Source organism: Notamacropus eugenii, chromosome 4 (genome assembly GCF_028372415.1).
Source record: "Notamacropus eugenii isolate mMacEug1 chromosome 4, mMacEug1.pri_v2, whole genome shotgun sequence".
Lineage (NCBI taxonomy): Eukaryota > Metazoa > Chordata > Mammalia > Diprotodontia > Macropodidae > Notamacropus > Notamacropus eugenii.
In genome coordinates, this window is record NC_092875.1 from 259,690,137 (window position 1) to 259,978,494 (window position 288,358).

At 37.9% G+C, this 288,358-nt stretch overlaps 1 protein-coding gene and 1 long non-coding RNA gene across 3 annotated transcripts; one reads left to right on the forward strand and one right to left on the reverse strand.

Annotated features, from left to right (window-relative positions):
• Nucleotides 1–60,878: 60,878 nt before the first annotated feature.
• KLHL14 (kelch like family member 14) lies at nucleotides 60,879–241,732 on the reverse strand. Of its 2 annotated transcripts, none has more exons than XM_072604504.1 (9): nucleotides 241,578–241,732; nucleotides 200,832–201,833; nucleotides 165,070–165,191; nucleotides 96,632–96,721; nucleotides 81,370–81,448; nucleotides 69,596–69,786; nucleotides 69,358–69,516; nucleotides 65,148–65,305; nucleotides 60,879–63,069 (listed from the first exon to the last, which is right to left on the reverse strand). In XM_072604504.1, exons 1-9 carry the CDS (start codon nucleotides 241,712–241,714, stop codon nucleotides 62,929–62,931), a joined length of 2,079 nt encoding a protein of 692 aa, XP_072460605.1. In that variant the 5' UTR covers nucleotides 241,715–241,732; the 3' UTR covers nucleotides 60,879–62,928. The 2 variants fall into 2 exon arrangements, with proteins under 2 accessions (XP_072460605.1, XP_072460606.1); XM_072604505.1 differs by lacking the exon at nucleotides 241,578–241,732 and adding an exon at nucleotides 203,864–204,444.
• Nucleotides 201,875–206,573, forward strand: LOC140501193 (uncharacterized). The gene is made up of 3 exons (XR_011966086.1): nucleotides 201,875–202,341; nucleotides 203,261–203,453; nucleotides 204,540–206,573. It is a non-coding gene; the product is annotated as an uncharacterized lncRNA (long non-coding RNA).
• Nucleotides 241,733–288,358: the final 46,626 nt, after the last annotated feature.

Sequence of the window (288,358 nt, forward strand, 5' to 3'; positions counted from 1 at the left end):
AGTATGGGGCTGACCTGGAGTCTCAAAAGCTATGCCAGTGGAGTACAAGCTCTGGTATGTTCTACCAAGTTGACAACACTTCAAGTACATTCTCAGTGACAGGAGATATAAATACTGACAAACCCTGCAGCAGTGGGCTGGACGTGACAATCCATGAAACTTTTTAAAAAGCAAAAGTACTAATAGCTAACATTTATGTAGTGCTCATCATGTGCCAGACCTGCATTTGTTATTTCATTAGATCCTCACAAAAATCCTGAAAGGCAGGTGATATCATTACCCCCATTTTATAGATGAGGAAACTGAGACAGTGGTTAAATGACCTGGCTGGTCACACAGCCAATATACATCTGAAGCCAGATTTGAACTCAGTTCTTTTTAAACTCTAGATCTGTGTAACACCAAGGCAATATAAGTAGCTGCTATGAATATGCATATGTGTTTCAAAGACTGAACTGCAAAGTACAAGTTCTTTACATTCAACATCAAACTGGCAAACCATTTATTCTAAGATGAGACAAAATATAATTATCAAATTACAAAAAAGCAAAATTTAAGAAAGTAACAGAAATATTTATACACTTCACCAGACTGGGGAGCACCAACATCTTAAGCAGCCTTCCCTAAGCAAGTTTCCCCCTCCCAAGGCAATATAAATCTCCCTGAATATCATTATCACCAATATCACCTGATGGGCTCTATGTGACTCAGTATGGAATGTGTCACAGCTGTTAACTGGGCTAGAATTCGAAGCAATAAGACATCCATGATTGAAATACCTGTGTACCTTTAGACCTGGGAACACAGCCCCTGTTTCAAGGACAAAAGGGAACACATGCTCACATAGGCCTATAAATGGACAGGGAAGATCTTATATTCCCTTAACCCTTCAGCCTGGAATTCTATCCACTGTGCCAACAAAATGTCCTTAAGTCCTGCATAGTCCCTTTCTGCTTCCTCAGTGATAGTAGCAGGGTGGAAGCAAAGGGGGCAAATAGTACTATGAATCAGACAGATTTAGATACAGTTTTAGGGAAAGAGGACAGGTTGATTGTATATGAAAGTACTATTGGCCAAATACCAAAGACAGTCGGAAAAGAAAGGGACTTTTATTGTGTACAAATACTATCTGTTAATTTTGTTAATTTATTCAAATTTGTCATTCACTTTATAAACATTAACTTAATTGGCACCTCAAATATGGGATGCTTGCACAATGTCCAGCAAGTAGACATACTGCTAAAGGAATTGAACTATCTCAGTACGGCCTATAACTAGGGATAGCATGGCACATTGGAAAGTCTGGTGGATTTGGATTGAAAGAACCTGGGTTCAAATCCTGGCTTTGTCCCTTCCTAATGATATGACCTGCAGCAAGCCAGTTAAGCTCTGTTGGCTTTAGTTCCTAATCTGTAAAATGAGGGGCTAGACTGAATAAACTTTAGATTTCTTTGAGTTCTAAATCTGTGATCTTATAAATGAAACCAGAAGACCAAAGCAACTTGTAGCTCAGTGTAAGGATGGCTTACAAATTGTCCTGGAAAGATAAATAAAGGATTTGGAAGATTAGATTTTATCATGTGTCCAAAGGCAGTAACAGACATTTCATGGAATATTTAGGCAGTTTTTCAGGGCACTGTTCATGATGAAAACTTGCAAAAGACCCACCATGAAGATAATTGAAGTTTATGTAGCAACAGAGGATTGTAGGCACATTCATATATTTATAGAGGGACACAATATGAGAGGTTGCCTAGTTGAACCTACTTATTTTTAGGTGTGGAAATTAAGACTCAGTGTGGCCACACAGTTAGTAAGAGACATAACTAGTATTTGACCCAAGGTTTATTCACTTAAAATTCAAAATTCTTTATATTTCTCCATGATATCTACCATCAAATGTGGAAGATGAAGAAATGTAGAAATTCTATGAAGAAATCTATAAAACTTTAATATTAGTCATTCCAATGCAAAAATGAACAAAGTTTGGCATAGGAAAGGACTATGAGAAAAAATGATGATGGAAAATATGCTTTCAGAGTGGAAAATAAGAGATTTTTAAAGGCTTACAGACTACATATAAACATCATACCTATATACGGTAAATTTATTTTTTCAAGAATACAGTTGGAAAATACTGGACAGGGTAAGCACTCAATTTCATTTAAAAAATAAAACTGGTTATAATGTAAAAGACAAGAAATAGTCATTACTGATTTGGGAGCTATATCTGAATCAGGTATCTATCTAACGTCAGACCATAAACTTGTTGGAGCAAAGATGAAAATAAAAACTAAATTAGAAGGAAAAAAGTCTGGCATAATTTAAATAACTTTATGCTGACCTATTTAAACCAGCTATTAATCTCCTCCCACAAGTGAGAAATGGATAAATGAACAGACATTAATATAGGCTATCATTATTTCTAAGAAAATTTGACTAATATAAACAATGAGGTAAAAAATACTTAGAAACCATTTAAGTCAACACAAACTTGATTTTTTTCTCTAAATGAAAAATCTGGCAGCCCAGGAAAATGTCATTTTAGAATATTAACTCATATGTGAAAATCTTGCCATGCTGTAAAACTTTTGCCTTAAATCTGAGCCAAATCCCTTGAAAACCTTATCTATGTGCATTGACTCCACTTCTCTTGCTCACTTTTGGAACCTTAAAATCTGACTTCCATCTCTTAATTGAGCCTTCACTCTCCAAAGTTGCCAATGATTCCTTAAATGCCCAGTCTAATGGTCTTTTATTCTTCTTGAGGCAGCTAGGTGGCACAGTGGATAGAACACTGGACCTGGAGTCAAAAAGACCAGAATTTAAATCTGGTCTCAGATACTTATTAATTGTGGACCATCAGCAAATCACTTAATCTCTTCCTGCTTCAGTTTCCTAACCTGTAAAATGGGGATAATAGCACTTGCTTCCCAGGGTTGTGGTAAAGATAAAAATAGATAAAATTTATACAATGCTCTGCAAACTTAAAGCATTATATAATACTAGCTATTATTCTTAACCATTCTGCAGCATTTGATACTGTTGACCAGCCTATTGTCTGTAATGTACTGTGGTACACAGCGGTCCAGGAGCACCATCAGGGTTAAGGCACTCACAGTCATCTACCCTGTATTTGTCAGAGACAGGACTTGAACTCACATCTTCTTGATTCTGGGACGAGTGTTCTACCCACCACTCCCCTAGTGCAGAGAATATGAAGCTAGAAATCATAGGCATATATTTGGTATGAATATCATATATTAATATGCAAGGCACTTTGAGTAGCCCATAGAGTGTAGGAATGAATATTTTGGAATGTAAAATCTCTGTAAAAGATGCAGGAACTTATTACTCCTAGGTTTCTGCACCAAAAGAATGTAATGAAGGTGATGACTCAATCAATCAATCAATCAACAAGCATTTATTAAGCACCAACTGTGCCAGGTACTAGGAATGCAAAGAGAAAAACAATGAAATAATCCTAACATCTAAGGAGCTTATTGGGGGATACATCAGGAAAATATAGAAGTATTTACAGAAAAAAATTTAAAGAGATTAAATATGAATAAATGCAAGGCAGACATGGAGGGAGGGCACTAGCAATTGGAGGCATCAGGAAAAGATTATGCCCTCCTTCCCTAGCTCCTTTCTATTTATTTGTATTTGTTTTCTTTCCATTTTTTATGTAAACACAGATATAAGCCTGAAGTCAATCCTCTCTCTCTCCTCCCCTCTCTTGTCTCTCTCTCTCTATCTCTGTATGTGTGTATATATGTATGTATCTAAGTATATATGTATGTATCTCTCTCCATACATAGATATATATAGAGAGACATATTTACACACACATACACCTACATATATGTGTATATATATATTCACACATACATACATAAAATATAGTAAACATTTATTAAGTCTATTATATGCCAGGCACTGTGTTAAGTGCTAGGGATACAAATCAGAAAAACACAATCCCTGCCCTCAAGGATGTTAGAATCTGATAGGGAAAGACAAAGAATAAAGGAAGCTAGAAAGCTGTATGAATTTGGTGGGGAATAGATGGTGTAGGCAGACACCAGGGGGTATCTCATTTCCTGTAGGCAGAGCTGCAGATGGGAAGTGGATTGAGCTGGTAAGTCCAGCTTCTACCCTCTATAAAGGAAAACATTGGGAGTTTACCTTCTATCCCTCCAATCAGAGGTCTGAGGAAGCTGAGGAAGGTGGTATCCAACCAAAGGCCTGAGCTAGCACCATGGTGAGGAAATTAGAAGTGATGAGCTTGTCTTGGGAGGGGCATCTTGTTCATGGGTTTAAAACAGGTAGTGGTGCAGATGGAAGTGGACTGCTATACGTGCATTTTGAAGGAAAAGAAGGATTCTTTGAGGCTGACTTGAAGATGGCATTAGCATGGGGAATAGCCAGTGAAAAGGAATGCGCCCAGGAGATGGAGAGCAATATGGGAGAACAGAGGGAAGGCTAATTTGGTTGGATCTTTCAGTGTGGGAAAAGGAGTTAATTTATAATGTGGTTACAGAGATAGGTCGGAGCAAGACTGTGAAGGACGTTAGAGAAGGTGAACTGAGGACTTTATGTATAAATCTGAAAAAGGTAGGAGAGCCTTAGAAAAATTGCTTTTGGTCAAATAGAATTCCAATATGCTCCTTATGGCCTTTTTGGTCAGCCCATGTAACTGTTTCTAAGGTTTGTCTCTTTGAGAGAGGAATCTTTAAGTTTACCAAATGTATCCTATGAAGTATGGTGTTGCAAGCTCAGAAAATGGAGATTACTTCCCAGGTTATGCTTAGTAACGAGTTAAGTCTTTCTTTCCTGAACCCCTTTCCTTAAAGGGCAAAAAGTTCAATCTGACCTCTTTAATTTTCTTTCTAAATTTTAGCTACAACTCTTTCACAGCTGTGAATAAATAGTCAAAGGGAGCTATGCAATTTCACCCTCATCCCAGTTCACCTGTGGGAAATGAGCCGCATCTGAGCTGTTGTGATTCCGCTGATGTTTGCCTTGTGACACAGAATTTTAATTTGGGCTTGTTTTCCCCAGAAGGTGGTACAAAAGGATGCCCAATAGAAGATATTAACACAAATTATATCCTTTTCCTTAAGTTACTGGGAAGGTCTTGCCTGGATCCTGAGAGTTCCTCAAGGGCAGGGAGGAAAAGATGTCCTTGACACCCAAAAGGTCTGTTTTGAAATCTGAGAACTACTTAGAGCCACAGTTGTTGTTACAATACTTGTTAATAGGAGATGGTATGCTAATTAGTCAGATTAACTAAGTGGCTGAGTCATGCAGTAACCCAGCTCAAAAAGGAAGTGCCCATTTTGAGATGCTAAATGAGAACATAAAGGCAGCCAAGCATGCCATCCTTGAAAGATAGGAAGACTGGTTGTTAATGTAGCAAGTGAATTAAGTTGTGGTGTATTTTTTAATGATTGGGGGGTGGGGAGGTATGGATTATCTAGGGAATATTCTGAAGGTAATTGTCTTTCCCCCTTATTGTTAGGCAATTCAAATGTAATCTTAATTCCGTACATCATTTGTATACATGCTGTCAATATATTTTAAAGCTTCTTTCTGTTTTCTTAAATTTTTAAAAATTTTTACATAGTACATGTAAAATTATTTTTACAGTTACATGTAAAAACAATATTTAAAATTCATTTTTAAAACTCTCAGTTGCAAATTCTCTCTCTTCTCCTCCCCTCCCCATTGAGAAGGCAAGCAATTCCATATAGGTTATACATATGTAGTCATGCAAAATATATTTCCATATTAGTCATGTTGTGAAAGAAAACATAGGCAAAAAAAAACCCTCAAGAAAAATAAAGTAAAAGAAAAGTATGTTTCAATCTGTATTCAGGCACTATCAGTTCTTTCTTTGGGGATGGATAGCATTTTTCATTATAAGTCCTTCAGAGTTGTCTTGGATCATTGTATTGCTAAGAATAGCTAAGTCATTCACAGCTCATCATCTTACAGTATTGCTGTTACTGTGTACACAGTACATTTCACTTTGCATAAACTCATGAAAGTCTTTCCAGGTTTTTCTGAGAGCACCCTGCTTAACTTCTTATAGCACAATTCTTGTAGCACAAAAGTATTCCACCATAATCATATACCACAGTTTGTTCAGCCATTCCCCGATTCCCCAAGGATGATTCCTTCAATTTCTAATTCTTTGCCACCAATAAAGAGTTAATATAATATTTTTGTACATAGAGGTCTTTTACCTTTTTGGGTTTTTATCTCTTTTGGGATACAGAACTAGTAAGTGACATTGCTAGGTCAAGGAGTATGTACGGTTTTATAGGCTGCTGGGCATAGTTACAAATTTCTCTACAGAACGGTTGAATCAGTTCACAACTCCACCAATAGTACATTAAAGTCTCATCTTTCCTACATCCCCCCAACATTCATCATTTTCCTTATCTGTCTTATTAGTCAATCTAATAGATATAAGTTAATAGCTCAGAAGTGTTTTAATTTGCATTTCTCCAATCAATCGTGAGTTAGGAGTTAGAGCACCTTTTTTTTTATATGACTGTAAATAGCTTTGATTACTTCATCCGAAAACTGTTCATATATTTTGATCATTTGTCAATTGGGAAATGGCTCTTACTTTTGTAAATTTGACTCAGTTCTCTGTATGTTTGAGAAATGAGACCTTTATCAGAGAAACTTGCTTCAAATTTTTTTTCACAGTTACTATTGTTAACTGTATTTTCCTCCATCCTATTCTCCCCCCAACCCATTTATTCTATTCTCTCTCTCCTTTCACCCTGCCCCTCCTCAAAAGTGTTTTGCTTCTGATTACTCCCTCTCCTAATCTAACCTCCCTTCTATCATCCTTCTCCCCTTTTACTTTTCTGTAGGGTAAGTAAGATAGATTTACTCAATTGAGTGTGTATGTTACTCCCTCTTTGAGCCAGTTCTGATGGGAGTAAGGTTCACTCATTCCTCCTCATCTCCCCTCTCTTCCTCTCCTCTGTAAAAGCTTCTTTTTGCTTCTTTTATGTGAGATATTTTACCCCATTCTACTTCTCTCTTTCCCCCAGTACATTTCTCTCTCACCCTTTAATTTTATTTGAAAACTGTTATACCTTCATATTCAATCCACACCTGTGCCTCTGTCTAAATATATTCCTCCTAACTGCCCTAATAATGAAAAAGTTCTTATGAGTTACAAGTATAGTCTTCCATGTAGGAATGCAAGCAGTTTAACCTTAAGTTCCTTATGATTTTCCTTTCCTGTTTACCTTTTATGCCTCTTTTGAGTCTTGTATTTGAAAGTCAAATTTTCTATTCAGCTCTTTTCTTTCCATAAAGAATGCTTGGAAGTTCTCTACATCATTGCATATTCATTTTTCTCCCTGAAGGATTACATTCAGTTTTGGTGGGTAGGTGATTCTTGGTTATAATCCTAACTCCTTTGTCTTTTGAAATATATTCCAAGTCCTCCAATCCTTTAATGTAGAAACCACTAGATCTTGTGTTATCTTAATTGGCTCCATGATACTTGAATTGTTTCTTTCTGGCTGCCTGCAATATTTTCTCATTGATCTGAGAGCTCTGGAATTTGGCTAAAATAATCCTGGAAGTTTTCATTTGGGGATCTCTTTCAGGAGGAGACTGGTGGATTTTTTTCAATTTCTATTTTACCCTCTGGTGCTAGAATATCAGGACAATTTTCCTTGATAATTTCTTGAAAGATGATGTCTAGGTTCTTTTTTGTGATTTTGGTTTTCATATAGTCCAATAATCTTAAAAGTTTTCTTTCTTTGATCTATTTTCTAGGTCAGTTGTATTTCCAGTGTTTTTCTATTTCACATTGTCTTCTATTTTTTCATTCTTTTTGTTTTGTTTGATTGTTTCTGGATTTTTCATAAAGTCATTAGCTTCCATTTACTCAATCCTAATTTTTAAGGAATTACTTTCTTCAGTGAGCTTTTGTATCTACTTTTCCGTTTGGCCAATTTTACTTTCTAAGGCATTTTCTATCTGGCCAGTTCTGCTCTTTAAGGCATTCTTTTCCTCAGTGTCTTTTTTGGACCTCTTTTACCATTTGGCCTAGTCTGTTTTTTAAGGTGTTATTCTCTTCAGCATTTTTTGTGTCTCCTTTCCCAATAAGTAGACTCATTTTTCATGATTTTCTCACATCACTCTCATTTCTCTTCCCAATTTTTTCCTCTACCTCTCTTACTTGATTTTCAAAATCCTTTTTGAGTTCTTCCATGCCCTGAGGTCAATTTATATTTTTCTTGGAGGCTTTGGATGTAAGAACTTTGACTTTGTTTTCTTCTTCTGAGTGTGTATTTTGATCTTCCTTATCACCACAGTAACTTCCTATGGTCAGAATTTTTTTTCTGTTGTTTAGTCATTTCCCCAGCCTATTTCTTGACTTTTAACCCCTTGTTAAAGTAGGGCTCTGCTTGCAGGGTGGAGGGTGCATTGTTCAGGAGTCTTGTGTAGCTGCTTTCAGAAATACTTCTAGGCACCTGTAAGTTTTAAGTTCTTCCAAGGTGGTATGATTTAAGGAGAGGTGTTTACTTCTCTCCTGGATTGCTTGATCTGTGAGTGACCACAAGCACTCTATTCTGCCCTGGAACTGTGACAAAGGTCTTTACTTTATTGCAACTGCAAGCTCTGGTGTGCTAGCACTCCTTCTCACCCCAGGACAATGACCCAGATCCAAGTAAGAGCAAAGCAACAGAGTCCTGCCTCAGTGCCGGCAAAGACGCCCCTGTAATCTCTTTCTGACCTGTTCAACTCCCACACCGTCTTTGGGCTGAAAGCCCTGGAAGCAGCTTCTACCACTGCTGATTTAGTGGCTCCCAAGGCCTTCTCCTGGTTTTTTGGGGCTGTGCTGGCATGGCCTGAGCTGGACTATGCTCCACTCTCATTCAGATAAGACAGATCTTTTCTATTGACCTAAGTTGTTTTTGGCTGGAAAAAGAATTTCACCCCAGTCTTTTGTGGGTGCTACAGCTCAAGTAATTGTTTTATAGCATTAATTAAAGGTGTTCAGAGGGGTTTGGGGGAGAGCTGAGGAAAGTCTCTGCTTTTTCTCCTCTGTCTTGGCTCCACCCCCGAAAATGCTTTTTCAAAACCCATACCTCCCTATGTGTATGCTTCCATATACGTAGAATATGGGAGATTGGCCTCATTGATACCGAGCTTGGCCTAGTGTCAGTCCATAAGACCTGGGTTCAAGTTTTGCCTCTTACATACTGGCTATGTGACCTAGGGCAAATCTCTTCAACTCTTAGAGCCTCTAGGCAGCTCTCGGAAAGTATAAATTACATAGCAGTTGGCAGTCTGCATCGGTGAAGGGGTTTTTCTAACTGGGACTTCCCTAGAGCAATGAAATCAGGGGTCTGTTATACACACACACGTGCACTTATGCACATACACACACGTACATCCCTTTATGCACGTATATTTGTACACACATACATACACACATACATACACACGCTTCTAAATATGTATGCATCTGTCTATAGCTATATATGTGATAGTACTTAATTCACAGTGTTGTCACTCCCTCTTTTCTCCCCTCCCTCCCCTTGCCTCCCCTCTCCTGTCCTCTTCCTCTCCTGTCTTTTTAGCTTTTTATTCCTTATCCCTAGTACAGTTCCTTGCCTGTAGGTTTGTTTGTCTTCTCCCCCAGACCTCCGATCTCCTCAACGTGGAGAGCTCCTTGGTATGTAAACTCCCTCCACAGATACAGATCAGCAACTCATCTAAACTCAGAGTCTTGAGAGTTACCTCTGGTTCTGGGAAGGTTAAATGTTTTGCCTGTGGTTGCACAGTTAAAATCAGCTCTCCCCAAAGAAACTTAATAAACATTTGCTGAACTGAATTGGCTTGAACACACTTTTAGCCAGAATGGGTTGAATTACAGGCAATCAGGAAGTTTTCCAGTTTCTTTCCCTAAGAACAGGCAAGTTTCCATCTATGTGCCATTTCCCCAAAACCAAGGAAGAAAAGATGAAAAAGGATCCTCACACACACGAAAGAAACAGTAGGTGATACTGAACTAAGCAAAGACAATAAAGGGAGAGTAGAATAAGACCTACAGATGGTGATTTGAGGGTCAATGTCTGTTCTGCTAGCCTCTCAATAGCTCTCCTACTGGTTTTCCATAGTGTCTGAAGTTTCCATTGTCAGAATCACCCCTCTCAGTTAAGTCAGTGTATTTCCAGAAGAGCCCTGCTAAAGCAAAATGCATATTGGTATTTGGGAAGGATAACTTTAACCTATTCTAAACTTCCTGCAGGGGAAAAACACTTTTCTGGAGCTCCTGAAGCAAAATTTTCCGTTCCTTATTTGGTTGTTTTTGTTCAGCCAATTTAATCACGACCTCATTTATGACCCCATTTGGGGTTTTCTTGGCAAAGATACTGGAGTGGTTTGCCATTTCCTTTCCAGTTCATTTTATAGATGAGGTACCTGAGGGAAACAGAGTAACTTACCCAAGGTTATACAGTATGCTTCTGAGGCCAGATTTGAACTTAGATCTTTCTTTCTCCAGGTCTGGTTTTCTATCTTCTTTGTCACCTAGCTGTCCAACTTATTTGGCACTAGTACCAAATAACATAAAGTTGGTTGGATTTAAAAACAGAATAGAAATCATATTTTCAGGTAAACTTTGTTTCTACTCTAACTACATTGTAACTCACATTTGTAGGGCCCTTTAATGTTTTCAAAACATTTTTGTTACAACAAACCTATGAAGTGATTGATCTAGGTATTGTTACTCCAACTTGTCATATGAAGAACCTAAGGTTTAAATTAAGTGGTCATACAGTTAGTGAGTATCGAGTCAGAATTTGAATCCAGATCTCATGACTTTAAGTCTCAAACTCTTTCCTCTTTACCATATTATCTCTTTAATAAAAGCACAGTATCAAGAGTGTGGAGATGACTCCTGCTCTGCATTCTATGAGCTGTGATATATTAGCATCTACTTGTCCTGGTCATTGCACATTTTGTGTACTGTTTGTAGTTCTGGGCACATTTTTAGGAAGGACGTTGACAAACTGGAAAATATTTAGAGAAGGATGACCAGAATGGCAAAGAGATTTAGGATTATACAATGTGAGGAGTATTTGAAGGAAGAGGTGGATATGAGAATTGTCTTCAGTTATTTGAAGACTGTCATTTGACAGAGGGATTAGATTGGTTCTTCTCGATTTCAGAGGGCAGAACTGGGATCAAAGAAGAAAATTTAGGTTTAATGGGGGAAAAAGTACTTTAGCAATTAGAGGTATCCAAAACTAGAACTGGCTGCCTGAGAGTGTGGCGAGCTCCCCCATTAGAGGTGATCAAACAAAGACTGGATGATGGCGTTTCCAGAATGTTGTAGAGATTCTTTTTCATGTATGTGGTCTACATGGGTTTTGAGGTTCTTCTCAACCCTAAAATTCTATTACTCTTATGGGGGAAAGGGGTTATACCTTTTCCATCTGACTCAAGAGAAATAGGAGGTCTTTGACATGGGACTGATTTTAATTCAATGACAGAAAAAGAATCCTAACAATTAGAAAAGTCCAAAAGTAAAATGAGCTGCCTCAGGAACTACGGGATTGCTGGCTAGTGTGTTCTTTTGGTAAAAATGTTAAGCTACTTAAAGGGTTAAGATGACTTGATTTTTGTATTTGTATCATCAGCACCAAGTTCAGCGTCTGGTACAGAGTTAAACACTTAATAATAACTAGCATTTATATGTGCCTACTCTGTGCTAGATACCATGCTAAATACTTTCCAAATATTATCTCATTTTATCTTCACATAACCTGGGAGGTAAGTGATATTATTATCTCCATTTTACAGTTGAGGAAACTGAGGCAAACAGAGGTTAAGTAACTTACCCCAAGTCATATATCTGAGTCTGGATTTGAATGTTTCTGATTCCAGGCAGTGTACTTTACCCAGTGGGCCACCTAGCTGCCTCAAAATAAATGTTTGTTGAGGTCTTGATTGATTGATTGATTGATTGGCTAACCACTTGTCAGAGATAGAAAGGAGTTCTGCTCATGTGTGAGTTGAACCTCTGAAGGTGACCTCTTGAGTCCTTTAAATCACAGATTCTGTAAGTGGCATTATTTAGTGAGAAGGATGTGATTATTTGCCATGAATTAGTATTTTACAATTGAGGATAGTATCAGTTATGCTAACTCACGTTATAAGATGCTTTATGACAATTTTAATTTTCTTCACTATTTACAAAAGCAAGGATGAGGATTTTTTCAAATTCTAGTGATGACTTTAAAAAGTCCAAGTATTTTGTCTGTAAATATTTTTAGACTCTTGTTGGAATTGTGGAACTATTAAAATATTTGTGCATCAGGATCATGGATTATAAAAATAGTATGAAGACAGCTGTGGTCATGTTTAGATTTCCTTGGTATTTACTACTGTTACCAAAGGCAGCTAGATGATACAGTGGATAGAGTGCCATGCCTGGAGTCAGGAAGATTCATCTTCCTGAGTTCAAATATGGTCTTGGACACTTACTAGTTGTGTGATCCTGGGCAACTCACCTAACCCTGCTGGTCTCAATTTCTTCATCTGTAAAATGAGCTACAGAAGAAAATGGCAAACTACTCTGCCAAGAAAGGCCCAAATGGAGTTAGGAAGAGTTGACTGTGATTGAAAATGACTGGTCACCAACCCCAGAGAGGTTTGCTTCATCCTCAGTCTTGATTGTCATTGCTTTTCTTTTCTTATCTCTTCCAACTTCTTGATTTCATCCACTGATCTGTGATGAACCTTGGAAGAAAAATTGTAGCTTTATTTAAAAGTAGATATGATTACTGTAGGTATGAGAGATAAATAGATAGAATTACTTTAGGTATACTCTGTCAAAATAAGCTGACACCCAGATGAGTCCTCAACCAATATTTTGGAGACTTTTAGAGATTGATTGGGGAACAATAACAAGTCACTCTTGTTAGCCATGTGGTCAACTTAGATTAACCTCCAGTGATGTTTCACATGAACTCAATACATGCTTGATGTAAGACTGACAAACACATGAACAGTACTTCTTGTGTATTTGTTTTCTTGGATAACTTTTCTCTCCATACCAGTCCTTGGACTGTTCACTGAACACAACGCAAGGAGTAGTTTACCAGATGGGCAAGCTATCATAAGGTAAAGAGGTTGGGATTCCAGGCTAAAAGCTACCTATTGAAGGGAAGTAGGAAGTTGATAAAGAGAAGAAGATATTGTGGGGGAGGGCAGATATGTGGTGAGAGCTGCCTTAGTGGAAGATCTTTAGGATCTGGACTTCAGCATTGGTAGAGGACTGAAAGGAGGGAAGGGAGCAGCTGAAGGGATGGTGAGGCATCCCAAAGCCAACCTTCACCTATTCCATAACTTTTTATAGGACCGTCACTCATTAGAGAGGTGAGGGTTGCGTACAGGTGTTCAGTCATCAGAATAGCTTTATTAGAGAGTTTGATAGTCTCCCAATTTCAACTACCAACTGCTTCTCACTGCAGGAGGGAACATGTATTAGTTTATATTTGTGCAGTGCATTCTACACTTCAAAAGTACAAAGATAGTTAGAGAATGGAACATTTCTTCCGAACTTTTCAGTTAGCTTCATTCCTGCTTAAGGTCCAGAGAAAGGAGTTATTGGGAATTGAGAGGGAGTGATTGGGGAGCATGGGGAATATCATTAAGCCCCAAACATATTGTTTGGGCAAATCACTTAACCTTTGCTTGCTTCCTCAGCTGTGAAATAGGGATAATGGTATGATACCATTTTAATATATGTAAATTATATATCAACTGTAAAATGGGAATAAGTAATAGCACCTCCCTGCTAGGGTTGTTGTAAGAATCAAATGAATAATACTTGCAAAGTGTTTAGCACAGTGCATGACACACAGTTGGTGTTATGTAAAGCTATCTAGCTATCTAGCTAATAGTAGTATTTTCTATTTGAGGTCTTCTTTCAAAAGCATTTTTAAGTTTGATTATTAGAAACATACATGGAGATTAACAATGAATTTAGCATACAAAATACTAGACCTGAAAGGGTATTGAATGGTCATCTAGTCCCAAGCCACTTGTCTTAAAAATAAGAAAATAGCTGAGTATAAACTGCCTTGGCCAAGTCACCGAGCTGGTTAAGTGGGCAAGCTGGGATTCAAGTCCTTGATTTCAAGTCCTTCGTTCTCTTCTCTACATCATCTTTCTCTCCATTTTTATTCTCCATCATTATTGCTAGATCTGTACCTATTTAGTTCATTCATAAGCAAGAACAGAGCCAACTGAGTCAGCACAAGGTTGCTGGGAACCTCAGGAGGGTGGAGTGGAAATACTGGCCGACTTGGAATCATGCAAAACTTGGACCTAGCCCCAGCCCCTGGTGCATTCTAGAGTGATCCTGGGTGAGTCACTTCAAACTTCACTTCAAAAAAAAAGTCACTTTGGATTTTAGTTTCTTTGCCTGCAAAGTGAGGATAATAAAACAGATTATCTTAATACATAGGATTGCTGTAAAGATAAAATGAAATACTCTATGTCAAGCACTTTACATACCTTAAAGTGGTACATTAATATCATACCACTACATAAGTCAAGACTGGTCACATAATGACCAAGTCATTCCAGGACTGAATAGTCTTTTTAAAGAAAAGACTAGTTAGCTGCTTTGATCTAGTTAAAAAAGCAACCAAATTCCCTCTCGTTCCCTCTGTTCTGGTTTGCCTCTCCTGATGACTTTGGATTTCATTGTCTCTTCCATTGTCCCAACAAACTCCAGCCTCTGGCTTCATCTGGTCCCTTCCCCTGGTGTAAATTGAATCCAGTTGCTTCAAGACCCTGCCTTACTTTCCCTGAAGGCTTCTCAGGGAATTCCTTTTATGCTTGTGAAAATTTCCAGCTGCCCTACTAAATGTCTACTCCAAATTACAGGGTTAGGCTAATTCCAGTCCTGCATGTGGTAGGAGATAGAATATTGTCCAGGGACAATGGTTCCCCCTGGTTCAATGTATGAACTCTTTTTAGGTATTGGGATCCCGCTTGGTAAATTACAGTTTTCAGGGAGTAAATCCAACCTCCTGGGAAGATTCACTTTCCTTTCTTGGCAGTATTTCATCTACCCTACTACATCAGAGAAGCCTGTCTGTGATTAGCGATGATCATTTTGATGACAACCAAACCAACATTTATTGAAAGAAGAATAGAGGTTGACAGAGTGTGGAAGGCTCAAGTAGGGAATAGCAATAAATGCTGTCCTTGCAGGTTAGGCTAATTCTAATTGGTTCAACCAGACTTTCCCTCTGGACTGCCTTATAGAAAGCCCAAGTAAGAACTATGTATGGGACAGGATTTTAAGGGCATCAACAAACACTACTCAGATGAGATCCATTCAGTTCTGGGAGCCACATTTTAGTAAGGACTCTGATTCATAACCTATGGTTATAACCTAGACAACTTATAGTTTGTTTAGAGAAGGTTGATTGGGATGACAAAGGTATTAGAATTGATGCCCTTAGAAGATCAGCTGAAGGAACTTGGGAAGTTTAGTGTGAATAAGATAAAACTTGGTAGAAAGGTTGAAAAGAAATTATCCATCTCAAATCACGGACTTTCAAAATTGAATTAGATGATCTAATTCAACTTATACCTAAATAAGAATGTCATTTACAATTATCATAGGATCATAAATTTAGAACTTGAGGGGACCTCAGACATTATTAATCCAACCCCCTCATCTTACGGATAAGGCAACTGAGACCCAGAAAGGAAAAGAGATATGCCCCCTGACAAATGGTAAGATAACATCCTCTTAAAGACACCCATTACATTGTGATGGAAGGCATAATATTGACACACTATTATTATATTGTTATGATTATCACATATTCATTTTTTTGATAGACTTCAGATAGATATAGTCCTGGGGTAGATCCCTAATGTGCTTTTAAAAATGTTTTGCAAAATATTGTACAGTGACTAAAATAGTTGTTTTTTACACTTGAATAAAAATATTGGCATGTTAATTCATTCCCATCCTCCTTTTTGAAATTATCTTACAACTCAAGTTAACAGACGGGAAAATGGGGATGATATTTATCCTGTTCCCATATCATTTTGATTTTTTTCTGCTAACTCTCTATATTTTGGAGATTTTTCATTTCATAAAGCTTAGAGATTCTATTTGTGGTGACCTCTTAAATTTTTAGGGTTAAATGTTAGGTTTGGGTGATTCTGGTCAATAGTTTTATCAGTGGTAATGCTCCAGTTTATGTGTTAATTCTCAAGGGTATTGTGAAGGCTGCATTTTTTTGAAGCAATAGAGGTTATGAGATCAACTTTAAACTCAAGTCTTCCCTACTCCAGGACCAGTGCTCTATCCACTGCACTATGGACTGTATTTTTAGTAAGAGAATTTGCCATCTGTTTGTTTATGAAAGGCAGGGAGCTTCTGATCTAGAATTCTGATCAAGAGGTCATGTCTTGTTAATCATTTGGTAGGTAGAAAATTTTGGTAATTTTCAGACACATGCTATACAATTTCTACTATTTTCTTTGTAAATCTACATGAATCATATATCAGGTTCCTAAAGATAAATAATTAAATAGCTCTTTTGCAATTTCTGATGGCAAAGAAAAACCTGGTCTTGGATTGCCATTATATACCCCCTCAGTTTCTAGAAAGAAATCCGTTTAACTCAGTCATTTCTTTGATATTTCTTTGTTAATATATTGTTAGTAAAATTCATTGGGTGTCACCCATGGAGGGTCTTTCAATTACACACTTAGATCTTAACTGTTTCATATGCTTCATCTAGGGATAAATCATTTCCAATTTATATTCAACAAATCCAGTTTACACTTAAAAGTAACAATAGTAGTAACTAGCATTTAAATAGCTTTATCAGGTTTTCAAAGCACTTTTTAATATAATTTTATTCTTGCAATAATCCTGGCAGGTAGGTTCTATTGAATTTATCTCCACTTTATAGGTGAGGAAAGTGAGGGAGGCAGAGGTTAAGCATCTTGCTCAGGATCCGTTAGTTGGTTGTTGTTCTTCATTCTCGAAGAGGACCAAAATGACATCACCACGATAAAGTCAAGTTTCAATATGTAGGACTGTGGCTGATCAGACTAATACAAGTTCAGAATGCTCTACCACAGATTGCACAGATAGTCTGTGTGCACATTTGGTGTGGATACTCCAAATTTGTGCATCGTACAACCTTTGTGCTGTTTCAATTCTGCTTTGCTTATAGATCGCAGCACCTTTTCTGATGTGGGCATGCCATGCTGAGCGGCCCTGTGCCAGTGTCTCCCAGGTTGCACAGTCAAATCCAAAATTCTTGAGAGAGACCTTGAGAGTGTCCTTGTATCATTTCTTCTGACCACCATGTGATTTCCTGCCCCATGTGAGTTCTCCATAAAATAGTCTTTTTGGCAAGCTTACATTTTGCATTTGAACAACATGGCCAGCTCATTGGAGTTGCTCTCTCTGAAGTATAGTTTGAATGCTGGGCAATTTAGTTCAAGCAAGGACCTCGGTGTCTGGTACCTTATCCTGCCAGATGATCTTAAGAATCTTCCTAAGACAGTTCAAATGGAAGCGATTCAGTTTCCTGGCATGTAGACTATACATGTTTCGCAGTCATGCAACAGTGAGGTCAGCACAATGGTTCCATAGACCTTCAGTTTGTTAGTCAATCTAATACTTCTTCTCTCCCATACTTTTCTTTGGAGCCTCCCAAACACTGAGATAGCTCTGGCAATGCACACACCAACCTCATTGTCAATGTGTACATCCCTGGAAAGTACACTACCAAGGTAAATAAACTTATCCACAGCATTCAAAACTTCTCCATTTGTTGTAACTGATGGTTCCACATATGGATGGTGAGGTGGTGGAGGCTGATGGAGCACCTGTGTTTTCTTGGTGTTAATTATTAGGCTAAAATTAGCACAGGCAGCAGAGAATTGATCCACACTTTGTTACATCTCAGCTTCAGAGGTTGCATTGAGTGCACAATCATCTGCGAACAGAAAATCATGCACCAACACTCCCTCTAGTTTGGTCTTGGCCTTTTCAAATAGAAGAATTTACCATCAGAGGGGTAGCTGAGTTCATCCTTTTTTAAAGCATTTGACAACATGGCTGAAAACATCATGCTAAAAAAGTATGGAAGTAAGTACATAACCCTATTTCTCTCCATTGGTGATTAGGAAGGCACGAGAGCATTGTCCACTATCCAGAACCTGGGCAAACATGCCATCATGATATTGACATAAAATACTGATGAACTTCTCTGAGCAACTAAATTTTGACAAAATTTAACATAAGCCCTCATGACTATCAGTGTCAAAGACTTTGTCAGATCTACAAACGTGTACAGACCTCTGTTCTGTTCCTGGCATTTCTCTGGGAGTTGTTGGGCAGCCAACACCATATTGAGTGTTTCTCAGCCCTTTCTGAAGTCACACTGGCTCTCAGGTAGATGACCATCTTTCAGGTGAAGGATCAGCCTGTTAAGGAGGACTCTAGCAAGAATCTTGCCAACAATGACTAAGAGAGAGTCCCACCCTGTTACTGTTGCAGGATCACCGAGGTAGTAAATGTACGAGGCTGGATTTGAATTCATATATTCTTGACTTGAGGCTCAGTACTCTATCCACTCTGATACCAAACTGCCTCTATTGTCAGCCTGTTGTACCTATTGTCAACCATTACTATTGTTGGGTAAAATAATGCCTGTTTGTTCCAAAGGTATTTCTGTAGATTTTAAAACTGTTTATCATGTGCTTTAAGAACATCTATCAATCTTCTTCCTTCTTCTTCTTCTTCTTTTTTTTTTTTTGTCAAGGATGTGTTCATTTTTCTTTAGTGGTCAAAAGGATCTGAGTTTGTTAATAAAGTATATGTTTTGGCTAGCATACTTTCTAAATTTGTTATTGTCCATCTGATAGTTGCAAATGTGTATGTTAAGCTTGGTATTGCACGGGTGCCTGTTGTTATAAAGATGTTCTTCCAATTAAACTTTGATTCAGTATTTCTCTTAAATACATGGTCACAGCTCTATCCTTGATAGTTCTAGACTTTATCTTTCTGTCCTCAAGCAGAACTAGGTGCTTGTAAATATCATATTTGGTTATTATTGTTACTATTCTCAATCATTCTTATTAGCATCATCTTATTCTTTTCATTTTTCAGTTATAGAACTAGTCTTAGGACAAGTCACTGTTCTGCAATTATTCTGTTATATTTAATATTCCAAGAACTCTTGCACAAGTGGACAAAATAATTGTTTTTTTAATTGAACAAAATATTCACATATTAACTAATTTTCTGTAGGCTCAAGGAAAGCCTTGGTAAAGTCCAATAGCAGGTGGGATAATGAGGATGATGTGGAAATCATCTTATTCCAGCATGATTTTGATTTCTTCTGTTATTAAAACTATACTTATTTACTCTAATTATACTTATTTTATTACTTAAATCATTATTTAGACACTTTAAACATAGCTATCATATTCTATGTCTTTTCTTCCCTAGGCTAAACACACGCAGATCCTTAAACCAATCTCAGTCAATAAAGCGCCTTGTATGTGCCAAGCATTGTGATAAGCATTGGAGATTTAAAGGAAGACAAAAGACAGTACCTGTCTCAAGGAGCTCACAGACTAACAGGAGAGGCAGCATTCAAATGACTATGTACCAACAAACTACACAGGATAACTGGAGATAATTGATAGACAGAAGGAACTAGAATTAAGGGAAAATGAGAAGGGCTTCTTGTAGAAGGTGGGATTTTAACTGGGACTTGAAGGAAGTCAGAGAATTCAGGAAACAGAGATGAGAAGGGAAATATTCTAGGCACCGGGAAGAGCCAGCCAATGCCAATGCTCAGTCAGGAGATGCAGCTTCTTGTTTGAGGAGGGGCAATGAGGCTAGTGTCATTGACTTGCAGAGTACATGGGGGAAAGGGAAGGAAGGTGGTGTGAGGCATAGAAAGAGTGGGAAGGTAGGGGATGGAATGGATTCCTAGATGGAATACTGCTATGCTAGAGGAAATGATGAGCTCAGGGATTTTAGAAAAAACATGGATTTTAGAAAAACATGGAAACACGGAAAGACTTGCACAAAATAATGAAGAGAGAAATGAGCCAAACCAAGTATACAGTAACAGCAATATTGTTTTAAGAGCCACTTTTATAGTCAAAGGATATGAACAGGCAGTTTTCAGATGAAGAAATTAGAGCTATCTGTATTCATATGAAAAAATGCTCTAAGTCACTATTGGTCAGAGAAATACAAATTAAAACAACTCTGAGGCACCACGTCACACCTATCAGATTGGCTAACATAACACAATAGGAAGATGATAAATATGGGAGATGTGGGAAAATTGGAACACTAATGCATTGTTGATGTGAATTGGTTCAACCATTCTGGAGAGCAATTTGGATCTATGCCCAAAAGGTTATAAAATCATGCACATCCTTTGACCCAGGAATACCACTACTAGCTCTCCATCCCAAAGAGATGATAAAAATGGGAAAAGGACCCATATATAAAAAAATATTTATTGCAGCTCTTTTTGTGGTGGCAAAGAATTGGAAATTGAGGGGATGCCCACGAATTGGGGAGTGGCTGAATAAGTCATGGTATATGAATGTAATGGAATACCATTGTTCCATAAGAAATGAGGAGTAGGAGGACTTCAGAAAAATCTGGAAAGATTTGCATGAACTGATTTTGAGTGAAATGAGCAGAACCAGGAGAACACTGTGCACAGTAAGAGCCAAGACTGCATGATGACCAACTTTGACAGAATTAGCTCTTCTCAGCAACGCAATGATCTAAGACAGTTCCAAAAGACTCATGATAATTGCTATCCACTTCCAGAGAAAAAACTGTAGAATCTGAATGTGATCAAAACATGCTATTTTTCCTTTGTTATTTGTTTCTTTTATTTCTCTCATAGTTTTTCCCTTTGGTACTAATTTTTCTTTACAACATGACTAATGTGGAAATATGTTTCATATGATTGCACATGTATGACCTATATCAGATTGCATGTCTTCTTGGGGAGGAGACAGGAGAAGGAGGGGAGAGCATTTAAAACTCAAAATCTTATAAAAAATGAATGCTGAAAACTAAGAAAATAAATATTTTTTAAAAAGCACAACTTTGAGCAAATAAATTATTTTGTCTAGTATAAAAGTCAAAATTACCTACAAAGAGCATATGAAGAAAGTTACCTACATCCACAGAAGTGATAAATAGATGTGTAGAATAATTTTACATATATAGATGTGTGTGCATACATCCACATATGCACACATACGTATACATATATGTGTGTACGTATATGTGTGTGTAAATATATATGTGTGTCTCTGTGTGTGTGTCTAATGATAGCCATCTATAGGGATGGCAAGGGAGGGAAGAAAAAAATTCACACGATAATTTTGTTGTATATTTGAAAATAATAGTAAGTTATGTAGAGTAGATTTGTAGTTTCATGTACAATCATCTATTTTTTGTACTGTTATAAAAATACTTGTTTTATTCCATAAATTCAAAATTTTTTTAAAGTCAAGTAGGATTTTTAGTTGATTGTGAAGGTGACAGGGAGCTACTGGAGTTTACTGAAGGTGGGTTGGGAGGGCAGGTAGGAGGAGAGGCGGGTTAGGATGTGGCATGGTCAGACGTGCTTTAAGAAGACCATTTTGGCAGCTAAGAGAAGGATGAAATGGAGTGAGGAGAGACTCCAGGCAGGGAGACCAACCGGAATGCTTTCACACCAGTCTAGGAGTGAGGTGATAAAGCACTGTCTCAATGGGGAGGCAACGTTAGAAGAGAAAAGGGGGAAGTCTACGAGAAATATTACAAAGGTAAAATTGTCAGGACTTGGTAACAGATTGACTATAGTGGGGTAGGAGAACTAAGGAACTGTCAATAATAGGTTGTGAGTCTGGTTCACTCAGAGGAAGGTGGTACCCTTGAAAGCAAGTTAGAGGGAGGGAGAGGGTTTGGGAAGAAAGACAGTGAGTTAGTTTTGGGCATATTGGGTTTAAGATGGCTACAGTCCCTCCAGTTTTAGCTGTCCAAAAGGCAGTGTCTCTTTGGTAAGTCACTTAACTTCCTTAGGTTCTCATCTATAAAAGGAGCTGGACTAGACAGCTTTTGAGATCCCTTTGAATTCTCAATTTATGATCACAGGATCATATGATCCCATGATTTGATCTTTGTATGACTTCTCTTGTTCAGGACATGATGGATAACCTATGCAAAGGTGTGGAGATAGGGGATAAAATGTTAGCCATAACAGACAGTTATGTAAGCTAGTCGGGATCTCTGGTGGGGAACCTGTGACCTCAAGGCCACATGTGGCCTTCTAGGTCCTTGGGTATGTCCTTTTAACTGAATCCAAGTTTTACAGAACAAATCCTTTTATTAAGGGGATTTGTCCTGTGAAGTTTGCATTCTGTCAAAGGGTTGCACTTGAGGACCTAGAGGACCATACGTGCCCTCAAAGCCATAGGTTCCCCATCCCTGACCTAGACAATACCACACTCAATCAATAAACATTTATTAAGCACCCACATGGTGCCAAAAATATCACCTGCTCCTCCTCTCTCTCTTGATCCTTACTCTAATGCCCACCTTCATGCTTGCTCCTGGATTTCCTCATATGTGAATGTATTCTCAATATTCAATGGTATTCTATCTCTCTTTTTTTTCTAATCTGTTCTTTTTAGAATACAATATGGCCTTCTATAACTATATTCTAGTCACTTATTCTATCACACGAAGTCTTAGTGATGCATACAAAGTCAAATTTCCTTTAAGATTTCTGGTTCACTTTGTTTATTGCCCATACTTTATACATTCACTATAGACATTTGAGACTATGTATTTTATTTTTGTCTATCTTCTTGCATAGTGCTTCCTGTGAATTACTGGTTCTCTCTACTGACTGCATTCCTCTTACACTGTACCTGTTACTCTCTAGTATGTGATTTGTTAGCTATATGTGGAAAATTTTCTCCTTCCCTCCATTTTCAGGTTAAAGATATATTGATCAGCACTACAAATCTCTAGGCTACATCCATATCTATCTATCTGTCTCTCTCTATCCTTCTATCTACACACACAAACACACATACACACATATTTAAATGGATCTCATTAAGTTCATCCTACCTCTAGTCAGAAGTCCATCATTCTTAGAAGTTAGGATCCAGAAATTCTATTCTCAAATACTATTTTCTTGAACATCTGTTCAATTCCAAAATTTGTCTTCCTCTTTTGATTATTATATTTTTAATCGGTAGTGTCAACTAAAATACTGTGCTGGTCTCTAACATCTTCCTTTTTATTGCCTTGGATTTGATAATTCCCATTGATAATGTAAGTTCACAAAAGTTGGCAGGCTCAACTTGGGAAGGCAGCATGCCTCTGTATTGTTCAGGTCAGACTGACATATGACTGCCTCCTTTAGAATCCACCCATAGCAAAAATTCACCATCTACAACTACTTTTATGTAGTATTGGATGGTCTATTTCCTCATGGTACCCATGAAACTACAACAACATTCCTTGCAGCACAAAGGGCTTCTTCTTCCTTGGAGGTCCCAGTTCTCACTTTTATGGGAAGACTGTCATTCAAAAAGCTCCACATGTCCTTCCTTAACCATTTCCTTCTTTTACTACTTACTAACTTTCATCATTTACTGATGATTCTCCTCAACTTTTTGGGAGGGGTCTTTGAAGTGCTTCTATTGTTTTAAAGCACCATCTCCCTCTAATAACCTGAAGAATAGATACATGTCCTTTAACCTGGAGGTTCTTAACCTTTTTTTTCATCATGGTTCCCCTTGGCAGTCTGATGAAATCTGTTGACACGTTCTCTGAATAATGTTTTTAAATGGATAAAATAAAATATTCAGGATAAGAAAGGAAACCATTTGTATTTAAATGCAGTTACAAAATATATTTTTTAGAAAAACCCTGGTTCACCCAGGTTAAGAACCCATATTCTATCCCTTTGAAATTCTCTTCTTCTAGGAGACCACTTACCCTGTGTGAACACATTAGCTGTTATTGGACATTGACAGAACCAGAAAAATAGCCTCCCCTCTGCAAGTCACTGCAAAATTCCTTTGTCCATACTTCCTGGTAACAAGATCCTTACACCTTGGTTCTTGCTAGTTCTTGGGGCTAACCCATGTAGCTACCTGCCAAAACAAACAGCCTTTTTTCTTTGTTTGTGGCTTGAGATGTTGTGGATTTCTGAGTTTAATTTTGCTTCTACTAGCTTTCCAGTTTTTTTCCTGGGCAGTGTGTGTGCGTGTGGGGGGTGGGAGTGGGGTTCCTTTTCACATCTTGCTAGCCTGTTAAGCTGCCTTTAAAATGGAAACAGCATATTCCTGCCAAAGCCCTAATGAAAATGTGAGCTGCCCTTTGCTGATGTCTTCAAGATGTGTTTTAGAAGAATTCCAACTTCCAGACTCATTTTACCTATCCCTTTCTCTTCTCTTCTTTCCCTGCACATCTTAAGATACCCAATTCCTTTTCGACACTTTTCTGGCTCACTATGTTCTGTCTTGTGGATGAAGGATTAGACATGCTGCTTGGACCCACACGACTTTTATAGAACCAGTAGATAGAGGTAACAGGCAGGAAGATTTTGATTCATCTTAAGGAAAAACTTGCAAACAATTAGAACTATGGAGAGGTGTTCTATAGACAGTTGGACACAGTAGTCTGGAGCTAAGAAAAGAGGTTAGATAAATATATTTAGAAGTCATCTGCCTAGAAGTGAGAGCTGAAGCCCTAAGAGTGAGTGAGAGTCTGTAATGTTAATGTAAGGTTAATGGTGGGTGAGGGGAAGAGTTAAAGATCTTCCATGCCCATTAATAATAGGCCTCAGATATCTTTTGTTAATTTCTATTGAGACACTTTCTGTGGTTCTGAAAAGTATACGAACACTCTGAGGTGAGGTTTTACTTTGGGACTTACTCACTGGAAGTGTTTGCTTGACCAGACAAGGCTCTGGGTAGCCACTAAGGAGCCCCCTGGCTTTGAAAACCCAGACATTGGTGCTTCTCTCTCTGGTAATTATGTATGTATGGCTTATGGTCAGACAGTTGAAAGCCCTGTCTATTAGTCTTTGCTTGTATTTTCTCTATTCGTATATGCGTTTGATTAAAGTGACTGTTGACCCCTCAAAAGTTGCTTTCCTTTTAGAAAAGCAGATCTAAGAACCTCTACAGTAGGCCCTCCTATGTATGCAGGGTCCTTGTTGTTACAGATTCCCAAAGCGAATAATGTGGAAAAAGGGAAGGAAAAAAATCTATGGGGGAACATCTACCTGAAAGAATATGAAAGAGGAGATAGAGTTAGCAAAGGGAAGAAGAAAGGAGCAGTTAGAGGTAGGAGAGTATGTCATCTCCAAAACCAAGGGAGTATGGAGAATCCAGGAAAGAGTGATAGCAGTGCCATGTGACAGGGAATTCAGACAGAGGAAAAAAAAGCCATTGAATTTGCTAATTAGGAAGTCAGTGGAGACCTTTGGGAGAATATTTTTCAATATAATAGTGTCCTTGGAGATAGCGTACTAATTTTTCTCCAGCCTCAGGACAGCATAAATCTAACTGAAGCAGAGAATGTAGAAGGAGATGAGCTCCCTGTCCCTAAGGAGCTTACACTCTTTTTGGGAAAATAAGCCTAACTTGAAAGGAACTCTAGGCAACAAAAGCAATAAGAGAGATCCTGGGATAAAGATCTAGTACTGTAGAACTTTGGTTTACGAGCAACCTGGTTTACGTATGTTTCATTGGATGAGGAAAAGTTTTTTTCGCAAAATTTGTCTTGCAGGACAAACAAAAATTTGCAGTACGAACATCAAAAATCTTTTGAAAAACATCACCCAAGTAAGACTATAGCAATGAGAGCTACAAATATTTTTAATGGTAACGCAATGTCACATTTCCATGACACTCTGAAAAAAACTTCAAAACCAAGTGTCGTTAGATAGATTCCTAGTCAGAAGCAAATGTAAAGAAAAAAAATCAGTGAGTCAAAAGATGAAAGTGATTCTAAAAAACTTAAAATAAGTGAAGGAAGTAGTGTTACTCTTACTTTTAGCGAAGGTAGCATAAGAGAGAACACTCCTGGCATTGAAATCTCTGATGTTCTCATAGGAGGAGACTCTCTTTTCAAGCAATAACCCTTCCTCCTCCTCCTCCCTCTTGTCTCCCTCACGCCAGTCACAACTCTTCTCAAAGGTCAAGTGCCGGTTAATTTATTTTGTTTTCAGTTTATATTGTGTACTAATCATTGCTGTTGTATTTCAGGACCACTTAGAAACACAAAGAACTTACTTAAAATTATAAATAATTATTTTTATATGAATATTTTTGGGGACTTTACATTGTTTCCTATGGGAAAATTCGCTTTGTAATATGAACAAATCACATGATAAACAGAATCTTGGAATGAATTAAATGTATTCCGAAGTTCTCCTGTATTTGGGTTCAAGACCTGCCTCTGATATATATTAGCTGCATGAACTTAGCAAACATCTCTTAACCTCTCAGTTCTCCAGGCAGCTTTCCAAGACTATACATTGCAGAACAGTTACTCAAAGGTCATTGGCTACACTAGTGGAAATTTCATCCCTGGTATATCCCTACACCAATAAAATAACAGGCCTAGACAAGACATTGTATAACTGAATGCTAAACTGGTTGGCACAGCCTAGAAATATCATAGGAAGTAAGAGAAAGGGAGACCAATTCATTTCTTCATTCCTTTATTCAATAATTATTGACTGTTTTTTATAGATAAATCACTGTTAGTTATTGTGGCTGTTTAAAAAAGAAAAGACACAGCTCAAGGAGCTTAAAATCTGAGAGTGATTTCATCCCTTTGAGGTAGATAAGAAATTTTAGAAGTGGAAAGCCAGAAATAAAGAGAGGTTAATTAGTCTGTACCAAGCCATCCAGCAGGAATGGAGCCAAGAGGAAAATGCAGGTATGCCCCTTGATTCTCTGATCACTGTCTTCCTCACTAGTTTAGACTATATCTGTCTGCTTTAGTTGTCTTAAACGGGAGCTCTGGGCATTCAAAGATCTGTGCAGGGCCAGAGGCAAAGATGAGCAGGAAAAACAATGGCAGGTATTCCAATTAAAATAAAAATAATCTCGTCTGGGACCACTCAACCCATGGGTGTACTAATAAGAAATAAATGATGAAATGATGGAAAAGGAAAGACAGAGCGAGGGAAAGAGAGAGAAGGGGGGGGGGAGAGAGAGAGAGACAGAGAGAGAGACAGAGAGAGAGACAGAGAGAGAGAGAGAGACAGAGAGAGAAAAACAGAAATAATGCGTTTTGGATGAAGGGAATGGGAGGTGGGAAAGAGGATATCTATGACCAAATTTAGGCATCTGGAGAAATCTCCTTAAGTAGTTCAGAAGAATGGCACACAAGGAATAAAAAAAGCCTCGTTTTTCCTTTTCATAAGTCCAGTGTATTATCTCCCTTGGGGCCTGTTACCTTACTCAGCCTTGTACCCGTCTGACTTTTGGGAGAGTGTACATTATTTACATGAAAACAAATCTCAGCATTAGGAAACATTTTTCCCCTGCGTGCAATCCTACTAAAGAATTTACATTCTTCTAATTTGCTGCTTTACTGCACCACTTAGTGCACCCCTGAGATGCACACAATGTCCTCCAAGTCAGGAAGGTGCAGAGGAAATTTTCCTTTTTTGCAGCAGATCCTCCCTCTTCTTCTCCAAGCCACTGACGCTCTTTCCCCTTCTAAAGTCGCCTTTCCGAATGTAGGTTTTGTTCTGCAGCTGTCAGATGCCCCCACATCACAACCTACAAGACTTTGCAGCAAGGAGATAATGGAGTTGAACCTAGAATTCTGTGTATACAGCCACAGCCTTTCTCCACTTCCACCAAAAAATGGCCTTTTCAAAGATGAATGAATCTTTGTGCCCAATGCTTTGTTTACATGGTACGTTGGAGTCTTTTTTCCTTAGAGTGGGGATGTGGAGTGTATTTGGGCATCTCACAAACGTGAATGCCATATGGTACAACTGCTCCCTGCTGTGGGAAGGGATGATTCACACCATGAATGGCATTAATGTAAGCCCCATGCAGTAGTGACACCCACCCCTTGAGGAAGAGACACTTACAGTCTGAAACTGAAATAGGAAGGGATTTTAATATTGAATTTTTGTCGTTTTCCCAGTAATCTGGGGCTTCAAAAGGCAGTAAAGGATCAGTGTAATGAAAGGAGATTGGATTTGGGAGTGAGAAAACTTGGCTTTGCTGTTTGCTAGTTGGGTGACCATGGGCAAGTCTCTTCTTTCTAAGCTTTGGTTTCCTTTTTTGAAATGGACATAACATTAAGCTGTCCTTACCAATGTGAAAAGTAACCGAGCCAATGTCTGTGAAATCATCTTGTAAACTAAATGTTTTAACCTTCTTGGGGTTCTCTTCTAGGCACTTCCTTTTTTGGGGATGGGTGACAGGGAATAACGTTGGTCAGTACAATTCAAATGGACAGCACCAGGCTGGATCTGAAGTGCTGCCTCATTCTCCTTTACTATTTCTGATAAATGCTGTGGGCTCTGGAAGTACAAGCCATAAGTCCTAGACTAACATGGACTCTCATCAACAGATCTTCCACTTTGCGCATTTCAGTGAAGATGCAAGGGGGAAAAGCCCCAGGCCCCAGGATCCTGGCACTACGGCACTGCTTTTGCCCTCATCACTTACTCTCACATACGCTGCTCCCTACCATGCTAAGACTTGTCTGATCAATGATACACCACTTCCAGCATTTCCATTATCTGACTCCCTGAAGTAGTTGAGAGGTTCTGGTATAGTCTTTTTGTATGTTCATTCAGCTATTGTAGGAGCCCTGGTGTGGTGGGGATGTTCCAGAAGGATTTAACTCCATTTCATGAAGAAGAGTTCACTGTCTCGACCCTTTTCTACCTCTCAGTTCTCCATTCTCCCACCCATGTGACCTTAGAATATTATGGAAAAGCGAGGGAAATAACTTACTCCACTCCAAGCCCCACCTCCCCTATCCTCACCCACACTTGAAATAATTGCCTGCTCTGAGAAGCTCTTATAGCATTCTGTTCATATCTTATTCTACTTTGCACCACATTTAATTGGTATTAGGAGATCTGGATTTGAATCTTAATGTCTGCTACTTAGCGTGTGAGTGTGTGTGTACCTGTGTGACTTTGGGCAAGTCAGTTCTCCAATCTGGGACTTAATTTCCTCATTTTTTAAGTAAGCAGGTTCAACCCTATGATTTTTGAGATCCTAAATCTTATAGTTCTTCTACGGAGCCTTCCTTCTCAGCCCTCAAATATACTCAGGGCTGATCTATGCAAAACTAAAAATCAATAAACACTCCTTCCCTTGGACTGTACTACTCTCCCTAATGTTTGTCCTGTCTCTCCCTTTCCTTTCACCACCAAATTCTTTTCTCCTTCTTCAAAGCCACACCACTCGCTTAGTCCTTACCCACTTCCAGGATGTGAGTAGCTTCTGTCTCCTACGATTCTAATGAAGCAACTCTCTCCAAGGTCATTGATGATTTCCTTACACTGATGCCTTTGATTTATTCATCCTCCAGTTAGAAGCTAGGCAACTAACTGACTCAGTAGATAGTGCACTCAGCCTGGAGTCAGGAAGACCTTAGTTCAAATTCAGTCTCAGACTCTTACCAGTTGTGTGATCCTGGACAAGTCACTTAACTTTGTATGATAAGGATAATAACAATATCTATCTCCCAGGATTGTTGTATGGATCAAATGAGATAACTGTAAAATACAGCCAATGCCTGATACATAGTAGGTTTTTTCTTTTTTTTATTAAGCTTTACTTCCTAACTCAATTCTTTCAGTCTTGTCTGACTCTTCATGACTCTATTTTGGGTTTTTCTTGGCAGAGATAGTGGAGTGATTTGCATTTTCTTCTCAGTTCATTTAAGGATGAGAAAACTGAGGCAAACTGGATTAGGTGACTTACCAAGGGTCACATACCTAGTAAGTTTCTGAGGTCAGATCTGACTCCAGGGCCAGAGCTCTATCCACTGTACCACCTAGCTATGTTGTGTTTCTTTTAATTGCTAGTGTCTGACATTGGGCCTAGTACGTTCTGTAAACATTGGTGAGTTGAATCGATGGCTTATGCTGCTGTTTCTTCCCAGGCTGAGACAATTAAGATCACGAACAAAAACAGATTTGTCGCCTTTTTATGGTTTTCTAAACTCTGTCCAGAAAGGGAAGAGGCAAGCTTGATGGTTTCCATCACCTCATGTGTCATGGACCCTTTGGGCAGTCTGCTGAGGCCTAGGGGACCCCCTCTCAGAATGTTTTTAAATGCATAAAATAAAAGACACTGGATGGCAAAGAAAGTCAATTGTATTATAGTAAAGTTGTATATAATCCAAGTTATATATATATATGTGTGTGTGTGTGTGTGTGTGTGTGTAATCCAATTTCATAGATACCTTGAAATCTATTCAGGTTAACAATCCTTACAAGGGATGGGGAACCTAAACCAAAACAGGGATTGATGGGGAAGAGAAATCAATTCTAACAGCATTCAAGTACCTGCCTAACCTTGAATAGGTACAGAACTTAACTGGGCCTCAAATTCCCCACCTGTCAAGAAAGATGTTTAGACTAGGCAGCTTCTGCAGCCTCTTCTAGCTCTCAGTCCATGATCCTACCATGCTAAGCATACAATCCTTTTCTTCTCCAAGAACCTTGAAGTCCTTTGCTTGTAGCCTATCCCAAGCACTCACAACTCTCAGGGGAGGGGGAAGGTTAGACAAATATATGCCCTTTCACATGTGAGAAAACCAAAACCCAGAGGGGAAATGATTTGCCTAGGGTCATAGACAGAGTCTGTGGGGAGAGCAAGGACTAAGGCTTCACATTTCTTGTCTTCCAGTTCCAAGTTTTATCTTCTAGGCCCTGCTGCCTAAAGACTTGGCAGTTCAGCTCTTTTATTCGGGGCACTATTTCAGCGTTGCTCCTGATGTATGGCCCAAATCTTGCTTCACTGGGTCTTGCTCAAAACTCATTTCTTTGGCGAAACATTCTCTAATCTTATATGACCACAGGCTCTCCTTAGAATGAAGCAGCTGGACATGCTCTTTGAAAAATGACATCATAATCTTAAAAAGAAATGAAGAAAATTGAAACCAATTTTAGCTACTTACTATTTTTATTTGGTCTCTGGTGCTATTTAGATTGAGAGGGCACTGGGAAGGGACTAAATCTTTTCTGTGCTTTATACCAGACTTAATAAGCTCCGTGAATCTAATAAATGTTTCCCAGGACAATGAAAAATGCCAGGGCATGGGGCCCACTGGGGAGACTGTAAAACTATTCATGGCTGACACCAAGGAGAGCACCAGGGAATTCTTACCCTACAGGGAAGAGATATTGTGATACTCAGAGAAGCCAGGAGTCATTTCTTGGAAAAATCAGAGCTATAGTGTATTCCAATAAAGTGGATGTACAATTTAATTGTTGATAAGACGTGAAGTAGAAACGGGCTTATTTAAACCTTTGTGTGGTGAGAACTCCACTTGGTGTTAGTGATATGACTTACAATCACAGTAACTGAAATACAGAAAGGGGAGGGACTAGCAATTTAAAATGCCAGAATCCTGTTTGATATGTCTGGCAGATTGTTAGATGTTTTGGGGAAACTGAAAATGTTTGAAGATTTTAGAGACATGATGAGACAAGTTTTATTACTTACATATGTAATCATATCAAGATTATAAGATATGTTTGATGCAGACGTTCACTAATAAGAATAAAGCATTATATAGGATATTAAGATTTGCAAAGTGCCTTGCAAACGTCATTTTATTTGATCTTCCCAACAAATTTATGAGGTCAGCTGCCTCTATACTCCAAAAGTACTCCCTCCTTCTCTTCCTTCTTAGACTTCCTTGTTTTCTTCAAGCTTCACCTCAAGTATTACCTTCTACATCAAGAGTCTCTGCTTTCCCCAACTGCTAGTACCTTCCCCAATTACCTTGAATGTCTGTTATGTATATATTGCCTGTGTCGATATGTATATGTGTCATCTCTCCCAGTGGAATAGAAGCTCCTTGAAGGCAAGGACTTTTTTACTTTTGTCTTTGTATCCCCACCTTGTACTTAACCTGCCAGAGTACACATAGTGGATAAACCTCTTTTCACAGATGAGAAAACTGAGTGTCAGAGTAGTTAAATGACTTGGCGAGGACCAAGTGTCAGCAGCAGGATTTAAACTTGGCTCTTTCTGTCACTGAATCTAGTACACCACCCACAGGGTCCCTGCTCTTCAAAAATCTAATTTCTTGTTTGTCTGAAAAACAGACAGAACGAAGAGTAAGTGTAGAAACAAGGCATGTAAAGTGATAGTTAACATTTTTAACATTTGCTTATTTAAATGGCAGGTTATAACATTTTATCAGTAGAATCTTGACTACAAACAAATATATGGCAGTTGCTAAGTTGAGACAAAAAATACATCCATATTTGGATAGAGCAGTCCTAACGCTGTTTTTGGAAAAGGGTATTAGAGTCAATAAAGTAACCAAGTAGCCAGGAGACAAAATGAAGATCACAGGATCGTTGAATTTGAACTAGAACCTAGTTCAATCTGATATCTGTGCTGAGCCCCCTTCTCTCCCGATATTCGAAAGATAAATATAGCCTTCTATTACAGGATCATGGAACAGCTAGCTCCAGCCATTTAGTAGTTCTCCTATCTTATGACTAGCAAACTCTGAATTAACATTTGGCAACATGAAAACCCCTTCTGGTATCTCTCCATAGTCCCAGCCCTAGCTAGGCCTAGACCCATCTACCTCAAGGTGGCACAGTAGATAGAGTACCAGACCTGGAGCCAGGAAGACCTGAGTTCAAATTTGGCTTCATATACTTACTAGCTATGTGACTCTGGACAAATGACTTAACTCTGCTCAGTTTTCCTCTGCTATAAAATGGCAATAATTACTTACCTCTTAAGGTTGCATAAGGATAAAATGAAATACTACTTGTAAAGCTCTTGGTACACAATAAACACTTAAATATGTGGTTCCATCCTTCCTTCTTTCCTCAGCCCTCCCCTTTTCAGTCTCTACATTCCTCTTCTGTCTCTTTGCATTTTATCCTCTAGGATATTCCTTCTATCAGTAAAAAACTGCCCTACATTCTATAACCCTTCCTCTCACACTCTTTTGATCTTTGTGTGCTTGCTGCTCCTTCCTCTTTAGATCTGGGTGCTCCCTCCCTCATGTCACCCAGTGCACCAATCTAGAAGGATAGTCCTAGCTCTCTGCTCCTCTGCTGTATCTCTCAGCAGCCTCTCCTCCTTTGAGGTTCACTCCATTTACCACGTTCAGATCAATAGTGTAGTCATTTACCAGCTTCCATGTTGTTCTCCATCCTTTTTCAAGGAGTTCAATCCTTGGCTTTCAGTGTTTCTCTCCATGCCAATGCTTCCCCTCATATTTGATGTTTCAGTATATGCATGCCCTCAAATGTCCTGACCTTCCATTCCATTAATCTCCGCCACTCCTATAACCTGTGTCTTCACACCACCTTAGCCACCTACATAGAGGGTCAAATTCATGTCTTTTATCTCACCATTATTTACAAGTGATATGCTTATGATATTGAACTTTGAAATTTCTCTTCTTTGATCATAACTACCTGTCCTTCCATTCATAGGAATATAGGATCATAGATAGGGTCATAGATCTTGGGTAGGAAGGGACGTCAGAGGCCTTAGGATCCAACTTTTCTTTTATAGGTGAGGAAAAAGAGACCCAGAGAGTTTAAAACCTGCCTAAGTTCACATAGAGAATATTTATATAGTGTATTAAGTTTTGCAAAATGTTTAAGACATATGATCTTATCTGAGGTACTTAATAGGCTAGTATTCTGGCCTTCATGGTCCGGTTTTATAGATAAAAAAGGAGGCAGGATAGTATAATAGAGAGAGAACTGACTGGGAAACCAGGAAGACTTGAGTCCAAGTCCCAACTTGACACATATTGGCTGGGTAAGTCACTTGACATCTCAGTGTTCTAGGCAATTCTCTAAGACTGTAAATTGGAGAAAAAGTGCCAATCTACCTTGGACAAAGGAGTTTCCATATCCAGGAGTTCCCTATACCAGTGAAATCACAGATCCAATCTCTATCCTTTCCTTTCCAGATGAAAAAATTGAGACTCAAGGGGGTTAAGCAACCATGAACACACAGATAAAAAGGGTCAGAGGCAAGATCTGAACCCAGGTCATTCCTGGCTCCAAGACTGCACTCTTTCCAACACATCATGACAGTTCCTAAATCCTCCAACCTCAATTCTCCTAGTCTTTCATTCTGGCACTGGCCTCACTTTGCTCAATTCCTAGTCTTGACCCTACTATTGACCAGTTTAACTGTACAGTGTCTTCTACCCTTGAATCCTGGGTTCCCTTGCCTTACTAATTCTCATATCTTGTCAGTTCCCAACCCTGAGTTACCACCATCATCCATTTCTATTCAATTACTACTCATCTAAGCTCAACCTGGTCCTCATTGTTATATGACAATCCTTTCATAAACTCATAGAATAATTGGGTCTTAGATTAGATTAGAATAGTTAGGTCTGGAAGGAGCTTGTGAGGTTATTGAGTCCAACTCCCTTATTTTATAGATGAGGAAAGTTAGACCCACAGAAGTTAAGTGACTTCTCCTTTGGTCACCCATGTAGTAATTGTTTGGACAGGATTCAAATCCAGTTCTTCTAGAACTCTACCCACTAAACCATGTTGCCTCTCTCACTGTTCCCCAATGGACTCTATATCACATTCAGGGCTATACTGGAATCATCCTCAAGAGCCGATGGTGAATTTTAACATTTACACTTTGAAAATCAACAAATGTTACAAATCAAGGCTTGACTGTTTTGTTGATTATATAGATTTAAGAAAGTGATGGAGAAAATATTTGTGCTGATTAGGTTTAAATGTCTAAAAAGTGTCATGAGTGCATGTCCTTTCCCTCCACCCCGCCTGAGAACTGGGTGATAGACATTTACCAGTACATCCCTGATTACATAACACATGGTGGCTTTTCTTGACTTCTCTCCTCACATCCTTTCTACCATATTCTCTCACCCTTCTCTTAGCAGAGGGCTTTGTCTCTTTATTGAAAAAATCTACTCTTCTCTTATTCTTATCCTCTACTTAAAAATCTCTCTGTTATTTCCTTGCCTCCTTCTCCTAAAAAAATCTCTTCTCCTTTGTTTCAATATCTGAAGTGAGGTGGCCCTTTTCTTTGGCCGGTCTTACTTGTCCATTTGTGCTGCATCCCTTTCCATTCATATGGGAGTTTGTCGCTTTGAACATTCGAATCCTGTCTTCTGACTTTAATTTTTCCCAATTTAATAGCTCCCTCTTTATCTACAGACATGCCCAAGTCTTCCCCATCAGTTAAAATACAATTCTCTACTTGGTCCTGCCTTTTCCTCAAGTTACTATCCTGTCTCTTTCATTTTTTTCACAGTGAAATTCCAAGAAATAATTATCTACATTTGAAGCCTCTGATTTCCTCACCATATACTCATTTTTTAGCCCTTTAAATTCTGTCTTATGAACCCATTCATTGATTGAAAATGATGAAAAAATTTTACTGAAAAAAAAAATCCCCATCATGTCTAAGGTTTCCAATGATCTCTTCACTGCTAAATCTGATGGCTGTTTCTCAAACTTCATCTTATTTACTTCTCTGCAGCTTTTGACACTGTAAACTAGCATTTCTTTCCTGATAGTGCTCTCTTCTGGCTCTCCTCATAACCCTCTGACCTCAGCATCCTTTGTTGGATCTTCATTCATTCTTCACCCCCCCCACTCTCAAAGTGTGGGCTCCTTCGTATGTTTTGTTCTGGACCCTCTTGTCTTCTCCCTCTACACTCTGGTGATCTCAGCTGCACCCCACCCCATTCAAAAACCTTTCTCCTATTCAATTATCATCTCTATTCAGATGACTCTATACACCTAATCCTGATCCCCTCCTGAACTCTAGTTTTGTACCAATTGCCTATTGAGCATTTTCATCTAGATATTCCATAGGCATCTCAAACTCATGTTTAAAAAGATGTTATCATCCTTCCCCCTAATCCTGTCCTTTCCTTTAAACTTACATATGATTGTTGGGAGTAGCTGTATCCTTCTAGACACCAAGGTTTACAGCCTTAGATTCTTTCCTCTCCTCCATTAGTCATCCAGTCTTGATCATTTTTGCTACTACAAGTCTCTTCCATCTGGGTCTTTCTCTCTGCTCACATGACCACTACTGTAGTCCAGAGTACCTGGAACATATCCTCAAACAGATCTCCAGATCCCTCTGCTTCCACTCTTTGCTCTCTCCAATCCATGGCCACATAGCTGCCAAAGTTTTCCTAAGATGCAAATCTGACCGCGTCATCCCATGCTCAAAAATTCTTCAATGACTCTCCTTGCTTCTCGGGTAAAATGCAAACTCTTCAAACTGTCATTTGAAGTTCCCACACCATCCCATTTCTCGCCTCCACTCCCTGTCTCCAATTTGGTCTGAACCCCCTTTCTAGACTTATGTTGTTCAGTAATTCAGTTGCGTTGCCTCTTTGTGACCCCATGGATCATAACACCACTGCTGTCCATGGGGTTTTCTTGACAAAGATACTGGAGCAGCTTGTCATTTTCTTCTCCAGAGGTTAGGTGACTTGCCCAGGGTCACACAGCTAAGGGTCTGAGGTTAGACTGGAACTCAGGTCTTCCTGACTCCAGGCCCATCACTCTTATGCAGTGAGCCACCTACATAACCAAATTGGTCTGCTAGCTCTTTTTCAGAGGTCTTATAGTCCAACTTTCTTTTTATGGGTGAGGAAACTAAGACCCAGAGAGTTTAGGATTTGCCTAAGTTCACACAGATGATATTCATATAGTATATTAAGATTTTCAAAGCGCTTAACATATATGATCTTATCTGAGGTACTGAATAAGCATATTATCCCTAAACTTGATGTTCCTTCTCTTATCTCTATGCCTTTGTGCGTCCCTCATGCCTGCAATGCTATCCCTTCTCACATCCTCCTCAGAGAATTCTTAGCTTCCTTCAAAGCTCAGTTCAGGGGGAAATCTCCTTTGAGAAGCCTTTTTTTTCTCTCTCTCCTCATATAACCTCTTATTTTCTTGCCCATTTATGTTGTATCTTCCCAATGCAGTATAAGCTCCTGAGGACAGAAACTGTTTTATTTTTGTCTAATTTGTGTAATTTCTAGGCACTTAATGTGTGTTGAATTGAATAACTGTTATGTAGAGTTACTCTAATATAACTGTTGTTTTTATTATTTGGTTGTTTTCAGTCATATCCAACTTTTTGTGACTCCATTTGGGGTTTTCTTGCAGAGAATCTGGAGTGGTTTGCTATTTTCTTCTCCAACTCATTTTACAGATGAGGAAACTGAGGCAAACATCATAAAATGTCTTGTCCAGGGTCACACAGCTAGTAAGTATCTGAGGCCAGATTTGAACTCAGGTCAAAAATAACAAAGCCATGTCAAATTCATTCTCTCTCTGACTCTTTTGCTTCTCATCTGAAATGTTCTCTTTCCCTTTCTCTTTGACTAGCATTATGGATCTCTCAACTTGGGTCGAATAGCAAATAGCACCATAAACCATTTTGGCACTAGATGATATTCAGTCAGATCTTGCATCTTGGAGTGAAAACTGCATCCCTTGTTTGCTTTCCATTAGAAACAAAGAGCCTTCACTGTAACACATACTATTTCACAAAATAAATGCCTGCCTTAGAGGATAAAGGCAGATTAAAATATATGCACTTGTAAAAATGGCCCAAGATATATGTGTACTGATAGATTAATTCTATGTGCAATCTGTCAAACTGCATGTCATAGTCTGAACCAGAGGTGAGGAACCTGCGGCCTTGAAGCCACATGTGACCCTGTAGGTTCTCAAGTGTTGCCCTTTGACTGAGTCCAATTTGGACTCAGTCTACATGGTTTCCCCACCTCTGGACACTGGACAATAGAAATTCTTCATTTACTTGATTTTTCCTATGTAGAAAGATGTTGTGGAGTGAAGTGGTGCAGCGGTTAGAGCATCAGGTTTGCAGTCAAGAAGACCTGAGTTCAAATCTGGCCTCAGACGCTAGCTGTGTCTCCCTGAGCAAGTCACTTGATTCTGTTTGCCTCAGTTTCCTCATCTGTAAAAATGAGCTGGAGAAGGAAATGGCAAACCACTTCAGTATCTTTGCCAAGAAAACCCCAAATGGGATCACAAGAGTTGAACATGACTGAAATAACTAAACAACAAAAGGCAGACTCTTTTGAGTGATTATGGATCTTGCTTAGGAGTTTCTGCAAAGCTGATCTTATCAATACAATGTCTTCATTATTAAGGTCTTTATAGACTTCAACTATAAATAAGGAAATCCGCTTTCATTTGAACTCTATGCTAGACATCCTACAAAATAGTGGTAAACACATCTGGCAAACAAATGTCTTCCTATTTTATGCCTTATGTAATATTTATAACCAAGAGTGTGGTCAAAGTTCTTTCTCTTCTTGTTACGTACTTCAAGCAATCTGGTGGGATTTTAACAGATGCTTGAGTGACACTTTATTAGAGAAGAGCCTTTAAAAAGGAATTTTGACTCTGTCAATTAAAAAAAAATTAACTCATTGGAGCACAATGAAATCTTGAATTCTCTGAACCTTTCAATCAGTTGTGTGATAATAAAGTTGTGGTCTGCTACATTATTATTTGTGAATATCTGCTTATGTCCTCATGCTTTCATCACTCTGCCTTCAATATATGTATAGATTATTCTCATAATGATTTTGTAGAGACAGTAAAGTGAATATATGTATCTATTTATTAGTATTTCACAGAGTAGACCACCTATTTTGATAATAATGGGTCCATGACCTATTCCAAGCATTAACTATCCTTTCCTCTTTCAGATATCTTAAGAATGCCTTCAAGATTGTGTCCCTTACAAGATGAACATCTTTCAGTATTTGGTATATTTTACCTTCCCTTCTCAGTTTTGTTTTCATTAGTGCTATTTCTAATTTTCCATGCATCACACAGTGAACATAATGTTAAACTACAATTCTGATGCATTTATCACCACTGATGGAAAAAAGTATTTGTTAAAAAATTCTTGACTGTCCTTTCTATTTTTCTCATGTTGATTGTCTTCAATTCATTTTATTCTTTTAAAAAAGATTTAATTAAATTTAAAGAACAGACCAATCCCCTTAAAGAGATTGCTTGCCTAATGCATCAGCGCTCAAAATCCTAATGTCTCAAAGACTACTCCTCATCGTAGGTACAGCTCATCTGGAAAGCATCCACAGGACAGCTACTAGGAGAACTTCCTTTACCTCCCTCTTTCTGCACCTTGGATGGAAGAAGATGCTAGTCCCTCCAGGGGCAGTGACAGAAATAGACAGAACAACAGCTAGAAGGTGTTTTTAATCTTGGCTGCTATAAGCACAAGGATCTCCCCAAATCTTTTTTTTTCAAATCTCAATGTTCCTGGATAGTTGACATCACAGTTCTCCATGGCAGGGCCCTACATTCTCATTGTATTGAAATGATCTCATGGTAATATAAGTTAGCTATATCTTTTAACAAGCTTGCATGACCTTGTTTTCCCTTCAACTGCTTCTCACTGTTTTATGAAGCAATATTGCTCATAATCTTCTTCTATCCTCCTTTGTAAAATTTACAAATAAGTTTATTTTTTGAAACAATGTTTTTGGTTGCCATGTTTCTTTTCTTGGCAAGGAAATCAAATGCTTTTCTGGCTAATGAAATTTCTGACTTCTTTTATTCTCATTGTGACTATTGATTTATATAAGTTACACTTGCTCGGAAATGGTAATATATATTATATATATATAATTTATAGATGTCATATACATATATCTATTCTTTTATCTACTTCTAGTCACAGCTTATTTAAATAGGTCAGCTTGAAATTGCCTCAACCATATGTATAGCTTCTTATTTTTTATTCTTTCTACTCATCTGGTATTGATTTTGATCTTTGTTCTAACCATTTGATGATCATAGTGTTCACAAATCAGTGATTGGAGGCTCCAAGTGATTCTCACATTGGTAACTGGCTGTTTCCTGTTGGTTAGAAGATAATTAATTTTATTTGTGAAGATGAACATGCTATTGTGTTCAGCATCCCCAAATAACCACTCAATGGAGCTTTAGAATTGAGTAGTAAAGGAGAATAGGCTGGATTGGCTTTGGAAAATCTTTCAGTGACTTGACTCTTCTCTGTGAGACAAAAGCCTATCTCTTAATACCCACATTCCTCTGGCAATGCTAGAAGGTATTCCATAAGGTTATGGAATACCTTAGTATCTGAAGAATTAAATTATGGATCACTCAGAGGGCAATGGATAAGTATACTTTAGGTATGAGAATATTGCATCATATTTTCAAGGAAGATTGATATAGGAGAAGTTATGTAAAAGATATAATCAGAAAGATATCATATTAGTAATTCCATTTTAAAGCCATAGAAACTCTGGTTTAGAGAGTTTAATTGATTCAACTCTGGTCCCAGGACTAGTTCAGAAGGAGGATTTTATTAGAAACCAACTCCATAGTCAAAATCACATTCACTCAAAGTTGTTAAAACAATATTGTTGTTACTGTATGTGACATTCTCTTCATTCTGTTCATTCCGTTCATTATTTCATGCAAGTTTATCCATGTTTTTCTAAGATCATCATGCTCATCATTTCTTAGAGCACAGTAGTATTTCATCACAAGCACATGCCATAAGCACATACCACAGTCATTCCCCAATTTATGGGCATCTCTGCAGTATCCAGTTCTTTGCCACTACAAAGATAGCTGCTATAGGTTCTTTTCCTTTTTTCCCTAATCATCTTGGGAAACAGATCTAGTAATAGTTCAGTACTCTTTCCAACCACACCACTATATTAAGAAAAAAAAGGTTTATTACTCTATTTTTTTTTGAGACACAGAAAAATGAGGTGAGAACTGACACTTCAGTCAATCAATTCATATTTTTAAAGTACCTACAATGTGCAAGTAACTGCTTGGCTGGAAGATACAAAAACAATGCAAAAACCAGTTCCTTCCTGAAAGAAACCTACATTCCATTGAGATGCGACAGGAGTGTGAGAATAAGCCATGTGTACAGACAAGTGAATACTAGATAATTTAAGGAGGAAAAGAGCAATGACAACTGGGGGTGGGGAGTAGGGAGTACCAATTAGGATGAGGCACCAGAGATGAACCTAGAGGCAAATTAATGAGTTTGCTCATTAGTTCCTATTTCCTAAGGGGAACAAGGGAAGAGATGCTAAGAGAAAAGAAAAAAGACCATCTATTTAGAGATCATAGAGATGATCTAAGCCCTTTTATTGATCATCTACCATGTGTTTGCCACTGCACTAAATGCTATTGGATAGGAATAAAACAAAGCTGTTTTTTATACCAAAGTAGAGATGGGTTTTAAATTCATTTTATAGATGAAGAAACTGAGGTCCAGAGAATTTATAACTAGTCCATGATCACTTAGTTGGTAAGGTAAGGAGCTTAGTCTCAAATTCATGTTTCTAAGCTTTAAATACAATGCTTTTTCCAATACTTTAGTCTGTCTCTGCTTTACATGGTAGTTCTACTTTTTCTTATCCCACCAGTCTCTTTGCTATTCATCCATTCCCTTCCTCAATGCTACCCCATTGGGCCACTTATCCTCTAGCTGGGTAAACCTAATCCATGATATTTAATTTTATTCTCACATCTTGATCTTACTCAGAGAACTATTACTATTCAATAATTATTTTTTCCTTTAAACTAATTTATTCAATTTTAGTTTTCAACATTCACTTCCACAATCTTTTGAATTTTAAATTTTCTCCTCCTCCCTCCTGCCTCCCCAAGACAACATGTAATCTGACAAAGGCTCTACATATTCATTCTTATTAAACATATTTTCACATTAGTCATGTTGTAAAGAAGAATTAGAATGAATGAAGAAATCATGAGAAAGAAAAAAACAAAACAACAACAAAAAAGAGAGCAAATAGTATGCTTTGATCTGCATTCAGACTCCACAGTTCTTTCTGTGGATATGGATAGCATTTTTCATCATGAGTCTTAAGGAGTTGTCTTAGATCTTTTCATTACTGAGAAGAGCTATCAAAGTCAACACATAATGTGGCTGCTACTAGGTAGTGTACTATTCTGTAGTTATCATCCTCATTTTACAAATGAGGAAACTGAGGCTCAGAGGAACTTGTTCCGACCAAGCTGGTTCTAGAATCCTGTTCTGAATTCTAATCTGTTGTACTTTTTGTTTGTTTTTATCCATTGGCTTGGCACTGAATCAAAAATATTTTGGAGAGAAGTTGGGTCAATATTTAAATTTATGTTTCATAACATTATGAGTTGATGGGGACATTACATGTACTGAGTATTGGGTTAGTAGCTCAGAAATGTTGGACAGACATATTGGAAAATAAACTGCAATTTTCTTTGAGCTGGTCTTTTTGCTTATACACATGGTGAGTATAACCTGAGATCATTAAGTATTCCACTAAATGATGTTTTTTGTCTTTGAGCATAAACAATTCTACCAGCCTCTTTATTTATTTCTCCAAGTAGAACTTGTGAGTTGAACTTCCATTTAACCCAGGCTTCTTTATGTCTGTTTGTCTTATTTATAAGGGTGAGTATGTAAATATTGCAATGATTCAGTTCTTCCAGTAATATATCAACTTGTGTATTGATGTTGCATTTTTGCTTAGTGTTAATATAATTTTGCTTCTTAATAAGATCTTCCTCACCCATTAATGGGCCTGCCCATTAAGGGGAGTTTGATTAGGGAAACCCACACCTTTTGTTAATGGGGTATTGATTCTCAAGGCTTTCTGGGTCTAAAAAAATGTATAAGTACTCTGAGGTGAGGTTTTACTTTGGGGCTTAGTTTTTGGAAGAAGCTTTGTGTGCCAGATGAGACTCTGGGAAGCAGCTAAGCAACCCCCCAGCTTTGAAAACCCTTATGTTGGTGCTTCTCTCTGTGGTAACTATGTATATATGGTCAGACAGTTGGATCTCTCTGTTGATCTGTGATATATATTTTGCTTATTCTCAGGCAGCTGGAAGAACTGTCTGTTGATCTTGATTTCTCTGTATTTTTTCTGAGGTTCAGCATGCTGACTTTCCCCCCTAAACTAAATGAATGACACATGTGCTTGATTAAAGTGATTGCTGACCTCTCAAAAATTGCCTTTCCTTTTAGAAAAGCAGATCAAAGAACCTGTGATAGCAGGCCCTCCTCTGTAAGACGGAGTGCTTGCTTTTACAACTTGTTTGTCATTAGACAAGGATCTAACCCTTAGAGTCCCATCTGGAAAGTATCTACAGCACAACCACTCAGTGGCCTTCCTCTGCCTCCCTCCTTCTGCACCTTGGATGGCAAGAAGATGCTAGTCCCTCCAGGGCAGTGACAGGAATGGATAGAACAACAGCTAGAAGGTTTACAGTTAAATTATGGTAAAAAACCAGTATGATTTTGAATTACCTCTGTTTTTCCATCACTTTATCACTTCTGATGTAGAAACTGAATGGAAGGGCAAGGTTTATAGTTCTATTTTTCACCTTCAGATCTCCTTTTGGAAACTCCTTTGCCCAGCTACTACATCACTCTCATCCTATAGTCCCATACCTATTTCACTATCTTATCTCACTTAAATTTGCTTCTATTATCATTGTTAATAATAATAATAGCTATTGTTTATAGAACACTTTAAAATTTGCAAAGTACTTTGTAAATATTATTTCATCTGATCCTCACAATGACTCATTTTACAGATGAGGAAACTAAGGCAGGGAGAGATTAAGTGACTTGCCCAGGCTCACACAGATGTAAGTATCTGAGGCTTATTTGAACTCAGGATATCCTGTCTCCAATAGGTCCTTTTCAGCTCCAAAAATGTTCCTTCCCTTTTCCCAGCTGTCTAGATATTCAGTGCACTGCTAAGAATAAGGAGATCATAGATCTGGAAGAAATATCAGAGACCATGAATTCCAATGTCCTCCTTTTATAGATGAAGGAACTGAGGCAGAGGAAGGTGAAGTGACTTGCCCAAGGTTACACAGTAAGCATTAGAGTGAGGTTTTGAACCCAACTTCTCTCTCTCTCTCTCTTTCTCTGACTCTGTTTCTCTTTTTCTGCCTATCTTTGTCTCTCCAGTGATCTTTTTATTGTCATATATCATCTGATTAAAACCATGTGGCAAAGAAGCCTGTTCCTCCTAGAAGGAGGCCTTATGGAAGAAAGAAACTCTTTAACCCAAGTGATTTCAATTAGTAGCAAGCATGGGAAATAGGTGTGTCAGCTAGGATTGGGGTGTCAGGTAAAGGTAACACTCACCTAATCTGACAGGAAATAAAATGCACTGAATCATCTGAATAGTGACACACCAAAGATTCAGAGTTGAAGGGGATCTTAAAGGCTAGCGAGTTTGTCTCCATTTTACTGACCATGAAATGGAGGATAAGAGAGGAAAAAGTATTTGCCCAAGGTCACAAAGTAGTAAGTAACAAAGCTGTGACTCAAGCTCAGCTCCTAGGGCTCTGAAGTCCTCTCATTCTCTTTCTCTCCTCTCTCTCCCTAACCTTCTTCTCCCTCTCCCCATCCTTCCCCCACTTTCTTTCTTCCTCCCTCCCTTTTCCTCCCACTCCTTCCCTTTTCTTCCTTTCCTTCTTAATTCCCTTTCCCCTCCTCCTTTCTGCCCTCTCCCTTTTCCCCTCTCTCCCCTTATCTCTCCTTTCTCCTCTCTCTCCCTACCCTTCCTCTCCCTCTTCCTGTACTCTCCCTTTCCTTCCTCCCCCTTCCCTCCCTCCCCTCCCCCTTCCCTCCCTCTCTTCCCCTTTTCTTCCCTTTCCCCTTCCTCATAATTCCCTTTCTCCTTCCTCTTTCCATTTCCCCCTCTCCCCTTCCCTCCCTCCCTCCCTCTCCTCTACTCTTTCCCTTCTCCCCCCACTCCATTTAGACAAGCAGCTTCACCTTTGCAGCTGCCCACTATTCACTAGTTCCTTAGGTGTACAAGTGGGGCTCAGTAAAAACTAAGGGTCAACAGGTATGCCATCCCAATCATGAATGGGCTGGGACTCTGGTACTTTAATAAGATTGCTGGAGTGTAAAGGGAGATATGGGAAAGACCAGGCAGCTGAAGGCTCTCTCAGGACATATATTGTAACCTAGGGTTTCACTTGCTGTGGGAAGCCAGGGGAAGCTCTATGCAAGGGTGCTTGATGCCTGTACTACCTCAGCAGGTGTTGTTTTAATAGGACCTCCACCAATAATCAGTCTCTGGGACCCAGGGGACCCATTTCCATGCACAGTGAAATGACCCGCTTGTGTACACTCAGTACGAGTCAGCAGCCTGTGCATGAGCAGGGGAGCAGGGAAGACTCAGTTAAGACTGTATCCCATTGCCCACCCCTCCTTATATCCCCTTGCATCCTCATCTTAGCCAGTCACTATACTTTAACATGGTCCTTTCTTCCCCCAAATGACCTGTGCATTTTCAGGTATTGGCTTCCACTTAACTCGAATTCATTCCAATTCAACACTTATATAGTGCTTAATAGGTGTGAAGAACCAAGGGAAATAAAATGATGAATAATAAATAACCCACAGTCTTTATAGCTTTTCAAAGTTTGCGTTGTACTTTACAGTCATAATCTCATTTGAACCCCCTCCCCACCGCCACAAGCTGAGACAGTAGGTGTTACTATTATGCCCATTTTATAGGTGAGGTAACTGAGGTTCCAGGGCAGCTATGTGGCACATGGATAGAATGCTGGGCCTGGAGTCAGGATGACTCACCTTAATTCAAATCTGACCTCAGACACTTAGTAGCTGTGTGACCCTGGGCAAGTCACATAACTCTGTTTGCGTCAGTTTCCTCATATGTAAAATGAGCTGGAGAAGGGAATGACTAACCACTCCAGTATCTTTGCCAAGAAGACCCCAAATGGGGTCACAAAGAGTCGGAATCTCAGCAAAACTGAGATTCAGGGTCATGCAGCTATTAAGTATCTCAGTCAGAATTTGATCCTGTGTCTTTCTGCCATTAAATAAATCCAGGGCTTTCTCCCCGATGACATGTGGCCTCTAAGATAATGTTTTATCTTGGCAGAACTCACAATCTACGAAAGCAGCTAAGAAGTACACAAAAGTATACATTGCAAAACAGAACCTTTTAAGTCCACAAGAGATTTAGGAGACTCAGTTTAGGTTACAACATTAATTGCTCAGTGAGATAGAAGAAACCAGTTTAAACTAATTTTGTAAGGGGAGGAATTGGCTGGATACTAAACACAGTCCCATCCTGACCACAGGGAGAATTAATTCTATTTATGCCGTTTCCTAAACAATAACAGCATAAAGAACCCATCTCCATATGCAGATATATATATATATGAAACAAATGTGTATATGTATATATATATTATATCATATAATATCTCATATTGTATCTCATTATATTATATCATATCTATCATATTATATTAATTATATTATGACAGAGATAAAGACAGAGACAGAAACAGAAAGAGATGAGGGGGGTAGATTTGCCACATTGCTTTGCTGTTCATTTTCATTCACTCAATGTTTGAAGTTCAGTGAAAGTGCATTGTACTGATACACCAACTGGGCATGCCTCTAGCTTATATAAGAAGCTAAAGGACTTTTAAAAAATTCTGTTGACCATTTCAAGACAATTTCAAATTGAAGAACCACATTATAATTTCTGTCAATTCTTTGCCCTTATTTTTTGTGCTTTTGCTCTTTAAATGTTATATACAAACAGAAGAATTTTAAAGGAATGAACACCAGACAACAAAAACTAAATAATACAAAAAATCTGTCCTCAGTGCTAGTGAGTCATTAGTAGTTCCTCCAGCCTTACACAGGCAAAAAGTTCTTCAAAGTAGCTTCTAAATCCATAAAAAGGAGACAGTGGTGGTGCTGAATGGACAATGTCCTGGATTTGGGAAAAGACGACTTGGGTTTGGTTCCTACTATGCTGCTTACTACCTTAGACACTTACTAATTATGTGACCGGGCAGTCACTTAATCGCTATTTGCCTCAGTTTCTTCAGCTGTAAAACAGGGATAATTACAGCATCTTCCTCACAGGTAGGTGAGGTTGAAATGAGATGACATTTGTGGAGATAATTTCACCTCCATGTAACTTAAAAATTGAGCTGGAGGGAACAACATTAGATTAGAAAGTCTTTAATGTTGCTCTAAACTCTAAATTTTTTGATCCTATAAAAATGTCCTCGATTACTTTAGGATAATAGCCCAGACCATTCTAGCCCATATAAAATAGTGACAACCTCTCTGAAGACAGGAAGGAGCTTTTGGAGAGACAAAGGAATACAAGCTAAATGCAAGCACATTTGAGCCTCCACCAACAAACAAATTTAGTGTGTGTATATGGATGTATTGCAGGGAAGACACAATAGTGACTATATATTTATATAATCACGTCTGTGTTGACTGAGAGTGAGTCAGGGCAAAAGTTTTGTTTGTTTTTTCCCCCCTTAATTTGTTGGCAAATCAAAATAATAAAGGCAGGAATATGGATTAGGAAGGGGACTCAAATCCATTCGCATGACTGTCTGGGTCCCGTTTGGTTCCCACTATGCTGCTTACTACCTTAGACATTTATTAACTGTGTGAGAATTTTGGGAATGAGCTGAGTTTGGTTTCTATAAATTCAACACAGCTCCTGTGTTTTGTTTTTAAATAGATTTTTCCAAAATGAGTGTAGTGGGGAGGGATAGGATCTTTAAGGGAGGTTAAACAGGTATTATACGGAATTTTTTTATCCCAACGTGAGATAGTAGTCTCTGAAAAAAAAAAAACAATGAGTCACTGGTAAATATAAGCAATCAAAAGAATAGATTTAATCTTAGCCAATCTGATTCGCGTTTATTTGGTTGTCCATCTCTAGGGCATGGTGGTTTCCAGCTTTAGATATGAACTAAAAGAATTCATTCTGCCTTATTCAGGGAGAGACTTTCTATTCATCGTAACTTAATATGAGAACAGTCAGCCAGTAGATGGCTCTGAAGAGTTAAAGCCCAGTTGATAGTAGGAGAGAAAAGCTCAGTGAACAATTTTTGACATGTTAAGGACAGTAATAAGGCAAGTGGATTATTGATTCTGTCTATACACATATTTTGGTGGATAATCTTTGTTTAAAATGTGTCACACATGCCCCTCATATATACTCTTCCATTGTCTGTTGGGTACTCCCCAACTTCAGTCCTCCAGAGATTCTAATGCTCCATGACTCTTAGGCTTACAATATCATTAGAAGAATGCTTGTATTAGAAAGATCAGTTTTGAACCTTTATTTTGGGAAGAAGCTTAGAGTTATTAAAGTAACTCTGCAATTCACCAAAGGTCATCCAGTCCATTTTCTATAAATTCATCCTTTTGTAGCATCTGTCCAAGATTTTACATACAAACATGCTCACATAACACATAGGCACACACATGCGTACACACACTGTTGGAAGAGCTCTATAGGTTACACATCCAACTATAGTTCATTCTTAATTCACCTGGTATTTTCCTTTGTGGCTAGGTAAACCAAATTCTTTTGAATGATTATGGATCTCATTTAGAAGCCTCTGCAATGTTCCAGTGCCTGCTGCAGTTGGCAAAATGTCATCAGCTATTGGGAGCATCTGGAGGACCTCACATCCTTGATTTAGATTTGGTGCCAAATTGCCTCCATGACAGAGGCAAACACTTTGGCAAGCATAGGACACCCTATTTTATGCCTCAATTGACAATAATGATCAGAAAACTGTTGAACATGCTTATCTCTTATTATATCTTTCAAATTATCTTTCATAATTTTTGCATCTTTCACGGGAGATGTTTTGTAGGAGGAGAGCCTTTAGAATAACATTTTGTTCCACCTAACCAAATGCAAGCACAATGAAATCTTGTATTCATTGTTCCTATCAATAGTGCAATGGTAAAGATATGGTCCATTGTGGAATATCATTTTGGAAAGCCAGCTTATTTCATTCTAATACCTTCATCTGGGATGGCCACAATGTATGGGTAGATTATTATTAAAATATAAGAATGGGAAAGTAGATATAGAGTCAATAGTTATGAATATTCTTTCATATCCTTTCTCTCCCCGCAGCCCAATATTTTTTTCCATGCTTTGATATGGGCTCTGCCTTCAGATACTTTGAAATTCAATCCATTAACATGTAAATTGTGGTTTTTTTCAATTATTTTGGAATTAAGAACTTTCCAAAATATATCAAGTTGAAATTTTTGTAATTCCACACCAAGTCTTGTTTTTATTCTGTCTTCTATCTTTGCACTAGATTTGATCTTTGCTCTACCAAGTTGGTTGTCTCACTATATAAAGCTGATCAGGAATCTCTCCCATGTCTGGAATGAGTCATATTCTATCTGTTAAAATGCAATCAGTTTTATTTTTTGTAATGTTATTTGGTGCTTTTCATTTCTAGAATCTTCAGATTCTTTCTTGAAGAAAATATCTATGATGTATAGATAGAGACTTCCATGCTATTGAATTTGGTGTCCTTTACTCTTATATCACATTTCCCAACGTATTTTTATCATCTTCTGTAATTCCCATCATTGCACTGAAATCACTGAGGATGTTGGGTTTTTTTGTGTGTGAGATTTCTTTTTGTGAGTTTTTTGGATGTGAAATAACAAGTAACTTTTATCACATTTATCCTTATTTTGATCAAATTCTATGTTGATTTAATTTAGAAGATCTTATTGAATTCTTTGAGGACTTTCTCTACCTCCTTATGTTCTTCATCAAGTGATGACACATGAGTTATAATTATTTTCGTGGTGGTCTGTTTGCTAATAATAATAATAGCTGCCTTATATAGTATTTTAAAGTGTGCAAAGCACTTTACAAAAATGATTTCATTTTGTCCTTGGGAGGTAGGCACTATTATGAGCCCCAGTTTGCATATGAGGAAATGGAGACCAATAAAAGTTAAATGACTTGCTCAAGAACAAAAAGCTAGTAAATGTCTGATATCCTGACTGAACTCAGGATTTGAACTCAGGTCCTTCTGAGAATCAAATGAGAAAATATTTATAAAGAGCTTAGCACAGTACCTGGCACATAGTTGGCACTTAATAAATGTATGTCCTCTACCTCTTGTTTCTCTTCCCTCCTGACTCCCATTCCAATGCTCTGCACCACCTACCTAGCATATATCTTGCATGTAGCATATGCTTAATAAGCATTCATTAAATAGGGTCTCTTCTTATAAGTCATGGGATGTAAGATGACCAAAGGGCCCATCAAATGATAATTCTTGTTGCCATTTGACTCATGATCAAACTAGCTTTGCCAACTACTTAATTCACCTCTGCCAGGAGAACCTGCAAGTCATCCTTCCTCTAAGCTGAAATTTCTTTCTGTTTTCAGATTTCGTTTACAGTATAATGTCAAGATTGGTATGGTTCCGTTACTCTAGTAGTATATCTACTCCTTGGTCATTAGACAAGTGTTAAGAGTATTGACAAGAAAGTTAATGTTTAGAGACAGTTTAAAAAACTGTGATTCCATGCATCTTCTATCTGCTTTCCAGCCCCTTTAGAGCCATCATAACAGAATCTGAAGGAGGCTATATAATGACCAAGGGCTATTTGATATTTATCTTTGTTTCATGGGCTATCATGAGCAACTGACGGGTTTGAGGCCTGTCAGTTAGCCTCAACGTGGTTTATCCCATCTGCTAAGATATTTTTACTGGAAAGTGGCTGCTGCACATGCTACAGCTTCTTGGAACCACAGGTGAGAGTTGAGTGACAGGTAGATATCAAAGGTGGATGAGCAACCTGGCAAACGCCTTGGCAAGCTCTCACACCAGACATCCTACTTCTCCCTGTCCTCAAATCCATTGGTGAGTTAGAGCAATGTCTACCCCAAGCATGTAAAGACTTCCCCAGGCAGAATGGGTGGATGAGAACAGTTTGTTCCAATGACTATGAAGGCTTGTGAAGCAGGGACCATGGGTAGCTTAGGGCTTGGACCAACATCAAAGATGCCAAGGTCATCCGCTGCATGCCAGGCTCTCACCTGACTTTTGTCTTGTCACTGGGCTTCTATGACTCTGGGAGAGAGAGTGAGGCTAAAGACTTTGTACAACTCTGCCTCACTTCAACCCACTCACGCATGGCTCAAGACATCACCCCAGAATGTCAGTGGTCCCCTTTGAAAATGACAAACAACAACAACAGTAATCAATAGCAAAGAATTATTATTAAATAGTCAACCTACTGGGGGTGAATATTTTCATATCTACTTCTAGGCTGGTCCTCCAAAAGTTCTACCCTTGAAGTCATTGCTATATATTGGAGCCTATCTGCGATTATGCTCCAGTAACAGTCTTTGGGATGTAAGGATCATCACTATGTCCTGATCAGGTATCAAAATAACACTTTGAAAGGGAATTATCAGTAAAATTTTATTCTCAATTATCTCTACCTCCATGAGATTAAAAATGCTTGGAGGGTAAGAATTATGTCACTTTCTTACCCTAAGGGCCCAAAACAATGCCTTGCATATAGCATATACTTAATAAGTATTCATTAAATAGAATTGAATTAATTGTCCCACTTCTTCATCTCGTTTTTTATGGGTAGACAGCTCTGGCTAGCTGAGAAAGTATCTGGGTATTGTGGAAAGAACACCGGACTCAGTATCATGTGAGAAATTATCATTTCTCTCTTGTACTTAATACATAGTTATTGTGTTAGGATCGTGGTTTTTCACCTTCTCTTTCTCATCTAGAAATCCACCAGGGATATCTCTCAAAGATGTATCCAGGTTAAGATATAATCAGACAGTAAAAGAAATTGTAAATTTGGGCTAATGGGTACATTCTTGCTCATTATTGTTTACTCAAACAGGTCTGGGAAAGTGTTGATTTTTCCTTTTGTCAGACAGGTGATATAGCAATTGATAAGTCTCTTTGACCAAGATTTGGGTGACCCAAGTCATGTACCCCAAGACCTTCATCGTAACATAGCTCACCCTCTCATTGTAATATTCATTCTCTCATTAATTATTAATCAATCAGAGTTGATTGCCATCCTGAGGAATACTTGCTCATCCAAGAGCATATAAGCTGTGAGCCCATCACTATGAGGGGGATTTTTGGTCTAAGAGAGATGACCAAATGACTTTCGTTTTATTAATAAACATGCTGGTCTTATTAGTAAAATGATTAAATTACTGAGAAATTATGTCTCTAGAACTTTTTTAAATGCCACAATCAAGAGGCTCTGGCCTAGCCTCTGACTGTATGACCTTTGTAAAGTGTCTTTGTTTTCAGTTTCATCATCGATAGAGGAAGAAATTGGGTAAGATAGTAAAACCCTGCGTGCTCTGATGTTCTATGATTCCATGAGGCCAACGTTTCTGTTAAGTTCCTTAGTATTAAAATAATGCCTCATTGGACCTTGTCTCTTACATGGAGACAGGTTGCTGAGTGTTAGTTAAGGAAATCACTTCACATGACAGTTTTAGCTTGTTGTTTGTTTTTTTTTGGTGGGCTGCTTTATTAAGCACCATAGAATACATTCGCTGAGCAGAGCTGCTGCGGATTAATCCTGGAGAAGTAATTTCGAAAATGTTTTTATTTTTCATTTCTATGGAAACCATCTATTTGGATTTTCATATATCAAGATCATAGAGATTTGTCCCAGTCCAATTGCAATCTTAGTTACAGCTCTGCTGGCTCACATATTAAGGAGCAGGGTTTTGCTCGAATGACCCTTCTGAAATCTGTAATTGGTGTGGAACATTCACACAAGCAGAATATGTCTTCTGAGGTCCTGCGAGCTCAGCTTTGGCAGATTAGTGGAATCTCGCATGCGGGTCCAAGCACTTCGGAATTCATTAATACTAGAAGATCCTTCTATTAACTACCTGCCCTTATCGGCTCCTGCTCATGTCTTCTCTTAAACTTTCTCTGGCTCAAACCTATAGCCAAGAGTCCTGTTGGCATCTAATTCAATTTTGTGGGTCTTCCTTATTTTTAATTTTTTAAAAATTAAACTAAATGAAATTTTAAAATTTAATTTAGGAATAATTACATCAACTATTACTCATTACAAATTTTATAGTTTAATAAGAGTTTTCCTCTCAACAATTTCACAAGGTAGGGTATTAGTACTATTATCCCCATTCTACAGATAAGGAAACTGACACTTACTGAGATGGAGTGACTACCCAAGGTCATAGATGTTGGAATCAGGACTTAAATCCAAATCATCTGACTTTTAGTATACCACACTGCCTTCTAGATGAAATATTAGTTGATTTTTGGTCTAAAAATCTGCATTTCTATCCTTCTAATGTGGCAAGTCACCTCTTTATTCTTTCTACTCCATATAAAAATATTACCCTAGTTCCTATTTACCTTGAAAATGTCCCTCCCTTGCCCCTACCTTTCCCTTTCTGTTTCAGTTCCAGGGTTTACTATCCTACTGCATAGTTGTTGAATTGCTAAAGTGGTCAGGTGGAGGAGAATGGGGAGGTATGAATTGGAGGCACTCAGGAAGCTCGAGAATCCATTTTAGGAAGGTTCCATATCTCTTAAGGACCTGGCTTTCAGGCCTGATTCTATCCTAATTAGCTTTGTGACTCCAGGAAACTCACTTACTTTGTCTTCTCTGGGTCTGTATCCTTATCTCTAAAATGAAGGGGTTGGACTGCATGATTTTTAAGAGCTCTAGCTCTAATTTTTTCTTGATTCCATCTGCGTATCAGGTCAGAAATCTATACCACAGGTAATAATAATAATCGCAGCTAGTATTTGTTATGGAGCCTCAACATTTATAAATCACTTTATAAACATTATCTCATTTTATCTTCACAATAACCCTTGGACACAGGTGCTTCTGTGCTTCTCCTTTTACAAACGAGGAAACTGAAGCACACAGAAGTTAATTGACTGGTCACACATCTATGAGTCTGAGGCTGGATTTGAATTCAGATCTCCTGATTCCAGGTTGAGTATTCTATCCATTGCTCCACTTGTAAGCTATTTTTATACTTGAAGGACATGTGATATTAAGCATCAAGCCATATGTGGCACGAAAGCATTCCCCCAAACTCCGATTCTACACACTGACTCTAAAATTTGCAAAAGCCCATCAACCATCCTGTGCAGTCAGCAACCTATAAATCACAAAACCCCCTGTTTCCCATTAGAAAGAGGACAGCCTTACCTACATCCTGGTCTATTTAAAGTTATGGTACTATAGATTCTTGCATGAGCTAGTCGAGAGAAGATATTTGAAGCCCACCCAAAGGAGCTAGACCTTCCATAGAAAACATTCAATTTGAAGGGGGCTGTGTGCTCTCATCTCCTTTCAGAGACGTATACTTCTCCTGAACATAGTCCCAGACTTTTAGGAAGTTAGGATATTTTTGACTTTGGCAATAGGGCATTTTGGCAGATTTCTATCTAAACAACTCTTGCTCAAAAATATGTCTTAAGCACAAAGGATTACACTATACATTAAACACCTTGGGGAAATTTTGGCTCAAAGACAGATATGCAAATTGTCACTCATCAAAAATGGAAATAAATTCACTCTGATCATACATCCAAGGCAAGAGAAGATTTTAGAAGCCATTTGGTCTGCTTCCTTCATTTTACAGATGAAGAAACTGGGGCCTAGAGTGATTAAGTGAATTGTTCAAGGTGACAATGGGAATGGGAGAGTGGGATTCAAACTCAGGTCCACAAATCCAAGTTTCCACACTCCAAGCTCATTGCTCTTTCCACTTTGCCATACTGTCTCCTAATGACTATGTTGGGTGAAGAATTTGGGTTTTATAATACCTGAGAGGTGACATGGCAAAGTGGATGGAGAATAGAGGGCCTAGGTTCAAATCCTATCCCTGACATTTATTTAAGGTATGACTACAGAGAAGTTACCCAACTTCTCCAGGCCTTAGGCAATTTCCTGAAACTTATATGTTGACTTATAGAAGTTGGCTGGAGAAAGCTTTCTCATTAAATAAATTCCCAGATCCCCAATGTATTGATTTGACTTATGGCCATTATTTGCAATCCAGTCAGGTAGAGAGCTCTTTCTCTGTCTCTCTTTGTCTCTCTGTTTCTGTCTGTCTCTGTCTCTGTTTGTCTGTCTCTCTGTCTGTCTCATATTCATACACAAGTATACAGAAAGAAGACAGGTAAGATTAAAGCTAATGAAAAGGGGAAGATGTAAGCATTTCAATGCTTCCCCCTTCTGCCCAACGCAACAACAAATAGGAAAAGAAGGGGAAACTACAAGTTGCAAGGAAAATAACTCTGGAAACGTAGAAGAAAGGAATAAAAACATCTTTCCTGGGATCTTGTATAGTTCCTGGTAGGCTCCATTGGACTGACTGTTAAAATCCTCATTTCTTTTCCTGGCTCCACCATTAACTTACTTTAACGACTTTTGGCAAATGACTTTACCTCACTGGAGGTCATAAGATGAACAACTCAATTATAAGGCAAAAATAATCATAATAGCTCATATTTATATAGTATTTAAAGGCTTACAGTGTGCTTTCCTCACAACAATCCTCTAAGATGTTTAGTCTGGCATCATCCTCATTTTGCAGAGAGAGATACTGAGGTACACAGATGTTGGACTCACTTATGATCACATAACTAGTAGGCGTTCAGATTACGTCTTTTCTCTCAAACGGCCCCTTTCAGCTCTAACACCTAATGATTTATCTTCATTATCTGTGATCCTGTGTGTGTGAACTTTTGACATTATAGAATGAATAAGAAACACACAGAGAGAATATGAGCGATCACGCATTTAAGTTTATAAGCCAATCTGAGGGAAGATTTTTACTATATGACTCCTTTTCTCCTCAATATTTCCTCTACCCTGGGACAGGCCCCTGTGAATTCACATTTGGACTATTGAAGTAGTCTGTTGATTGGTCTCCTTGCCTCAAGTCTCTCCTCACTCTGGTCCATTCTCCATTCATATATATCTACTGAAAGTACAAGTCTGACCATGTCACTGTCCTCTTCAACCACTATATAACCACTTTAACATAAGTAAATATATGACAAGTGCCTCATGAATTCAGCCACCCCAGTGGTTCCTTATTGCCTCCATGATTAGATATAAAATCCTCTGAATTCGCAAGTCAGTTACAATCTGTTCCCTTCCTGCCTCTCCAGCTTCCGTATACTTTATTCACCCCCACATACCCTGCTATCTAGTAAACAATGGTCTCCTTTCTGTCCCTTCCATGCCTCACTGGTGGTTCCTCGTGTCTGCAATTCTCTCTCTCCTCATCTAAGCTTCCTGTCTTATCTGGCTTTCTTCAAGTCCCAGCTAAAATGTCACCTCCTTTCTCGATCTCCCTTGATGCTAGTAGCCTCCCTCTTGGATTGTCTCCTATTTATCCTGTATATATTCTTGTTTGCATATAGCTGTTTGTGTGTGATAGCCCCCGTTGCATGGGGAGCCCATTGTATGGTGAGCCCATTGAGAACAGGAGCTAAAGCGGTATAAGAGAAAATGTGCCTCCTGTCTGGGGGAGTGTTTTATACTTTTGTTCTTGTTATATCTTCTCAATAAATATTGCCATATAAAAGTTAATTGATGTTAATTGGTTAAATGATACTGTGGTGCTAATCAGTAGGTCAGTCAATGATACTAGAGCAAGTTCTTTCTTGGTTATGTTGATTTTGTGGCTCTGTGGAGATTCCAGTTTGAGAAGTCCAAAGGCACTTGGAAATGAACGTTGCTTGCTTGAGAGAAAGACTGAACTGAATTATAGGCTGAGAATTAAGTGATTTTAATTCCATTCATTATTCTAACATTTACTCCCTTTGTAACCAAGAGAAAAATAATTTAATCTATCTATATATGAGCCCCATGAAAGTGCTAACATATTTAGCATCTACTTTCCTTAAGGCACTTCAAAAAAATAGTATATGGTCACTGCTTACAATTTGATTACAAACTATTTAGGTAGAGAAGACGTGTGAAGAAATAGCAAATAATATAAAGAAATATATGACAAGTGCCTCATGAATTATAAAAATAATATATGTTGTCAGAGTTCAAAAGAGGAGAAGCCACTTTGGGGTGGTCTAAACTAAAAGCCTGGCTGAGATTTTTCTCATAAATGAGCATTAGAGTACATCTTGGCCCTTGAATTAGGTTACTATAGCCAGTCTTGCCAGAAGAATATTGAATACCTTCCATTCCAGCTGGTTTCAATAGTCTCTATAATAGCTTCCACTCTATGAAGAAAAAATTGCCAATCTGGGACTAGACTCCTTGCCAGACTTCATGGGTTCCAACTGGCCTGAAGGAGGGATGTTTTGGTGGTCTGGCCCAACTCACAATCAGAGTACAATTTGTTGCTAGTCCAAAGGGGATTGAAAATTTTTTTTAGTACTTCCCAAAAGAAATGGTACATGAGGACCAGGATCTGAGATGACCCAAATTAATAGGATTTCTGGAGGCCTGGAAGCACTTAATCTCCCAAGTCTTATGATTAAAAAGATCTAACATGTCATTGAGAGGGAGAAGTTGTCTTTAAATATACTGGCATAAATTCAGTGGTGGGAAAATTAAAAACATTTGTGAACGTTGTTGCAGGAGATTCTGAATTAGCAGTATCTAAATCAAAGCATACAGATAGCTTAATATCTATTCCTTCAATTATTCAACAAAGATTTAATAGCCAAATTCTATATACAAAACACTACACTAGCTGTGATAGTCAGTATAAATTTGAATAAGACATGGTCCCTGGCCACATGGAGTTTATAAGCTAGTAGGGGAACTCAGACACAGACACCAATAACTTCAATGTGGTAAGCACCATAAAATGTCTACAAAGAAAATACAGTAGCAGTCCAGAGAAAGGACAGGTCACTTTGAACTGGGTGTAGGGAATCAATAAAGACTTATGAGAACTTTTAAATTGAGTTTTCAAGAGTAGAGAGAATTTCAATAGGTGTTCATTGTGAGGAGAAAATTTCAGGAGAGGGGAAGAACTTGAACAAAAATGTTGAGGCAGAAAATTGCAAAGCATATTTAGGGAACAAAGAGTAGTTCATTTTGAGTGAAATATAGGAAATATAGTTACATTAAGAGTAAAGCTAGAGATAAATTTGAACTTAGGTCAGATTATGTGGTGATCCCTGGATACCAAGCTAAGGAATTTGGGCCCTTATCATTGGATCATAGCTCCAGAGAAGGCTGGAAGATGCTTCAGAGGTCATTTTATACAAAACTCTCATTTTACAGCTGGGGAAACTGAGGTCCAGGAAGTTTTGATGGCTATGGTCAGAACTGTGCTTTTAAAAAGATAAAAATATATATATTCACATATATATGTATGTATGTATATATGTATATGTACAGACTGTCTCCCCTTGCTTGGTTAAAAACTCCTTAAAGGCAGAGATTATTTCACTTTTGTCTTTGTATCTCCAGTATCTGGTACATACTAAGTGCTTAATAAATGCTAATTGATTTTCTGGTAGTTCATTTGTAGTTGGAGGAAGCTGTACACTAAATAGGAACCAGTTTTCTTTGAGTGTGCTATGCAAATCTTCTTGTGAAGAAGTGATGATACAAGAGAAAGAGCAGAAGGGAGAAAGGAAACCTCTGCCATGTTTGTCTTTACGTTACTTTTCTGAAGGACATCCTGGACTGGAAGAAACCCTTTATTGTAATGTCATCTTCATCCAATGCCTCAAGCATCTGTCATGTCATTTGTATGAGTGTCTCCATCACTGATGAAGGTCAGACCTCCACATCTTAGTGAGACTGTTTTAAGATTTGTTGGGGGTGAAAACAAAGCCAAACAAAACATCACCTGGTGGCTTGCTGATTGATGAGACTGCTTGAACTTGGTTAGTGCATCCTCAGGTGGGAAACCTATCTTTTGTTGTGCTCATGGTGGAAACTTTTCGAGTTGGTAGGATCCTCACATCTACTGGTGTGGCCTTTGAGAATGCAGGATTGCCTCTATACCCCAATGTCTTGTCAGAGGAGGGCTCTTGAAGTTTCTCTAATGCTAATTTTAGTTATTCAATAGGTTTCCAGTATCTCAGAAGTCCATACTATGTGTATGGCACTATACAATTAAGATTTATTAATTTTGAAGGAAAGTGTTAAAAACGAAAAAGTCTTCAGCCTATCTATACAGATGAAAAGGAGAAAAAAGGCAGATGTGAAGAGAGATGAAACTTAGGATAGGTAAGAAAACAGTTCCCTATGATAGGATATTCAGTAGAGCACAATAAGCAAGGTCCTAACTAGGAATCTTTTCATGTGGGACAAATTCATTTGAACAAGAGGCACAGGGATATGAAGCAACAGTGTAAAGGACAAACTAATTCCAAAGGCATCCATGCTGGTAGGATGATTCTTTGAACAGGTCTAGCAAATTTCACTTGGAGTTTGGTGGGAGTCTTCAGGGGAGGGTTATAATGGTGATAGCATCTATGGCCAGTAGAAGAAAAGGGACAGTGGCTGCTGTGATGCAGAAGTGAGGTCCCAACAGTTGTTGGTACCTTGGGACAGAAGCTCTATCAATGAGGGACATTTTATTATTTTTAATTTTGCTTATTACAAATGTACAACCTTTAATGCCAAAAATTTTTGCTCTCCAATGGACATAGGTTATTTCCTAATATGTCAGGTCATAATGTAACACACAGAGGGCATACCTTTCAAATTTCACGTAGGGAGCACAAATACCTTGTCCCAGTTCTGGATGTGAATATGTCCAAATGTAGAAAACATTTGATGCTTACTGACTTTTCTCTCTAAATTCAGGACAGAAATACAATCCACATTCAAAATAACTTTTGTACCCCCCCATCCTCCCTGTAGTACCTTGAACATAATGTATACAAGTAAATATTTGTTAAATATGTGCATGAATGTAAAAATGTGGGAAGTACTCGATAACCAGAAATTTAATTCAGTGCAAATCTGCTAATCACCCTTATATCACTAGTTATTACACATATGTAAGAGCACACAATAGGTTACGCAGTCTTTATTTCATGAGATGCTCTAGTACCTAAGATCTTAGTTCAGGGACTCAGGTGACTTCTCTTTGCACTGTATAGCCTTCTACAGGGAATCATCTATTTCCTCATGACCCCATACACCTTCCCCCTGTCCTGTGCAAACCTTTTCTAGGAACTTCTTGGATTAGTATCTTAAACTGTGTATGATTATTTACCACATTGCCTGTTAAATTGATTCGCGTACATTTCAGAAAACTTTATAGAGTAGAATACACAGGTATATCATTTATGTTTGATTAAATATAGAATTCATAATCATTTTTATTAAAGGTTGGGCAAGTGGACCCTTGGTCATTTCAGCCTCGATGGCTTCCCAGCTACAGTGCCCTACACATAGTAAGTACTTAATAGATGTTGAATTTTGCTATAATATAAAGTTTATTATGTCCCTTTGGAAATGTGTATTTCACTCAGATTTTCATCTCTCATTCCCTTTTCCAGGCTATGTAAAGTGTCCTAAGTCAGAGGTCTATCTTCACTGGATATATTTTCTAGACAAGGAACATATTTAAACACTGCCATACAATTTTTTTTAAAAAAAATTACACATTTACATGATAAAAAAAACTTCCAAAGAATTTAATGTAGATATTTATACATATGCTTTATAAGTAGCAATATGGCAGACAGTTGAATTAGTACATAAAGTTTTATTTAAAGTTTTCCCCTTACAAGCAAGCGTCATTTACACATTCTAATACTGTACAAAATTTACATTCTCTGTGACTTACTCAGTTATATCACTTTTTCCTTGGTCATGCCTTCCTGAAAGACAGAAAGTTTAACATACAGTTCTCATAAATGTTAAAATTTATCTTGGTTGAAAAGAAAAATAAGACAAAAAACCAGTCAAAGGACAACAAAAATCCTTTTAAAAGCCTACATTGTACTTTTCAGAGGGAACAGGTGACAGCTCACTACAAAAGACCCCGAAGTCAACCGTCTTCTCATCAGAGTATCAGCTGAGGTTCTTGTATGGAACACTGTAACCAGTTACTCTTTCTTTCTTTGTCTCTATATATATACTTTCAAGGGAAAGAAATGAAAGTTGATTGCACTGGATATCTTTTTACAAGGGATCCTTTGGATCTGAACATACAAATAAATACAGGAACAATTACGATTGCACTTGACTGTAGGAACAGCTTCAGATTTGAGCACCTTCACTCCATCTTTCCATGTTCCTCAAAAGAGTCTCACAAAGGCATTCCCACTTGTGGCCTCACACTGCTTTCAGAGGATCCATTTATCAAAAGATCCAACCATTTCATTATCTTTTTATATCTTTGCTTTACTTTTTACTGATGTTTTATTAGACTCCTAAAAGCTTAAAAATAAAATTTCTCTTCTGGCCAATTTTGCCCCTTCTGACTTGACAAATGTAACTCTCTCCCTCCCCTAGACAGTTCCTGCTGCTGCTATGACTGCCAAGAGAACAATTTAATTTTTTGTCTCTGTGTGTAAGCATTACCAACGAGAGCAATAAAGATGTGCCCAGTTTGGCAAATAATGATGGTAAATCATGTGCTGTCCCACAGCCAGCTGAGGGAGGGGAGAGGCCAAATGCCTTGTTAAGGACTAAAGGAAAATAAATCCAAGTTGCTATGATTCTTTTAAATCATTTAAATTTCATGTTTCTCAGTGACAGAGAAACAAGGAAGATTGTACTTTACAGTAAGTATCCTAGCTCCTGGTCTCTGGGTTGCAGAGGGCAATTTGGGCTGATTTTCTCATGGGTCAAAATTTGAGTCAGGTCTTATCCATGATAACCAAATTTGCTGGCCCCAGCTTTTGAAGCAAATAACAGGTATGTTTACTACGTATGTGGTCCTGAAAATAGGGAAATACAATTCTCAGGGAATTGACTGCAGCAGCAGTCTATATTCAGTTCAGATCTTTTGGACAGATGGTTCTGGATGAGGGCCTAGTTTATGACAATGAAGGGCAATAACCATTGGGTGTCTAACAGAGCCCCTACCTTTCCTCACCATCTCCTTCTCTTGGCTTAGTTCCTTTGTGATGCTGGGAATACAAAGAGTGGATGAAGAGAAGTTAGCTTTGGGTGCTTTTTCTAAAATTATTTGGCGTGCAGAGATTGAGTAATCACCAGACTTTAGGATTACCAGACCAAGACGCCACTTCTGTGATTCTGGGTGAATTTTTGAAGCATTCAGAGAACACAACATATCCAAAACGTCAACAGGGATGACATGCAGGTAGACTACAATGCACAATACTGCTCTTAGATCTCTCTGGGGCAGTCTTCAGACATCTATCTCTCTCCTTTGAAAGTTAAGATCAATGCGAGGAGTTTCCTTGAAGTTGGGCCAAGTTAGTGAAAACCAGTCTGATGTGGCAGTCTGGCAACATGGGAGGTGTGGTGTGGTCTTTAACTACTTGCTTCACAGGACTGGTATATGTCCAGGAATGGGGAATTATTATTTTTTTTTGTAGTTTGCCTCTAAAGCATCAATCTGAACCCAAAGGTGGGTTTTGGAAGTTGTGTCTGTGGAATATAATTTTCCCTACTAAAATATTTGTGTCACCTGTCATCGCTTCTCAGAATGGGGTACTTGTTCAATCCAACTTGTCCTGTGTGTTATTTGTTGTAAGGTACACAGGCTGGTAGGATGACTGTGGCACAAGCAGGGCCTGCAAGTGGTTCAGCTACATCTCCTTCTAACTCTGTCCAGGTTCCTTTCTCCGGGCAATAGCAAATGGTTGATGACTTGTAGGCTCCCTGGAAAACAATAAGAAGATTTTACTGAAGCATGGCCAGAGAGAGGCACAAATCCAGGGTTATTTATTTCTGTGAATTCTAGAGAATTTATTCCCCTCTTAATCCCAAAACACTTTTATGGAAGGAAGGGATTTTTAGACCATTTTTATTTAAAGGGAAACTTCCCCCCAAAGATATCAAAATCTATTTTGGTGACTGTCACTAAAGTTAGTCCTGTATGAACTGAGAAGTGGAAAATCGATCTTATTGTCCCTTAGGGGAAAAAACAACAACAATTTATACTTCTCTACCTCCTATAGTATGGGCACTACATGACTGTTGACTTGATTTATCTATTGTGCCGCTCTGGCCTCACAGATAGCTTTGTGTTTCTTTTATGCACCAATAGATCGTTTTGTAATTGTTATCTGGCTATTTGTCATATCCCCCTACTAAACTATAAGCACCAGAAGGGCAAACTTTGTGTCAGCAAAACTTTAAAAAATTTTTCTTAATCGATTAGTCAAGCATTTATTAAGTTCTTACTATGTGACAGGTACTGGCTAAGTGCTACCCATGCCAAGGAAAAGTGTATCTGTGTATACACGTGTATATGAACACACATGCATATATACTCAGCATATGCTCATATACTCACACCAATCTATAGGATGCACAGTATGTGTATATGTATATAGAATACAATGTATACACACATAGATAATACATGTATGCCCATGTGTGTACACAATACATATATGTGCTCTATATTCACAATACCATATATAACTATACTGTACATAGATACTACATATACATACTATACATATACATACTCTGTTTTCTCTCCCTCCCACCCCCTGTCCTCCACGCAAACCAGTTTAGGGAAGGAATTCACTAGCAACTGGAGAAAAGCTTCATATAGAAAGTAACACTTGAAATGAGACCAGAAGGAATCCAGAGTTTTTAAAGATGGAAGTGAGGAGGCAGGAGATGGAGGATGGTGAGGGGACCAGCAAGTAGGCCAGCATGGCTGGTTCACAGAGGACAGAGAGGGGACCAAAGTTTAGGAAGACTTCATGGGCATCAGGACCTATCAATCCTCTGCATTACCCTTGGTGTTCAAGAAAAGCTTATTTAAATGGACTACTCAATTCTGAAATCATTATACGAATAGTCAAGGCCAAAGAATGCCTTTTTTTCTTTAAACATTCAAGTGATTAAATTGAAAGTTGTTTTGAATCTTGAATTATCTGAATACCTGCCTCTGTTCTCCACTTGATTTTGCTCCCATATTCTACAACTGCCTCAAGGCCATAACCTCATGGAAGGAATTTGGCTACATGGGGGAGGAGGGTCTAGGGGGAAGACAGAGAAATTAGCTGGAAGAGAACCCCACCCCCTTGCCCCACGCTCTTGCATATTTTATAAACTTCCCAGAACTTATCAGTGTGAAATTCCTACAAAGGTGTTGAAAATGGAGAGAAAAAAACAAATAAATCTCCCAATCTTCCTCTAAGTCTATTCGCATAGCCTCAAGGAGCCATCTAAGCTAGTAAACAACATTACTGGTCTCATTTGCCTTACCAGCGTTGGAGTCAGACTACAAAATTTCCCTTCCTCAATATAGAACCTTCTTGCTTATTGATGGGATAGAGATGAGGAGTGGGCAGTTATTTGATGAAAATACATCCCTAAGTTTTGTCCAGTTTGTCTTTACCCTTAGTTAACTATGTATACCTCTGGAGCTGGGCTCATATAAATATCCAGTCATATGTAGGCTTGGCACATTTGCCTTGGCATAGCTAATGTAATTAAAAAATGGTGTACATACTCAACAAAAATGTTCCCTCTCAGATCATGTTCTTATCACACAAAAAAGATGTGACAACAGAAACCAATATAACCTAAGAAACAACTAATGGCAACTTTGCAAAATGAACGTGTAAATCTAAGTAAAGCAACCTAAAATAAATAAATAAATAGAGGTGTGAGACGCTTCAGGTTAGAGCGCCAACATCTGGGGCAGCAAGCAGAAAATAAGCACTATTTCGGGTTGTAAGGGAAGGTATTGACAATGGCAAGAAATAGACATGTACCATACTCCAGCTGTAGCCTCCTACAAGATAAATGCTGTCATCAAGAACGGCACAGCCAGGGCCACTTCGGCCTTCCAAGATGGGAGTCTGCAGAATATTCCACTGGTCACCTTTGGGATCGTAGCATTCCACAAGCATGACATCAAGGTGGGAGAAACCTGAGTGACATAATGGGAACCAATTTGAAAACCTGGCCTCTCTTTCAAATGAAACAATTATTAATTTTTAATTAATTTAATTAAATTATCAATCAATTTTAATTAATTAAATTAGTTTTTTATACCATAGTCATTTTTTATACCATCCCTTCTTCTAATAAAGCAAAACAATTAAGCAAAACTGAACAACAAGATGACCTTCTGTGCCAGCATAGAATGCTAGCATTCTGTTCCCATGGGCCCTCACCTTTATACTGAGCAAGGGAATTATGACTTTGAAATCAAGACTGGTAACTAATATTAATCTGAATTTGCTTACCTTTTAATGCTTTTTCTGTTCTGTTTTGTGTATGTAATTGGAGTCTTTGTATACAAATTGGTACAGTTTGTTTTGTCTTTGCAAGGCTAGGTCTTCCTATCTTGCTTAGGCTGAAAGTGCAGAGGTCACTCCCAGGCTTGATCTTACTACTGAAGGCACAAAAGCCTTGACCAACTCTATTCCTGATCTGGGCTGGTTTGTTCCACTTTTGGCAGCCTAGTGGCGCTCCTCTCCTGAGGGCTCTCCATACTGGTTCTGGACTTAGCCTGTGGCAGCACAGAACCCTTTAACTCAAAGAATCCATCAGATTCAGCTTCCTAGTAGCAGGAATTACAGGAGCATTCTTGGTCCTTGTATACTTTGCATCGGTTCATACAACTGCTCTTTCTTTAACTTCCTCCTAACAATTTTTTTCTCATGGAACAATAAGATTATTTTACATACAAAGACTATGGTTTGTTTAATGGGGATCCATTTCTGATTGTTTTTCTAACTATAGAAAGGGATTTTAGTAGAAATACAATCTTTATTTCTTTGATTTGTTTGGATTATGTGCCAACAAATGTGAATGATGGATTAAAAGATCTAAACATTTTAGTGAATTTTCTCATTTAATTACAATTTCTTTCCCAGAACAATTATACTAATTCATTTGTCCAATAAACAGTTAATAGTGGTCCTGTTTTTCCACAACTCTTCCAAAACTGGAAATTGCCATCTTTTATTATTTTCACCTTTTTGATCAGTGTGAGGTGTTAAAATTGGGAGCTGTTTTCATTTCTAATTTTCTCATCAATGGTGAATTTGATAATTTTTCCATATGGTTATTGATAGCTTGCATTTCTTTTGAAAATTATTTCTTTATATCCTTTGACTACTTGCAGCTTGCAAAGGAAAAGTCAGAAATTTTTTTTTGAAAAGAATGCCGCCCAATTTTACACTTATCTGGCATAGATGTGACTTATAATCAAGAGAGATTATGAAGGACAATACAAGAAGTTGTTAGAATGAATGGAAAACTGGGGAATAAACCCACTTCTTTGTAAAAATAGGCCCAGTGGTCAATATTACTTGAAAGTGAAGAAATGTACATGTGAATCCCTAAACTTTTCAAATGAAAAATCATAAAAACCTAAATCACAAGAGGGGAAAAGGATCCCTGGAGGAGAGTCAGCCCATAGTTTTGATACTAAGAGAAAAACAAATGCACATCTGTAACCAGAGACAACTTTCTAGTTATCAGGCTCACATTTTGGAATATGAGTGTTTAGAACCTCCACTCAAATTCTACTTTTATGAGACCTCATGCTGTAGAGGTGATTCTGAGTTCTTGAAGATGCTGCTAATGGAGTAAAATCTCAGGAATATCCTACCAAGCTATGGCTTGGGCAATACATCTATTTTTCAAAATTCAGCTTATTTAGTTTAGCATGGCTCATAACCATAAAGTGTCCTACCAAGAAATGAATTTTTTCAGCTATAGAAACTCATGAAATTGTCTACTAAGGCATGGAGGGAGTGATCCTACACCAATGAAATTGGGGATGTGGCCATGGTAGAAGACCATGTCTAGGAAGGAGTGAGTAGGCCTCGAGAGTTACGAACTGCTGTCAGAATTATATTGACAAGAAGGTTGCTTAGCACAGCACCTGGCATATAGTAGGCACTTAATACAAGTTTATTGATTGGTTGAAACGAATTTATAGATTAGGAAAGCATATCTGGAAGGCCACAGAAAGGTCATCACAACATTCTCAGAATCTGTCAAAGGCCTTTCTAATAAATTTTAGCATCTACACAATGAAGTTGGATGAGATAAAGGTACCAGAAACATTAGAATAAGAACTTTAGCTCCACAAATGAGCATTCTGTTTTTAGTTACTCAACAGTATCACAGGTAGAAATAAATTCATTCTTACTACCTCCCTTTTCCTCTACTCCTTAGGGTTAACTTCCATATCCAAACTAAAGTTCAACATTTTCTGAACACTTGTGCAGATGACCAAAGTTGGATTTCAAAGGCATTATTGTTCCATATGTCCATATATCTCATAACATGGGATTCCAAATGATGAAGAAAACCTGTGGAGACTGCTGACAGGCAGTAGATTCCAGGGTCCATTCTCTGATGATAATCAAATTTTAGGATTGTTACTAACACTTCTGGAAGTCCCATGGAAAAGGGGGCTCCTACTGAAATTGTGGCATTTCCTGCAACTTGGCTCCTAGACTCAATTAGGAGTTTCTATTTGTCAAGTTGGCTGGTCAATAACTTCTGGTGAATGATGGGTTGTCACTATCATTACTTATTTATTTAAGATCTGGGCATATGATTTCATTGATATGGAGAGTTTCTGACAAGGAAGCTACCAGTAGATATCAGCAATTATTCTACAACTGATAATCTTAGAGTTTCCTGGAGAAAGTAAGAGATACTAAGATGTTAAAAATACTGGAGATACTAAGATGTTAAAGGACTTGGCAAAGATAGCATGGACACTGTATGTCCGAGAAAAGACTTGAATTTCGGTCTTCTGTGGCTCTCTATCCATGACCACAGGCTTCATTGTCACCTAGCAAACTGAAATTTTTGAGGATGGAGAATTCACTGTTGAATGGAACCTAAGGCTATTTAGTATTTGGCATTTACAACAAATATGATGAAAGAATAGAAATATACTTGCTTCCCCAACACAATTGAGCTAAAGAACCTCAAGAAAGTTTTGTAAACTTAATGCTCTTTCTGAAAGATGTGTAACCAGGATATTTTTGGCCACTTCCTTTTTATACAATGTGAGGTGGACAGAAAAATTTGGTAATAGCAGTGGCAATTACATATATTATATATGAATCTCTAATATATGGTACATAATAAACATATAATTATATAATTATATATATGCATTATATAATATTACACAATTATATATCATATATAAGGTAGTGGATATAATTTATATTGTGCAAATATATAATTATATATTACATAATTGATACAATTAAATGACAAATATATATTAGACATACATATATGTTTACATATATCACATATATACATACAACCAGAGAGGCTTATTGGACAGAGGAAGAGCTCGTCTTAGAGCCAGGAAGTGGTAGGTTCCAGTGCATTCTCTGACACGTACAGGTTGAATCCTCAAGCAATTTTCTAAGTTACATTTATACCATGAACTAAAGCAAACATTTGTTGATCTCTAAAATAACCTGGAGAATCACAGAGAGCACACTATAGTCAAGAATGTTAAGAAAATATTCTAATATTTAATACCCAACCTGTAATAGGTTTATTTTTAAAAATCCAAACCAGGAGTTAGCTTCTCTGTGAGGCCATGACTAAAGTTCCTCTTGACTACATTTCCTAGAAAACAATTTATAGAAGAAAGCCTCACTAGTAGTTTGGAGCTAAGGAATAATTTATTTCACGGAATTCAGGGTTATAAGAAATTGTTCTTGCTCTTGAGTTATGAAGGCTCCCATTTTATTATCTTTGGACTTCATTATTCATTTCTTTAATGTGTGCCGTAGTATCCTAAATTTAAAATCATCTTGTCTGCATAAAAGACCCCATAAAGGCCTGCTCAAGGGTACTGCTAATTTGCACAAAGCAGATTTTATTTGGTCAACATGTTTTTTACTTGGTTAACTATGATTAGCTAATAAGCATCCCCTTAGCAAGAAGCATGACCTCAAATATTATTGTGATTAAAAATATGACCTTTCAAATGATTTCCTCCAATTGCATATAGCCGATCGTTCATTACGGCCAAAGTGTGGATCGCTCGTTTTGTGTTCATATCTTGTTTTCGGGCCCAGACATCCATAACAGGGTCGTAGCAGTACAGCCATGGGACGTACTCTCCATTGTGAACACCCCCTGTGAAATAAACAGATGTGAAAATGAGAAGAGCGGCTGGCAGCCATTGTTACTACGAGAAAATAGATCAGGGACTTGCCTGAAATGTATATTTTTCCATTGTGCACGGCTCCTGCATGAGCTGCCAGAGGTTGGGGTAAAGAGGAAACGTAGCGCCACTCATTGGTTTCTAAGTTATAGCATTCCACGCTGGACAAGTATCCGGTTTCATTCCTCCCACCAATAACATATAAGTGTTTATCCAGACGACATGCATAGAAACTGGCTCTCCTGTGGTAAAAGTAACAACCCACAGAAAGTTATTAGTGCAGTGGAGAAATTATTTTTGAAAAATCATGTGGACTAATCAGCTAAGTCAGATGAGGGAAGTCCTCCTAAAAGAGGGCCCCAAACTTTTGGAGATTATACATATGCACACATATTAAATACCATGCCGTTTGTAGCCATCATAGGTATATTCTAAATGTAATTTAAAATTCTGATTTCAATTGTAAGCATCTAAAGAAAAACAGAATGGTGTGAGGGACAGAAAGTTAGTCTCAAAGCTAGTCCTCTCATACATCCTGGCTGTGTGACCATAGGTAAGTTATTTAACCTCTCAGGACTCTGGGCCTTTCCAGGTTCATCACCCCTACTACCCACCTATCCAGGACCCTACCTCAGAAATTACCTTCCAAGAACTCCATATATATCCTATATGTATATAGTCATTAACATGCATCTCCTTCATTGGAATATGAACATCTTGAGGGCAAGGCAATGTTTTTTCCTCTCTTTATATATCCTTCTCTTTTAGTACTGGCTGCAGTACTAAAGTACTAAGTTGCAGAGAAAGAAAGGTGCTGACCTGCATTGGCCAAGGGGGTTTTCTCACCCAAGAATTCCCTTTACCAATGAAATCACAAACGCATTATCTATCTCTGTTCACCTAAAGAGAGATCTACATGCTGTTGGTTTCAGCTATTTTTACGCTCTAGAAGGAGAAAAAGGTGTTCATTAATGTTTGGGGCATTTGGTACCTTGCATGAATTTCAGAGCTCAGGAAGACAAAGTGAAAAATGAGGCAGATAATGTAACAATAATAAATTATCTTGACATTCACTTTCTTTATGGTCCTTCAAGGGTCATTGTTCCCAATTTACTAGGAGAACCACATCATCAAAATTTTTCTTCAATTATCATTTTCTTATTTTTTTCCCTGTGCAGAATTGCAAACAGAACAACTTCCCTTAAGTAATTCTCTTAAGTGAACCTAATGCTTTTAAATCCTGCCTCTTTGCTCCAAAGGCAATTCATCCAAGGGCCAGTTTTCACAAGTGACTTAGAGCTAACATCAGGGTCTCTTTTCTAGACCTGCTGTTAAGCAGACTTACTGCTTTATGTTTTCAAAGGCAAGGTGAAATTAAGGGCTGATTAATTCTCTGGGTGATATCAAGCCCGTCTAAATAATCCACTCCACCAAATTTTTCTTTTTCTTTCATGGGGGGGCTTTTGATTCAACATCATCTAGAGTTACTGCCACCCGTCCCACCCTTCATGGACTATTGCTTTTGGGAACAACCCTCTTGCCTAAGGATGACATTTGCTCCTGAAATTAAATTTTGTGTGTGTGTGTGTGCGTGTGCGCACGCTCACGTGTGTGAGTGCATGTGCATGTGTGTGTGCATGTGTGTGTAACCCTTAGACTTACTGAGGCTGTCCGACCTTGAGTATACCAACTTAATTTAAACCTGTATGTTCACTACTGATAAATGGCAAGCACATAGGTAGCAGAAGCAGCAGCCATGTGAACTACCTTCTGTCCCAGGAACAATAAATTCATGGGAAACAGAGGACAGGACCAGCTTGAATAGGAACCTTATGTTTCTAAGATGTACACTGTATGTTTCTAACATATAAGGTGACTCCCTTGACCCATCCCTGATTTCTAACACATAGCCTGTCCCTCTTGGGAGCAGGATACAAAGCCTCTGGATTTAAGAGTGAGTAAGATGGAACTTAGCATACAACAGAAGAGGATTTGCTGAATCCATTACTGTTTTACACTTTAACTGTCTGGCAAGGGTATGATTGGCCTTATGTTAAGTGACAAGAGGACCTAACTTGGAATTATAAAAACAAAATAAAGGCAATGTCAGTCAACAAGTGCTATGAAACGATACCTTTTTTTTTAAGGCCAATGTTATAATAGTCTGCTCTAATAAAGGCATGGTGTTCTGGACTAGGAAGAAGAGATTCCCACTGTATTCCCTCCTAGTCAGGAGCCAATTGGAGTATTATACCAAGTACTAGGTCTTAAATATAGAAAAGTTACTGATAAGCTGGAGAATGTCCAGAGAAGGGCACCCAGGATGCTGAAGATTCTCCAGAATGTGTCATATGAGGATAGATTGAAGGAATTGGGAAGAGAGAAGGCATGGGGAGGGAGCATATTTCCAAACTGTCTTCAAATATTTGAAAGACTGTCACGTGGAAGAAGTAATGACTTGTTCTTGCCCTCAAGGAGCAAAATAAGGAACAATAGGCAGAAGGTGCAAATTTAGGCCTAATGTAAGGAGGAAACTCCTGACTCCAGGCACTTTCCTAGGCTCTCCTCCATTCCTGGAATGCTCTCCCTCCTCACCTCCGCCTACTGGTTTCCTTCAAGTCCCAGCTAAACTCTCACCTTCTACAGAAAGTCTTTCCTTACCTATCCTTATTATTCTAGTGCCTTTACTCTGCTGACTCCCCCCCCCCTCAATTTACCTTGAATATAAGTTGTTTGAACGTAATTGTCTACATCTTGTTTCCTCCGTTAGACAGTGAGCTCCTGGAGAGAGGTTCTATCTATTGCCTGTCTTTGTATCCTGGGCACTAAATACAGTGCCTGGCACAGAGTAAGTGCTTAATAAATGTATACTGATTCACTGCCATTTAAAGCTATCCAAAAAGAGTCCCTTTCAGTTCTTGAGCTATGATCCTATGTACAAATGGAATGGATGTTTCAGGACGTAAAAAGTTTCCCCTCCTTAGAGGTCCTCGAGCAAAGCTTGAATGACAGGTATGTTGAGAAAGAGATGTTTTGGTCAACCAGGGTTGGTAAGGTGGCTACTGAGGTCTGTTCCCACTCTGAGATGGCATAATTTTGAAATTCTGTTATGTATCAGTGGAGGGGGAATTCAATGCTGGTTTTCCTGGTCTCCTTCCAAAGGTTTTTGCTCAAGTTTAATCCTTTTATCTCTGAATTTATTTTTACAATAAGTAAAAACACATCTTCAGCAATTTTTTCACAATGATTATATGATAGTTTTGCAGTCCTGAGTCCTGAGCTATTCACAGGTTATTGGATGAAGAAAGTGAGGTTCAAAGGATAGAAGTAACTTAGCCAGGATCAGTGACAAAACTTGAATTCTATGTCCTTAGTCTAAGACTTGTCTGCTTTTCAATGTATCATGCTTCTCCTCCTCTTACAAGGAGCAAAAGTCAAGCTGGGTGGCTCAGTGGCACAGGTGAAGGTAACATTGTCCCAAAGTAAGGAAGCCACTGCTACATTATATGAGAAACGTCTTCTAATATGAGATTTTGTTGTTCAGTTGTTTTCAGACGTCAGATTCTTCATGACCCCATTTGGTTGTTTTGGTTTTTTTTTTGGTAAAGATACTGTAGTGGTCTGCTATTTTCTTCTCCAGCTCATTTTACAGATGAGGAGAATGAGGTAAACAACTAAGTGACTTGCCCAGGATCACACACCAAGTGTCTGAGGCTGGATTTGATCTCAGAAGAGAAATCTTCCTGACTCCAGGCCTGGAGCTCTATTTACTGTGCCACCTAGCTGCCCCTGTTTCCTCCTCTGGGATGTGAGGGAGTTGGGCTAAATAATGTCCAAGTATCCTTTCAGTTCTGCATTGCATGATATCTCTTCCAGATAAGTCTTCCAACGTGATTTTTGTGTGACAAATTCTGGCCTCCCGCCTGTTTTTGTATTGTGGCTTTCAGTAAATTGATTACCTCTTGATATTTGTCTGAGGGCATAACACACCTTTAAAGGAGCCCATATTGTTTTATTTCTTAATGAGCATGATACATATCATCAGTTCAAAGCCTCATACAGAGTGAAAATAGCAGCGGCAGCACCTCTCACATTTTGGAGACGGAGATTATTTTTAAAAACAATTCTCTAACAAAGAAAACTTCATTTCTCAGGGGAGCAAAGTCTTTGCAGGTCAAGTTTGCGGAATTAGTATAACTTCTTTAACACCTCCATATAGAGGTGGATTTATATATCTGTGGATTCTAATGAATGGTGACACCATTTAGTCATTTATAAACAATCTCAGCTTCCGAAGGACACCAAGTAAAATAAAAGTCCTACTCATCATCTAACATTTTCACTTTCCATAGAAACCCATCTTTACTTCCTTATGAAGACATGGGGAACAAGTCTAGCTTGCAAGAAAAAAATGAAACAACACACTTAAGCAAGGACAGCAGTCATGACCCAAAAATAAAAAAATAAAATCTTCCCTCCTTCCATTAGCAACTCTAACCCACAACACCTAAAGGTTAAGGATTCTAAGTGGTTTCTATTCAATACATCTGAATGAAAAGTAAAAAAAAATCAGTCATCCAGATGTATTATATGGATATACATCCAGATATTTATAGAGAACACTCAGATTAATTGAATTTTTTTACACTGCTTCCAGATATTTTACCATCTTATATAGTTAGCCTCATTCCTTAAAACAAGAAGGGCAATTATTTTCTGATTGGGAACTATGAATTTCTTATTCATTGCTGACATGAAAATTTTAAGGGGTAATTTCTCCTGGAGGGAAGTGGCAAAGTCAGGGAATGTTGATTTGAGATCTGGACTTGCTGCTAACTACATGTGTGACCTTGAGTGGGTCGGGCTGGCTAACCTCTTAGGTCGTTTTCAGCTTTAAATCCTATGTACCAACTATTAGGTCATTATTTTCTATATATAGTAATCATTTATAGGGTCTTTCTCTGTCATTCTGAAATTGGTGTGCAAGTGGCGGGGTAAGGAGGGAGGGCTTTATTGTCTTAAAAAAATATGGCTTCATTGGTACTTGGCTGTAGTCTATCTCTTTGGTAGAATGCAAAGTTCTTCAGGGAAGAAACTATTGTACTTTGGTCTTTGTATTTCCAGCTTCTTGCAAAAGACCTGACACATAGTAGGTACTTAAAAAATATTTGCTAACTGACTGATACATTCATTGATTAACAATAATGACAATGAATTAAAAAATAATTCCTGTTAACTACAACATGGCATTTCTTATTCATGCATTTTATACAGGGGAAGGGTAGTTCCATATTTTTGACCTATTTTTCCATCCTATGGGAGGCAGCCATTTTGCTATCTTTCTTAGATTTCTTTTCCTAGTGTTAGCAGTTCACATGCTAACTAAAATAGCAACTATACAGAGCTTAATGCTATCTCTGTTTGAGGATGATATGTGAATATGTGAAAAAGTTCGTGCTCTGATACTAGAAAGGATCTTTTCCTCTTCTGTACCCTAGAGAACTGTGTTTCTTAAATGGTACATAATGCATTCTCCTAATTTGGCTCATTGTATACAACTTATCTACCCTGCAAGGTTGGAAGGTTCTCAAGGGAAGGGGCTTTGTCATTTACCTCTGTGTCTCCTATGGCACTTATTAAATGTTCATGAAATAATTGTTCCATATAGTTATTTTGCTTTTAAAAGAAATCCATGCTGTGCAAAAGCCAGAAGGAAGAACATGGGTAAAGACAAGAGGCAAAAGTAAGGAAAGAAAGGAAGAATTTTTAAATTAGAATAAAACTACATAATAAAAGGCTGAAGAATTGTTTTGACCAATGGGTTGTAGAACAGGATACCTGGTTTTCCTAACTAGGATGTGGTAGTCAAATAAATTCAACATGTATTTCTTAAGTGCCTACTTTTTGCTAGGTACTATGCTAGGTGCAGTGGATGCAAAGACAAAAATGAAAACAGTGTTTGCCCCCAGGGAGCATTTATTTACTCCTTCTCCCTGAAAGTCCTTGAAGAAATATTTTAACTAGCACTTGCTACAGCTTTTCCCCTCACATTAATTTTTTTTATGAAGCCAAAACATTAATTCATAGCTAAGAATACCAAGTGTAAAGTATTCATTGGCCAAAAATTTACTAAGTACATACTATGTGTGGAGCCTGGAATCGAGGAAATGGCAAATAACTCCTGTATCTTTGCCAAGAAAACCCCAAATGGGGCCCCGAAGAGGCAGACACAACTGAAAAAACACTCAGAATGTGTAGAGCATGCTGGTATTTCTTCATGATATTAAGTGAATTCGATAATGTCACAAACCTCTGAAATCAGTCGTTTGCTTGTTCTTGACTTACCTTTATAGGAAAAACAACAATTTGCAGTGTGTGTATGTATGTATATATGTATGTGTGCATGTATGTGTGCATGTGTGTATGAGCATATAAGTTGGAATTTCTCCTAGAATGGCCAAAATCTATCTAAATTAACAAATGATGTTAGGTATTGTAATTTTTAACCCACATATGTTTATGAATTCTAGATATTATAGCATTTGAAGTAGATTTCCCTTTAATAGCATGTGAGAATCTCTTTTTTTTGTTCTCATCTATGATTGAATTCCTAACATTTCTACCCTTAGTCCTATGCCTACCTGTTACAAAAAAGAGAGAGCTTTTCAGAACTTCCTGGTTTTAGTTAATATTTTCTTAATCTGATCCTTTACATGTATTCCTAACTTCATCCACAGAGTGTCACTGTTAGGAGTGAAATGAAAAAAAAATCAGATTTGTTTCACTCGCCAAGACTAGCTGTTCAATTTTACATAGAAATTATAATATAAAAGATTTTGAGTCTCTCTAAATCAAATTTTGGATACCCAAAATGAAAATGTCCATAAACTACACTAGAGAAACACGAGTTAGCCAGCAAACAATTATTAAGTGCTAAGCACTGAGAGTACAAAGAAAGAAAAAAAATAAGTCCCTTCCTTGGAGGAGTTCACTATGGATAGGAGAATTTGTAGTCTGTCCGTGATATATGGATATGGTGTCCAAAAAGTCTGTTTTTAGATAACTTAATCTTTTAAAAAAAATTTCCAAACATATCTATCAGTGGTCGCTTCCAGTCTCCTGTGTGCTCTAACTTCTATCTCCCCTTAGAATCTTTATCCTCTTTCAAGGCTCATCTCAGGGGCAACCTCCTTATAATACATCTACCCCATTGTTAGGGTACTCTCATCTCGAAAATTACTTTGTAATTAATTTGCAAATAGTTTACATTTCCTTAACTGGGTGTACGTTATTTTCCATTTCTCCCACCCTCTTTCCCCTCAGACAACAACAACAGACACACACACACACACACACACACACACACACACACACACACACACATACACACACACACACACACACTTCTGCAGAACAGAAATTTCTCGAGAGAAGGGGCTGTTTTTTGTTTTTTTTACATACATAGCACAGTGCCTGGCACACAGTGAGTGTTTTAATAAATACTTGTAAATTGAATTTTCACTTTTCTAAAGGCACAAACCCTAATTTTGGGACCCAAACTGTTTGATAAGATTGCTTTAAGTTAAACTTTTCTTAGGCTTTCAAACAATGAAACCCACAGGCTGTGGATTGTGAGTAGCCAAGACATTCCTCAAATGGTTGTAGGGTAGATAACATACTTTTAGCGTTTTTTCATAAAGGAAAGATGTAGCAGTCATGTGGGATTGTAGGGTTTAGGGCTATAAGCAACCTTAAAGGTCATTTAACCCCACTTTCGCATTTTATAGTTTAAGAACTGAAGCCCAGAGAAATTGTGACTTGCCTAAAGACATAATACTATAGTAAGTAGCAGAACTGAGATTTGAACAGAGGTCCTCAGGTCCTAATGCTCTTTCTCTTATATTTTTCTTCTTGCCCTTCATAGTCTTAAAGTAAATAAATTAGGTAGTTAAAGAAAATATTGTTGACTGAAAAAATGGAAATCTTTCTTCTCTCTTTTTTTTTCATCCCCCCTTTTCTCCCTCCATCTCCCCCCTCCTTTTGTTCTTTCATTCTCCTGTCTCCATCCTTCCCTCCTTTCTTCCTTCCTTCCTACCTACCTCCCACCCTCTCTTTTTCTTTCTTGTATGCTGATTAATCCACAGTGATTAGCGATCTTGTTATTTTGAATGGAAGTCTTTTGATGACAGCAAAATTTCATTTTACTGCCTGAGTAAAGTGACCCATAGGAGATTTGAGACTTGAAGATTGGCTGGGCTTCTGTGAGACCTGCCTTTTCCCACTCAGTGCTATATGAAGCTCTTTATTTGGTCTATCGAGTTGATTGTTCTGAATCTAAAAAAAAAAATTCTCTTAGTAGGGACCTGACATGATAGACCATAATGACTTAGAAAGAAACGTTAAACAGTCCATCCTGTCAACGGTGGCTGCCGGGTGCCGGCAGACCATGGCAGCTCCTTTTATCAGGTCAATGATCTGCTAAAAATTGTCTAAGTAGGACCCTGCCATGATAGGCCATAATGCCTCAGAGGAAGTCATTATGGACTATCAAGTAAACAATACACATTTTTTAAAAAAAATTACTAATTAGGTTTTGCAGCAATACTTCCCATCCTTAGGGGCTCTACAGTGAGATAATTGACCGCGACGTGAGTTATGCATCCCAAGCTGAAGGCATGAAGGTTAATTATTTTGGTCTAAAGCCCCCAGCAAAGGGGACTATTGTGATGAGAAGATGACATTTCAAAACAGATTAAATTTCTTTTATTTTCTTTGTATTTTTTAAGTCTTGTTTTAAATAGTTGTGATTATAGGGCAAAATGAGAGAGCAACGTTAATGGTGATCATAAAGCCCATGAAGAAGGCCAGATAGCCTACACTGAGAAAAGACCTTAAGGATAGGGGACTTCCAGTTCATGTTAAGAGCTCCTAAGAAAGCTACCTTGATTAGAATAATGTCTTAAAGAATGTCTGAATTAGATATTACATAAAAAGACATATAAGACTCATAATACATTAGATCACATCATTTTTCATGACTATATTCTCCCTGATCTGGAAGTAACTTTCAACTAAATTACACAGAGTAAAGAGTTAAGAATTAGGATTTCTTTATGGTCTGAATTCATATCATCACGCTTCACCAATGCACATTTTGGAATCGAGTATCATCACGAGATTTCTGTTTAATTTGTAATTCATCTTTCAGGAGCTTATTGATACAGTAAAGGTTGCATAAGGAGGAAATATTTTTCTAAAAAAAATACTATTGGAGAACAAAGGATCATGAAGCAATGAATAAGACAGAAAAAGGATGTAAAAAACTTTCCTGTATTTCCCTCTAGAGGAAAAAAAGTTGTAGTTAATGTTTGCTTAAGTAGACCCATCTGTCACTTTGGAAGAAAAACAATGGTGCCTTAAATTTCAGTATGTGAATATGCATGTATGAACAAAATGGTTTCATTCTATTTAGTTCATTGAAAATTGATGGAAGTAGGTTTTTGTTGGAGGCAAGCTCAAGGGAAAAATGGGAAACTTTTCCTTTAGAGATGATGAAATCTTAATGTCATGACCATCATCATACTTCAGAAATGTACCAATTTCAATATTGGACTTTGGCATTTTGTGACAAATAAAAAAAGACTCCTATTACAGAAAAATTATGCTAAATGATTTTTATGTTATGATTATTATCGCAATTAAGAAGATTTTGATTCTATAAGCTACTGTCATTGCCCTAGTCTTGTTCATGCATATAAATGCCCCTTACTTAGGAAACCAAGATTGGGTCATGCCTAGGAAAAGGCCTTGAAATTTCAGCAAAGAGAGAAAGCAATGTATTTTCTTTAAAAAAGCAAGCAAATTTACATTTGATATTTTGTCCCTTTCTGATTTTGGGATTTGAGTTGTAAAAGATGGACTTGGGAAACTAGATATGTGAAGCAGTCGTTTAATATGTAAAATGAAGAAAAAAACAACATTGTTTCTATGGGTTTCATGACAGGCTAGGTTAGAACTTTAAAGTAGAAAGGTGAGCAAAAACTGTGAAGGCTGCAATATGTAAGTAAGCTCCTCCAGAGTTTTGGATTTGATTCTGCATCGTCAGTACCTAGCATAATGCCTTCCACATAGCATTTGTTGTTCAGTCATTTCAGTTGTGTCCAACTCTTCATAACCCCTAGCTGAGGTTCTCTTGGCAAAGATACTGGGGTGGTTTACTATTTCCTTCTCCAGCTCATTTTACAGATGAGGAAACTGAGGCAAACATATTTTCAGTGACTTGCCCAGGGACACACAGCAAGGACATGTCTGAGACTGAATTTGAACTCAGGCATTCTTGATATTAGACCTAGAGTTCCATCCACTCTACTACCTAGCTGCCCCTCCACATAGCATAGCAGGGATCTAATCAATGTTTATCTAATTAAATTTCAGGCTTCCTTTGTTATTGCTGTTTGAATCACATCACTGCAACTTCTAGGAGTTCCTGTGAGAGTTTACTTGGGTTTATTCAAGGATAGCACAAGTGCGCTTGCCTTCAAGTCTTAGCTGATTTTCAGCAGATCCCTTCAATTCTCTATACCTTAGTATTCTCATCTATAAAATGGAGAGACTGGACTCTAACATCCTTTCTAGCTCCTTTTCTTAGCTTTGTACATCTCTTCCCTTGTGCTCCTAGGGAAACAGGACCTGATAAACTAATGCATCTTGTTTTCTCCTAAGTTCTTCCCAGGTACTACTCCTTAGAAGATCAACACAGGTTTCTTATAGTTTTTTTTTTCTATTTTTAGTAATTACTTCTTTCTTGTTGTTCAGTTGTGTCTAATTCTTTGTGACTCTATCTTTCTTGGCAAAGATACTGGAGTGGTTTGCCATTTCCTCTTCCAGCTCATTTTACAGATGAGGCGAACAGGGCTAAGTGACCTGCCTGGGGTCACACAGTAAGTGTCTGAGGCTGGATTTGAACTCAGGAAGATGAGTCTTCCTGACTCCGTCCACTGTGCTGCTTAGCTGCCCTTTTCATATGACAACTGACCTATATGTTATAGTCTCAGAGAGTCACCTGGGGCACCAGGAAGTTTAGCGACTTGCTCAGCTCTGTATTCACTATGCCAGGCTGCCTGCCATTTTGTTACTTTTATGTGTGAATATTGCATCCCCATGATGAGGCTTAAGCTTATTGAGGGCAGAGACCTTTTTTAGTGGTGTTTTTGTATCTCAAGTGCCTAGCGCAACGCTTTGCACGCAGCAGGTGATTAATAAATGTCTATTGAAGTGTTGTGGAATTAAACTGACTAAAGAACAAGTAAGGTCAGTTATTAGGATTGTATTCTTGAGACCTCACAGCCCATGAAGCCCACCCTCCTCATTTTAAAGAAGAGAAAACCAAGGACCATAGAAATCAAACAACTTGCCCAACATCACGTAGGTGTCACAGAGGCAGGATGCCAACACAGATCCCCAGTGCTCTTTCTGCATGATGCCAAATCACTGCCTAGTTAGGATCCTGTAAGCCCATGGATTAATAAACTGACTGACTCTACTGGTTAGATAGAAAATGTAAAACCTGTGTCTTTCAGCAATTAATTTTATAGTTGCTTTATTTATTGTTATTTTTCAGATGACAGCTGGGGTTAAGTGACTTGTCTAGAGTCACACAGCTGGTGTCTGAGGCCAGATTGGAACTCTGGCCCTTGGGCTGGCACTCTATCCATCAGCTCATCTAGCTGCTTCTAGTTGCTTTATTTTTGAAAACCACAAAGTGCGAATATTGTTTGTGGAACAGGCAGAGATAACACAGACAAAACCACAAAGAATGCTCTTACCTTTCTTGCATAGGTGGGAGCTGGATCCAGCTGTTAAACCTTGGATCGTATCGGCTGACAAAGTTTGTACTGTGTTTTCCTGTAAAAATACATTCATGTGGTACTTAAGACAGTACACTTAGATGAAAATGACTGTATTATACAATTCAACTGCTTTTCTAAAAAGGCATACTGTTCATCAGGGAAGCAAAAAGAAGTACACGTTCAACAAAAGAATTGCATTCAATAATACTTGAAGTTAGCGACACTCAAAATAAGTGTAAAAACATACAACAACTAGTTTTTGGCTCTCCATTTTAGAAATGCTAATTAAATTAAATTGATTAGAAGATGTTAGGCATTTTTTGGTCCATATGCCATATTGCTTACTTTGGCAGCTAGGTGGCACAGTAGACGCAGCATTGGGCTTGGAATCAGGGTTTGAATCCTTTCTCGGACTTTAACCATCCACATGACTTTGGAAAAGTCACTTATCCTCTATTTACCTTATTTTCTCAACTGTAAAATAAGCGTAATAACAGCACCTACTTCCCAAGTTTGTTGTGAGGATTCAATGAGATAATATTTGTAAAGCATTTAGCATGGTGCCTGGCATACAATAGGCTTTAATTAATACTTTTTCCTTCTCTCTTTTCTATCCTACTGAATGTTATTTCTTTGCCTATAAAATTTTATGAAAGTCATAGACTTAGAAGTGAAAGGGACTCTGGAACTAGGTGATACTGTGGATGGCGCATCAGGCCACCTGTCAGGAAGACTTGAGTTCAAATCCAGCCTCAGATATTTATAGCTTTGTGACGCTGGTCAAGCCGCTTTAATCTCTGTCTATCTCAGCTACCTCAGTTGTAAAATGGGATAATAATAAGAATAGTAAATACATCCCAGGGTTGCCATAAGGATAAAATCAGAAAAGCTTCACAAACTTTAAAGTGTTATATAAATGCTGTCATTATAGTATTATTATTATTTTGACCCCCTCATTTTATAAACGTCCTGAAAGATTAAGCAAATTGCCCATTGTGACAGACCTGGTATCTAAATTTAGGCCACCAACTTCAAGTCCAACACTCTTTCCTCTGTGCTGTCTGTCCCATGGCCCCATAAACATAAGTGGCTTGCCCTGTCTTCTTACCCAGAAATGAGGCAAAACTCTTTTTGTTTTGGTAAAAATGGCTAAGAGAACTACTGTAATGAATGATATGAGTTAGGAAAGGGCAGTGTCATGCTTCAGGGCTCAGGATATTCCTTCAGCACAGGTTAGGGGGAATTATAGGAAGAATGAGGCAGAATCTTCTCCTATGTCATACTCGGAGTGTGTTTGTTAGAATAGGAAACATGAACGACCTAAGCCAGTTAACTAGCTTATCCTTTCTGTCAAGCCCCAGAAGCATATTAATGCTTCCTTGATATTAAAATGCACCTTAGTTTACATACAGATTGACAGCAGATCAGGAAGTCTGGAGCAAGACAGCGTGCATCGATTTCCATGAAGCAACTAAGAAGAAATCAACCCTCAATGCTCTCAATATGACAAAATCTCTGTTAATGTATTTATAACTAAACTCAGAAACAAGGACTCCAAATTCTCCTCCATTTATAGAAAGGCAAACATAGCTTCTAACATACAAATGACTTATGTGTCTTTATGGGTTTTATGACAGGAGTATTTGGGGGGAGACAATGTGTTTGAAGTCCCAACTTGGAACGCCAACGTCTTCCTTTGCAGCCCCAGTGCTGGCCTCTCATCTACTGCTGATGGTATTGGAGACTCCCTCTGGGAGTGCCTCAAGTGCATGGGGGTGGGGAGGAACTGAGAGGCAGGATGGATAGGTGAGAGAAAAGGATAAATGTTACAGAGTAAGAAGAGGGCTGAGTGGAGGGAAGTGATGTATAAAACTAGAATAAGAAGATTCATCACAGCTGTCCACAACACTGGCATTGGGCAGGATGGAGCAATGGCTTTCTCTGATAATGGAGTATAAGGCTCTGGCCCTTACTATGGGTACACTCTGCAAGGGAAAGAATTTACCTTAGGGAGTGGCAAAATACCAGGCAGATGTGCCCATGGGCATTGAGACCATCATTTCCCTTCTATCTTGGTGATATGCCTGCCCAAAGCCCTGAGCTGCTCACCAAACTCAGGCACGGATAGATAAGATTTGAATGAGCATACTCACATGAGACCACCTTCCAAGACTCCTTCCCCAGAGGAGAGGCCACACAGTAGGATGTGAAGACATGGATGCAAATAAAAGCAGGCAGGGAAGCCTGAAGCACTGGGATCATTCTGGTCCCAGGCTCAGAGACTGCTCTGAGTCTGACGACTTGAGTTCAAATCTTCCCTCTCACACTTACGAACTATGTGACCTTGGGAAAGTTGCTTAACTTCCTCAGGCCTCAGGAGGCGGTAAGATGTGATGGCCTTGGGGTTGCTCTGAACCCTAAATCTATGATCCTGAGTGTCAGATCACCTCTTCTTCTCTTAATCATTTGATCTGCATTTCTGGAAAGGTAGGTCTAGACCACTCTTTACTCCTTTCTACCTTCATCAGGCCACATAGTCATGCTTTTCCCTTCTGCCCTCCTCCCAGGAGGTATAGTTTTATAATGTTTTATAATATGTAATTGTTGTTGTTTGTTGCTGTTTGGTCATTTCAATACTGTCCAACTCTTCGTGACAACATTTGGGATTTTCTTGGCAAAGATACTTGAATGGTTTGCCATTTCCTTCTCCAGCTCATTTTCCAGAGAAGGAAACTGAGGCAAACAGAATTAAGTGACTTGTCCAGGGTCACACAACTAGTAAGTATCTGAGGTCAAATCTGAATTCAGGAAGATGAGTCCTTCTAACTATTCACTGTGTATCCTAGCTGGCCCAATGCATATAGTGACATATAAGTACATCTATATATGTATGTCACTACAATAAAAAGTAAGTACATAAGCATGAGTAAAGTAGCATATTTTACATATATATACATATATAAAAACTTATAAATAAGTTAAATAGGTATTGGGAATGTGTGTTCAAGAACTCTCTATTGATAGAGGTTTATGATAATAAAAAATCTGGTGAAAACCATACAAGATCATAACCTTTCTAGTCTAAGTACCAGGCACTGTACTAGGTACTAAAGATACAAAAATGAAACTATTCCTCCCCTCAAGGAGCTTATGTCCCATCAGGCAATATTGCTGTCTTCTCTTTAATTTGCAATACAATTCCCTGGACTACAAATTCCTCACATGTGTGAACTGAAAGAAGTGTTCCATCTGCATTTGTGAGAAGAAAGCTAATAGTAGGCAGCAGCCTATGGCTTCCATTTTCAAAATGGTGATGAGACTGGAATATTCACTATGATGAGAGGGATGGGAGGAATATTATCATAAAGAGAAGTGGGAAGAGTCCCCAAATAACGTACAGAGCACGGCTTATGACGGCAGTATCAAGCAGTGAAGAGGGTAGAGGATGAGGGTGAGTTAGTACGCAAGGAACAGATTCTGAAAGACTAAAGTTCCCTGACGCAGGCCAATGTAGGAATCAAGGATACACCATCTCCATGGAATTGAAAACACATGGAGCGGCAAGATGCCAAAATGCAGGTGCAGAAGCATCTGGCCAGCCACCAGGAGCAGCTGCTCATGATCATTCCTCTGTCTCACTCATTAGGAGCAGGGATATTTAAGGCAGGGTCAAAGAAAGGGCCTGATGCTAGTGTTCATTATACTAGCCTACTGAGTTCCAGGGAAGCCAGAGTGATTATTTTATACCACGGCAGTGGGTTTATGGTTCACTAGACAGGGACATGGTCACAGATCTAGGTGAGCTCCCACATTAATGGTAGTTGTGGGTTCCATCTTTCTCTGTCCTTGAGTGAAAGTTTTTATAAGTCTCTGGAATTTGCTTTCACTTGGTCTCCTTGCTTCAAATTTCTCCCCACTCCCATCTAGCCTCCATACTGGACTGTCAGTATGATTCTCCTTGAGTGCAGATTTGACCACGTCACTCCCCTACTCAATAAATTCCAATGGCTCCCTGTTGCCTCTTTTGCTGTAGTTCTATCTTGTCCTATTTTTCATGACCCTAGTTGCAGTTTTCTTGGCAAAGACACTAGAGTGGTTTGCCATTTTCTTCTCCAGCTCATTGTACAGATGAGGAAACTGAAGCAAACAGCGTTAAGTGACTTGCTCAGGATCACACAGTTAGTAAGTGTCTGAGGCCAGATTTGAATGTGTGAAGATGTCTTAATGTCAAGCTCAGTGCTCTATTTGCTGCATCACCTAGCTGCTGCCTGTTTCCTCTGGTGTAAAATAAAAATTCCTCTATTGATTTTCAAGTCCTTTAAAGTCTGCCCCCAACCTGACTTTCCAGCTCCCTGTTCATCACAGTACAGTTCTTCTGACTGTGAGCTGATGAGAATATTATGCTACTGGTAGGCAAACAGTCTCCTGGAATAGATCTTTCTTCTCTAGAATAAATTCTATATGAACACTTCCCTAGCCCATGTAAACCCTGGAGGCATTATTATTTTTTTTTACAGAAAGATTAATGCAGAACCAGAATGTTACTACCACTAATGTCTCTTTCTGTGCCTAGAAGTCTCCTTATCTAATACTTCACTGGAAGATGGCTTCTTTCTTCAGTTAGCCCTACTTGAGAATAAATGTTCAAGATTAGTTGTCTCTTCCTCCCAATCAGTGCAAAGTTCAAGTTTGGAGAATCCGCATTGTGATCACCTTGAACTAGAGTGAATCCCTCTGGAAGCTCTCATAGTCCAGGACAAGCCCTCAAGTGCAAATGGGATCTAATGATATAGTTGCCTAATTATAGAACAAAATGTGATGAAGGGGCCAAAGCAAGACCTCACATGTTTTTAATGTGGTCTTACTTGTAATGGAACAAGATAAGGATGTCATCCAGTTGGGGGGCAGTGGACCAATCCAGGAATTCTTCCAGCCTTTCAATTAATTAATTGCTGGCATGACAGTGGTGCATCAATCAACCCAAATAGCATTACCTAGTGTCCATACTATATGCAAAAGTTTGTCTTTTATTTTGTTTTTTTTTCTGGACTTATTTCAAATGAGATTATGGTGCCATAAAGACATTGATTGTTTATCAAACTTTCAGATGACACAAAATTAGGAGGGATAACTGACATACTGGATGGCAGAATCAGAATCCAAAAAAAAAAAAAGGCAGGCTAAAACACTGGGCCAAATCTCATAAAATTTGTTCAGTTGTTTCAGTCACATCTGATTCTTCATGACCTTGTTTGGGGTTTTCTTGGCAAAGAGTCTAGAGTGATTTGCCATTTCCTTCTCTGGCTCATTTTACAGATGAGGAAACTGATGCAAACAGGGTTAAGTGACTTGCCCAGGATTACACAGATCGTCAGTGTTTGAGGTCTGAATTGAACTCAGAAAGACGAATCTCCCTGACTTCAGGACCAGCATTCTATCTACTGTACCACCTGAAATTTACAAGGAATAAATGTAAAGTCTTCCACTTGGGTTCAAAAAAGTAATTTCACAAGCATAAGATAAGGGAGACATGGTTAGGTAACAATTTATCTTAAAAAGACTTTGGAGTTTTGGAGGCCTGAAGGTCATAAATAGTCTACTGTGAGACAGCAGGTAAATCTTGGGCTGAGAGAAATAGCTTCTGGGAATGTGTACATATTGTTTTGTCCTATAGAACGTAAGGTCCAGGAGGTCAAATATTGTTTCAGTTTTGTCTTTGTATCCCTAGCGCATAGTAAAATGACTGGCACATAGTAGGTACTTAATAAATGAAAACTGATTAACTGAACCAGGAATAAATAGATACTCTGCCTTGATCATTTGAAATATAGTGTTAAGTAACGAGCACCATATTTCAGGAAGGATGTTAATTAGTTGGAAAGTATCCAAAGGAGAGAAGCTAGGGTGATGAAGGCCTTGAGTTCATACCATATGAGGGTAGGGTGAAGGAACTGTGTATGATTTGCCTGGAGAAGAGACAACTAAAGGTCCAGGAGAGATGGTATCAAATATTTAAAGGACTGTCACATGGAAGAAGGATTAAACTTGCTTTTGACCAAGGGTGACAAAACTGGGAGCAATGAGTAGAAGTTTCAGAGGCTACTTTAGGCTCCAGGTCAGGAAAAAGTTTCCCAGAAATTAAGTCATAACTGTTCAAAAGTGAAATAGGATCTACACTGGATTTCACTGAGGTATCAGCCCTCCTCAGTGGAACTCTTCAAACAAAGGCTGGATGAATGCTCATTGGATATGTTACAGAAGGGGTTATCTCTTTTTATACATTAGCTGAACCAGATAGCTCTCAAGGTTCCTTCCAACTCTGAAATATTATGATTCTGTGAACTCTAAACAAGGCCAGTTTAGTAGACATCTCCCTTTTTGGATTCATCCCAGAATGTCTGCAATTAAAGCAAGTGGGAAGTACTTATAGATGTCAATTTCATTTAGTACACAATAATTTATGCAAAGAAAGGTGACATCCTAGCCTATGATCACAAGGGCTGTAAAAAGATCTTTTAGGAGTTGTCCTTTATGTATGCCCATAACCACAGAGGTTCTCACTTATATCTAGCCTTATATCTAAAAGAGCTCCCTGAAAAAATTCCATCTGGAATCTTATAGGAGTTTGGGGAACTGATTGGCTGCATTTTAAATAAGACATCTTGTTCATCATACTATTTGTGTGTGAAGTGACTTCTGTCAAGGTGGAATCTTGGTGGGTAGGTAGCTGGAGCAATCAAGAGCTATCTTGATCACTCAGATTCTCTAGGTAACCTTTGAATCAGGAGATATCATCCTGAGCTTCAGTTTAGGAGATTTGCTGCCTTACCCACTGCAACAAGAACACAGCCCCACTATAGACCTTTCATGAGGGACTCCTGGCTTGTCAGGTTAATAGATTGGTCTCTTACTCAAAATGAGGAGCAGAAAAGGCCTTAGCCTAAAAGGGCCAGGGTCTCTGACTGCATCCTGGGTCATCTCCAGCCGTCCTGATAAATTTCTGCCCGCTGGACCCAGATGGCTCTACAGGAGAAAGTAAGATTGGTGACCTTGCCCAGGCCTCACTCACTGAAATAAAAGTCAACTGCAAGTCATGTCATCATCTCCCTGATGTCATGGTCCTCTTTGAGAATGGACAGACTGGTCTCTTATCACACTAACTTCCATTACCAGAGGTCATCCCTCCTGTAACTATCCATTCTGTAATGATTTTCCCTTGAAGTAGTGTCTCCCATTTTCCTACTTTTCTATGGACAATATGACTTTCTAAGGCTCCCACATCATTTTCCTATTAGTTGTGACCCTGGACTCAGGGAAACACTACCTCAAACATGAACTTTACCAATGCCTATAATGCTCTGTTCTCTGTCTCTGGAGGATCTTTTCCCTTCCTGAGAAATTCCTGCTTCAATTTTTCCTGGTTGATTTGGAACCTTGATTTTTTTCCCTACTAATCCATTACTTTGAGGTAGAAAGGGAGGGAAGAGACTGGATCTTCCTATCTCACCCAGGCTAGAAATATATTGGCCACTCATGGGTCCAAACCCAATAGTGATTAACATAGGAGCTTTAACCTGCTTGTTTTTTCTGATCTAGGTAATTCTCTTCTGCCAAGATAACCTAGTAGCACCTTTGCAGCTAGGGACACAGTGGATAGAGTGCTGGAACTGGAGTCTTGAAGACCTGAGTTCAAATTCAGCCTCGAACACTTAATAGCTGTGTGACTTTGGGTAAGTCACTTAATCTCTGTTTATCTCAGTTTCTTCATCTATAAAATGAACTGTAGAAAGAAAGGGCATATCACGCCAGCATTTTTACCAAGAAAACCCCAAATAGAGTCATGAAGAGTTGGACACAACTGAAAAAGACTGAATAACAACAGATCAATTCTGCTATTGGAAGCCTAGTCTCTAGGTGGCTGCATTGAGCTAATAATGGGGTTGGACTAGATCTTGGTAGAGTGGCAAGAACACTAGCTTGGGCGTTAGAGGATGTGGGTTCATCTACCTATAATTCTTACTCCTTGTGTATGCTTGGGAAATCAGTCAATCAGCAAATTAATAATTCATTTAACCCCTTTGGGTCTTGGTCTACTAATCTGTAAAATGAGGGGGTTGGACTAGATTACCTGTGAGGTCCCTTTTACCTCTACAGTTTATGTTTCCTGAGGTTCCTCATAGGCCTTATAAAATGCAGCCTTGAGCTGCAGGTCTTTCCAAACAGGGGGCTCCATTGCTCTATCAAAGAAATTGTCCAATTTGGGGCAGACTCCAAGAGATCATCCAAATTGGTTGATGACAAATGTCAGACTAGTCTGATCTGTAATAAAGGCGTAGCCCTGGGTGGGAAATACCAAATTTAAATGCCACCCTTTCATTGGCCATTTATATATAAAAGTTTAGATGACATCTGAGTTTTTGTTTTAAAGCAGTCTATATACAAATACATAGACGTATAGCTATAAACCATAGAGAGGTGGATATCACCTATAAGACATGCAACAGGAATTTAGACTCTTTATCTATCTATCTACTATCTATCTATCTATCTATCTATCTATCTATCTATCTATCTATCTATCTACCATCTATCTATCTATCTATCTATTTATCTACCATCTATCTATCTATCTATCTATCTATCTATCTATCATCTATCCATCTATCCATCTATCATCTATCATCTATCTATCTATCTATCTATCCATCTATCATCTATCATCTATCTATCTATCTATCTATCTATCTATCATCTATCCATCTATCATCTATCTATCTATCCATCTATCATCTATCATCTATCATCTATCTATCTATCTATCTATCTATCTATCTATCTATCTATCTATCTATCTATCTATCTATCATCTATCCATCTATCCATCTATCATCTATCATCTATCTATCTATCTATCTATCTATCTACCATCTATCTATCTATCTATCTATCTATCTATCTATCTATCTATCTATCTACCATCTATCTATCTATCATCTATCATCTATCTAATCTATCTATCTATCTATCTATCATCTATCTATCTATCATCTATCTATCTATCTACCATCTATCTATCTATCTATCATCTATCTATCTACTATCTATCTATCTACCATCTATCTATCTATCTATCATCTATCTATCTATCTATCTACCATCTATCTATCTATCTATCATCTATCTATCTATCTATCTACTATCTATCTATCATCTATCTATCTATCATCTATCTATCTATCTATCTATCTATCTATCTATCTATCTATCTATCTACCATCTATCCATCTATCCATCTATCATCTATCATCTATCTATCTATCTATCTATCTATCTATCTATCTATCTATCTATCTATCTATCATCTATCCATCTATCCATCTATCTATTTATCTATCATCTATCATCTATCTATCTATCTACCATCTATCTATCTATCATCTATCATCTATCTAATCTATCTATCTATCTATCTATCTATCTATCATCTATCTATCTATCATCTATCTATCTATCATCTATCTATCTATCTATCATCTATCTATCTATCTATCTACCATCTATCTATCTATCTATCTATCTATCATCTATCTATCTACTATCTATCTATCTACCATCTATCTATCTATCTATCATCTATCTATCTATCTATCTATCTACCATCTATCTATCTATCTATCATCTATCTATCTATCTATCTATCTATCTATCTATCTATCTATCTATCTATCTATCTATCATCTATCTATCTACTATCTATCTATCATCTATCTATCTATCTATCATCTATCTATCTATCTATCTATCTACTATCTATCTATCTATCTATCTATCTATCTATCTATCTATCATCTATCTATCTATCTATCTATCTATCTATCTATCTATCTACCATCTATCTATCTATCTATCTATCTATCTATCTATCATCTATCTATCTACCATCTATCTATCTATCATCTATCTATCTATCATCTATCTATCTATCTATCATCTATCTATCTATCTATCATCTATCTATCTATCATCTATCTATCTATCTATCTATCTATCTATCATCTATCTATCTATCTATCTATCTATCTATCTATCATCTATCTATCTACTATCTATCTATCTACCATCTATCTATCTATCTATCATCTATCTATCTATCATCTATCTATCTACCATCTATCTATCTATCATCTATCTATCTATCTATCTACCATCTAGCTATCTATCTATCTATCATCTATCTATCTACTATCTATCTATCTACCATCTATCTATCTATCTATCTATCTATCTATCTATCTATCATCTATCTATCTATCTATCTATCATCTATCTATCTATCTATCATCTATCTATCTATCCATCTATCATCTATCTATCTATCAATCTATCTATCTATCATCTATCTATCTATCATCTATCTATCTATCTATCATCTATCTATCTATCTATCTATCATCTATCTATCTATCTATTTATCTATCTATCTACCATCTATCTATCTATCTATCATCTATCTATCTATCTATCATCTATCTATCTATCTATCTATCTATCTATCTATCTATCTATCTATCTATCATCTATCTATCTATGTATTTATCTATCTACACACAAGTAAATAGTGGCAGCTTGGTGGCATAGTGGATAGAGCACTAAACCTAGAATCAGGAAGACTCGGGCTCAAATTAGACCTCAGACACTTATTAGTTGTGTGACCCTGGGCAAGTCACTTCACCACTGTTTAATCTCAGTTTGTAAAATAGGGACAATACCAACACCTACTAAAAGGGGTGTTATGCAGATCGAGTGAGATAAGCACTGAGCATAGTAAGCACTTAATAAATGCATATTGATAGATAATTCTTGTAAAGCGCTTACAAATTGGTGCATAGTAAGAGTTAAATAAAATTATTATTAAACACTACAGAAACGTGTGCACTTATCTATGTTTTATTTTTTAAGCAGACCTGGGATTCGTAATTGCCATTGCAGGATTTCCTCTTCCAGCGTAGACCAATACCCTTTCTTTAACTTATAGCCTTAGAGAGTTCAAATTTGGCCTCAGACGCTTATGAGTTGTGTGACCCTGGGCAAGTCACTTCACCTCCTGTTTAATCTCAATTTGCAAAATGGGGACATACTAACACCTACCTGAAAGGGGTGTTGTGAGGATCAGAGAGAAGGACTTGGCGAAATTCCTGGAACACAGCAGGCACTTAATAGATATTTATTGACAGATATTTCTTATAAAGCACTTAGCAAATCAGTGCATAGTTATATAAATGTTAGCTAAAATGATTATTAAACACTAAAGAAATGTGTGCATTTATCTGTCTTTTGTTTTTTGAACCAGACCTGGGATTCATAATTCCTACTGAAGAATTTTCTCTTCCTGTGTAGGCCAACACCCCATTCTGCAACTTCTAGTCTTAGAGAGTTAGATGGAAAAGTTATATGGAGAAGTTCGGTGATTTGGCAAGATTACCCAGCCAGCGTGTATCAGAGCAAGGACTGAACTTCAGGTCTTCTATCCATTAGGCCATGCTGACTTTTGTGTATATGTTACACACACACACACACACACACACACACACACACACACACACACACAATTCATATCTTGGAACCAGGTCTTTCTGACTTCAAGGACCACTCACAGGGTACTGGGCCACGTTGTTTCTCATATTCACATATATTTATGTGTGAATATGTATTTACATGTATTCATGTGTGCATGTGAGTATGAGAGAAAGTGACAGAGAGAGACACAGAGAGAGAGAGAGAATGGTGAGGGTCTGTATTAATTCCCCTCGGAAGCCGAGGCTTGCTGAAGTGTGTCTTTTCAGAACCTTTCAACAAGCCTTGATTGTCATGACAGAAAGGGAACACTTTCAGTCTGCTTTTACAGGATCTTCTGCTAGTCCCATCTTATTTTGTTTATACACTCAGCACTTACCATAATATCTGGCAAACAGTAGTGGCTTCACATGTTTGCTTACTGACCGACTACAAGAGCAGAAAAGCTATCACGCTAAGGAACTCAGGTGAGCTCTTATTTTGAAAGTTAGGGTTTCTCATTGCATCAGATGAAATCTTGGAAGTCATAGCTCTAAATGGGCCTGGGGATTCTGAAAGATGGTTCCAATTTATTCAAATAACTCAGTTTAAAAGAACTCAATCCCTATTTTAGCTCAGCTCAGCCCTGTATGTAGGTACGCACCACTTGTCACACAGAACCTGTGAATTGGCTCAAAAGATAAAATTTCAAAATCAAACTGACACTTTTTGGAGATGACTAGCCCCTCCAATAGTCATTTAAATGAGGAGTTATATCATTGACACCGGGACTATGAAGAGTCCTAAGTCAAAGGAAGGGAAACAGCTTCCATCCAGATTCAATAATTCAGAACTGATTTAATATTCACCAAAAGATGTTCAAAATACTAGCACTTCTGATTTTGTTTTCTGTTTCTCTCCCCAATGCTGACTTGATTAGGGGAGTAGGATATGGCAAGGTGAAAGTGGGTAGATGGGTTCTAAGTCTGACAGATTCACATGAGAGTTTCAGATTATTTTTTTAAACTCAGTCCTATTATCTTACTCCTCCAAGAAATAACACATCTACCCTCAATGGGTTTGGATTGGTCAGTTTCTCTCAGAAAATGACATACTTAGATCTCAGAGGAATCTTATAGGCCATCAAATCCAGCCTCCTCCTATGAGAAAAATGAGGTATAAAAAAATTTGATGATTTGCTCAGAGTTGTAATCTCTAATAACAGCTAAAGTTAGCCAGCATTTATTTGGCACTTTATAAACATTATCTCATTTTATCCTCTATAACAACTCTAGCAGGTAGGTGTTATCATTAATTCCATTCTACAGATGAGAAAATTAAGGTACAAAGTAGCCAGGTGACTAAGCCATCAAAAGGTTAGCAAGTGTCTGAGGCTGGAATTGAACTCAGGATTTGCTCACTCTAAGTTCAATATTATATTCTCTGTACCACCTAGCTGCCTATGTATCTGAGGTGGGACATGAGCCCAATTCTTTCAGATTCCAAATCCCATGACCTAGCCACCATACCCTATCGGGTTTGGAAACTAAGCCAGTTATTTTTCACAGGATAATAAATTGTTATAGTTTGTATGTGTTAGAGCACAGAGGTTATAGTCCCTTTCCCCTTCCTTCTCCCCACCCCCACTTTAACAGATGAGAAAATCAAGGCCCAGAAAAGATGAAATGAATTCTCCAAGGTCACAGAGATACTAAGTTGCAGAGTGAGCTCTTCTGACACCAGACTCAGTGCTTACTCTGCTATAACACAGCTAACCTCTAAGCTTAGCTGTAGCCCCTATGGTACAGTAGATAGAGGGTAATAGTGGCACTGAAAAATGTATAACTTCTCCCTTAATTAAAATAATAAATACCACCCTGTGGTGAGAACGAATAAGATTGAATTCTAAGTACTCCTTTATGAAAAAGAAAATTAAGATAAAATTTAAGAAGACTTCCTCATATTTATTACATATGAAAAATATGGTACAAATTAAGGGTTAAGAAAGATGGGAGGATGGGGAACAGCATAGTATGTCTTAATTTTTGATTTTTAGCATTGGGAATCTCATTGCATTATATGAGGGGCTAAAAGATTGACCATGTTTCCATTTTCTCCCTGAAAAAAGTGTCCTAGTGTAATGAGTGGGGCTCAGGTTTATTAGTTATCTTTAAAAATATAATTTTATTATAAATATAAATTTATATTTATTCATATTATATATATTAATTTATATTTTAAATTTTAAAATTCCCCATTGGTGGGCCACACTGATTTGTTGTCACGCTTTATTTTTAATCTAGGTGACAAAAGAAATAAACTGTAAAGTGTGATTCACTTGAAGACACCCCTTACTTGGAGTATATGTGTGCAGTCATGAAATTCAGTTCAAAGGCAGGATAACTTGTGCAGTAAGTAAGTGGAGAGCTTACAGTGAATGGTATTCCTGTCAGTTTCCTGGTAATGCATCAAATCCGTCATTAATAGGATAACTCAGCAGAGAGGCTATCAATATCCGAAATGCTCCTGCTTCAAATCCAACCTTTCCCACATGAAATGTATCTGATATTCAGAGGGTACCAAGTCCAACCTCCTGCCAGCATTTAAAGAGATCTGACAATAAGGCTGAAGGGTTTTTCTCCCAAGGCTGTCCCATTTTCCCCCCTTTCTTCAAAAGAAATGTTCTAGAGGGTAACAGGGATTGGTTTTCTTTAAGATTTTGGGAAGTGAACAGATGTAACAATTTTCTATAATTTGGTTTGGTGCAGATGCTGAAATGGCACATTCACAATAAAATATATGCAGTATATGTAATTTCATCTGGATGTTCTGGGGTTTTAAAGCAAAAATGTGTACCTGCAAGCTGTTTTATGGTTTCTCAGTCATAATTGTCTCTGTTACACAGGCTGCTACAAATGCAGCTCCTTCTTCATGTGCGAGCTTTTAAACAATATCTTATAATTTGGTGTATTTGCAAGGCACAGTGTTCTCTGTGTGTTTAGCTCAGAAACATGTAAAATGACTTAATTTCTCTTTGTAATAAATTTATGAAGTGAACACATCAAAAGGGGGACTTGGAGATGTAAATGGTATGAGAGTAGACTCTAAAACAGAACCAATTCAGAAGAGGACAAAAATCCTGGGTTTGCATCCCATCTCTGTATGTGACCTTGGGCAAGTCACTTAAACTTTCTGAGCCTCAGTTTCTCCATATGTAAAATAAGGGGATTAAGCTATATGGCTTCTGAGATCCCTTCCAGATGTAGAGCTGTGAGCTCATGATTAATTCTGGAAAGAAGCTTCAGCAGAAACCCTTTGGAAGAAGATGGAAAAAAAAAAGTGTTCACTTCTTGTCGACATTTTATTATAATAAGAATGCAACAGAGATGGAAATGATGGTTAAAATTCTTAACAGCTGCTTGTTTGATACCTTTACTCTAGAGAGCATGTGCTGTTGATGGTGGCAGCATTCATTCCTCCAGGGAAAGGGAAAAAATGCAGGGTCGGGAACATCATGGAGAAGTGAAATCCCCAGATAGAGTGTCAATGCCATGGTAGATGTGTCCTCAGCTAGCTTAGTGATTGACCCTCAAGATATTGGCACAAAGTCTGACTGCTTTGCTCTGCACATTTGCAGAGCCCAGTGAGGAAGGGGATAGGTCCATGCTAAAGGCTGGATAGTTACCATTCGGATTCCATTGGTCTTCTCCTCCCAACACGAACAAGAAGTTTTCCACTTCTACCACACAGTGATGGGCACTGTTATAGGGCATAACTGTGGGGGGAAAAAGATAAAAAAATAAACCACCACCAAGACGTATATCATTTTCCATCTTAGAATTTGATAGCTTGGCACCCCTGTTATTTGCCTTAATCCAGGCGTGCAAAATCTGAGACTACAAACAGTGGAAGGAAGCAGAAGGCAGTAAAGCAGGGTACTTGCCAATCCCGAGCTATGTACACAGGGGATCAGTGGTGTGTTGACAGCAGTTTCAGATCCAGCCCCTTTTGATTAATTTTACATAATGTTATTCCACAAATTGCTGCAGAACAGCCAGCTTCTACTACTCTACTTTCTCAAGAACTCATTCAGTCACTTGCTCACTTAACTCGTTTCCCTAACTATCTGATACATAGGTGGCATTTTGGGGGGAGTAGGTGAAGAAGGATGGCAGGTACATCACAGTGACCAAAAATGGGTAGCATTTCCTGGAAAATGCTGTGTTACTATAACCATGCATATACACTGGAAACTGTTAAGACATTCAACCTACCCTGCTTTTTTTTTGCTGGCATGCTTTCCATAAGCAGACTCAGGGTGCTTGGTAGCTTTCTATTCCACAGCAATGAACAAGCTGCATTTCCATACAGTTTGAAGTTTTTAAATTAAGGTCCTGCTGATTTAATGCCTTCTCCAAATGTATACGCTTAATTTCCTGTACAATGCCATTAGCAGCACAATCACACATTTTCTATCTATCTACTTAGGAACTCTTGTGTGACAAAGATCAAAACTGTGGCAGCAAAGTCACAGAGATTCACTGTTTTCTCCTCTTTTTAAAAAAATTCTGATGGTAGTAGCTGGAGGAAGAATGTTTTTTTTTTTTTTAAGATACTGCTAAAAACCCAGCTCCTCCAAATTCAATTCCATCTGCTTTTCCCATGTAGGGACACAACACACAGACTTGTATGGTTGTTCTGTTATATTCTGTTACCATTATATCCTAGAGTCGACGTATACTTGCCCAGCATTAGTTATCACGCTCTATGCAGAGGCTTTGGCCCAGTGACACCAGTAGAAAAATGATGTCCTTGTTCAGCTCATCATATGGGCACCTTAAATCTAGGTGAGGACAAATGGGGAGGTGATGTGGATGTACAGGCAGGGAACTTATTGTTTGTCACGGATCAACAGAGCACTTAGGAAACCAGTGCAGTGGGAAATCAATATGACTCAGGGCCAGCTCTTACTTTGTGCTCTTTTGCCAATGCCAAAAAAAAAACAAAAAACAAAAAAAACAAGAAAGGCAGTCTTTCTCACACTTGGATTATTCTGGGTGATAGATCTCTCATTTCATTTTGTTTTATTATCTTTAATTTTTTTGCAAAATGCAGTTATAAATGATAACATGCAAAAAAAAAAAACCAAGGAGGGAGGCGTCTGCTTTGCTACTAAGGTTGCAGCATCCTAAGGATGAAGCAGGTCCATGTGTTTAGTTAAGCTTCTTGCCATAGGATTTGTGGCTCCTTGTCCCCCTGGCCACCATGAACTAGCAAGGGGTGTTTTTAGTTAACTGCAATTTTCATAGTTTGTGATCCTACAGTCAGTCTGGAAGAAGCAATTGGTAAAGTACACTTGATTTTGTGAAAAGTCACTGATTAAGAATATAGTAGATAATTACAAATGATGCTGACATCTATTTAGTATAGTTCTGTCACAGACTTCAAGGGTCACCTTGGGGAAGTCCTTTGGACCTTGACTTATCTATCAGTAAAATGGCTATAACCACTCTGATCTTGCTTTGCTGATGTTTGTGTGAGACAGAAATACATTTCCACAAAGACCATTACGAGTAAAATATAGAAAATGTTATTATCGGAGTGTAGAACAGATGAATATAGAGCATTGATCTGGCTTTGAGGAAGAAGATTTGAATTTTAAAAAGCACAGATGTAGAGCTGGCAGAGGTCATCTATTTTAACCTGCTTTTACCCATGAGGAAACTGAGGCCAGAAGGCGGGAATATCACACAAGTAGATGCGTCAGAAGCAGCATTTGAACCCAGGCCCTCTGACTACACAGAGAGCTAGATGTTGTAGTGAATAGAGCACTGGGCCTGAAGTCAGGAAGACCTGAGCTCAAATATGACTTCAGACACTTAAGAGCTAACTGTGTGACTTGAGCAAGTCACTTAACCTTGTTTGCCTCAGTTTCCTCATCTGTAAAATGGACTGGAGAAGCAAAGGACAAACAACTCCATTGCTTTTGTCAAGAAAACCCCAAATGGGGTCACAAAAAGTCAGACCACAACTGAACAACATCGACCTCTGACTACAGAATCAATTCTCTTTGGACTATGGGCTTGAATCCTGATTTCAACGTTTTGTCACTCTGGGTAAGTCACTTTGCTGGCTCTCTAACATTTCCTTCTCTATAAAATGGGGATAGTCATATCTTCCCTTTTACTTCATTGGGCTACTTTTTATTGGCTCCTTTGCTCTTTTCTTCTTGTTGTCCTTTGTGATTTCACTGGGTGAGGGGAGCTCTCAGACTCTCCTATGTCTTAGAGAAATGGCTAGGGCATGACAAGGTTAAATGCTTTGCTCATTGTCACAAAGCCAGTTTATATCAGGGACAGGCCTTGTTTCCAGGTCTTCTTGACTCCAAGAATGACCCTCCTAGTCACTGAACCACACTGCTTCCCCTCAGGGCCCTGGGGAACAAGAAAAGAGAATGGTTGTGAAAGCGTTTTGGAAATTGTACACAAATGTCATGGATCAGATGATTATTTGAGGATTGAGGTGCTAAATACCTTTTGGGTCTTTTAATATTAGCTCAACATGGATCTAGCCATAATCCTTAGCCCTAGAAGTGGATGGACAGTGAATCAGGACTTGAATGTCTCTTTTATATTTTAACCATGCAGTACTATATGTCTTCCCTTTCCGTATCATTTTCATTAGAAGTGGGGAGAAGCCTAGAAAATCAGAAGGTATTCTCAGGGCCCACCCTTAAGAGATGGAGCACATCCCCATAAGCAGATTTCAAGAAAATCTTTCACAAGTTACGAACTGGGCTATCACTGTTACCACTTTATTTTATGCCTATCACTGCTTGAATGTTATTTAAAGCTAGCCATCTAAATACAGGAAATCCTCTGTGTAAGAAAAAAATCATCTTACCCTTCTTTTAACCTCAGGGGAAGTTTATCAAAAAGCACTGTGCCCTACAAACCCATAACCACTCCTTTTCTTCAGCATGTGGTTTTTATTTTTTCCTGTATGGGAATACAGAATTTTACTGAGGCAAATAATAAATAATTTATTTTTATTCTCATTCAAATATGTCTATCGTAAAGCTTATGCAACCAAATGAGACCACCTACACAGACGATGGTTCTTGAACCCTGCAAAGTAAGGGAAAGGGGAACTAGTTTCAAGGTTACTTGCTGTCACCTTCATGTACAGTCAAATGACTACTACAGTTTTAAAATCATGAAAGTTACATTTTCTAATGAGAATATTTGAGTCTTATTACTGTATCTTTGTGATGACGATAGTTTTTGAAAATCCTTTGGAAAGGGGAAAAAACTCCCAAATTTGTTGAAAAATTATTTTACATAGGATTCTTATGAAAGCAAATTCGGTTATTTCTGATTGAAAACTATAGGAAAATGTTTCCAATATGCTGAGTGCCCCCAAGATTAGTACTCTGATTAATCTAGCCCTGGTTGCTAGGTTTATTGAGTGCTCTTAAAATGACACCGACTATATCCGTGGCCCTCTGCAGCTTCTAGCGAAGGTGAACACCTGGCTCACCTTTCTGAGAAGGTATTTGAGGAGAAGTTTGTACTCCACGCTCAAATACAGCCCAGTGTGAGTTTTTAGCGTGTCAGTCAGTGAGTTAGAGGGAAAGGGTAAAGAGAAGCTAATCAGGATGAAATGAGATTAAAGGCTGTCTAATTTTACAGCAACTGTGATCCATCAGCCACTGGGAAAGTGACAGTGGAAATGAGTGATGGAGACAGACAGGTGGGGCTGTACATTTCACTGATTTATCCTCAAATGCACTGGGCCTTATTTTATTGAGTGAACATGACCGCATTTATCACGACTGTCATCTAAACCCACTTCTCTCCATTTAAAAAGGTCACTTTACTAGGAGGGAGTAGGAGAGAGGCACTTTCAAAACAGATTTAAAATCTAATAACACATGTTTATAAGGCCCTGTGAATGAATTCTCAACTTTATTAAACAAACTCATTGAGCTAAAAGGAAGAGGAAAAAAGGCCATTAACCCCCAAAAGAGGAAGGGCTTTGGTCATCTGAGTCGGCACATTCATTTAGTTCTAAAATTCAACATGATTTGTACCTAACATCTCTGCTGCTTTAAGCACTGGGAACTCTCATCATGGTCTTCAAAAATTAGGCAAAACCTCTCTATCCAATATTTTAATTAAAAAAAAACTGAATAGTAAGCAATACTGTTAAAAACACACACACATATTCACACACACACATACACACACAACAGGGGAGGATATTAATTCACAGTATTTACCCTGCAGAATAACATTAATCATCACCCACTCAAGGGGCGTTAGCAATTGTTACAAGAGGTAGCTCTGTCACAATTAACTTCTCAAATTGTTAATTGCTTTCCTATAGCTTTGAAGCTGCAAAGGTTGTACTGGTTTATCTTCTGCTTCTTCCTGGATTATGTGCAGCATAGCCCACAGAGATGTGGTATGGTAGTGGTAGACAGGACAAAAGGGGTTTGGAATCACAAAACCTGGCTCTGTTTTTAGCTCAGTGACCTCCAGCAAGTCAAAACCTCGCTGGTGGCTCAGTTTCTTCATATTAATACCTCATAGGGCCATTAGGACCATTCAATGAGATAATGTCTGTGAAGTGCTTTGTAACCACAGACTCAGAGGAAATGCTCTTTCAAACAAATCATTCTCTATCTGGAAATGGAAAGTGAAAGAGTACAGGTAACCCTCACTTTACACAACAAGTGTAGTTAATTTTTCAATGGGCAGTTATTGAGTGCCTATAGTTTTACAGCTTTGCCAGGCATTGCTAAAAATTGTCTAACGCACTATCTATATATCTAATCACTTTTAAAACCTGCTTAGAAGAGGTTCACATGCAAGACAAATAAAATCCAGCACAACTGATCTGTTCTGTAATTTCAATGTTCATATTTTGATTTTGTTTAAATTGAAATACACTATTTAGAAAAAATGCGGAGACATAGCTGTTGCATTACTAAATGCAACAGCCTATCACAGATCAGGACTTAATCCAACCTTATAGATGAATTCAAAATATCTGTGAGTACACAGATCATTTTATTAGTCTAAGGTTTCCATTTTCCAATGGCTCACACTTTTTTCTTACTAGACATTTTTGCATTACATAATCCAATCCCCTATGATTATGCAGTAAAAGAACATAAGAATCATCATGGATTTTAAATTAGAAATGACTAATTCGGGGGTTCTAAATCTGAACTCTATGAACTAAAAAAAATTGATAACTAAATTTCAATATAATTGGTTTCCTTTATAATCCTATATATTTTATTTTATGCCTTTGAAAACATTACTCTGAGAAAGGATTTTTAGGTTTCACCAAAGGGATCCATGAAACAAAAAGACTAAGAAACCCCAGTCTAGTCGAATCCCCTCATTTTACAGAAGAGGAAATCAGAGCATCAGAGGTGAAATCACTTGCTCAGGTCTACGATGTTCTAAGTTTTCTGGGTCTACATGTTCAATGCTTACTTGTCTCAACACGTGTATACCCTGTACTAACCTTGGGTAACTTATTTAATCCCAATTGTGAGATATTTTCAACTGTTTCTCAAAAAGGGGAAATTCTCAGTAAGCTAGGAACCTAAGCTTGTGTTAATTTCATCCTGGCCTTGTATATACACCACCTATTGCTGCTAATGATCAGAGGTTCCCCAATATTGCATGCCTGACAAAGTACAAGGCTGTACTTGAAAAGGTTATGGAGTTTATTTAAAAAAAGCCCAAACAAAAAGAAAACTGCAAGTTATCATGAAAGCCCAGTATAGAGAGAATATATAAGAAGGATATGATTTATCAAACCGTTGATTACTTAGAGCCTCATATACACACAAACGAACAATTCTCAGTGAGATCTTATTCTCTGATTCAAGGCCTGTGGGTCACCGTAATTTCTTGTTTACAGGATTTTTTAGTTAGAGGCAATGTCTACACTAACTAAATGGATTAGTAGAAGTAACATTGCCATATTGATATAAGGTGTATATATAAGGTATACGGAGCTAAATATTAGGTGTTGCCCTGGATAGAGAGCTTACCTTGGGGCTTGGAACACCTGATTTCGAATCTTGCCTCAGACACATACCTACTACGCGACTCTGAGCAAGTCACTGGACCTCAGTTTCCTCCTGTGTAAAGTGGGGATAATAATAGCACCTACTTCCCAGGGCTGATGGGAAGATTAAATGAGATAATATTTGTGAAGTACTTTGCAAAGCTTGAAGCGAAATATAAATATTAAATATGAAAATAAATTATTATTATCACATATCCTGAATTCAATAAAATTATGCTATTAGAGCGCTTGTATAAACGTACTCAAAGAAACAGTAGTTTTTTAAATAATACTTGGTTTTTAAATAATATCTTTTAACTCAGGAATGTATATGGTTTTACACTTTCTGTAACAGGGTTCTGTCTCTTCAACTTAGTGAGTTTCCAAAGAACTGAGCCATTTTTTGGTTGACTGCAGTTCCCTCCAGAGGGTGTAGACATGCCTGCTGGTCCTGGTGAGCCCATGTGTGCCACTTTCTAACTCACTGAGGACAATGATTGAGTCTGCTAATGGGTTGACATCAGCCATTGTACATTGGAGTCATCCCATGGTGCTGAGCCTAGGAAAGGGAGCTAACAGAACTTTGGAGAGATTATGAAATCACCGAGCCCAGATCTGAGGGCAGCATCACACCCATAACCTCCATCCACCCACCCAAGAACTACTAATGACTGCCCTGGGGCTCTCAGCCACATGCCCTCATACCCCCAGCTTCTATAGGCTTCTCCCCTAAAGATACCCTTTCATCTATTCCGTATATATACACTGTATGCCTTGGCATTTCCATATATTCTCTGCTCCTTCCCCAATCCTCCTTCTCCATTAGCATGTGAGTTCCTTGAAGGCAGGGATTGATTTTTTTCCCCCTTTCTTTGACATTGTCAGCATTTAGCATACAGTAAGTGTTACTGGGGTCAGCTAGGGGACTCAGTGGATGGAGTACTGGGCCTGGAGTCAAGAAGATCTGAGTTCAAATGCGGCCTCAGACACTTACTACCTTTGTGACTTTGGGCAAGTCAATCAATCTCTTTTTGCTTTAATCCACTGGAGAAGGAAATGGCAAACCACTTCAATATCTTTGCCAAGAAAAGCCCTTAAATAAATAAATGCTATTAGTGTCCTAGAATCCACAGGGTCACAGAGTTGGACACAACTGAATGAATGAACAACAACAAAAAAGTGTTGTTGACTGACTGACTGACTGACTGATTAACAGTTAAGAGAACCCCTGGACTCTGGGTTGCTGTCTCCAGTCCTGGAGAGGCAGCAGCGTCACCTCAAAAGGCTGAGACCGGCTATGGAGAAGTGACTCCTATAGCCAAGTCCTAATTAATGATTACTGAACCCTAGGCATTTGAAGAAGCATTGAAAGTCCCTAATTTTATGGAAGAATGTCAAAGTTTCCTAGACTCATTATTTAAGGCCCTGGAACTGGAGGCACAGCAAGGAATGAACCATAATAAGAAACACCAGAACTTGTCCTTTGTAATTACTGTGAATTATTTGGATGATTCAGGTCTGATGGGAAGAGAGCTGCTTCTCTAGCAACTAAATCCATTTTATTTGGAGGGGGAAGAGTTCATTTTTTTTAGCTATAATAAGGTTGGAGACTTTCATCTCTAGGATAAAAGTGGGACTCATCAGTTTCAAGGAGGAGATCTCTCTAGCAACCCCAAGTTAGTTTCCCTTCCTAGAAGAGACCAGAGCCCTAGGGTAGTACTGTATGTCTGAAGGCTTATAGAAGAACCTGTGGCAGGTCTCAGAAGAGGAAAATCACTTATTTATGTGCAGCTGATAGTCTTTTGTCTTATTTTTAATTTTTTGTGGAATGAAATAATGGCTGTCCTGTACCTGATATGCATTGTTATCTTGAGTGCTTGAATGGGAACCCAAGATCCTTTTCCTCACTTCTCTGGATTCCTAGACACAATCTATAATTTAAGATTATTAGAAGAGTTTCAAGGAGGGAAAAAAATGAAAGAAATTGTCTGGGAATAGTTCAGAATAATGGATTGGTTCTATGAAAACCAAAGTTTGAGGCTCAGGGCCACATCATTAAAAAAAACTGAGGTATAGGATACTGAAGGTATATTGAATGACTTTCAAGTCAGTAAGCACTGCTGAGACTGGAACAAAATGATCCTGACAGTAACCTAGCTAACAAGACTATCACTTTTCTAATTCTATAAAGCAGCATCATAAAATTTTTTAGTTTTAAAGGACCGTCACTGAATTCAATCCCACACCCAAACATGATTTAATTATTTCTGCAATATCTCCAATAGGTGATCACTCAGCTTTGGCATGAAAACTCTTAATGATAGTCATGTTATTCCTGTAACAACTCATTCCAGTTTTGGATAGTTGTAATTGCTAATAGGAATTTGTTTATAATTATACAAAAAAAAATCTCTGTTAACTTTTGTGTGTGTGTGTGTGTGTGTGTGTTTGAAGTTTGGCTTTACTTTATTAAAAATACATTAACTTAAAAGGCAAATAGTCTCCATCGAAGACATAAACACTTGCTAGATTAAATATTTTTAGGTATTTCAACAGAAAGAAAAATAGGTAAATTTAGCTTAACAATCTGAAACAAGATTGTGCATGATGCTCCTCTATTCATCTAAAATATGGCATCCAGAATTGAATAAACTATTCTAGTTGTGATATGAGCAGAGCAGGGAGGACAAGGAAGTAGTTACTTGCAGCCTAAAATCATCCTGGCCATCATAGCTACCTTTTATACTACTGATTAACATGGAGTTCATGTTCTACTAAAATCTCCAGATATTTGTCACATTTAGTCATGTGTCCTCCATTTTATATTTATGTAGATGAATTTTTGAAGCCATGTAGAACCTTATTTTTATCCTAATTAAAGCTCATCATATTAGATTCAGTTCATCATCCTAACTTGTAAAGAACTTTTTAAATCTTGATTTTGCTATCCAATGTGTTGGTAATCTCTTCCACTTTCAAATCATATGGAAACTTAATAGATATGCCTTCTGTGCCTTTGTCCAAGTCATTGACCAAAAGAATGTTGAGTAGCAGCATGTCAAGAATGGATTCCTGGAAGTATGTACTAGAGACATCCCTTCTTACCAACAATGATGTATCAGTGATTACTCTTTGGGTCTGATCACTTGGCCTATTCTAAATCCATCTGACTATGGTATCTTCTAATCTACACCTCTCCAGCTTTCACACAGGATATCATGAAGGACTATCACATGCATTGCCAAAAAAAAAAAAAAAGATGTCTTCTTTGTCTAAACTGTTCTCCTGACCTTGTCACCTTGTGAAAAGGGGAAGTGCAGTGAATCTATTACAGACTGTTCTTGACAGTCATGCTGACTGTTGGTGATTACTGCTTCCTTCTCTAAATGCTCAGCAACCATTCATTTAATAATATATTATATAAAACTTCATCAGGTATTAGAGTAAAGCTCACTGACATATAGTTTGTAAATTCCACTATTTTTGCTGTTATTTTTAGAAATAGGAACAGCATATGACTTTCTCTAGTCCTATGGATACTCTCTTTTTTGACAGACTTTTCAAGGATGGTTACTAGTGACTCAGTAATCACATCCATCAGGAATTCTTTTTAGTACCTTATAATATAGCTCATTCAGGGTAGGTCACTTATACTCCTTAAGGGAACTCAGGTATGTCTTCTGTCATCTCTTCACTTCTTTCGGGTTTCAAAATTCCCTATTGGCCAATCCTCTGACCCCCATCCAAATTGAAGAGTCTAGAAGCTGGAAGATTCTTCATTTAATAACACTTTTATTCTACAGTATTCATAATTTCCCTCCAAGCATAAATAAAGCAAAAAAGAAAACAAAAAAGCAAGCAGAAACAAGGTAGAGGAAAACAACATCCTTTGTTAGATGTATATTTAATCCCTTCCTACAGAACTACACAAAGGAGCAATTAAAAAAAAAAGTTTTCTAGTTAATTCAATCAATATTTGAAAAAAAAAGCTGATGAAAAATATAGATCCTGAGGTGATTTCTTTGGCCTTATTTATACCCTGTTGTAGACAAAAGTAACCTGCCAATCACCATATTCCCATTCACTTTGTATGACATTGGCCTAGTTCAGTCTTATCCTAGACAGTTGTGACTGAATAAAACTTACATAATTAAATATAAAGCACTTGACTTGAGAAAGAGGCTGATGTGTCTTATATGTTTGAGGCTATAACAGAATCAAATGAGCAGCTCCTCTTCACAATTCAACCCAATAACTACTAGAAGATTGTGGCTATTTTATTCCTCAGTAATGGAAATGGTTACAGGATGAAGATTGCTAAGGAATGTATTGGTATGGCCTATGGAAGCTCTTAAAAATTATGATCAGTAAGTGAAAAGATGGGAAAGAGAGTCATGTGCGAAATGACCTCTCAAAGGGTCCTTCCAGTTCCAGTCTCCTTTGGTATACAGTACTACTGAAGGCCCTCTAAACATTAACTCTGAACAAGAGATAAGACATTTAAGATAGGGTTTGGCTTCTCCAGGACTGAAACCCTGCTTTATGATTTTTCCCATATTTTCCCCAAATGCAGAGTATTTGCTACATACTTAATAATACTTGCTGATTTATAGTTTAATCCCTAGGCAATTTTCTTCCATACAGGTTGATATCCAGAAATGCAGAGGTATCCTAAAATGGGGTTTCTAGTAGCTCATTAAACTAAGAGCTCATTTCTCATTATAAATTTAATAGATCATAGTCTTGTGTTTATTTTGTTAGAAAATTTTCATTTTACATTTTTTTCCTAGATTATAATTCAGTCACTACAGTCTCAACCCTTTAAAAGGCATTTAACTTTCATCCTGTAGTGATGGGAATTCCCTGGTGGTATTAGTTAGCACTTTGAAATCAAATTATTTTCACTTCTGGAAACTAAGGAATCCTTAGGAAGAGAAGTGGAACTCAATTTCAATATAAAATTAATCTTCCTGTTCATGAAGCTGTGTTGATTTCTTCCAGGTATTTTAATGGACGTGTTGATGAAAGAGAAGATATATCTTTATCTATAATACCTATCTATATATGTATCTATACATATATGTGTATGTATAAATTGATATATACTATATTTGTATATCTGCACATAGATGTCTAAATGTCCAGATAGATATATATTCATATATATTTACATGCATATGTCTCTGTATGTATATAAATATATGTATCTATATACATAGACATACACATTTATGCAGATATAGTCATGGATGTTATAGATACAGATACAAAACCTGCTCTGATCCTCTATACCCCTAACTGGAAACAATCTCCTTCTGTCTTTAGTATTATTGTTTCTTCTATCTTATTATATTCTAATTTAGATATACTGTGGGTGTGATTATATTTCTTAACTAGAGGTGCAGAAGGGCAAGATCTGACAATTTCACCTTTGGGGCATCTCTCACAGATGCTCCCTTCTCTTCTATGATGCTTCCGTCACTTTGATCCAGATACTATCACGACAGCCTCCTGGTTGGTTTACCTGCTTCAAGTGTCTCCCCACTTCAGTCCATCCTTCACTCAGCTATCAAAGTAATCACTACAAAGCATAGGTCTGACCACTTCACTCCCCTATTCAATAAACTCTGGTGGCTCCCTATCACCTCCAGAATCAAATATAAGATATATAAGAAAGCCCTTCATAATAGCTCCTGCCTTCTCCACTGTCTTTTCAATCTTCTTAAACCTTACAACCCCCAAATACTCATTTGATCCAGTGATACTGACCTCCTTACTGTTCCTTGAATAAGATACTCCATCTCCTAACTCTGGACATTTTAACTATTTCTTTTGCATAGAATGATCTTTCTCTTCATCTCTGATTCCTGGTTTCCTCAAGTCCTAGCCAAAAATCCCACCTTCTACAGAAAGTCTTTCCTAATCCATCTTAATTCTAGTTGCTTCCCTTTTGTTTGTTATTTAAGATTTATCCTGCATATAGCTTGTTTGTACACAGTTATTTGAATTTTGTCTCCTCCATTAGACTATAAGCTCCTTGAGGGCAAAAACTGTCTTTTACCTTTCTTTGTATCCATTGTGTTTTGCACAGTGCCTGACATTAAGCAGGTGCTTAATAAATGTTTACTGACTGTCTGAGTGACTCACCTGAGGCAGAGATATAATTTCTTAATTGGTAAAAGTAAGTCCTCCAATTCTAGTCCCACTAGGTGTCTGAGTGGAGAAGCCCCTTTCCTACCATTCCATGAAGTCTACTACTGCTCTTGTGTAAATTGTTGAAACAATAATTTAGCAAAAGTCAGTGTTGTTTAGTGGAATAAAGATTGCACCTGGAGTCAGAATGGACCTCAGATCAAATCTTAGCTCTGTCCCTTACTATCTGTTCAACCTTGGACAAATTACTTAATTTCTCTGGTTCTGTTTTGTAATCTGTACCATGAGGGAATAGGACTGGTCACTGGAGTTTATTGAGTTTTTTGACATGAAGAGAAGTGTAATTTAAATAAGTCATTTTGGCAGCTGAGAGGTGGATCTCACCACCATCTCATATTTTGCTATCTATACATAATCACTCACATTAGTTTTATCTTTGGTGAAATTAGAAAATGACCAGAATCCATCTTTCATGAAACATACCTTTGATCCTGAAATAGCATTATTGTCACCCTGTAGACTTCCCTTCCCCAGGCAAAATAATACTAATTCCCTTGACTTTTCCTCATAGGTCTTATTTTTCATACTTTGAATCATCTTAGTTGTTCCACTCCACCAAACTCATTTAAAAACTTTATTTTACTTTAAAAATTATTCACTTGATAAGTAGAATGAAAAGTGATGCTTCTAGCTCGATGGGAAATGAATGACCAGGATGATTCCACCATGTGCTAACACTCAGGAAAAAGCAAATTTTAAATAACTAATTGATTCAGATCTCTGAGAATATAATTTGCAGAATATCTGTATTGGTAGAAGTTTCTGAACCAGGAAGTGAAATTACAATCACAGATCCAGACCTAATAAAAATAATGATGTTGATAACAATAATGAAAATAATAACAACTCAACATTTTTTATCAATTATCAGGTACTATCATGTGCAAGCCATGGTACTAGGTAGGGCAGCTGGCTGGTATAATGGATAGAGTGCTAGACTTGTAGTAAGGAAGAGATGAGTTTGAATCCTGCTTCAGACACTTACTGGATGTAGGGCTTTAGGCAAGTCACTTAACTCCTCTCACTATCAGTTTCTTTATCTGTAAAAGGAGATAATAATAGCACTTATCTCCTAGGATTATTGTGAACATAAATGAGGCAATACATAGAAAGTGATTTGGAAACCTTAAGGTATCATAAAAATCTTAGGCATTATTATAGTAGGGAAGATAAGACATATACAGAGAAAGGTCCTTTTCTGTTTCACCTTCACAGTCTCAACTACAGAAGCATTTGCCTTTCCATCATAAATACTATGCCTAGTAGGCTTCAGTTAGTTTGGTCAATAAGCACTTTTTAATTATTACTATATACCAGGGACTGTGCTAAGCATTAGAGATACGAAACAAAGACAAAAGACGCTATCTACCCTTGCGGGCTCATGGTCTAACAGAGGGAGACAAGAAGCAAATACATACAAATAAGCTATATGTATAGGTTAAATAGGAAATAGTCAATAAAGGGGAGGCACTAAGTAAGGGGTGGGAGTGGGGAAAGGCTTCCTATAGAAGGTGAGATTAGTTGAGACTTGAAGAAAGCCAGGGAGGCCAGGAAGTAGAGTTGAGGAGAAAGAGCACTCTAGGCATGGAGGACAACTAGAGACAATGCTCAGAGTCGAGAGATGGCGTGCCTTGTTCTGGCAACTTCAAAATATTGACTCTACAAATACTGGATTTCAGTGTACTTCCCAAGGTTATTTAGCTGGTTCAAGCTCTTATTATCTGCTTTCTTACATGGGCATACTTTCTTGCACAGGCCTTCTCTCTGACCTCCTATTCTCCACTGTCCTTTATAAAATTTGCTGTCCATAATCAATGCTGTCAGATTATTTTTCCTAAAACATTGCTTCTACCTTATCATTCACCTAAAAATGTCTGAATAGCTCAAAAATTTCTTCCTCTTCCTGGTATTCAAGAACCTACATAATCTGGTCTCCACTAAATTATTTTCCTTTACCTTCCAAAACATATTCTACACATTAATTATGTTGAACTAGTCATTGCTGACCTCATTAGATTCATTCCTTAACCCACAATGGGGGAGTTAGGTGTCATAGTGGATAGACGCAGTCTATCCACTGTGTTGGGAGTCAGGAAGATTCATGTTCCTGAGTTGAAATCTGGCCTTGGACATTTACTAGCTGTGTGATACTGGGCAAGTCACTTAACCCTATTTACTTCAGTTTCCTCATCTGTAAAATGAGTTAAAGAAGGAAATGACAAACTACTCCAGTATCTTTGCCAAGAAAACCCCAAATGAGGTCACAAAGAGTTAAACCTGACGAAACAACAACAAAAGACACAGTGGCTCATGCTGGTATATCCTGCCAAAATTGTCTTTTACCTCAACCTATTCTATCAATAATTTCAAAGTCCTTTTGAAATCCTGCCTCCAGATGCCATGTTCTAACTCATACTTCTATGCTTCTTCTTTCAGACTCTATATTTATATGTCTTTATCACCCATTTTGACATTTAATCGTATACTGTTGCCTAATATCCAACAGTATATGATAAGTATAAATGAGAATTTTTTAAAACAACTACTGTATTCCACATACAGTGCTAGTCACTGGCCATTAAAATTAAAAAGTCTTCACCAATATTACACAAGAGTGTCAATCTTAGGTCTTCTCTCCCCAGCTAGAGTGCAGGCACCTGGAGAGCACAGACAATACCATGTCAATTTCCCCCTGACATCCACAGGAGAGTGCTATGCAGCTGATCAGCAAATGAATCAATAAATGAATGCATTAATGAAAGGATGAAATGTGGCAGGGATACTTCAGAAGCAGGAGAGAATTTCTAGAAAGTGAAAGGAAACAATGAGATATTCTTCATTCCTATTTCTGCACAAAGAGTGTTTATTATTCAATGAGTGTTTGTTTATTAAGCAGTTACTGTGTGGCAGGAATTATTCTAAGAAGGCTAAGAAAGACAAAACATGGTCCCTGCTGTTAAGGAGTTCATATCCTAATTTGGGGGATAGCATGCAAATAATTACATATTTACAAGCTATATACAGAGAAGATGGAAAGTATTCTCAGAAAAAAAAAGGCACTAGCAGTGGAAGGCACCAGGAGAAAATATCCTGCAGAAAATGGTTGTGAATTGAGTCTTGAAGGAACCTAGGATAGTTAAGAGGTGAAGGTAAAAAGTGAGAACATTCCAGGAATAGAGGAAGTAAAAAGGCATGGAATTAGGAAATAAAGGTTTTTAGGAATGTGTGTGTGTGTGTGTGTGTGCGCGCGCGTGTGCGTGCATGCGCATGCGCGCATGTGTGTATGACAGAGAGAGAGAAAGAGAAAGAAACAGAAAATAAGACAATGTAAGTTGCCAAGTACATGGAGGGAAGAAAGGAGGGACCAGGTTGTGAAAGGCTAATTTAAAAACCAACAGGAATGTTTGATTCTAGAGGTAATGGGCACCACTAAAATTTTTTGAGTAGGGAAATGACACAGTCAGATCTGCCTTTTAGGAAATCACTTTGGCAGCTAAATGGGGGATGGTTAGAATGAGAAAAGACTTGAGGAAATGAAAACAACTAAATGCTATTGCAATTACCCAGGTAAAAGGTGATAAGGACCTCAACTTGGGTGGTCAAACATAAGGAAAATGTGAAGGTTGAAAACAAAATCTGACAACAGATTGGATATATAGGGCAAATGTCAATGAAGAGTAGAGAAGGATATAAAGGTTGTGAATACGCTTGACTGGGAGAATTGTCCTCAACAATAAAAGGGAAATTTGGAAGATGGGATGGGTTTAGGAGGGCAAAAGAAAAAGTTCTGTTTGGCCATAGTGAGTTTGAGATTCTTTCAGGAAATCCACATTGAGATGTCCAAAAGTTAGTTGATGATGCAGGACTATAGTCAAGAGATTCTACAGGGTCACTCATGGTTATATAGATGAACCATTAGAAAAGGAGAAGCAGTCAGGCAGGAAGAGAAACAGGAGACAGTAGCATCATAAAACAAAGAGAAAAGAGGATCCAGGAATAAATGGTCAACAATTTCAAATTTTGAAGGGAATCCAAAAAGTTAGTCAGTTGATGTTTATTAAGTGCCCACTAGATGCCAGGCACAGGGCTAAGTGCTGGGGATACAAATGAATAACATCAGCAGTCCCTGCCCCCAAAAAGCTTATAATCTAAAGGACAAGAATTTTTATTTTTATTTTATTTTATTTTGGGGGGGTAAAGGAACAAGTATTTACTAATTATTTTTTTAAAAATAATTTTTATTTTTTTCAGTGTTCTATAATCACTTACATATATCTTAGATTTTTTTCCCCCCTCCCACCCTCTCCTTCCCCACTCCCTCCCCGAGATGGCATACAATCTTATATAGGTTCTCCACATACATTCCTATTAAATACATTTTCACCTTAGTCATGTTGCATAGAAGAATTAAAATGAATGGGAGAAACCATAAAACAAAACAAAACATAACACAAAAGAAAATGGTCTGCTTCATTCTGCGATCCAGTTCCACAGCTTTCTCTGGATGGGGAAGGCATTTTGCTTCCAGTCCACTGGAAATTTTTTAAGTCCTTGCATTGCTGTGAAGGGCTAAGTTGACCAGAAAAATTCCTCACACACTGTGGTTCTTGCTATGTACAAAGTTCTCCTGGTTCTGCTCCTTTCACTCAGCATCAGTTCATATAAGTCTTTCCAGGCCTCTCTGAAGTCTTCCTGTTCATCATTTCTTATAGCACACTAGTATTCCATTACATTCATATACCACAACTTTTCCCCATTCCCCAATTGATGGGCATCCCCTTGATTTCCAGTTTTTGGCCACCACAAAGAGAGCTGCTATAAATATTTTTGTACATGTGGGACCCTTTCCCATTTTTTATGATCTCTTTGGGATACAGTCCTAGAAGCGATATTGCTGGGTCAAAGGGTACGCATATTTTTGTAGCCCTTTGTGCATAGTAAGGACAAGGATTTTTAAAAGGCTGTTCAGTCTGCTAAGTAAGAGATCATCGGCGACTTAAAGGTAAAGGTAGTAACTGGCACATACCCTGGATGGCCCAATAGTAACAGAATCAGATTACAAAAGACCTTGTTGATCACTGAGTCCAATCTCATTTTGCAGATGAGAAAAAAGACCTAGGCAGGTTACATGATTTCCCCAGAGTCACAAAATGTGCACAGTTTCACCCCTTCCACTGTCAGACCATTTGCCAACTTCACCAGGACTCCAACTCAAATGTATGAAATAGAACAGAGGTGTCACATACTCAGCCCAAAGCATTCCCAAATGTGACCAGAATGAGATTAAAATGTAATCGGGAAATATTTCACAAAATAATAAAAATAAAATAGATAATATATTGAAAACTAAATCAATATACAGCCCACAGGATCCTTATATATGAATTAGTGGCCCCTATTTCTGTTTGACACCAATGGTCTAGAAGGTAGCTATGCTCTTGCCCTTTGTTATGACGTCTCTAAGCAGAATAAACAGGTACTCATAGAAAAGGAGTTTAACAGGGTTGCAAGACTTTTGAAGGAACCCAAAATGGTTGCTTCTATTTTAAATCCCAAATATAAAACACACTTTTAAGATTAAAATCTTATGTAAAGTTATAGTAAAAGAGAGGTTTTCCCCTATCACAACTACCTTCACTAATTTGTGTGCTGAAAATAGCCATCTAAAAACCACCTTGGGAGTCAATTAGACATTTTTGAATCCAGATGAATATATTGTGGTGAGTGCACATTGTGGAGAAATATAGTATTTCATTACAGCTGCATCTGTCTTAGACAAAGCCACTTTTTTCAGGATTAAAAACAATACTGAACAATTTCCTAAGTAAAGTCTAAGTTTCGAAACTGAATATTAAGACTGATCAAACTTTCAGTCATTGGAAGAATGAATGTTCATATTGGAGGGAAATGGGTTGATAGATCTGTAAGAACCAAAATTCCCAAGCTAAGCAAGACTACCAAAAAAGGATGTATGAAAATAATATTTTTTACAGTTCATTAATGAAGTTTCTAACATTTGTGGAAGCAATAAAGTACTTTTTAAAAAGAGAGATTATTTGTAACTTTGGAGAGGACAATTTCAGTTGATGTCAGAAGCTAGACTGGGGGAAGGGAAGGGAATAGTCATTTATATAGTGTCTATTATGTGCTTGGCACTGTTAAGCATTTTTTAAACAAATTTTAACTCATTTGGTAGGTGTTATCATTACCCCTATTTGACAATTGAGGAAAGAGAGGAAGATGGAAGTCAAGTGGCTTACCCAGGGTCACAAAGCTAATAAATGTCTTCGGCTGTATTTTAACTCAGATCTTCTTGACTGTAGGCTCTACCCACTGTACCATCAGTTGTCTCAACTGTAAAGGGTTTTTTTAATTTTAAAAAGAGGTTTTTTTAGGGTTGTAAAAAATAAAATTTTTATTTATTTCAACATTTTTTTCTTTTCAAATTTTGAATTACAAATTATCCTCTTCTCTCTCATCCCTTCCCCACTCATTGAGAAGACAAAACTGTGAATCTTACAAATCCACATTTTTTATATTTAGCCATATTTCCAAAAAGAAGCAAGAAAAACAAAGTGAGAAAATTATACTTCATTTGCCTTCAAGAGTTCATCAGTTCTCTCTCTAGAAGTGGATAGCATTTGTTGATAATAGGTCCTTTGGCATTATCTTAGATCATTGTATTGATCAAAGTAGTAAAGTCTTTCACAGTTGATCATCATTACAACATTGCAATTGCTGTGCACAGTGATCTAATTCTTCTCACTTCACTTTACATCAGTTCAAATAGGTCTTGCCATGTTTTTTTCTGAAACACCCCTCTTATTTCCCACAGCACAAAATTATTCCATCACAATCACATGGCACAACTTGTTTAGTTATTCCTCTATCAATGGACATCCTCTCAATTTCCAATTCTTTGCTGCCACAAAAAGAACTGCTATAAATATTTGTATACATACCAATCCCTTACCTTTTTCTTAGATCTTTTTGAGATACAGACTGAGTGTTGGTATTTCTGCCGTCAAAGGGAATGTACAGTTTTATAGTCCTTTGAGTATAGTTTCAAACTGTTCTCCAGAATGGTTGGACCAGTTCACAGTTACCAGCAGTTCATTAGTGCACCTGTTTTTCCCTTCTGTCCTCTGGTATTTGTCATTTCTGATAGGTATGAAGGGGCACCTCAGAATTTTGTTAATTTGCCTTTCTTTAATCAATAGCAATTTAGAGTATTTTTCTTAGCTTTGTTTCTCCTTCTGAAAACTGCCTGTTTATAATGACTATTTGTCAGTTGGGGAATGGCTCTTATTTTTGTAAATTTGACTCAGTTTCATACTCATTATTTGAGAGATGAAGTCTTTATCAGAGAAACTTGGCCATAAAAATTTTGATATTATTTCATTGTCTATGGAACCTTTAGCAGTGTAGTTTCCCTGATTATTCCTTTTAATTAGGGTCCGTTTTTGTTTTTACTTTATCTGAGATCATGATTGCTACCTTTGCCTTTTTTTTTTTTTAGTTCATTTGAAGCATATTAGATTCTGATTTAGCCCATTATTTTAATTCTCTGTATCTTTCTGTTTCAAGTGTATTTTTCTTCTGGTTTCTAATCCATTTGCTATGCACTTCTATTTTACAGCTGAGCTCATCCCATTCATATTCACAGTTATGATTACGAATGGTGTATTTCCCTCCTTCCCATTTTGTTTTTTTCTCTCTCTTTTTATTCTGTCCCTCCTCAAGAGTCTATTTAGCTTCCAACCACTGCCTCCCTTAATCTGTTATCTGTTTTATTATTCCTCCCCTCCCTTCCTCCTGCCCACCCCAGCCTTCTCTTATCCCTTTTCCCTCTTATTTCCCTATTGGGTAAGTTGCCTTTCCACACACAATTCAATGTGTACATGCAGTCTTCCCTCTTTGAACCAATTCTGATGACAGCATTACCTGCCACTCTCCCCATGTTTCCCCCTCCACTGTAAAAGTTCTTCCTTGTGTACCTCTTTTGTGCTAGAAAAATTTTCCCATTCTATCTCTCACTTCCCTTTTTTCCCAGTGCATCCCTCTTTCTTACCCTTTCATATTTTTTGGGATCATTCCAACATAAGTGACATATCCATTCTTTCTATGTAGAACACTTATAACTGTCCTAGTAATGATAAAGCTTTGGCTATGTGTATCATCTTCTCATATAGTTATGCAAACAGCTTAATTTTATTGAGACCCTTATGCTTATTCTTTCATGTTTACCTTTTTAAGTTTTTCCTGAGTCTTGCATTTGAATGACAAGTTTTCTATTCAGCTCTGATCTTTTCATCAGAATGCCTGGAAGTCCTCTAGTTCATTAAATATCCATTTTCCTCCCAAAGGATTATACCCAGTTTTGTTGAGTTGGCTATTATTCATTGGAACCCTAGTTGCTTTGTCCTCTAAAATATCATATTCCAAGCCCTCCACTTCTTTAAAATAGAAGCCTCTAAATCTTGTATATCCTGATGGTGGCTCCAAAACATCTGAATGATTTTTTGAAGTATTTTCTCTTTGACCTGGGAGGTCTGGAATTTGGCTATGATAGTCCTAGGAGTTTTCATTTTGTGATCTCTTTCAGGAGGTAATCCATGGATTCTTTCAATTTCTGTTGCACCCTTTGGACCTAAAATATTGAGGCAGTCATTTCTAGAATATATAGAGAACTGACTCAAATGTATAATCATACAAGTCATTCCCCAATTGATAAATGGTCAAAGGATATGAACAAGCAATTTTCAGAAGAAGAAATTAAAGATATCTATAATCATATGAAAAAATGCTCTAAATCACTATTGATTAGAGAGATGCAAATCAAAACAACTCTGAGGTACCACATCACACCTATAAGATTGGCAAACATGACAGAACAAGAAAATGATAAATGCTGGAGAGGATGTGGGAGAGTTGGAACACTAATTCATTGTTGGTGGAGCTGCGAGCGCATCCAACCATTCTGGAGAGCAATTTGGAACTATGCCCAAAGGGCTACAAAAATGTGCATACCCTTTGACCCAGCAATATTGCTACTAGGATTGTATCCCCAAGAGATCATAAAAATGGGAAAGGGTCCCACATGTACAAAAATATTTATAGCAGCACTCTTTGTAGTTGCCAAAAACTGGAAGTCAAGGGGATGTTCATCAATTGGGGAATGGCTGAATAAATTATGGTATATGAATGTAATGGAGTACTATTGTGCCATAAGAAATGATGAACAAGAAGACTTCAGAGAGGCCTGGAAGGACTTATATGACCTGATGCTGAGTGAAACGAGCAGAACCAGGAGAACTTTGTGCACAGCAACAACCACAGTGTGTGAGAGTTTTTTCTGGTAGACTTGGAATTTCGTAATAACGTAAGAACGTCTTAAAAAAAAAAATCCCAATGGTGGTTCTCTAAGACAAAATGCCTTCCACACTCAGAGAAAGAAATATGGAAGTCATTCACAGAATGTAGCAGATCATGTTTGTGTATGTGTATGTTTTTGTGTATCATGTTTTGATTTGTTATATGATTTCTTCCATTTATTTTAATCCGACTACATAGCATGAGTATAGCGAAAATGTACTCAATAGGAAAGTATATGTAGAACCTATACAGAATTGTATGCAGTCATGGGGAGGGAGGGGGTAGTGGGGGGTAGATGTGGGGGTTATAAAATCTCAATTGTATGGCAGTGATTGTTAAACATTAAAAAATAATAAAAATAAAATAAAATAAAATAAAATATTGAGGCAGTTTTCCTTGATAATTTCTTAAAATATTTTGTCTAGGTTTTTTCTTTGATCATGGCTTCCAGGTAGTTCAATAATTCTCAAGTTATCTTTCTCTGATCTATTTTTCAGATCAGTTGTTTTTCCTGAAACAGTTCACATTTTCTTTGATTTTTTCAGTCTTTTGATTTTGTTTTTTGTTGCTTAATGTCTTATAGAGTCATTAGCTTCCACTTGCCCAATTCTAATTTTTAAGGAATTATTTTCTTCAATGAGATTTTGTCCCTCTTTTTTCCATTTGGCCAATTCTGTTTTTCAAGGAGTCCTTTTCCGTCAGTGAATTTTTGTGTCTCTTTTTCCATTAGACCAATTCTGTTTTTTAAGGTGTTATTTTATTTTTTTTTTAGTATTTTGTGTACTTCTTTTACCTAGCTGTTAATTCTGTTTTCATCATTTTCTTGCATCACTTTCATTTCTTTCCTCAGTTTTTCCTCTACCACTCTTATCTCTTTCTTTAACTCTTCTAGATATAATTAGATTTCTTTTTTTGAGGCTTGGCTTGTAACTGTTTTTATGTTCTTGTCTTCTGAGTTTATGTCTTGATCTTCCTTGCTACCATACTAGCTTTTTATGGCCAAGTTCTTTGCTGTAGTTGTTTGCTCATTTTCAAGCCTATATTGATTTTGAACTTTATGGTACAGTTAGCCTCTGCTCATCTTGGGGTGGAGAGACACTGTCCCAAGCTGCAGGCTTCTTGTGCTGCTGTTTTTGGAGCTGGTGATGGGAGTTTGCAAGTTTTTGATGCTTCTACAATGGTATGATCCTGAGAGAAATGTATTACTGCTTTCCTGGTCTGTGTTCTTGTCTTTATCCAGGAAGGGCTCTTGGTACTCTGAAACCACAAGCTCTAGGGCTCTCTTTGTCTGGAAACTGTGTCCAGGGCTGCTGCTCCCTTGTGATTCCCTCCCAACCTCTCCCCACCAGTGTTTTTCTCCACTCTGGTACTGTGACCCCAGGGCAATAGGGTTGTTAATCAGTGCCAGATGTACCCAGTGCCAGCAAAGGGTCCTTATAATCTCTTTCTGATGAGTTGTCAAATGCCTTTACTGAAGTGAGAGCTCCTGGAGCCATTGCTGCTACAGGAATGGATATTGCTATCATGTGTGTGGGCTCTAGACAGGGTCCCACCCCAGTATCATAAACTTCTTTTGCCAACTTCCTACATTTTCTTAGGAAGAAAAAAATGTCTTGCTCTGACCTTTTGTTGACTCTATCACTCCAAAACTTGGTTTGAGGTGTTATTTTAAAGTTGTTTGGAGGGGAATATTGAGAGTTCAGCTGGGTTGCCTCTAATCTGCCATCTTGGTTCCCAATTGCAGAGGGTTTTGAGGCAAGTGATGGGACAGGAAATAGAGGCACAGAATATTGATGGCTTTCTTGAGTAGTTTAAAAGAGAAGGGGGAGAGAGACATTGAATTATAGCAATCAGGGATGGTCAGATCAAGTGTGAGTTTTGTAAGGATTGGACTCACATGGGCATGTTTATTGGAAACAGGAGAAGGAGCCAGTAGGGAGATTATAGATAAAATAAGATTATGGGTAGAGTAAGCTTATAGATAAAGTGAGAATGAGGATGATAATGAGAAAAATCTGCTGAAGAAGACAGGAGAGGAGATCAATGGTACATGTATAAGAGTTTATCTTGGCAAGGAAGAACTATCTCTTCATTAGAGATAGGAATGAAGAAGGAGATAGTGGGTAAAGATGTCTGAGTGATGAGAGAAGGGAGAGAGAAGGGAGGAAAGGAATGCCTCTTACTTAATTCAAGGACACAGTATACTAAGTGTCCTCCAGAAAACAGACAACACAGTCTTTAACTTTCAGTTTACAAATGGTATGGGTCTATTTCCTAATACTACTTGCTCCATATCATCATGGTGATTTAGCTAAAATCATATGGTCATTAACTAAGGCTCCAGGTCTGGCGACCAAATTAAATACAGGAAATTCTAGAGCAGTTTGTCTTTTAAGGTTGTTCAGTACAAGACATCTCTTAGGGTCTGTAGGAGTACATTCTGATCATCATAATCCTATAAGCCCAACTTCCAAATGAACCCAAATACATACTTAAATATTAGGTTAGTCTCTAGATTCACAAGGAAAAACCATTTAAAAACAGTTTAGGACTAAAATATACATATGCAAATAATTATTCACTCCATGTTAAAATTAATATTTAGACTACACTGGACTACTTAGGTTGTCTCCTCTATCCCTTGATTCATAGAATCACAACAGATATTAGTGTCAAACTCATATAGAAACCAATCTCTGCTGACTGCATATTGACTCAGAAAACTATGAATTAACATTATATATGCTGTATTATGTTTTTATTTCTTTTACTAAACATTTTCCAATTCTACTTTAATCTAGTTTGGGCTGCATTAGGCCCTGGAGTTTGATACTTCTGTTTTAAGGGATAACTGAAATCACTTGGTCCAATACCAATATGAAATATGAAGTAGTTTTACAAAAGTCAGCCAAATGATCATCCATGGCCTACAACACAGGTCCTACATGATTGTGACTTTACTATGTAACAAACCACACTATTCTGTTTTCCATTTTCAGGCATCACTAATTTTTTTTTGTTATAGAGTGTCAACATCTGCTTCCCTATAACTGCTCTCCATTGGTTCTATTTCTTTAAATACAAGTCTTCTCACCAACTTTCTAGTATTTGAAGATACTTATTGCTTCCCTCTGCAAATATTTTCTTCTTTAGGACTGGAGGATCTCAGAGCTGGAAGTATTCTTGAAAAGCATGTAATACAACGCATACCCGAACAAGAACATCCTGTATAACTTGTCAGATATGGAGTCATCTAGCCTTGACTCACAGACCTCCAATTAAGGCAAATACACTATCTACTGAGACAGTATATTCCACTTTGGGACAGCTTTAACATTTAGGAATAATTTTCCTAATATCAACATATTTGTAACCAATAAGAAGGAACAACTGAAGGAAAATCACAGAATTTGAATTAGAAATTTCAACAGCAATCTAATTCTAGTGATACAACAAAGGAATATCTACCATAAAATTCTTGAAAAGTTGTCATCCAGACTGTGCTTGAAAACATCCAAAGAGAGAGAACTTACCACCTATTAAGGGAAAACATTCCACTTATGGGCAACTCTAATCGTTAGGAATTTTTTCATTACATCTAGTCTAAATTTGCCTCTTTGCTATTTTCATCCATTGTTTTCTACCAAAGGCAGTGTGGTATAGTGGACAAGAGAACTAGATTTGAAATTGGCCTGGGTTCAAATTCCAACACTATCAGTTGTTAGCTATATGACCCTGGATAAGTAATTTCATTTTTTTAGGCCCCTATTTCCTCATCTGTAAAATGAGGTCATCAGACCAAATAGCCTCCAAGGTCTCTTCCAGCTCTAAATCAATGATGTTATGTAGGATCCTTATGTCCAAGCACAACAGGTTATACCTCTTTTCACTTACCAGCACTATAAAGATATAAAACCATCTATCATAAATCTCCTGCCGATGGTCTCTTTTCAAGATTATAACCCTAAAGTTTCTTTAAGTGATCCCAATATAACATGATCTTGAGGCTCAGAGTCATCCTAATCATTCTCCTTCTTCTGGACACTCACAAGATAATTGATATCCTTCTTAAACTGTAGCACCTAGAACTGACTAAAATACTTCATGTGTTGTCTGCTCAGGACAGAATACTATGGGACTATTGCTTCCTATTCTGAAAACATATCCAGTCCCTTCAACCTTTCCTTATAAGAGACATTTCAAATCCACTTATCAAATAAATACCTGTTCTGAGAACATGTTAAGTCTCATAATATGTGAAGAACTAGAGAAAATGCCCTAGAAGAATTTTATTCAGATGCACAGTTTCAGGCCTAATGCCTAGATCTGTTCCTTGCTGGCTATGTCCTTTAGAAGTGATGCAGAAGAAGTGTTTTGTAATTTTATCTTTATACCTGAGTGGGGGGAAAGCAACTCTTTCCCTGTGACCATGCTAACGTACATTTATACTAAATGCTAAACCCATCTCTCCATAATCAATGAGGGTGAATTTTGTTATTTATTAATATAATGTTTTTTCAATGAAGAGCCCACCACGTCAGTCTTAAGCAAATTTTATGCAAAAGCAACCTCTTATTTTGGATGGTTTTCTGGTTATTAAAGTTGTAATAAAGGTTGGCATATGAGAAGATTATAAAACATATTTTGGAAAACCAGGTCCAGGATCAAGAAACAAAAGAGGCCAAAGGCCAAAGACAGTACAGATTAGGCATCAACTCCATACATATATGTGATGAATAAATATTTAAAAAGAGATTAGAGGATATCTTTGCAGCAAGTTTCTTTTAATAAAGGTCTAATATACTAGATATTGAAGGAACTAATTCAGTTATATAAGAACAAGATCCATCACCCAACAGATAAATGGCCAAAGGATATGAATAGGCAGTTCTCAAAGGAAGAAATCAAAACTGTTAAAAGACACATTAAAAAAATCTCTAAATCAATAATAATTAGAGAAATGCAAACTTATACAACTTTGAGGTCCTATCTCCTGTTTATTAGTTTGGAATATATGACAAAAAATAGAAAAGAATAAATGTTGGATAGACTGTGGGAAAACAGGTACAATAATGCTCTTGGGTGAGCTGTGAATTGGACCAGCAGTTCTAGAAAGTAATTTGGAACTATGCCTAAAAAGTCACTGAAGAGCAATAGCACTTGGCCAATACCCCAAAGAAAACTAAAAGGAAAGGGACTCATACGTCCCACGTTTATACTAGCACTTCTTGTTACATCAAAAAACTAGAAACTAAGGGGGTATCCATCAATGGGGAATGGAAAAATAAACTATGACACATGAATGTAAATTGATACTATTGTGCCATAAGAAATGACAAAAGGAAATAAACATAAAAAAGAGGAAAAAAGAAAACAAAGAAAGAAAAGAAAAGAAATGACAAAAGGGATTGTTTCAAGAACACCTGAGAAGACCGCATGAACTGTTGCAGAAGAAAGTGAACCAAATCAGGAAAGAAAGGCGTGCAGAGAGGATATATATATATAGTGCCTACTATATGCCAGACACTATGCTAAATGCTTTGCAAATATCTCATTTGATCAAGAGTTCTGAATCAGGAATACAATTTATACTATAACATCATAAAACCAACAACTTTTAAAAGACTTAATAACTGATCAAAGCAGAGAGAATGACAGACTCAAAGTGCAGAATGGAACAATTACATTTTTGAACACAGCCAGTGGGAGAATTTGTTTTACTTCTGTATTTGTTACAAAGGTTTTGTTTTTGTTTCTTTAACTGGGGGAAGGAGAAGGCAGGAAGGGCTAAAGATAGGTTTGTCAAAAAAAAAGAAAGAAAAAAACAGTCCCTGAAGTATTTTTTAAAAATACACAGAAGAGAACAGAAGGAAGGTTAGAAGTGCACAGAGACAAGCAGTTGTGAAAGTTATACATTGAAAGTATTACATACTCTAAAAGGAAAATAAAGCTGTATTAATAGAGATCTGAGGTTTCATGTTCAACTTTACGTCTGGAAATGCTCATTATATTTGATGTCTGCTAAGTTCATATGTAAAACTATAAAAAGAGAAAAATGATGGAGAAGACATAGGTAAATAATAGCAAAAATGAAATTGACTATATTCTTTTAAAAATTCATTTTTATTTATTTTTATAAGCATTTTCTTTCTCTCCTTCCCACAGTTGCACACCAATAGAAGAATTTTGAAAAGTACTCATAGTTTAGTAAACCAGATTCCACACTGGCTACATCCAAATAGGTATGTCTCAATCTGGATTTTAGGTCTCTCTCACCAGAGGTTGATCATAGGATTCTTCACCAGTCCTCTTGACACAGTTTATCATTGCATTAATTATATGTGTCTTAACTAATGTCTTTCAAATTTACACTTCTCTATATTGTCATCATTCTATAAATTGTTCTCCTAGTTTTGTTCACTTTGTTTTGCATCTGATCAGGGAATCTTCCTAGTTTCTTTTGAAACTATTTCATCATTTCTTACGGTACACTGATATTTAATTTATATTCATACACTATGATTTGTTTAAGCATTTCTCAATAGGTGGGCATTTCCTTGGTTTCCAGGTTTTGACTACTATGAGGAGTTGCTATAGATCTGTTTGTATATATTGACCATAATTCCAATAGATAAGAAAAGATTGGCTAACATCGTCAGAATTATATTTGAATCAGCTCTGTGTACAGACTATTAACTCTTTAGAGCAGAAATCAGAACCAACACAGAATAGAACACAGAACAATCAGAAGAAAGAATAAACATGAAGAGGATGTTATGCCATCATAATAGCTCTAACCAAATCTAAAATGGAAATGACTAAAAAGAGTGGATATTGACATAGTCTGTCATAATTTCCTACAGATTTTTTGCCAGTCTAAAGCAATCATCACAACAGTCTCTAGAGTAAACAACTGATTTCCTTGCCAAATGGAAAGATACGGCAGCAGACGATGTTACTGGTTTGTCGTATGGACTCATTTGTAATATTATTCAGAAGAAGATGAAAGATATTAGTGACGTTGACTCATAATACAAGAGAAAGTAATAGGGGCAGGAGTGTAGGGAGAACTAGATATGAGACCCAATTAAATCAGATCATTTTCGGGAAAATTGGAAGAGGTCTGTCAAGAGGTCTGTCTACAAGTGACTTTCTCTCAGTGAGAGTGGGACAATAATCTTTGACCCTCACCATCACAGTACATGAAGTGTTTTATAAGAAAAAGGAAATGACACTAAGGAAAACAAAGACAAGAAAAGATCAAAGGAGGTCTAGAGATGAAAGAAGGAAAGATCTCAAATATTTGGAAAAACCATCAACACTATTTGTATTTATAAAGGAAATCTACCACCAGCTTCTAGCTCTAGTATTCCAGCTCTCTCATGTTTACAAAATCAATGTGAGAATATTTTAGACTTCTATCCAGGATACTTTGGATGGAAATATGAGCAGGAAACAGGCAGGCTTTTATAAATAATATTCTACAGCAAACAACACCTTTACACTTTTACATTTGATTGAAAATAATCTAAAATACAAGGTCCTACTATGCTTATGTAAGAAAAAAATTGATCTGGTAGAGTAAAATGCTCCCTTAAAATACTTCCCATACAAACATTAAGATGATACACGATCCTTTGATGGATGCAATAAAAAAGATAACTTAGTTTGATAGTCATCTAATTGTTACTATCGAATAAGACATTTAATTAGCAAATGCAAGCAGGTCAAAGGAGTTTGCTGCTGTCAAGGAGACTGTTTAGTGAAGAGTCCAGATAGAAAAATAGGATTCAATAGAGATGGTGAGATGCTTCAAAGGCTCCTGTTCACAGATGACACTGTGCTGACCGCATTGTCATTGACTGCTTCCTAAACATTTGCTGCCCCCTAAATAAGATCCGTGATCACTGAAGAATTAGGCTGAACTAACCACATAAGAAAAACTATGTAGGTGAAGATTGTTTGTTATCCAGATTGTGAAATGTAGTTAGAACAGCCTATAGCTCAGGTTCATAACCGTAGCTCTCTTGCAAAGATACTACAGATGGACAATGAACTGGACCCAGAAATGAATACAAGGAAGAAAGGACAGATTACATTTTGGAAAATAAAATGTACTTTCAATGACATTGAAATTCTCCCTGAAATAAAATACTATCTTTTTAATGTCAGTATTCTTCTGGTGATACCATATGACTGCAAATCATGAAATACTACAACCTCCAAAGAATCAAAGTGTTGGGTCATTTAAAGGGAAATGGAGAAAAATACAGAAGTTATAAATTGGCTAGAGTATATTATGGTACAAAGTGATGTGGAATGTATCATCACAGAGATGTATGACCAGAGGAGAAGGTGAGCTAGTCAGGTAGTGGGAGTGATGGGATAACCAGTAGGCAATTTGCATACTGTATTAGTCATTGTGTAATTGATGAAATGAGTTCTATTAGGAAGGCCCCAGCACACTGGGGAAATTCCAGTGAAAGAATTATATAAGGACACTGACAAGAAGCATGGAGGATGAGAAGGTATAGAAGGGTGGTGTTTGGTGGTACCGCTGTAGGGAATTGGACACTGATTTAATCATAAATACTATGAAATATGCCCCGAAACACATAATGTTTTCACTTAACTTTAACAAGTTTTTTCTTCCCTATTCCAGTCAAAGATTTAATTTCTATCCCTATGGGTGTTTCATATCTTCTCATTTTATCTAATGAAGAATAAAATTATTCACAAATTTTATATTTAGCTGCTTTAAAATCAGCTGATCAAAATTTACTTTCTCTAACTCGATTCATTTGACTTCAGGATGAGTATGCTGTGCTAAATAGAAGAAATGCTTCTGTCTTAAACAAAAAGGGGACAAAACTGATGTAGACCCAATCACACATTCACAAGCCCTTCATCACTTTCCTAGTTTAGGCAAGTTCATTTCCTCCCAAATGCTCTTTTATCTTTAGGAGTGCACTTTTGAGGGCTCAGAGTGATATGTGATTAGCAAGGCTTGCTCACTTTTCCTCAATGCTCCCCAAATAACACCGTGTAAGCATCAGGCCTGGGGCCCAGGGTGTACTTCTACCTGGACCTAGATTCACTCTGAGGATTCATCCTCAATGCCCTTCCTTTCACTCACTAAAAACATGAAACCAGCTACTTCATATGCACTCAACTGGCCACACTCCTCTCTCTGCCTCTCTGTATCCCTATTTCTGTCTCTTTCTCTCTGTCTTTTCATCACTTTCTCTTTGTGCTTTCTCCTCTATCTTTTTCTGTCTCTGTCATGTTATGTGTGGCACATCTGTCTATCATTATAGCTCCACTTCATTTACTCAATCACCTTTCATGTCTGTTCTCTCCTCCTTCTCCCACAAACATCCAACAGACAAATTTTTCTGAGTAAAATTTCTGCTGGGACAAAACCCAGCTTAAACACTGCCTCATCTTCCCTTTCCCTCCCTTCATTTCTAGACATTAACAGCAGTTTACATTTACAGAGAGTTTTGAAGTTTGCAAAGCCATTTAACGAGTTACCTCATCAATTCCAAAAGCATTGACTAATGTGTATAGAGAAGAATCCCCTCAATTTACTAACTAAAACTTATTTTTTATTGTTCATTTCAAACACAAGGCTTATGTCATTGTTTCCGTGTTTCCGTGTCTTCAGTTAAAACACAAAATAATGAATAATGATAATTTTGCTTACACAGAGAAGGTACCTGATTCTCTAGGCATCAGCATATGGGACCAGATCAAGATTTCCAAATCCAAGATTTGCACCAGTTGTTACCAGAAACCCCATTCAATTCGGAAGTGGCCCATGTGCCCTACTTACCGATGTTTGGACATAAGCACTTATTCAATTTATCTCCTTTCGTAATGTTTTCTCATTTTTCTGTGTCTCTTTTAGAGCTAATGCACTTACTCTAGAGGGTAAGAGCTGTGTTTTCTTAATCCAGGCTGTGGTGCAGCTAGCAAAGCACCAACATGGGCCTCTAAATAAATTCTTTAAATAGTTAAAGAGCGTCTTGAATATGGCAGGTGCTTATTTGTCGGATGTTGAATGAATGAATAGATGATGAATGTGGTTTAGCTTATGCTAATACATGGAACCTATTGACTCTTACAACCAAGCTGCCACTTCATGAATAACAAGGTGTTGCAGTAAAAGTGTTCACTTCTGTACTAAACAGGCAAGTAAAAGCTCCCCACAAAAACATCATAATTACAGAGGCAAAGATGGAATAAAGCAGGTTTTTAAGTGTGGTATATTTGAATGAGCTTCCAAGATTGAACTCTCTTACATGCTCTGTGAGGTTCCCCCCCTCCTGGAATTCATCGCAGCCATTTCAACATTTCCCATCCACCTGAATAAATAAATGCTGAAGGAAGAACTAAGTCATCTGAGTTAATTGTCTTGGCTGCAGTAGCCTGGTGTCGCATTCTTTTTAAACTAGCTTTCCTCAACATCCTGCTATTTTAAGTGGAGCCACTAGATGGTGCACTTTGTTCTTGGCTCCTTACCCTGGAAAATCATTTAAAACCCACAGTGCTTAAGACATGGGGTTCTACAATCAAAAACAAAAGAGAAGAACTACAGTAGTTAATTTGATTTGGACAGGTTACCCTTGGCCTTGGCTCGTTCTCTTACTCATGCTCATCCTTAGTAAAAGGCTTTTGACTGATATGAAGTCAAATCTCAAGAATCTCTCCCTTGCCTATTTTTTCTTACTAAACCAGAGCTGTACTGGGATCCATGAAAGAAACATTCCCCAGCTGCTCCATAAAATCTACTTCAACCCTAGACACATACTTAAAGCAGTAAGCATTTATTTTTACTGGTCCATCTTAGTAGGCTCTAAGCTAGTAGGTCAAAAGATACAAAATACAATACAGACTTCTTTCCTATTTTTAAGGACTTCTAAAACAATCTCTGTGGTTTATATGGGGGAAATCCATAGACACCCAGAATTCACTGCTATGTTCTGGTTTTAAAAGCCCTTTGTCCTGTGTAAAGGCCATTAACTTGCTTTTGAGTTCTTTTTAAAATATGACATGGGTTTATACATTTTGGTCTGGAAGAATTTATGGTTATCTTTACTTTATTTGGACTCTGCCCCAAAGTCAACTCCTTGCAATAAAATACTTAAATTTTAATAAAACAAATATTTTAGAGAAGTTGATGGAATGGTCACTTTGCAACCCCTTCACTATCTTTTGGTCTCTTAGGAATAACAATGCTCAGATTTTCACAAATCACAGGATTTATGATCACTGATTTTTTTTTCTACTAGGGAGCTTTCACATGACCTCCTTTACTCTTCATTCTTGCCACCCTAACATACATTTTACTTTATGAATTAAATACAGCCTCTCAACTCAAGCAGCACTCAACCCTCTGAATCTTTAATTTCTAGGAATGACTGTGGCAAATCAGTATGATTCCCCTTTTCACTGGATAAATAAATACAGTATAGCTGAACTCAATCCGTTTAGCTTCTTTGAGGGACTAGAAGTTCATTTCCATTATAAAATAATAATGTAAAAATATCTCTACATGTTCCTATGAATAGAAAATTCTAAAACATGGTTTGGAAAGGGTAGTTATGGGGAGGTGGAAAACGGAGGAAATGATTACATGTGTTCACTTTATCTTCACTTTTTGGATCTCAGTCTGTGATGATTGAAAATTGATTTTGAGAAAAATGATTTTTAAAAAATTAACTTGATACAATTAATATATATGTATATTACATAAATAATATGTATATTATTTACATACATCAATGTATCTGTGTCATTATATATATATATATATAATACACACACACACTGACATATACTATAACAGTGATTCAAAAACTAATGATTTCATTTGGGTATGATTTCAGGTCTCTCATCTCTCCTGTCCCTCCCACTGTCAGTCTTTGGCTCTCTGGTAGTTAGGAGGGTATATGAGAGTAACCAACAGGAATAAATCTTTTTTCCTTCCTTCCTTCCTTCCTTCCTTCCTTCCTTCCTTCCTTCCTTCCTTCCTTCCTTCCTTCCTTCCTTCCTTTCCTTTCCTTTCCTTTCCTTCCTTCTTCTGTATTTCTTCCTTTCTTTTCATTGTTCATTTCAAACAATTTTTAAAAGCAATTCTGAGAAAAAGTTGGATGAGAAAGGGAGCTTAACACAGCACCTGGCACATGGTAGGCACATGGCACAATAAGAAAATATTCATTGATTGATTGATTGTTAGGGGTGGGGTTTTAACTATTAGATACATTGAGTTTTAAACATTTTTTTTTTGTTGTTTTCAATTATTAACAGATTTGATTTTTACTTCCTGTGTGACCTTAGGAAAGTTACTCCCCAAGCCTCAGTTTCCTCATCTGTAAATGAAGAGGTTGGACTAGGTGTCTCAGAGGTCTGTTTTAGCTCTGAATCTATGATTCTATATTAATGGAGTATTAAGAATTAGCTCTTCTCTCACATTATCCTCAAAGCAGCACTTTAAAAAATATATTGTTTTGTTTTCTCTTTAAATGATAGTTTCCTCAGAAATAAACATTTACAATATAAGGGACATATTTTTATCACTAGTATTCATAATTGGAATTGACTGCCCTCATCTGTCAATCTGGCTGAGTCTATGCAGGGATGTCATCAGGAATAAAACGTTTAATGTATCTGATTTACCTAAGACCTTCTTAATGGTGAGTGAACATTCAGATAAAAATTTACAGATGTCTACTATTCTGCATGATTTCGTAGGCTTTGAATAGCAAATGGATAAACTATTTCGTCCTGTCTAAAATATATAGATAGATAGATATGTATGTACTTACACATGCATGTGTGTATATACACACATATGTATGCAAGTGTATATATATGTGTATATACAAAAATGAAAGTTATTGATCTTTGGTCATCCTCTGAATTGTCTCAAGGGACCAATAACTTGTTACTCCTTTATTTTCATGGCAGAATGAAGCAAATACTTTTCCCCCTTAGCACCAGAAAAGCCAGTGATCCCTCCTAGTCATAAAGGGAAGAAATCCATCCTGGATTCCCTGATGCTTTGATCCTGCTGCCCCATGTTGCTGCATTTCCAATAGATCAGATACTGGATTATTAACTATTGTGTGACAGTTTGGGCTGATGCTCTAGATGAAGTTGGAACAATGTTTCCAAGTCAATATAAGTACCTTTGATAGTATGGAATATGTCCGACTATGTTCTGTTTTCATGCTATTGGTTTGTTTCAAATTATGTATATTAAGTAGAGCTTGTTAAATGCTACATGTATGTATGCTACATACATAATCTACACCATTAAATCTGGCATTAACTGCTACCTCTGAGAGACAGTAAAGTTCAGAACGAGAAGCATCCATACTGAAGCTAAGAATCCCCAGAGCCTGGTATATAGTAAGTATTCAATAAATGTTTGCTGAATTAAATAGCCTCTACCAGACAGACACATTGATAAATATTTTGTTAACCAGACTTCTAAACTTGAAATCACCAAGTGTGCCCAGGAGGGCTCCAGGAGTAGCCCGTCCTCCCTATACTGTACTTCTACAAAAAGTCCTATCTATAGCACAAAAAAGTCCCCACCAACACAGGAACAATTTAAGTGCCATTTTTAAAGCCAAATACATGATTATTGAAATGACTTACTTAGAGGACCAGTGCCATGGAGTGAGATTCAGAGGGAGAATGTAGGAGTGATAGCCTCTAACCATTTCACGATGAAGGTTGATTGGAGTTAATATCTTCATTGTTCAAAATGATAGCAAGACTTTACTGAGTAAAAGGAATCTAAAATATGAGCTTTTACAAATAATTAGTGTTGTATTTTTTATTTGGAGGTTGTCTTTACATGGAGAGATGTATTTCAAATATCCTTTGTCTTTTCTTTGGTGTATAATAGTAACCTTGTTTTTTTTTAAAGCAATTTCAACATGCTGGAACTTGTGTGATAAGTTCTATACTACCACTCAATTTTTATGTCCCTCTATAGTGACATATGTGTACCTTTGGGATGGCTATGTTTTATAAAAGGAAAATGATATTTTTATCTAGACTTAACAAAAGAATGTGATAAGCTTTCACTGAAATGCATTACATAATCCATATAAAATACATTTTGAAAAGATGCAAATTCCTCAAAGGATCTGCATGTAATTTCACAGCTTGAGATAAAAAATAATATATTTGTGTTTTCACTGTAAACCCATTAGTCAAAAGTCAGGTTTGACTTTCTTGATGAACTCTCATCATATTGTCAATAGTAATTGTGGTTTCTTGTGGGCCTTATATAAGTGTGTTTTGCTACTAGAAGTATAAGAAATACAAAAATAGGTTGGATCTGAATCCATTACAAAACAATACACTCTGCCCTTTTTAAGCATTCAACATCAAACACATTATTCTTTACCAACAATAGAGCTACCAACGAGACAGGATTATTCCCTGAATGGGCAACTGTGTGGCACAGTAATGAGGGCACTGGTCCTGGAATCAGAAGATCTGAGCTAAAATTTGATCTTAGACACTTAACTAGCTGTGACCTTGGGCAAATCACTTAACCCTTGATTGCCTCAGTTTCTCCATCTGTAAAATGGGAAGAGCGATAGCATCTAACTCCCAGGGTTGTCATGAGAATCAAATGAGGTAATCATTGTAAAATACTTAACACAGTGTCTAGCACGTAGTAAGTGTTATATTAACTTAGCTATCATCACCATTATTATTATATCAGGGTAGTACAGTGGAAAGATAATATCTAACGTTTATGTAGCATTTTAAAGCTTGTAAGGCACTTTTCCAGATATCTCATTTGAACTGCACAATAGACCCATGAGGTATCTACTACCAGTATTATTATGCTGATTGTTAAGATGAAGGAATAGGGACTTTGAGAGATTTAGTGAATTACTGCCCAGGGTCTCATAACCAACAATGTTCAAGGTAGGATTAGAACACAGGTCTTTTGGGATTTCATGTTCAGTATTCTTTTTACTATACTAAGAGGCATCTCTAAGGAGCACAAGAATCAGGAGACCTGAATCCTACGTGGTAAGAAATAATCCAGGAAGGTTCAGAGAAAAAAAAAGCCAATGGTTAATGACTATCTACTGAAGGGATTTGGGCAGCTATTTGTTGACCTCACATTAACAATAGAGGAGTCTGTTAGTCTCCTGGGATAGGTATACAGAGTAACACGGAAAATTTCCCAACATTTGTGAAACTTAATGAGTATTCTCTAGTGTTGCCAGAAAGATTCAAGAAAATATCATGAAACCTTGGATGATGAATTATGAAATCTTGGTCAGAAAACTGAAAATCATAGGGATATAGATAATGTTTTCATAATTTTTTTGCAACTGAATGTAAGTTTCAGTAAAGAAAAGCAGATTGGAGAAGGGAACAGTAAGTTAAGATTATGTCTAATAAAAGGTTATGGACTTCCTGGATTAAAATACAAAAATGATGGGCTTTTTGCCACAGGTCAAGTGACCCTAACAAGGGCTGATTATACATGTAGGCACACACATACAAATATGCATATATACGTTTTTCCTTGTTTGGTTTAATGATAAAGTCATGCCTTTATAGGCAGAGTCCAAAAGAGGGAAATACATTCTGGGCCTGATTATCACCAAAAAGAAGGAGCTGATTTCTAGGGTAAAAACAATGGAAGGAAGTGACTTTCATCTTAGAATATAATAGAGAGGGATACATTTGATACTCTGACATAGGGCCCAAATATTTAGAGAACACATACATTCATCTTAAGAGAGATGATAAACTTTCAAGGATGAAACTCTGAAGACCCTCGGCTAGCACAGTCTTGGTACAAAGTAGGAATTAGATAAATGTCTGTGGATTAATTAACACAAAGAGAAATAATTCTAATGAGAAGAAAGAAGAAAGTTTCTAACAAGGCTGATTTGGACACATGTTGATCAACTTAGGTTTGAAAGATACATGTACGATGAAGGACATAATGGAAGATGAATATAAAAGTATAGTTTTGTAAAACTGTCTGGGGTGATAAAGCTCAGAATGAGGTGAGACTGAAAAGTCAGTAACAAAACAATGTATTTTTTAAGAGCCATATTAGAGAAAAGAGATCAACCAAGGGATACGGCTGTTGCTTTGGGGTGGATAAGAAGAAGCAGAAAACCGCAGATCTAACTATGATCCAGTTCAACCTCCACATTTCACAAATGAGGAAACTGAGGCCCAAAGATGTTAACTGATTTGCCCAAGGTCACATAGATTATAAGAATCAAAGGTAAAATAAGAACCAAGTCATCTGACTCCAGAATTACACTAATCAGTTACTAAATAAGAAAGAAATACTCAACTTTTATTTATTTCTCATCTTAGCCAAGGAAAATAATTTTGAGACTGGTACATACAACAAAGCACAGACAACAAAAATGTCTAAGAGCCAAATCCCAAGATAAATTTAAAATGCTGCCTACCTTCCCTTGAGGAGTTCAAGTCATCAAGCTAAGATGAACTACTCCTCAAGACCCTGAGATATACATGGTGAAGCCCGAGTGTGCCAGTGTACCAGAACACTCCATACGGAACCCTATGCTTCCTGGTTTCTGAAAGAACTAATGAGTAGGATTGCTTAGCTATTGTCAGTGACATGTGACAGATCTTGAAGAATGGGAGAGGGCATTTTAGGAATTTAGAAGGGCAGATATCAGTTTTCACAAAAGGAAAGAGAAAAGAAACTCTAAACTATAAACCAATGAATGTGATGATCACAGAGACTGCATGACTTCATCAAGAACAGGTCATGCCAGGCTAACTTGATTCCTTTTTTTTTTTTTACCAGATTGGGGAAATGTTACAGAAACAATTTGCTTAGATTTTAGTCTAGAATTTAACAGATTCAGCCATGAGATTCTAGTGGACAAGATGAAGGGATATAGGTGAAAAGGCAGCGTAGTTATCTCAATTTAGAAGAGTCAATAAAGGAAGTTTTTCATGGTTTGATGTCAAGCTGGTTGGGAGGAGAACCAGTGGGATTGGTTCTGGACCCTGTATTGTTAATATCCTCATCTGTAATGTTTATCTGTGCCTATTAAGGTACAGATGGCATTCTTATCAGATTTTCAGATGGCAAAAGGCTGGGAGCTAAGACAGTGACAGTTCGTATCCAAAAAGAACTCTACAGCCTAGAACCTTGGTCTGTGTCTAAGATAAAATTTAGTAGGAACAAATGCAAAGTATTATAATTGGGTTCAAAAAAATCAACTTAATAAGCATAAGACTGGAAGGCAAATTTGATAGTTTTAGTGAATTACAAGGTCATTGTAAATCAACAATGTGGTTATGGAAAAAAAAAACCCAAAACTACTACAATACTAAATTGTAATAATAGAGAATTTAGTATCTAGGTCCAGGGAAGTAAGAGTCCCTCTAGACTTTAACCCCCTGGAAAGACCATATCTGAATATTGGATTTAGTTTTGGGAGCCACATAGAAGGTAGGGCCACTAGGCAAGGGTGGCATTGTACCATATGAGCATCAGGGGAGGGAATTTTGGGCATGCTTACCCTGGAAAATAGATAACCAGGGTAGGTTGAGTGGAGATGATAAATGGTTTCATGTATTAGAAGGACTGTTATTTGGAAGAGGAATTATACCTGTTGTTCTTGACCAGAGAGGACCAAACTTGGAGCAATGGAGTAGAGGCTGCAAAGGGGATTTAGGAATGATGTAAGGAAAAATTTCCTTAAAATTAGATCTATCCAAATGGAATGTGCTACCCCAGAAGGTAGTAGTTTCCCCTTACAATAGGTGTATAATCAAGAGCTGGAGAGCCAATGTACTTGTGTAAAGGTCCAATGGCAGTCTGTGAGGGTCCATGATTCACTGATCTGGCAATGACTTCGCCTTTATGAATCTCTTTACTTATAAAGTTGGAATATTTGCATTATCAATAGGATTGCTTTGAGGAAAGCACTTTGTAAACCTTAAAGCAGGACAGAAAGGTGAGTTATCTTTTTATCTACTTTATTTTAATAATCTTCAAAACAGTGCCAAGGAAGACTTTCACTACCAACCTCACAATGTAAAGACCTTTTTGAACTTCAAAAACACATGTGAATCCCCTTTTAGTACTAGTTATACAGCCTGGGAACCACTTAATATAATGAAAACTATTATGCTAAACTATTTGCTAATTGACCCCTTCTTTTTGCCTTTAGTTTAATGGGGAACTGGACAATGAAGGCTCAGTCCTTAGACAATATGCCTGGTTCTAAACCACATAGAGACTTGACGAACCTGCTTCCAGGAATATATGATGGAGGGGCCCTTCTTTCCACTTTAGGACTTGGACAAGTGTTTCCTATATTTATTGCATAGTGACAAAAGGCCTTGAGATTGGCTGTTGAGCTAGAACTGAAGATAGTATACAAAAGTTCCAAGTGAAATATCTCTCATTCTCTTCTCTAATGTTTATAAAAACTATTATAAGGCAACAGCTTTGGCTTCCTTGTCTCCATCTCCTGTAGCCATATGTCCATAAACACATGGTGCTTCTACTGCTGCCATATTTCTTCCTTTTTGATCTTCACAAGTATGCTGAGATGGGAGCCCCTAGACAGCCAGTGAGATAGGAGGTACACTAAAGCCATCAAAAGTTCCATCAGCAATCAGAGTCTTGGAGCTGGTGGCAACATGAGCTGCATCTGATTAAAGAGACCATAGGATGGCCCTGAGAAGTTTTATCCAGCCCACAAGGAGTCAGCCCAGATGAGCAAGAAGGTGACTAATCCATGAATCCACTGGCTGTGCTATATCCGTCAAGAGAGAAAAGGACTCTCAAAGATAGAAAGTTCCACCTTTCCAGTCTGTGCATGTGCGTGTGCGTGTGCGTGTGTGTGTGTGTGTGTAGTTAGCAACTACCTTGAGTCCATTCTCTGGAGAGAATGAGTGAGTGCCTCTTCATTTGGGGAGATGCTGTACTTTGGTCCTTGCTTTATATTTTCAGTAAATATTCCTTTGTAAAGAATTGATGTTAATTGATTAATTGCTACTGGGGAGATGTTAACTGGAGAATATACCAGATGGGGGTTTGTGAACAATAAAAGCCATAACCCCTCAGGGTTAATCCAAGAGAATAAGTAACTCAAAATAAGTAATCCAAAGAGAAGAAGTAGTAGCCACCCTCTGGAAATCTGATCTGCCAGAGCTGTGTGAGTTGGGAGAATGATCCTAGAGACTGTGCCACATTAGATTAACTGGAGAAAATAAAGTATCTACCCATAAGAAATGTGTACAGTTAAGGGTAAGTCTGGCAAGAGAGAAAAAGGAAGAGGAAAAGGATGGGATTGGTGGGAAGATAATGTCAAAGGTTGGAAAAAAAGGACCCAAGAAACATTTCTGCCCTCATCTTGTACAAGGATGTATGTACCCAAAGATTAGAGAACTATATAGAGCACTGGTCTAAAGAGTGTTTTACACACACACACACACACACACACACACATACACACACACACACACATACACGAGTATACTCAAGATGATACACCAAGGTATTGGAAGAAAATATTAGAATTTCTCTATTTTTAGATTAAAAAAGAAATTCAGCTTTAACAATATTTAATATACAGATTGATATTGATATCCTCACTAATTTGTATGTTGCAAGACCATGTGCCACATATAATATGCAAGGTATCACACGAGAAAAATGGAGTTCTACAGCACAAAAAATAGTGCCCCTACTCTTGTATAATAACAATTATAATACTGATCATATATTGACATATGGTTATATAGAATATTCATTATACATAATATATTGATCAAAATATATACATATAAATACATATGTATACATGCTAAATTTATGCTAAATAACATATTTTATTATTGCTACTTATTTATTCAGAAAGAAAGGTCTGATGTAAATCATCCTCCTGGGGCACCATTCGATACACTGCAGTTTACCTACACCCGGTGAATGGGATTCATATTCTCAAGATATAGCTAAACATACCTTAACAAAATGGAGAAGTATCTTTAAAAAGATTATTGAAAAGAAATCCCAGGTTGAAAATGCTGTAATAAAGTGAGCACAGGGAAACAACAGGAAAATGGCAGAAGGAATACTTCTCTTGTTCTCTGTACAAGTTCTTTGTCAGCCATACTACCAGATTAAAAACAAGAATGATCTAATCAAATCTGACAAGAAGTTAGCCAAAATAAAATGAAAAATTGTCAAGAGATTATCCAAAATCTGCATTTATATTCTTCACTGTTCACAATGAAACTCACAGTAAGTATATATTGTGCCTTAATAAATCAACTGATAACATATAAGCAGTCGTGCTCAGAAAGACATTTAATAAACTAAACTTTTTTTACTGAAATGATGAAAATCAATCACACATAAATACAGATTCTCATATTAAAAAAAATTTTGAAAATAATTTTCTAACCTGTTTAAAACGTTACAAAGATGCTCCATGGATTTTGAAGAATTTGTTAAAACTAAAACTGCAACACCTTTGAATTAAATTTGCAAAAACAAAACAAAAAACTGAATGACATCAGGGAAGCAGTGACTTTACTAAACAAATTTCAACAAAAGCCTTTGCAGCATTGTTGGATGATGCTGAAAAATAAGCAGGAAGATTTAGTTAGTGTAGCCATTATGCAATTTGGTTCGCTTGTCTTTGTGAAATATTTTTATTTTTTAAAGAAATAGCAGTCATTAAAGCCAAGTATCAACATAATGGGAGCGTCATATTACAAAGTTTTAAACCAAGGTTTTCAAAAATAAAGAAGCATTTTTGGTTATATTGCTCTCTTTAAAAATAATTTAATCAATCAATCAATAATCATTGATTAAGCATCCAGTACGTGCTTTAGCATCCCTACAACGTTAGGGATGTAAAAAGAGGCAAAAGACAGTCCCTGCCCTCAAGGAGCTCACAGTCCAGTTGAGGAAACGAGATGCAAAGAAACATGTAACATAAAAGTTATATAGCAGATACATGGGAAACAATTATTACAGAGGTAAGGCATTAGAATTGAGAGGACCTGGGAATTCCTTCTTACAAAAGACGGAAATCTAGATGATTCTGAAAGCAAGTCAGAAACTCAGTTGATGGAGTTGAGGTGGGAAAGAATTCCTGGCATGGAGACAGCCAGGGGAGTGGAGAACTGGAGTGCTTGTTTGTGGATCCGTCAGGAGGCCAGTGTTACGGGATTGAAGAGTATGTAGTAGGAAGTAGGTATGAGAAGACTGGAAAAATAGGAGAGGGCTAGTTTATGAAAGGCTTTGAATGCCAGGAAGAGTATTTTGTATTTGATTCTTGAGGTGATGGCGAATCACTGAGAGTTTATTGAGCAGGGGATGTGATGTGGTCAGACCTGTACTTTGGGTAAATCACTTTGGTGGCTGAATGGAAGAATTAGTGTGGAGAGAGACTTAAGGCAGACAGACCTATCCAGCAAGCTATTGCCATAGTCCTGGAGTAGGTGAAAAAGGCACGTACCAGGATCATGGCAGTGTCTGAAGGAAAAAAGAGACCTATATGAGAGATGTTACAGAGGTGAAATAAACATATCTGTAATTAAATAATAATGGTTTGGTAATATTATTAAGTAATGCTTTGTTGAAAGCAAGACTATTTTTGTGCAATTAATACAAAAGCAAAATCTATTTTAAATGGCGTTTATTTCTTGATCTCATCTTTTAAATTTCTATTTTTATGTTTTTTAATGTACATAATTTATTAGTATAGAGGTACATGTATATAAGACATACAAAAATATATACATGTTGGGGTTTCATTCTAAATTTTTAAAAATATATTGGATGCTGGATGAAAAAAAAAACTTTGGAGCCCACTATACCACTTCTGGTACAGCAGATTATCCAGGCTGGCCTGAGAAAATCATGGATGGATTATGGAAGCAGGAGTACCAGGAAGAAGGAGAAACAGCAAACAAGACTATTCTACATCTCCCAGTTCTGGTGACAGGGAGCTCATACAAGACTTTAAGGAAATGGGCCTTCACCAAAGAAGTCTTCACTCATGGAAATTAAAGTAATTATTATGATTTACACACATTTTGGGGACAAATAGTTTTGCAAATTCAATAATTTTTATCCACTTTTCTTTCCTCAAATATTATCTTATTTTGTAATATGATGAATTATGTACCTACAAATATGGGTTTGACCTCAGTATATTGGGAGGCACTATCTATACAGGCACAAACTTTTGGACAGATGCTATAAGTCAGGGTGTGCTGGTAAATATTTAACCACCAGTTCCCCTCCCCAAAAGTATATACTATACACTTTTAAGTTTAAACTGAATTATTAATATTTTCCCCATCATTTTCTTAGGTTTAGGTAATCAATAAAACTAAAATGAAGCCTTGAATTGTAGCATTTGCTGATTTCTGAAGTATAAATGTTCACATTGAAAATTTAGCTAATAGGAGCTTTCTTCAGCACAACCCTGGCTATAAACCAAGAGAGGCAAACAATCTCCCATTGCATACCTGGCATCTTTGTAAAAGAAAGTCTCCAACACAAAGGTTACACCATTAATACTCATCATGCCTGTTGTATTATTATGGCAAAACCCTCAGGTGATCCACCAGAAGGCTCTCTGAGGGTTACCTTTTCTGCACCTTTAGAAATCCTGAGATAGAGAGAGCAAGGCCTACTACCCTTAGAAAACGATGCCTGTTGGATTGACATCATTTGCTGTTCCACTTTGGGGATATAAGCTAACCAGACTTACTTGAAGTAATAATCGCTCATTTCTACAGCTGCTTAAGTTTTACAAGGCACTTTTCTAACAACATGATCATTATTGATACCACATCCACTGAGGCATCTATACATTAACTGGGTCCAGTGTGAGAGATCTATGTAAAGACATTGGTGAGAATCACAGAGGGTAGTCGTGGATAGGTTGCAATCTATACTGGTAACAGGCACACCCATCCCAGGAAGATCAAAGATCTGCTGAAGTATCACAATTTTGAAAAAAAATATTTTTGATACTCAGTTATAGGAAGAACTATGGCTAATATTTTATTGTGAAATTTTCCCACAATAGAATGATTTTAGAGGCAGCTAGACTCTGTCAGTAAGATGTGTTCAAATCTGTCTACCTCGGTTTCTTCATCCATAAAATGAGGATAATAATAGTACTGTTGTAATGACAAAATGAGATCTAATATTATATAAAGCATTTTGCAAACCTTAAAAGGACTACCTAAATACTGTTTTTCCTGTGTGCTAATGAATAATAAGACCCAAACCTTAAAATCTATTTGGGATTGGATTGCTATAAAAAATAAAAAAATTACAAAACACTAAAAACCATGAAGCTGAGGTTCAAGAATAATTTTGACAACGGGATTATAGAATGGGAAATCGTTTAAGCTTTGGCCCATTTGATTCCATAGTCTATAAAGCTGAGGTCCCACTAGTGGACACGTAACCCAAGGAAGTCAAGGATAGAAAGTGCTGGTACTCATAAACAGTTTTCTTTTAATGTTTACAAGCTTTTGTGGTATCAAAGAGTTGGAGGTACCCATTGCTTTGGTAATGGCTAAAGAAGTTGTGTTATACGAATAAAGCAGATATTATTGTGCCCAAAGCAATTATGACTATGATGAAAACAGAAAGCGGGAAGACTTATAAGAACCAATACAAAGTGAAAAAACAAAACCAGAAAAGCAATGCAAACAATGACCACACAGTATACGTGGAAAGAACAAAATATTTGAAATTGAATGCTATGATATAATAATGGCCAATTCTGGTCCCAAAGAAGAGACATGAGGAGGCACCTGAATCAAGCCACCAGCAAATATGTAGTAAGTGTTCATTACTTGTGCCTGGCACTGTGTATATTGTGTACAAATACAATAAACAAAACCATTGCTATTCACATAAGGACTAAGGTTGCACAACCCTTCCTCTGAGGGGAGGCTTTTTTGATATTAATATCCTGGAGTATTTATCTTCCCACCTTTTTATTGTTGGTAACACAGAAAGACTCTCTGAGAGGCACGAGGGAAGAAACAGGCTGGAATAAAAACAAAAGATCATGAATATAATTTTTTAAGGAAAGGATTCCAGCATCAAGAAAAAAGCCTCTTCTTCCATAAAGCCTTGTTTTCTTTTGAATGAGATTTTATTTAAATATTTTGATGAGAGTCAGTGTGGTGTGAAGAGGGGAGAGAAAGAGTGGGCCTCTGAGTTAAGAAAATGAGTTCCAACTGGCTTCAAGTACTACCTCTGATGTATGCTGGCAGCATGATTCTGGCTTGTCATGTGCCATGGGCCCGTCACACCTTCCATGGTATTCTATTGTTACTACTAAGTTATGTTTTCTTCTGTCAGAGTCAAAGGTAAGAATGGAAATGATTTGCTTGGGTGTGGAAGACTTAGCTATAACGATTCATTTGAAATCTGCTAAGCAATATCCTGTCTACCCTATACAAATGAGATTGAAGGATTGACTTTGGAATGCTACATTCATTATTTGTTGGCTCTTTCTCTTCCCTCCCTACTTCTCCCACCCCAGTTCTCCACGACAGAAGCACAAATGATGGAGAGGGCTTAGTCTCATGGATAGAGTGGTAGACTTGGGCTCAGGGAGACCTTGACCTAAATGCCAACTCTTAGACTCGCTTGCTCTGTAACCATAGGCAAGACATGTAACCTCCCTGGGCCTCAGTTTCCTTATTCATAAAATAGGGATTATAATACCTCTAGTATTCATCTCACAGTGTTGTTATGAGGTTGAAAGGAAAAAAAATAAATGAAAAGTCTTTTTGCAAACCTCAAAATACTCTAAATGCCAGCAAGTATTTGGATAAGGGTGAGTGATGCTAATGACCCATTAGCAGAACAATTGCTCTGAACTTTTTTTTGATAGTGGTCATGGATTTGCACTGTCTTATTTCTTTCTCTCTCATCCCCTTATTACTAATGGCTTGCCTTTGTGAGATAGCTAGCCAGCTTGCAGAATGTAGCTTTAAGACCTGAGCAAGACATTGAGCTCATTGAGGGTAGGTGCTGTTTTTTTCTCTCTTTGTATCATCAGTGTCTAAACCTGTTTCTTGTGCAAAGCAGATGTGTAAGAAATACTTATTGAACTGAATTGAATTTGAAGCAGAAATTTCTTCTCTGTAAAGCTAGATGACTTGTTGAGACAGTAAAACTCCCAGCTTTGGCCTCATTGACATCATCTTGTTAATCTCCTGAATTAGCAGATTGAGACCTCTGGATTTATAAGTGATTACATCTTGTTCATTAAAGAAGATAGACCCAATCACGAACTCTTTCAAGGAATCAGCATAATTGTTTTCACCCTCAGCAAGAAGACATCCTCTATCAATGAAAATTAGCATCTACTCGGTGCTGGAGTCCCAAAGAGTTGCCCATGGCACATGACTAGCCAGTCATGCTGCCAGCATACATCAGAGGGAGTACTTGAAGTCAGTTTGAACTCAAATTTTCTTAACTCAGAGGCCCACTCTTGGTCTCCCCTCTTCACACCACATTGGCTCTCATCAAAATATTTAAATAAAATCTCATTCAAAAGAAAACAAGGCTTTATGGAAGAAGAGGCTTATTTCTTTTTTTACCTGTCTTTCTTAAGGCACATGGGGGAAGTTAATCATTCCCCCACAGATTCAGAAAGTTTATTCAGTCCATCGACAGTAGCTGGTAGAGAGTGCTGTGGCTTTCTCTTTAATATCGCGCCCATGCTTGCTCAAGCTTTACAGTGCAGTGCTGAAACCAGCTTGAGTAAGGCACGGAAGATGAAACCCTGATGCTGAGATTATCCAATGAATTGGATATTAGAGATACATATAAATTATGAGACACACCATGAATTGTTCCCTGAATTAAATCTATGAACACATTTACATACATATGTGACAAATAACAACACAGGATGTCAAACCTCAAAAAATTTAATGATAAAATTGAAAGAAATAAAGATTAAATCTCCCTTCAACTCATCTCCACATACATCTTCTGATTATCATTCAGGTGGGGAAAATGCCTTTGGTTTTGACAAGAATAAAGACCAAAGGGATGCTTTATCACTTTTTAAAAAGTGGAAGCTGTAAAGTAAAAGAATTAATTTAATCTCAAGAATTTTTTATGCAGCCATAAAAGGGACCATCGTATTATATTTGGTAAAGGGAATGATTACTGTAATGATGAACTTTACAAAATTTATGAATGGGTAGGGAACAAGAGACCGGAGGTTTGCCAATATTCCACAGGCCAAGGAATGCCTTGGCATCCCACGCTCAAGATGAAACAATCTGAGAACTTTAATCCAAAACCTCTCCCTCTGTATATGAATATGTATGGGCACATAGACCAACAAAACCATGAAGCTCAGAAGAGAGGAAGCACAGAGAAGGCTCTGACAGAATGTATAACAAGTCCATTGGAAGTGAAGGCATTCTCTGAGCTAAAATAATGTCCACACCTAGCATGATGGCCTTTCTTGAATCTTCAACTAGTTATAAGATAGATGGAAATCATACATTTGGCAAATGATTTTACACTAGTGGCTATTTATTTTTCTAATCTCTATATCCTCTTTTTTCCCCTCCCCCATAATTCCTTTTCCTATATTCATTTATTTTTACCTTGGATTGTCTTTAATTCTTCTTTCAGTATGAACTCCATTTCCAAAGACTACACTTCTATATTACACTATATGTATCTATGGATTAGATTTAGCATTTTAAACACTGGCTATGTATGCATGTAGCTATACACAGAGTACATGGGCATATTTGTATAATAATAGAAATAGTCTTTTACTTACTGCTTTAAAATTTACAAAGTTTTTTTCTCACAATAACTCTTTGAAGTAGATGGTGGAAGTGTGACTATTATTTTCTAGATGAGAACATTGAAACCAACAGAGGGGAAGTAGTTTGCCTATAGTCACACAGCTGGTAAAGGCAGACTAGGTACTTGATCTGAGATCTTCTGACATGTGTATACACACACTTACAGTTGTTGTTCAGTTGTTTCAGTCATTTCTGACTCTTTGTGATCCCATTTGCTCACAAAGATACTAGAGTGGTTTGCCATTTCCTCCTTCAGTTCATTTTACAGATGAAAAACTAAGGCAAACAGGGCTAAGTGACTTACCCAGGGTCATATAGCTAGTCTGAAGCCAGATTTGAATTCAGAAAGATGATTCTTTCCATCCATTGTGCTACCTACCTGCTATATACACACATACGATATACACACGCACACACATTGCATACACATACACATGTGTATGTGTATTGTATGTATATCACATGCATGTATACATATATACATACGTATGCACACATATATACATATATAATATATAGCCCAGTGTATACTCTGTCTTTCTGTGTCTCTGTATCTTTCTCACAACATATCCATGTGTTTGTATATACATATATATAGACATATACATATATATTCACACACATATATTCACATATGTCTATACATCTCTGTAAACTCCTTGAGTACAGGAACTTTTTTCATCTTATCTTTATAAGGGTATGTTCCCTTCACAGAGTAAGCACCTAATAAATACTTCTTGAACTACTGAATTGAATTAATGAATAAAATGAGAGATCAGATTGGGCTAGGACATCACTTACACTGTAGAAGCCACATGCATATACAAATAAACAGCCATGCATATGAGTTTACCAAATGAACAGCACTGAAGGGTTATTGGCATTGCTTTAGAGACAATGGATAGAGGACGAGCAGCCTTCAACCAAGGCAGCAAGTTTTAGCCAACAGTTTCTAGAGCAAAGAGGCCATCAAGACTTTTTGAGGAACAAAAACAGGACAGAAGCTTGCACCTCCCGGGTTCAGGGATGGAGAATCCAAGTAAGGGCAGGTACTGGAAGCATGGTGGCTTCTTGGTATTAGCAGAGATTGCAACTTTCAAGGGTGCTCAGGGTTTGTGAAATATAGATTTAGAATTTGAAAGGACTTCTGAGGTCACCTAGTCCAACTCTCATGTTACAAAACAGCATCAGAGAGATTAATGGATTTGTCAGAGGACACAGAAGGTAAGTGGCAGACACAGGATTTGATCTCAGGTCTACCCCAATTCCAGGTTCAGCAGTTATGTTCCTCTTGCTCTAGTACTGATTCAGTACTTTGGACAAGGGGAACAGTAAACTCCAGGGTAGTAGGTTCCCATGGTAGAGAAGGACCCTCCAAATCCAGTCCTTAAATAGGGCTAGGGTTGACGGAACTACCCTTACCAATCAAGAAATCACATCTCTGTCCCAGGACCCAGTTGTGTTGTAGTGGAGGACTGTAGTCTTGCTTCAATGACTTGGGACAAACAAAGTAGCCTCAGTGTTCAGAAAATTAGGTTTCTTAGGGGAAGAGGCCTCCAAACCCAATCCATGGTTAGGCCAGGAATGGCACGACTACTCACATTGTGGGAGATCAAAAGAAGAATAAAATATGATCCCTGCCCTTATCAAAACTGCAATCTGATGAGGGATTAGATAAGGCACATTTCCTATGATAACTATAATTATGATACTAGGGAGTGTGTGAAAGGGGAATAAGAGAGGTACAAACAAAACATTATAGATGGGAGTATGGTGGAGACAGCTCAAATTGACTCCCCCAAAGCAGCTGTTAAATTTTCAGACTATCATTTATACCTTGGAAACTAGCAAAAGCTACAAATCTGGGTTTGATTTATTGTTTTGTTGATTTTCTAAACCTAACAAAGTGATGGAGAAAATGTTAATAATGCACTTTAAACTTGAAAATATAACATGCTTCCATTTTTTCCCTAGTGGGCTGGTTGGCAAAACTATTTTCCTATCTTTCCCTATCATCGTCAAGCATACCACCACACTTCCAGTTATTCAGGTTCCAACACTGGAGTCAACCTCAACTCTTCTCTCTCCTTTACCCCCATGACCAAACAGTTGCCAAATGTTGTCGAACCTCCACCCACAAAATCTCTCACGTCCATCCCTAATCTCTACTCACATGGACACTACTCTAGTGGAGACCCTCATCATCACTGGACTGTTGCAAAAGTCTCCTATGTGGTCTCTTGGCTTCCAGTCTCTCCTTTCTAATCTGACTATTCTCCATATGAATAGCCATATGTCTATAGTCATATTCCCGATATCCTTAAGTCCTGTTCATATTACTTCTCTGTTCAAGAAATTTCATTGGCTCCCTAATGCCTCAAGCTTATCCTTCCAGGTTCACCTCTCTTTAGTCCCACTCCCACACTCTCTCTGCATCAGTCATTTGCATCTCTATATTTTTCATGGCCATTGTGTCTGGAATACTCTCCCTCCCTACCTCTGCTCTTTAGTACTTAGCTCACAAGTCACAATTACTTTTTATTTACTGTATTTTTGTACTTACCTTTTTGTGTATTTGGTACCTTTCTGGTTAAACGTAAACTCATTGAGTGTAAGTACTATTTAGTTTTTGTCTTCCCATTCTCATTGCCTAGCACAATGTTTTGTACAGGGTGAGGAACCTGTGGCCTCAAGGTCACATATGGCTCTCTAGGTCCTCAAATATGGCCCTTTGACTGATCCAAACTTCACAGAACAAATTCCCTTAATAAAAAGGATGTGTTCTGTGAAACTTGGACTCAGTCAAAAGGCCGTACCCACAGACTTAGAAGGCCACATGTAGCCTCAAGGCTGCAGGTTCCTTACCCCTGGCCTTGCACGTAGTTGGAGCTTAATGAATGCTTGTTGAAGAAACTACAACTTTCAGGAAGTGAAAAGGAAAAATAAATAAATAAAGAGAGATATGGAGGGGCCAAAGATAAGAGAAGAACAGAGAATATTTGGAATCAGAAGCTAAGGAAAGAGTTTGAAAAAAGAGGGTGTTATCAATAGTATCAAATGCCAAACTGAAGTCAAGAAGGGTGAGTACTGCAAAAAAGATCATTGGAATTAGGAGGTCATTGATGACTAAAAGAATCATTTTAGTAGAGTGTTGAAAAAGAAAAGCAAGTCCTGAAGAATTAAAGATTGAATGGTAAGGGGAAAAAATGTAGATGGTTCTTCTGTGGAGTTTGGCGGTAAAAGAAAGAAGAGAAATAGGGCTGGAAGGAAAGAAGAGAAAAAACTGAACAAAGTTAGGTCAAGAGCAAGGAGCCTATGGAGAAACATATTCATGGTGCAAAGAGGATAATGGTAATAATCAATGATCATCAGGAAGTGGGGAGGGATGGCATTAAAGACATAAATGGAGGGTTTAGCCTTGGTCAAGATACTCTGAAAGTTATATGCATTCTATTGGTCAATTTCCTTTTCTGCTGCATTCCCCAGTCAACCCCAATTTTCTCTAACAAATAGAGGAAAATATATTGGGTAAACAAACAGGTAGGGTTGTTCTTAGTGGTCATACATATACATTGTAAATAAGGGGACATAATTGTCTTTTTGCATAGGCTAAAAAGCTCTATGGGCAATTGTTTTACTCATATCAAATTTGGGGCTTGAGTAGCATATAGCAGGATTCCTAAACTGCTTGTCCAATCCAGATTCCATCCCCAGATCCCACCCAGAGTGTTCAGCAAGGGCATGCACCATGGGACATGGCAATGTACCCCCTTTCTGTCAATGCATCCTTTCTTTTCTCCTCCTGGATATAGGCTTACTCCCAGAGTTCTTACTCTATTTCTTCCCTTAAGTTTACAAGCTTTCCCAGTGGGGATGGATTACCTCTTCCCCTAGTCTCTTTCTTTTCATCTCCCTCAGAAGATTACTCACACTGATCAGGAAGTTACCAAATACAGTCTTTTTGGCAAGATGGAAGACCAAAAAGTCTTTACCACCTATATTGCAACTATACCCTTCAGACTCTCAGTAATTGACATCTGACCGGCTCATGTACTCTATGCACCCCTGGATCCTTTCCTTTGCCTGGGGTCTATACCCTTAAGACTACTGGGTCCTTCCCCAGCTTCTGGGATAAGAACTCATTGTTTGACAAAAATTGCTGGGAAAACTGGATAACAGTGTGGCGGAAATTAGGCATAGACCCATACCTGACACCGTACACAAGAATAAAGTCCAAATGGGTACATGATTTAGGTATAAAGATTGATACCATGAATAAACTGGAGAAGCAAGGAATAGTGTATTTATCAGATCTATGGAGAAGGGAAGAATTCTTTACTAAAGAAGAGATAGAATGCATTATGAAATGCAAAATGGATAACTTTGAGTACATTAAACTGAGAAGTTTTTGCACAACCAAACCCAATGCAACCAAAATCCGGAGGGATGTAGTAAATTGGGAAAAAATTTTTACAGCTAAGCTTGGGGATAAAGGCCTCATTTCTAGAATATGTAGAGAACTGACCCAAATGTATAATCATACAAGTCATTCCCCAATTGATAAATGGTCAAAGGATATGAACAGGCAATTTTCAGAGGAAGAAATTAAAGCTATCTATAATCATATGAAAAAATGCTCTAAATCACTATTGGTTAGAGAGATGCAAATCAAAACAACTCTGAGGTACCACATCACACCTATAAGATTGGCAAACATGACAGAACAAGAAAATGATAAATGCTGGAGAGGATGTGGGAGAGTTGGAACACTAATTCATTGTTGGTGGAGCTGTGAGCGCATCCAACCATTCTGGAGAGCAATTTGGAACTATGCCCAAAGGGCTACAAAAATGTGCATACCCTTTGACCCAGCAATATCGCTACTAGGACTATATCCCCAAGAGATCATAAAAATGGGAAAGGGTCCCACATGTACAAAAATATTTATAGCAGCACTCTATGTAGTTGCCAAAAACTGGAAGTCAAGGGGATGTCCATCAATTGGGGAATGGCTGAATAAATTATGGTATATGAATGTAATGGAGTACTATTGTGCCATAAGAAATGATGAACAAAAAGACTTCAGAGAGGCCTGGAAGGACTTATATGACCTGATGCTGAGTGAAAGGAGCAGAACCAGGAGAACTTTATGCACAGCAACAACCACAGTGTGTGAGAGTTTTTTCTGGTAGACTTAGATTTTTGTAATAACACAAGAACTTCTGAAAAAAAAAAAAAAATCCCAATGGTGGACCTCAAGGCAAAAAGCCTTCCACACTCAGAGAGAGAAATATGGAAGTCACTCACATAATGTAGCAGATCATGTTTGTGTATGTGTATCTGTTTGTGTATCATGTTCTGATTTGTTATACGGATTCTTTCATTTATCTTAGTCTGACTACATAGCATGACGATAGTGAAAATATACTCAATAGGAAAGTATATGTAGAATCTATACAGAATTGTATGCAGTCGTGGGGAGGGAGGGAGGTAGTGGGGGGTGGGTGGGGAGGGATAAAATCGCAATTGTATGGCAGTGATTGTTAAACATTAAAAAAAATAAAAAAATTAATAAAAAAAAAAAAAAAAGACTACTGGGTCCTTTTATCTGCCTGGAACTTGAGCTCTCTAATTAGAATTTTGAGTTCCTCTAGAGCAGAGACTGTCCCACTTTTCTATTTGTGTACCTAGTTCTTAGCATGCTGTTTAGCAAAACACATTCTGAAGAAAAGATTTTTCATTTATTCATTCATTCCCCAAAGAATAAATATCCAAGGCAGGGGAGTTTAAATTGGGATAGACTCACCAAATGGAGATTCTTTTTTTTCCCCAGCAACTGAGTAAGTAGAAACATGTCTGAAAACTAGACTCATTCGTTGACATTATCCAGAGTAATCCAGGAAGCTTTAGATGATATAGAAAGAAGACTTTTTTCCCCTTTATACCAAGGAGGATTGCAAAGGGAACAAGTACATTGTGAATTAGGTTAAAAATAAGTAACTAATAGAACAATGAATAGATAAAATACTTTAATGAGTATTTATGAACTGACATAGAAAATGGAAGAGGATAGAACTTCATGATATATAATAACAAGGAAATAATAGTCTGAACTAATGTTCAGCAGAGTCCTGTAAACTGGAAAAGGAAATGGAGATAGGGAGTTGAATGAAATTTAGGTGTAAGGTAGCCAGAAGACTTGTCTCTGGGATCTAAATCTTATTAATTCTGGAAAAAACCTACACTTTCCCATTAGGGCATAATCTGAAACATAACTAGAAAAGGTGAATAAACTAAACAGATGACTTTTATAAAAGACATTATTTGAAAGTGAGGAAATAGGCCCAGAAAGAAGAAACTATGCTACCCCATGACTACCAGAACCTAGCCAGATAGCATAAGAAACCAGAAATAATCATGCATTTGTAAAATGTCTTTCTCCTTTTCACTATGTATTATCTCACTCAAAAATTAAATGTGCCCAGCTCATTAAAATAATTAAATGTTCCAAAGGTATGATTGTTCAAATATAGCAGTTACTCTCTTGTTAAATTATGTGTTTGTGTGTATATATACAGACAAATATATTCTTTAAAAATAAAGTATATAATAATTTCAGTTTCTTATTCAATCTTCTTTAATATTCTTTATAATAATGAGATGTTTGTAAGAGAAGAAAGGAAAAAAAATCATTTGTTAAGCGCCAATTAGGTGACAAGCCCTTGCTGAGCATTTTACAAATATTATCTCATTTAATCCTTATGACAACCCTGGAAAGAAGTAAGTGTTATTATTATTCACCTTTTACAGTTGGGGAAACTGAGGCAGGTAGGGGTTAATTGTCTTGCTCAAAGCCATATAGCTAATGAATTTTTGAGGGCAGATTTGAACTCAGATTAGTGCTCTATGCACTGCTCCACACGGTTGTTCAGTCATTTCTGACTCTTCGTGACCCCATTTGGGGTTTATTTTAGGAAAGATACTAGAGTGGTTTGCCATTTCCTTCTCCAGCTCATTTTGAGGAAAATAGGGCCATGCAGTTCATAAGAGTCTGAGGCCAGATTTTAAGTCAGGTCTTCCTGACTCCAGGCCTGGCACTCTATTCACTGTGCCACTTAGCTGCCTGTATTGATGATGATAAAGTTCACAATAAAAGAATTAACTTGAAAAGGTGAAATTGCTTTATATTAAGATATCATTTGGATCAATATTTCTAAAATGAAATAAGGAGTGTTGGTGGCTACACTGACGGTATCATTCTTCAACTGACATCTCTTTGTCGTTAAGGGGTTTTCTTAATGATAGGATCTCAGAGTTAGAAGGTTCTGGTCAGAACCCATCATGGATCCTCTCTATAAATGACTTCAGGAAACAATAATAACAACAAAACGCCTTCAATGATAAGGAACTCAGTAGCTACCTAGGCAGCCAAATCCAGTCCCTAGTAATGGTATTTATTTTAAAAACATTTTTTCCAATAGAGCTGAAATCTATTCACTTCCCCCACCCCAAATGGCCCTAGGAAGCAGCATGATGAACATAAAGCACGGTGAGTCAGAAGTCCTGAGTTCAAATCCTGTTTCTCACAAGTGTTTCCATGTGTTTAAAAAGATATTAATTATATGTTCTGTCAACTTTATGGTTTTTAAGAATTCGTGTTGTGCATGCATGTATGCATATGCAACTCTTTGCAGCTATAAAGCAGCCTATAAACGTGAACTGCTGCTCTTGCAGTTGCTGCTGTTTATGCCACCCTGGGCCAAGCACAACAAATACAATCCACATTACACCAGACAGAGAGTTGCAGACTATTAGGTTATCTCTTATCTAGGCTAAACATCTCCATTTCCTTTCACCAAAAGGGTATATTGAAAGTCAAATCCTATTGCTCCAAATTCCACAGAGAATTCAAACCCATTGGCTCTGTGTGCTTTTATTATTTTGATAATTATGTGAAATAAATGGGCCATTTGGCTGGTGATCAAGAAATATTTTTGTTATATGGTGATTTTCACTGTAATACTATTTGTTGCAATGGAATTTACTCTGGTAAAGGAACTATAGTAAGCAAACAGGTATGTAAGAGAAACAGAAATGTACAGAAATATGGAGATGTAACTTTAGAATTCATAAAGATAATAATGAAAACTGAACACTGTCTGCCTTTGCCAAATCAATGCTTTTTTACCACTATTCACAGCGTCTCCCACTTGTTGAATGCAGCACCGCCGTCTTCCTCTCAGGTCACCTACAGAACTGCTTTTGGTTGTCTTGACAAAGGACATTGTATTCAGTTCTGTTAGACTAGAAAGTGGTACAACACCAGGCTGAGAGCTTTGCTTCCAGTAGATGCGTCCCCATCATATCCTGCTCTGCTGTTCATCTCCCTCCCCTGTCTGCTTTTATATGTGTGATGGGAGCCTGTTTTAAAAGACTGGAGCAAGTTACAATTAGCTTGTGATTAAGCAAAGGTGTCATCATGTAAATATAGTTTGGGATCTGCCCTGTAAGCCTTCAGAGGATTAATTAAGAGTTTGGTTTGGATGTTGCTAAGGAAAACCCTGCAATGGAACCAGGGATTCACTGCATAGCCAGAAAGCTATAAGATACAATCTTCCTCCTCCTCGTCACTTCCAATCATACAGATGAATAAACTGCTATAAAAGAAATACCAAAAATAAAACTAAAAACAATGGCTGAATCATTTTTTTGAATCTCATGTATTCTGTGTTCAGGTAGCAAGAAATTTAATTCCAGTCGGACCAGTCTCCTGTGATTTTTTTTGCTTTCATTTAATATATTTTTTTTAATGCTCAGAGGTATTATAATGGAAAAGCATGTATTTTTGCCCTGGTTTATACCCATCATCCTCACCATTACAACAAGACAAAAGCATTAAAGTAAAATTAATCATGTCAAAAGATTTTAGCAAAAACAAGTGAGACCATGCATAAAGCATCGCTTTGTCTAGTGTGAAGTCACGCTCTGATTAAAAACATATAATGAAAGTGAAAGTGATACATCATTTCCTTAGCAGTAGGGTTTTTGGAAGTGCTATGTAGTTCTCAACATAAAAATATTTGAAGATTCTGGTTTTTGAAACTTTATGATAATAGTTTTATCTGAATAGCTAAATTCGCCATTTTTACCATTTTTTTAAATTTCAGAATTAAATGTTATGTTGGATTTTTTTCAAAATGTCAGTGCTTACTGACTAAAAAGATATTGACAAAAGATTGGTGAACAATAATTAAAGGATCCATTATGTATATCTTGACATCCTTAGTAACAGAAGAAAGCAATTGCTCGGTATTTTCAGTAGAAACAGATTGTTTTACCAATGGCCATTTTCTTAAAAGGGCCTTACCTATAAGAGACTGATGGTTAGGAAATGGTATTGAAAAGCTATTTAAGCATATAATAGGGCAACTTGCACCTGGGTCTTTGATAGTGTAGTTAGACCTTTGCATATTTCATAACCCAAGCTACAAGGTTTGGCCTATTGCATATAAGATTCAAAAAAGTGTTCAGTTATTTCAGTCATGCCTAACTCTTTGTGGCCCCCTTCTCCAGCTCATTTTACAGATGAGGAAACTGAAGCAAACAAGGTTAAGTGACTTGCCTAGGGTCACATAGCTAGTAAGTATCTGAGGCTAGATTTGAACTCAGGTCTTCCAGATTCCAGACTGGGTGCTCTATCCATTGTGCCTCCTGGCAACCATTGGCTTCAACCGAGAGTCACAAAATATGCGTTCTAAACCTACCTCTGCTATGTGTCCTTATAGACCTTCCCAAATTACTAATTTGTTATAATCTATCATTAACACAACGGGTATAATTACATACAATTTCTATGTTGTCCCATGAAGATACATGAACTAATAGAGAAAGTGCTTGCAGCTCTCCAGAAGAAAGGGATACATGCAAATGTACATTATATATATATATATATGCATATATACACATACACATGTATGTGTAGTGACCCAAATTTGTTCCACTGTAGTAAAAGTCATAATGAACTATCCATTATTTATGCTAATGATGGGAAGCTGAGCTACGATTGACCCCAAGTGGTAAACCAATATAACTGTCTATAGACTCTATTTTTATACTTAAATGTGAATAGAGAAGCATTTGAAATTCTGGGTATTTACTTAAATAAAGTCATGCTAACACAGGAGGGGCTAGATGGCTAATTTCCATTCTGTGTTTCCATTCCTGCTCCATGCCATCCTATAACCCAGGCCCTGCTCAGAGCAGACTACTCTTTCATTCTTCAAGCTTTTCTCCTTTTCAAACCTTTCCCAAGCAAGAGAGAGGATTATTTGCATGGATTTCATAGAGCTTTACTAAACTCAAATGAGAGGAAATTGAAATGTCAATAAAGTTGTCCCAGTGGCAGATTATGTCATGCCAATAATCTTAAAAAGCACGGAAGGCCACCACCAAACTGAAAATCAGATAATTTGCCAACAGATGACTCAGAGTCCATGTCATCCATAAACAGAGATGACATCACTGGCACACTCTCAGTGAGGCATACACTCGAGTGATATTTTTCAAGCATTTATATGTATATTTATTCTTGCCAACTCACTTGTCCTGTTTATGACCAAAGAACCATCTTGGTGAGATACATGGTCAGAGTGAAGACTGCAATGGAATACTACAGAGCTAAGGGGTACCATTCAGTGCAGTCAAAAGTTGGCACAGTAGAAGCCTGCAGTCTCAATTAAAGGCATGGGTTTGCATCCTGGCTCGACTATTACCTGGCTACCTAACTTCAGGCAAATTAGTTTAATCTCTCTAGGTCCCAGTTTCCTTATCTGTAAAATGAGCTGGCTAGACTATCTCCTTGGGACTAAAGTCCTTTCTAACTAATATTTTATGAATCTATGGCCATCTTTCATGGTATCCACATCATTAGAAACATGACAAATAGCAAATCCTATCATTAGTATGTAACCTAGGCTCAGCTGAGGCAATCTCATGTGGCAGAGGTTGGAGAATCTGCTTCCAGAAAGGCATGATGACACATAATGGAATATTTGGAATATGCACAGACATTCTGTAATTAGTTCCAGTCTGCTAACCACTTGGTGAAGAGAAAGATTGTTGATTGGCTGTGGAGCTGGTACTGAGGTTCATTCAAAAGGCAGTAATGAGCCAAAGTGAGTCTCCTCCCTTTGGCTCTCTCCTGCTTGGCTATGCTGGAGTGTGAAGACTTGGATGGCCATAAACTTCTGAGTGGAGAGAGAGGTCTTAGGCCTTTATCTCTCCCAACAAGCCACGGACATGCAGACTGTGATCATATGACCCTGCTGTTGTTTCTGTCTTTGTCATATAGATTCTTTCTGCTTTTAAATGAAGGAGTAGGGCAGAGAGCTATGGCTTTGTGAGCTTCCAAAGGTCAGAAAGGTGGGTAAGCAGAGGACTAGGAATTGGGGCCCATCTTGTAAATTTTGTAGATTTGTGGATTTGTAGTGGATTTTGTGGCTCGCAAGACTCAGAAGGATAACCTGAGGGACCCTATGTGGTGGTGACTGAGATAGGGACTCATTGAGAGGTTACATCACATTTAGAAGTGGACTAGGTGGGATAAATTTCAAGAGTAGCCCTTGCAAAGTTTGAGCCCACTCTCCTTTGGGACCAAGATGCCACAGAGGATATTTGTCTCTAGACTTGGGTAGAGGAATATTTATACTTCGCAGTAAACATCCCCTTGTAAAAGCTGACTGATGTTAAGCTAAATGGACCTAGGTCAATTCCTGGTAGCTAAAAGTGAAAAAAACATAAAAGAATGATGCCTCCAGCAACTAGCATTAGGGAAAGATACATTCCAAACCTTGAAGTCCATCATACCCTGAAGAAAAGAAGTTACTGGCCTTGCTCTGGAAGAATGAGTCCAGGGTCTCACTCTATGTAGAAAATGAAGTTTGCAGCAGCTAAAATGACTATGTACCTGCCATCGGGTTCTCAAAAGATTATGAAACAGCTTTTATCATTTCTGGGAAGCCAGTGTTCTCTTTTGAGAAAGAACAATAAATTCAAAGAGGGTATAGACTAGAGATAAAAGTGGGCTGGCCGAATAAACCTAGTTATGTTTTATAGACTTCCTACTTACTTGAAATGCAGTATTTTAAAAGACCACCGCACACATTTTGAAAAAAAAATCTATGAAGAATCCACTAATGCGCTGGTGCATGAATGCGCAGTAGCATGTATTTCAAGATATATAGCAATGTGCAGCCATGTATCTCAAATTAGAATTGAGCTCATTGAAGGTAAAATTAGATGCTAGCATATTAAAAAAGAAATCCAAATACAATGTTCTGACTCTCTCTCTCTCTCTCTCTCTCTCTCTCTCTCTCTCTCTCTCTCTCTCTCTCTCTCTCTTCCCCCCCACTCCCTCCCTCTCTCTTTCCCTCTCTCTCTTCTTCTTCCTCTTCTTTGTCTATGGGCCAGAAAACAATTATTTTGCAAGCCAAACCAACAGATTCTAACCTAAGCAAAAAGGCCTGATGCAATGCTATTGTACTAAATCTTTTTATCATTTGCATAGCATTTTAATCCAGACACTCAAAATAGAGGGCATCTTTTCCCTCCTCCAATTTTGAAAACAAGTGTGATTATTTTTCGGACATCTTCAGAGTTTCACTCTTGCGGATTCAAATGTCTTTCTGAGTTGCCTGTCAAGAATAATAACGTCTATAGGCTACTCTTTACTATCCCTGTGAATCCAGTCACATTCAATTCCAATATTTCATCTCAGGGAAAGGAATGGTGTAATGAAAGAAAATCTCCAAGCCTCTCCAGATTCATTTGTTTACAATTCCAGCCATCACCAAATTATCACAACAGCTGCTAACAAGGAACAGCAGTTGACCAATTTGAGTTTCAACAGCTCACCCTTTCCTGACCTGCTCTCTGTTGGAAATACTAATAAAGAAAATAGCCCAAAGAAGGGCAGCCGAAGGATCAAAAAGGAAAATCAGTCAGTATGATTGGAACTGGATAATCAACTGAATCCCTGAATAATCAACAGTTATGATGGCCATATGTGACCCTGCCACACTGCACACTGGCAAGTCCTGTGAGGTAAAGGCCACAGCACAATGTCAAGTATAATGACTCTAATTTTGCTTTATGCCACATTCTTCTCTTGCTTCTTGTTTCCTTCACTACTGAAAAGAAATCCCTAACAGTGCTAGTTTTAAAGCTCTTTTTCTGCATCTTTCTTGGGCACTCACATAGTCTGTAGTATTGCTGTTTTCATATATATACACACACATGCCTATATATACACACATGTATATATGTGCATATATACACATATATGTATGCATATGTGTATGTATGTATCTTCTTGGATAGACTATAAATCTTCAAAGACAAGAATCATGACTTGTTTATCCTGTTATTTTCTGTAGTTCTTAGCATCCTATTTTCAAAAAACAAAACACAACATTTACTGAGTTTCTATGCTACCTTAAAGCTTAAATGTTCATATTGCCAAGCTTTCACATTATACTAATAGTATCAAACTGAAATAGAAGCGCATCCCTGCAGGGTACGTACAAATTGATACCACAAATTAACATCTGTGTTATTTATTTTTATAATATTTTGCTTTATTCATATATTTTTATTTTGCGTTTATTTATTTTGTTAAATATTTTCCACTTCCATTTTAATCTTGTTCTTTCCTCACATGGGAGTTTTGCTATCCCAAGTTTGAGACCTTTGCATTATATTATAGTGAAAGGGACCAGACCTCTGATTTCCATTGGTAGATGCCAGATGGGGAAACTCCCCTTACTAATCAAAATCTGAGACTTATATCCTTAGAGAATTGCCTAGGGCTTTAAGGGCTTAAATACCTTGCCCAAGGTGTCAGAGATGGGTCTTGAATCCAGGTTTTCCCAATTCCAAGACTGGTGCTTTATTGACTATGTCACACCTCCTTTCTTTAAAGGGATGTCATATCTTGGAATTTCAGATGATATTTGATTCATCAGTGCTATACCCACAAGAGTAGGTTTAATTAATATTGCCTCGTGTCTCTCCTTAAAATAATCAACAGAACTCTAGAACAAGACTTCTACTAATAGAGGTAAAGAATATTAGAACAGACCAGATAGTTCATGACATGTGGAGAAAGTCTCTCTTGAGTACATTTGCATCCCCTCTCTCCCCCCACTAAAAGAAAAGAGGGGAGAAGAGAGTTTAAAATTAGGAGCAAGGAAGGAAAAAAGGCACTGTGTTTGACTTCACAAAATGCCAGATTTAGGATTGTTAAGAGTATCTGAGAATGTTGGAGCTGAAGGGTACCTTAGGGATCATTTAGTTCTACCCCCTCATTTTATAGATGAGGAAAATGAGACCAAGTAACTGACTTGCCTAATGACAGAGAGAGTAAGTAGAGGCAGCATTCAAACTCAGGTCCTGGGATTCAAAAATCCCCTAGTCTTTCTATAATACCATGTTGCCTCTCTTTTAAGCCAATCCTTTCCTTTTGCTGCTAAAAAGGAAACTAAGGCCCAGAGGGAAAATGTCTTTGGAATCTTTGCTTATAGTATAGGGTAGGAATTGCCCTATTGAGGACAGGAATTGTTTTTTAGGTTTTTTTGTCTTTGCATCTCCAGTGCCTAGCATGGTGTCTAATAAACCATGAATTAAAAACTGAATTAATAGCACCATTGGAATTCTTAATGATATGAAAGGTAAACTTGAGATATTAGCATAAGGGGACAAAAATACACATTCAACATTTTGAAAAATGTGTGTTATAAAAATAAACATCTTATATTCTTATTTCCTATTCTGCCCACAGAAGTAGGAAAATGAACACTTGAGAAATATTTCCTCTTCCTTCTAGAAAGAAGAGGCAGTGTATCTTCCTTTCTCTAGTGAAGGATTTGGAGGGCAAGAGAATAAGAATGGACTATGATGGTGGGAAGCCTGCGGCCTTGAGGCCACGTATGGCCATCTGGGTCCTTGGGTACAAACTTTTGACTGAACCCAAATTTTATAAAACAAATCTTTTTATTAGAGATACTTGTTCCGTGAAGTTTGGATTCAGTCAATGGGCTGCACTTGAGGACCTAGAGGGTCACATGTGGCCTTGAGCCCTCTGGTTCCCCATCCCTGATCTGAGTATAGGCCTTGTACCACTTGTCTATGTCCCATGTAGAAAGCATGAACACGTTGCAAGGATTAATTTCCAAGTTACTGAGTAACTTTGAGCTTTGAAGTCATGGTGCTGACCTCTGACTGTCCCTCTAAAGTTATGCATAACTACACCATGGCCTATTTTACTGGAGTGAGTAGAAAGCATGTTGCACCCTGGTCATTTTAATACTCATATCTCCTGTTCTGCTTTCTAATAATTTGGGGATGACATGGAAGACTATGCCAAGAGTGAGAAGGAAAACGTACATGAAACGAAAGAAAAAACAGTTTAATTGAAAAGAATGAAAGAATGTTGCAAATTCTCTCTTATAGGGTATTAGTAGGTAAGGGGACCATAATGCCTGGTTTATTATTAATACTGAGTACTTTGTAGTTGCAAATGGGATTTTACAGTAATTTTTACTTATTCCTCACTGTCATTCTGATAGACTTTGGCAAGAGAAACTAGTACTGTGGACTTCTATACTGTAAAGTTGAATATTTTTGTCCAAGGTCCCATGGTAAAGTTGCAGTAGGGCCAAGATGAAAACTTGGACTCTTACTACATTGCTAAGTATACCAGGCAATTTGGGGGTGGGAGGTGGGAGTTGGGGGGATACTTTAGCTCGTTATTTTGTAGAGACCAAAGAACTAGATGACTTACTGAATTTTTACTTACCTAGCCATGATGTTCCAAAAGTCTATCTTTGGTAACTGCTCCATTTAATTAATTTTGCTACAATGACAATAACTAACATGAATATAGTATGTTGAGGTATCTCAAAGTTCTTATAAGTGCATTGGCACACTGGACCTTCATCACAGCCCTCTAAGACAGGGACTATAGGTATTATCCCTTTTCAGGAGAGTAAGACAAGAGAGATAAGGGATTTATTTGTCTAGGATCTCAAAACTGATAGTAACCAAGGCAAGATTCACACCCAGGTTTCTCTGGATCCCACGTCCAACATTCTTACCATCATACCACATACTTCCCTGGGTTTAATGATGCTTTTACAGCATAAAAGGTATGCAGTCTTTGTCACTCCTATTCTTAAAGAAACATCCAACATTTTTCCAATCAAGTCATTAGCCGCATCTCCCCCACTTCTGTATAATCATTATAATGATAATAATAGAGTTTTTAAAGTATTTATTTGATGTGTGTGTGTGTGAGGCTACGCAAAGTGGCCTGTCTCACTTCTCTGGTGAATCAAATACCTTATACACACGGTATTCACAAGGATCTGCAAGTTTTGAAAAGCTTTGAAAGGAAACATGACCAAAAGCTGTGGCAGAGACCAAGGGTTACTTCATACCCAAGAGGTTATTATTTTCTCATTAAGCCTCCAATGCCACAACTGGCCTGGGGCCCAGTTTCATTGCTCAATGAGTACATGCCTGAGCAGAGCCAAGTGCACAGATCTGTCTCCCCAGTGCCCTTTCAAAGAACTCTCTGACTTCTTTCAGAGTTGGGCAAACCTCACCATGGCTTTGGCATTCCAATACAGTTACAATGAGTACAAATTCTTCTAACATGTCTTCTGAATCCAGGATCCAGCTTAAAGAATCCTTTCGTTCACTCTTCAGTCCTTTGAACCACACATTTGTCAATCAGTTCTGTATGGCCCAAAGTGAAACAGAGATTTGGCAGTTACCTGGTTAATTTAATTAGCAAAGATAAATCAAATGAACTGATTTCCACAATACTCCCTTCCCTCCAAGTGATGCCCCTTCCAATTTGCAGTATGAATTAACCAGATTGGCTTTCTAATCAAGCAAATATAATAAGGTCCCTAATGACCTTCCCCTTTGGACTTTAAATACCACTATTTCTATAACTGTGTGATGCACTTATAATGTATTATTGTGGATTATAGTGCTTGTCTCATCCTTCCCCTTCACTGGATTATATGCTTTTCTTACCTCTCCCCTTAATTGGAAACTCCATAAAGGCAGGGACATTGTCCTATCTAAACTTTACTTTTTCTAACACCTAAGAGAATGCTCTTCATATAGGAGGCATTTAGTGAATGTTTGCTGAAAGGGAAAACAAATGACTGAAATCTCCTGTTCACTTTGGACTATGTAAACACAACTAGAGAGCTAGAATTCAATAGTGTAGGCAGAATACTCCTTTCTTCCAAAGATGTAGCACTGCTGTGGATAAGCACTTCTTACAGAGTAAAGAAGATCTCTGAATATCTTACTGTTGTAAATCCTTTTCTATATTTTATTCATTAACATGTTTATTTCTACCTTGCATTTCAACTGTTGCAAATTCATTCAAAAAAGCTCTTTTCCTTTTTTTTAAAACCTCTTGATTCTTGGCTAATGCCAACAGAAATACGCACAACGCTAAGAAAGGCGACCTTCTATTTACAGAACCATAAGGGATAGAAATTATATTTCCTGCCTAAAGCATTTGATTCTCCAACACATGTGGAATGTACCCTAGACAGGGGCAGGAGAGGAGAAACAGGGATGACTTTTTATATGCAAATGCTTCCAGGAACTACGGTTGTATCCATGTGGATTTTCCCTCAACGACATCATACTCTGAAGACTATTGTCACCAGAAAAGTCAGCATCATGAGGTGAAACTAGCGATTAGCATCTCTGAACTGAGCTGATCTGGTCCTTGGATAACAAGCATAAAGCCCATCACCAGGTTTATGCTTGAAGCCTTTCTCATTTTGTAGAGCTTGCCCAAGGTTGAGCTCTGCCAGTGTATCTTCAAGAAGCCAGGAAACACTTCTAAGTCACAATGAGGCACTGAAGGAGGATTTTAGTGGATTCAAAGGAAATATGTCCTTATTAAATCTTGGAACAATTAAAACAGCAGGCTTCTAAGAAAGAGTAAATAGGACCTCGCCTAGTGCAGATGGGCATACAGTTGGACTTAGCTAATAAGACCTCAGAAATGGATTGAATTGAATCCCTGTCTCTTGGTCACTGATCCTCCATTTCTGTTTTTCCTTGTCTCTTTCTTTGTCTCTCTTGCTTGCTGTCTCTAGGTCTGTTTACTTCTCTCTCTTGATCAAGGATCAGGAAAAAAGACTCATTTTCTTTATATGCCTGAAAATTCTTTAAAAAATATGGATTTGCCATGAATTTAGTTGTTCAAGCTGTGATGAACAATCCTATAACTAGAATATAATTAGAATAGATTCTAAGATTTCTCTAAATTATTGTTCTTTGTTTCTTGTCCTTAATCTTGCTGCTGTTACACCACATCGTCTACTCCTTCCATAGCATATGGGTACCCAGGGAGTCTTCTCACTGCAGTTCTTGGCTGATGCTACTATCAGCTTCACTGGGGTAGTAAACCAGCTCAGAAATGTATTATTTCAAGCACCACACAACAATAGTCTTTGCTCCACTCCTATTCTTAGGACAAAATCCTTTACCATTTACATTTACTTAAAATACTTTTGGAAAGTGGAAAAGAAACTATACATGCACACACACACACATATAACAAGACATCTTACTCATTAAAAAAATGCATGTTACAAGAAAATCTAACTTCCACTAGTTGTCCAGTTCTAAAAGTATGGCTTTGATTTATGGATCAAAATTGCTCATTTATTATTTTATCTACGTAGCTCTGGACAATTTTGACAGTTAAAATTTAGTTTTATTGACCAGTGCTGCCACTTTACCCACAAGGGGACTAGTGCACACAGCCTGCTGCACTCAAGAAACGATGATTTTGATTCCATGACTGAATCAGATTGGGAACTGTAACCAATAGAACGATAAGTTCCAAATCTCAATGCCCAAGGCAAAAGGCTTGCTGCAAAACACAATCACCGTTTAAGGAAGGGAGGGGAGATTCTTGGGTGAAGTTTGTAAGCACAATTTATTGTAGTTGGGAGGTGCCTGGAATACATCTGTCTACCTGAACTATAGGGCAACACCAATGACAAATAGAATCTACAGATTATGACTAAAAGAGAAAAAAACCCCACAAAGTTAAACACAAATTGACAGAAGCTTACAGAGACCATAGGTTAGATGGCTGTTTTGATTTCAGAAATTTCACAGAGAAAGACTTTCCTAAAATAATTAAATTATCTTATTCTTTGGGGATTGCAAAATGCCTTAAAAGTTTGCTTTGAACAAAAACTCCAGCCAGTGATTTTTGGCCAGATTTAATTTAGGCCTATTCTATGATCAAATTGGCAACCTCAGGAATCTTAATTTATTCTCTTACTGAGAAGTCCCCTGTGATACATAAACACATCTCTTAAGGATAACAAATCAATAAAATGTCTAATTTGATTAACCATGTTTTCAAATTCATCAAGACAAAGCTAACCCAAAATAAATAAATGGATAAGTAAATGAATCAACAAAACCACTCACTTGTCAGTATTTTCCATGTTTTCTTTTCATCGTCATAGTACTGAACCAAGTTACTGGGAAGCCGGTCCGGTCCAGGAGGCAATCCTCCAACCAATAACAGCATTTTCTTGTTGGAGCGAATTCTTCACCCAAAACAAGAGAGGAGATGAATAACCACATTATAGTAGAATATTTTTAGTGGCCACAAAATCATAACCATCAAAAGAATGTTCCTTGCTTGCAGAATTCTATTTCATTTTTCCTGTTTCTTTCCCCAATCATGTCTCAACAATTTTTTGAACCAAGCAGAAAAATGATCAGAAAAGCTGCATATCCCTCTACTCATGGAATAATAAGCTCCCTTTATGCAATTTGTTAGAGGTTCATTCTAGAACGACCTTTTTCTTATATTATCCCTTTAAATCATCACTCTTTACAGCTGAATACACATGAAATGCTCTGGAGTTGTACTAAGGTTAAGCATTAAAGTTGCATGTCAAAAATCGTATTAGTCAAAATCATTATTATAAGCCATTCTACACTCAAAGAACCTTGAAAAAATTAAGGTTATGCAGACAGTTTGTGAGCCAACTCTTTAATCACACATTGAACTTAAAATACTAGTTGAGACAATTAGTAGCACCAGGCTAATGGTTCTGGGTTAAACACTTTTAACATGTAGTTGGTTTGTTTGTTTAATTTAGCCCAGACTCCCACCTTCCCTCCTCTCTCCCCACCTTCCATCCTGTTCCCCAGCCCACACCACCCCCCTTCTCTTCTTGCTCTCCCCCTGTGCACCACTGGCTGTATAGCAACACCAATTGGTAAGAATGAGACTGTGATGTTGTTGTGAGCTTCCCCAGAGTGGAGCCCTGCCAATGCTTGCCACGGATCCGGCGGCATGAACCTGCTCAGCTGTGCAAAGTCACTCTAATTCCCTCCCTCTGTTTTTCTACCTTCTCCCCCAGGGGGCAACCACTGAAAGGAGTGACTACCCACCCATCAAGAGCTGGCAATTCGCTGCTATTAACCGTGACTGTGATTCCCAATCTGCCTGGCAGTTCCTAAGAACAGGACTGCAATGTCTCATATGCAGTAAAAGCCATAATATGCACCCTGGCCTCCACCACTATACCTGATGGATGTACATTCCTTTGTAACATTAATGGATTTAGCACACTTGCAATTGAAGAAGGGAGGGCAGGCTCAGACCCCCACAAGGGTCCTGCTGATTTAACAGTCACTTTACATATAATTGAACTTTTCAGTTCCACTAAAGCCTAAAAGTGATCAAATCTAAGGGGAGAGAACCATGAAAAAAAGATTCACTCATAAGTATGATGGTGATCCTACACTCAGCTTAGCATCTTCATTTCTATTTTCCAGCCCTGTTCTGTCATTTCAAGGATGTTTGGTGGAATATGCCCCTACCAGATAGCCACCATTTGTTAGTTAAGAACTTAACATTTGGGAAGCCAACTTAACACAGTTAATGAAAATTCCCTGGGAAGGAAGGAAGCAAGACTCCTTTAATGAGGCTTCCGTGTCATTGAAGGCAGCATGTACTCCTCAGCAGGAAAAAAAAAATCTCCCTGCAGAATCTGTATGGATAGTGATGCATCTCCAGAGAAGAAGCTTTACCATTCATGTACAGACATTGTCCTCTTTCTAAAACAGGCTAATGCTCAAGAAGGCTACACTGGCTCTCCAATGGACTGTGTTGAGGTTAATATGGACACCTAATTGATGAATTTGGGCAAAAGAATCTTCCAGGAATCCTTTATAAATATTAGAGTAATAAGGTTTTAACTGTCTTTAGATTGGGTCCAGTCTAAAGGGTATTTATAAATTGCCTAATATGTACAAGACGCCACACGTGACACTGGGGATCACAGGAAAGAGCAACCAAAGGGTCTTTGCTCTAAAATGATGTATGTTCCAACAATGCAATGGCAACAGAAGATAGGTATGAGGAAGAATGCATTTGTGTGACGGTCCATACCCTAATAAGATGTCTAGGGAGGTCTTAGGACATGCATTAGTAAATTATAATCTTTTTATTTGCAATACTTGTATTTGTGGCTCATGGCCTACAAGGATTTTCTGGATGGCAACAGATTTGTTACCAAACATTTTGCATATTTTTGGTAATGCTAGTTAGTTATATATAGAGAGGGCTATGATCATATCAACCAATTCTTTGGAATTGCCTTCAATCACACCATTGTATGGAGACATCAGGTCAACTGAATATTACAATTTGGTCCAGTTTTGTAAGTATCACTGCCTTTCAGAGAGACATACCCAGAACTGTTTACTTATCATGAGGAAAGTCATACATATGAACATGTTCAAAGTAATAACAGTACTAATCAGTCATTGATATATAAATGTGATATATATTAATATATTGAATATATTACATGATATATTAAATAGTTCATATGTATACATATATGTATATATGTATCTATCTATATGTGTCATGAATCATGAAATAATGAATTCAGAGTTGAAAGAGACTTCCAAGATTTAAAAATCATCCAATCCAATGCCTTCATTTTATATAAGAGATGACTACAGCCTGTAGAGAGGACGTAACTTACTCAAGGACCCACAGTTAGTAGGTTGCAGAACTCTGAATAAAACTCAAATCATGATGCCAAGTTCAGTGCTCTTTCTGCTATACTCTGATTTCATTGAGAGGTAGCACTGCATAGTAGATAGAAAGCCAGGTGGGATACCAGGAAGATCTAACTCTCTAAAGTAAAAGTGAGTTGCCAGTCTGCATGGGTGGAATGAGTTTTCATACCAGGCATTCTCTACATTGACAAAATCACAGGTCTGATTCTCCCACCACCCAAAAAATTGTTCATTACTTACAGGAACTGTCATTTTATCAATATGAGTATCCCCTCCATTTGTCACTTGGCCTATTGCAAAAGCCTTTCCAGCCAACCAGTATCTGCCCAGTTTTGTTGCAATCTGCCAGTACAGTATTACAGAATCCAAAATTATCCCTATATTCCAATGAAGTATCAGGTTGCAAATAAGTAGAAGCCATAGGTTATATTCTTGAAACACACTATATGGGTAATATATGGAAGCTAGACTTGTGGTGTTTAGATTAAGGAAAGTGATTAAAGTAATTGCAAGGCCCACTTCTCCTATACTACAACCAATACTTTTTCCAGCTGTAACCTCAAAGAATTTGAAGTTACATAATGTTGGAATAGTTAGGACACTAGATGACAGAACCTAAAACCAAAAAGAGAATGGCAGGCTAGAACACTGGATTAAATCTAATAAGATGGACTTCAGTAGAATAAAAGTGGAGTGTAACATTTAGGTTCAAAAATCAATTTAATAATTAGGTACCTATTTGTGTGTAAATTATTATGTTACTTTCCTGATTTTGTATATATCCCTGTATTTAGGTATTATTCAATAGTGATATTACATAGTCTGGTGGAAAGACCATTAGACCAGTTAGATCACTTGAGTTATATATCCAATTTTGTCCTTTTATGTATATGTATATATACATATATGTCAAATTTTGTCAATTTTATTACTTCTGATTCTAAGACATTTGTGCTTAGGTCTCCTCATCTGCATAATAGGGATAATATGTGTATCCCAGTCTACCTCAGAGAGATATTGTGAGAATAACCAATCAATCAAAAGACAGCATATGTAAAAGTACTTCTGAAATGAAAGGAAAAAAATATATGTTCAAAAAGACTGTAGGGACATGGCTAGATAATCCTTTGTCTGAAGGAGTTCTGAGAGCTTTAGCATTTTGCAAGCTCAGTGTTAATCAACAGTGTGAAATGGAAATTTTTAAAAAGCTAATGTGGCATCTTGGTCTATAGAAAGAGGTGATTAGTTTCCAGGAGTAAGGAATTGACAATCGCTCTGTACGATGTACTACGATCAGAACATATCTGGAATATTGTATTCCATTCTGTGTGACATCATTTAAGGACATCAGTAAGCTGGTTGATGCCCATAAATGAGTCCATAAATGAATGAATGAAAAAGGATGTGCTATATGCTGGGGAGAAACAGAAAATCAAAATAGATTTTGCTCTCAAGGAACTCACTTTCTATTTGGGGAAGACAATATATAGAGGGTACAGTTACAAGAAAGATGAAAACGCCTAGTGCTTCTTAGGGTGCTAAACAGTAGAAGAAAAGATCAGGATCACTATCTTCAAATATTAGAAGGGCTGTCTTGTGGAAGAGGGATTAGATTTATTTTGTTTAATTTCAGCAATTAAAACCAGGAGCAGTGGATGGAAGTGGCCAAGAGGCAGATTTTATCATTATGTCAAGAAAAACTTCTGAACAATTTTAACTATCTAAAAGTAGGATAAATTGCCATAAAAAGTAGTGGTTTCCACTTCCTTGGAGGTCTTCAAACATGAGTCCTTGTCAGGTGCATTAGAGTGGATATTCCTTGACAGTTTGCTTTGGTCTAGATGACTGCTGAGGTCCCTTCCAAGCTCTGGAAATTCTGCAATTTTGAGATCATTTATAAGGATTAGGGGAAAGGATCTAGTCTTTGTGTCCATTTGATCCTTGGCCTCTCTGCTGAAACAGCCAATTATTGCCATCTGTCCTCTAAGAACTGGACTGAGACCACCAACTCATTTCACATAAGTCACTGAACAGCTGGCAAATGGTAGCAACTCCCAGTCACTGCCAACAAGGACAGGACTCAAACAGATAAGATAGCAGCGAAAGACTTCATATTCCCATCACCAATCAATCCCCTGAACCATCCTGGCTTCCACAGCGAGCCCTGTAATGAGGAAAGGGCACACAAGACTTACATAACATGTGTGTAAAAGGAATCATTTTTTTTCTTGTTAAGGATGCATTATCTAACAAGTGGTCATTTCAAATGAAGCTCCAATTCTGTTATCATGGTTATCCCTAGTGAATGGAAATAAGTTGTTAACTCCAAATTTTTTGTACTGCTATCTTATCACTTACTCAGGTGAACATTTAACTTTATTTTTCATGGATCAGTTTTTTAAGAAGATGAAACTGAAATTTTCTCATATATCAATAACTTTCACATTTAACTCTAAATTCATGATAAAAGTTTACCTTTTGGGGAAAAAAATATTTGAAATCACATAGTAACCAAGAGCAAAATGCAAAGCTAGACTTAACATAGGGTTTTTTAACTTGGAGTTTTGTGAATTTGAGCTTGTTTGTAGAAAATATTTTTATGGCGATTTCAATATAACTGGTTTTCCTGTTTTATGAATTTAAAAACATTATTCTGAGAAGGGATATATGACTTCATCAGGCTGCAAAAGGGGGCCAATGACACAGAATGCTAAGAACTCTTCATTTAATACAACTCAATTTCTAAGAGTTTACTATTTACCAAGGGTTTCCTCACATGTAAGTATCATTTCCACACTATAAGGCTGAGAAAAGATAAGAAGGTTGAAGAGAGGAAATGGCCATACTTCCCAAATTCTCAGAGACTTACTTACATGAATTTAATATGTTAAATTAAAAGAATATCTCCAACACATCACATTATATCCAATATATCGAGTTATCTGATCTGAGGCATTTATTATTTTAGTTAATTCTAAAGAAAAACAAACACAAAAACTCTTTGGCTTTTGAGTTTCCTTATAACAGAGAAATATAGTAAATTTAAGCCCATAACTCACTAGACAGGAATGTAAGTGATTCTCTGATCTTTGGGATAAATACGTAGTTCTAATGGACTATATTCAGCAGTCCTTCTTGTTCAGAATACCTTAAGAAAAACAAATTACTTTTTGTAATTTAACATGAATATGATGTAGGCTCCTCATATACATTATTATTCAGTTATTCCCGAGAAGTTACATGTGTGAATAATCCCTGTAAAAAGGATCCCATTAATTTTACAATGTGCAATTACAACGCGATTACAATAACGACAATTGCAATAATGACAGATCATAATGACTATATATTGGATACTGAATCCCTGATAGTCATGATGTTTACTTGGTGAATATATTTTTGTTTGAAACCTCCATGAAAAAAGTCACATGTAAATTAAGAAGGTAGAGTCCAAGAACTTTCATTTTCAACTGACTTGCTATGCAAATATAGGTAATAGCTACCATATCCTAAAGAAATTTCAACAAAGTTGTGAATGAAAAAAATCTTTGGCAGAGTAATATCCATATATGAAACTGTGAAATTATTAGAATATTCTTATAATGCCACACAGATTTTATTCAATAAATATTTTACTGTGTGTTGTGTTAGGTCCTGGGTTTAGAGGGATTACAGCCTCTAACCTTTGCATTTACTCCCATATCTTAAGCCAGATTGGTCCCACAACCTGAACCTTAAACCAAAGATAAGAGGTTACACCTTTAATAATGAATACTGAAAACATTTAGTGGCTACAGCCCTAACCTCCTGGATAACTTCGATTTAAATTCCTTCACTTTTTTTAAAAGTTAAAATGGTGATAGAATTAAAAGGCACCGTTTGTTCCACCTTACTGTCATCTTCACATTTAACATGTGATAACATTCTCTTTTTTTTAATGCATGCTTTGGTTCAGAGGGTGAAAGACTGAATGATGAACCAAAAGCTCTGAGCGTGATCAAATTCTTCACCATATTTGCCTTCAAAGTATAAGAAAAATTTTATTTATTTAGATTTTATTGGTGCAGAGTAACCAGTGGGAAAGGGCCAGGGTGAAGTTGACCACTATATATAGTGATATATAGCTATATATGAAAAAATATCTCAAGAGGAGTATTTAACCACTCAACCCCTTATGAAAGTAATCTGTTTTTAAGGACTTCAGTATCATCCATTTACATACAAACAACTGATTCACAAATTATAACCATTTTATATATTCATTAGAGTAAGTATTATATTATGTATTTAGAATCACAGAATCAGACTTGGAAGGAAATTTAGAAGGCTTCCAGTCTGAACTCCTACCTGTAATTAAAGAACTAATTATTTCAGTCATTAGTCCCCACTCCCTTATTACAATTACTTCATAAATATTTTGTGTTTATACGTCTTCCCTCCTCCACCAATAGAATGTAAGTTCCTTGAGGATAACAACTGTTTCTTTTTTTTCTTTTTTGTATTTATATTCCCAGAATGCAGCACAGTTTCTAGCAAGTTGAAGGCCTTAATGAATGCTTGCTGAATGAATGAATGACAGTCTGATTCTCAAATGGCTCTAGTGTCCATTAATAGAGATACAATCTCTACCTTCAATTGGCCTAGGATCAATCTGCAATTAAAATAATGACAATTCATATCTGGCTCTAGGACCAAACTGACCTGAGATATGAGGAAAATAAAGGAGCTCATATTCTTCAGTTAGTTACTCCATGATCTATTTCACTGTGCTCAAGGACCTCTAGTACTGGTCTTCCTGGGGCATATAATCCTGCTAAATCCCAGTGCTAGTGACCATGTCTCTGTTATATGTCGCCAGCCTCACTGAATGCCTTATCCTTGCTGGAACATCTATTTGTTAGCTACCATAAACTTCCCTGATGTCTGCCTTGATTCCTTTGTGTTACTTTCTGCTAAAATATGCCTTGATTGGTTTTAATTCCATTCAACAAACATTTATTAGGCATCTGTTATGTATAATACACCATGCTAGGTACTAGAGATGTAAAGGAAAAAGATGGTCTTCACCCAAAGGGAGTTGGCATTCTACTGGCATCATTTGCCCCATGCTGTAGGTCTACTTGATTTGCATATGCCTGCTATAGTCATTTTGACTAACCTTGTCATATACGGAACCCATAACTTGAATATGCCCAATGCAGAAGTTATTTTTATAACATTTTCTGTCAGATGTTCATCCATTTTCTACCCAAAAACATTCACTGATGGACAGTTTTAATATTAAATAAATAAATGTCTGTGTCTATCTGCCTCTCTTTTTCTCTCTCTCCCTTTCTCTCCATCTAGGTGGCATAGTGGATAGAACCTGGTCCTAGTGTTAGTTGAAATGACACTCACTAGCTGCATGACCTCGGGCAATTCACTTAACTTCTCTTTGTCTCAGTTTCTTCAATTGTAATATTGGAATAATAACAGCACCTAACCTTGTAGGGTTGTGAGGGTCAAAATGAGATATTTGTAAAACACTGAGCTTAGTGCCTGGTGCAGGGTAGGTGCCTAATAAATACTAATTCTCTTCTTCCCTTCCTCCTGCTCACCTGTCTATTAATGACGTTTTACGTTGATCAGAAACTTGCTTCACTATGTCTTCCTTTTATTAGTCCTAGTCCTGCCCTTTGTAGATAAATAGGATAGGACAATATTTCAAATATTTAAATGGATTTAATCAATTTAAATTAAATTTAAATTAATTAATTTAAACATATTTAATTAAAAATTTAATATGTATCTCCTGGTCTTCTCAAAGCTGGAAATGACTAGTTCTCTCCATTGTGCTTCACAGGACAAGATTTCAAATGCACTCACCATGTTAGTTCTTTTGTGGACACATCAATATCACTCTTAAAAATATAGTTCTCTTGGGGCAGAGCTAAGATGGCAGAGTAAAAGCAGAGATTTGCTTGAGTTCTCACCCAAACCCCTCCAAATAATGGCCTCTACATAAATTCTAGAGCAGCAGAACCCACAAAATGACAGAGTGAAATAAATTTTCAGCCCATGGCAACTTGGGAACATTACAGGAAAGGTCTGTTGCACAGGGCTGGGAGAGGAGCACAGTCCAGTGGACCATGCTGGCACAGATGGGGTCTGAGGAGGCCTCAGGGCACTGAACCACTGGAAGCTGTGGTGGTTTCCAGTCTTCTCAACCCCAAAATGCCAAGGACAACTTGGAAGGTCAGTAGGAAAAGCCTGTCAGACCTATGTGAGAGAGGAGCATGGTCTGGCCTTAGCCCCAGGGTGGCAGAGCCAGCAGTGTCTATAGCAGTGGCTGTTTCTAGAGCTCTAGATCCACAGACAGGGCAGAGGGATATCCAGCAGCTGATCAGAGGGGGATTTCAGGGATCTCTTTGCTAGTATTGAGGCAGGATTCTCTTTCTTTGCCCTGCTTGGATCTGGGTTGCAGATGTTATGGGTTATGGTCAGGCAGTTGGGGTCCAACTGTCTTGAATTCAGGCAGAGGAAGCCATGTCTGTTGACTTTTAATTTCTCTGTATTTTCTTTTGAAGTTCAGGGTGTTGAGTCCCCTGATGTATGTGCTTGGTTAAAGGAATGCTATATGTGTTTGATTAAAGTGATTGTCAACCCCTTGAAAGTTGCTTTCCTTTTATGAATGCAGATCTAAGAACCTGTGATAGCAGGCCCCTCTGTGTATGTTGGGGTGCTTACTGATACACATGATCAAAAAAAGAGCCTAAACATCATCTTTCAAAAATTACCAAAAAATTATGCCCTGATATTCTAGAACCAGAGGGTAAAATAGATATTGAAAGAACCACCAATCGCCTCCCGAAAGAGATCCCCAAAGGAAAATTCCTAGGAATATTGAAGCCAAATTCCAGAGTTCCCAGGTCAAGGAGAAAATATTGCAAGCAACAGGAGACAAACAATTGGAGTATTGTGGAAATGCAATCAGGATAACACAAAATCTAGCAGCTTTCTACATTACACGATTGGAAGGCTTGGAATATGATATTCCAGAGGTCAAAGGAGATAGGATTAAAACCAAGAACCACCACCCAGAAAAACTGAGTATAATATTCAGGGGGAAAATGGACATTCAATGAAATACAGGCCTTTCAAGCATTCTTGATGAAAAGACCAGAGCTGAATAGAAAATTTGATTTAAAATATGATTTTCAGAACTGAACACAATATTCCTGAGGTGATCTTACTAGCAACAGAGCACAGTGGGATCTTCTCTTCCCATGATCTGGATACCATACTTCTATTAAGGCAGACAAAAATTATGGCAGTACTCTTGCTAACTAAGCGGCGTTTCTGGTTTATATTAAACTTATGATCAGTTAAGACTCTATGGTCTTTTTCACCTGAATTGATGTCAATCAGGTTCTCTCTTTTACTCTGTCCCCCAACCCCTATCTCATACCTGCATAATCAATTGTTTTTAACTTTAATGAACAACTTTACCTTTATCTATATTAGATTTAATAGTATTAGATTTAGCCTTTCAATGATTTGAGATAATTTTGAATTTTAACTTTTTAATCAGTATTATCAGATACACCTTGCTTTGTGAAATCTGAAAAATTGATCATCATGCTTTGTATGTTTCATTCAAGTTTCACTTCTTAGGCCTAATAAAGCTTCCATTTTATGAATATAGTCTTAGAATCACATTACTAGAAGCCATTAATTGAAACTAATTTTCCCCTGAATTTGTCCCAATTAGAAATAGTTTATTCTGTTATTCCCCAACTGCTTTCTTTTCTCCTGGGGAGCAGAACTTTATCAAAGTCATCAAGATTAGCCCAAAGATCCTAGCTGGCTTTGAATGTCTACAAGGCAAAGTTAACTGTAACAGCTAATCTGGAATTAGCTGGGCCTTCTGAGCCTTTACTAAGTACCTGTTTGAGAGTCAGTCTCTGGAATCCTTGCATTTTCCTTACTTCACTGAAATCTCAACTTTAAGAAGACTTCCAGACACTAGAAGATATACCCTACAGGAACGCTCATATATTTCCTTGCAAAAGCCAATCTTATAAAGAGTTTAAATGACAATCACAGCAGTGGTATTTGTACTGATCCAGTCCATATTTATGAGTGCTACTCACCCATACTTCAAGCTATTGCCATTTATTTGTATTGCTGTCTTTATCACTAAGAGGTAGAACACTGCTCTACTGCTAATGTAAGCCAAAGCATCACTGGCATGCATGTGACCTAAGGAGTCTCTCAAGAAACCAATGGAAAGTGAATGAATACGTAAGGTGAAAGATAGAAAATCACATTCTTGGAGCCTGCTTTCCTCTAGGTTCACTGACTGATTTCTTTTATCACCTTATAGGGATTGACTTTGATGGGTAATTTTAAAATATGCTTCTTATCTATACCCTAGCTCATTTTATAAAATATGACTACCTTCCTCTTAACATTATAACATTAATACTGAAGAAAAATACTCCCTCCCAAATAAACTATTTTATTCCACATATCATTCAACAAATACAAACAAAACTTGAGGGTAGAAAATATAAATGAGACAGCCACACATTTATCTTATGCTGTGCTTGTGGTTATGAGGTAGTTAGGTGACATAGAGGACAAAGTGCTGGGCTGGAATCAGAAAGACTTCAGTTAAAATCTGTCCTGAAAAACTTATTAGCTGTGTGACCCAGGGTGAGTCACTTGACCTCTGTTTGCCTTAGTTTCCCCAAATGAATCTCTCAGGGCTATGGTAAGTATCAAATGAGATAATATTGGTAAAGTCCTTAGCACAGTGCTTGGCACATAATAAGCACTTAATAAATGCTTATTCCCTTCCCTGACCCTTATGGATGTAGAAAATGGAGGAGTGAAGACGGTGATGTAATTTTTATCATGCTTAAAAATGAGGACCAGTTTGCTATTACGCGAAATGCATGTGCCATCCATGTTCCCTTTCCTCACTATCTGTACCTTAGCAGAACGGTAGCAGAGAAGTCTAAAGAACAGTCCCATTTCATTAGTGTCATTTTTTTTAAAGTAAATACTTGACTTCAAGCTGAGGATAGAATAGTTTATGAGATAAAGATCTGGAAAAACTTGAATGGGGACGTCTAGAGTGAGTCTCATACTTAAATTCTGGGGAAAATAGTAACCCACAGAATAACTGGTCTAGAATGGCTGTTAAAAGATGATTCATGCTGATTGATAACTGCTGGGCACAGCTGCAGTCAAACATCCGCAGAAAGTTATCTTCTCTTAAAATTGTCCTGAGGAGGAAACTGCCTTGATCATGCTTTCCTGTTGATTTGCTATTGTGTTTAGCTTTCTTTATCATCACTGTTCTTACTAATTACACAGCAGTTTTCATTGGAAGAGCCCTTTAAATAGCCTTTATAATGCTTCTCTGAAGTAGGTAAATACCCAGTATCATTATTCCCATTTTATAGGTGAATAGAGGAAAAGGTGTCTTTTTCAGTGGTACGCAAAGCTTACTGCAGGATTCAATAAACAGTTCCTGAATTCCTAATGTTTCTAAGTCACTGTGCTAGACTCTGCCTAGGATGGAAAGATGAACAAGACCAGCCCCTGTCCTCAAGGTGATTGAAATCTATTAGAGGTATAGAGCATGTCCAAAATAAATATGAAATAAGCGTACTCATTGATTCTCCCATTATCCAATATGTCCTAGATCAGCAGGGCCCTTGGTAACTGTCAAGTTTCAAGGTCAGTGGGGTGGAAGGGAAAGGGTTTATTTACTTAGTCTTGCAGGAGTTTCTGTAATCTTCTTCCAGAAACCGAATGTGTAAGCATTGGGCTAATCACAGCAATGCCAGACATAGGAACAAATATGCTATCAGTCTTCATTATCCTCTGTTTTATCCATTAAATCTAGGTCCAACTAAGCTTATGAACTTTTAGGCAATGGGGGTCTGTTGTTATTTTATATACAGCACTTCACCCTTCATTATTGGCACTTTACATAGTGATGAGCAGCACTTTCCAGGCAGATTTATATGCACTGCTTTCTCCTGCTCCTAGAAAATTAAAGTTTCCTCCACTTACTGGAAACAGTTCAATCTCATCTGTGCTTGATTACCTATATAATCCCTAATTCTAATACTTGGGACTGAATTCCTTTCTTCTGAAGAGTATAGAGTACCATGGAAATGACATCTCATTAATCCTCACCATATCCCACAGAGGAAACTGGGTGTCAAGATTTACTTAGTAGTTCAGTCCTGCTGCTTGCATGATGGGGAGCAGGCCAGAACACAGGCTTTCTAGAACCTATACATGCTAGTAGCATCAGTAGCTCTTTAAGGGTGGGAGAGAATATTTCTTCCCTATGTAAGACAAGAGAGGTGCTACATATCCAGGGTCACAAGAGAATTTATGAATAAGATTTTATCTCAGATTCCTTCATAGAAACAACTCTATACATACCACTGACTAATCTGGGACAAGAAGAGAATGTGTCATATTCATGGTCCCAGTTCTCAAGATTAGACCCCTAGTCTTCAGACAGTTAACAAAAACCCAGAGTTGAATTTGTGTTGCCATTTTGGAAATAATATTATTAAGCGGAGCTTCCCATTTCTTATGAGAAAATACCAAATGACTTTATGACAGACTGACAGATGCCTTTCTGCTGATAGGGTGACATCACAGATACCTCACAGAGACAGTTTCTGGGTCCATTTACTACTAAGGTGCCTGGACCACAGGGACCACTCACCCACTACCAGAACTGGTAATGAGCAAAGAATTGGCTTTTTGATGGTAGTAAGGAGGAGGAAGAGGAAAGGAAGGAGGAAAAGGGCATTCTCAATTCACCCACAGCAGCAGCGTCCTAGAACTATACTTTAGAGACCATCTCCCACTGTCATTGTCATCACAGCACAAAGATCCCCTCTGTTAGCTTCTCTCTTCTCTTTTCTCTTCTCTATCTTTTCCTCTCTTCTCTCTCCTCTTTATCTCCTCTCTTTCTCTCTTCTCTCTGTCTGTCTCTGTCTCTGTCTCTGTCTGTCTCTGTCTCCTTTCTCTGTCTCTGTCTCTCCTCTGTCTGTCTCTATCTCTCTTTTTTCTCTCTCTCTCTCCTCTCCTCTTCTCATCTCCTCTCCCTCTTCTCTCCTCTCTTCTCCCTTCCCCTGCCCTCCTTTCCTCATCTCCCTCTCCTCCTCCCTCTCCCCCCTCTCCTTCTCTCTTATTCTCTTTCTCTCCCCCCATCCCAATATGGCCTCTACCACTTAACAATTAACCTTGGGCATACAACTTCACTTCTCTAGGTGACAATCATCTTATCTCGTAGGGCTGACCTCTGAGGATGGCGTGAGACAAAAGGTACAAAGGTACAGTACTTAAGTACTATATTCCATTATACTTTTCTTCAGCTTTCCTTCTTTTACATCCACTAGCCGGAATTTGGAGAAATCTTATAGCCACTTCCCATTTCATCCAAACCAAAGTTAGAATAACACCCATATGCTAATATCAAAATTATTTCATAGCATATTATTCCCTGGAAATCTGATTCCCTGGACTATCAAAAGGCATTGACTGGAGTTTCTAGTCCTATTACTTGAAGACTGATGCCAAGTGACTAATGATATTCTAGGGGAAATGTGTAGTATCATATTCAAGTAATTAACTTTTTCTCACTATCTTCCCTACTTGGCCACTTTGACAATGACCCTTCAACTGGAAAGAAGTTGCTGGTAGGCCTTTGGCTCCATTCATCCTGTAGTTTCCCCATAAGGAATCTTTCCCTGGAGTTATACTAATGTATGAAACCTTAGCTCTGCCTCATGAGGCAGGATTTGACTGTAGCTCATCCTCTTTGAGCCCCATTTTCCACATCTGAGCTTCATTTCTTGGATCTTTCTTGCTATCAAGGATAGCCCCAATTTTGTTCAAATGGGGCAGTTAGGCCTGGACTCAGGAAGACTCATCTTCCTGAGTTCAAATCTAGCCTTGTACATTTACTCCAAGCTATGTGACCCTGGGCAAGTCTCTTTACCCTGTATGCCTTAGTTTCCTCATCTGTAAAATGAGCTAGAAAAGAAAATGGCAAACCATTCCAGTATCTTTGCCAAGAAAACCTTAAATGAGGTCACAAGGAGTTAGACACGGCTACAAATGACTGAACAACAACAAAAAATTCTGTTCAAATATCCATTTGCACTGTAATGTCTGGGACTGAGATAGAACCAAATGACTCTGAGACAATCTCCTGGATCTCCTAGAACCTGAATTGATAACATTCTTTCATGGAGTATGTTGCTGCTTTCTGCATTTATTTTAGTGAAGTAAAGTACCAGTTCTTTACTTTCTGGAAAACCTCTTAGCATTTACATATCTGGAAATTTGGCTTATACTCCCTGCATGGTCTTCTCCAGTGGGTGTAGTGGAATGACCACAGTAAGACTAAAGAATTAAGAGACTTGGTTTCTTCCATTCATTTTAATTCTTCTATGCAACATGACTAATATGAAAATGTCGTTAATAAGAATGTATGTATAGAACCCATATAAGATTGCTTGCTGCCTTGGGGAGGGAGGAGGAGAAAATGTAAGACTTATGGAAGTGACTGTTGAAGACTGTAAACAAATAAATTAATTTAAAAAAAGAATTAAGAGACTTGAACTCAAATAGTGTCTTTGCCAATTATTAGTAGATTCAATAAATGTGAATTGCATGACTGACCTTGGGCAAGTTGTTTTACCTCTTTGACTGTAGACTTTCTTATCTGTAGAATGGGTTAATAATAGCTGAACTCTTCATCTTACAGAAAGCAACTTGAAGGTTACATGAGATAATGGATGTAAAGTGATTTGTAAACCCTAAGGCACTATACTTATATTTAGCTATAAGCTTTTCATATTCCCTCTCTTTACATATGCTAGCTAGAATTTTTGGAAGTTTTATCGCTGCTTCCTATTTCATCCCAACATAACACTAACAGTCTGATCTTCTCTCCATAAAGGCCATGTCTGTACATGAAAGCAATGGAGAATTGGAAAACTCATTGTAGTAAATTAGGCAAAGTTTTCTATTCTTAGCGACCAAAAAAGATCTGGAAAATGACAAGGCATGCTGGGTGGCTAGATGTTGGGACTTAGCCATTTGGCACTAGGTAAGCTCGCTTAACCTCAGTTTCCCCATCTATAAAATGGGGCTGATAGTGGCGCCTTCCTAATAGGATTGTCATGAAGTCAAATGAGATAATGAATGTTAAAGTGTGTTGCAAAATTTAAGGCAGTATGTAAGCATTAGCTATTTTTATGGATTATTCTAATGGATAATTCTAATTATTCTATTTCGTCTACACAGTGCAAACTCACTAAATGACTACTCAGTTTTCTACTCTCTACACCCAGAAAGTTAAAGTAGAAAAAGGCTATACCACCATCACAAGGAAGTGTGGTACAATGAGTGTTGGATGTGGTGGAATCAGCATTTGAATCCTGAATATTCCCCTTACTAGCTGTGCAGTCATGGATAAATCATTTACCTCTCTCTGTCTTTACAGAGAACAAAATTAGGATAATTTTCACATTCCCAATCTCACAAAACTTTTTGCTAAGAATGAGCTTTATAAATCTTAAAGCACTACAGAAATCCAATTTAATCTAGTAATCCTCTTATTTCACATAAAAGAGATGAAGGTCCAAAGAATGAAACTTGCCCAAGATCAGAAAAGTAGTAAATGGCCCTACCTGCCTCATAAAGCAGCTTTCCCAGCCCCTAAACCCTCCTGCCCACCTACCTTCAGTAATAGTGTTGAGGGTAACACTTCTTTCATGTCCCTTAGGCTCACAACCCAGAAGTCATCCTCTCTTCCCTATCTCTCACCCCCAATATCCAATCTGTCACCAAGGCTTGCCAGTTTTACCTTGGTAACATCGCTCATATATGCCCTCTTCTTTCCTCTAACATTGCTTCCACTCTGGTGCAGACCCTCATCTCCTGTTATGAAGACTACTGCAGTAGCTTGCTGGTGGGTCTGCCTGCCTCAAGTCTCTCCTTACTCCAATCCATCCTCATTCAGCCATTAAAGTGATTTTCCTAAAGCACAGGTCCAGTCACCTCAACTACTGCTGAACAAATTCCATTGACTCCCTATTACTTCCAGGATCCAAACACAAAATGTTTTGTCATTCATAACCCAGCGCCCTCCTACCTTTCTAGTCTCCTTACATCTCACTTCCCACCACATACTCACTCCCCACTTACATATTTCTCCCCACACACTTCAATTCAGTGACACTTCCCTCCCAGCTGTTCCACAAACAAGACACTCCATCTCTCAGCTCCAGGCATTTTCTCTCTCTGCCATACCTAGAATGCACTCTCTCCTCACCCCAATCTCATAGCTTTTCTGGCTTCCTTCGAGTTCCAACTAAAATCTAATCTTCTACAGGAAGTTTTTCCCAACTCCTCTTAATTCTAGTGCCTTCCCTCTGTTAATTATTTGCCATTTGTCCTGTATATAATCTGTTTGTATGTATTTGGTTTTTGTATCCTCAGTGCTTAGCACAAGATGTGGCACACAGTAGGTACTTAATAAATGTTTAATGATTGATTGATTGGTAGGTGAGAAGGCTATACTAGCACTCCATTCTGTTGCACAGTGGGTGCCTAGTCTGCTGCACACATTCTATAATAGAAACTGAGAAAAATGTTGGTATTGAAGGGATTCTAAGTGGAATTAATATGAACTTATAATGAATATGCAGACAGTTGAATCATAAAAAAAGTTTTTATGGCTCTGTCTTCTGGGAAGTTCTGGTGGGGTAACAGAACTTCACAAGGTACCTATTCTGTCTAAGATTTCAAGGAATCTCTCATATTTTCTTCTTTCTCTTATTAATGAGAATTTTACTTTAGTCAAGACCACAATATCCCCTTGCCACAGAGGTCAAATATCTTCATAAAAATATTCCTGAGTCTAAGGTATCTTGTTCTCTTTCTCTCACATCAAAAGATTATTTTCTGAAATCTGAAGTATCTATTTGAATAACCATATTAAAGGAGTGTTTCATTCCCTAAGTATGCCTGTCTATCTGACATGGGTTTCACTGGATTACTGCCAGTATACTCTGCTTCTTTAACTAGAAAACCCCTGGGCCTACGATTTAGTGATGATGGCTAAATTTTATTCTGGTTTCTTGGTTTCTCTAGGAACTTGGGATCATTTAATCCTAGAATTGAAAGTCATCTTAGATATCATCCCCTCCAGTTCTTTAATTTCATAATTTAGAGAACTGAAGCCTGCAGAGTTTCCTGTTGAGTGACCTGTACAGGATCTCACAACTAGCCAGTGGCAAAGCTAACATTAAAAGTCTGAGGAAGAGGGTTGGAATAATGACAAGGGCTAGGTTTGAAGTCAGAGGACTTGAGTCTAAATCCTGCCTCTGTCACTTACTATGGTGACACCATCAAGTCACTAAGCCTCTCTGGGCCAGTTTCCTCATTTATTAATGACAGGGTTTGACTTGATCAGCAGTTTTCGAAGTATGGCCCCAAGACCCATGGGGATCTCTAAGCACCTTTTGTTGGTTCTATGAGGTCAAAATTATTTTCATAACAATATTGATATGTTATTTGTCTATTAAAATAATAATCCTGTCTTTTTCGACTATAATAATATAAATAATATGAGGTCAAAATTATTTTCATAATGATATTGATGTTATTTGTCTATTAAAATAAAAATTCTCCCTTTTTAATTATAATATTAAAAATAATTATAATAATAATTATTATTATAAATAATCATAGTCCCTTTTGCGAAACTTCCTTTTGCAATTTATGGGGGCCAGACACTTGATACACATCAACCAAAACAACATATTGCAACAGATTAAATATAGACACAGATACTGGAACTCAGTTAAATTCTGTTCAGCTAGATAGTAAGACATTGCAAAACTATGTAAAAGCAATGCCAATCTCCTCACTAATTTTTAAAAAAAAATAAAATCTTTTTTCATAAAAGTATTTACATTAATGTGTCATAATGGTTTTATTATTATTATGTTAAATGAATTACTAAACACATTTTTAAATGATCAGTTTTAATTTCTCATGCAGCAAATATTGATAGATATAACCCATGTTAACAAAAGATTTTTATGGTTCTCAAAGGTTTTCAAGAGTGTAAAGGGGTCCTGTGACTATGAAGTTTGGGAAAAGCTGAACAAGTTGAGTTTCCATTAGTGTATCTAGGTCCTCTGGCCTTGGGTTACCTAATGTACAGGACTCATTTGACTCTACCAGTCTTCCTATTATTTCTGCGGTTGGCAGAGCTGTCTTTTGTAATTTTACTTTGGCTGCCTAAAGTTTACTTCACAAGCCTGGTCATTGCAAGATGAACAAACTATTTACCTGGAAAAGGCTGTGCTGATTGTATGTGTAGTAGATCCCTTAGCAGAGTCTCCAACATGACTGAAAACCCTGAACAGCAAAGTCCCACTGGTCCCATGCAGATTGGCCATGCCAAACTAGCAACCAAGAATCCTTGTTCAGTTTTGTTTCCTATGTATTTCTTCTTCTGGATGACCTTAAATATATATATATCTCTTAATGATTCTGTTCTAGTCTGTCTTTCTCAGCAGCCATAAAAGAACTGTTTTATTAATTGTATATAAAGCTGTATACCAATTCTTGTACATATATGTATATAAATATTTAATATACATGTATAGTTATGTTTACATATGTATGTAATACTTCTTATATATATAAAATATGTGACAGTTCTTTTACATATATTTCTGTATACATACGCATGTAAATATGTATATGTGCACATACATACACCATACATGTATGTATGCACTTTGAATAAAGGTCTTATGGATTAATGAGAAGGTAGAAGCTAAGGATGTTAAAATTGTTTAACACTTTTTTCTTTTGAAGTACAGCTTGGACAGAGTGAGATGAGACTCTTTATGGCAAGCTATTAAGTATGTCAAAAAGTTAGATATGAAGTGAAAATTTTAATCAAGCATACTCGAGTTTTTCTTATGCTTGTACCAGCCAAGCCCAGATATTTAGGGTCAGCTGAATACCTGCAAAGTCAAGCTAGGTGGCACAGTAAATAGAGCTAACAGTATCACATTTTAGGGATAGCTAGGAGGCTCAGTGGATAGAGCACTAGAGTCAGGAAAACCTAAATTCAAATGTGACCTCAGACATTTACTAGTTGTATGACCCTGGACAAGTCATTTAAAACTGTTTGCCTCAGTTTCCTTATCTGTAAAATGAGCTGGAGAAGAAAATGGCAAACCATTACAGTATCTCTGCCAAGAAAACCCCAAATGGGGTCACAAAGAGTCAGATACAACTGAAATGAATGAACAACAAGAATATTTATAAATTTAAATATCTCCAAAAATCCAAATGACTAAATGAATTATTCAATCAATTAATTGTTCAATTAATATCTGAGCATATCTTCTAAATAAAGCTTACCTCCTAGAAGTTAACTGAAACTGCCTGGGACATATAGTTATTGAGGATCTTACCGTCTCCAAAGGCTCTCACCATCCCCTCAATTACCATCTCTATGCATGTGATTACCAGATCTATATATCCAACCCTAGTTTCTCTCTTGTCTATGGTCCCAAATCATCAACTTTGTGGACTTCTCAAACTGGTTGTCCTGTAGGCATCTGAAACTTAATGTGTCCAAACAGAATTATCTTTTCCCCTAAATCCTCTACTCTTATAAGCTTCACTATTACTGTTGAGGGTACCACAATGCTGCCAGCTACCCAGGCATATAACCTCAGCATCATCTTCAGCTTCTTTTGTCCACTCACTCCACATATCCAATCATTCTTCAAATCCTTACATCCCCTTCTCTCCATTGACATGGTTATCACTCTGGGGCATGCTCTTATCATGTCATGCTTGGACTATTACAATAGCCTTATGATCAGTCTCCTCGTCTTGAGTCTCTCCCCACTCCAATCCATCCTCCACTCAATTGCAAAAATGATTTTCCTGAAGTGCAAGTCTAACTACGTCACACTCCCACCATATCACCTCAATAAACTCCCATGGCTACCTATTACCTCCAATATCAAATATAAAATTCTCTCTTTGTTTTTTTAAAGCTCTTCATAACCTGGTCTCTTTCTCCCTTTCAAGTCTTCTTAAATCTTAATCTTCTCTATAATCTAGTGGCACTTGCCTCTTTATCATTCCTCCATTTTCATTGCTTTTCCCTAAGCATTCTCTTGTCATTTCTCTCTCCTGGTTTTCCTGGCTTCCTTCAAAACTTAACTTAAACCCTATGAGTTTTAAGTTTTAAGTTAAGTTTTGTTTGCTGGTGTTTCTCCATGCCCCTTCCCACTGACTCTGCTAGTGCCCTTTCTCTGAGATTTCTTTTTATTTACTTTGTGTATATCTTAAATGTCCATAGTTGTTTGCATGTTATCTCTTCTACTTGAATGTGAGCTTCTTAGGGATATGGATTGTGTATCCTCCTCTCTGTATTTCCAGTACTTACATAGTGCCTGGCATATAGTAGGTACTTAATAAATGTTTGTTGATTGACTGACTAAAGAAAAATTTTCCAGAGGGAGGCACAAGGTTACATCAATAACCTCATGTTAATATTTACAAGTCCTAACTGTTCAATCTTACTACAAGCTCAGTATTTTGTTTCTCAGAGTATCAAAGAAACCTATATAGATAAAGCTCTGAAGTGAAACAAACTCAAGGGCATTGGTTAGAAAATCAGAAAAAGGAGAGCAGATGTTGCAGTCTGTCTACAGTCATGTTTGCCCAAAGTACCTCGTGAAACAGCTATGACTCTCTTAACTTCCTCAGATAAAGGCACATGGAGAGCACTTAGAAAATGAATGGAGTACCTTAACAGAGCTAAGTGACAGAATCTGACTCACTGAATGGTGGAGGAAAGGAACAATTACCTGAAAAGAGGAATTAACCTTTAAAAAAAACTCATCCCCAGGAATCAATATTTCACAAATACTAACCTGAAATGGATGCACTGTGGGAAATTAAGAATGCCCACAGGTGCTTGAGTCAGTCTGGATAAAAGGTGAACCTGGATGTTGTTAGAATGGTATTTAAGAATTGTTTTGTAATGAATTCAATTGTTTATCCACAGAACTCCTACTGGGATAACCACTGTAAGATGGGAGCAAATTTGGGCTCCTGAAGGCTATGTTAGTAGAATGTAAGCTCTGGCAGGTCTTATCAAGTTGGAAAGGCTTTGAGTATGGTTCTGATGATGGATTGTATGTGTGACATCCAAGGACCAGCCTAGCTTTGTTTGAGGAGGACAAATTCAATGCAAACCAACAATCTTTTACTACTAAGAACCCACCACAGTGTGCTTGACTTCAAAGGGATGACTTATGCCACAACGACATTCAGAGACTGCCTACTAAGAGAGGTTGCCATCTGAACTGGTAAAACATTACATAAGTTAATAAAACCATAGATTTATTGAAATAATTCCTTACTAGTTTTTGAGACATCTGCATTATTACCTAAAGTTTCTGTGGGCCATAGGATTATAAATTTGGCATTGAAAGCGATGTTAATGACAATTTAGTTGAATGTAACTCTGATGCAGAAGGAAATAAGGTCTGCTCAAGGTCATACATGTATTAAGTAGCAGATCTGAGATTTGAACTTAGGTCCTCTACTTTTAAATATAATTGTTCCTTCCCTTCCCTTCTCTTCCCCTCCCTTCCCTTCCCTTTCCTTCTCTTCCCTTCCCCTCTTCTTCCTTCCTTTTCTATCTCTGTGTCTGTCTCTCCCTTTCCCTCTTACTCACTCAATTCTGAGAGCTGGTTATTCTTTGACCAATATAATTTCTATTTTTTGTTCCTATCGGTAGATATCATCTTAGGTTAAAAAACTGACACCCTTCCAGTTAAGATACACCTATCTAGTTGGGGTAGCTAGGTGGTGCAGTGGATAGAGTACCAGTGCAAGAGTCAGGAGGACCTGAGTTCAAATCTCACCTCAGACACTTGACACTTACTAGCTGTGTGATCCTGGGCAAGTCACTTAACCCCAATTGCCTCATCCTGGGTCATCTCCAAGTCATCCTGGTGAATATCTGGTCACTGGATTCAGATGGCTCTGGTGGAGAAGTGAGGCTGGTGGCCTGCACAGCCCTCCCTCACTCAAAACAAAGTCAAGTGCAAGTCATGTCATTATTTCTCTGATGGCATGGTCTTCTTTGGCAACAAAGGACGAACACACACAGACCTATTTAGTTAGCATAATGGCAGAAATTGTCACTCAGATGTATGATCCAGTTGCCCATGCAAACAGTGCCACCAAATTTTTCTGTTACCAGTGATATAAGATACATTATATTATTATTGATTACTTTTCCTTCATGTGAAGTATTATTTGTTTAAACTCCAAGGGGCATTTAAAACTTTTCTCCTTCTAAGCTCCACTACCTTGATTATCCTAGACTACGATATAATTGTTTTCTTCTGCACAGAATTCTCAGTTATAAGTTACCTAGTTAGTATGGAGTGGGTAAAACCAGGTCAAAACCATAGAAAATTGTTCAGTTCCAAAGCAGGATTTACTAACATGACTATCTGATTTTCCTTTCCAAGACAATTTCTTTTCTCTCTCTCTTACCAATAATTTCTCATTGAGTGCAAGACTATAACTTACTAATCAATCAAGCATCAGAGAGAGAGAGAGACAGAGAGAGAGAGAGAGAGAGAGACAGAGAAAGAGAACAATGCCTTTGTGGGGGGGAAAGTATATACATTTGTGTGTATATATGTGTATGCTACGCAAGTATGTGTATATATACATCTATATGTAGCTACACATGTATATGTACATGTAGATAGATGGTTAGATAGCTGGCTAGATGATAAATAGAGGTAGTAAGTACTGCAAATGCATTTCAAGAAAAATCTAGTATCCTCAAGTCCTTGGAGTTGGGATCTCATATCACATCCATATTTATACACATCTACTCCCATTCTTCATGAATGCCTTGATGTTGTCAAATCTCCCTTTCTACTCTGATATTCACACTATTCTTTTTGTACTTTTGTTGGCTTATCTCAACTCAGTCTGTCTTCAGTGGCACCTGAAGGCAGATGAAGCAAGGAAAGGAAAATGACTATAATTCTTCTGTTCACTTCTCTGCAGCCCCCAATGGGTCAATGTCGATCAGGTGGCTCAGGTGAGCTCTAAGTTCAGTGAGTCCTCATGCAGGTGCAATTTGCTAACACTCTTTTGGGTACAGTGGGGACTTACATGCCAAAATCAAGACTTGGAAAGTATCAGTAAATAAGCTGAAATTTTGAGATTAAGGGAATAAAGAAGAGATACCCTCCCTGTTAGTCCTTTGAGAAAAAAATACAAGACCTAAGAATTCTGATCAATGTAACAATCAACCATGATGCTAGGGGACCCACGATGATGCATGCTGTCCCATCTCCTGACAGATACATAGTGGACGGATACATAGTGGACAAGTGGAAAAAGATGTGTTTTTGGACATGACCAATATGGAGGTGTGCTTTGTTGGACTATGAACATTTGTTTGCTAAATTAAAAGTTTTGGGTTTTTTTCCTTTTTTTAAATGGAAAAGAGGAAGTAAGAGGGTACAAAAAATACTTATTAGTTGAACAATTAAAAATAAAATAAAAATATAGGGCACAAAGTATTTAAAACTTTGTAAGTTAACATTTTTCTTTCCTTGTGTTGTGTTGCTTAAAAATGGGCCTTTAAAGGAAGAAGCTATGTATAAACTCTCAGTATAATGGAAGGTTTTAGGGCAGCTCCCATTTCCTCTGTGCACTTTCTTTTGACACCTTGGGTTTTATTCTAAGGATATCCTCCTCCTCACTTTAAAGACTTGGAGAGCCCTGATCATTCATATACAGATTCAAAGAACAGATTTAACCATTTTTTACTAGGTATCATTCCAGTAAATCCCTGCTAACTTGCCTCCTCTCAGCTCACCTTGAAATGCTGCTGTGTTTTCACAGATGTCAAGAGCTAGTGAATTTTTTTCATCCCTGAATTAAACCATGTAAGAAAATCTTGAGATCTCTTCTATTTTGCCATAATGGAACATACAACTAACATGATCATCACAAGCCCCACTTATGGGTAAGACGCAGAAATAGTTTCGTTGTTAAGAGAGGTTTTGGAAGGTTTTATAGCTTTTCTCCACTTCTCAGTATTTTTTTTTACCAACCTGATAAGGCAGCATGAAAGCTTTTAGGTTGAAAGCAGCTTTACTTTCTACTTTCTTCTACTTCTGACCTCTGGCACTGCTGAAACTGGTTTCTTATATTATGATCTTTGTGAAATATTTTGATTGACTTAGAGGTCACCGTTGAAATTTTCTTCCTGCAGGGAGTCTTTTTCCAAAGATTTTTAATTGTTTTGTTTTCCCCACATAAATACTAGCTGACTTAGCTGACTAACAGACTAGTCAGATAGTGGCTAAATACATACTCACTGTATAAAGAATTAATGTATATCTTTACCTAGTGCTCCCTTGTTTCTAATTTTTCTTCTTTTTATGATTTTCATTTCCTTAACCCTTTAGTCTCTCTCTCTCTCTGTCTCTCTCTCTCTGTCTCTCTCTCTGTCTCTGTCTCTCTCTCTGTCTGTCTCTGTCTGTCTCTGTCTGTCTCTCTCTCTCTCTCTCTCTCTCTCTCTCTCTCTCTCTCTCTCTCTCTCTCTCTCTCTCTCTCTCTCCCCCATTCTCTCTTGTTATTCTCTTAGGAGGCAACATGGCACAATGAAATCACTTCTTTCTGCATTTCGAATCAGAGGACCTAAGTTCAGATCCTGATACATATTACTAGTGTGGCCTTGGGCACATCATTTATTTCTCTGGTCTCAGTTTCCTCATTACTAAAATGAGAGAGCTAGGTTTGATGGTCTTTTAGGTCCCTTCTCGATCCAAATCTATGATTTATGATCTATGACTAAACAATCCTGTAGATCATTTCTAGCTCAAAATCTAAGCTATTATCTATTCGAGTTTAATTCAACATACATTTATAAAGTGTCTACTTTATGCAAGATGAGACACAGTGTGGCACAGTGGATGACAGAGAACAGCTAGGAGAGGGATTCTCCTAACAAGGAGTTTCCTGCTTGGTAGAGGTAATGGCTTCACTGGAAGTCCCCTCTATGGATGAAATTGTATGTCTAGACATGCAGAAGTTCCCAAAGTGGGTAACACTTTCCCCTAGAGAAGCATTGGAACTACAGGGGTCAATAATAGCTTTGGTGCAACTGGGGGACTTTGAATAAAAATAAGAGGGTGGTGGAAACATAAGGAAAGAAGAGAAGAGAAAAAAATTTTGAAAAATCATTCATACATGTCTCATCTGTGGTGTAATATATTGTTTTCCAAATAAACACCCGAAATGTAAGTTGTAACTGATCAGTGGTCAAGACCACTGACAGATCTTAAAAAGCAAGTGTTGGCAGGAGAGCATAATGTATGTTGTCAGGACGTCCAGCATGCATCAGCAGAAATGGCATGTTTACAATAGGACACTTGTTTACAATATGACACTAAATGGTAACATGATACAATATTGAATCATCAAAATTTCATTTCGGGAAAAAAAACCTGCAAATTTTTAATAACTGTTGAATTTCAGATGCATCATTTTTAAAAAATATATTTTATATTTTTGAAATAATATGAATTTTAAAAATATTCAAGGGTTAAAGAAAGATTTCCAGGGGGTCATTGAGTAACTTTTTTTTAAGGGGGCGGTAGGCCAAATAAGTTTGGGAACCTCTGGTCTAGAGAAATGGGGGACAAAATATTTCCATACAATTGCCAAAATGATTTTGCTAAAGTACAGCTAACCATAACACCCATCCTATTTGATAAACTCCATTGGCTCCCCAACCTCACTAACATAGACATGCACAAATTCATACACATACATGAATGTGCAAGATACTTTGTTAGGTGTTAAAGCTGCAAAGACAGTAATGAAAGAGTTTCTGTCTTCATGGAGCTAATATATGTGTTGGGTGGAGAATGTTGCACAGCATATGCACACATAAAAGGAAAGACCACCAGCAATTATACTGCTCCTGTTGTCTACATTTCCTAATGTCTACATTTCAAATTGGATATCCTGTAGGTTTCTCAACTCAACACATCCAAAACAGAACTCACGTTTTCCCCTCGTGTGAGTTTTCCAGTTGCTATCAAGGTACTATGGCACTATCATCCTCCCAGTTATCCAGGCCAACAACTGTGGTATCATTCTCAACTCCTCACTCTTCACTCACCCCCTATTTCCAGTCTATTGTTAAATCCTGTCATCTTTACCTCATATCTCTCTCTCTCTCTCTCTCTCTCTCTCTTTCTCTCTCCTCTCTCCCTCTATCTGTCTGTCTGTCTGTGTCTTTCTCCTCTCTATCACATCAGCTCAGGCTCTCATCACTATTGCAATGTCATCCAATGACTGTCTCTATTTCAAGTCTTTCTCTTTCTTTCCCCTCTTTCCCCTATATAGCAGCCAAAGTGATTTTACTGAAGTGCAAGTCTGACAATGTTAACTCCTAGTCAAATTCCAGTGGCTCTAATCACCTCCAGGATCAAGTATAATTCTTTTATGCAGCATTTATAGCTCTTCACAATTTGGCTCCTTCATATCTTTCTAGTGTTCTTACACACTACTCCTCTTTACATACTTTACGTTTCAGACTTACTGTCCTACTTGTTGTTCCTCACACATGATCCATATCTATCTATCTATCTATCTATCTATCTATCTATCTATCTCTGTCTGTCTATCTATCTATCTATCTATCTATCTATCTATCTATCTATCTATCTATCTATCTATCTCTCATGCCTGAAATGCTCTTTCTTCCTCATCTATGCCTCCCGCTTCCTTTTGGATTTAGGTCAAACATAACTTTCTACAGGAAACCTTTCCTGCCCCCCAGGTGCTGGTGCCTTCCCTTCTACAGTTATCTTATTTTGATTCTGTATTTATTTTACACATGACATCTACAAAGTAGATATAAAATCTTTTAAAGTTGACATACATCTACCCCCGGGGGCAGCTAGATGGTGCAGTGAACAGAGCACTAGTGCAGGAGTCAGGAGGACCTGAGTTCAAATCTCACCTCAGATACTTGACACTAGCTGTATGACCTTGGGCCAGTCACTTAACCCCAACTGTCTCATCCTGGATCATCTCCAGTCATCCTGATGAATATCTGGTCACTGGATTCAGATGACTCTGGAGGAGAAGTGAGGCTGGTGACCTGCACAGCCCTCCCTCACTCAAAACAAAGTCAAGTGCAAGTTATATCATTGTTTCTCTGATGGCATGGTCTTCTTTGGCAACGAAGGACAAACACACACACACACACACACACACACACACACACACGCACACATCTCCCCCATTGATATACATGTTATTTCCTCTTTTACAATATAAGCCCCATGAGGCCAGGGGCTGTTTTCATTTTTTCTTCATATCTTCAGCACCTAGCACTGTGACTGGTAATAGTAAGCCTTAATAAATGCTTGGTGGTTGATTGATATCTCCTCTGCTTTCTTCAGATCTTCTTGCTCCACCTTTTCTTTTCCTACTGTTCCAGCTTCTCCCTAGTTCTTCGTTATTCCACCTTCATCACTGCTAACTGTTTCACTGAGAAGTCTTTTATATGAAAGGGAAATAGTAAAGAGAAGATTTAAGAAGTATTATTTCTATTGACCTCAGTTGCCTCATCTATAAAATGGGGATAAATCTCAAACTTCCAGGACTGTTGTGAGGATTAGATGAGATAATAGTTGTAAAGCACTTAGCACAGTTCCTGGCACACAGTAAGCACTATGTAAATGTTAGTTATTGTTATTATTGTTCTTGTTTTTATTATCTCAAAGCCTGGAGGAGTCTTTCTCAGCCCAAATTATTGGTCTATATTGCAAAAGTATCATCTGCCTTCTTTAAAAAAAAGCCATCCTTGGTGTCACGAGGATTATGATTTATCTAAGCAGCACATGGCAGTTTCAGGGACAAGTTACTTGTTTTCTGAGAATTCCAAGAGTGAAAGAATACATAAAATGTTTTATTTTTAGTTGACACAACATGTAATTGCTAACATAATTTTCTTAGAAGATGGACTTAAAAATGGAATGCTTTTCAATTAGATACACTCTTACTATATACTATTAAAAGCTCTAAATATGCAAAATAGCACCTGTGAACGAAATGTCGTTTTCAGATTCTGATACTATAACTAGTGAATTGAAAGCAAGCTCAGTCTACAGTTTTTCATTTTTATTTCTCAATCTAGTCCCTGTGATTACTTTCATAATCATTGTTTCTAGCTATTGGACTTATCCCCTGAAGGTGAAGGCATAGTGGAAACATGAACAGCTAGCTAGCTATTTAGTTGTCTCCCTTTACTGTTCTCCAAGAAATATAACTGATAGCCCTACAACACCCATCGCTTAAGAACCTGGATGGCTGGAATCCTTAGTCAAAATTCAAGCTTCAAATCTTTGAAAGGTTCTCTCGTAGACCTAAACCAAAAGCTATTATTTTCCTCCATCTTTAGAAAGGCTTTCCCCATAAAATGGAAATTCCTTGAGGGTAGGGCCTATTTTATCTTTATTTCCCAAGCATTTAGCACAATATTTTCATCCCTAGCAGGGGACTTTTGAATTAATCAGCTGATCTGAATAAGTCTTCTAAACATTTTGGCTCATCTTGTTTTCATCAAGTCAATGCATTCATGGCTAATCTTAGCATCCACTTATCTATGTCCTTAGTGGCAATGAATGTTAAGTATGCTGGAAAGAACCATGCCTGGAAAATAATTCCCTAAGTGTGCTTTTAATACTTTATAGCCCGAAGAAAAGTTGGGAAGGAGGTTCTATGGCTTAATGCAATATCCATTTGGATGATAATGTTTTTAGATTTACTGAAATCTGCAAAATTTGTTTTCTTGGACTTCAAATCTTCAGAAACATATTGTTCTGCAAGCTGAAAACAATTCTGAAACTCACGTCCTCAGCACTCCCTGCCTCTGTGACCCTTCTCCAGCTTTGCCTGGAGAAGGTGGAGAGTGGCCATTAAAGAGATCTTCCCAGAACCTCTACCATTTAAGTAGGGCACCCAGAGAATTCACTTCATCATTTTCCACTCTTCTATTTTTCTGGATTTCATGATCTCCAGACACTCATTGTTCTTCAAGATGAAATCAACTCTAAAACTCTCACTTCCTCAGATCATTTCCCAATCCTATTTTAGGACCTTATAATGCCCTGGAACTGAGTAGCTTCCATCCACCTAGGTGGTTTCCCACCATTGGATTGAGACCTCCTTTGTTTTCTTTTTATCCCCAGAATTTAACACAACGTCTGACACAAGATGCTTAATTAATGTTTGTTGACTATGGACTACTATTGTCAATATGATAAAAAAAAGGTGGAGGTAGGTAAGACAATAATATGACCTGTTAGGACCCTTTTTAAAGCTGCTTTGTCTACGCATACAAAGTAAAAGAATGAGTTAAGGCAGTTATAAACATATTAGGATTCCTGTCCATAAAAAAAAAAAAAAAAAAGAAAGCAAAATGCACAAAAAACAAAAATGACCCAAACTCTACCATCATTATTCATGTAAATGAAATAAATAAGTTTCATGCATTTAAAGTATGTAGAAACATTGCCCCAATTCTAACTCTTCCTTTCTAGAATGGTAGTATTTATAATGAACTGAATTGAATAATAAGTTTTGATTCTAATCATACTAGGTCCTAATATTGTATGAAAACAAGACAGCTGGTTCATCTCCAGTTATCCTGATCTATATCTGGCCACTGGACCCAGATGGCTCCAGAAGACAAAGCGACACTGGTGACTTTGCCTAAACCTCCCTAACTTAAATCCAATTGACTTGTAAGTCATGGCTTTACCTTCCTGATGTCATGGTCCTCTTCGGGAAAGAAGGACAAAAAACCCTCACACAAAAAAAAACCACAGGAAAAGAAAGAGTGTTTTCATCAATGCAATCAAGTTGACTGAATCAGGAGTTAGGAATTCTGACATTTTAAACAACCAGGAAGTTGATGATATAGGGTGAAGCTTCGTAGCTTTTTTTACCTTTTCATTTAGATAATTGATTTAGTTGATTGGTAATAGAAGCATTCGAACTTCAGCAATCACTGAAATATGGAGAACAATGACTAAGAAAGTCACCAGATTCCTCATCACTGCCCCCCTCTCCACAACACAAACCACCTCCCCTGATGCAAATCTTCAACTACTTCAGCACACTTACCATGTTCCCAAAAGGGAATAGTACTATGAACTGCTTATCTAACTCTTCCCCTATTGCCAGGAAATATGTAGTATGGAACACCCATATACTTTACTTGAAAAAGTCATTTTGACAATAATATAAAATTATTTTGATAATAATAAAAAATTAGACCTGAAGTCTGCATTGGCAACTTTTTACCCTGAAACCTAACTTTGCACTTGGAAAAATACACTGAGCATATTAGCTTAGACTTTTTTTACTTTGTAAAAAAATAATAATGATAATATTAGTAGAAACTTTTAAATATGCAAGTGCCAACCCCTCCCCCCAACTTATTTCCAAAGAAAATAATATTAAATTTTGTTTTCCTCTTCTATCATTGAAGAGTGAAAGCAATTTTTATCTACCTCTTGGATTGATATGGATAGCTTCAGTTGCCCTTCCAGCTGCAAGATGATCAAACAAAGCCTCCTGTGGAGAACTGGTTCCTCAGCTAGTTAATTCTTATAACCTCTCTTTGGAGAGATAGGATAGCTGAGGAAGATGTGATATTATTAGCTTATTTTTTTGGATTAGAAAACAGGTTGATTAGTGATGGAGCTGTAAGGTAATGAGTATCATCTTGTTAACATAAAAGAAAAACATACTTATGAAATCTTAATCCTAGTATTGAATAGTCATTTTCAAGATACAACATGATAATAACTGTCAGTTCTGATGTCCTTTTTATTTCAGTTACTTTGGAAAAATATACAAAAAACTGCTGTCCCACACCTGTAATACAATTTTGTAACCAGTATTATTTCAAGCAATAGAAGATTTACGTGAATGACTGTGTCACTTTGGATGTAAAAATCTCATTAGTTATTAATTTCATATCTGAGGTGACCAAACTAATGTGAAGGATTAACAATTCAGAGAATGTATAAATATGACATACAGTTTGCATTGTTAAAATATCTACTAGGTTGATAAGACCAGGATCAATAGAAAATGCTGTGTCTGAATTTTAAATGAGCACTTTTCTTGTTTAAGCCTATCGTCCTTTAAACACACCAAACTCAGCAACTCTGAACTGAGCTAGGCAGGGATCTTAGGATACTATCTGGTGACATCTTAAGCCACTGAAGCATCACTCTAGCAGCTAGATTATCAGCACCCCTGATGTTTATACAGAGGTTATCCCAGCAACTTGGGCAATATTTCCTCTTGGATGTGTTCACATAGAGCATACTCTGTATGAAGTGAAATCTTTATAGGGAGACAGCCTGCATTCCTTAGAAAATAGTAATGGTGACAGGTGGCCTTCAAAAACATGGTTATGATTATTTCATGGCTTACCTAAATTTCACTATAATATCTAAAAATAAGCCACTATGAAATGTTACTTTGGGAATTTCATATGATGTTTTCTAACATACTTTCCTCTAGCTGAAGGATAGTCCCCAAATAATAACTATTACAAACTCATCAAAATGATTTTGTGCTATGATTTTTAAAGCTAGTATTAGAGGAAAAATACTGGCTTCCTCCCCAAAGCAAATAAGCAAAGAACTTTTTCAGTTAAGTTCAAGGTGTATTTAGAATGAAAAGCTTTGTATTTAATTTTTCTTTGCTCCATAGTACTTCCTTATCATTTGTCTAATAATAAAAACACTACAAAAATTACTTTACAAGTCTAAACATCAATACTTGATATTTTCAGAAACTTTTCAAGAGGTTTTCATTTTCTTAATTTAGTTTTTCTTCTAGGGGAATAGTAAGATCTTGAAGGAAAACTTTAAAATATTTTTCTGTATTTCCATTCATATATATTTTGCAATACATACATATATTTAAGTTTGAATTAGTGATTATATTAAATTTTGCATAGTCCTTTATTCATTTTTGACATTATTAAACTAACCAAGATCTAAAAACTCAGTAAAGCAATGTAAATAAGGCAATAATGAGCCTTGATATTCATGAGTTGTATTTTCTTTGTAGGTATTTTCATTAAAGTTATACAAATAATCTTGAAAAGAATACTAAGAACATCTTAACTACCATATTAGCAAGGGATTATTACACTATGCTTTATAGAGAAAATACATGTAATTTTTTAAAGTCAGTTGACTTTTCAAGTAATATTATTTATTCACATCATGCATTTAGTCCAACAGACCAGTCAGATTTAATTTTCTATTTCAGTTTTCTGGATTTCAGAAACTTCCATATTCCATATTTGGAATGTCACATAAATATTCAAATCATAACTAAGGTGCTTTTTTCTTTTTTTAAAGAATGTTTAAATAAAAATAATTTAATTTCAAATATGATAAGTATTCTATAAAAAAACATTTCTCCTGTAAATCTGAATGGAGGACCTGACAGTGTAGGTTAATATGCTACAGATGAAAGAACAGAGAAGATAAAATACTAAAAGCTACAACTCATCTTGTATTAATGCTGGGAACTTCAATGTTAATTCCTTTTTCATTATTGTGAATTAAAATACATTGTTAAATATTTGGTCCACTGAAAAAATTTAAAATACCAGTTTCTAATAATTGCCATGAGGTAGTAAAATTATATTGGTATAGAATCAACAGTGTGGGTTGACACGAAAGGAAATTTTTTCCCCCCTGCACATTCTTCCTTTAAAGGAAAATACAGTTTCCTTCCTACGGCAAGAGTATCAGATTCTTACAGCATCCATGACACTTGTAAGCATTCAGTGGTCAGAACACCACTACATATCCTTCAAATGATATGGACCAGTGAAGCTGGAAGGTATCTTCACTGAACCAGACAGCCTGGTATCTTAGCAATCCACCAGGACTCCAGCCCCAGCATGCCCCAGGTGGTGTGCAGAATGTCAACTAAAAAGGGTAGTGGACTTTGCATTTTTAAAGTCAACTGTTCTGAATATTGAATTCTAGGTCACATTTAATGGGCTAAAGTTCACATAAGGTTCTCAGTATTTCTTTTTATACATGATATTTTTAAAAAAGAAAGAGCATTATTTAAAGACACTCATAGGAAGAGATGAAATGCTAGAAGGCATTTTCTATATCCATTTGGTTATCTGAGTGAATACTAAATTTATAAAGGTTATGTTGGTTGGTGTCTTGATTTGTGACTAGAACAGACAGTGTCTAAGCCTTGAATATGAACAGGTTCTATGCATTTAAGGACAATGCCGTTTTAGTGGAGATAAGTTAAAATGTGGACTGAAAACTAAAAAAAAAAATTTGATCTTAAAATGCTAGGCCACCATAGTGAATCAACAGTATTCTGAGTTTTGGACAAAAGAGAAACTCTCACAAAACAAAAAGAAGCATATTCTCTTTGAATTTGTACTTGTTCATTAGTCATAGGTCTAGGTGAAGCATTCTTGCTTTGATTCTTATCTCATTTTCATACTCTGGCCTCACAATTCATTAATTCATTACCTACAGTTTTCTTAGACTTGCAACTATAAATACTTTCCAGTTTAAGCACTCCCATGATAGTAAGTCCTCACCTTACTATCAAGTCATTCAGAAAACTCTGAAAATATGATGTGTTAGAAACCTTAAAGAGTGGATGCACCATGACTACAACACAAACATGTAAGTCCATATGGCTGTACCACATAGATGCCACCTTTTTAGAGATCACCCTGGTAAAAGAATGTGGGAATGGGTTTTCAGTACTTTCAGATGATTCAACATTTTGGTGGACTATATTGGCTTGCTATGGCATTTTAAATCATCCATGGCTTAGCATGTAAAAATGAAGCACTATTTTTCTTTAAAGTCAACAACAAAACTGTTCTGCCAAGGCTCATAATAAGGATTTAAAATTGAAGCTAGCAAGTGATAGTTGCCCATCCTTAGACTCTTTTATCCATAACTGCGTTCTTAAGAGGCATTATTTCTCCCTCCCTGGCCTTTGCAATATAATCCTGTTGGCAACATACAACACCTTTAGAAACAAGATCAGCCCACTGGCCAACTGCTTTGTGACTTCATATCCAGCATACACTAACTCTTCCCCAGCAAATACTGTCTATGCCTGATAATTCTGTCCCATTTTGGCACATCCCCCCCCCCCCCCAAGCTGGACAGTGCCCATCACAGGGAGTCATTAACCCCTTCGAGTTAAGCATCTGTTGGTGTGTGCCTCCTTTAAAAACAAAAAAAAGAGAAAGAATTTCCATAAGATGGAAAAGTTTTCCTGGGCAGATGAATGACAGGGTTCCCAGCAGCATCCCTAACAGACAAAGCACCTCAGTAATTATAACCTTGAAAGGGAACAAACATCAACTACCAAAAAACTTGAGGGTCTGACAGGGAGAACAGCGGTGCTCTCCTTGAATCCCAGCAACACTCTAGAGCTTCTGATCACCCAGCTAAGACTGCAAGAGGAAGGGGGGGACATCTCATTACTGAAGCCTTTCCCTCGAGGAAGCAGGAAGCTTATAATTGGACTTGGAGGGGGTGCTAACTATAGGGGCTACCAAGGAGCTTTGCACATGCATCATTTTTAACTGCCCCAGCCCCAGCACCCCCACACATCTGCCTATGCCATAGTCAGCCTATGAGCCCAGCCTAATTTTATTAGGAAATGGGAATTTAGGTTATACTGGGCTGCAAGTCATCCAGTGTTCTATTGACCCTTCGGGGATACTGAAATTAACTTTCAGAAGAAATCTCTTAATGGTTTGTTTGCATTTTAAGCCTATCCAAGAATCACCCCCACCCCACCCCCTTCCCTCCTCATAGGCACCCCTCCCCTCTTTCCAGGGTTCTCTCAGCCTCCCTCCTCCCCCACCTCCCTTCCTCTTTGTTGTCTCTTACCTGCTGGCCAGGCTTTGCCTGCAATGCTGCCTGAAGGGCATCAGGTGGTAGTTCATGGCGTCCAGAAGCAGCTTCTGGCAGACCGGGTCGGTGCGCATGAAATCCACCGACTGGACCCGCTCCACCAGCTCTGGGGCTGGGATGAGGGCGAAGCGGAGGCGCTTCATGAGGTCGGGCGCGTACTGCATGCGGGTCTCCCGGTCGTGCTCCAGCCAAAGCACGGACATCTGGAAGAGCGCCAGCTCCGACTCCACGGGGGGCGGCAGCGAGTCCAGCAGGGCGCGCATCTCCTCAAAGTTGAGCAGCAGCACGTCCTCCACCAGGTACTTGTTGGCCAGCTTCTTGGTTTCCTCCAGGCCGTGCAGCGCGGCGATCTTGCACACCTGCTTGTAGTTCTGGACCGAGATCTGGTCGTTGAGGAACTGCACGCACAGCTTGGTGACCTGGGGAATGTGCAGGATTTTGCTGACCGAAAGCACCTCCTCCACCGTGTCCAGAGAGAGGGTCACATTGGCCGTGTACAGGTACTCCAGCACCAGGCGTAGCCCGATGGACGAACAGCCTTGCAGCACCAGATTGTTGATGGCCCGTGGGCTGGCCAGCAGCTTGTCGTCGGGGGAGGAGGAAGGAGTCCCCGGCTCCTCCTGCTGCTGCTGCTGCTGCTGTTGCTGCTGCTGCGGCTGTTGCTGCTGCTGCTGCTGCTGCTGCGGGTCCTTGGGGGCCCCCAGGCCGTCCTGGCCGCCGACCCCTCCCCCAAGAGGGGGGTGACTGGAAAAAAGGGATCGGAAGTACTGCGAGCAGGAGGCCAGAACGGCCTTGTGGCAGTGAAACTGCTGGCCCTGGGCCGTGAGGGTCACGTCGCAAAACAACTGCTTCCTCCACAGCAGGTTGAGGCCGTGCAGCAAGTTGTCGCTGTGGCTCGGGTCGAAGGTGGAGGTCCTGTCCCCGGATCTGGACATGGCGAGCTGCCTCAGCGCACCTGGCTTTAAACCCTCCTCCAACCTGGCAAACAGGGGTGGGGAGGGGGAGGGGGGAGTAATGGGGGGAATAAGGTGGTGGAGGGGATGGGGTGTGGTTGGGGTGGGGAAGGGTGTGGAGGGGAGGGGGAGGGCGGAGAACAACAATAAATACACAGTTTGCCCCCTGGTCCAGCACTCCCTCTTGCCTCTGGTATAGGAAGGATGATTCAGGGGTCTTCGTGAACAGCACCCGAAAGGGCTTTATTTCTTGAAGCCAACTAGATTTGGGTCCCCGCTCTTCTCCCAGCGATTCCCCCTCCCCAACCCCCCACTCACATGCGACCCCCTCACTTTCCTAAAACAACCCTGACTCTGCGCTAGGCAGCGACAGCAGCGGCGGCGACGGCAAAGTGGTGCATGGGGCTGTTAAGGCCGAGTAAACTCGTGGGCTCTTGTCCATGCCCAGAGCCGGAGGAAAGGAAGAGCCCAGGAAGGACGGAGCTGGGGGCGCTCTAGGAGAAAGGCGACTGTGGCAGGTTCCAGTCCAACTTGTGCGTCCCCTCCTCCGCTGGGCTCCCCGTAGTTCTATTTGTTGAAGGGGTAAGGGGAGGGAAGCTGTGCCGGGGCGGGTCGGGACAGGAGAAAAGTGGACGACTCTTGGCCTTTGAGAAATAAAATCAGATCTGGGGGAACCTTCGATTATCCGTGGTGCCCCTAGAAACGACTATGCTAATAGCAGTCTGATGGAGGAAATAAAGCCTTTTCTTCTCCTGGAAAAGTGCAGTGGAGCGCGATGGTGACTAGCTCAGTGCACTCCCGAGAGGCGGGGAGCTGTCCTTATCAATTCAAGCTCATTCCCCCCCACCCAGGCCCTGCCCGCTCCCCTGGTTCTCAAACTGTTGGCTGTTCCTTCCGCCACTCAGTTTTGCTAATCTGGCAAAGATGCTCTGAAACCTGGCGGAGGTTACCTCCCGCCCCGTAGGATCTCCAAGCCCTGAAGTTTAGCGCTCTCCGCTTGGATCATAGTTAGCACCAGGGCTGTTCCAGGTTGAGGGGAGGGGTCCCTTGTCCTGGCGTTTCTTCCTCTTGGGCAGAAGGCGCTGTCGCTTTAACTCCGGTAACTATGTGAAGTTGAAGTTGGAAGCTAGCTAGCTGGGGTGGGGGTGGGGGGAAAGCAGGTGGGGGACTGGTGCGCCCTCCTGCCCTATCCTACGATCCTTCACTGGCAGCCGGCAGCTTCTCCCTCTTTCTCAACAACCCGGTACAAACCCGCACTCAGGCACCCTGCAGTCTAGCCCACCTTCCCTAGCCTCCAACTACTCTGTAAAAAAAAAAAAAAAAAAGTCAGATGCGCCCGCCTCTTTGGCCCTAGAAAGGTGGAGGGTCAGATTCAGGAGGGGGAGGAGGTCGGAGGGAGACCAAAGAACAATCGATACGCCCTCTTTCTTAACCTGTAACTGCACCTTCCAGGGCTGAGGAGAAAGGGACCCTCTGTGCCCACATCCCGCTCCAAAGAGCGCTGCTGCTACTGCTGTTGCTGCTGCTGCCGCCGCCGCCACTGCCGCTCCCCGTCAGAGGGATCCCACAGAGACCTGCTCCTTCCATTGCAGATCACTCTGTCCTGGCACCGGCACTTGAGCTCCTTCCTTTTGACTAGAGACTGGTAATTCTCCGAGCCACTTTTAATACCCACTTCCAGGTGGACCCCAACCTCCTTTTTACTCTCCCCCCTTCACTTCCCCACCCCCACCCCCACTCTGGCTCTCCTGGAACATCTCACAGAGTCTCTCCCTTTAAGTGGACCCGGTCAATTCCTCCCCCCACCCTCTCCCCGCCTCCCCTGTCTCCCCACCACCACCTTTTCCTGTCCCCCCCTCCTTCTTCCTTCTCTCTCTCCTTTCCCTGCCTCTCCCTGGTCTGCCCAGTTCTTGCAATGGGAGTTTATTCTTTCAAGGCGTTTGTCACACAAGTACCCCACGACCCCTCTGAAAGACTCCCTCACTGCCCCCTCAGCAAACAATCCAAAAGACAAAACAAAACACATACGTCGTATACAGAAGGCCAGAAACTTACCTGGTCTCAATCAGCTGCTAAAGTAAAGGCTCACTTCAGCTCCCCCCCAAAAATCAATTGTCCTTCCTTTTTAAAGGTTTCCTCGCTCCTTGGGAGGGGGAAAAACACCTTCTGGTTCCCAACTCCAGGCAGTCACTCTTTACAATTTATTTTGTCGTACATCATTTGATCACCATGAATTAGCAACAGCAAGAAAATGTAGGAGAGGGAGAAAAGAGAAAAAGAGAGGGGGAGAGAGGAAGAGAGAGAAGGAGAGAGGGAGAGAGAGGGAGCAGAGCTTTCTGCAAGAGGAGAAGAAGAAAAAATGTACGTGTGACAAATTATGCTACCAAGAAACAACACATCATTATCCTTGGGCCTGGGGCTCAGTGAGTCGTAACGAGAGTAATAGGAAATCCACGGTTGGGGAGAGAAACGGTCGTGCATGGCCAGTGGAGAGAGACCATACAGGGGGATGGATGCTGGAGAGACTCGCAAAATTATGGCTCAAGGCTATTGTAAAAATTGTCGAGCGTAAATGACTGCGATTTCAAACATCTTTGGAAGAAAGAAGGGGAAAAAGCGAGCCCCCCCCCCTCCCTCTCCCTCTCTCTCCCTCTCTCTTCTCTCTCTCTATAAAGAACCGTCAAGTTTTAGTGCGAATTGCTAATTAGTCAATTTCTCTCTGCCTTCACAGGCTGGCGACTTTGCTGCTGAGCTGAAACTGCTAATTTCTGTGACCAGCTTTTTTCTTAGCTGTGATCTGGATGAATGAGTAGCTGTCTCACAGAGATGACAAAAATAAACTCTAATCCCCCCCAAAATTTCCACTACATCTTTCTCATGCATAGATTTATGATCTTCTGTGCAATATGCAAACTTTTTTGTGTGTATATTGTACATGCTGTTGTTTTCAGATTTCACTCCATTTGCTTTCTGCTTTTCCCCTTCCCCCCATGAGATGGAAACAATGTCTGATCTCCACATATGATATAATATTACTTTATACTGTCTTTGTATTTATAGTTTGGGTCTAGGAGGGAACACAGTAGTTCTGGCTTTAGAGGTGGGTGGCTCATGTGTGAAATGGGGGTGGGTGAGAGTAGGGCTGGCATAAGTGAGAAGCCCTTCCTTTTACATTTGCTCCCCTGCACTATTCAAGATTTATGATCTTGTTTGAAGGCATATTTTGTCTATCGTTTTGTCTGGTTAGACAACCGTCTCTGAACTTCACTGTCAGCTCTTCAACACATAAGGGTTCAGAAGTCACATTTTTTTTTTTTATTGGGAGATTAGCATATTGTCAGATTTGTCTTTCAGTCTGGAAATCTTTCTTTGCTTTGTAGGAGTAAGAATCAAACCACAGGAAAAGCAGCTGCTGTTCCACAACTTAACCTTTCAACTTCTGGGCACATCTTATGGGAAAGGGAGCCATGTCCAGCTTACAGTTTTGACTCTAAGCATTGACAACTGAAGCTGGAAGGTTTCTGACACTTTGATTCTGCCATGGACTAAGGTGCATTTTAGTAGAGGACATGTTCTCTAGACTTGATCCCATGATGTATTGCACCCTTGCATTTATAGCCCTGTACTTCTGTTGTCAAGGGAGAAAAAGGAAAGGGAAGGCATGCCCTTGAATGAAATACAGATGAGAGAAGACTGGGCAGCAGTTAAATAAAGTTTTCATCCCTGATAAATTTGGGAATATGGCTCATTCCAACTTATACCTGCTCTGAATAATACACTTGTCATTATCATCCATACTAGGAGCATGTCTTTAAAAACCTGTCCTCTTATCTTACCCTTAAATTTGCAGAAGGAGGGAGTGGGGAACTTGAAGAGGCAAGGAACAATAATAAACTGAAGTTTCATAGACTGGGGATTCCCAACTTAAAAAGATTGAAGGCAACTCTTATTCTAGTTCTTCACTTTCAAGTAAATGGAAAAAAGATATATTTAGCCTTTTCAGAAGCCTCATGCTTATCAAATACCACCCTTCTTTGAGAAATAGACATCTTTTATCTTGATACTAGTGTCCCAACCCTTCATTTCACTGCCATCTCATTTTATTACTTATAAGCTCAAACTATAATTGGACATACAGGATCCTAGATCTAGATTTGGAAGAGACATATTTATAGAAAAGGAATGAATGTCAAGGCAGTTACAAAGTTTACTGTCCTGCTGTCTGGGGTTTGTCATTCTCAATTCTCATCTTTTCTTTGAGTTCTAGAAAGGCAGGTTACAAGATAGCTCCATTCCAGTTTAACTCCATTAACAATTAATTTTATCCAGAATACAAAGTGTTCATGAAAAAAGGCAAAATAAGTTTATAGCTGAATCTTGATGCTGAACTTTTATTGACTATCAATATAGTATTTAGTTAATCCAAGGTCAATTTCCAATACCTTTAATTTAAAACTAGTATGTGCCACTTTCGTATGTCCTCATGAAGGAGGAAGAGCATATTTGATAGGCCTCAAATTTACTTTGAGATGTTCATTCTGCATCAGTGGGAAAGGGCATTACTGTTATAGAATTGACAACTTCCAAATATCAATAGTCACGTGTGAATTTTGTTTTTCCTAAATAATCTACACATTATAATGATTAGTGAATGACAGTGAGAAAAATATAATCAGGTAAGTTCCATTACTTCATTTACTATTATCTTTCCTGCTTAGATTTCAAATTTTAGAGAAGAAATAATCACCATTATCTAATATATAAAATTTAGTCTTACTGTGGTGTGTTGGGAATTTAAAAATAAGCCTTTGAATTTGAATTTGAAGGTTATGCATACACATCATGTAAATAAGGTTTGCTCAGTACTTCTAAGTTTTTTGGGCTCATCCATTTGACATGACATAAATTATTTCAGAACTAATGAGTGACCAAAAATATTTATGCAATTTCTACATTATACTGTACTAGATTTAGAGCCAGAGTAACTGAGTCCAAATACTGGGTGTGCTGCTCCCTATATTTGTGATGTTGGATAAGTCACAACCTTTCCTGACTCAATTTCCTTGTCTATAAATAGAGATTAGACTACATGACCTCTAAATTCCCTTCCAATGGGGAAATCCACCATCCTATGAGAAATGTCCTTAAGAAACAAAGTAAAATAGTAACAAAGAAAATAGTAACAATGGTATTCCAGCTGTAAAGATTGTCACAAGTCTTTGAATTTTATGCTGTTTCATTATTCATCATACAGAAAGTGAATCTGTGTGTTTGATCTACCCTGCTGAGCAAGATCAACAGCCTGTACCTCTGTCTACCATTTGTAGAATGGCAGGATGTGAGTAGTCAGGGATGTACACTCAGCAAGTTGGACTTTCCATATTGTATGATTAGAAAGAAAAGGGTTTTTTGTTTGTTTTTAAGTATTTAACTATAGTCACAGATTATGCTTACTGTGGAAGAATTCTCAAAATGATCATTAATTAACATTATCTACAATCTCCTTCACATCAAAAGTGTTCCCTCCATGACTATCACTTGCACTGATCAACCATCAGTCTACATTACATACTAGTGTAATTGGCAGAGATCCAGGACCCAAATTTATTAGTAGAAGGAGTATAGATGATCAGTTGTGTTATAAATCATGTTCAGAATAGTTCTAAAAAGATCTTGCTGCCAAAAAGGTTGACAGTCACAGAGAAACTTTACAGTTTTCATTGATGTCTTAAAATCTAGAATTTGAATTTATCCCTAAATTGTAGAAATGATTTTTTCACATTAAAAAAAATCAATTAAATTTTTTTCAGTGCCTACTATATGCCCACCATTGTGATAGACACGAGAGGAATCTCACAGTCCTTGCCCTCATAGAATCTAGTAGGTGGGGACAATAAATGTATAGATAACTAATACAAAATAGTACATAGTAAGCATATTAGACAAAAAAAGTATCAGGAAAAGTTTCCAAGAGGTAGCCTTTGAGCTGGGCTTTAAAGCATGGGTAGTGATCCATCAGGTAAAAGAGATGAGTGAGGACATGGGGATATATGTGAGACACAGAGAACATCCATCCTGTATTCTTTCTCTATGAGTCATTATCACTTCCTTATCATATAACTTCATTACCAGAAGGTTGGCAACCAGGTACTCTCTCTGTCTCTGACTGTCTGTCTGTCACTCTCTCTCTCTTCTCTGTCTCTCTCTGTCTCTCTGTCTCTCTCTCCCTTATCTATCTAGCCATATTTATGTGTGGTGTATATATATATATGATGAAGTCACAGATCTTTTGAAATATTGAGGCATCACATCTAAGAAGGAAATTTAAAAGAAAGCATGAATTTTCACAATGCTGCCATTTAGGCAAATGTTAGCATGATATCCTGAAAACTTAAAGGAACTTCAGAGGTTGACTAATCTTCATTTTAAAGATGAACAAATTAAAACCTAAAGAGGCTAAGTGACCCAAGGTCACACAAATGATGTATATTAGAAGTAAGATTTGAACCCATCTTCTCTAAATCCACATCCACTGTTCTTTCCACTATACTACATTCTCTGCAGCAAATAGAAGTAGCAATTACTTCATATTATATATGGAGACACTGAGGCAAATAAGGGTTAAATGATTTCTTCAAAATTAATAAGCAATAGAATTCACACTAAGCCAATTAAACAATGTATGCAAAGGACTTTGTAAAGCTTAAAGCAATATATTAATGCCAGGTGTTATTATTTGCTGTGACTTCTATCCAGCAAGTCACAAATATCCAGAAATGCCTGTGAGTCATCACAGTAGAGTGATGCATGATCAAAAAAGTTTGCAGACCACTGGCCTAGAGGATCCCAGAAGCACTGAATTCCAATGTTGGGAGAAACCTCAGTGGCAATCCCCAAAACAAACCATCTCTACAACACAACTTTCAAATTGTTAACTAGGCCTTGACAGAATACCTCAAGTGACGGGAAACCCATTGTCCCTTTGAAACAGTAAATTCCACTTTTAGATGGCATTCATGGTTACTAAAGCTTTTTTATTCATCAAGCCTAAATTTTCCTCTTTTCAATACCTACTATCTTTCCTTTTCTTATCCTCTGGAGCCCTTTGATAGCCCTTTATGTTCTTGAAAATATCTGACATCTCCACCCCCCACCCCCCTTTCACTTTTCCAGGTTAAATTAAATTGATGACTCAGTTCAATTCTACAGACACTTAAGTACATTAGGCTGTGCTACATAGGATACAAAGACAAAAAATGAAACAGTCCCTGTCCTCAATGATCTTATATTCCACTTGCCCAAACTCTTTAACCTTCAGTGTTCCTTAATAGCCTGGCTGTACTTTCACAAAGAAAACTTTCCCTCTTCCCCATCACAGCTCATGCCTCCAACCTCCAGAATTGTGCTGGAGCCAACTCATATTGGCTTCAGAGTTCACTGTTAAATTTTCAATGTGAGTATTTACATGTCAGAAATCAGCAATGATACAGATCACAATTTGAGTTATTGTTTTGTTAATTGTCTAAACTTAAGAAAAAGATTCATAAAATATTAATGATGTAGATCAAAGTTGTGTATATTGTGAGTGTATGTATTTTTTGAAAGCTGATGGTTAAACATTTACCAGCATGATCCTGTCACTCTCCCAGAGACCTCCCCTCTCCTTATTAAATTTCTGCCCCCCTCTAAGCTGATGTCTTTAGGGAAGCTTGCCAAACTATCCTGGATTGTGGTCTCCTTTTTTTCAAAACTGTATGGCATTTATTTTCTATACCACTCATTTGGCACTTCACATTTCCTGTTTTATGTTGTTAATTATCTTTTCATATGAATATATTTTATATTTCCAATTAGATTGTTAATTCCTGGCAAGTCAAATAGTATCTTATATTCTGTTCATCCCCACCTCCTCACGTTTACCCTGGGGTATACTGAATGAATATATTTGATTCATTAACTATTAGTTTGCAATATTAGCACAAAAATGTGTATGTTGACCAACGGCCTGGTCCATAAACAGGAATGCTTGGCATTGCACTCAAAAGTAGCCAGTTGGCAAATGTCATTCATTGTTCTGGATAGCATGATAAACAAAAAAAGTTCTCAAGCAAATTTTAAGAATATGAAGAAGAAAAGTGAATGAACTATTCATAATTTTGAAAATAACAATTTATCGTGCCAGTGTAACCACTGTTCAGGCTTTTTTTGGAGTTCTTGGGACTTTGATGGTTGGTGCAAGTTAGATTTTGAAAGCTATAATTAAACTCTCCAGAAATGAAGCAACAGGATTCTCCTGTATTTTCCCTGTTTATGACTTCTTTTTTCTTCTTTTTCTTAAGCCAGTGAATTAACCCTTGGTTTTACAATGGCTATTAAACAGTAGGTTGCATTTTCTAAAGTACAAGTTGGTGTTTGGTGGGTTTGCTACTAGATAAGTCTATTCTGTTCATTGTTAGCAACTTTCAGTTTTAGAATCTTCGCTGTTCCATATTCACTGGACCTTATGCCAGAAGTGTTCAAAAGTGGCTGAGTAGAAACTTACCACTTTTGAAATATAATGTCTCCTGTGAAGTTCAATGGGACATATTGGCAAAGATTATGAGGATGCAACTAAGAAAAACTTATAGCAAAAAGCTTAATGTTAGGTCTGACTGTCCAGAAACACCTTTCTAACTTAAAACAAAGGCATCTTGAAAACTGACATTCAGATCCACATAGAAGATGTAACCATTTTTAAAGTACTCAGCTGGGGATGGGGAAATTCTCATACAAGTCCTGGTCCTAGATAGATGATAGATAGATAGATAGATAGATAGATAGATAGATAGATAGATAGATAGATAGATAACTTAATAGATAGAATATTTATTAAACACTTAGTATATATCAGTCACTGTAACTATTTGACGACCTAGGATATGTTACTAGGATTCTCTGGAACTCACTTTTCCCATCAATGAAATGGAAATAACAATGCCTACTAGGTTATTATGAGAATTTATAAGCAGTGCTAAGCATCTCCAAAGGGCATTTGGGTATTTCCTAAGTGGCTTGTGCCAAGGTTAAATAATAGAGAATAGAGGAAGAAAAAAGTGTTGTTTTCTAATATTCTCCCACCTCCAGAGAGCCAGCCTTTATTACTCAAAATAAAGAAGAGGGGGGATAGTAATAGCTAAACTATCCAACATGCCAACCAATTCTCCTCATGTAGTCCATGTTCCACACCTGTAGTCCCCCACTTCTGCAAAGAAGGGAAGGAGAACCACAGCAGTTTATGAAGCCTATCTTCTGTTTTGAGATTTGAGTTTGTTGGAAGACAGTACATTAGAATATCCATATATGCTTCTAGCATTCATGGTTCCAATCATGAAAACATTGTCTCACCTAATACTAATCACTACTTTACTCTATGGTTTCAGTAAATGGTTTTTAAGAATTGCTGTAGTTAAAAAAAGGCAATAAAGAAAATGTGAAAATATAACTCATTTTTATATACATCAAAAATTCTCAGACTTGGAAGCTGAGGGGAGATATCCATTTTGCAATAAGAATTCTTTCTTCTAACTTGAATTGTCACTGCAGAGCACTTGTTATGTTTTTTAGATTTTCACAAGAAGACAATGCTTCTTTGCCTTTGACGTTTTTCCTTTTTATTTCTTATTTCTATAGTGGATTATTTTCCATTATTACCCACAGATTTATTGATGTTAATGTCTATGTGATTTCTTCACTCTGTCCCCTTGAACAATCTTTCTCTGTTCCTCTTAATTCCTTTCCCCTCTCCTCTTTTCTTACCTCCTCTTTGTTCCATGCCTCCTTTTCTGCTACCATTATTACTATGGACTATAATTTTATGTTTAATAATATTTTTGTATACTTCCTTTAAATCCTGAGGAGTATAACTATGCTTTTCAGAGGAGAGAGTTTCTGGATTTGGAGACATCTTAGGTATTACTTAGCTGGGAAAAGAAAGAAAGAACTAAGTTGTGCATATGAGCTCATGGATATGAATTGTCCCTGTTGTTTCTTGAAAGTAAGCTCTTCACATAGTGGTAGCTACTCAAAAATGAGTGTGAGAATGAAAACCTAAGAACTGTTAATGTAACATTAAGAGTCTTTGTTGAAAATAAGGATATACTAGACATGCAAAATTTGAGGTAAGAATTTTAAGTGTTAAATATTTTTAAAATACAAGGCTGGGAGGCAAAACCAAAACAAATCAAAACAACAACCTCCTAATAATTAGAGAGGGAGACATATATGATAGACCCTGAGGATGAAATGAGTTCTCCATCAGTAAGAGGTCTTCAAGGAACGATTGAATGACAGTTGTGAGTCATATTTGAAGAGGGTTCATGCTATAGGTAGGGAGTGAACTAAAAGATCTCTGGGGTTGTCACTTCCAGCTCTAAAAATTTCTATGATTTCTTAACATGTCCTATTGAGATCAGTAAAGATTTAAAGTAGCTTTGTAGCAATATAGTGACACATGGGTCAAGTTAAAGCCTGATTGAATCTCTAAGCTTGAATTTCCTTGAGGGGCTTAAATCACACCTGTAAGAATACTCTGGCACAGTTTTATATGTATTAATTTCCTTGTCTTTCTAACAGTAGTTAAAAGAATCCAAAAGCTCCCAAAGGAAGTGTATAAAACATTCCTACTGTATGATGCACAGATCATTAATGTGGCTAGATCATAAAGGGCCCCATCTCCTAGAACTGTTATCAGTGCCATTACAAACCTATAATATGTGTACTATTGATGTTAAATTCTACATCTCTGAGGGGGGAGGAAAGTTTCACAAGGATCCTCTATCTATCAATCTTTCTATCTATTAATATATGCATATATTATAACATTCCAACACATATCAATTTTGTGCATATATATGTAAATGAGCATATATTATAAGTGTATGTATACATAAATTATATATGTAGGTATATGTACCTTTCAAGATTCCCATAGTGGATGGTCCTATAGATAGTTTTAATATTTCATAGAATGGATTAAAAACTCACACATACTTGACTTAATTTTTTACAAAGCATTTGGAGGTAGGAGTACATTCCTAGAAAATATAAGGAAAAGCACACAAGTGCACAATGACCTGTACTGCTATATATTGCAAAAGGCTATAGAACTGCCCTCTCTCACAGGATAGAAACAAGCAATGCAAAACAGGTATAAAATAGAGCCTTCAGTAGCAATTTTCAGAAATGCTGTTTAAGAGGGCTCCCCTTAAACTGTACAGTTTTGTTGGCAAAGTGGGATCTATTAGATGTGATGGTGAATTATTATCTGCTTAGTAGTGAATCAACAAACAGGATTCCCCAACATCCAGATGATCCTTGAGAGGACCAATATACCCAATACACACAAGAGAATGTTGGCTTAACTAGGGACTTCAAGCCTTCATATTGTCACCTGATTACAGCGAATCCTTTATAACTATGCACTCAATCCCCTACCCGTCCCAGGATAAGGAGGACTTTGGAGACTAATATTAATATAGCCAAAGAGATTCCTTGGTTGACCTCCTGAAACCACAATCAGATTTACAATAGCAGGAAAAAAGCAGGCCAAAGCATCCTAATCTAATCTGACCTTACTTCCAGTAATCACTGCTATCCAATGGCCACTGGGTGGCCTATGAGAATTGAAGTGGAATATAGGCATACTTCACGTAAAGTTGTCCTTATTAAGCCGGATATGTAATAGCATGGGTGGAGCATGCGTTTGGGGATTGACCTCAGAGTCAGGAAGACCTTGGGTCAAAGTCCTGTCTCTGACATATATTGGCTATGTGTCCAAAAGGCAAATCACTCAATTTTTCCAAGACTTAGTCAACTCTGAATTTCAGAGAAGGAGATGAATTGAAGAATTTCATCACCGGGACTTGTCCACAGATCCAGTCTGTGATTCAGTCTCTAATCTCTAAATACAAATGCACCTCAATTTGGAAACTTGCTGGAAAGTAGTTGGGCCATTTCCCACCAGCATAACCTCAGGATCCAGGACAAGTATTTGTCCTTTATTCCTTAGCTCCAAATATAGTTGGAAATACCTTTCTGCTACCTCAGTTGAGCCACTTCAAAGTCAATGTCCCACCTACTGTCCTATTACAACATTATCTTAGAGAAAATTGGAAATTCTAAAATTCTTAATCCCCAGTCTTCACCTAGAATCAATTACCCTTCCCTTCTCTAAGTGACTCCAGGGATCAGCACTTTTGCATTTCTCCATCATGCTAGGAGATAGATTGTTCCTTGCCAAGATGTGAATGAAGGCTTTCAAAAGCATCCAAGATGTATCTGAGAGGTATCATCTTTAGCTAGAGTTTAAATGGAAGGTTCGAGTATTTTTAAGATACAATTATCCTTTTCACATCCCCTTCTAGTATATCACTGGATTCTTTAATTCCTTTGAAATAGATAGTACAAATATTAATGTTCCCATTTTACTGATAAGAAAACCGAAGTACAGAAAGGTTCAGTTCTCATTTAGGTTCATACAGCTGGGATTCAGACTTAGTTCTGTGGAGTTCAAGTGTATTGCTCTTCTTTTCAAGTTCAGTCCCTCCCTGAATCCTGAACTCCCTCCACAACATACATGACCACATATTACCAGGCTTAAGGGCAGTGTCAGCACACTGGTAAGGAGAAATTGTAGGCATTTTAAATCTTTGAGATGGCTCTTAATTATTATGATTAGATATAATTATATATTAATATAATAATTATTTATTTATATAATTATAATTAATAATTATATAATTACAATCAACATTATCAAAAATAGTTAAAATTTTATAGACAATATTCACAAAGCATTATATATATTATTATTATTATTATCATCTCATCTGATCTTCGTAAGAAGCCTATGATGTAAGTTCTACAATCATCTTCATTTTACAGATGAGAACATTGAGGCTGACACAGGTTAAATAACTTGCATGGTGACAGTTATAAATTACATGAGACAGGATTAGAACTCAGGACTTTCTAACTTGAAAGTCAGCACTCTATCCATTACACCGTAGCTATGTTTCATCAGAGACTGACATTTATAATGATAATATTGCTGGTCAGCCTACACAACATTTATTGGGGTTTTGTTTTATCTTGCAAGCGTGCAAAGGAAGCATTGCTATGACAAGACAACTAGGTAGTACAGTGGAAAGAGCACTGAGTCAGGAAGATATGCTTTGAAATCTAGCTTCAGACACCTATTAGCTGTGTGACCCTGGATCATTTAACCTCTGTTTGCTTCAGCTCCCTTAACTATAAAATAGTGTGATAACAGCACCTACTTCCAGGGGTTGTTGTGAGGGTCAAACAAAATAATCTTTGTAAAGCACTTAGCATAGTACTGACACATAGTAGGTGCTATTTAAATAATAATATTATTATTTATTATTGTGGTCCTTTATTTCAGGACTCTTAATTTCTAAAAATCCCAAGGCTGCTTATTAGAGTACATAGATATTGTATGATATCAGTGTATGAGGGTGCTTCTCATGTCCTTTTGATTTCATAATCCTCCCATTTTTTTAGTCACTGGAGAAGTAGAAATAGAGGAAACTAGATTCGAATTCATATCTACCTGAATTACACGGAATGATATAAGTAGTTCAGATATTAAGTAGGCCTTCCTCATTCACTAACAACGTTTCTTCTGAAATTATCAAGCATTCTTGGAAAATAATAACACCGAAAATCCCCCTAATGACCTGACAGCTAAAGAGTATGGCTGCTGTGATCTCCCCAAAGTTATTAGGTGTCCCTATACCAGAAAGTATTCACAATAATACTTTTGGGGGTTTCAAGGAATTGAAAAAACAGTAGATGGTTAACAATTGAATGTAGCAAAATAATGTCTAACTACATTAGAATGAAGTGACTAAATAAATTATAGTCTTTGAATGTATTAGAATTTTCATACACTATGAGAAATTATTAATATAAAGACCTCAAAGAAGCATGGGAAGATGTAATACGTAGGAAGAACCAGGAAAACACTATACACAATGACTTAAATGATGCAAACACTGATGAGGATAAAAAGGCATAAAAGTGTAATTATAATGACAAAGTTTGGCCCCAAAGAAAAACTAAGAAAATGAAACTTAATCCCACCTCCATGTTGGAATGCGATTGTGTGTGTGGGATGTTGCATGTACTTTAAGACGTAGCTGTGATATCGGTTAGTTTTGCTGAATTGCTTCTTCTCTTTCTTTTTCTTTTTTTAATCGTTGTTAGAGTGATGGCTTCCAGGGTAAGGGAGGGAGAAAGCACATATTTGGAAATGGGAGGTGATATAAAATGAGGCAATATCGAAATGAGAGATACCAGTACAAAGACTAAAACAAAAAAAAAGGAGGAGCAGAAACAGCTTGCCTTATAAAGTGTCTGAGATCTAAAAGTTGTTTTAGTTATACTGCTGTGGGGATGGACCATGACAATTCAGTTCAACTGAAAGTCATGGGCATTATTAAAATTCGCCGTCACAGACAACAGTTACATAAAAAAGGTCTTTTCTAAAAAATGGGTTATGTGATTCAACAGTGTAACAAAGAAGCTCCCTTCCCTCCCCCAAAAGCTGATTCAAACCTAAGCTATATGAATAAAGCCAAGTGTCCAGATGGTCAGACCACATCTGGAGTTCCATGCTTAGGTCTTGGTACCACATTATAGTAAGGACAAAATGAACTGAAGCAGACTCAGTGGCAGGTGAACAGGATGGGGAAAGGACTAGAAGTCATGATTTAAGGAACTAGAGATATTTAGCCTGGAAAACAGAAGACCGAAGGGGGACAAGCTATCTGTATCATTGTATCTAAATACATTTCATGTGAACCAGACTTACCCCTAGAGGACAAAACAAAGGACAATGGGTGGACATTTCAGACAGGAAGAATTAGAGTTGATAGAAAGGAACATCTCCTAACAAATAGAACTATCTAAAAATGGAATGGGTTTGTTTGGTGGTAGTGAGTCCTGAGTCAAGGGGAGACTGACTAATTGTCACTAGAGAATGTTGTAGATAAGATTTCTGTTTGGGTATAGGAGGGACTAGATGGTCTTTGAGATTGTTCCTAGGTTGAAGACTTCTATGTCTATTTGGACACGCAGATTTTGCCTCAGAACAGATCTATACATGGAGCCTGCACCATTTTGCCCCTGAGGGAAAGATATCAAACTGTGCACCCTCTGTCCTACTGGCATGGTGTGCTCTGTGCTTGGGATAGCAGATGCATATTTTAAATCTGTTTCTGCATGCCTCAGCTCTGCATTCCCAAGGCAAGTGTCTCACTTCCCTCATCCTTGTTACAGCTTGGTATAGAGTAATGAAATGGGAATAACTAAAATATTATAGTCTGCAAAGCCCTTTGTAATTTCACTGAAATCTAGAAGCATTATTGCTCAAAGTGGGTCTCTCTTGTCACTGCAAAACTAATGCTCTGAGGTTCCTGCTAAGCATGGAACCATTGAGATTCACATAGGGCAACTTGATGGCATCATAGACTGACTATTGAACTTGAAGACAGGAAATTCGAAGTTCAAATCCAGCCTCAGACATTTGCCAGCTGTGTGACCTTGGGCACATCTCTTTATCTCTCTCAGCCTCTGTTTCCTCTTCTGAAAAAAATGAGTGTAATAATAGCAGTTACCTCACAGTGTCAATGTGCAGATAGAATGAGACAACATATGTGAAATGGTTTGCAAACCTTAAAGAACTATATTAAATGCTAGCTATTCATGCCAACAGGTTGCAATTGCTAGCTCTATCAAAGTGCCATGGAGGTCACATCCTGAACCTGTAGAGAACTATATTCATACATGGAAACTAGATCTGTGAAATTGTAAAGGTTTTGAGTATGAGTTTCATATATGTCTACTATCTATGGTCAACCTCGTTAAGACTCATAGAAAGTCACACAGTCAGAGAGTGGGTCACCTAGGAAAGAACTGTTTCGGGCCACAATGACTCATGGAGACAGTCACATATGGGTTGTATGCTGGCAGTGAAAAGGAGTATCTCTGTGGATGGACTCAAAAATCTTTTAACGTATAAAAGAAATCACTTCAAATAATAAGCTTCTATTTTCCCCTGTTGAGTTTTAGGCTTTAAAAGTGAGTGCAATGAAATTTGGTTTAAAAAAGAAATTAAAGCACATTGTGTTTCTAGTTGTGACTACTGAGGGACAAACATAGAAAGCAAGGTTAATAGGGAAACTCAGTTCATTTCAGTATAGATGCTATGATGCTTAGGGCTATGTGCTGCCCTTGGTGCATGTGAGAAAACCCTGTTAGTGTAATTTATTGAGGACAATAGATGATGATGATGAATACAGCTATGTTACAAAGAAACATATTAATTCATCTACAGACATCTCAGAAATTAGCATTTGCTTAATTAGAAACTCAGAGATTTACTGAGCTGGAAGAGACCTCAGGGGTCATTTAGTGCAGTCCACTGCCTCCGAGAACTCGATATAAAGTTAACCATGTAAGTTAGCAGGAGTTCAGAGCCACAAGGCCTCATAAACATGAGCCTTAGCCTAGAAGAAATAACGCAAGCACTGAGGAAGTTTTTAAATTAAAATAGCAAATGTAACCAGCAGCATCAGTAATGTAATCTCCTCAGGTTGCTGATGTTTCTTTTCATTAGATAATTATCCTTTCTATGAAAATAGAGGGCAGAGAGGAGACTGGGAGATTTTTTGGTATCTATGTAATAAGCAGCTTATGCCTGCACAGGGTATGTACTAAGGAAAAACTGGGTAGGAATTAGTAACGCATTGAATCTGCATTTTGTTTTCTAGACTTTTTAGTCATGTCCCACTCTTCATGATCCCATTTTCTTGGCAAAGATATTGGAATGGTTTGCCATTTTCTTCTGTAGCTCACTTTACAGATGAGAAAACTGAGGCAAACAAGGTTAAGTGACTGACTTACTCTGGGGCACACAACTAGTAAGTGTCTGAGACCAGATTTGAACTCATGAAGATGAGTCTTCCTGACTTTGGGGCCCAGTGCATTTAGGATTTAGGGTTTGCACTCTATCCACTGAGCCACCATGAATCTATAGTAGTGAGGACATATATGAACACTTGACTATATATGTACTCTGAGGGATATCTTTCAATCAATCTATATATATCAAGTGCCTACTATGTGCTAGGCATTAGGGACACAAGTGCAAAGAAAAGAGACATAAAAAGTACCTCCATTCATAATCCTAATTTAAAGTTTATAAAGTACTCACATATACTGTGACATTTTGTCTCTCAATAACCATGTGACATGTCTTAGGAGTATTATTACACCCATTTCAAACAAGAAGAAATGGAGACTCCGAGACATTCTGTGTCTTGCCCAAGCTCATACAACTAACAAATATTGGAAGTGAGATTTGAACCCAGCTTTTTTCTGTGTCCAATCCAGAGCTCTATTCTCTATGACATCCTCTAGGTCACTGAATTCATTATAGATTTAATTCACTGTAGTGCTGAATAAAGGGCATTTAAAAGGTGAATAAAGTGTTGAATAAAGCACATCCAACAGTGATGTGCTGGCCCATATCTAACAATTGGCTTTGTGGGGGCAAAAAACCCCAAAACGTGCACACATCATGCTTTTAAATTCAATCGTCATTATTAACATTATCTCTATTACTTTCTTTAGTCTAGACAATCAACAAAACAATAAATCGTCATAATTTGTAGCATTTCCTGATTTTTGAGATGTAAATTCTCACAGTGAAAACTTAAGCAATCAGCTTGTGAGCCAGTACAAAGCAACTCCAGCACGTTCCTCCTTCCTGACGTTTCTTTAGATGATTTCAGCTGTTGGAGGAACACTTACTCCTGTTTTCAGGAGGAAGTGGCAGTACTGTGTCCCTTGTGTTTTGGACCATCTGAGAAGGCATTCATATGTTTTCCCAATGGCCTCTGAGATAATCTCAGCATTTTGCTCTTTTCCTAGAAGCACATTGTCCAGATAAAAGTTTGACTCTGGCCCTCATAATAACATATGGGACATCACCAATGTACAGTAGGTCAATTTCTGGAAGCTCTGCCTAACAATGAGGAGTCCTGGGGATTTGCCTTGCCAGAGCAGGCAATCACTGATTCTGAGTCCAGCCTGCAGACTGTAAAGAAAAGAAGCTGAGATTTCCTGGGAGTTGGAAATTGAAGATGTGCTTAGTCACAGAATAGCTATGACAACTCACAGTCACAAGATACAGAGACGAGAAAGATATTAGAGCATATCCAACTCAATTCCCTTTTTACACATGAACAAATCTGAGGACCAAGAAAGAAGGGAAATGACTTGTTCAATGTCTTATTGTAATTGTTTAGTTGCGTCTGACTCTTTGTGATCCCATTTGGGGTTTTCTTGGCAAAGATACTGGAGTGGTTTGCTATTTCCTTTTCCAGCTGATTTTACAGATGAGGAAACTGAAGCAAAGTTAAGTGACTTGCCCAGGGTCATATGTCTGAGGCTGGATCTGAACTCAGGTCTTCCTGACTCTAGGGCAAGCATTCTATCCATTACACCACCTAGCTGCCCTAATAAGCAGCACAGCTGGGATTTTAACCTAGGTCCTTCTGATCCCAAATCCATTACTCCCTCTCCTCCAACTACTGAAATGTTCTTTGCTTTATTACTCAAGAGACCATAAGCAATTTTTCTATGATTACAACAGCCTGTTTTAAAAACATCAAGGAAACTGTAAATGCTCTCTCATATAGCTAACCCTTCATCCAGGGGTGAGGAACCTGCAGCCTCGAGGCCACATGTGGCCTTCTAGGTCATCAAATAATCCAAACTCCACAGAACAAATCCCCTCAATAAAATATTCTAAGTATTAGATCTGATAGGGCTCTCATACTCTCATACTTGGAAAAGTCTTTATAGGTACTTCTGCTGAGAATAAAAAGGAATGCCATTATATATAGATTCACTCTGAGTAATCAATAGCAGGGTGTGTCACAAGAATTTATGTGAGAGGGACTGAAGAAATAGTTATGAGACCCACATTGATAGGTAAAATATTAATTAAATGCATACTATATACTAGGCAGTGTGGATACTAATACTATATACTAGGCACTGTGGATACTAACAGAAGCAAGATTAGCCCTATTCTCAGGTAGCTTACATTTTAATGTAAGGAATTGGATTGGAACAATCCATTTGTTTCCTGGTGTCACCAAATGGTCAATACCCATAACCGGTAGGATCAGAGATTTAGAGCTGGAAAGTACCTTCTGTGTTTAGTCCAAGGCTCTTGTTCTTCAGATGAAAAAATAAATGTTCAAAAAAGGAAAATGACTTCCTCAAGGTCACTGTGTAAACATGAGTGTGCATTCATCTATCAAAATAAGCAGTAGAGGTAAAATTTGAACCTAGGTTCACTGGTTCCAAATATAGGACTCTTTGCTGGTGTACCATGTAGCTTCAATGATTTCTGAAGTTACAGCTTTTACTGTGGGGTTTGGTACATTTACCCTTTTGAATAAAGTGAATTTAGCCCATGGGATTTCAGAACTCAGAAGTTGGAATATTACTTGGGTCACCACTAGCACATGTGCAAACATGCACATATAATGAGTATTAATTGACATACAGACACTGATTTCTTCAGTCACTTTCCTATCTTACCTACAGACCTTTTGTAGGAAGGAGAAAAAAATCATTAAAGCTTTGGTTTGCAAGACAATTACTTTGTCAAATCTCAAGAAATTGCATAATAAATTGTATACATGCATCAAACATGAACAGCACAGAGGTATAACAAGCTATGCATTTCCAGCCCACTTGCTTTTTTAAAAAAAATCTAAACAGTGCCTTCTGTTTTCAAGAGCAATTCTATATTATTTTTGAAGCCTTGTGTAAAATGTGGGTATACATTTATCTATCAAACTAAGTAGAAATAATTGAAACACTTAATATGCACAGTAATAGGGAAACGCTCGAACAGCTCCATTATTAATGTCTATTGATTATTTATGTTTTCAAATAGGCCAATGTAGCTACTAATATTTTATTGTGTTAAATCTCTGTGTACATTTTGGTTTTACCTATTAATTGGCAAATTTACAACCCACATTATGGGTGTTTTTTTATTCCTGTACACTCATTTGCCATTCACAAAACAGAGGTCACTACAGTTTACTCAATCTGTTTACTGTTACATTTCTTAGCCCACTCTCTCTCCCTTCAGAAAATGAACTGTTCAAGGAAGCCCAGTAAATCTTTACTTAAAAATTCCAAACTTTAGATTGATTTCAGCAGTGAGTTTGTATTGATCTCAAAAGCTTTGCGTTCCTAACTAAAAACTAATCTTTATTTCACCCTTTAGTGACTGCTGCCATAAATATGTTCACTGCTACCGGAGGTTAGTGGATTAATGGTTATTGGAGATCACTGCTTCCAACTGAGGCTGGCAAACCTTAACCTTTGGAGGACAACAGGAAGGCATTTACCCCTTGTCAGCTATAATCCCCAGGTCCATTTTTGACAGTTACCTGAGTGTTAAAGAGGAGGCAGAGCAGGGAATAGGAAATAAAGTGCCAGAGACTCAGCTCAGCTATTAATCACTCATTAGACGGACTGCTGTTCCTGGCCCAGCCTCCTTGGAACTTGCAGAATGACAGAAAGGCAAGGGTTTCATTCTCCATTGCCAGTCCAGGGCTGGAATTCTACCTATGGTCCTTTCGGATAAGGGAGCCATTTCATAACTAAATAATTAATAATTCTTGGCTCCCCATCATTTAGGCATGTCCAGGAACCACATCTGGAGAGAATCAGCATCGTGATGATGATAACTACTTCTGGAGAGTGAAGAACTTTGGAAGAATATGACAGCATTCCATGACAAGAAGTGACTTAATCCATTATTTGCAAATGGTGTCACCTTGGGCAAGTCACTTAACCTCAGCTTTCTTCATTTGTGAGGTGAAAGGATTTGTCTCTTGATTCTAACTTTGATCTCCAAGGTCTTCCAGCTCTAAAGAGGAGGGCCTTATAATATTTTTAATGATATTAATAATTAACAAGTTTTTATTAAGTGATTACTATGTGCCAGGCACTATGCTAAGTATTCATTAAACACAACGAATGCAGCAATTCCTATTCACAAGGAACTTGCTTATTCTATTACCAGTTGAGTTTCTGGCCCTCTAGACTTTGTCACCATAGCTCCATGGCCTTCTCACCATGGACCTGACTAAGGTCTTCTCCCCCTGGAACGTCCCTCCACCATGATGCTCCCTTTTTCCCTTTGGTGAGTTCTTTCTGGAGCCTTCAGTTTGGGGATGGGCCCAGGATAATCATGTTTCATTTCCCTCCTGGCTGAGCTTCTGATTCTCTGGACTTCTCTATCATGCTAGGTTATGCCTTTTCCCCTGCTTTTCATCTCCCTTTTTTTTTCTGTTTTCTTTCCCCATTAAAATATAAACTCCTTGAGGGCAGGGGCTGTCTTTTTTTTTTTTTTTTGCTGGTATCCCCAATTTTTAGCAAAGTGCCTAGCATATGCTAAGTCCTTAATAAATGCTTATTGCCTGCTTAAGTACATTCTGATAAGGAAGTCAACCAGGGCATATATAATTATATGGAGAATAATATAAAGAAATCAATACAAGTAAATTCGAAGTAGTTAAATACAAGGTAGTTTGAAAAAAAGGCACTAACAGTTGAAGAGATCAAAAGAAACTTCATGGGGAAGATGACATTTGAGCTTCATCTTGAAGGGATGGAAAACTTTTGTGAGACGGAGATGAGGAGGACATATATTTTGGGCATAGGAGACAGACAGTACAAAGACACAGAGATAGGAGATGCTGTATTGTATATGAAGAACAGAGAGAGGGCCGGTTTGGTTATGGGAAGACAAATGGTACTAAAATTGTATTATGTACAACTATACTTCATTTCTACCCCCATCCTACCCCAAAGGTATATCAGGACCTAGGATATGACATCTGAAGCCTTTCTGGATTTCCCCTTTCATATAAAAATAATACTTTTACTTAAAAATAATATTATTCTTATCAAACATACACCATTTTGCTTCACATTTCTCTACTATAATTACTATGTGGGAGGATTTGAATCCATGTCCTCTGATTTCAGAGCCAGTCTTTTCTTCACTCTGCCTTGCTGCCTGCTAATTCCTTCTATTTTTGCATCTTGACTTCCTACTAAATTGCAAATTCTATGACGGTAAAGTACACATCCTGTCCAGCCTTTGTTTCTCCCTAGGGCCTAGTAGAGTGCTCTGTATATAGTAGAAGACTAATAGATATTTGTTGAATTGATCTTAAATAAATGTAAGATATAAACTTTTAGTGGTTTTGTGTGAAAAATTTTGCTTTAGGTAACCTCATACTCCAAGGGTCATTGACATTTTCTTGATGAATGATTACTTATATATCCAAAAATCTTTATGATAGCTGTCCAGAGTAAAGTGAGTTCATAGAGTATTAGTGCTGACAACAAGGTTTTTAAATGTGTGTGTAAAGGATTGTAAAGGCAACCAGGTGACTAGTGGATAGACTACTGGGTTTGGAATCAGGAAGACTCATCTTTATGAGTTCAAATCCAGTCTCGGACACTTGCTAGCTTTGTGACCCTTAGTGAGCCACGTAGCCCTATTTGCCTCAGTTTCCTCATCTATAAAATGAGCTGGAAAAGAAATGTTAAACTCCAGTAACTTTGTCAAGAAAACTCCAAATGGGGTTACAAAAAATTGGACATAATTGAAAAAGACTGAACAAAAAATGGTTATTAGGGAGAAGATTCAGGTGCAACATCCCTCCGTTTTCCAATTTGCATCCCAGATGGACTTGGAGAAGGTGATGTGCTTGTGGCTGCTGACCACAGTGGAAAGAACATATCAGTATCCACTATCCATGGTAGAGGGGTCATGGAAGGACTTGCAAGTCTAACCAAGAAGTGTTCAAAAACTTCTTGTCAATCTCTATTGATTGTATGATATCCAATAGAACGTAAGCTCCTTTAGGCCATTTTGCTCTTTGAATCCCCAAGAAGATACAGAGTGCCTGGTACATGTAGGTGCTAAATCAATCAAATAAATAACAAGTATTTATTATGCATTTACTATGTGATCAACACTAGAGATGCAAATTCAATGAATGAAAGTCCCTGAACTTACATTCTAACAAGGGAGTCAATAAGCTTTAATAACTTCAAAGTACACTGAGACTTTTCACACATCCTGCATATGCAGAAAAAATAAAAATAAAATAAATCCAAATAGGTACAGGTGCTTGTTGATTAATTAATATGTCAGGGGTGACTTCCACATAGTTGATGATCCACATAAAGGGATTTGTGCATATGTATGAGGTTCCATGAGGCACAGTATCCTAAAGAGTTCTGAAGAAAATTTAGAAGAACCTTGCTTATTGGGATGGAAAAGTGTATGTGAGTTGTATTTTATTTTTGTCTCACATTAACAATTTTGTTCTTCCCCTGGTCAGAAATATGATGCTCCCGAATCATCCCAATACTTAAAGAGTGCATTTAAAACACTAAAGGCCACAAACCTGAAGACAAATTGACATTCAAGTAGAGTGAGTGCTTAAAGTTCTTCCTCTCTCCCTTTCCTCTCTCTCCCCACTTTCTCTCTTCCTTCTTTCTTTTTCCTTTCCCCTTTTCTCTCTTCTCTCTCCCCCTTTCTTCTCTCTCTTTCTCTCATTATCTCTCTCCTCTTTCTCTCCTTCCTTCTTCTCTCCTTCTCTCTTCTCCCCCATCTGTCTGCCTTTCTGTCTCTCTCATTTACTCAGTTTTTAGAGTGATTTATCAATGCTTTTTCCCCTTCCCCTCCTTTCTCTTCAGTTCCTCTATAAATGCAGTAACAACCTTTAACTTGATTACTTTTCCTGGTACATTAATTAATGAAATGACTGCCATATCACTTACACAAATACACTGTTATTAAATCTCATAGTTCCACTGCCAGGGTTGAAATGGTTATTCTGAAGCTTCTCTCTTTGACATTGGCATCCTTAATTTGGTATTCTCTTCTAAAGAGCTCACCTTGAATCTTCTGAGCCCATATTTCCCAGAGTTTCCACATGATATGAATCTCAGACAACATGATCTGATAAGTCTTGGCTACTTAATTAGACCTTATCTAGCTGTGCTTCCTACATTCCAGAAAAGTATTTGGATGATTGGCCAGAAAATGGGAGATTCAAGTGGTGATTATTACTTATAGATTGTAACACCTCCCCTCTCCCTCCTCTTCCTACTCCCACCAGAGTCTGTGTAGCAAACCTCACAATCAAAAAGATCTGGGTTCAAGTTGTATGTCTGACACATATTGGCCATGTGACTCCTTGTCTCAGTCTGCTCTCTAAGGTTGTAAATTACAGAGGAAATACCATTCTGCTTTTGTAAAGGGGTTTTCAAAATCCTATCAGAGATGTACTCAAGTACTTCATATAAACCCTCCCTGGGAACTCAAAGGTTCTTGACAGTGGACTGAAAGTTCTGACAGGTGCTCTCAAATGGAAACACTCCAAATACGAGTCTGGCAGCAGGCCATGTCTATTGTCTGAAGACTAGCTTATTGTCACTGAATGGAGTACCCACTGGGATTTAATCATAGATCTTTTGAAATATTGATCTGTTATCATGTGAGTATTATAGTATTAATAAGTGATACACATATTTTAAACCACTTTCAAATATAATGTCTCATTTGATTCTCCCCTGATTTTATAATTATGTTCATCCTTCTATCCCCTTCTGAGTTTAGCAGTGTCTATATAATGTAGAATGTAAACTTGAGGTTAATGAATGGTTATTGAACTTGAATGCGATTGTGAATATAGTTATGTGATAGAGGCATATTTTACTTATTCATCATATAAGTAAGTATTAGCTAAATTGAAAAATCACGTTTATAAAATTCTAAGGGACCTCAAATGACATAGACTCCACTCGTAAACGTAGTCACACAATATGACCAAGCTCTAGTTTTGCTTGGATAATCCTCTACCTCCATCCTCCAACTCTCTTTTACTCCTGAAGATGGCTAGGTGGCATTGTGGATAGAGAACTAGAATTGAAATCAGGAAAAATTGAATTCAAATCCTGGCTCAGACACTCAGCTCTATCCTTTGTTCCTCTGATTGCTTTTCTGCATGGGAGCTACGTACTATTGACAAGTATTCCCAAGCTTGCCTTGGTGACCTTAGCTTCTTAGCTTCTTAGCTCATCTTAGCTTCTCCTAGACGACTTGCATATATTTTGAAGTAGTTGCCTCTATGATCCTCTTTCCCTTTGTACCTGTAGGTTACTAAATTGTTCCTCCCTACCTCTGATCCTATTCTTGGATGCAAATAATATTTACCCTCTGATCATCCTGACATATATCTCTTATCATTAAAAAGAAATTAGGGAGCATCTTATCTCTACCACCCCATCTGTATCCAATTTGCAGTATGGGGAATATTCAGGCTTTTTTCACTGAGGGCAGTGTGATAAATTTGTCAGTAGGCTAAAGGCCTGTCCCCTAATCCCCAATGAAAGTGGGGACTAGGACATCCCAATATTGCTTTAGCCTGGGAATTGGAGACCTCCACCTGACTACTGATGGCTCAGGATTATCCTAATGAGATGTAATGTCTGGTAGGGCTTTGTCATCATATATTTCATACATTACTCTTAACACATTCTGTCATAGCTACCCAGGAGCAAGCTGTCAACCACTGCCACTCCATTTATTATCAAATATCCTGCTGCTCTCTTGGTGGTAGGTGGGTGGGTAATTCACCACTATAGGAAACTGTAAACCCCTTCCATTCCAGAGTTCAACTATTATGTCTTCAGCAATGTCACAGAAGGTCATAGGATCTGAGTTAGAATACTGCCTCTTTCCTATATGTAACTAGGTGTCATTTTCCCCTTTCTGGCCCTCAGTTTCCTTACAGTACAGTGAAAAAAACATTGTCTCTGGAATCTAAAGATCTGAGTTAAAATCAGCCTTTGACATATACAACCTTGGACAAGTCATTGAATCTTCCTGGGTCTCAGTTTCCTTCTCTGTATATAAGGGTAGCGGCTTCCATAGCTACTTCAATAAATGGAAAGCATGAAAGACCCATATTTCTCAACTGAATCAATCAAAAATGTAAATTAGGTAAAAACAAAACTCAGTTGAGGAGGAGTAAAGTGCTTTGACAAAGGGATAAAAATAGATGATGCCTCAAAGGAAATATTTTGTAGTTGGTTAAAGAGAGCTACATAAAAGTAAGACAATGCAGAAGCTTGAGTCCAGAAGCAAAATAGTCAAGCCTTGGAAGTTTCCAGGCCTGAGAATATTTTGAAGAGGCCAAGTCTTGTGACTGTAATAGAGAGAAGCAAGGATAGAGTGTTACATTTCCCTCTCTCCTCCCCCAGCCATCACCATTAACTATGTCATCAGAGACTATACCAATAACAAACAATGCATCTAGTCAAGGGCAGAGAGGGAGACTATCTGATCATAAATATGTATGCAGAAAGATGATCATCAGTGGAATGAAGCAGCTTCAAGGACCATGTTTCCCTTGCACCAGAAGAGAATATTGGCTTTGGACTCAAAACAGGACTTTCAATAACCAAGAGTTGTAAGCTTACCCTTTGGCCATACATGTTATTTTCATATATGGCTGCAATGTTAATGGGATGTAAGATCTTCCCTGCCCATTAATAGGTCTCATTTGGAGCCCATTAAGGGAAGCTTACTTAGGGGAAGCTTGCTTGTAGGAAGGCTTTCACATCTTTTGCTAATTTCTAATTAGGCACTGAGTCATAGAGTTGTGATGTCTTCTGACTCTGAGGTGAGGTTTTCCTTTGGAGGCTTGCTTATGTAATTCCCTGGTTGAGACTCTGAGTTGTCATATGTTCAAAGCTCCCCGACTGTTCAGATATAAAGGCTCTTTTGACCCAGCGATGTATGTAAAGTGCATAGCGATATCTATTAGTCTTTACTTCTCTCCTTATATTTTCTCTGTTTGTATTTTCCCTGAAGTTCAGGGTGCTGACTTTTCTCTTGAACTAGAATGTAATTAAAGAAGGTTGTTGACCCCTTAAAAGTTGCTTTCCTTTGATAAAAGCAGATCCAAGGACCTGTGCTAGCAGGTCATCCTGGTTATGCTAGGGTGCTTGCTTTTACAATGCCTCATCACCATTATATTTTAAGTGTATACCCACTCTTCTCACAGATCTATTATATATTTCTGAGAGCGTACCAGGGATTTTCAGGGGCATTGTGTTCATACCAATTGTTTCAGCTGGATTTGCTTCATAAATATCCTTTCTAAAAGCTAAGACATATTACTAATCAAAGGGAAACATACCAGAAGGAACTCATGAATGACAGTACTGGAAAACTCCACTGACCTTCAGGGTTACTAAATGATAGAATCCTGAGAGAATGAGTAATAATTGCTAAAAGGGGACCCAGCCTACTAACCTGAGTGAGAATTTACAAATTAACCTGAGATGAGTAGGGAGAGAGGAGGAGGTTGTGTAGGATATGTAAAATGGAGAAGTTGGATTAAAAAGCTTTTAGAGTCCCTTACAGTTCTAGATTTATGATTAGACAACCTATAAGGTCATACAGCTCTAGATCTGAGATACTGTGTAAACTAGCATGTATTCATGGATGTAAATGCTTTTTGAATGAGTGTCCCATATATATCTATATACACATATACATACATATATATGTATATATTCCGTAAATATAGTTTACTCTCAGATGAAAATTCCTCATATCAAAACATTATTATTATTATTATTTTAAAAAGAGCTTTAAATGAGTTAGAACAAGTCTTTCCTGTTTTTGAAGAAAACAGAAGTTGAAAAGTGAAAATGAAAAGTGCTGTTCAAAGACAAGAGGAAGGTAATAAATGAGTAAAAGACATAAAAGAAGAACCAAGATGGGGACAATGTTGAGGAAGCAAAGTAAGGATCTAGTTTCAGGAAGGAGAGAATATCAATCACACAGGTGTAACTAGGTCAAGGCTAACAGGACTTTACCCCAGGGTGCTAAGGGTAGCTGACATTCACTATGCCTCACAATCCTCCTATGTCCCCCAAATTTTGTAGTGTTAATGTCACTTTTTTTCTCACCAGGCATCTATCCCCAAGATGTCACAGAGATGAACAATTCCCAGGGCCCAGGTTCCCTTTTCCATCTTGTATTGTAATACTCAGCTCCCATTTCCTTGGTCATGGATTTGAGGCCATGAACCCTCCTGTTAAGTGGCTCACGTGGGCCTCTCTCGGGGCTGCCCCATCTTCTCACATTTCTTTACTTAACTGAGATAGGTTAGCACCCAGCTCTTCCCCCACAATTGAATTTTCACTGAGAGAGACTTTCTAGTTATGCCTCTGCCAATACAGTAGCATGGTCAAGAAGGCAATGGCAAAGAACAGACCAAGAAAAACTTTCTCTTTAGAGTTGTGTCAAAGGAAATGGGTAAGGAAACAACTTCTATAAGTGATTTTATAATTCCTTAATACAAGATTTTTTTTTTAACAAAACAATAATCCTAAAACTTCACCAATCCCTTAAAGGTTGGCTTTTGATCAAGAATTTTCAGTGAGAATCAGTTCAAAAATACATTCTGGAACCAAAGTAAAGAGCAAACCATAGTTCAGGGATGGCTGTTTTTGATTATAAGCCAAGTTACAACCAATTTTAGTGAAAGATACAGGGGCAGTGCTTTTCAAAAAATTCCGTCAGAAAGTACCAGCCTTCCTATGCCCCTCCTGCCCTGACAAAGCAGCACAGAAATACATGGGGAAGAGGATCATTGTAAAGCATCAGTGCCGCATTGTGGAATCATGGAAAGCTATGGGGTGGGGGGATGAGATACTATTAAGGACCTCTACCAACCTGTTGTAGAGGAACACTATACATGTCTCAGATGGTCATCAATAGTATAGAGGGGTAACCATCCATGAAGTCTAGAAGCTATCTCTTTATATGCTGCGACATAGAAGGACAACAGAACAAACCAAGGGGGCCAACCCATCCTTAAGGAAGCCAAAGAATAAGAGCATGGTAAACTAAAGATTGCAAAGCAAAGGCAGTACTGGAGGCTCAAACGTACCATAGATGCCACCCTGGAATTTTGGGATCATTGGTTACATCCCACAAGAATTTAACAAATAAACGGTAAGCACCCACTTCGTTCAAAATTTAGGTAAGACTCCTATCTCTACGAACTTTAGTCTAGTCTACCTATCATACTTTATATATTTCATTCTTTGTATTTGTATTCTCTTTGTCAGCTAGGTGGCACCATAGTGCACAGAGTGCTAGGCCTAGAGCCAGGAAAACTCAGCTTCCTAAGTTCAAATCTGGCCTCAGACACTAGATATGTGATCCTGGCCAAGTCACTTAACCCTGTTTGCCTCAGTTTTCTCATCTATAAAATTAGCTGGAGAAGGAAATGGCAAACCACACCAATATCTTTGCCAAGAAAACCCTCAAGTAGGGTCAAAAAGAGTCAGACATGACTAATGCAACTCAACAACAACAGACTACCTGGGGCTTAGTTGGTGCCTAATAAATGCTTGTTGAATGATTAGTTGATACGAAACATGGAATATAAGAATATCAATAGAGAGGCGGAGCCAAAATGGTGGAGTAAAGGCAGGGACTCACTTGAACTCTCCCCAAAACACCTCCAAATGTCTTTAAATAATGACCCTAAACAAAATCTAGAGCAGCAGAACCAACAAACAAATGGAGTAAAATAACTTTTTAACCCAAGACAACTCAGAAGGTCAGCAGAAAATGTTTGTTGCACCAGGGTAAAAGAGGAGCACAGATCAGCACAGGACATGCCAAGCTTGGCCCTGGCCCAAGCAAACCAGAAGCAGGCCCTGGGAGGCACTGAATGGGCACTGGTAAAAGCTGTTCCCAGAACAAAGAAGGCAAGGGAGTCAGACAACTGGTCAGAAGGAGATTGCGGGAGGCTCTTTAGTCCTAGATGTCAGTCCCAGGGTGATGAGGAGCACTAGCATAGCAGAGTTGCAGCCAAAGTGGGGGTGGGAAGAAAATAATGCTTGTGGTTATGCACAGATCAGAGCACAGGACAGGAGAATAGGAAGCACCTCTCCTTAGATCATACCACCTTAGAAGAACTAAAAACTTACAGGTCCCTAGAAGTATCTCCAGAAGCTGCATAAAACTCCTGAAGCCAGGGACAGTATGCCCTCTACTCTAGAAGCAGAGCCCGACTTTAATAAACTGTTAAGTCAAGTAATAGATTGGGGAAATGAGCAAATAATAGAAAAAAAATCCAGACCACGGAAAGTTACTATGGTGACAAGGAAGATCAAAACATATTCAGAAGACAACAAAGTCAAAGTTCTTACATCTAAAGCCTCCAAGAAAAATATGAATTGGTTTTAGGCCACAGAAGAGCTTAAAAAGAAGTAGAAGAAAAATTGGGCAGAGAAATGAGAGTGATGTAAGACAATCACGAAAAAATGAGTCAATGGCTTGGTAAAGGAAACACAAAAAAGGAAGAGAACAACACCTTAAAAATAGTGGGGGCCAGATAACAAAAGAGGTACAAAAAGCCAATGAGAAAAAGAATGACTTAAAAAGCATAACTGACCAAATGAAAAAAAGAGACATAAAAATTCACTGAAGTAAAAAACTCATTACAAAGTAGAATTGTCCAAATTGAAAAGGAGGTCCAAAAGCTCATTGAAGAAAATAATTCCTTAAAAATTAGAATTGAGCAAATGGAAGCTTGTGACTTTATGAGACATCAAGAAACAATAAAGCAAAAGCAAGAGAATGATAAAATAGAAGATAATGTGAAATATCTCATTGGAAAAACAACTGACTTGGAAAACAGATCCAGGAGAGATGATTTTTAAATTGTTTGACTATCTGAAAATCATGATAAAAAAAGCCTACAATCATCTTTCAAGAAATTATCAAGGAAAACTACCCTGATATTCTAGAACCAGGGGGTAAAATAGAAATTGAAAGAATTCAGTGTCTGATCCCCAAATGGCAACTCACAGGGATAGTCATTTCCAAAGGTAAAGAAGAAAATATTGCAAGCAACCAGAAAGAAACAACTCAAGTATTGTGAAGATGCAATCAGGATAGCACAAAGTTTAGCAGCTTCTACATTAAACAGTTGGAGGGCTGGGAATATAATATTCCAGAAGATGAAGAAGCTGGAATTATAACCAAGAATCAACTACTCAGCAAAATTGAGTATAATCCTTCAGGAGAAAAAATTAATATTCAATGAAATAGAGGACTTTCAAGCATTCTTGATGAAAAGACCAGAACTAAATGGAAAATATGACTTTCAAATATAAGACTCAAGAGCAGCATAAAAAGGTAAACAGGAAAGGGAAATCATGAGGTACTTAATAAGGTTAAACTGTTGCCATTCCTACCTGGGAAGATGATACTTGTAACTCATAAGAATTTTCTCATTATTAGGGCAGTTAAAAGGAGTATATGTAGACAGAGGGCATAGGTTTGAGTTGAATATGAAGGGGTGATATCTAAAAAAAAATGAGGGGTGAGAGAGGAATGTACTGGAAGAAAGAGAAAAGGAAAGGTAGAATAGGATAAATTATTTCACATAAAAGAGGCAAGAACAAGTTTTTTACAGTGGAGAGCAAGAGGGGAGGATTGAAAGGGAATGAGTGAACCTTATTCTCATCAGAATTGGTTCAAAGAAGGAATAACATATATAATTAATAGGGTATAGAAATCTATCTTACCTTACAGGAAAGTAGAAGGGGAAGGGAATAAAGAAGGGGGGGAGTGATAGAAAAGAGGTAGTCAGAAGCAAAACACTTTTGAGGAGGGACAGGGTGAAAAGAGAAAGAGACTAGAATAAACTGGGGGGGAGGAGATAGGAAGGAGGGAAATACAGTTAGCAACAGTAACTGTGAAAAACGTTTTGAAGCAATTTTCTCTAATAAAGGCTTCACTTCTTAAACATAAAGAACTGAGTCAAATTTATAAAAATAAGAGACATTCCCCAATACATAAATTATCAAAAGATATGAACAATTTTCAGAAAAAAATAATCAAAGCAATCTATAGCCATATGGAAAAATGCTCTAACTCACTACTGATTGGAGAAATGCAAATTAAAACAATTCTGAGGTACTACCTCATATCCATTAGATTGGCTAATAGGACAGAAAAGGAAAATGACAAATGGTGGAGGGGATGTGGGAATAATGAGACATTAATATACTGTGTTGTTGGAGTTGGGAACAGATTCAACCATTCTGTAGAGCAATTTGGAACTATGCCCAAAGGACTACAAAACAGCAACACCACTACTAAGTCTGTATCCCAAAAGACATAGAAAGCAAAAAAGAAAAGGACCTCTATGTATAAAAATATTTACAGCTATTTTTTTTCTGGTAGAAAAGAATTGGAAATTGAGGGGATGTCCATCAATTGGGGAATGACTGAACAAACTGTGGTGTATGATGATGATGGAATACTATTGTGCTCTAAGAAATAATGAACAGGATACTCTCAGAAAAACCTAGAAAGAATGACATAAGCTGATGCAGAGTGAAATGTAAAAAGTAACAGCAATATTGTGAGATGATGAATTGTGAATGACTTCACTATGGTTAGTGATACAATGATCCAAGACAACTCTGAAGGACTCATGAAAATTGCTATCCATCCCCAGAGAAAGAATTGATGTCAGACTGAAGCATACTTTTTTTACTTTATTTTCTTGAGGATTATTTTTGGTCTGTTTTCTATCACAACATGACTATTATGGAAATGTTTTGCATGACTACACAGGTATAACCTATATGGAATTGCTTGCCTCCTCAATGAAGAGGGATGGAGAGTGAGGGAGAGAATTTGGAACTCAAAGTTTCAAAAATGAATGTTAAAAATTATTTTTACATTAACTAGGGAAAAGCAAAATACTATTTTTTTAAAAAAGGATACCAACAGAAACATTAATAGCAAGCAACATTACATAGGCTCACATATAGGACTTTACATGTTATGTCATTGGATCCTCATGACAACCCTGTGAAGTATGTACTTTTATAATCCTCATTTTATAGATGAGTAAACTGAGGTTGGTCCAGCTAAGTGGCTCAGGGGATAGAGTGCCAGGCCTGGACTCAGGAAGACTCTGCTTCCTGAGTTCAAATCTAATCTTAGACACTTACTAGCTGTGTAACCCTGGACAAATGTCTTAACCCTGTATGTCCCAGTTTCCTTACCTGTAAAATGAGCTGGAGAATAAAATGACAAATTATTATCTTTGCAAAAAAAACCCCAAAAGGGGTCATGAAGAGTTGGGCAGGACTGAAAAATGACTCACCAGCAACCCGAGGTTGATAGAGGCTAAATGACTTGTCCAGTCACATAAATCAATATCCGAGTTGAGATTTGAACTTAGGGTCTTCCCACCTCAAAGTCCAGCGCTCTATCCTTTCTGAAACAACATTTTTCACCAGCAGCTCTGTCTGCTTTGAACTTCAGGAAACATGATGCCCCACCCAGAACATCTGATCATCTGAAATATCATCATTCTGATTACCCCAGCTTTGGATACTCAACACTTCAACGTTCTTTTTTCCCTTCTGATTGGGGGCTGGAGGGTGGAGCACTAAACTCCAAAAGCAAGGCCTGACTTTGCAGCTCACTTTCCACTTTCTATATTTTATTTGGTTCAGACTCCAGGGAACATGATGTCCCTGCACCAGGTACCCTCTCATGCCCCTGCCCCCAACTTCCATCTTCTTTTTTTGTGTTGCGTTCCACCATTCGATTGTAAGTCCTTTAAGGGAAGGTACTGTCTTTTTTTTTCTTATTTGTATTGCCATCACTTAGTGTTGTACCTGGTACATGGAAGGTGCTTAATAAGTGTTTATTGAATTGTTTTGCCTCAATATCAATAACATACATACTCTGTTAGCATTGAACAACAATTCAATTTGACAAATATTTAATAAGCGACTACCAGTAAACCGCTGAAATGGTGAAATGAAACCTAGCCACACAATCTAACAATAATATGAAACATTCACAAACAAAATGATAAATTGTGGCTGCGTAAAAGAGGTGGAAACAAAGTAGTATGTCAAGTCTCAAAGGAAAAGGGAAGGTTTGCTGAAACAAATTCCAGTGCAAGCCTGGCACTCTACCCACTGAGCCACTTAGATGCCTCAACCTCAAATTTAAGTGGGGCTAGAAGGATTAGGAATTCAGCAGGCAGGTGAAAGGCATTCTCAGAAAAGATATGGAGACAAGAAAGAATGATGTATGTACATACAAGGGATAACAAGAAGTCCAAGTAGGCTGAGATAGGGAATAACTGCTCTCATTCACGTAGCACCTTAAAGTCTACAACGTACTTTGTATACATTATTTCATTTGAACATTACAGCATCCCTGTGAGGCAGGTACTATTATCCCCATTTTATGGATGAGATAATTGAGACTCATTGAAGCAAAATCACTCTGCCTTTAGTCATACAAATAGTATATGGTAAAGGTGTGATTCTAACCAAAAGATAAGATTAGAGGGGCTTGGCAAATTGTGAATGGCTTTGAATTCCAGGCAATGGAGATTGAACCCTATTTAGTATTCAACAGAGAATCACTGAAGGTACAGAAGTGATAGGATCTGATTTTCACATAAAGAAGATGTCTGGTAGCTGTGCAAACAATAGTTTGGATAAGGGAAAAGAAAAGGTGGGAAGATCTGGTAGGAAACTGTTGCAAAAAGAAAGAAAGAAAGAAAGAAAGAAAGAAAGAAAGAAAGAAAGAAGGAAGGAAGGAAGGAAGGAAGGAAGGAAGGAAGGAAGGAAGGAAGGAAGGAAGGAAGGAAAGAAAGAAAGAAAGAAAGAAAGAAAGAAAGAAAGAAAGAAAGAAAGAAAGAAAGAAAAAGAAAGGAAGGAAGGAAGGAAGGAAGGAAGAAAGAAAGGAAGGAAGGAAGAAAGAAAGGAAGGAAGGAAGAAAGAAGAGAGATGCTTCAGAGGTGAAATCAACAGATACTGGATGGAATGGGAGAGATGAGGGCCTAGAAGAGTTAGAGATAATAGCAAAGTTCTGAGCATGGGAGACTGGGTGAATGGTGGCAGCAAGGCAGGAGTAGTGAACTCTAAAGGAGGAGCAGGTTTGGAAGGAAGAGCTTAGCTCTGAACATGTTGCTTGAAGTGCCAGAGAGATTCAGGTGAAGATGCAGATGAATGTGATTCTGGAACTCAGAGGTGTATGTATAACAATACGATTTTGCTAGACAAGATGTTAAGGGAGGAAGGATTACAAAATTCTCCCCCTCCCAGCCTCAAAAGAAAAAAGTTAATTTAAAAAATGGAATGTGGGTCATATGGTCTCTATGACTACCATGAAAAGAATTGGATTATTGCAACAATCTCCTACCACGTCTTCCTACCTTTTCCTCCCCTTATCCAAACCATTGTTCTCATTTAAAGAGAATAACCAAAAGAAAGCACACATAGAGGTTGATGGTTAGCATTGAAATAGCTGAGCTGAGCAGACACACCATCCTGGAGTGAAGCAGCCAAGAACAGGATGGCTCAGTGTGATAGTCTCAAGGCAAAGGCTTAGAGTTACCAATAGTAATACAACCTTCAAATATTGTAGTGGCTACCAGAGGAAACCAAGGAGCAGTGTTACTTATATATGGGATAGGAAAGATAGTTATTGAACTCTGGAACTGGACTATCTCATGAGACCTTACACTCATGGGCCCTCAGCAGGAAGCTGTCTTTGAGTGTGAGGTTGCATCCCTAACAATTCTGAGGAACCTGGCTCTATACTGTGGACATATAGCTTAGGAAGTGGAAGCATGATGTTATAGGGGAAGGAAATCTGACTCTGGAGTCAAAGGATGCTGGTTCAAATGCTGCCTCTGATAATTACCTTGTTTGAGTCAGTGATCTTTCCTGGACCCCCATTTTCTTATGTATTAAATTAAGGGGTTGAACTATAGAACTTCCAGGATGATTGCCTGCTCTAGACCTGTTAGGGTGGACCTGAGGATAGTACTCTGTTCATTCCATTTTGTTGTTGAAATGAAATGAAGCCCTCCTATGTAACTGAACAGTTAACAAAAGGAGGTTTACTTAGTCCTAACAAGAAAGGAAATGTAAAAAGCACAACTCATGGCAGAACTTTCCACACTGCTTTCCCCCATCTCCAAATACGTTCTTGCTCGTGCAATTCTTTCCCTTAGAAATGAATTGTTGAATCTTTACACCATTAAAAAGCAGAATTAAAAAAAAATTGTTGTGCACTTCTCTGATAGTATAGATAGGGAAATGTGTCTCATCAGTAGGATGAAATGTGATGACTTTCACAGTCTTCAAACATCTACCATGTCAAATAGCCTTATTTTCATGTTTGCTATTCAGTCATTTTAGCCACGTCTGACTCTTCATGACCCCATTTTGGGGTTTTCACTGGAGTAGTTTGCTATTTCCTTCTCAGTTCATTTTCCAGATGGGGAAACTGAGGCAGGTTAAGTGACTAGTCCAGGGACACACAGCTAGTAAGTGTCTGAGGCTGGATTTGAACTCAAGAAGATGAGTCTTCGTAACTCCAGTAAGTGGGACCTTTTAAGCCTGGTAACCAGAAAATCATCAGGAAGCTGCATTATGGGAGGCACAGCCTGAGCCTTCCATTACTCCCTGGTCAATTAAATTAATCCTGTCTTTTTGTTTTTTCCTAACCCAGTTTGGAGGGGGGAGGGGAGCAGATCCTGGTCTTATCACAAAGCTTCTGTGCCTAAGTGCATACGCTGGAGGGTCAAAGGAGCAGAGGGTTTCTCTTCTACCCAAATATCTCTGGAGTTCTGAGGGTACTGTGCTGTGAAGGCAGGAAGCTAAGTAAATAGACATGGCTTAAAGCTACAGTAACTATATGGAAGCTTTCAGAAGCCTTCTTTTTATCTGAAGAACACAGGGCAAATGATTTCCCATCTCGGTTTTATGATACCCCAGAGTAACTCTAATAATCTTAAGGGAGTGCCTATAATATTCTCCTACATTCTTCAGGCAAAATTAATTTTAATTCATTTTAATTTTAAAAAGAAATAAAGGGTACTTTGCATTTTTTTTTAGGAAGAAGGTCTGTGTATTGTTCAGGCTAACCAATAATAATAATAGTATAGTATTAATAATACTCAATAATGATCAAATGTCTCAAGCCCACAGAGGTTCAGAAGCACTATCAGAGGAGCTGGGATATAAACTGTACCCAGCCTTCTCCTTGGAATCTAAGTTTCAGTGTACCTTGTCCTGCTGCCTGGGGTCTCCAATTGGGCACATAAAAACACAGGGAGTTTATGCAGCATTAGCTATGCCCTCAAGGCACTTTTAGCATGGGAACAAACTTCAAGTGTTTCAGAAATCATGCCCAGTATCAATGAGCAGTTATTTCAGAAATACTCATTTAGAATCAGAGACTTTCGATATTAAATAATCATGTTCACTATGTGAGCTGGGAGAATCCCGAGAATATACCTTCTCTCCTTTTTCTTTCTTTTGTCAGATAGGCTCTGCCTAAGTGTATATTCTGAAGTCGTCTTTCCGGTGCCCCAACCCAAACATGTATCTCACTTTGGCTTAGTCCTATTAAGTACTGACATGTACAGCTAGCTTGCCAGATGTTGAATTTGGTTTAATTCATTAATGTGACCAGGAAGAAGAAAATGTGGGAGATAGGAGAGGAGGGAAGGGGAAGTGTGGGAAGGAGTATGAGAAAAGCAGAGGAGAAGGGAAAAGAAAGGAGAGAGGAGAGGAGAAAGGAAGAGAGGAGGAAAGGAAAAGGGACAGGAGAGGAAGGAAGTGATACATTTATCAAATGATCATAGTATGCTATAGCATTGAATTTAGCATTGGGTATAAAAGTACAAAAGTGAAGACAATTGTCAGTTTGGATGGAGGAAAAGAGGAAGTTCTTTTACTCCAAATCTGACATTTATAGACTTTCTGAAAGGACCAATTGTTATATTTGTAAGGTTCAACTAAAAAACCTTCCTCTTCCCCATCCTCCATTCTGGCCCTATTCATAACTTAACCTACTTAAAAAATCTTCAATAATATCTAATCAATTTTCTTTAAAAACAAACAAAAAAACCTAACTCAAAGAATAGTTTGTTCATTATATCTTCTTGGTCTTCACAGCCAGTTGTATCTTCCAAAAATTCCAAGAAGTTAGTGAGGCCTGACCTTTTTTTTTTTTTTTTTTGGCAAAGTATGCCAGCTCTCTTTAATCATGCTGCGATTTTCTAAATGCCACACAAGTTAGATCCTGAAACAGTTTCAAACAAAGCCTTTTCCTATAGACACTAAAATGATGGGCCTACGATTTTCAGATAGTCCTCAGCTGTCTGATTGCTCTGATTTTGTTAATGGTTTTCTCTTTGTTCTAAATCTGGTTTTCCAAGTCCTGGAGGCAGAGTTACTTTTTGAGACAAGTATAGGTTGGGTTTGTTTTTTGATTTATTTGTTTTTAATTTAGTAGCAAGACCTAATCACAGATTGAACACAGGTGATTTTTTTTCATATAATTGAGATAGGACTTCTTACCAAACAAGGTATTTTAAAAAATATTTTCTTAAATAAAACAGTGAAAAAATAGAATCAGACCATGCAAGGGGGTAGAGTTTGGCTAGGAGCTATTCCCAGGTCACCTGCCATCTAGTAAAAACTCACTTGATCAACAGAGCTCGTTGCCCTAACTGAGAAGCTTTGGCAAAGGAAGAAGGTTAGAAAAGCAGAAAATCAGATAAAAAGAGAACAAAAATCAAATGCTCTAAATATTAACAGATCACAAAGTTGACCTGTCTCACTACCCATTCAAAATTAGTCACCCAAACCACTTTTGAGGGAAGCTAAGGATAGTCAGGCAGGATGATATATGAAACATCTAAAGGAAACAAAAGCAGTTGTAAAGAAAAGGGGACGAAATATGAGTGAATCAGTTTCAGGGTGAATCACTTTCAGTATTTCTAGAAAAGAAAAACAGCTAAGGAAACAAGAAGAATTACAGAATTTTTTTAAAAAGTATACTCTTTGCATCTTGCACCCCCATGCTTTTCAGTGAATATATCTGTCCCTACCTGCTTTCAGATGGCTGTGATATACCTTCACTGATGTCTAAGGTAAGTTAAGAAGGAAAGCCAAAAAGTAGCATCAGGAACAGAACCCCAGGAAAACTGAACAGCTCTTCAGGATAAATATTGTAATCCTTAGTGTATCAATGAAGGGGAAAATGTCAGAGGCAACAGCACAGAGATGAACTCCAATCTTTTTTCCTTTCCTTGCAAATGAAGCAGGCACCACTCAAATCACCCTTCCCAAAGTAGTCTATTGCTGAGACAGGATGACAGGTCCCTTATACTCACTTCTCTGTTACTGAGTAGTGAGTCGATGAAGCCGGGAATAATCCCAGAATCAGGGTTCAGAGTGATTGGAAGCATCTGAAGTTATAGTGTCCATATTCAGAGGAGAATTTAATGAACTCTATGGAGAGTCCCTAAGAGGTTAAACCAATGTGCACTTTCCTCTAGCTTCAATGACTACCCTAAAGATTACTTTTCCTTTCTCTTAGTCCTCTTAGAATGCATATGATGGAAACCTTCCTTAAGTATCCCCCCTTCCCCCCCCCAAAAAAAACAACTTAGTTTTTAATGTGTTGATTATGGAGCATCACCTGTTAAGAGAGAAACCAGCATGGGCCTTTTGATAGGAGAAGCTCAGATTGTGGCAAGAACCTCCTGCAATGCCTCGTGAAAGCTTCATCCTCAGATCTTCATCGTAGCTAATGTTACTGTTTGCCCCAGCATCCATCACTATACAGGGTTCTGGAGGCTCAGTACTCCCCACCCCTTCCGCGTCCCTCCCCCTTCCCCTCACCTCTAGGCAAATGAGAATGAAGATCTGGTTGAGATCATAATCTACACTGTTCAGTACTTGGCCTCCTGCAAAGGTCCAGGCAAGCATACTGACTTTCTGTAAGACGCTACTGAGCAGATATCAGATAGAGAGGGCTCCCTCCCCCTCCCCCTCCCACCCTGGATCACTGAAAAACTTAATAACTTGGTATTGTTCAAAGAGCCATTCAAGCAAATAGAGTGCAATTCTACCTGGTCCTGAAGGTAGGGTATCTGTTAAGCTACCTCAAAGGCTGCTGGGCATTTATAACATTCCCTATGTCAAGGCTAGCAAAGGCAAAGGTGACTGTAAAGTCCGATTGCATGCTTTCTACCCCTCTGGTTGTCTGTAACCACGCACAAATTAAGACTGTATGCAAAACAGAGCACACTGAATAAATTCCTCATTCTTGACGGTATTCTCTGGACTAATCATCTAATAATCAATGGGAGAAAACCCCTAAATATGGAATTCAGGGGTACATGGAAATAGTAGCTTAAAAGGTTTTTTCTTTCCTTTTCTGAGGGAATAATTTTGTCTTGCAATTTCTTAAATGGTCATATATAAGGTGGGTTTTTTTTAAACATTTGTTGTAATTTCAACTAGGTGTCACAACTCAGTGAACCATTAAAAGTGAACCAGTTCACTGAACCGAATTGCACTGAACAGATGGAATTCCACCCTCCCTATGCTTGACAGCCTCTGTGAACAATACAGTCTTCTTTGAAATCCCCTCCTCTGAGCTGCTTACCTCATGCACACATGAAGGGGACTCTCAAGTCACAAACGTGGCTCCCCAGTTCTTTGTTCGTGGATATTGGGTTCTATAGTAAGAAAAATGGTCACTCCATTTTGACATCCTGGATACCACCCTCATAATTTTCAAACAACTAGACTCACTTTTTCCTCTCATCCTCCAAAACATAATGAGAGTTGAAAGTTCTTCCTTTTTAATTCACTCAGAGGCTTAATTCACTTCTAGTTTCACCAAGTGCTTTCAGTATCTCCTTTCTTCAGACAGACCTGACCCATATTGACTGTCATGGTTCAGGGTTTGTGTGTTCCTATTGCTCTCTCCCCATTCATTTTCCCTTGCCTTTCTTCAGAATCCGTTTTTGATAACCTTTAGCAACCAGGCAAACCAAACACGGAAACTCCTCTGCCTTTAATATTTCCAGTGGTCAGAGAGAACAGGTAGATACAGAGAGGGTTACAGCTGCTAATTACCTATCAGTGTACTGGGGTCCTGGAGGGATGTGGAGATCAAAGAGCTGTTTATAGTCAATTGATGCAAATGGTTCTTTGATCTTCAGATTACTGCAACTTTACTTCTCCCTGACCCACCCCTACTTCCCTTGGAGTGAGCCAACCATTTCCATTTATGAATGTTTGTTGTCACAATGGTGGTGATGTTCAGTGGTTTCAGTTGTGTCTGAGTCTTTGTGACCCCATTTGGGGTTTTCTTGGCAAAGATACTGGAGTGGGTTGCTATTTCCTTCTTCAGCTCATTTTCCAGATGAGAAAACTTGAGGCAAGCAGGATTAAGTGACTTGTCCAGGGTTACATAGCTAATAAGTGTCTGAGGTTGGATTTGAACTCAGGCAGTTGAGTCTTCCTGACTCCAGGCCTGGCCCTCTATCCTTTGTGCCACCTGGCTGTTGTCATGGTACACATCATTTAAGAGTCAAATCCAGTATTGCTATGTTTCACATCAGATCAGCTCCTGCCAGTATAGAACATCCTGGGATTTGAATTACTATAGGGCAGGGCAGACCACATGTGAGGAGCAGGCCTAGGAATTTGGTTGGCCAAGAGGAAGACAAGCTCACAAGTGATACAACTATTGGCCAAGTTCAGAAAGGGAAATTATGGCAGAAAGAAACAGAAGAAAAAAGGATACAAGGAGATCAGCCAGTAAGGATCAACAGTCTCATAGAAATTTGGGAATAAAGTTTCTGGGTTTGAAACACTCCATCTGGTCACTCTTTCAACCTGTATCTAGATTCTCCCTCCTCTCCCTCTGTCCACACAGGGAATCATACCCTTATGTGCCAGTGCTCTGCCCAAAGGAATATAAATTTTGAACATTGAAACACTGTAAGATATTTTGGTGTTTTGGGGCTAGATTTCTTTCCTAAGAACCATGCCTTAACTCCAAATCACTCTGGCTGTTATTGATTGGGCAACAATAGGTCCCAGCCTAAGCCTTACTTGGTCATTATTTGAGTTCTGATGACTCAGAGTGAGTGTAAATAGCAATTCGTTTTTGTTTTGGTCAGAAATCTTGAGGGTCTTCCCCAGTCAGACTGATCTTTTTTTTTATTTTCAGTACGTGAAAGAGTCCATCCTTTGCCTCATTTCTTACCTAAACTTAACCACTGAATGGGTGTTGCCTCACACAAACTGAGACCTAGGAGAGACCTTAGCTTAAAAAGGTCAAAGTCTCCCACTGCATCCAGGGCCATCTAAAATTGTCCTGTCCTACATCTTACCTTGGGACCCAGATGACTCTAGAGAAGAAAGTGAGGCTGGTGACTTTGCATAGCTCTGCTTCACTCAAATCCAATTCACTTACAAATCAGGACATCACTTTCTTGGTGTCACAGGTCCTCTTTGACAATGAACTTAAACTCACAGTTTAGGGTTTTTATTCAGTGGTTGCTATCTACTGTCATCAGAGTCCTAGTGATAACCCCTGAGGACTTGGATTTCTAGTGCTCTAGTTCAACCCCCCTCCCCCCCAGCTTGCATTCAATTAACAACCAGCCAGTGGACTCAAAAAGCTTTTAGCAAAGCCATTTTATTAAGGTGGTATACTAGGAATAATTGGTACAAAACCTTTTCCCAAAAGCATTGGACCTACTCTACCACAAATATACAAGTTCATGGAAAAAGTGGGTTCAAACTTACAGTACAATCGTAGAGAGGTACATAAGTTGGGAACATGTATGGTAAAGGAATGTCACAACTTCTCCTTACTAGAAGTTCTTTTTATAGCCGGTATCCTTCTCTTGTATAAGAGGTCATGTTTCTTGAAACTACTTTCTTCCTAGAGTGGCTAGCTTTCTTATCTGTTTCGGTATTTGTTCTTAGTATGCTTTTCTCAGCACCCAGATGAATGCATTGTCTCTTACCAAAGCAGTTTCTCTGATTTACATGGTCAATTTTAGGGCATGGAGGAAAAGTGAGAGAAGGAGAAATACTACCCTTTTATAAAATGTATTCCCCCTCAGGGACCTGGCTCCAAATCTAGAATGATCAGATTCCAAACTTGAAGTCTATTCCCAATGGACTGCTCTATCATTTAACAGAAAAACTGCTAAAATTACTTCAAAGCCCCCATAGGTGTAATTAGTTTATTTGGTTAGTCAATCAATGGATTCTCTTCTTGACCCTGTCAAGGAGGTTTGTATCTCATAAAGATATCACAGCACATAAACTACATTGTTTTCACATTTAAAATTTACTAATGTCTATTGATTGACTAACTGATTTTGTGACTACTGCCATTGATGGCTACATTAACTGAAGTGGGGCAGAAATGCCCATGCCCTTACAGAAGCAAAGTTGCTATAACAGGATGGATTTGGAGGGGACAATTGATTGCCTTTTCTCTACCAGTAACTCTTAATATCCTAAAGGTACAATAGAACACCAGGCTTGATAAATAAACAAAATCCTGTTTTAAGAAAATTGCTGGTAACGACAACATTGTTCAATGACTAACTTTGATAGACTTAGCTCCTCTCAGCAATGAAAGGATCTAAGACAACTCCAAAAGACTCATGATGGAAAATGCCATCCACATCCAGAAAAACAGTTAGGGTATCTGAATGCAGATCAAAGCATACTATTTGATCTCATTTTTGTGTGTATGTTTCTTCTTTCTCATGGTTTCTCCCATTGGTTCTAATTCTTCTTTACAACATGACTAATGTGAAAATGTTTAATATGAATGTGTATGTATAGCCTAAATCAGATTGCACACCATCTTGGGAAGTGGGGAATGGGAAGGAGACAGAGAAAATTTAGAACTCAAAATCTTATAGAAACAAATGTTGAAAACTAAAAATAAATGAATGAGGAAAGAAAGAAGGGAAGGAAGGAAAAAAGGAAGGAAGGGAGGAAGGAAGGAAGAAAAAAATTGCTGGAATGAGAGGGATAGAGATAGTGAGGGAACTACAAGCATATGAATTTTAAGGAAAATTTCTAGTTCACTGCAAATACATGAGCCCATTACTAACAGTGTCTAGACACCGAAGTTGTAATTTATAATGCTAACCCTAGACCAACCAGAATTTCTGCAAATAGAATGGAAGTACCTTTTTCTTCTGACCTCAGTTAGGCCATCATATGAGTCCATATATGCCTCCCAACTTCAATACAGAGCAAAGATAGAAATGCTGCTGTTTACTCCTCCTCTTATGACAGAGCAAACATTGAAAAGCTGATGGGAAGAGAGGGTGAGTGTTATTGTCAGCTGCTGCCCTGCCTGCCAGAAGGAATATTCAAGAGCTGAAGGATTTAGTGAAAGTCTCAGGCACATTGGTGTCCTCCTGACATGTTTAGTGAGGTCATGGTAAGGCTATGTGTCGCTACATTTTACTGGAGCCTTTAGAGACTTTGCTCCTCAGCATACACTGAGGGTTTGATCCCAGATTTGGGGGATCTTAAGTGGTGTAACCCTCTTAAGTAGAAAACCAATTCATAAAGATGTCACATGAACTCTCATCATGTGACCCTTTGTCATCTTGTTTTTTGTTTCATCTACAGCTGTCATGGTTCAGAGAAGCCCATTATTTTATCTGCTATTTCAAAGTGAATAATTATAGTATTCCCATGGAGAGTCAGGAGCAATGAGGTGGTGCAGTGGATAAAATGCTGGGCCAGGAGTCAGGGAGTCCTCTCTTCTTGAGTTCAAATCTGACCTCAGACGTTTACTAGCTGTGTGACCCTAACCACTCCAAGGTCATTGCTAATAAAACCCCAAATAGAGTCACAATCCCAAATGAGTTGAATACAACTGAAAAAATGACTAAACAAAAACAACAAAGGGGAGTTAAGTAGAGAGGCTCCTAATAACACTAAACAACATGGGACCAGAAGGTCAGATCAAAGAGTCTTAATCTCTTGGTATATGTGTACAGAGTTCTAAAGTAGTTGTCTACGCTACTCCATAAAACAAACCTGGGCTTTGGATTTAGAAATTCTGTGCAATAACTCTTTTCTTCCCTGAAACAGAACCTAAGAATTGAAAGGGATCTTTCCAAAGCTATGTAGTCCAATTCCTACCTGAAAAAGGATCTTCTCTGCTCTGTGGCTAGGGAGCGATCTTCTGGTTTGTAGACCTCTACTAATGGAGATCTCACTCACTTTCCAAGGCAGTTTATTCTACTTTCAGACGGCTCTAATTGTTCATTCCAGTTCCACAACTGCTATCCACTTTGTGTAGCCTTGAGCAAGTGATTTCACTTCTTTGTGACTCCATTTTCTCATCTATCAATTCTAATGTTGATTCACAATGAGCAAAGAATTGTACATTGCTACAGAGAATAAAAAGAATGTGAATTTTGATGTGTTGTGGAGATCAATAATAATAACTGACACATAGAATATTTTAAGGTTTGCAAGTCCTTGAAATTGCTAAATAGCTTTTCTCAGACCTCATGTTTCTTGACCTCTCTGCCGTGTTTACTGATCATCCTTTCCTCCTAGGTCCTTTTCCACTCTCAGTTCTCCTCTCTGGTAATTCTCAGAGAAATACAATGAAAGGTGCATTGGATCTGAAGTCAGAATACCTGGATTCAATACTTACATAACCTTGGGCAAGCCCATTAAACTCTCTGGGGTTCAGTGAAAGTGACTATCTGTGAAAAGGAGGAGGTTGAACTAGATAACATGCAAGGACTACCTTGTAGTGCTAAATCTATTATTGCATGTAAGTCATACTTATCTGACTGTTCCTCCTTAATCTCTTTTGCTGGATCATTATGTCCTATCCCCTCTGAGTACATATACACAAGGCTCTCTCCTGAACCCTCTTCTTTATTCTTTTTCTTGGTTTCACCAGCTCCCATGGCTTCATTTATTGTTACAATGATTCAAAGTACAAGTTTCTTACTTAATAAAAACAATTACTAAGAGAAATATTTATAACAATGGTAATGAAAACAATAATAAGAACTCAATTTATCACTTCCCTTCTCTGGGTTTCACTTTCCTCATCCATAAAAGAATATTATTGGATTATAATCTAATAGAATCTTTTATTAAAAGGATTTATTCTGTAAAATTTGGATTCAGTTAAAAGCTGCACTTAGAGTTCCAGATGGCCACATGTGGCCTCAAGGCCACAGGTTTCCCATCCTGGGTTAGATGTCCTCTGTGTTTCCACCTAGCTGTAAGACCTTGGTCAAATGTTTAGTCTGTGCAGGGTATTATGCAAAGTGGAGAAGGGTACAAAGTAAATAAGGCATAAAGTATGGTTTTTCCTTTCTTTGTGTCCCTAGGCCTTAGCACGGTGCCTATGTTATCATAATCACATAATAAATCCTTCTTGACTTGTTGCTGCCGTCAGACAGCTTACATTCTTGCAGATAAGAAAAAATAGGAAATATAACCATAATAGAAAAGTTCAAAATGAACATTCTAATAAAATGTTTTTTGCCTTACCTTCCCTTTCCTCAGAAGTGAGAGAGACCAACTTGAAAATGGAGAAAAAGGAGGAGATTATGTCCCCCACCCACCCCACACCATGTGCAGCTACACAGTAGAATTCCACTAAGAAAACACTGAAGAGCTTAGAATAAGAGGCAGAATGGGATAGAAGCTGGTGAACCCATTCCCTCAGGATTCTTCCAGGAGAAATTGTATGCTTTGATTAGAAATTGTCCTAATCAAAAGATTTGTATGAGCAGAATTACATTTATCTGGCAGCCATCTAGCCTCCATGACAGGGAACATAGTTTCCAGTGGTGGCTAAGGCATTATCTGGGTGAAGTTTTCCTTAAACTGAGCCTCATCTAGGGGAGAAGAGAGGAGAGTATCTTTTCTTTCCTATATATATATATATATATATGATAAGAGTTGAGATGAATGATTACGTGCCTTGATATTGTATTGTTACTTTCTCATTGCCTCAAAGTACGTAAAGAATATGATGGATCCAGGTAGCATGTTGAGAAATAGGACACCCTCACTTCTAATCTTAGAAAGGTTATCGATTTGGTGGACAACTATAGGAGAATATCCTAGGAAGACATCCCTTTTTGCATCTGTGTCCTGTTCCACAAAATGGGAATAGTTACATCAATCTACCTTTCTGAGGCATGAGGAAAAAAGTGTCAAATCATGTGTAATAAAGAGATCCCCTACTTACCATTTCATAATACATCATCCTCTTTTACAGAAGGGAAACTGAGATATAGAGATGCTAGATGACTTGCTCAAGGTCACAAAATTAGTTGCAAACCACAAATTAAAATTCATGGGCCCAGAGTCCTTTCCAGACCATTGCTTAGCCTACTGACCCATGTTGCTCTCCCAAGAAGTGCTTCTCATTATGTGAACTTTCAGGTTTCAATGACACAAGACCTTGGCAAGGATTTCCGGTAATAATCTCATCTCCTATGTTCTAGTTCTTATATAATCAGAACTTGCTGCTTTATGTATACATTTCCTTAATAGTAACTGCTGTGGTAGAATAGATTGTAATTGTATTTGGATGCAGAAAACCTGGATCTGAATCCTGACTCTATCATGAAGTAGGTGTATGACATTGGGAAAGTAAAAAATAATCTAAGAATCTCAGAGTTGGAAGTCATCTAAGAGGTCATCTAGTTCAACCTGTACTTGCCCAGAAATTCCCTCTTAAATAACCGAGGCAAGTGATTATTGAGTTGTCCCTTAAAGCAAAGCTTCCTAACTTGGGATTTGATTTTGGGGTGGGGGTGGGGCACAGGAGGTCTGTAGATAGGAAAAAAGTTACACCTTTATGAATGAATAAAACATTTATTAAGCATTTATGATGTACAAAGCAATACATTAAATTCCAGAGATACAAATAAGATAGTCCCTACTTTCAAAGAATTCACATTCTAATAGGGGGGATTACATATATGTGAAGTTTTTAGATGCAAGTCAGATGGAAGGGTCCATGGTCCTTAGGGTGCAGAGGCAAAGCAGATGATTATGCCTCTTCCTTGATTCTCTTTCAACTGATAAAATCTTACCAGTTTCTGATGTTGGGCCATTTGATAATGCTAAGGACTTTGGGAGCAAGAAATTTCTGGATCTTCAAGAGAAGTGACTTCATCACTTTCAGGAATAGTAGAAATACTGCATTTCCACAAAGGGTTGCTTCCCAGGAAGATGGCTGTGGGCTCTGGACTGTGAGCACTGCTATTCCAAAAGCTCTTGAGTTCAGGGTCCTGGGTCATCAAGGTCTGAAGGGAGATGATATTCAAGTAGGCAGTGATAGTTTGATTTTCCTAATAAATACTGCTTCCTGTCCATCCTTCAGCAAGCCTTCTTGCCTCAGTCAAGCTGGCTCACCTACCCTGTGAGTTGCAGTTGGTTGGCAGATGTGTGGAATGACTAGCTCCATCTTCATGATGATTTCTCCCCACCTCCCCACCACTGATGGCTGAGGAGGCTGGGTTGGAAGCAGATTTAGTGGTCTCCAGGACATTACTACAGTTATCCCTTCCATATCATGGGGTTTAGGATCGTTTACCCCTGTGATCTGGAAAATACATAAAATTTTTGACCCTCCCTTCTTACCAGAGAAGTCTGATTTTTTTTCTTCTTCTTCTGTTATGGAGTATTTACAACACCTTATTGTAAAATTTTGGTTAAGCATTTGGTCATAGTCTATATTATATAATACTATACATATATTTTATACTTTTCTAATTTTTCTGTGTCATCTGCTGGTCTTTGCATGTTGTCTGCAGGTAAAACTCCCCTAAAATTCCCATTTAATTTCTTGTGCTGACCCATGATATATTGAAACCATACTGGGGAAAATAGTGATGTGGAAGGGATAACTATTTTCAGGGTTTTTGGAAATATTATCATTTCAATGTAATTGTCTTTTTTTAAAAAAAATCTTACATTATTTTATGTGCTTAAAGTAATTATTCTGAGAATGGGTCCTTAGGCATCATCAGACCATCAGAGGTGTTTGTGACACATACTCAAAAGGCTAAGAACCCTTGCAGCAAAGAATTTCAGTAAAGGGAATTTCATGACCTGATGAGGCTGCCCATTCATTATGTGACAATTCTCATGATTAGGAAGTTTTTCCTTATTTTAAGTCAAAAACTCCTTCACAAAAACTTCTATCTGCTTCTCTTAGTTTTATATCCAGATAGCACATCTAGATCTCTTTCTGTATTACAACCTTTCAAATATTGAAAGATGTCTGTCTTGTTCTTTCCTCTTTCTTAAAATTTTAGTGTAACTTTTATCTTCTTGTTAATATATAAACATTAATCTTCTCTTCCTCAGATTTTCACCCACTTGATACTTTTTTCAAACATATATATGTTACATTATGCAAAATAGATTCTCACACTGGCCATTTCAAAAAATGTATGTTTCATTTTGTGCCCTAAGTCCATTATCTTTCTGTTAGAAGATAGGTAACATGCTTCATTCTCAGACTGATGAAATTGTGGTTGGCCATTGAATTGACTAGAGTTTTTAAGTGTATACTTCAGCTGGCATGTAATAGATTTTTCTCCAGTACTTTATTTTAAATCTATAACAGTCTTCCTACTTTAAGTGTATTTCTTAAAAACAGCATATTGTTGGATTCTGCTTTCTAATCCACTCTGCCGTCCTTCTCCATTTTATCAGTGAATTCATACTATTCACATTCAATTATCATCATTATGTTTTCCTCCATCTAATTTCTGATATTTTTCTTTTTCTTTATTTTCTACTTTCCCTTTATAAAGAATAGATAAATAGTGAGAGCATTCTTAGCACCAGTGCTCTAAGTTTGGTGCAAACTTGTTCTACCTCATTTTTTCTCACCCAAAGCATAATAGTGAGTTTTTATCCTTTCTTTTCTTTTCAACTTTTCTTCATGTTCTACCTTCCTTAATTAGTTTAATTTAGGATTAATCCATTACTTAATCCACCCTTTTCTTCTTTTTCCTCTTTCTCATTTGTTTCCATAGAATCCATAGATTTGGATTTGAAATCCATAGAAATGGATTTCCATACCCAACTGTGTATTTGGTCTCTCCTCCTTTAACCAGTTCAGATAAGTGTGAAGTTCAAGTATTGGCTCTTACCCAACCCCTTCCTCTTTGTTTGAATAGTCTACTCTTTGCAAATGTAGATTATGTGAGATAATTTCTGACACCTTCCCTCTCCCTTTTCCCTCCTAGTATATTCTTTTCTCCTTCCCTTTCCCTTCTTATTTTATGATCATCAAAACAACAGAAACACTCAGGCCCCTCTGTTTTATTAGATTCCCTCTGTGACCCCTAATAATGATAGGGTTCTTATAGGACTCATGTATCATCCCTCCAAACTAGAAGGAAAATCATTTATCCATACTTAGTCCCTTATTATTGCTGATTCATGTTTACCTTTTAATGTTTCTCCTGACTTTTGTGTTTATGTTTCATATTTTCTACTCAGCTCTGGCCTTTCCATTAGAGCAATTTGGAAATCCTCTATTTTATTAAAGATCCATTTTTTCCCCCTTGCCCTAACAGACTATATTTAGTTTTGCTGGTCCATATGCCTATATCTTTTGCCTTCTAGAAGATTGTATTCTAAGTTCTCCACTTCATTTTGTGGTGGCTGCTAAAAAGCCACCTATGTCTGTCTCATCAGTACTTGAATTCTTTCTTTGCAGTGGATTATATTTTTTTTTCCTTAGGCAGAAGGGTTAGGGTATTTGGCTGTAATATTCTTGGGCGTTTTCATTTTGGGGTTTCTATCAGGATGTGACTAGTAGATTTTTTTCTATTTTCATTTTGCCCTCTGGTTCTAAGAGAGATCTGGCTAGTTTTATGATTTTTTGAAATATGATGTCTAAGTCTTTTTTCTTGGTCTTAGTATACAGGTTAGTGATTCTTAAATTTTCTGTGTTTGAACTGTTTTCTAGGTTAATTGTTTTTGCTATGAGATAGCTTACATTTTCTCCTTCATTTTCAGTTTAACTTTGTTTAACATTTCTTATTAACTTCTATCTCAACCATTCTAATTGTCAGAGAGTTTGTTGCTTGAGTGAGCTTTTTATTTGCCTTACACCAAGATGCTAATTCCATTTCCAATTTTTCTTCCACAATTCTTGTCTCTTTACCATTTTTCTGCACCTTTCATTTTATTTGTAAAAAAAAAGTCTGTAAAAATACATGCTTCATATATTCTAGTAATTCTAGTTAAATTTGCACCCAAGCACTTTTAAAGACTTTGCTTGTAGATGTGTTGGAATCATTCTTTTCTTCTAGATTTGTGTCTTGAGGGTCTTCCTTCCTTCCTTCCTTCCTTCCTTCCTTCCTTCCTTCCTTCCTTCCTTCCTTCCTTCCTTCCTTCCTTCCTTCCTTTCTTCTCATTCTTCCAACTTACTCCCTAACTTCGAACTTTTATGTTAGGGTCAGGTTCTATGTATTTCTGGAGGAAATGTCTGGGTTGAATTTATGTTCTTTTTAGACTTATTGTTGCTTTCTTGGGGCAGGGTATTGAGTATTGTATTATTCCAGGATCCCAGGAACAGTTCAAGCTGGAGATGTGCAAGTTTTCAATATTTCCAAAACAATCTGAGCCAGGGCAAAGCCAGGTTGTTACCCTCCTAGTCTGACTTGGGTTTGGGTCTGAGCAATTCATTTGTGGGCTTGTTCTTGTTTGGAACTCCTGTAGACTGTGGAAGAATGCAATCATTATCACTCAGTAGAAGGCTCTACTGATTCTGAGTAAGAGAACTTCAAACTCTGGTCTGAGGTTTCTGCCCTGATTTATCTTCTACAGACTTCATACTGCAGGGGTGGGGGTAGGGGGGGGAGGCTGGAATTGAGATCCTTGCTCTGTTTTGATCCTGGGATCAGAGCTACATAGTTCATCCTTGCTCCTGGTTCTCACTCAAGACACAAAGGTTCATAAAAGTGCATTTTCTAACTCTTTGTGAAGAGTGATAGCAGAGAACTAGGCTACTATTCTACTGCCATCTTGGTTCCTAAATCCTTCTTGACTTCTTCATGCCAAGTATTTGCATTTCCTTCAATCAGTCCTCAAATGGTATGGTTTCAAGGTCCTCATCATCTTGGTTGTTCTCTTTCTGACACTCTTCCACTTGTCAGTGTCCTACCTAAGGATCCCGGAAAAGAGTATAAAACTCTAAAGTAGTGTAACTATATCACTCCTTCTGTGTCTTAGTTCCTCATCTCTTAAGTGGGGGTAAACTAATTGTACTATATATTATAAACCTTGAAGTGCTATAGAAATGTCATTTATAGTTTAAATAGTCAGCATAGCTTAAATCTTTAAAGTGGGATGGGAAAAAAATCTCATATAATGAGGTGATGACATTTGGAAAGTGAAAATGTGAGAGAATGACATGGGTTTATTGAGAGGAGAGTTTTAATATGCAGTGGATATTCTCAGCATGGTGGGGCTCTTGAAGGGGCTACCTTTGAGGTAAATTGAGCCAGCTCTTCCAAGTTTCAGGTCAGTGTTCTTTCTACCAAACCATGTTGTGTCCATTGTCAAAAACTGCAGAAGTGCTTTGAATGGAAATCAAACCTAAGTCAGTTGCTTATTCTTATCAACAATATCACCATGTTTCAGGAAAATGCAGCAATGTTCTTCCTAACTTCATATTTTATTTTTAGGTAAAAATATAGATAACTTAAAAAAAAGGTTTACCTTAAAATGAAATTACAGTTCCTTTGGCTAATTCTGAAACTTGTTGTCAGTTTGAGAATTAGTACAGAGCTTAAGGTAGATAAATGTGGTGGTGGTGTCCACCTTTATTTCCCTCTTTAATGGATTCCTGGGCATTTCTGGTCCATTATACTGATAGCAACACTACCCAAGAACCCATCTGTAAGAGTGCCTTCCCTGGATTTTTTGCTTCTATATAGGAGGAAAGGAGGTATGTGTGGCTTGATTTAGAAAAATCTGAAGAAGTCTTCTATCCTACCTCCCTTCTAACATTTCCAGAAAAGGAGCCAACCCTGACTTGGACATTACACACTTGATGCCTGTTCTGTCCCAGTGACTCTAAGTCTGGATGGATGCTAAATAGCTAACTATAAAGTGACATCATTCCCTTTCTTGTCTCTATCTACCAAATTTCTCAAGGGTACAAGCCTCTATCTTCCATGCCTTCATCTTTTTCACTACCTAGACATTAGACCAGAAGGTTAATAGTGGACTTGGACCCCATAATGGCATTACCACAAAAACTAGGAAAAAAGAAATGAAGGTGACATCTGCCTAACAACTGACATAGACAGCTAAATTTTAAATATATTTTTTTGTCTTGCTTTAATCTTCCCCCTCATTCCTTCTAATCTTTATAATTAAATATTTTACCAACATTGTGACATTTTTAACCAAGGAAATTAGTTTTAGATTCCTATTACTACATTTTTAAGAGATTACATTCACTTATGTTATAAAAATTGGTTTTTACGAGAGTAAATGTTTCACTTTCTCTCTCTCTCCCTTTGTACACCCTACTAACATAAAGAACAACAATTGATTCCAATCAACTTTTTTCAACTCATTCCACATTCCCAGTATTTTTATACTTCCATTACCATTCACAAATATCCTCAGATGTGTGTTTCAAATTGGTGATATTATGATAACTTTCCCTTAGGGGGTTTCCTTGTTTCTATGTTACAGTATTCATTTTACCTATTCTCCTTTCCTTGGAGTAAGTCCAGAATAGCCCCTGGTATTGCTGATTGCTTCACAAACTGTGTGAGGAAACATTCCAGTCCTAAATTCCTAGGCAGGCATCCTTCGGATTCTATTCATTATATCAGTCAGTGTCGGTGATTGAAATTCATCAGTCATTGTTTCCATAATGTCTATCTTTCTGGCTTACTCTGGCCTCCTAGTTTGGATTAAACATATTTTAAAGAAGCACTAGTTTTCAGGGAGATGCTCTGCATTTTGCAAAGATACTCCCATATTCTGACAAGCTGTGGTGGAGAGCTTGTTAGTCTTGAATCAGGAGATAGATGCCTGTGTTTAGGTTCCTTCTCTGGCATTTATTAATTGTATTGTGATGGGCAAGTCATTTAAGATTTTTTAGCTTCAGTTTCCTCTCATTTAAAATGGAGCTAATAATACCTGAAGTATTTACTTCACAATTTGGAAATACCAAATGAGGTTGTTTGTATTTGTGTGTGTGTGTGTGTGTGTGTGTGTGTGTGTATTTTTTTGGAAACCTTAATGTGCTATGTGGACATCACATAGCTTGGACTTTGATGGGCAAGTCAAAGTCAAAGGAAAAAGTGTATGAATTAAGACTTTTCTAATTCAGAAAAGATCATGTTCATTTTTACATTTGTTTTATCAAAAAAAGTCTAACAAGCAAGTGAATAACAAAATTAGAGTTGAATATTTAACTCATAAAAGAAAACAATGCCTTGAAGGATTTTTAACACACTGTTTAATCAGAATTTCCTGTCTCCCAGAGTTGAAATCTTAGAGCCATATTTGGCTTTTCCTTATTTATTCCCATATTGAATCAGTGGCCAAGTCTTCCTTCTCTTTCTGTCTCAGATCTGACATTTGTCCCCCCATTCCCTCTGTCACCAAGAGAATTTGAGTCCTTATCATCTCACACAAGAATGCTGCAATGATTTCTTTACTGACCTCTGTTTTTCCAGGCTTGACACTCCCTGCTCCCTCACTGCGCTTCTTCCCATTGTAGCCTTCCTAAAATAACTGGTCACTCTGCTCAATGACTTTCAAGGGCTCCTTATTGATGACAGAATAGATTCCAAACTCAAGGCACTCTGTACTAGTCTCTGACCTGTCTTTGTAGACTTCACTGAAACAATTCCTGAATATTCTATTTCAGCCAAGCTTCCTTACTCCTTACTGGATTTTGTACAAATCTTGTACTTTCTTATCTCTGCACTTTTGCGAGTTCACTCAGAATACCCTTCCCCTACTCTCTGACCATTAAAAACATATTTATCCTTCAAGATTCAGCTTAAATATCATTTTTTCCATAAGGCCTTCCTTGATCCATTCCATTCTGACCATACTCTCTTCTCTGAACATCTGTATCAATTACTGTCTATATAATGCATTTGGAAAATAATCATATACTATTTATACATATGTTCATATATATATCAAACACACTTTCTTATTGGAATTGCTATTTAATCCTCTTATTTAGATTTTATTTTTTAGGCATTTAAATCATAGAATCTTAGACTCTCAGTATTGGACAGGGGTTCTTAACCTTCTTCTTTGTGTTGTGGAACCTTCAGGTAGTGTGGCAAAACTTGTGGACCCCTTCTCAGAATAATACTCTTTTTTAAATGTATGAGATAAAATACACAAGATTACAAAGTAAACCAATTATATAGAAATACAGTCTTCAAAGTATTTTTAAAATTCATATTCTTCTAGTTGAGAACCCTGCTTCCAAAGCAATTCCGTGGCCCAAGCATGAATCCTATCTGCAGCATCCCTGACAAGTGACCAACTACATTCTTAAAGACCTCCATTTACAGGGAATCCACTCTCTGCTAAGGCCACCCATCCAATCTTTAAAAAAATCTTTAATTGTTATGAATAATTTTGGGCAGCTAGGTGGGACAGTGGATAGAGCGCTGGACCTTGAGTCAGAAAGACTTGAATTCAAATCCCATCTCAGGCACTTACTAGCTGTTCGACCCTGGGCAAGTTACTTAACCACAATTTGTCTCAATTTTTTCATCTGCAAAATGGAGATAATAGCGCCTACCTCCTAGGGTTGTGTGCAGATCAAATGTGTTAATATTTGATAAAGTGCCTAGCTCAAGTAGGTGCTATATAAATGTCAACTATTATTATTATTATATTTTCTTTATTTTGAGTTGAAATCTATTGTTCTCCTATTTCCACTTCATTCTACCCTCTAAGGCTAAGCAGAAAAAATGTCTTGTCCCTTTTCCCAATGGCATCCCTTCAAATATTTGAAAATTATCATGTCCCCACTAAAATTTCTTTTCTCCAGATACGATGTAGGACATCATGTCCAGGCATGATGTTTCCACTAGTGCAGCCTGTTCCTCCACCAAACTACCACTTTCATGCCTGATCACAGGGTGAAAGGAGACTCTGGGTTCTTGAAACGTAGACTAAGGATTTTCAAATTGCAGAAGTTTCTGCCAAGCTGGAGAAGTTTTAAGTATGGGCAAAGTGATGGATTGGGTTGACTGACTATCAGCCTATCAAATGTAGAAAAATACTAACAGGTTGGATGTACAGTGATACATTTTTGGCCTTGGCGACAAAGGCCATCTACTAGATTATAGAGGGATTGGAATCTGTGCAGATGGAAAGTGTACTCAATGTCAGTAAAATCACAGATTCTAGAATTGAAATAAGATCATTGTAGCTCTCTTATATAGCATATCCCAATATCCTAGACCAAATATAATCCTACTTAGAAGAAAAAGAATCTGTTTTTTCAACTCCAACTACTTTTGTAGCCTTGAACTTTTGCCTCTGTGGTCTTCAGTTTCTTCATATGTTAAATGAAGAAAGTAGACTTCTAATATGGATTCTCCCACCCCTTTTGTCTCTAAATATGTGGTCCTATGATCATATCACTCATAGTTCTAGTTCAGTAATCTGCTGAGCAGACAGGGGAGTATCAAATTCAGATGGTTAGCAAACTTCCATTTGCAAGTTCAGGTTCTCTCTGAGTATCCCTGCCATTTTGTTAGCCTAAGTCGTATATAATAAGAATTAGCTCTGACCTTCCATTCTACTGGAAACTGTTTCATTCTCAAATACTATATTTCACTAAGCCTTAATCACATGACTTTGATACAATGAAGTAACGCCACAGTAACACAGAAAACATGTTCAGGTATATAGTTTATTATATTTACCATGGTTGCAATATACAATACACTATTTTGACAGCTAGGTGGAGCAGTGGATGCAGTGCTACCCTGGATTCAGGAAGACCCATCTTCCTGAGTTCAAATATGACCCTGGGCAAGTCACTTAACCTGTTTGCCTCAATTTACTCATTTGTAAAATGAACTGGAGAAGGAAATGACAAACCACTCCAGTATTTTGCCAAGAAAACCCTAAATGAATTCATGAAAGATCAGACAGGACTGAAAATGACTAAACACAAAATTTAACATCTACCATATAGCAACAAAACCATAGTTTGTTTTTGTTTTTGTTTTCAGAACCAGGCAATTCCTCAGGAAAGCACATGCTGCTGGAAACACTGGAGTTCTTAGAAAAATGCAGTTTAGTACCCATGGCTCATCCCTGCCATGAATAGGAAAAGAACTGTATAGTGGTAAACTGGTAAAGGTTTGTATATATGCTAATGTTTGATTTACTCCAAATAATAGGACTCCAGTCAGAGCTGGTGCCAAGTGGGATCTGACTTCTGTCTCCATCACTGTAGGATGGTTAGTTGGGCACTCAACTCTGCATAGCTGAGTGCTTTGCCCACCTGGCTACTGGGAGACCACTCCAGTTCCTATTCTAGAGCTTCTGGAGGGCTCTTGTGGGAGTTGATATGAAGTAGGACTGTCCTCCCTCTTCCTACCCCAAACTTCTAACTATCCCCAACCTTCCTGTAACATCCTCTTCCTCTTCTCTCCTGAAAAAATACTAATAAACATTCCCACCATTTTTGGAGGAGAATCTCTTCTCCACTCTGACCCTTAGGCCATCTTCGTCCTTCTCAATGGTTGTGGGCCACTCTTGTGAGGAAAACAGCCAGGTGCATCCTGAAAATTCTTGGGCTTTACCATCTGCCTCAGTACCTTTGCTGTCTTGCTATCTACCTTGCAACTGAATTCTACCATATTTGTTGCCTTTGTCAATTAGAGTGTGAGCTCCTTGAGAAAAGGAAATGTCTTCTTTCCCTATTTTCCCCTCTGTGCTCAACACAAAGTAAGCACTTAAATACTTTTTTCATTCATTCACTCATCTATTCATTCATTTAAGATAAAAAACCCTTCACCTATGATTTATTTCTTCCTCTTCAAGATATAAGGTGTGGCTTTGGGATTCAGTGCTTTTCTCTCTGGTGATGCAGGAATCTTTGACTAGTTCATCTCAGCTCTGAGCTCTGACTTCTTCGACCAGAGGGAGAAAACTTAACAATGGAACCTGGCAATAAGAACCTGACACAATTTTATTCTTGTTCCCCTGTTACCTCAGGACTTTCAGTTTATGGTGGTCAAATGGTGGGTCACATTGTCTGTCTGGTCCTTCACTTTCTTCTTTCCTTTGAAAGATAGTGTTTATCTGTCTCCAGTCCTGAAGTACCCTCATCATGACTCAAAAGTCAGTAACAATGATTTAGTAGTCCCATCTGTCTGGTTTTTCACTACCTGATACACATTTGATTTGGGCTTCATGACTTCATTTCCTGATGTCATTCAGCTTTATGCTTTCTACCATCTCCTTACTCATACTTCCTAATATAGGGTTTCGCTGTCTTTAGTCTACTCTTCCTAACTTATCTGAAGATCATTATTGACAGAGAAAAAAGAAGTCCACTTGAAGTTGTTATTTTTCTTTTCTAGCATCCCTTAATTTGTCTGTTGTGTTCAACCTAACAATAAATTTTCAGCAATTTTTTTGGTTATTTGATTTAAATTGTTTTTGTGCATGATTGATACATCATGTTTTATACATGACTAATTAGGTTGAGAGAGCTGATCATAACCAGTACTGGGCAATGGACTAATCTTCAACCTTAGCTTAAGGACAATTTAATGCTGAATGTAAGCAAACAAACAAACGAAAACAAGAAAATGCTTGAGGTATGTCTATACCTTTGTTTATCTTTCCCGATAGATTTAGTAAATTAAATTATTCAGCCCTCAAGGAAAGGGTAACCTTCCTTATATTTTTATTTGCATTGAACATTAGCTAGCACTTCACTCTAATGTTTAACTTGAGGCTGTGCCACATCATGCATGCATTTATTCATTTATTTATTGAGTAGATCCTACACACAAGGCACTGCGGTAGATACAAAGATGAATAAGACTCAGTTCCTGACTTCCAAGAGCTTATAGTCTAGTAGACAAGAAAATGAAAGTGTTCAATAACTGTGACTTAAATGTATATATGATAATGAATGAAAGAACAGTAAGAATAAAATAGTAGTGAGATTTAGAGGAAAAAGAGATCACCTCCAATTGGGGTAGTCAGAGAATCCTTTTCGGAAACATTGGCTTATGAGTATCTAGTTGGCCCAAAAAAGGTAAGGAGGATTTTAACCTGCAGAAGCAGGAGATGAGAGGGATCACTCCGGGCAAAGGGGACAGGATGAATGAAGGCAAAGGAGAGATTGCATGATATTAATTCAGGAACAGCAAAGAACCAAATGTTGTGAACATAGAGTTCTATAGGAGGGTAACAGGAGGTTCACTTGGAAACAAAGGTTGGGGTTAGTCTGTAGAGGCTCTTCAATACTACACTAAGCAATATAGAATTAAATAATTAAACAGACATAAAGGGACCACCGAAGGCTACTAACCTAGGATATAGCATAGCAGGCTAAAAGTAATGCCACAGGAAGATAAGTGTATCTACATTATACAGGTTGCCATAGAGAGTAGTAACCAGATTTGTAGGATTATAATTTTAGAGTGAGAAGGGACCACAGAATTCACTTTACAGAGGAAGAAAGTGAGGCTGAGAGAAGTTAAATAACTTACCCGTTGTCACATCAGTTATAAATGGCAGTCAGGATCTGAACCCAGAGAAGTCCCTCCTAGGCTACCTCTATATATCTATACCTATGTCTATATCTATGTCTATAATCCATATAATCTATCTCTATAGTTATCTGTATGATCTACCTCTATATCTGTATCTATAGGTATCTGTAGATGGTACGTGGTTGATAGGTAGGTAGATAGATGTCTATACAGATAGAGTCCGTATTATTTCTCTTTTATATTTACATTCTCAGTGTTTAGCAGTGTCTGCCACAAAGCAGTCACTTAATAAATACCTTTTCATTCATTCATTCATTTATTCGTTCATTCATCTATCCATTCATCCATGCATTCATTCATTCATCCATGTAAGCCTTGTAATCTTGTGCAAGTTTTATCTATATCTTCCTATATATATATATATATCCTTGACAGGCAATTCACTCAAAGTTCTGGGGGCTTTTCCTCTAGATTTCTGGCATTGTGTAAATAGGCCAATTGAAAAAGAATGTCGTCCACTACTTTCCCCTTGGTTTCACTACAGTTGACCTACCTCTTTCTCTAATACTATTCTTTCCATTATTTCTTATTGTGGTAAGATGCTAGAATGTCATATTAAAGGGATGATTAGTGAGCATTTTTAAAGGAGATTTTTTTTTTAATCTCTGCCTTTTTGTCTGAATTTTCACTTGTTCAAATGCAGTCACATTTCCCCCCACCCCCTATTCTGGTAATTCTGGTTATTATAGTCTCATAAAGTACTCCTTTTGATTTTTTTAGCTTTCTTGTGAGTTTCAGAGCTGCTGGTTTCTTCATGTTGAATCTCTGTCTATGGCATCTTTCAGAATAAATGAGAAGCGCTCTAGCCTCCCCACAGAGTGAAATTGTGCTGGTGTCAGCGATGAAGAAGGCCATCCACTTGGTGTGACCAGAAGCCTCATTGCAACATGGAGTCTGCCCAAACTTGATTCTGTCCAGCTCTCCCAGCTACACACGTCCAACTTTTTCCACCGTGCATGAAAGCAAATTCAATGCTAAAATTGGGTAGCAAGTTAAGGTAACCAAGACATTCTACCACATAAAGTCAATTTAAATTTGTAAAAGTAAAATTGCTTTTAATATTAATAAAAGAACTTTAAAAACAAATATGAGATCTTGTTCATAAGCTATTCACTAATCAGAAGAAGCTGGTATAGTATAAAATACATGTTCCTTACATTACCTTTTAAAGTCCTTCCCAGCTCATTCCCAACCTGTCTTCTCAGCTTCATTGAACATTACTCCTCCTCCCCACCTCCTCTGTGATCCACAAATTGGACTTCTACCTATTCCTCACTCATGACCTCTTCCATTTCTTTGCTTTTACATTGGTCATCTCTCTTGCTTGACTAATATTTTCCTCTCATTTCCTTCTCATAAGAATATTTCTCTTCTTTTACCTATGGGTACTATACATACATACCACATCCATGCCTTTCCTTAATCTTTTGGGTTATCTGCTTGTTTGTGGTGTTCCATAATTTTAGTTTACTTGGGGGAATAAAGGGAGTTATTTAAAATCTCAGGGACTTTTGTGGTAGGGAGCAGTCTGGGATGTTTCTTAAAGCATTACAACAGTTTCAAAATGTCATCCAATCCTGCTTCCTCCTTCTAATCGATCCCTTGCTTGGACTGTAGCTCCTCTTTGGGACCTGTCCATTTGTTAGTCTGCTAATCTAGTAGTCATAGCATAGGAGATAAACATTATTTTATCCAATTAGTTTTTCCAGAGTATATAGTTAGACCAATCCCTTTCGCTGAGAAAGATTTTTTAGTGTTCATGTAAATAGTTTATCATGGGCATTTAGAGAAAATTCCAGTAATAATCTATTTGTTTAAACTTGGCATAGGCCATTTTCCATGTTGCTGACAAATACTTTCATTATGTGTCATATCTTGCTATATACATGATATATGTATATACATATATATGCATGAGTATATACACATGTATGTATATGTATACATACCTTTGTGTGTATATTTGTATATATGTATATGTATGTATATGTATATATATATATACGTATCTTGCTTCACGTCAGTATTTAGTAGATTATTGAACAAAGTTATTGCCACAGGTACATGTCAGAGTCTCATGTAATTATATCACATGCATGGGAAATTCCTTGTTTGTGTGGAACCTTTAAGGCTACATTTTATCCTGTTACGTTAAATGCTTTTGAAAAATCAATAAACAATATACACTGTGGGGTTTTTATAGTCCATACACATCTCAGTGAGATATGTGACCCTGAAGATGTGATAAATTGTAGAAATCATTTATGAAAACCTACTTGTTCTCTTATGCTTTATCAAAAGTATATGTAGAAAGGAACGAACCCTGGAGTTAGTGTCAAAAAGTCTAGGTTTAAATCATGACTTTTCTACTGGCAGATGAAAGGTCCTATCCTATTCAGACTGCCGGTAAAATCTCTTTCACCTTTGAGTAGATCATTTCAAATCTTGTGAAGAATATAAAACTGAGTAGGCTCATTTGCACCTTGTAAAAAGGATTGGTGGAGAAGGGATGAGAATAGGGGAGGCTGAATAGATCATTTACACTGGAAAAGGCCAGCAAAGCAGTTTAACCACAACAGAAACAATGAGCCTGTCTCCAGGGCATAGTTTGCCCATTTACCCTTTCCACACCCAATCATTTTCATGGACCAACAGAAAATTTTGGGAAATATACTTAGTAGTCACCATAAGTTAGGGTGAGCTCTCTCACCCAGACAAAAATCATTTCAGTAGGAAGACTGGCTTTCCTACTGGGCAAATTGGATTACATTTTTTTTTAAAGTGAGGAAATGGTCCTTAGGGAGTTTCTTTAAGCATAACTAAACAGTAACAGAGTAAGGACAATAATTTTCATTAAATTAGCTGGGATCTATATTAATTAATCTACTAAATGCTCACTTAATTTCTCTATCATAGATCTTTTTCCTTTTATTTTTCAGTGTCTTTACAAATGATATTCAAAAATTAGGAAGATGATGCTAGAAGCTGAGATGTTTTTTATTGCCAGATGTTGGGTATTGATCCTGACAGTGTAGGTTTGAGTAGCTGGGGAATACCCCGGAAGAGGACAGGAAAGAGCTGAAACTAGAGAGAGCTAGCTCTGGGGAGGCTGAGAGGAGAAAGAAGCTGGAGCACATTGGTTGGGGGAAATGAGGTTATGCTTGGGGATAGAGTCAGAAACTATTGTTGGATTTAGGGTCAGAAAAATCTGTTAAAGTCTAGGTGAAGAATTAAATAGAGCAAAGACAATTGTTGCTCCTACTCCAGGTTCCACCCATAAAACAACGTGGGGTAGGTCTGTGGTTAGCGAGTGGAGGAAACCTTGTGTCTAATTGATCCTTTTGAACATTTACCTTTAATGGTAGAATTAAAACATGATCTGTGCAGTACCCCTGCTGAAATGCTTCAAGTGTGCAGGGATCTCATGTGCCCTCCCACGAAGGTGACCTTCAAATCTGTCATAACCAGCCCCCTCCCAAAACTCCTGTGTGGAGAGACCTCATTCCATCTGCCTACCAGTGGAGTCCATTTGTAATCATGTGGATTTGGGTTGTTGTCAATTTTTCTGTTATTTCCAAATCTCTTTGTTTTGGAATTCTTAGTTTACCCAGGATTAAAGTTTATTTAGCAGCAGCTACGTTAAGCAACAAATGCCACCACAACATCCCACCACCCTGCATTTCTTGTTTGTGACAGAACCGATTCTCCCATTCATTGTTCACCATGGAATCCTATTCAATATGATCTTGTGCTTAGCAATTGCCCAGCCCAGTACATGCCTAGGGTTTGCATCAGTGCCTGTCAGAGACCCAGGGTTAAAACTATTGGAGGTCCAGATGACATCTGGCTTCTCAGCTCCTCCAGAATATTGGCTCCAGTGTTTATCAGTGCATTATTCATCAAAACTGATGATGCAAAGTACAACATGCTGTCTGCAGCTCAGCGTATGAGGAGGGAAGGAGTTGGCAGAAATGCCTGGTGTTCTGTGAGCAGCATGTAATCAATAGTCTGGGTGCTTGTTCACTTTATGTTGATGACTATTCCCTCTGGTACATCTTTGTATATTTTTGGGTTCACTGTACTACCAGCTGCACAATTTTTCTTTCTCTGTTCCTGATACCAGCCATGATAGGCAGAGCAGAAGGGGCAACCTTCCTGTGTGGTGGATGTCAAATCAAATAAACTAGTTACCCAAAGCATGTCAGCAGGCTCAGGAGAAAAAATAAGACAAATTCAATAATTTTTCTAGAGTGCTTGATGATGAAATCAAACAGGCCAGTGTTTAAATGTCACTAAGTCCATTTCACTTCTAGGAGAAAATGAAATGCTACCAACCTCTCCCCTACCCTCCCCACTCAGAATCCCCCTAACATTTCCCATATTGCCTCAAGTCATTCATTCCCTCTCTATCCTCAAAACACCTGTGTGTGTGGGTGTCATTTGAGTAATTAAAAATTACTGTGGGTCTTCACTTAGACCTGTTCTTAAACATGCTCCCCAAGGTTCTCTTACCCTTTTGTTTCCCTGCTCCTCACTGTCTCCAATGGTGATCTTGTTATTGGCTCTTAGATCTTTTAACCTCTCACCGACCTAAACCTCTCTTATTATTGTTGTTCAGTCCTTTCAGTACTGTTTGACTCTTCATGACCCCATATGGGGTTTTCTTGGCAAAGATCCTGGAGTGGTTTGCCATTTCCTTTGCCAGCTCATTTTGCGGATGAGGAAACTGAGGCAAACAAGGCTAAGTCACTTGTCCAGAATCACACAGGTATTGTCTGAGGTTGAATTTGAATTCAGGAAGATGAGTCTTCCTATCTTCAGGCCTGGCACTCTATCCAACTTCTGGCTAGCTATTTCCACAGGATTTCTGGCTTTCCAAATATTAAAACCTGATTCCCCAACTTTCTCGAAACCGGTTCCTCCTCCTCCTAACTTACCAATTTCTTTGAATGGTAGAACCACTCTTTTAGTCACTTAGGCTTGAAACCTCAGTCAACTTTAGTGTCTGCCTAAATTTCCAGTTAGCAACAAAATCCTGTCCAATTTACCATTCTATACCTTCCTCTCCATCTCCTCCACCATCGCCCACTTGAGTTGTTATTTCCCCACATCTAACCTATTTTAATAGAAACCTAAATGATCTCTCCATTCTAGACTCTGACTCCCTACAATCCATCCTCTATGTTCACTGCTGACAGATTAATCTTCCTAATGCATAGCTTTGATGATGTTGCTTTCCTTTTCATTCTCATCCACCTCAGCCTGTTCTCCCCTTCCATTGAGACTCTCTGGAATCCTCTTCAACAGACATGGTTTCATCTTAGGCTTTTCGTGCTCTTTTCAGGGCAACATTGCTTTTATCTAATCATATAGTCTATCCTTGCCCCTCCCTTGTCCCAGCACAATGTAAGCTTCTTGAAAGCAGGAATTATTTTATTCTAATTTTGTCTTTATATCCCTAGCTTCTAAACTGTGTCACCATACTCCCCCCCCATAATTTCATTGGTGTAAGGCAGTAGTGTCAAACTGAAAATAGAAACTGATCTCTACAGTCTGCATATTGACTTAGCAACCTACAAGTTTACATGATTATGTTTTGTGGTATTTTTATTTATTTTGTTAAACATTTACCAATTACATTTTAATCTAGATCTGCCCCACTCTAGAGTTTTGTGGGCCACGAGTTTGACACCTCTGGTGTGTACAGCATTGGTTTTCAAAGTGTGGTCCAGAGCTACCTGGGGATGCTCTGAGACTCAGGGGATTCATAAGGTTCAAACTATTTTCAAAATAATAAAGATACGTTGACTATTAGTATAGTAATTAATCTTTTTGATAGATATAAATTATGTTAACAAAATCTCTTTGGAGAGGATCCTCAATAATTTTTATGTGTGTAAATGGGTCCTGAGGCCAAAAAGTTTGGAAACCACAGATGTAGAGAATCCTCAGGGAGGAACCTTCTCCATCAATGCCGATTGGCAACTGCTCAGCATTTCATCCTTTTAGAGAGTTTGTGGAGGCACTGGGAGGTTGAGGGCTAGTCAGCAACATTTATTAAATAACTTCTATTTGTCAGTCACTGCACTTAGCGCTAGGGATATGAAGAAAAGTAAAAAGTCTCTGTTCTCATAGACGTTGTGATTTCTACGTAAACTGGGGTTTAAGCACGAGAGATCAGACAACTATGTACAACGAAAGTATATACAGCATAAACTGGAGATACTCAAGAGAGAGAAGACACTAGTATTAAGTGGGGATTGGAAGAGGCTTCTTGTAGAAGGGGAGATTTAATTTGGGCTTGAAGTAAGTCAAGAGGCTAGGGAGGCAGAGATGAGAAGGAAGAGAATTCTAGGCATGGGAGAAGTCTATGAATATGCCCAGAGTTGAGAGATATACTGTCTTGTTTGAAGAACTGCAAAACCAGAGTCCCTGGATCACAGAGTACATAGTAGGAAGCAGGGTATTAGAGAAGCTAGAGGACTCAGCAGATAGAGAGCTGGGCCTGGAGTCAGAAAGACCTGAGTTCAAATCCAGCCTCAGATACTTATTAGCTGTGTGACCCTGGGTAAATCACTTAACTTTTGCTTCAATTCACTTGAGAAGGAAATGACAAACTACTCCAATATCTTTGCCAATAAAACCTCATGGATAGTATAGTCCCTGGGGTCATAAAGGGTAAGGCACAACTGAATGACTGACCAACAAGAATAAGAGGTTATAAGAAGGCTGGGAAGATGACTTATTTAGGGCCAAGAAACCAGCATATGTCATAGATGAGACTTTACCCTAGGTCTTTTTGACTTCAAGACCAACTCTCTATTCACTATGGCACAATGCCTTATTCATATTATGGGCTTATGCACGTTTTTTCAATTGAATTCAGTTAACTCAGGGCTCTTAACCAGTCTGGTTACATTAAACTGGATGAAGTCTCCACAATCTTGGTGTTCTTAAAATGTGGTGCCAGAAATGAACACAATATGTGCTCTGACTAGGGCAGAAAAAAATGGAACTATTGCCTTCTAGGTCTTAGATATTGTGCTTCTTTTTGCAGCCTAAAATTGCATTAATTAATCATACTGCTGACTCATCCCAACCTACCAGTCATCCTAATTGCCAGGAGGAACAAGTGAGATAACATGTAAAATTCTTTGCAAATGTTAAAGTACAATATGAGTTATGATGATGATGCTGATGCAAATCTGTTCATAGAGAAAAGAGAGAGCCACTGATTCCAGAACCAGTATCTTTTTCAATTATAACCTGCTATAAACTTTTTAAAAACTATTTTTGAATGGTACCAAATGGCAAACCACTCCAGTATCTTTTCCAAGAAGACCCCAAATGGGGTCATGAAGAGTTGGACACAGTCAAAATGATTCAACTGCCGTCACCACAACCAAAACAGTAACATCAACACAACTGCCAAATAGCATAAGGTTGTATTTTTAAATCAATTGTATTTTGCAACTGACATCATTATGAAGAGTTAGAGAAAGGATATTACATTGTTCACTCCAAATAGATATTTCATTATTGGGGAAAATATGACAGCTCCTTTTATAAATGCTTCCCAACAATTTTCATTTTCCATATGTGTATATGTGTATGCACATATATATGTCAGTATTTGGGAGTATTGCTCCAGTTCATCACCAGAGAGTCAGTATGGTGTAGGAAAAACACTAAATTCAGCATCAGAGGTCTTGAGTTCACTTCCCAGCTTTGCTACTTTGAAGACTTTGGGATTTGGCCACCTTGAAATTTATGTTATCTCTTCTAGTGACTTGCCTCAAAATCATGCCTTTTCTCTAGTTTTTTAATTTCCTTCTATCTATTGACTCCTTCTTTGCTGACTACAAGCATGTCCTCATCTTACCCATTCGTAAAAAACAAAACAAAACAAAGAAACATTGACTTCACCCTTACAGCTATTGTCCTATCTCCCTCTCTCCCATTTTTTGTCAAGCTCCTAGAAAAAAATCATCTAGCCTATGCCCTCTACTTTCTTTAATAATAATAATAGCTAGCAATTATATAACACTATGTGCCAGGCACTGTGCTAAGTACTTTACAAATATTTTTCATTTGATCTCCATAATCACTCCATGAGGTAATAGTATTATCCTAACTTCACAAGTAAGGACACTGAGACAAACAAAATTTTTAAAAGTGCCAGGATGTGACTGTGTAGAAGAAGGGGGAATTGCAAGAAATGGAAATAGAATTGGCAAGACTTGGCAAATGATCACATGAGAGAAGAAAGAGTCAAGGATGATTGAGATTACAAACCTGAGTGACTGGAAGTATAGACCTGCCCTCAAAAAACCAAAACAAAACAATAGAGCAGTTTGGAGGAGTTGCCAGCATGTGTTTGGGAGGGAAAAAAATGAGTTCTACATTAGAGCGTTGAGTTTTAGATGTTTATGCAACATGCAAGGGAAGTTGATGGTGCCTAAAATTTGGAAGAATGGTTACAGCTTAATATCTACTTTGGGGATTCATCTTCATGAAGATCACTGATAAAACCCATGAAAGCTGATGAGATTTCCAAGAGAGGCATATAGGAAAAAGAAGAGAGTCCATAACCTAGCCCCAAGGAACAGTCACATTTAGGGGCAAATATGAGTGATGACCTAGGGTCCTCCTAAGATCTGCCATGATGAGAAGAAGTAGTCAGGTAGTCCATGCAGTCTTTATGGTATGATTGTGAATGTGATGGAGAGATATGGGTTAAGTACAATTAGATGGATTTGGAGCTGGCTGAAGGAACAGAAATAGCATTGTTGTTTATGTGTCAACGTCAGCTCAAAACATCTCTAGTAGAGTCCTATGGAGACTTGTTATTTCTAAATGCCTTAGTAAATTTGCCAGAACATGACATTATTTTATTAGTAAGATCACTAAAAGGAAACTTAAATTGAAGATTGTTACTATTATATTTGTATTTCTTTCAGATTTAGAATTTAGTACTCAAATTGGGTTCATGTGTTTGTTTCATCCTTGGTCTTTTTTTAAAAATGTATTCATGTTCTCTTTTTTCAAACTTTCATATTTTTGCTAATTATCCATAATATATGGTATTGAAAATTGCAAAAAGGACAACAAAATAAAAATGACCTTTAAGGAAAAAAAATGGTTACTAATGTTTATACGGCCACTATTCTGAAATAGACTAAGGATAAATCATATGACATATATTATTAGGTGCATTTAGTGATTGATTTAATCCCAAAAGGAGCAAATTTTTTTGAACACATGATTGATTTTGACCAATCTGGTGATTTCGGCATAGGCTAAATGTATATCACAGTATACCATTGACACAGAGAGCAAAGCACATAGATTTGCTGTATGTATTTGACTACCATTGTTTTTTCTTTGTCTAGAATCTTTGATGTTCAGAATTTTTGTGTAAATATGACATGGTGCCCAATGTAAAAATGCATGATGGTAAGAGCATATAACCAGTGAAGAAGTCCAAAGAAAAAGAGTAAAGTTTGTCTTTAAATGATTGTAATATAGGAATAGAAGGCAGGATTATTTCATGGAAAGATTAAAGGATGCCAGAGAGATGGCCAGGGTGCTCCATAGTATACTAACCACGTTGGTAGAAATTAAGAGGAGCTAAGAACATGGAAGACTGCCCCCTAATCCTCCTGTAACTTTCACAGGATGGACAGCTACACATGTATTGTAATCAGTCACTGTAAAGGAACTCGCAAATTGGTACAATCACAGAACCATAGGAGTGTCCCCTCTCCCAGTAGAATATAAGCACCTTGAGGCTAGAGGTTACTTTATCTTTTCCGTTGTATGGCTAGTTTCCATCACAGTGCCTTGTCACAGTGGCTGCCGAATGAATATTTGTAGAATTGAACTGAATTGATGGGAACTCTTGTAGTGCTTTGTGGAGTCTGGAACTTCACAAAATACAATTTGAAAAAAACCAGACTAGATCTAGGGTCAAGACCAATATCCAATGGGACTAAAGTTAAGGTCAAGAAACTAATGTCCCCAAATATGTTAAATAAGTATGGAAAGTCACTCCTTTATTAAACTTTATAGGGCTAGATTTTTTTCTCATCTTTGGCATATCATACAACATATTTTTTTTATCATAAATGTATTAACACATTTGCAATCCTTTTATCAGAGACTCTTGCATGACACAAAATGACTGGATACACTGATGGGGACACACTGATGTACTGCTCCTGTGGTACATAGTGGCCCCACCCAAATAATTCATGATGCTTCTCAGTGTATTGTTCTCAACTTTCCTTGTCATCGATTTCTCTTTATATAGTGCTAACATAATGGTTTTAGTTTGTAAGGCTCAGAGAATGACCTAGGGTCACAGAAAATCAGCAGGGTATACCATAGCTCATAGGAAATAGCAAAATCACTCGTGTTTGACCTTCTCTAGTCACATTTGTCCTCTGCACCAGTTGGAATGAAATGCCAGTCAAGGGGGTAGAGGAAGTGCTACTCTAGCTTTCTTCCTTGTGTTACAGTTTTGTCAATCACTGGCTTTAGGAAAGCATGCCCAATAGTCAGGAACACATTTCCCTCCCAACTTCCAAATGGAACTTCATTTTCCAACCAGGTTGGATTGGAGTAACTACATAAGCCTCCATCCTCTCTTCTCTAGCACTTAGGTTGTTTGTTGAGGTCCAGTAGATAGAATACTTGGATTAGAACACAGGAAAACCTGAGTATAAATCTCATAGAAAGTTACTAGCTGTGTGGTCCTGAGAAAGTCTCTTACTCATTCAGTCTCAACTTCTCCCACTGTAAAAGTAGGATATTGATGACGCTTCCCTCAAAAAGAGTTGTTGTGAGGAACTATGAGATAATATATGCAAAATATTTGTAAATCTTATGAATGCTACCTAGTATTATTATATCAGCATTTTCTAAGGTGTCTTCAGGCTTGATAGAATCTCTCTCATTTATCCCCTTTTCCTTAACTTCTCCTATGGGGGTCAACTATGTAAGGTTATTCAAATTACCAGAGACTTCTTCTTGTGCATGACATGCAAGGTAGGTAGATGGGACTCCGAGTCAGAGAGCCAAGCACATGCAAAGAACATACAGTTTTACGTTTGCTAAACATGATCACGCAATGGGGCTACAATGTAGTGAAATCCTTCAATAATGTCATTCAGCCTAAGACAACAATCGCATGGCTGACAACGTTCTGATCTAGTAATTGAACCCTGGTGATGTTAACCCCCTGAGTGGTAGTCTGCTTCCTGTCATTATACTACATATTGTATGTGCCTAAATATTGTTCCTATGGAACCAAGCCTCCCTTGTAACATTTCGACTAATGTTGTGTTTTCATAGAACCAATTAAGGAATATAGCTGAGATATGCCTGTATCATTTAACAGAAAATAGAAAATTGTGTGTATGTGACAGAGAGGAGGAGAAGAAGAACAAGGAGGAGAGAGAAGAGAGAGGAGAGAGAGAAATAGAGAAAGAGAAAGGAGAGGGGAACAGACAAAGAGGAAGAGAGAGATCGAGAGGAAGAAAGAAAGAAGAGAGGAGAGGGAGGGAGGAAAAGAGGAAGAGAAATAAGGAAAGAGAAAATAAAATACAGGTATATTTTGCTTGTTATAGTTGTTACAAGAGAAGTTTTTTTATTGGGAGAAGGGGAGTAGAGTTGTGAGGGAAAGTAGGGGGAGTAATAGTTTAAAAAAAGGAAAAAAATATCAATGAGACATAGAGAGAGAAGTTTTAAGTAAATGAGAAAGAAAAGATACCCACATGAAGAAAGCTAGTTTTCATTTTATTCACTCTCAGCCTGAGTCTCAGAGCCATAGTGAGTGAATGGTTTAGTACAAGGATGGGGAACCTGCAGCCTAAAGGCCATGGGTTCCTGACTCCTGATTAGTGGAAGGAACATACTCTGCACATAGGATCAGAAGCACCGGGGATCTTAGGTAAGTCATTTAACTACTCTGAACTCCTGATTCCTTTTCTGCTAAATCCAGATGATGCTATCACTAAGTATCTTATTAGGGGGAGTGAGGGTCAAATGAAGTAATGTGTATAAGGTGCTATGTCAGCAGAAGTTACCTCTTATTAAGTTATTTTGGGAATCCAATGTTCCCCATGAAATTCAGGTTTTAGGATTTCAGTCTATTGGCTTCTATGAAACAGGGTCTACTGAATTCTCTTCCTCTTTAGGAGGAATGAAAGTGTGAGTTATCCCAGCCAGCCCTAATGTCTTTCATCAAGCAGTCCATAGCGGGACCCTAGTTCTGATGAGCACTGCCTATCAAATATATGGGAACAAATTTTGTAAAATTAATCCTTCGTTTTTTGAATAGGTAAATCTGACCCACAGAATTACGGAATTTGAGAGTTGGAAGGGACATCAGTAGTCTGAGGGACTCTTGTTTCTAGGAGGCAGTGAAGTCTCACAAAACTATAAAACTTCTAGAATCCTCTTCAGTTTATGGTCTAAGAAAACAACACATTCATCCATGACTCCTAAAGCAAATTGTCTTCTTACTAAATGAATAGACAAAATATGGTACATGAATGCAATGGAATAGTATTGGGCTGTCAGAAATGATGGAAGGGGCAGATTCAGATAAACCTGGGGAAACTTGTTTGAATTGATTCAGAGTAAAGTGAGTAGAACCAGGGGAACTATTTATACAATGACCACAACTTTCTTAAGAAAAACAGCTTTTAAAGATTTAAGAACTCTTATCAAGGCAATGTCCAACCACAATTTTAGAAGACTGATGATGAAGCATGCTTCTCCCTCTTGGTGGAAAGGTGATGGGCTATAGAAGCAGAAAGTGATATTACCAATAAAATACAGGTATATTTTGCTTGTTATACTTGTTACAAGAGAAGCCTTTTATTGGGAGAGGTGGGGTGGAGTTGTGAGGGAAAGTAGGGGGAGTGATAGTTAAAACAAAGGAAAAAAAATATCTATGAGACATAATGCTGGCACCACCATGATAAATTTCAAACATGTTTAAAAACAAAGAATATACAATAGGTATATGGTTTCATATACATTTCCTTCCTTTCTTTTTATGTGGAAATGTCCATGATGAATTTCTAGTTTATAACCAAAGCAACAACAATAAAATAATAAATCACATATCACCGATCTAGGTTCTTCAAAGAACACTGCATACAATCTGCACATACAGACGACTTGCATTGCCATAGGATATTTGTGTGTCATGACTGAAATGAAAGCACAAAATTGTGGAACTTTAGGTCAAAGGAAAAAATTTCTGAATGATTTCTAAATAATTCTGAACAATTTAACTTAGGACAAACCAGCAAGGCCTTAAGCCGTCTTAACCACTTCTATTTATTTCTGTATTGAAGGCCATAATGGAAAGTATTGTCTGTTTGTCTTTCTTCAAAATAGAGGTAATAATTTTGCCACACTAACCGCAAAGGAAGTTGTGAAGAAAGTGCCATTAAAAGGAGAGATTATCACATTTTAACTCTGTAGTTCTGAAGAATAACTTGATATTTTATTCATTTATGAGAGTTACATAGCTTATAAAGGTTAAAGAATGTTTTTGGGGGTTTTTTTTGTTTGTTTTGGTTTTTGCTAAATAAATATAAGGCCAAATGTATGTTCAGCTGGTCAACTTTGCCTTGAACAAAACAAACTGCCACTGTGCTGAGGAGGACGGTGAGAGAATCTGATAGTTTTCTATTGTAAAGAAAAGTCATCCTTAGAAATTAATGTCATGTCACCAAGATCTGGCTTGAGGGAGGAGAGCAGCAGAGACCAAAAAGTAGCTTGGAAAACATCGAGAGAATGGACAGAATTCATTTTTCTTCACTTTGTATTTTCTATCACTGAGTAATTTGATTAAAGCAAATCAGCAGGACCAAAAATGGAGTTGCTGTTCTGATGGGAGAGGAAATTGATGAGAAGAAATGTGGTTGGGAAAATGTTCTAAGGATACCCAAGGGAGAAAACAAATTTTCTGGAATAAGGAGTGGATTCTTTAGAATTAGCAGAGCTCTACGACACAAACATGGATGTTTTAATTGCATGGGTTTTTCAAATGCAGAGTGTATGTCAAAATAGGAAGTTTTCACAGTCTTGAAAGAATCACAAAGGTGATTTTTGGACTTGATGAAGTGAGACCTTTAGGATGCCATCTGATTCCCTATTATAAGAAAGTACTTTATAAAGGCCTCTGTGTATAAGAGATTTGTTGTGTTGCAGTAGTATCTCTGTTTAATAGTTATAAAATGGATAATACTGCTATAATAACTCATCTAGACTTTCCAGATTTTAGGGAATGGAATGACATGAAGCAGTTATCAGTACTTATCCAAAGTTCCAACTTTGGATTTGACTGGGCAACATGGGAGACACTGGCACAGGACTGCTAAGCATGGCGTGCCCGCATAAGAAAAGGTGCTGCACTCCTTGAGCAAAGCAGAATTGAGATAGCACAAAGTAAATGCAGGATGTGCAAATCTGGGATATTCACCCCAAATATTCACACAGACAGCCTGTGGTAGAGCATTCCGAGCTCATATTGGTCTGATCAGCCACAATCAGAAACACTGAAATTTCCCTTTACGGTGGTGATGTCATTTTGGTCCTCTTAGAAGATGAAGGACAACAACCACACCAGGTCAGTACTTATGCTGCCCTTCAGCACATCAATAGGTCTATAGTAGGAAACAACAGAAAACAAGAGGGGAAAAATTCTCATCTTATTTCTATTCTCATTTTATATAATTTTTTTTGTTCTTGCACATATATGACATACTTTGGGTCTTTCTTAGATCTGATCCTCAGTATTGGTTTTCAAATAGCATGGTAGTTGGGTCACCCTTGACTTCACTCAGGCTATAGGTTTTTTGAAATTAGTTTTTCCTGAGTAGACAGAAAACTTCTCAAAATAATTAACAATAGGATTCTTCTTTCGATAATGTAATCAATCAGCCGATCAAGAAGTATTTATGAGACACTTAACTTTGTACCAGGCTATATGCTACACCATGGGGATACAAAAACAAGAGGAAAACCAGTACATACCTTCAAGAAGCTTATCTACAGAGATGATGTGCCCATTTCTAAGTAGATACAAGAAATCAAATATAGAATAATCTTGGAGAGGAAGCATCAAGTCTTTAAGCCTGAAAAACTCAGTGATGAGAAAAGCTCTAAAGCAGGTGTTAATAAGTTGGGGTCAGCGGATAGATAAACATGAACATATTTTCGTGGGTGTTTGAACTTTGATGTGAACAAAAATTATATCTTTATTTTGTCTAGCCTCAAATTAAAATTGGGCATTTCCTTCAATTATCTAAATTCGTCATTCTGAGAGGGGGGATGCATGGGCTCCACCACACTATCAAAGGGGTCCATATCACAAAAAAGGTTAAGAACTCCCGCTCTAAAATGCCCAAAGATGAGAACACCTTACTTTTCTTTCCAAGGATTTACACATCCTTCAAAACAGAAGATAAGAATTGTTTTGCTGGATTTTACTGTTGCCAATCTGGTTATCTCTATTGAGTTCCTAACATAGAAAGAGGCAGTATTCAATGTACTTTTTACAAGTTGTTATTTTATGTCATTTGTAGTTTTAGGCGGAAAGAAGCATAATGGTAAGAAATTTAGCATAAGGCTGAAATGAGCTCACAACATTTGCAGATTTTTCTCAAACAATGGCTGACCTACTGTTCTAGGATTTTGGTTTTAAAATTTCCCAGAGAAACTTTTCCAAGAAAATAGTGCAGTTTAGTGGGGGAAAAGAAATCACTGGGCTGAGAGATGAGAGATGTGAGTCCTAGTCTAGGCTCTTAAACTGTGTGAACTTCAGCAAATTTCTTAACTTCTTTGAATTTCAGTTTTCTCACCTGAAAAAATGAGGGGATTGTGATCCAAAAATTTCCTTCCAGCTCTAACATCCTATAATTTATAAAAGGAATAAAATTTGAGTAAATTGCCTCTCAGCCTCACCACTCCCACTCCTGACAAAAAAAAAAATCTGAAAATGTTGACTTTTTTCAGTGATAGGTTTTGCTGAATTCTAACCACTTCCCCCACCCTGAGGGATGATCTCAACCAACACCAGAGGAATTGAGAAGACCAATTTCCAGATCATCTGGAGTAATTAATTCCAGTGGTTGGAGTTAATTATGATGAGGCAATTCATAAAGTATACAGTAGAAAAAACGCAGCAATTGATGATACTTCAGCTGCAGTGGGATTTTTTTTTCAAAGGCATTCTGCTGGCAATCTATTTCAAAGTTACACATATGTGTGCGTCCGTGCTCTTCAATGGTGGGAAAACATTTTATGAGGTGATCACCAGACACAGCATATGAAATATTTGCCTAGAGCCCCGTACATATTTGTAAAACATGAAATTCATTTTCTTGGTGTACAACATGGGTCAATTAATATTACAGCAGGAACCTCATCATTGCCCTTTGTGTGTAAATTATAGGAGATTTTATGAAAATGCCCATTAGAAACAATGGCATGACATCATGTAATAATGTTAATATCAATATGACAAAGGAGCAGGCATATCTTCAAGCATAAAAATGACAATCTGAGAAGCACGCTCTAATCTGTATTATCAAAATAAAGAATTTTCAGTAATACAATAAAAGACTACATATCTGTTTTATGATTCTGATAATAAAGCACTTAAGTTCCACTTTCATGGTTTGGGCTGTTATTGGAACCCTTTGTTATAATTAGATGGCCTTGTTTTAGATAATTACTTATGCATTCTTATTGCATAGCAAAAATTCTGTTCGTAGGAGAGCCTAAATACCTTAAACCCCAGAGTAATGCTATTCAAATGCAGTATCAAATCCATGACTCCCATTCGATTATGATTGTTAGAAAAGCCTGCATTGAGTACATCACCTGGAATATAGTAGGCACTTAATAAATGTTTATTAACCACCTGAAAAGAGATTAGACTTGTTCTGTCCGGTGCCAGAGCAAAGAATCAGAAAAAACAAGTGGAAATGTCAAAGAAACTTGTCTGGGCTCTTTCAGGAAAATCTTCCTAACAGAGCTGTCCAAAAGTGAGATTGGCTACTTCCAGAGAAGTGACAGATTCCACCTCATTGGAGGTCTTTAAGTAGAGGCAGGATGAACACTTGTCAGATTTGTTCTAGTGGGGATTTGTTTGAGGTATAGATTGTACTGAAGGCTCACTGAGGTGTCCTCCAACGTTCAAATTTTGGGATTTTATGATTCCTCTGGCATGACATAAATTATAATCTGTAATCTTGAAGTCATGAAAAAAATCATCTTGTCAAGAACTATCATTATTGTGAAGTGATTTAGGTTTTTGGATGAAAAGCTGAATATGAAAACCAGAAAACCATTGCCTAATGAGAGACAATGCAAGAGAACAGAAAAAGCAGTAGATTATAAGACAGAAGACTGGACTTCCGGTGTAGTTCTGATATTAACTAGATATTCAATTTTGAATGAATTACTTTCACCTCTCAGGACTTGATTCCCTCCCTTGTCAAATAAGGGAGCTGGAAAAGGTATTATCTCAGCTTTAAGATTCCAGGTTTAAAATTATGATTTTAATACAGCAATAACCAAATTAGTTGAATTCTGATTGGCTGAGTCATCATTAGCTGAGTCCAATGATTCTCACAGGAGTAAAGCAATATCTCAGATTTTCTTCTGTAATAAATATGTATAAATATAATATATGTGTGTATATACACATATAGACATAAATACGGCATATCTCTGCATGTTGATATAGATAAAGGATGTTGATAGATATGGGGATTCCTATATCTATATAGATATGCAGTGAAACTGTCTCTGTTTGGCTCAAAGGGAGGTTAAAAGTAGATACATCTCCAGCATTTCCTCCTCCCATATTTCTCCAAGGAACACTTTGGTTTCTGCCAAGAAGGGAAGCAGGAGGTTGAGGCAAGAAGCTACTCTGCTCTACTCAGAGAGAGGGGGTACCAGGCTAGAATTTTATGCATTTTCTCCTTTAAATATCATTAGACTCACCCTAGGGGATGTAGTTTTGAGGTTCAAGCTTAACTCCTTATTGTTATTTCTTATTGGAAAAAAGGAGGACCCCAAGCTTTAAATCCAAGGCTTGACTGATTTCCAACCAAGTACTTGTTCCACAACGAATATACATAGTAAATAACAAACAAACTCCTTTATCCAAGTTGAGAGCAAACCATGAATGAAAGAAAGTAAACACAAGAAAATATATGCCAGACAATACAGGATGAAGGAGCTTTTCCAATGGTTAGAAAGTAACTCAACATAACCAAGAGAGAGAAAGTTCCAGACATTTTCCCCAAAGGAGAAATTCCCTGAAGCATCTAGTGTAGCAAGCTGGGGATAGAAACATGATGACTCCCAGCTCCACTCATGTTGGCTTCTCAGAATCCTATTCTCCATTCAGCAACATGAAGTAAGTTTGGCATCATCCATCTTCTCTCTTGAAGACAGAAGCCAGAAGAACTTAAAGAGAAAAACAAGAGTCAAGAGACTGAAGAGATTTCTTTTCTCTCCCACTCCATCTTGTTCCTCATTCAGGTACAGGACATTGGTCTCCACCAATAAGTCCCATATCAGTGGTCTTGAAGGCTCAGATTATAGACTCTCTTCTCTTCTTTCTCTGTTTCTGACTCTATCTCTTTCTCTGTCTCTTGTCTCTCTCCTCTTCATGAACAACAATTTACAAGGAATACTTTGTGTGGATGGATTGCCCTCAAAAGGAACATTTTCCCCTCTCTAATAAATTAGTCTTTAGTGTTAAGGGAAAGGTCTCCAGTTTTCTAAATGGACAATGTGTGTTTTTTAGTGTATGTGTGTGTGTGCGCGCACACGCGTGCTTGCACGTGTATATGCATGTGCTTTCACATTCTTGTCTAGCTGTTTAAATTTTCATAGCCCTCTCCCCTCCTCAATCCATGCTCAGTTCTTCTAGGGAAGAGGCATGACCTGGGCCACTTGCCTTTTTCTTTGTATATAGAACCATAAAGATAACGATACCCTCCAGCAAATGAGGAAACCTGTGAGCTGTAAATGCCTTTGCCTCTGACTAATTCACAGAATTCCCTCTGAGGGAGGGACTTATTTTGCATTTGAACTCCAAAACACCTTTCAAGATTGTTAAACTTAACACCAGCCTGAAAATCCCAGTCATGCTGGAGATCAATTAACTGCTTCTAGTGCTCTATTGGTTCCTTTTTAAGGTGTTCTTGTGGATGGAGTAATTTGGCCATTGTCACATTCACTCAATGGAAGTACTCAAAACCATTTTTTTTTTTGATGACAGAGGGAAAATTTGTAGTATTTTAGGTCAGCTTGATATTCAAAACAACAGATTATCAGATGGGCTCAGGCTCCTTCACTTTTTAGGCAATTCTAAAAGGTGAAGCATCCCTAACAAGGGAAGTGATATCTATCTCTGTGCTGCCATGCTTTGTGCTGGTTAGATCACCTCTGGAATGTTGTGTTCAGCTCTTGCGATCACATTTTCAGGACAGTGGAACAATGTCCAGAGAAAGGTAACAAGGATGTTTGTGAAGGCTCTTTATTTGAGAAAAGAAACTAGAGATGTCTGGTCTAAAGAAGAAATGACTTGGTGGGGTCATGGGGACAGTGGTGCCATGATAAGGCTTATAAAGTATTTAAGATACTGTCTTGTTGGAAAAGGGTTAGATTGGAGGTGCTTGTTCTCAGAGGGAAGAACAAGGAGTAACGAATATAAACTCCAGTAAGGAAGTTCTTGGGTTTGCTGTACATGTGGGAATATGTTTAAACACTTAGAGCTACTCTATGGTGGAATGAATTGACTCAGGAACTAATGTCTGAATACCTTCACTAGAATTCTTCAAGTAGAGCCTGGATGAAACCAGGCCTGGAATATTTCCCTCCTTATCTCCACTCCCTGGTTTCCCTGAAGTCTCAGCTAAAGTTTTGCCTTCTGTAAAAAGTCTTTCCTGATCTCCTTTAAACTTAGTGCCTCTGAGATTATCACCAATTTATCCTGTATATGAATTGTATGTAGTTATTTGCATCTCTACCACTGGACTATGATCTTTTTGAGAGCAAAGCTATTTTCTTTTTTTTTCTTTCTTTCTTTCTTTCTTTCTTTCTTTCTTTCTTTCTTTCTTTCTTTCTTTCTTCATTTCTTTCTTCCTTTCTTTCTTTCTTTCTTTCTTTCTTTCTTTCTTCCTTCCTTCTTTCCTTCTTTCTTTCTCTCTTTCTCTCTTCCTTCCTCTCTTCCTCCCTCTTTTCCTTCCTTCCTTCCTCCCTCTTTTCCTTCCTTCCTTCCTTCCTTCCTTCCTTCCTTCCTTCCTTCCTTCCTTCCTTCCTTCCTTCCTTTCCTTCTGCCTTTCTTTGTATCTTCAATACTTAGCACACTGTAATCAACAAATGCTAGCTGACTGACTTGTTGGGTATTTTGTAGCTGGTACATTTGGTCAAGGCAATGTTCCTTGATATCCTTTTCATCTCTGAGATTCTGTGATGACATATATCTTCCCTTATCCTTACACCACCCCTTCTGCAGCTGATTCCAACTTTTGAAATAATTTTATTTCCTTGACTCTCATTCCAACCCTTTTCATTCTCTTATTGAGGCTTATATGTGCAGACTTCCTCATAGTTAAAAATCTTCCAAGCCAACCTCCTGCCTCATCCTCAGAATCTATTTCTTCCGAAATAAAAAGTAATTATCCTCATCTGTGGACTTTGCATTTTCTTCTTATTTTATCGCTTCTCTGTCCCAATATACCTTGTCATCATTCCTCCCTTATTTTGTTTTTTCAGCTAGCATATGCACACATTTGACAACATTATCATGTACTTTCTTATATTTTCTAGCAATTTCTTCTCTTTTCTTCCATGTTAGGCCATACTTTCCTAAAGGGCTTCTTTTGTATTGCCCATCATCAAGTGCTGTATGCATGACATGTGCTCAATAAAAGGCTGTAGGGAGACCAAGGAGGTTTGTGCTAGATAGAATGCTGCATAAAAGATCAGTGATTTTTGTTGCTGGTAGTAGATATGAATAATGAAACAAGAATGTGAAACCATGAAACCACAGTAGAAACTAATGGCCCTGCCTGGGTCACCTAGATTTTTGTATTTTCCCTGAGTTTTATTTGTATGCCAATCAGAGATTTTGGGAAACTTGTTGCTCTAACTTCTATTGAGCTCCTGTGAGGTGAGATTTGGGGGGACCTGGGGAGGATGAAAGGTCTCTGAAATGGGTTTGGGAAACAAAGATTCACAAGCAGGGACTTAACAGGAGATAAAAAAAAAAATCCATGTCATGTAGTTGTTTGGAACCAAAGACTGAATAAATATCATAAAAACACAGTCAAAAGAATAGATGATCTTAGTCTGGGACATTCTCCTTTACTTGAATGCCTGGTTGAGTGTGGTGGCTCATAGCTTTAGGCTATGCACTGAATAGTTCCTTAGTTATAATAATAGCCATAGTCCTCCCTTCCAAGGAGAGGCCACTACACTGGCTCATGGAAGCAGAAAGTAGCAGATGACCCTGCAGAGGCTAAATAAGCTTAGCAAACATGAAATTCAATGGAGAAGGCTGGCAGAGATGATATGATGGAGCACAGTGACACAATTCCTGGTCAAAAAGCAGCATGATGATAGCACAAAAGGAAGATAGCAGCTATGTAAATTTAAAGGTATGAGTTTCACACAAGCCTTCCTGCATGTTCTCTGCAAGTGTGCCTTCTTCCTAGTAGTAACCCTAAGGCTCCTGCCCCTCCCAGTGTGATTTATCTATTTATTTTTTTCTTTTCTATTAAAGGGGCCATCCTCCTGACTTTTAAAGATGCCTGTTCACCAAATAGGCATTGCCTCACTTTAAGTGAGAACCTGAAAAGACCTTAGCCTGAAAGGTCCAGGTCTCCCATTGCATCCTGGGCCATCTCCAGTCACCTGATGAATATCAGGTCACAGGACCTAGATGGCTCAGGAGGAGAAGTGAGGCTGGTGATCTGCACAGCCCTCCCTCACTCAAATCAAAGTCAAGTGCAAGTCATGTCATTATTTCTCTGATTGCATGGTCTTCTTTAAAAATGAAGGGCAAACATAAATTGTACTCAATAGAACAAAATATCTTAGATGCAGAGGGTGTAGGGGCAGAAATAATTTTATTTGTCATTTTATTTGCTACTTACGTGTTTTTTGCTTTGAGATAATATATCCTCCGGTTAGCTGACAGAAGTGAATATATTGATGGGGGCTCATAAGTTATAGTTTTGAATGGGTGCTGACACAAGGTATCTCAAACTTGAAATAGCTTTTCTTTCTTTTTTTTTTTTGGACTTGGATACTTTTTATTTTATTTATTTTTTTACTGTAATGTTCTTTTTATTATTTATTTTTAACAGTTTATAACAGATAAAGCAATTCAGACTTTTGGTCAGGTGATATTTCTTTTTAAAGCATTTACAATATGGATCACAAAAGAATTTTTTTTTTAAACATTAACCAACTGAGACACAAATAATATTTATGTTGCTAACTTCACAAGCTCTTGACCTAACTGTCTCTACAGTATTACTAAGAATTAAAGGACCCTAACTTAATGTTGTTGGTCTAAAGTCCTATGCCTAACAGGTTAATTTTAGACAACGTCCGATGTTCCCCTACCCATAATCTATAATTGAATAGATCTGCTATTAAGCTTACAAACCTTTTGACTATAGGAAATTGCCACCAATACTAAGGACATTGCAGGGATACAATATCTCCCCACCTTCATGTCAGTTCCAGGCAGGATTAGATTATCTACTTGCATTCAGTCAGGCTTAAAGTCCGCCAGGTGTCAGAGGGGAAATTGAGTCAGGAAAATCCCACCTCAGCCCATGCTGAACAGCCACTCTCCCACCCTTCCCTTGAGATCACCTATGCAGTTCATACCAGCATCTCATCAGCTTATTGGCATCATGGATTGGAGGCTCGCCTTTCTTGCTATTGGAGTTAGACTCAGAAGAACAGTCACTTAATAGTCCCATAGCATCTAAAAATGGCAAGTTCCAATAACCAGATTTCAAATATGATTATAGTTTCATTTTGGCTAAGGAACATCTTTTGAGGCAAGTCTTAAGTGGCTTACATGCCTTTCTATACATGTTCTGGTTTCTGATTAAATGGCAATCATAAAATCAAATTTACCATTAAAACCTTGACTTTTCCACCAAATTTTACCCAAGGTTACCTTCCTCTAGGAAATTTAGACTGAAATTCTTTTCTTCAAACTAAAGATGTCATTGATTTATTCTCAGTAATTAAATTCAGTCTATTGTTTTAATACTAATTGCTTTTACCTCACTTTGTAACATGTCCAATTTTTCTCCCCATCACTCCCCTCCCCCTGCTTCCTAATACCTTGCATTCTGATTACTCCTTCTCTCAATGTACCCTCCCCTCCGTCACACCCCACCCCTCTCTTATCCCCATCTTCTTTCTTTTCTTGCAGAGCAAGATAAATTTCCACACCCCTATCCCTGTAGTTCTTATTTCCTGATTATATGCAAAAATAATTCTCAAGATTCATTTCTAATACTTTGAATTCCAACTTCTCTCCCTCCCCCTCTCCCTCTCCAGCCCCAGAGAAGGCAAACAATTCAATACAGACTAAATATGTGTTGTTTTGCAAAAGACTTCCATAATAATAATAATGTTGTGTAACACTAATTATATTACCCTCTGACCTACCCTTATTTTTTCCCCCTACAATTGACCTTGTCCCTTCTTGAAAGTGTTTATTTCTAGTGACTCCCTTCTCCCATTTGCCCTCACTTCTAACATTCCCCTCACTCCACCTGTTGCCTCCTCTCCTACTTTCCTGTGGTGTGATATAAATTTTCATTTTAGTGAGCATGTTATTCCCTCCTTCAGCCACATGTGGGGAGAGTAGCTTTATTTTTCCCCCTCTCCCCTTCTCCCTTATCTCCTCCATTGAATAAGATTTTTCTTATCTCTTTTATGAGTTATAGCCTGCCCCATTCCATTACTCCCTTTCTCTTCCCAGAATTTTCCGCCTTCACCCCTTAATTTTTGTTTTATTTTTATTTTTTTGTATGTGTGGATATCATCTCTTCTGATATAACACACCCTGTACTATCTATCTATCTATCTATGTGTGTGTGTGTGTGTGTGTATGTATGTACAATCTCTCCAACTACCCAAATACTGAGAAAAGATTCAAGAGTTAAAAATATTTTCTTTCCATGTAATAATGTAAACAGTTCAGCTTTAGAGAGTCTTTTATGATTTTTCTTTTCTGTTTACCTTTTCATGCTTCCCTTGATTCTTGTCTTGGGAAGTCAAATTTTTAAATATAGATCTGGTCTTTCCTCAACATAAAATCTTGAAAGTCATCTATATCACTGAATGACCAGACCATTTTTCCCCTTGAAGTATTATATTCAGATTTTCTGGGTAGGTGACTCTTGATTTCAGTCCCAGTTCCTTTGACTTCTGAAAATATCTCACTCCAAACCCTTCCATCCCTTTATGTTGAAGCTGCCAGATCCTGTGTTATCCTGATTGTATTTCCACAGTACTCAAATTGTTTCTTTCTAGCTGCTTGCAGTATTTTCTCCTTGACCTGGGAACTCTGAAATTTGGCCACAACATTCCTAGGAGTTTCTCTGTTCGGGTCTCTTTCAGGAGGTGATTGATGAATTCTTTCAATATCCATTTTGCCCTTTGATTCTATATATATATATATTCTATATTCTATCTATATATATATATATTCAGGGCAGTTTTCCTTGATAATTTCATGGAAGATAGTATCTAGGCTCTTTTTCTGATCATGGCTTTCAGGTAGCCCAATAATTTTTAAATTATTTCTCCTGGATCTATTTTCCAGGTCAGTTGTTTTTCCAATGAGTTCTTTCACCTCATCTTCTATTTTTTCAAAATTTTGGTTTTGCTTACTAACTTCTTGGTTTAACTCATAGTCATTCATTTTCCTGAACTCAATTTTCTCTTTCAACAAATTATTTTGTTCAGTGAGCTTTTGAACCTTCTCCCATTTGGCTAATTCTGTTTTTTAAAACCTCCTTCTTGTTGGCTTTTTGGACCTCTTTTTCCAATTGAGTTAGCCTCTTTTTAAAACTGTTATTTTCCTAAGTATTTTACTGGTTCTTCTTTAGTAAGCTGCTAACTTGTTTTTTAAGGTTTTCTATTGCCTGAGCCCAGTTTAAGTTCCCTTTGGAGGCAGAGGTCTTGACTTCCTCTGACAGTATGCCTTGTTCTTCCTCATCTGAAAGGATGGGGGGAGACACCTGTTCCCCCAGAAAGTAACCTTCTATGGTCTTATTTTTTTTTCCCTTTTCTGGGCCTTTTCCCAGCCAGTTACTTGACTTCTGAGTTTCCTCTCCACAATCACCTCCCCTACTGTTCTGCCAAGCCAGCACTTGGGGGCCTGAGATTCAAATGAGTTGCCCCAAACCTTAGGGGTTTTTGGCAGGGGTGGGGCTGCTATTCACTGTGAGATTAAGTTCAGCTGCTCAGGTGGGGGCAGGGCCACCACACAGGGCTCATTTCCCTCAGGGGGTTTATGAGGAGACCTCTAACAATGGAAGTGGGCTACTGCCTGCTTTGGTAACCCTTGTCCTCTGCTGCCTCTACTGCTGCCACCTGACGAGGCCCGAGTTATGGGGACACCTGCTCCCCTCTTGGCCAGCCAAAAAGACTCACTGGCCTTTGGCACCTGTGTGTTGAGGGACCTGCACTGCTGCTGGAGATTCTGTCCCTGAAGTTTGGATCTGCTCCTCTCAGTGCCATGTGGCCAAGGCAGGGCTGGGCTCTGCTCTGTGTCCATTGTGCAACAGATCTTTCCTGTCAGTTATTCAGGTCTCTCTGGACCAGAAATCTCCTCCACTCCCTTGTTCTGTGGCTTCTGCTGCTCTAGAATTTGTTGGGAGTTCTTCTTTACAGGTATTTTATGGGCTGTGGGGTAGGAGCTAAGCTATGTACTTCTTTCTACTCCACCATCTTGGCTTCTCCCCCAGTTTTTCTTTCTTTGACCTGATATATGAAGTGATACTAGATATTTCCTGAATGAAATATGCACACACATGTACATTATATATTATATGTAAACATATATGATACATGTTGCATATGTATGTATATATGACTTTATTTTGTCTGATTTTAGATGTAAATTAATAGAATAAGGGTAGCGCTTTCCTTTAAAAGCATGGAAATAAAACCATCTGCTTATCAATAAAACAGATAATTATATTCATATTGAGGGATAACATCTCCACCAAAGAAAAGGACATGAAAGTATTATGTATTTTTAAATTCTGTCACCATGTTTTTATTCATTAATCTCTGATGTTTGTTAGGTAATCATGTAGAACACTTTTAGAATAAATTACATTATTAAAAATTGAATTAATTCACTTATTCTTTTCTCCCTCTGATTGACAAATAGAACATTTCAATTGGCACAACAAGACAAATAGAATTCACTGTGTATATTTTTGATGTAACAAAAAATGAAAAGTACTGGCTTGATTAACAAGGAGTGAAA

Coding starts and splice junctions, on each gene's coding strand:
- KLHL14 (XM_072604504.1), bottom strand. CDS start 241,714: ATGGATGCTGGGGCAAACAGTAACATTAGCTACGATGAAGATCTGAGG. Junction 69,787..81,369: donor CTCCCACCTATGCAAGAAAG/GTAAGAGCATTC, acceptor CTTTTACCACAG/GAGAGCCAGTTTCTATGCAT. Junction 69,517..69,595: donor TGGAAAAATATACATTTCAG/GCAAGTCCCTGA, acceptor TTTATTTCACAG/GGGGTGTTCACAATGGAGAG.